This window comes from Hesperophylax consimilis, chromosome 17 (assembly GCF_061612785.1).
Source record: "Hesperophylax consimilis isolate HC1 chromosome 17, BYU_Hcon_1.0, whole genome shotgun sequence".
NCBI lineage: Eukaryota > Metazoa > Arthropoda > Insecta > Trichoptera > Limnephilidae > Hesperophylax > Hesperophylax consimilis.
In genome coordinates this window covers 9,302,395-9,590,752 of record NC_142852.1, presented here as the reverse complement: position 1 = coordinate 9,590,752, position 288,358 = coordinate 9,302,395, and the positions used below count along the sequence as shown (strand labels likewise).

Genomic DNA, 288,358 nt, shown 5'->3' with positions numbered 1-288,358 from the left:
AAACATCAAACCAATTATCCGTTTATACCTTACCTGAGAGGATAGGTATTCAGTAGGAGTTACCCATACCTAATACACGAGGATGCTAGTAACCTCATAAAATAAATACTGGAACCAAATATTAAAATACAGACAGTCCTCATCCTAAATTTGGCATTTCGAGTAGACCTTACATATATCTCACATGATAATTGGCTGAATGGGTAGGCACACAACCTATCGTTAATAAGCAGGCAAAATGTCGACAAGATCGTCGTGTGTTACCTATGTATTGACCTAGAAAGGGATGTAAATCCCCGACGACGTGGGAGTTACAACGTTTTCTAGAGGTGGCACGTAACTTAGGACCTTACGTGTCACATTTTCGCGACTAGATTCGTGATAAAGGGATGTTATGGTTTTCCCCTTCTACACTCAGTAAAGTAGTTTATCCTGGAGGTGTTTGAGATTGGGGCAATTCTGAAATTGGTGAAGAGACCTGGTTTTCTTTATTCTGGCGTGAAGGTTGCCGATTTGGAACAAGGGGAGACCCGGCCGGTTGTGATATCCAGACACGCAGATATCGATTGCCTTGTTCGAACTATCATCCATCAGTTTTGTTTGGTAAGCGGAGGAGTCAATCTTAGCTTGAAAAAAATTCATTTCCTTTCCTCTCCTTCCCCTCCCAAAATATATACATGGATGGCGCCGACAACTAACACCATAAATTTATCGTATGTATATCACATATATAAAATCTAACACTTTATTATATTCACATTACCCTACGATAGGTAGAATCGAGTAGCTAGGGGGGGGTGAGCAGGCGACTTAGAAGATAAGGTTTATGAAATGGTTTTGAAAAACAGCGGTAATGGATTCAACTCACTCTATCTCAAAAGAACCAAGGGATACCACACAAAACATAAATAACTAGGTTTCTAAACCGAGAAACAAAAACCCAACACAACGTTCGGTGAAGCCTTTTTATACTGAACCGTCACGTGAAATGAGTACGTTCAAGGTCGTACGTCACGTAGACAAACTAGGATGTACACACTTGAAGGGGTGTGTAATAAAGAAAAGACGGCAGGGAGGACCTTCCTACCCCGGATATATATATAACCAAAGCCTTATGGAAAAGTTACCTACGGGACTTAAGGAAAATGTATCGTAGAAAGAAGAGAAGGAAAAGTTTGAAGTAGAAAGGGCAGATCATTACAAACTTGACCCAGGCACCGCGGTTATTAGTCTTAGGATTATTTGTTAGCAAATGTAATAACTTCAATTGATGATTTAATCGTGTTTGGTGCTTATTATTTTAAATTTCTAAGTTGTCTATCTTTAAGAATCATTGTTAAAACCAAATGTAATATAAAATGAATATCTATGTTGTGATTTATATATATGTGAAATATTTATGTTGGTTTGTAAGTAGCTTCAGAATTGAAGGAGGGAAGGTGTAGTGTTTGGTGTTTGCGCTCGTTTAGCTTCGGGTTCTACCGAAGATAACCGAACGCTACTACAGGCCTTGTATGACATCGTCGGCTGGCGCGAAGTCATTCTCTCGCTAGACGGCCGTTAGGCTACTTGTTACTTGTATTGTCAGTATATTATATTACGATTAAAACAACCTCCGTATATCAGAATCTACGACTTTTAATAGAGATAATACCAGATCCCTATCCTCGATAGAATACTGGAGATTGAGGGCCCAGTATTCTATAACCTGTAAACATCAATACGTTACAAATCGGGACATGACACAAAAACACCTAACTCGTCGGCTGGGAAACGAATAAGAAAACTCCCAGGTTTGTGAAATTTGAACAAGGGTCTGTCATTTTCTCACAAATTTGTAGAAGATTAAATCGACCCCTAGTCTTTCATCCAATACACATGAAAGACTAGAATTGTATTATGTTATATGTTATGTTTCATCACACCTTCTTGTAAATATAATGAGTCGGGAAACCTGCTGTCAAATATATTTCGCTCTCTCTTGAAGATCGAATCCGGACTCTAGCCAGTTTTCAGCAGATTTCTGTACTCAAACATCTTCTTTCGTCATCACTTTCACCATGTACATATTGTTAAAATTATTCACGGATTTGGAAATAGTACGATAAGCATTGGCTTATCGTCTGTCAAATAGGACAAACCTCATCCACGAATCTTTTTTCTCACCCCTTCTTCCATCATCCCTTCACCCTTCAATGAAATATATTCACTACGTTTTCTTCCTTGAAAGCCTTACGTTGTTACCGCTTTAGCGATGACATTGACCATGAAAGGTCAATTGCTTTCAAAGAAGTTATTTTTTGTCTCACTGCACAAACATGTTCTTGTATCAGTGGATTTGTATTCAGTACTGTTGCACTGAATGGACTATACAGAGTCACCTCTTGATACGAAAACATATTTTTTTCACATTTGTAAAATATCAACTAGTTAGGAACATCTCCATCTTTCTCTTTCTCTGGTTTCTGGCAAGCAAATCTCTTTCTTCTACCCAAGGCACATTTGTTTCTCTCCAACCATTTTTGCATCATTGGTCCACCAGGCAGGTAAACTTCAAGAATTTTGTTCTAATAATAATTCACCCCTGGACTAAAAAGAAGCCCAGCAGCCTCTCTCATCACCAGCTGAGCCCTCTTCATTGCCGCCTTCACTACCGTCACGGAGGTCCCCTCTCTTCAGCCTCGTTATATAAAAAGCACCCGACCACACTCAACTCAATCAAGTGTGAGCCGTTTGTGCAGTTGCGAACAGTTGTCTCACAATATAATGACACTTTCCAAACAACAACCTCCGAGCATGTCAGCTCCAGGCTAGTTGTCCGTTCCTGCCAAATCAACAGTTGTCTTTTGCTCCATCAAGCACTGACACAAGCACTGTCTTGCAAATACTAAAACACGCAGACCAACCAGTCGCCGTTCATGCAGACTCACCAAATGCCGTTTGTGCATACTCACCACCAACCTCCATTTGGCACCAACCCATATTACTCGCAGCCCTGCACGCTTTAATAACCAGTACAACCTTGCTTACTACCAGCATGGACCCACTCTGGCATCTCTACAAACCTGAAGCACCTATTTTGACCTCTGTGATAGTAGAACCCCTCCGCAACAACAAAGCTCCACACCGTGTTCTTTTCCAAGACCCTAGTGTTCATTTGAGTGTAATCTCAAAGGGTCATGTGTTAGTGAAAATAACAAGTGCTACGCAAACTCCGACCCACTACGCAAACAAACTACGCTTCGCAAATCTTAGCTTCCCGGACCAATGATAAACTTAGAGTCATTTTTTTTTCTCTCTTTCAAATGTCACTGTGTTTTGTCTTGTCTTGTCATGTCATATGTTACTATGTTCTGTCTTGTCTTGTCATGTCATATGTTACTATGTTTTGTCTTGTCTTGTCATGTCATGTCATATGTTACTATGTTTTGTCTTGTCTTGTCATGTCATGTCATATGTTACTGGATTTTGTCTTGTCTTGTCATGTCACTATGTGTTTTATGTTTGTCATCAATTAGCTAGCACACCCAACAATCTCTCTCTCTCTCTCTCTCTCTCGCAAGCCAGTGGCATGTTGTAAGTAAAAGAGGATTCTTAAGCGTATTGCTTCATTGCCACGTCGCTTTTTCTCGGGCGGGCGGGGATGTGTCACGTAACGAATCGGACACGTTCAAAACTCCCGCGAATTCAAATAAGTAAGCGGTGGTTGTTACCATTGTCACTGTGCGCGCGCACCTGCCTCGCGCACGGCCAAGTTGGTAAAACTGCTCCACGCCACACTCGCCGGCATTCAAACCACCAACGGCCACACTCACAATCTAGCTTTGGCCCTGCCTACATGTCCGTTCCGCTATCAACGAGGACGCCGTGTTTGCGCGCCTAAATTAACGGCCGCTTTGTACAAGTATTTTCAAAGCCTGTACCTAATCGCTGTGCCTACTCACCATGGAGAAATGTACGCGTAATAGCGCGTACAGTACGGAAGATAACCCTCCTTTTGTGGTTCATCATGTACGCGAAACCTACTACAGATTCATGTAAGCGGACTAACTATCTTTACCTTTTATGTGCCTTTTGTGACTTGATCTATGCCTACACCCACGCTTGCCAGCCAGAACCTAAATTATCAAGAGAGATTGTTCCTAACGAAACGCTAGGGATATTTAGGATGTAAATGACCCATCTCATTTGTGTACCTGTTTGTAATTGTGCTTTGTGAATATACCATCATACCCCATTAATGCGTTTCCTTTGACGAATTCGAAGTGGTTTGTTTGTTAATCAGTTCCCCGTGTAAAAGCAGAAGCTGACCTGACCCCTGATGATCATGACCTCACCTTCTACCACCTGAGCTAACGCCGATATATACTAAGGCACCCTTTTTGCAATGGACCTCTCACAGGGAAATTGCGCCCTTTTACAATATATATATATATATATTTGTTTTAATAATTTTAAAATAAGTAAGATAGTGTTTTTTTATATAGTTCAGTTTAGTAGATTCGGTTTTAGTCAGTGTTTGATATCAGTATATTTTCTATTTCAGATCTCCCTATATTGAGTATCCAGCTTTTTATTTGAGATTTAAATGTTATTATGTTGAGGTTTTTGAGTGAGAGTTGGTATTTTATTGTAGAGTTTAATACTATGATATAAAAAGCTTTTTTGCTCAAAAGTTGTATACATACAGTGGGTTGCCATATTAATAGGGACACCTATGGAAAATGTGTTTTTCACACTTTGTGCTCATAAAACACAGATGTTTATGATTTTAGGTGTGGTAATTATTATTTATTAACAAGGATATTGAATTTTGAAAATTTCAAAACCGTTTTTGTCCTTAATCTGCGATTACTTTTTTTTTTATTATTTTTAAACATTATCGAACAAAAAGTTAATATTTCGTAATTTCGCCTTTAGCCGCAATAACAGCTTGTATACGCCGTGGTATACTCTCAATGCAAAATTTTGCAGTAATCTTTAGGTCAGGAGAATGATGCCACACCCGGATGAGGGTTTTGATGAGCTGCTGCTTCGTTGTGATCACCTCCTTGGCAATCTTCCTTTTGGTGAGCTCCTACAGGTTTTCAATAAGGTTCATGTTAGGGGAATTCCCCGGCCAAGGTAAAATCTGCACATTTTTTTCAGCCAAGAATGCAGTGACAGTCCTGACTTTATGACAGGGTGCGGAGTTGTGCATAAAGACTTATTCCTGGTCACCAGGGAACCATTCTCCGACTTGAGGCAGTAATCGATTTTCCAGTATTTGTCTGTACTGATCCTGCCTCATAGTCCCTTGCACGATGTGGAGGCGCCCCATCCCTTTGGAAGAGATGACTGACCACACCATGATACTGGTAGGGTGTTTGATCGTCTCTACAAGGCAGTCCGGATGAAATTTCTCTCCTGAGCGTCGTCGGACGAACGATGATTTGTCCAATAAAATTTGAAATATGGACTCGTCAGAGAAGCACACCTAAAAAGGGCCATAATCAAACTAATGGAATTTTTTTAAAGCTTGAAAAGCACAAAAATGTTAATAACCATATTCCAGGTCTCTATAGTCATGTTTTGGTGTGCGTTGGCTCATTCCAGTAGTTTTTTCCTCATATCTACTGTGAGGCGAGGTTTTTTAGCTGGCCGACGACCAATGAGGTTCTCCTCAGCCAATCTCCTCTGGACTCTCCTTTGGGAGACTTCGATATCTTCTTCGTTGTTCATCAAGGTCAGACGAGCCATACTCTTTTTGCGGTTTTTAGAGACGTCTTTGATTTTGCGGTCAGTACGAGGTGTAGTGATTCGTTTTCTGCCACATTCCCATTGTGATCCAATTCAAGGGGCAGGTTTTGATTGATTTTCTAATTTATCCTGTTAACCACAGACTTTAAAATACCTTTAATGGCTGCTATTTTCCTTTAGGAATGTAGATTGTTTAACAATAGTGTCTTCACTTCCGGACATTTTCTTGGGGACGTTTCTGAAGACCTAGCCATACTGAAAAAACAGAAAATTGGACTTAATATGGAAAAACTATTCACTGAAATAAGATATGAAAAAAAAATTACAAAATTAATAGATAATTAATAATTACTTACATTGTTGTACAGCTTAACTGTAAAAACTCGTAAATATAATTATTATGTATATTTATTTACCAGAACTTCAATCACGCATTTTCACAAAAATGCTGGCCACGTGGAAAAAACCTTAAATTTTCGAGGGATGTGGCACTTTGCGAGTGTTGACACTTCTTAAAAGTGTCAGTGGTGATACCAGCAACAAAAATAACAAAGGAATGGCCATCATATCCAAATTATTTAGAAGTAGAGACAACGTAAACATAAAAGCCAGGAAATAATGGAACTGTCCCTTTTAATATGGCAACCAGAGATGTGCAAAATGGGTACCCAAAACCATTTGAAATGCAAAATGGAAATGGGTCAAAACTTTTCCATTTGAAAATGCAAAATGCAAAATGGTTTTTAGAAAAGCATTTCAAATGCAAAATGCAAAATACCTATTTTCAAAATGCATTGAAAATGCAAAATGGTTTCTCAGGTCAAACAATTAAAATAATTAAAGAATTTTTATACAATTTTGTCATTTAATAATGGACATCAATGTAGAACAAACATATTACATGATGGTAAATCCAAAAACACCACGACTACAGATTATGAAACCACAAAAAATTTGCGCGGGACTAATGTTGCCAACGTAAAAACATAGAAACTGCTATTTATTGTTTTTGTGTTTAATTCGTAGTATTTATTTTTTTTAAATTTAATTAAAATCAAATTTAATAATACAGTTATTAAGTTCTGCAAGTTTCTTTTATTGCAAAAACCAAAAAATACTTGCAGAACTTAATAATTAGATTATTAAATTTGATTTTAATTAAATTTAAAAAAATAGAAACTGCCATCTAACATTTAATATTACAACGTCATGGCCCCATGTTCAGTATTTTTGTAATGATATCACTCAATTGCCAGGGCTCCTACCAGGGAGCACCTTGACAAATGGAAATTATCTCTTATAGCGAGGTTGAGGACCAACTGATATTTGGGGTTTATGAAAAAAGGATTAGTGGAGATAGTAGGAAGAATGTTGCAAAAAAGCATTTAAAATGGAAAATGCATTGAGAAAAGCATTTAAAATGCAAAATGCAAAATAGTTTTTAGAAAAGCATTTAAAATGCAAAATGGAAAATACCCATTTTGCATTTTACATTTCCATTTGAAATGGATTTATTTGAAATAAAGCACATCTCTGATGGCAACCCACTGTATATTAATACTCAGTTTCTTTTTTTTTTCGTGGGGCATTTAGGCGAAAAGCGACCGCTCTCCCCTTCAAGTCAATACGACTCGAGGTCCGTTTTGGCGTGCGAGAAAAAAGTTGCCTTTCATTTGTTTCGGGATTCAGGCGAAAAGCGACCGAGACGCCTTCCCGTCCGTATAGAAGCCGAGGTTCAATTCGGTCTGTAAAAACCGAAAAAACGAGTCAGTAAGAGTTTGTATGGAAATGTTTACTATTATATTCGTTTGGGGCAAGATGTCGACAAAAATTTGAGGAGCCTCTGGCGGCGGAAACTGGAAGCGCTCGCGGCGCGCCATACGAAAGCGTTTATTTTCTCACTTTTCGGCGGCCGGGATGGTAACACTCCAATAGGTTGATTTGTCGCCGATTAATTGGCACAGCTTCCAATGTTTCGTTTTCATCGATCTGTAAAACTTTTTCTCCTTCAACGTTTATATATTTATTCAATTTCGAACGCAAAATGATTATAAAAAAATTTCGTGCGCCTCTTTTCTTTCGCATTACTCTTACGTAAATTAAAAAGACGATTGATTTTGATCGAGCGTCGGGTCTGATTTAATCAGGTATCGGTTTTTTTTTTAAATTTCACAAAAAGTTTTACAAAATATCCCCATTTTCAGGGAAAGAGGTTTAATTTAAGTAGAAATGTTTTTCTTTGCATAATTTATTTATTTATTTAAATGCCCATAGGGCTTATACAGATAATAATATACATCATTATTTATTTTTAATTTTTTTTTAATTATACAGATCTTATATCTTATATGATAAATATAGGTTATATAAAAAAATATCCGAGTTAACAAAATATAGGTACAAATAATTGAAGAAAAATAGAGAATCTGCCAAAATCCTCCAAATCAATGATAATGATTATAGGAAAGTATAAAAATAGTTTGCAGAGTAGTAGAAATAGTTTGTACATACTCCGTTTAATGTTTGCCAAGTTCATATTTGACATACAGATTTAATAATAATGTGTTTATAGGCTGATAGACATTCAGTACCGTTAGTGTTCACGCAATATTTATTCCCTGCACTGTTTAGTCGGTTTATTACTGAATTTATTTCTGCTTTGGTACCTGCAATGTTACTGGTATCATTGGAAAAAAATAGTCACGTGGTCACTCAAAACCACGTGGTATGCTTTTTTTATCAAATCTACATGGTAAACCTGATGATTGAATTCCGTCAAAAAGGCGCAGTCTACGGTTAAAATATTCGAAAAAAATCATCGTCCGAAGGTTTAGGAACGTTAATCGGCCGTCCTACAAATGGCGCTCGGTTCAAAATGTCTCACAATAACCGGCTTAAGTTTTGACATTTGCAATTTGAACCAAAAAATGCGATTTGAACCAAAAAATGCCATTTTAAAAAAGAAAACAGTCGGGCTTTTGGCCAATCAGAAATCAGCCAATCATAGATTAGCACCGTAAGGTTGTGATTTTATTTTAGTGTTGTGAATTCAAAGAAACGATAAAATCTGTGCAGGTACTTACTTTGGCAGTTTATCTTTTTAAAATCGATAGTGCTTTTGAACGAAATAAAATAAAGTTTTATAAAAATAATTTGGGATGGGTTCCGTCGCCCCGTAGTGAAAAACTACATCAATAGCGTCACGCAAATTTCAAATTTATACCAGGAGCGCAGAATTTGGGTAAGGTTAGCCTGGGAGCCATTCATATTTAATGGTTTTATCTCTTTATTTTTTAACGTGTAGGAACCTAATTGCGTTATGTATGTATTTTTTGGTAATTTTTTAAAAGTAGGTGCAGGTACCTACACAGATGGTCCCGGGTAGAGGCCCTAGGTAGGCAGGTACTGAGAGCATGTTTTAGCCCGTTTTCTAGGATAGGTCCGTTGTGTTGTAATATAACGTATGGGTTTAAAATAATAAAAAAACGATAAAATCTGTGCAGGTACTTACTTTGTCAGTTTATCTTTTTAAAATCGATAATGCTTTTGAACGAAATAAAATTAAGTTTGGTAAAAATAATTTGGCACGGGTACCGTCGCCCCGTAGTGAAAAACTACATCAATAGCGTCACGCATATTTATAATTTGTACCAGGAGCGCAGAAGTTAATAGGGTGAAGCGATGTTAATTGTTTTGTAAAATAAACATTTTTTTAATCAAAAGTTTTTCCAGTTTGAGTGTTTGTAATATAATCATTAAATTTGGGAGGCGGGCATGGGTACCGTCGCCCCGGGAGCCATTCATATTTAAAGTTTTTATCTCTTTATTTTTTAACGAGTAGGTACCTTATTGCGTTATGAAAATATTTATTCGGTATTTTTTTTTTTTAAATAAATTAAGTTTGAAATGACAACTTTTTTCCTCCATAATGATAATTCTTATACAGCCATTTCTGCCAAAAATTACCTCGAGGACGCTGTAATCTACCAGGAGCACAGAAGTTTGGGAAAGTTATTTACTATTAAAAACGGATTATTTAATTGTTTTTTCTTTTATATAATTTTTTCCAATAAAAGTTTTTACATTTTGCGTGTCTATAGAGCAATGTTTTTTTCCAAAATAAAACTCGCTGGGACTTTTGAAGAATGTCGGTGACAAAAACCGTACATACGATATGGGTATCAAATTACGCGTCTCGATCTACACAACCCTAACGGCTCGGTGAAAAAATGATCAGTAAGCTCCTTGGCTCTTTTTTTTCTCCAAATATACATTTTTTGAATAAAAGTTTTTGCTTTTCGCGTGTTTACAATAATATTAATTTTCGCAGGCGGGCATGGGTACCGTCACTCCAGGATCAATTCATATTAAAAGTGTGATCCCTTTATTTTTTTCGAGTAGGTATTTTATTGCGTTATGTATGCATTTTTCCGAAATTTTTTTATGAAATTAAATTAAGATTGGAATGAAGACTTTTTTCCTCCATAATGATAATTCTTATATAGCTTTTTCTGCGAAAAATTACTTCGAGGACGCTGTAATCTACCAGGAGCACAAAAATTTGGGAAAGGTATTTAATATTAAAAACGGATTATTTAATTGTTTTTTTTTAATATAATTTTTTCCAATAAAAGTTTTTACATTTTGCGTGTTTATAGAGCAATGTTTTTTTTCCAAAATGAAACTCTCTTGGACTTTTCAAGAGTGTTGGTGACGAAAACCGTACATACGATATGGGTATCAAATTACGCGTCTTGACCTACACAACCCGAACGGCTCGGTGAAAAAATGATCAGTAAATTCCTTGGCACATTTTTTTCTCAAAATATCCATTTCTTTTTTAAATTTTTTGCAGACCCACACTCCTTGCTTCATTTTTTTACCCATTAGTTGCCTGCAACGGGCAAAAATCTAGTAAGTAGTTATTTGTTGGATAAGTTTTTGACCATGAGATCTAGTGTTTCTATTGTACGTGTTTGTTTTTATTTCTTGGGTTTTGTACTTATGAATGTAATTGAGTATAGTTTTAGAATATAGTTGTTCAATTGACATGATGTTAAGATTGGTGAAGATTTCGTCAGTGCTAGTTCTTACAGGAACTTTCAGTATAATTTTCATTATGGCTTTTTGAGTTTTAATTGGTGGATTTAGTATATTTTTATTTGCACTGATATATTGCTTCAACTTGACCACTCAAACCACTCACTCAACACCAATGTATTTAGAACAAACTTTGAAATTTTCATCAATATCGGTTGACTACTTTTCGAGTGTTGGGAGCACAGACATACCCAGGCTGAATTTTTATATATCTGTATAGAAATATGTTAAATGACATTACAAACCTAATACTATAAGTTATAGAAATAGACACGGAGTGTTCATTGCATCTTTGGGTTATGACTAATTTTATTACGAGCGGTAGCAACGGTACCAGTTCAATATTTTCGTACGGCTCAAAGAGTCTGTTGGGAAGTAAAAGCTTCATTGGTGCATGCACAGAGGGCAGTGCTTAGAGCTTGCGTGGAAGTCCGCAAGATGGAGCCAGTGGCCAGCGGGAAGGCTCCCAGAGAAACTTACTGTTTCAGATTCCAATTAGCCGGCTTCTAGTTAGGTCGACTATCGAGTCAACATTATTATACGCGGAGTAATAATAAATCCCTGATTAATCTTAAAGAACCAATTATTTATAAACTCCTTCCAACACGAGTTGGAGACCTGTTTGTACTAATACAACCGAGTCAAATCCATTGAACGACAGCTCAATTGAACGGGAACCGTGATCTCAGAGCGTATGAGCATTGAGAATACTCTGCTCACCCTGATACCTCTCCCAGCAAAAGTGTGTGAATGATCGTGTCACTCTTGGTACCAGTACACCGCCACGTACCACGAGAAAAATAAGATGCTGGATAGTTAGTAGGCGGAGCTATATGTCGAAGTCCAGATGCCGGGACTATTGGACGCCTTTCAATCTTCGCCTCTTACTGCAGTAACAATTATTACTTGAATAATTTTATTTTTCTAAAATGTCTCCTGATTTATTTATTTATTTTGTTTATTGCAGAAACAAACAGTACATAATTACATAGATGACAAAAGTTACAAAATTATAAAAGTTAGTACAATAATTGGTACCAATGACATGTTGCTGACATATATGCATATGAGGTATATTATACATTTTACGGTTAAGTTACATTTTTAAGTTAAGTTAAATTAGTGTGCTGGGGAAGGAGAGAGGTGTGTGTGAGTGTTTGTGTGTGTGTACGTGTGCATGTGTGTCTGTGTGTGGTTGTATGTGTTATGTGGGCGAATTCAGTGTGCTAAAAAAGTTTTTCTTAAATAGAGGGAGAGAATCAAAAAATATATCGGTGTTTGTGCTTGTTTGAATTGAGTTGAATGTTTGAAGGATGCGAGAAATAGGGGAATTGGCTGCAGCGTTTGTATTATTACTAGTTGTGTAAAAAAGGTTGGTGTGTCGAGTTCTTTTAGATGGGGTGTTAAAATTTATTTGGGATAGAAGTTCTGAGCAGTCTATTTCGTTGTGTATTATTTTATGGAGAAATGTCATGTCAGCTACCGTTCGCCTGGATTTCAGGGATTGGAGAGTGCAGATATAATTATTGTTGTATTTATAACCTAGGTACTTAATGAATTTATTTTGTATGCGCTCTATATTATTGACATAGTAAGTGTATTTGGGATTCCAGACAGGCGATGCATATTCCAGTGTACTTCTGACTAGTGAGGAATAAAGCATTACTAGCGTACGTGGATTTTTAAATAATTTACTCAGACGCAGTACGAAACCTAACATTTTGTAAGATCTGGTAGTGATTGAAGAAATGTGCGTATTAAATATAAGTTTACTGTCTACGTAGACTTCAAGGTCCTTACATTCGCTTTTTGAGATCACGGGTTCATCGCGGAGTGAATAGGGAAAGTTAATTATATGCTTGTTTCTGGTGAAGGACATGGTGTGGCATTTCGAAACATTGAGGTCCAAATAATTAGCAGTGCAATAGTTGCAGAGCAAATTGCAGTTGCAAATCACAGAAATGGACACAATCATTCCGCCTCCCCGCTACGCGCAACTTGTTTATTCGCCTGTCCCTGATGGGCCAGTGTCCATGACCGTAAAACTATAGTGTATCGTAAAGTTAAAATGTAAAGAATATTTTTTGTGTAATTGCCGCACAAGAGTCCCAAAGCTCAAGGCCAATGGGATCACGGCATTCCCTACGGTGGTTCGGAGGTACCTGGCATTTCAAACGCGATCACTAAAATGGCTAATGCATGTTTCAATTCTGAAGTGGGTGTGGTCTTTCACTAGCGCGAAACTGAGAGTATTTACCGTTCATGAAACGAAGAGTAGTCCCGCGTTACACTACACACTATTTTATTTACTACCGTTACAGAGTTTTTTTTATAAATCCATATTTGACAGTGTAGGAAGGTTTTATCTTTAACCAGTAAAATAACCACATTTGAAGCAATCGAAGACAAAAAGAGCGATTATTATCTGAATGATAGTTAAAACGAGTGTGTTTGAATTTTGACTTTGATCGTGTAACCTATGTGAGAAAAAAACAAATATAAGTAATTCAATTTAGAAAATCGTTTGCCTCGCCGGGTTTCTCAGCTTGGTTTTCATGCAACCGCAGGGCAGCATACTCACCGCTTCATGTCAGTGCTGGAGAGTCAAATCCATGGTTATTTCGCCGCACCAAGTATCTCCGCACAACGAACCCTTTGAATGTACGTGTGTATGAATTTTTTTAAACTTTAGCTACGGGAAACGTATTGATAGCTTTGAGTCCCAAAGATACATACATTATTGTAATATAAATGGAATCGAACAAAAGAAAACGCACGGAAACATCCCTAGGATTCGTCAAATACCATTATTTATTGCTTTTGTTCTTTAATACTATGCAGGCATATTATGGCTTTAATTTTAACTCTTCATTTTACGGCTTTAACATTAAGTCATTCTAGATAGACATAGACTAATCTACATGTAAATAATACCTCTACTCAATGCAGTATATCCCAAATCATTACATATTCATTGCAAGAAGCAATTATGTTACCAGCATATTTGAGACCTTCCTAAAAACTAATACTACACGAATTATTAAGTTAAGACATAAGTTTTGACTAAGCTGAATAAGATTTAACTAAGACGCTAAAGCTTTCTGCCTAACATGCACGCGCTGGTGCTTTTTCAGATCCCCCGACCGCGAGAAGCACTTCTCGCAGTTCGGGCATGAGTATGGTTTCTCCCCTGTGTGAATTCTCCGGTGAGCTTTAAGGTGAGAAATCTGCGCGAAAGACTGCGTACATTCCTCACACGTAAATGGCCGCTCCCCTGAATGCATGCGCTGGTGAGTAATCAAGTAAGCGTAACGAGTAAAGGATTTTTTGCATACATCACACGAAAATGGTTTCTCACCAGTGTGCACACGCTGGTGCGTTTTAAAAGAAGATAACTGAGAGAAAGTCTGATCACATCTGAGACAAGAGTATGGCCGTTCGCCTGTGTGCATTCTGCGGTGTAAAACCAAAGAATTTGAGTGAGCAAAAGCTTTATTACATACATCACAAACAAACGGTTTCACTCCACTATGAATTCGTTGGTGAATTTTCAAAGGACCGGACTGACTGAATAATTGACCACATTCAGAGCAAGAGAAAGGTTTCTCCCCTGTATGAATCAATTTGTGCTTTTTCAATGTGTTTCCCCTGTTAAAATTCATCCCGCAAACGTCGCAAGGATACGATTTCCTCGAGTGCGTCTTACGGTGAACTTTCAACACGTCCGGGCTATAAAAAGATTCAGCACAAATCGTGCAAACAAAGAGTTTTTCCTTTGTATGAATGCGGGAATGGAATTTCATTTTGCTGAATGCAGGGAAATTCTCACCGCATACTTCACAAGGGAAGTTTGGTTCATATTCGGTTGATTGGTTGGTTGGTTCGTGTGTTATAAGAAGTTCGGAGTCAAGTATTTCAGCTGGTTCAGGATCGAGTATGTTTCTTGCTGTGTCCGGGGCCACTTGTAATGCTTGAGTCAGTTTTTCATCAATTGCGTTTCCCTTTGTTATGCTGGGGAGAGCACGTAACAACGTTTCGCTGCTTGTATTTGCCTCGGAGTTGCAATCTTGAAGTACGGTTCTTGGCTCGCAGCTTTTAAAGTGGGTAAAAAGATCGCCAGATTCGATGAAAGACAGGCTGCAAAACTCACAAGTGTGGACGTCGGCTGAAAATAAAAATATGTTATACTAATTATTCCGGTATATTGGGAGATAAGTGCAATCCTACTCATCTCACATAGAGTACAAATCCAAGGATACAAGTTATAACTCACAAATCAAAATGACTTTAAAAAAGAAAACAATAACCCAAAGAAAATATGGAAAATATTAAAAGAAGTTACATACACACAAAAATATAAACAGAAAAATACTATTTAAAATCTAAATATTAACTCTTAACTTAAAATTAGATGCCAATACAAAGACTAGTGATTCGCATTTATAAATCCAGATACAAAATGGAAATAACTAACTATAAACCAATCACATTGTTAAACTCTCTTTCAAAGATGTTCGAAAGAGTATTAAAAAACCAAATTATAAAATACCTAGATGAAAACAAATTAATCTCGGATAACCAATATGGATTTAGAGAAAAAAAATAGGCACAAAAGCTTTGGCATGTACAATAGATTATATAAATAGCAACTTAGATCAAGGGTACAAATGCATAGCGATATATCTAGTTTAAGCTAAAGTATTTGACTCAATCTGCCACAATTCCCTTTTTAAAAAATTAGAAAACATGGGTATCAAAGGCAAGGAACTCCAACTATTAAAAATTTATATGAGTAACAGAACACAAGTCAAAATGAATAACCATACTAATAAACCACAGCCGATTATATTTAGAGTTCCACAAGGAAGCATACTAGGGCCCGTTCTTTTTACTATTTACATAAATGAACTTTGCAGCATGAAAATAGACGGTGAAATAGTTAGTTATGCTGATGACACAGTTTTACTCTTCAAATCTAAGGATTGGAATGATGTATATAACATAGCGAATTTGGGAATCTCGCTAGTGAAAACATGGCTAGACTCAAACATACTTACACTTAACTCTCTCATTTTTCTCCACATTTACCAATTCGATCTATTTTAACTATTGAGAATGAAAATGTTCTTTTTCAGGAATGTGGACATACCGGAATGACAAGCTTCTTCTTCGTTTGAATCAAATTCTTCACTAGATAGAGAATTTCCTCCACTTTCATGATTTTCTTCATCTTTTCTGCTTTTAAAAGAATCCTCAATATATCCCGGCTTCAAATACATATCTTTAGAATCCATCTTAACGTTAAATGCAAATCAGATGGTCAAAGAATCCGTTAATTCAACCAATTTTCGTGTCAACTTTTTGATGTAACTTATTTAATGCAGAACTAACAAAATATTGAAATATGGCTGGAAAAAACATTGTTCAATTGTTAATTGAACAAGTTATTTATTTATTATGTAAGTTTTATTGATTATCTTTACAAAAGTAAGACAGGTTAAATAATCGATCAGTCCTCAGGGATTTGACGTTTACGAAACAAATTAGCGAAGTTTGTCCTGTCAATAACATAACCATAGAAAGTTGCAATACATAAAAAATATTTCATTAGTGATGGATGGGCAAAATGGTAAGTTCGAATCTTTTGCGCCCATTATTCGGCTTTTAATATTTTTCGTAAAAATAGCATTGTAAAATAAATTGCAGTGCCAATTTTTTTATGAGATTACTGCCCAAGAGTCCCAACCAGCTGGAATAAAATAAAAAATATTATTTTTATTATGTTTTACTGTTATTGTAAGGTTAAAAAAATTAAGGTAGCGAAGGAAATGGGAAAAAAACTACCATTGGGAGGTGGTTCTCTATTCAGACCTGGTCACTAAACATAGCTAAAGCACTTTTAAACAATATTTCGATTATGGGTGATAGTCTTTCAAGGGGGCCAAAGTGAAAGATTTACAAGCAAGTCGTTTCAAAATAATGATTTTTGCATATATTTTGAAAAGTTTTTCGAACTAGTTTGAAACATCCGTCCTCAGTCCCCTTATACCTCATGTCCTGCAAACGCCTAAAAATTCTGAGTGCGTAGCAGAATCAATATTCCATCCATTTACATTCTTGATTCCATTCGACAATTTTTTTGATGCATTGTCCAAACTTCCCAACAAAAACATTTTTTTGTGTAAAACCGCACAAGAGTCCCAACTGCTCCCAACCGTCTGAAGTCATTGAGACTATGGCATCCCCAATTGGGGTGTGTTATGAGGCTGAAGGTAATGGAGAGCGGAAGAGGGAGGTGGGAAAGTACCTGGTTATTTAAATCTGGTCACCAAAGACGGCCAAAATCATTTGAAGCAACGTTTCAATTCCGAATGGTGGTCTAACACCAGGACAATACTGGAAGTATCTTCCACTCTGGAACGTGTCACAAATGTACTATGTATTATTTTTAAATAAATCACATACAATTTACTTTCGACCTCTGGCTTGCTAGTCGAAACCCTTACTCCTCGACCACAGAGGCATTCATTATGTAGAATGACTTTAATCGTCCTGTACACCACTACAAAAGCAACTGTATATTTATAATAATCTAATTGTATGTCCCAGAAAGATGTAATACGATTTTATGATATCATTTTAAACTAACTGATGTGTACCCGTTGTTGCTTGGGTTTATTCTTAAGAGATAGACATATACCATTGTAGACTTTTCTATAGACCTCTTTAAGATATACAATTCCGTGGTACATTCTTTTAAGGTATCTAATGAGGTTTAGCCAGCGTTAACAATGTAAGCTTCCAAAAATATTATTTTTACAACTTACAAAACATCAACTCTTCTCTACTTTCTATAAATTTATAATGCATGGATTATATACAGGGTGTATCGGCACGTACCCGACAAACTTTAACCAGCTATTCCTTAGCACATTTTTTTTAATAAAAAATTTACTATTCATATTTTCACCACATGTCACCAATGTTTATCCTTTGTCAAAGTTTGAAAACCCATCTGGCAATATTTTTTTCGAGTTTCGTTGAATAATGTATGTACGTACCTACGTTGGCGCGCTTTTACAATCACAACGAAATGGCACGGCACCATTCGTCTCATTTACTATTATTATTGAGTGTTTACGAAAGAGCGAGGACACTTTTTGACACACTTGCTAATAACAGCTGTTGAACACGAGAAACAATGCAAATGACAGTGACGGAGTGTGGATTTTTTATTTATTTTTTTAATGGAAAAAAAATGTTACCGGACAGCAAAGCGCCCATAACATTTTTAACTCCAAATGTGCTGAGGAATAGCTGGTTAAAGTTTGTCGGGTACGGGAAGGTTTATATACACCCTGTATATAAACCTTCCGGAAGGAATTCTCTAAATGATAGTGAAAACTATATCAAAATCCGTTGCGTGGTTTAGAACAGACAGACATAGATAATGACTTTATTTTATACTCTTTAGAGATATTGATTATCTGACGCTACAGTGTCCATCATCAGGGCAAATGATCTGCGATGAGCAGTTGTCCGAAACGTCGGCTAATAAAGGAGTTAGCGCAATAGTTTTTAAGTTCTCTAGTAAAATACTCCAAATACATTAATAATCAAGTAAAGCATCATTAGATAATCCTTTTTTTAATTACGTTAGAGCAAGTAAACTTAGGTTTAGGTACTCTGGAAAATAAATTAAGTCAAAGTCAAAGTCGCAACACGGCTTAACATCCCAAAAACAAATAAAAAAAACCTATAGTCCGCCTCGGAACAGGTATCCCTAGTGAAGAATGCTATGAATAAACTAATTTACTTCATAATTTTTAAATAGTCATTAATTAAATAAATTGTTATTTTTTCCGTGAGAACTTAGGCCATAGGCCCATTGTGCTATCTTTCATTTTACCTCATTCCTTTAATAGTCACCCGGTCCCTTTAATAAAGTTCACCAGGGTTATCATTGGGTATGTGGCTGTCTTTTGGTTCTACAAAGTGTCTTCCCAGGTATCTGAGCCTTGATCCCATCAGGACTGGACATTGGCACCAAAGATGAATTGGAGTACCTATCTTCATCCTTTTCAAATTTTCTGCATCTGTTGGTGTTTTCCACTCCCAATATTTGCATATGTTTCCTAAGATGGCAGTGTTTCGTTAGTAGTCCTACCAGTTCCCTCAGCGAGTTTCTGTCCATATGGAGTAGTTTCTTGGTTCGTCTAGGGTCTGGTCCTTTTATGAGTACTTTGGATTGTCTCATTCCAGGTGCCCTCTCTCATTCTCTGCAGTGCTGGGATTTGACCCACCTATCAATATGTAATTTAGTGTGGCTAGCTGCTACTCCTACGGCCGGCTCTGATCCTACAAGTGGTGATTTCGCCCCTTTCCTTGCTAGTCCGTCAGCCCGCTTATTGCCCTCAATTCCTTTATGTCCTAGTACCAAGATCATAGTTATTTTATTGATTACCAAGTTCTTCGAGAATGGTTTTGATTGTTATTTAGATTCGCACTATCAAGCCATATATGTCTTTCTCGGGAGTCCATGACTTTTTAATCAATTTATTTGCGCCTCATATTATTATTAACTCCAAATTTTTTCTATCATTTAAACATCTCTAAACATTCCTAGCACTAATAACAACAAACTTTAAATTTTTCACCGATGTCGGTCGACTACTTTTTGAGTTTTGCGGCACAAACATAATCAGGCAGAATTTTTATACATTAAGATGTTCCCGAACGTTCTAGACTATTCCCGAACATTCCAGAATGTTCCGAGATGTTTTGAAATGTTGTGGAATGCTCTCGAATACTCTTGAATGTTCTGTACTGTTCTAGAATTGTATAGTGGGCTAAACTTCCAGCCATTATATCTTCAAAAGCACGTCTTTCAGGTAAAAACAGCAACCTTCTATATGGATGGGGGAAAAAGAGCTACCGCGCCATATAACTCCCTTGATTTTACCGGGACTCGTTTCTGACTTTTAGCGCCACGCACATTGTACACTTATTTTTATAATATACCAGCTGACGTGTACCCGGTGTTGGTGGGGGTTATCCTTATGAGATAGGTAGACATAATATACCATCACGGACTTGTCTGTAGTTGTTTATAATACCTATATACAATTCCCTACTACACTATTTTGATGTATCTCATGAGGTTTAGTCAGCGTTAGCGATGTAGTGCCCGAAAATATATTTTTAAGACTTGATTATAAAACATAGACTTTTTATAAATATAAAATGCATGTTTCTTACATGTTAACCTTCCGGAATAAATTCTCTAAAAGACAGTAAAAACCCTATATTAATCCGTTGCGTAGTTTAAAAGAACTAAGCGCACAAACAGACAGACGCGGATAGCGACTTTATTTTATACTATTTAGAGATATTGATTAGCTGATTGTGGTAATCGAATATTATATAAATTAAAGATAAAAAACAATTCTTTGAACATATTCGATTGATTGTGTTTTAAACCGAGCCCATTTCGAAAGAATAGAAAGAATTCAAAAAAAAATTAACACATAAATTATAAACTAAACTTACACTTCTCAAATTATACCGAATCTATTAAATTTCATAATTTTAACTCCCTCCAAACACGACGTCTAATTTTTGATCAAATCTTATTGTTTAATCCTAAATAATGGTCTGGACTCACCAGAACTTACCAATTTAATAATCTTCATATTCCGTCTAGATCAACCCGACAATCTGATTTATTTTATCTACCCTCGTGTAGAACAAACATTCGAAAAAATTCCCCAATTCCTCGTATATGTGCACAATATAATACAAAATTTTACAGCATTGACATTTTTGGTAATAACCTAAAGAAATATCGATATGAAGTAATGCGTACGATCGATTATTAATATGAGAGTATGGAATGTCTCGGAAGCATCTCCTATCCTCTTCTTATTTTCCTCTTCCTCTCCCCTTCTTTTAACACCAAATTAATTTTAAGATATTATAACTTCATTTCCAATGAACTTTAACATAACAAATTTATGTGGCTTGACTTCAGTTAACTTGTATATTTATATCTATCATTGTATATTATATAAAGGATGTTTGTTTCTTACAAAATAAATAAATAATGATATTAGCACAATCATGATTTTGTGTTGATCGTCGATCAACTAATCTTTTGCAAGATCTAAACGTTGATGCATAGACACCATATCATTTGACGTACCTACCTTTATTTATAATAATTCCGACATTTTTTATACTGCTAACTGGCAACACTTTCGGTTTTCATATCTGTCATTTCTGACAGTGACAGACGAAATTGTAAATCGTGATGTTGATAACTTAAATCTGTATCAATTTTACTATTTATCTAATAAATTAATAACCGGATTCAACGAAAATGTCTTTCCCTAAGATTGAGGGTTATATGGTAGTCGAAAAACTTGGGTCAGGATCATATTCCACTGTGTACAAAGCCTTCAACAAAGTAAGTCGTCATCAATATGTACATTTCATGGTATGACTTGACCTGACTGGTCCGCCTGATATTCCCCTTACACTAATAAGAGTTACAAACGTTTAATTATTCAATGACTGAAGATCTACAGTCTCTCTTTAATAACCAGAATGAGTTAATGATGAACTTCAATGATATCACTCGCTTGTACCTAGATTACATAAAGTTAGTAATAGATACACAGATGTAGCTGATCTAGGTACAAGAAATCTATACTATCATGTCTTTTCAGTCAAAACTAATCTAAACTTATATAAGTTTTGCATGTATTTGTATTTCTTACTGTTGAGTGTTAATTTTTATATAATCTGATGTCATTGTAAATAATCTATTGTTGAAATTAAATAACTATAAAAACATCTGTTAAAATTTGTGCGTACAGAAGTTTTAATTTACCAAACACATCTCGAAGAACATTTGTCACCAGGTTTTGCACAATTATGCACAAAAGTAACCGATATTTTATGACAGGTTCGCAGTGCTTGCACCATATATTATGTTACGTTAATTGGTAATTATTTTCTCTATTTTTTTTAAACGCAGAGACGGTTTACACATAGTTCCCGTGAGCACTTAGGCCATAGGCCCATTATGCTATCTCCTATTTTACCTCAATCCTTTAACAACAACCCAGTCCCTTTAATAAAGTTCACCAGAGTTGTCATTGGGTATGTGGCTATGTCTTCTGGTTCTACTGTATGTCTCCCCAGGTATCTGAGCCTAGTTCCCAGCAGAGCAGGACATTGGCACCATAGGTGAATTGGAGTCTCTTCATCCTCTTCACATTTCCTGCATCTATTGGTGTTTTCCACTCTCAGGTGTCTCCTGAGATGGCAGTGTCCAGTTAGTAGTCCTACCAGTTCACCCAGTGAGTTTCTGTCCATATCGAGTAGTTTCTTGGTTCGTCTAGGGTCTGGTCCTTTTATGAGTACTTTGGATTGTCTCATTCCTGGTGCCCTCTCCCATTCTTTGCGGTGTTGGGATTTGACCCACCTATCAATATGTAATTTAGTGTGGCAAGCTGCTACTCCCACGGCCGGCTAGGATCCTACAAGTGGTGATTTCGCCCCTTTCCTTGCTAGTTCGTCAGCCCGCTCGTTGCCCTCGATACCTTTATGTCCTGGTACCCAGATTAGGGTTATTTTATCGATGGCAGCGAGTTCTGTAAGAACAGTCCTGCATTCCATCACCAGTCTGGAGTTGCATTGGTTACTTCCCAATGCCATTAGGGCTGCCTGGCTATCGGAACATATGCTTATGTTTTTATTCCTGTACCCAATACGTATATTCTCCTGTGCGCAGACCAAGATGGCTTTCATCTCAGCTTGAAGCACAGTACAGTGTGTTTCTAGAGATATACTGAGTTCCCTCTTGGATCCCTGCAGACAGACTCCAGCCCCTGTTCCCTCCTCCATCTTGGACCCATCTGTGAACCAGATTAGTTCCTGTTTTCTCTAACTTCTGTCCGCTTGTTTAGACAATTTTTTACCATCACTAACCGCATTCAATCTTCCGCTAACACCTGGTATACCAGCGAATCCCTAACGTAATCCGCACTTGTCTAGATTTTATGGTATTTTGAACCTTAAAAAATGCTCTAAGCATACTTGAACAAATTTTATTCGCTTGGCAGGAATGTGTCTAGCTTTTCATTTTGTCACTTGCAAACATAGATATTTTATCTGTAAAAAGTGCATTGCAAATTATAATTTATTTTTATTGCATAGAACGCTTATTTAGCTGAAAAATTTTATAAAATTCATGAATATTTAAAAAAAAATTTCATTATGTAATATTTTTTTATAACATTAGAGAGAAAAAAAAACGTTTCTCATATATCTCGTAAGTTATTATGAAAATAGAATCAGCTTGCTTCCGGCGAATCAAGAATTGAAATCATGTATTTCACCGTAATACAAAATGTGCTAGCATTTTTTTCAACCTTTAAGTGTCAGGCTGAGAGAATTATCTCTCAAAAGGACTCTAGGTGTTAACCTTTTGTTGGGTACATTAATAAACTAAAATAAAATTAATTGCTAACCACACAACGGAAATCTCTAACAAGGGTTTACAAATGTTGAAATTTATAACTAGGTTAACCTTTCCTTATCTGTGGTGTGTATTTACTACACATTGCTTCTAATAACTTTAATAACTCTATAAATATAATAAATTCTGGGTTCAGATTTTAGGTATTCCTCCGTTATACATTTATGCACTCAATTAAAAAAATAATATTTTACATAGTTTTAAAATTCAATTAAAAATCTCTGATTTTTAATTGAATTTGAAAACTATGTAAAATATTATTATTCAATTCAGTGCATAAATGTATAGCGGAGGAATACCTAAAATCTGAACCCAGAATTTATTATATTTATAGAGTTATTAATTACTGTGTGAGACTGTTACGCGAAGAGTGTGCGAGGAAATGACACGCTATTGATGCCCCGCTTTAGTTTGCTACGCGGGAACATGAGAAATCCACACGTCCGCAGTTGTATTTTGATTTAGACCATCGATACCTACGACTGCATAGCATCCAGCGCCAGTCAGTCGCGGACCGTCGTTAGATGTGGATCCCTCGCACGTTTTTTTACCATCTGCCGATGGTTTTTTCATGTTTTCAGCAATTAAATTACAATTATTATCACTTTTGATATAATATATAATCAGAGATGTGCTTTATTTCTAATAAATCCATTTCAAATGGAAATGCAAAATGCAAAATGGGTATTTTCCATAGACATATGAATATTAGTAGACCTGCCCTAAGTGGTTAAAAGCGTATTATCCCCACTCCCCATACCGGTTCCATTGGAACCGGCTGGGCTGGCGTATGGCCTCAAGTGAAATTTGAAAACGTGACGTCATCATTCTTGTGTGAACTATGGTCGAGGCATCATCGGTTCATTTTACGAAATAACACGGCAAAATGTTGACTTGTACTATGAAAACTTGTAAAAATAGATGTGAAAAAGAGAATAAACCCAATTGTCGTATTACATTCCATATATAAGCATTATTTTACTTTATTTTAAGCATATTCACATCGTATAATATAGATCAGTTTTAGAAACATATTATACTATCATATCGAGAAACGTCTGGACGCGAAACACAAAACTGGTTGGTTGCTGGGAAGTAAATTATGAACATTTATAAAAGTGTCTTAACTAAATACTTAAACGAAATATTCGACTCTGAAAATACAACCGAATTTTTTTGCCGAATTTGGACTTCGCAAACTTGTTCATAACGTGGCGAGTAATTTGCGCTCCCATGTAAAAATGTCTATTCATTCCAAAGCAGATTTTACTTTTAAGAAGTAAATGGTGATATTATAATGCGAGATGCCTATTTACTGTCAGATTGATTTATTGACGAATCACAGTCAGCCTTACGCCCTTCGTTCTTCAACAGTTGATTTTACCCCTCGCCATTATCTTCTCGTCTATTAATTCCTATGTCTGTGGTATTTTCCATTTTGCATTTTAAATGCTTTTCTAAAAACCATTTTGCATTTTAAATGCTTTTCTCAATGCATTTTCCATTTTAAATGCTTTTTTGCAACATTCTTCCTACTATCTCCACTCATCTTTTTTTCATAAGCCCCAAATATCAGTCGGTCCTCAACCTCGCTATGAGAGATAATTTACATTTGTCAAGTTGCTCCCTGGTAGGAGCCCTGGCAATTAAGTGATACCATTATAAAAAATACTGATTCAAATACTGAACATGGGGCCTTGACGCTGTAATATTAAATTTTAGATAGCAGTTTCTATGTTTTTACGTTGGCAACATTAGTCCCGCGCAAATTTTTTGTGGTTTCATAATCTGTAGTCGTGGTGTTTTTGGATTTACCATCATGTAATATGTTTGTTCTACATTGATGTCCATTATTGAATGACAAAATTGTTTAAAAATTCTATAATTATTTTAATTGTTTGACCTGAGAAACCATTTTGCATTTTCAATGTATTTTGAAAATAGGTATTTTGCATTTTGCATTTGAAATGCTTTTCTAAAAACCATTTTGCATTTTCAAATGGAAAAGTTTTGACCCATTTCCATTTTGCATTTCAAATGGTTTTGGGTGCCCATTTTGCACATCTCTGTATATAATAAACATAAGCGATTAGCTATGAACATTCACATTTTTCCATATTAAATTGCTTATTTTGAGATGTGTATTGACTACACAACACCGGAACGCGTGGATGTTTTTAGCACAGTAGTAAACTGTTATACTTGTTAGAAGTCAACTTGAGTACAATTCTCCTGTCTGGAACCCACATTATAATATTCATGTACAAGCTATTTAACAGAATACTAAATAAAATCTTACGTTTTCTATGTTTTAAAATGGATATTCCAGCAATCAAATGAATATGCTTAAATTATCGGACGTTGGAATTTATAAGTATTTCTATATAAAATTCTAATTGTCGCATCTGATGGTCCGGAATTGCTTGCAATGATAATACTAGAAGTCGAGATTTATTTCAGTGTCGTACTAACTACCATACGTATTCCCCATAGCCCAGAATACTTATGGAGGGAAATAATTATACCGAGTCAGTGGACGTCTTTAATTTATCACTTAACAAATACAAAAGATTGTTACTAAGACAGTTTAGTTATCTGTATAAATAAAAATTTTAATGATCGCTTGTTAAAAATCATATATCTCCAAAAGCGCTACACCGATTGCTTTGAAATTTTGTCACAACGTTGCATTTGAATGCGCGTGTGTTTTTATAAACCTATATTATATATATGTCACCTGTGACAGCTAGTGTATAATAAATATTTACTTTGTTAATATATACTTTTTACTATTGTATAAAGGTACATTTAAAAGAAAAAATCTTGTAATAATATTTTCTGTTTTTCACAGGACGGAAAGAGGGACTGTGCCGCTATAAAATGTATTGAACGTTCCATTATGAAAGGTTCCGCAGTAGAAAACCTGATTACAGAAATCCGACTCCTTAAAACTTTGAATCATCCGCACATCGTCAAGATGAAGGACTTCCAATGGGACGAAAGGTAACTATATTTGCTACAACTAACCAATAACTACAGGCCTCTGATATATTGACCTTTATATTTCTTAACCTTTCCCTTACTGTGCTAAAAAAATCCACACGTTCCGGTGCTGTGTAGTCAATACACATCTAAAAATAAGCGATATAATATTGGAAAAATATGAATATTCATAGCTAATATGTATTCAGGTGAAACATGCTATGGCGTCACAATGGGAATTGAGAGCATAAAGTAATGATTTTTGGTTTTTTTTTTTTCTAGATACGTTTACATTATTATGGAATTTTGTAACTACGGGGACCTCTCCAAGTACCTCAAGAAAAATATGGTTCCAGAATATTTATGCAAAAAGCTACTGAGACAGCTCGCTTTGGCACTTCAAGAAATGCGACAACGAGGTGAGAATCTTTTATTTCTTTGGCAAACTCGTAACGGGTTCAAAGCTTGTCTGAGACAGACTATCTCCTTTTATATTACAGTGAGATATTTATATGATTTAAGCAGTATTAGAAAGAAGCAACACAATGCTTTGTATTTGTATCTAAAAGTTTATAATGCACTTCATAATAAATTTTAATTTATTCCAAAAAAAATTTTTTGCGAAAAATTTGACAATGTTTGTGATTTTTTCATTAATTATTTTTATATAATACAATAAAAAGTGAAATTACAATAACCTTTATAATATGTTTGTCTAATTAAATGTAATTTTTTAGTTTCATATAAAGTAGTATTTTTATAGTTTATAAGAAGAAAAAAAAATCAGTAAGCAATAAAATATTTGCCAATTTTTGAAATAATAATTTTAATATTTTTAATTGCATATCTTCTTATGAAATAATAAAATCTGAAAGAGTCTTAATTTTGCTTTCAAAAAATGTATTTAATTTTCGTATACATTCAAAAACAGCGAATCTATTTGAAAATTAATGCCATCCGGGAATATTTTTAAATATTTCCAAATTCTCAAAATAAAATTATTTACTCAGGGGCCCTGAGGAAAATAATTTTCCTCGGGGCTCATGTCATCTCTCGAGATGCTGTGTGGAGGGTCTTTTGAAGAGATGAAGGAGTGAACGTGGATCTTGAAGAGACTCATGTTGTAGGAGGGAGGAAACACAGAGGCCGGCAAATCGTTCCACAGCCGAGCTGTCGAACTCTGAAGTTATCCATTCTCATGTGACAAATGTTAACCGTGTAAATTTGTTGGGCGCGCTTTTGGCGTGTTTCCCGAATAAATTACGCTAGTTCCTCAGAGTATCTTCCATTGTAATACCGGTAGAATAAGAACAGCATATCTACCTGACTCCAAAGTGCTCCAGAGATCGCAATCCGCTTGTAAAGATAGCGGAATCTATCAAACGGACCACCCGTTTCTGCAGAGAATCATGGTGTTTTTCAGGTATTTTGGGGCTCCAGACCAGAGATGGCTGCCATATTCAACAGCACTTGCGATTTGTACAGAGTCAGCAGTTGTGTACTATCTACAGTATCTGCGGACCCTGTACAGCTACAAATCATTGTTTCCTTGTTTGTTCCAGGAATTGTGCATATGGATTTGAAACCGCAAAACCTGCTGCTACATAAATCTGTCACTGAAGAGATCATACTAAAAGTTGGAGACTTTGGGTAAATCCTATTCACTGACATTACAATTAATAGACCTGCAATAATGCTAAATTTGTATACCATTTAAAAAAAATTAAAAAAATGTATGTGACACTTCGCAAGCCCCTGACTGTACAGTGCAACGAAGTTATGGGAACTATATCGCCACTCGGTTGGGCAATGTGAAATACGCCATAACCAAGACTCTCATCATCACTTTTGGCTCTACAACCCCTGGTGGGTCTTGCTTGGCCTCCTCAAGAGTCTTCCTCCACTCATCTCGGTCCCGCGCCAGCTCTCTCCAGTTTCGAAGCTCCAAGGCAGACAAATCTTTGAGGACGTTGTCGCTCCATCTTAACCTTGGCCTTCCCAGGCTCCTTCTCCCTATCGGTCTTGAGCTCAGCAGGGACTTTGGTTCTTGATGCTCGGTCATTCTCTCCACATGACCTAGCCACCGAAGTCTTCCCAGTGACATGAACTTTGTGACGTTTAGCTCCTTAGACAGAGTATAGAGCTCATTGTTATAACGTCTGCGCCAAAATCCATTTTCTAGAACCGGTCCCAAGATGCGCCTCAAAATTTTCCTTTCAAAAACGTCCAGTGCTCGCTCATTCTTCTTAGTTAGAACCCACGTCTCGGCTGCGTACGTAAGCACTGGTCTAATTAGTGTTTTGTACACTAATACCTTGGTGGTTCTGGAAAACAGTCTGGATTTTATTTGTCTTTGTAGGCGGAAATAGCAGCGGTTGACCAACCAAGACTCTATATTTTATTAAATGAATCTATCTCAGGGCGTGTACAAGGTACCATGAATCGGTTGTAAATTGATGACAAATTGCAAAGCATTTACTATGTGACATGTGACATTATTAACGTGAAGTACTAACCTTAAAAGAAATAGTCGAGCGCCATGTGTGTTATATGATTGACATCACAAATTATAAATATAACTAGAATTTAGATAGTTAATTATTATAAGCAATAATTAGTTGCCTATAATATCAATACAAATTGAAAATATCTCCCGAGTAAAAATAAACGCCACAAGAATTGAACCCCCGCCTTCTGATGTCCGGTCAGGTGCTCTGAAACCACTGAGCAATGTCGGTTTATTCCCAACAAGCCAAGTAATTCAATATGTACTAGTACTTTAATCAACAATTACTGCTTATTATATAGATACTTAGATGGATTCCTCACATCAAACAAATCACAAATAAACTTCTCAAAACAATACACATTTTCCTAAACATAAGAAACATATATAAAATAAAACAATATATTTTGCCCTTTGCCAATCAATAATAGAATATGGAATTATTGCTTGGGGAGGAGCAACAAACTCGGCTATCAATTACATAGAAACCGCACAGAAAACGATCTTAAAGATAATACTAAAAAACATAGACTGACTGATACAGATCAAATATTCAACAGCTGTGACGTACTAGATATACGCCAATTATACGTTAAAACACTACTAAACTACATTTTTGACAAAAAAAAATAATTATCAACATACTCCGACAGTAAATTCAAGCTTTGGACAAAGACACTACCAATACCATGCTATAAAAGCTTTCAACAGTCTAAAACTTGAAATTAAAATTGAGGAAAATAAAAATAAATTCACACACAAAATTACAAAATGGATTAAAGAATAAAAAAGACAATATTACCAAAATGTCATAGCATAAAATAAAAATAAAACCTACACATAACACACAAAACCAATATAAACACACATCACCCACAAACACACAAGATTATTTTCATTGCATTTTTTTAAAAATTTTATATGTATTATTATGTATTTCGTATTTTTAATTTTAAATGTATTATTTTCTTTTTAAATGTATTATTTTCTCTTTAAATGTAATATGTACATTATATTTTCATATTATAAAATGAAGGCCTCAGCACGGGCAAGCCACCCAGTGAGGCCAACATTACTGGAAAACATAAATTGTAAAAAATAATGTACCAAATAAAATAAAATAAATAAATATATTTTTTCCACCTGTAAACAACCAACTTTTGTAGGAAAGGCTTTGTTAGTGCTAAATATCCCACTAGATGGCGTCGAGACATATTATATCTACATTTGTTGGTGAAATATGTTAACTTGTCAGATATTATTGATTTATTATCGTTTGTGCTATGCATAAAAACCTTGTCTTATAAACATTAGTTAACATAAAAAAATTGAATTTAGATAACTAGATAATTCCTTTTACGTGTCTACTGAAGATTCACCTGTTAGTCCTTCTCAGGATTCACTTCAACCGTAGCTTGTGCGCTGAGCACTGACTTGTTCAGTTACCGGCCGGTGCCGCTGCTACACTCTCGCTGAAGTAAGGCGCTCGATGAAGTCAACATACAACAATATCAGTAACTATTAGAGTCAACATTCCAATTACCGGGGTAGCAAGTATAACTGCTACAAGCATTGTGAGGGAGATTAGGTTAGAGGTTGTGCAAAGGGTTTTATTATTGTGGGTCTTAAAGATTATATAAAGGGGTAAGAACAGATAGCACATTTCATACTTATAACGCAGGGGTAGGCAGAGAGGACAGACCGCCAAACAACTCGATCTTGGCACACACTCCTTGCCTCATTCATATTCACTCTTGACATGGCCCGACTCAAGTATCTGATTCACTCGATTGTGCCATGTCTTCCTCGGGTGTCCCAGATCTCTGCTACCATTCGCATTTGCGTCATATATTCTCATTACACTCCTCTCTTCACTCATTCGCTCTACATGCCCAAACCATCTAAGCTTCCTTTTCTTAATCTTACATCAGCCTTGCACTCTTTGTAGATCTACACATTTCTCACACGATCATACATGGTTTTACCAGAGGCGGTTCCTTGGTACGTGCATTTGTGCATTGCACTGCTTGTCTTCAATCTCCACATAACAAATTACAACGACATCTGTGCCCCAGTGATCGATGTAAGAAATTCGTTATTCCCGTCAGGTCATTATTTGAGCTATCTTCTAGTAAAAAAATCCCGCGCAAGAGCAAGCGGTCGTGCATACTTCGATATGCACAGAACCAACTTTTACCATACTACTAAAACAGCGTCGGGCGGTATCGAGACAGCCCGAAGTAGCCGAAACGGTGACATGAGCGAGACAGATTACACTCTTAACGTCAAATTACGTGTTAGAGCAGTGCAGATACATAACCCATTCCGTGCATTATTGAAGTGCTTTGACGGCGAGTGAATTTTGCATCACTTTGATCATGTGTAATCCAATGCGTTTGGAATGGATTCGCTTAGAAATACTAATGTTCAATGTTAACGCAACAACATTAACACATTGGAACTCATTCGCGGTAAAATCAAACGGTTTCGCTATATTTTCAACGATGAATTGAGTGTCCTTTATTTTCGAGATAATTTTGTATTATTTAATCAGTTATTTTACAAGTATAACTTAGAAGATAGAATGAATTGCAGTAGGTGTTCCCATTCATTAATTTGCTCCACCTAAATTACAGACTAGGTACATTTTAAAAGTGAAATGCACTGCTGGTAATTACAGTCACGGGCCGCGTCTGGGTTTTACCACATACGTCTCAGGGATCTCATTTCAACATATTAATCTAAGTGAAACAGCCCAACCTAAGTAAATCAGGGCTGTCTATAATACCAAAACTGTCCATATATATATATTTATTTTAATGCAATATGTATTTCTCGTTCTAGTTTTGCGCAGTATATGTCAGATGAATCGCGCATGAACTCGTTGCGCGGATCCCCTCTGTACATGGCGCCGGAAATATTCCTTGGCTGTACACTTGGCGCTACTTCTACGGGATATGATGCCAAGGTGGACTTGTGGAGCGTTGGTACGATGCACTCTTTAAAACTATTTTATTTTCTGTGTCTTGTTCTATTTCACGTTTCGTTTAGATTTGTTAGTATTATCTTCTTCAATGATAAATATAAACTACAATTATAATCTGCCGCCTTCACTAATATTTGGACACTCGTCCGGTTTTCGATGCAGCGGATTATGTAGATAGTATTGTATTTCGTTCGTTTGAAAGCACTTTGAAACAATTCATTTTATTTTTTCTAGGTGTTATTCTATTTGAGTGTTTGTTTGGAAAAGCTCCCTACAGCTCTAACAGTTACAAACTTCTGGAAGAAAAAATTAGAAGTCAGCAGAAAATTGAGGTAAGATTGCATTGTCAGTACCTTAAATATTTATTTCTTTTCTCTAAATAGTATAAAATAAAGTCGCTATCCACGTCTGTCTGTTTGTGCGCTTATTTCTTCTAAACTAAGCAACAGATTTTGATAGAGTTTTCACTATTATTTAGAGAATTTCTTCGCGAAGGTTTACATATATAAAACATGCATATTATATTTATAGAAAGTAGAGAGAAGTCGATGTTTTGTAATCAAGTCGTAAAGAAAATATTTTCAGGCGCTTACATTGTTAACGCTGGCTAAACCTTATGAGATACATCAAAATAATGAACTACAGAATTGTATATCTTAAAAAGGACTACAAAACTGTTCACTACGTTATACAGGGTTTTCCAATAAGAGGTGTTATTTTGATATTCAATCGTAAAAGATCAATGGTTTCGTTGCTTGTGTGGCACGTAGCGCCGTCTTGTTGAAAGTAAACGTTGTCCAGATCAATACCATCTAATTCCGGCTATAAAAAATCATTAATCATCTCTCGATAGCGCAATCCATTCACCGTAACTGTTGCTCCAGCCTCATTTTCAAAAAAGTAAGATCCAATGACTCCGCCGGACCATAAACCGCACCAAAAAGTCACACGTTGAGGATAGAGAGGCTTTTCAACAAGAACTCTTGGGTTTTCCGAGCCCCAGATGCGACAATTTTGCTTGTTGACGAAGCCACCGAGGTGGAAATGGGCCTCATCCCTCAAGATGATTAGCATTTGATTCACTCAAGTGAATTTTAATAATTTCAATGCGTTGTTGAAGCGTGTATCGTTCCATTTTTATTAATGGCGTAGTTTCTACTTGTCAAATATCAAAAATACGAAGAACTAAGCGCTCAAACGCTAAGATGCGGATAGCGCCTTTATTTAAAGTACAATAGAGAAACAGAATAATTGTCATTATACAATTTAATCACTATTGTGGTTGCAAATTGTGTGCAAATCAGTTTCTGGTGGACTGTTATCGATATTTTTTAATCTTAAAATTGACACAACTACTTGGGAAGCTGGTTAATTTGTTCACTGCACAGGTTTTCTTCATAGAGTGGCAATTGTCACTCATGTAGATATTCCAAACTGTCAGACAGGGACAGGTAATTGGGTAGGAGGAATGCAGGAACATATGTTGCATCAACAACTATTATTTTATTTATTTATTTTACGCCTATCAAGGCTTTTACATACATATATAACAATATTTAAGAAATTATAGTAATAAATAATGCAGGAAATTACTGTTTAAAACACATATAAAAAAATATTGTTGAATTTGATCCACACAGTATGTAGGTACAAAATAAAAATATAAAAAATCCAAAATAATTTTTTCTTTCAGCTGACAAAATACTGTTAACGTGCAAAATACTGTAATACTGTCAATTAAAATAGCTTTATCAAAATATTCCCCTACTTGATGAAAAAAACTTCAATAAGGTATGCTTATACACGGTGTCCGGAAACTCGTAGTACAAGCGGGAAACTGGAGAATCTACACCACATGGGGAACCCAAAAAAACATAAAGTTTTTTGATTTGAGCATTTTCAAAAAAAAAAAATATATATATTTTTCGGCTATTTTAGGGTTAAAGTTTTTTCTGGTGTTTAGGGTTGAATAACAGATGTTTTAACCCTGCAGAGCAGAAATATTTTATGATTACACCGGGTTAAATGAAGGGTGATTTCAAAATAATGCTTCAAATCCGAGTTTCTTCATTTGTTTTACTTTCAAATAGTTTTAATTAGTTGGGTACTTTGATCTTCAGTAATAATTTATAAGAATTTGATTAAAAAAAAAAAAAAAAAAAAAAAAAAAAATCAACTTCAAACTCGATTTACTCGATAACGAAAGCTCAAATAAAAAAAAAATATACTACAAAATCGACTCCAAATGTGATGTAGATTCACCAGTTTCCCGCTTGTACTACGAGTTTCCGGACACCCTGTATAATGAAATTGATGTACTAAATATATCAACAACATCTGAGTATTTGTTTCCTAGCTGTTGAATCCGTCGCATAGGAGTGTGATATTGGGACGTTGATATAGAATTGCTACAATAATAAGGTAGGTACTGTCTTGTAACTGACCTGCTTGGAGTATGAAAAGTGATTACATATAATAAATCAGGGGTATCAAACATTTAATTAATGATTTTATACAAACAGGTTAAGGGGGTATTTCACTATCTCTGATTATGTTCTGACTAAGCACTAATCCGCGGATTAGTCATTTTTTCGTTTTCACTATATCTGAATAACGCTAACGCTCGGGTTAAAGTTCGATTTGACTAATCAGTGCTCGAACCTCACGTTAGGCGCTATTCCTCGAATCAAAGATGGCGTCAAAACATTCCGAGTTTGACAGCGGAGAAGTGAGTCGAATTTTGTTGCGAATTATTATGGATACCGAGGTTTTTGATTTACAGAAGCAGGTGAAAGGGCGGCGATGCGAAGGCCGCGAGTTTTAAGAGCTCGAATGAATTTGAATGCTTGTATGATCCATCCTGAATTATTTGATTGTGTTCAAAATAAGAAACAATGTATCAATTCGACACGAATCTATCTAAAATGACCTAATAATCAACATAACATAACCAAAAAAATGCACACTTTGCGGTGTGCGGACTGTGGCGGGAAACTTGTCAATTGGCGTTGACGTTAGCATTCCATAGACATTGCGGCAAAACATGACAGCCGTTGTAGTAGATGGGGTAACTGCAAACATTTTGCGATGTTGCCAGACTATTTCAGTGTTATCGATATATGTTAGTAGAGTGTTATCTATCCGGAAGCTCGGCAACAATAGTGAAACGGTCGCCGTTGAATAACGAAGTTATTCTGATCTTTAAAGCCAGCCAACGGCTAGCTAGTCAGATATTTAGCCCGACGTAGTGAAATACCCCCTAAATCGGAAATGATTCTACGATCAGATAATTTTATTAAATTTAATAAACAAAGTACGTTATCGTAATTTAGGTTTTCTCTAGGAATGCCCATTTTAAAATTTACGTATCTTAAAAATTTATTTTGGATTCTTTCAATCGCATGTAAATGAACCTCATAATTTGGGGACCAAACTGTGGAATTGTATTCTACATGACTCCTTACTAGTGACATTATCAACACACTTCTGGCGTAATGTTCTACCTTTTACGCCTGTCTCATTTGAATGGCTGTAAAGGCATTGCTGTCTGATAATTCTATATTATCTTCTATTATATTGTCTTCTTGTCTCTTGTCTAAACTAAACACTAAACCTAAATCTATAGAATGAATAGTAAATCTTCAAACTTGTGTCACAGGAGATGTGGAAATCTGACTGGTGAAAACATTTGAAGATTTCGCAAATTGACAAGTTTGGTGTAAAAATGTGTAAATTAATCAAACTTTGAAGACTCATACAAGTATGTAAAGATTGAGTAAACTGACAATTTTGTTTCAAATCTATATACCCTAAAGTAAATTGACAGGACTGATGTAAATATGTGGAGAATGAACAAAGATTCGTGCAAAGTTGTTGATTAAGTTAACTGATAATTTTGGTTATACTAAAGTAAATTGACAGGACTGTTGTAAATATGTGGAGTTTGAACAAAGATTCATCCAAACTTGTAAAGATTAATTAAACTACTGACAGGACTGGTGTACCAACATATATGTGGCAAATCGACAAGATTGGCGTAAATATGAAAATCAAGCAAACTGACAGGACTGGTGTAATTAGTGTTGCTGTCTTATGAAACAGTTTCAAATGCAAAATTTCCTTGATTTCAGATCCCCGCCAAAAGTAAGATATCGGCAGACTGTCGAGACTTGATGGAAAATCTACTCCAGCATGACGCCAACGACAGGATTAGTTACGAAGACTTTTTTCAACATCCCTTCCTGGATATGAAGCACATGCCCAGCACAGAGAACTACAAGAAAGTAAGGAACCGTGTTCCCTTTAGCCTCACGTAATACCCCAATTTCCTCATCTCTGGGTATGCTGTGTGGAGGGTCTTTTTGTGGAAAGAAGGGATGAACCTGGGTCTTAAAGAAACTTGAGAGTTGTAGGAGGGAGGTAACGAAGCCGAGCTGTTGAACGATTCGTAGAAACGATCCATTATCACACTGTGTACAAAAGTTGGGCGCATATTTTTCGTATTTCCAGACCATGCACCGGCGAAGAGGAAATCAAAGACAGCTTTTCCACCCGACGTCTGTTCTCTAAGAAGTGTTGGTTATCCAATAAATCGTACCCACACCAGCCTCCCAAATAATACAATATTATTCTTTTTCCAGGCGACTGATCTAGTTTGTTCAGCCATAGAAAAAGACTCGCGGCGAGATTACGAAGGGGCGTACCATCTCTACTGCGAAAGTTTAAGGTACTTTGTCCCCATGGTTACAGAAGAAAACAACGCACTGAAGAAAAGTGAGCTGCGAAATAAGGTAGCCAGATATATTATTACGAAATGCTAAACTCTGATCTAAACACTTACCAACATCCGATAGAGCTGAAACTCAGCATATAGACTCATCGTCGATGACTATGCATTTTATCAACTTTTGGTGGTATTCATTCGCAAACGAGCGCAAACACATGCATTTTTCTGGAATTGGATAACATTATCTCTAAATAGTATAAAATAATGTCACTATCCGCATCTGTCTGTTGGTGCGCTTAGTTCTTCTAAACTACGCAACTGATTTTGACAGGGTTTTCACTATCATTTAGAGAATTTCTTCCGGAAGGTTTATGTATACAGGGTGTATCGGCACGTACCCGACAAACTTTAACCAGCTATTCCTTAGCACATTTGGAGTAAAAAATGTTATGTGCACTTTGCTGTCCGGTAACATTTTTTTTAATAAAAAATTTATCATTCATATTTTCACCACATGTCACCACTGTTTTATCCTTTGTCACAGTTTGAAAACCCATCTGGCAATATTTTATTCGAGTTTCGTTGAATAATATACGTACGTACCTACATTGGCGCGCTTTTACAATCACAACGAAATGGCACGGCACCATTCGTCTCATTTTTAACTATTATTATTTAGTGTGTACGAAAGAGCGAAGACGCTTTTTGACACACTTGCTAATAACAGCTGTTGAACACGAGAAACAATGCCAATGACAGTGACGGAGTGTGGAATTTTTTATTTTTAATTGAAAAAAAATGTTACCGGACAGCAAAGTGCCCATAACATTTTTTACTCCAAATGTGCTAAGGAAAAGCTGGTTAAAGTTTGTCGGGTACGTGCCGATACACCCTGTATAATACATGGATATTATATTTATTTAAAGTAGAGAAAAGTCAAGCAACGCTGGGTACACGTCAGCTAGTATTTTATAAATAAAAATTTACACTAGTACAAAATAAATGTCAGTATAATCCAATTAGATTTTGGCTTAGGTGTTAGCGTAGTTGACTTCAGTCCCTTGGGAGTATGGTTGAATCCTCGGTCAAACAAAAAAAAAAGTTTTTTTTACTACATCTAGAAAATAGATATATTATATTAGAAATAATTTTAGGAATAAATCATAAATCCTTTGAATAAACTCTGTTAGAAATTTTGTAACTTCTGAATAATAATATAGATCAAGGCTGCCCAACCTTTTTAACAGTTGGGCAAAATTGACGATTTAAAAGTCACTGGCGGGCCACTGACTACTGACGGTTCCTATTTTTGTTGTTACCTATGCTTTTTAATGTCTTGTTTTATGCAACAAACAAATTAATAAACATATTGAAATTTTATTGTCGTTTATTGAAATAATAAAATAAATAGTATCTACTGCCAAATAACGAAACAACATTTTATGTAACAAAAATCTAAATCCAAGTAATTGGTACAATCAATGTGATTTCTGACATTGTTATTGAGCTTCTCTTTCAAATCTTTTGAGTATTGGAAAAATGTCAATATATTCGTTGGCTAAACACAGTCGGAAGTGAATAATCTTTGCCTTGCAATTTGAGATTTAAAATATTGAGATAATTGTCGATGTCAACAAGAAATGCAATATCACTCAACCAGTACTTATTCTTGAGTAAATCGCTTTCCGAAGGTAACGCCCCTTTTTCTTCTAAAAATTCCAACACCTGCTCTATCAAGATGAAGAAATGTTTTAACATGTTGCCCCTTGAAAGCCATCGCAAAGCGCAATACAGTTGTAACTCTCCAAATTCGCTGATTTCTTCTTCAAATAAAACTCTGAATTGACGTCTGTGAAAAGCTTTTGAACGTCTGTAATTTATGCAGCGTACTACCGGCTCCATTATATAATTCAACTTTATGTCCTTTGCACACAACGCCTCCTGGTGGATGATGCAATGATACGAAAATATTTTTCGATCGAAGTAATTTTCAAATTGGCGGGTATTTTGAAAATGGTCCACGCGGGCCACTTATAATTCGTTCACGGGCCACAATGTGGCCCGCGGGTCTGGGGTTGGGCAGCCTTGATATAGATGGTGTCTTTTGTTCCTGTTTTTATCGCCTACATATATAACTTTCTCAGTCTCTACCTATTATTATATTAAAAATATTTTCTATTATTTCTAGGTTAAACGCTACATAAAACGTGCCGAGGAACTAAAACTGTTCACAATCAGTGAACAAGACAAAAACAGCAAAGCAAAATATTCACAGGGTTTAGCAAACTGTTCACAAAGTTCAGCACACTCTTCGCGGGGTACAGAAAAATGTTCACAGGGTTCAGCAAACTGTTCACATGGTGTAGTGAATTGTTCGCTGCATCCCGACAGCAGTGAAACAATCGACCTGACAAAAGATTCTCCTGACGCCACAGTTTCCATTGGTCGTAAAAATCTAGTGACGTTTAAGAAGAATCAACCAGAAGATTCTGTCGCTAAAGGCAGAGAAGATATCGCTACAGTCAGTGAAGAATTATCCGTAGAGAGTGGACTGTTAAAGCTGCATATGGCTGCACATAAAGAAAAATTCGATGAACTATGTAAGTGATATTTTAAAAAATTAACTAACTCACCGTCACGCCGTGTTTTTTTATTATAAAATGTGACCACGCCGATTGCAACGCTACTTATATCGGACAGACGGGAAGTTCTTTCTCAACTAGATTCAAAGAACATATAAGATGTTTATTTATTTGTAAGAAACAAACAGCTTTTACATAATATACAATGATAGATATAAATATACAAGTTAACTGAAGTCAAGCCACAGAAGTTTCTTATGCTAAAGTTCATTGGAAATGAAGTTTTAATATCTTAAAATTAATTTGGTGTTAAAGGAAGGGGAGAGGAAGAGGAAAATAGGAAGAGGATAGGAGATGCTCGCAATACATTCCATACTCTCATATTAATAATTGATCGTACACATTACTTCATATCGATATTTCTTTAGGTTATTACCAAAAATGTCAATGCTGTAAAATTTTGTATTATATTGTGCACATATACGAGGAATTGGGGAATTTTTTCGAATGTTTGTTCTTCACGAGGGTAGATAAAATAAATCAGATTGTCGGGTTAATCTAGACGGAATATGAAGATTTATTAAATTGGTAAGTTCTGGTGAGTCCAGACCATTATTTAGGATTTTAAACAATAAGATTTGATAAAAAATTAGACGTTGTGTTTGGAGGGAGTTAAAATCTCTTAGTGAATAATCACGTCCCGCTTGACAACGATGTACTTAAACCCTTGCACATAGAAAGAAAGGGCCTTAGATTAAATTTACTTGAACAATTAGAAATCAATAAAAGAACCAATGGCCCTAATATAACATTAATTAATAAAGTAAGGAAAATTACTTATTCCCCGCTTCTAAGTATGTTAACAAAACCTATACAATATAACACATTTAAATAAATTAATAACTACTAGATCATTATTAAACAATTAAGATAACATTAATGTGCGGAAAACAGACTTCAAAATACCCCCACAAAATATGAAATCTATTGTCACAATTATATTATCAGTAAATCAGTTTTACCAGTAATAAATCATTTTAAATTGGGAGGGGGTAAAATAGAATCATATAAATAAGTCGTCTAAACGTGGTTATAACCACAGTTTGAAAATGGCCTTGAAAGCCGAAACAGCTGTAACAATAACAAAAAATACTTGCAGAATTTAATAATAATATTATTTAATTTGATTTACATTAAGGACGGGTTGTTTCGGAGAATTTGAACAATTCATCAAATTTCAACGTTCATTTTCGGGTTCTGTGAAAGTCCTATTCAAGTTCTGTTACTATATCATTGTAGGCTAGTTGCTTGACAAAACTGAAATAAAAACAGAACTTGAAAAAATCTTTCACAGAACTTGAAAATGAACGTTGAACAAAATGATGAATTGTTCAAATTGTCCGAAACAACCCGTCCTAAATCTTTAAAAAAATTAAATGTAGTTCTACGAATTAAGGCGATGCACTACGTCGTGTAATATTTTAAATCAAGCTGCCATCAATAACACCCCTTACGTAGACGGCGATAAGGTTTAAATTCCCGCTTAACACCATCCGCCCGTTTTGATTTATGCAAGAAAAAACATGGCCAAAAAGTGCTTTTTATTTTATTTTGTGGATGTTCAGGCATAAATATTTAATTTTTTTCCGATCACTTTATAATTAACTTAATTTGCCACATTATAAAATAAAATCATAACCGAAAATGGCTTCGTAAGTAGAAGATTTTGAACTTTAAAGCAGTTTTCATAGGCCTTATACATTATTTTTTTCTGGGCTTATAAAAAGACTTATCTAAAAAATACTCGATTATTTCAAAGGCCAGGATGTATTCTACTCGCAGTATTTATTTAAAGCATCTGAAACATTTCTAGGCGACCAAATTTTCAAACCAAAAACACATGATTTTGCATTACTACGTAGTGCATCGTCTTAAACACAAAAACAATAAATACTCTGTATATTATATTCTTGGACAGCTAAAATTACACCTTTTACAGTAAAAATTCCCTATCGCTGACGAGTTTTGTCCTCCATTGAACTCGACCGCTTTGTTAGCGGGAAGGGGAAATTCCTCCATCCAGGTTATATGGTTGTCATCCGGTGAATTATATAAATCAGCATATTGGTTTCATGTTTGATGAATTTAGAACAGCCCCTCGTAAATGTCTCTATAATTTTATTTATTTATTACAGACGCCTCCACAGCCAAGACCTGGGCAAAGCACCTAATAAATCACGTTTATTTAACTCATCGTGTATTTCATCTTCACCTATCTATCATGTTCCCTAACGTTCCAGACACCCTCTGTTCGACCTCAAGTTCGCTGCGCAGCGGGCTGGAGGTGGGCATGTCTGCGGAGATGTACGTGTCAGAGGGGCGCACTGAAGATGCCCTGAGACTCTACCGGGGGGCACTGGCCACACTGCTGAAGGCTTGCGGAGCAGAACCTCCAGGACATAGATTCAACTTGCTGAAGAACAAGGCAAGGAAATCAACCACAGTACAAATCCTAAAAAAAATAGTCCATAAAATTGAGCCCTTAGGCGGAAAAACAATGTTATGTGAAAAAGTGGGTTCCTAGCACAGACATATGAATATATAGACTAGAAATTAAAGGTGAGGGGTAAAATCAACTGTTGAAGAACGAAGGGGGTAAAGCTGACTGTGATTCGTCAATAAATCAATCTGACAGTATATAGGCATCTCGCATTATAATATCACCATTTAGTTCTTAAAAGTAAAATCTGCTTTTGAATGAATAGACATTTTTACATGGGAGCGCAAATTACTCGCCACGTTATGAACAAATTTGCGAAGTCCAAATTCGGCAAAACAAAATTTCTTCTATTTTCAGAGCCGAATATTTTGTTTACGTATTTAGTTAAGACACTTTTATAAGTGTTCATAATTTACTTCCCAGTAACAACGATGCGCACACTTGAGAATCGCTACATTCGACCAGATGTATCTCGATGTGATAGTATATGTTTCTACAACTGATTCATATTATACGATGTGAATAAGCTTAAAATGATGCTTACATATGGAATGTAATACGACAATTGGGTTTATTCTCTTTTCACATCTATTTTTACAAGTTTTCATATCACAAGCCACTATTTTGCCGTGTTATTTCATAAAATGCCTCGACCATAGCTCGACGCTAGTTCGAACAAGAATGATGATGTCACATTCTCAAGATTCACGGGAAGCCATACGCGAGCCCAGCCGGCTCCAATGGAACCGGTATGGGGAGTGGGGAATAATACGCTTTTAATCACTTAGGGCAGGTCTACTAATATGTCTGTGGTTCCTAGTGACCATTTACACATTGAAATTCAAATAAATTGATATATAGATAAGGTATTTCAATTACAGACAACACGTTTTATGTAATAATCAATTTTAATCAATTCATTCGTAAGTTTTGAGTACAATACATGTAAAAGAAAGAAAAAAAGAACACGGTTTTTACATAAATAGGGAATTCTCTTCACACCAAAAAATCACTTATTATTCATGTGTAGAAACACTTCAGACACAAGAATACATAGTTTTTATAATTTTCAAATATCATTTATTAAAGTTATAATGTCTTTAAAAACAGGCGCGAACGAAATATTTCAATGCAGCTAAGAACGCCCGGTGATTGATCAAGCGTTCAAGGGCGAACGATGACGTCACTGTTGACCGGCCTGAGTAGATCCTGCAAACCGATGGCGGCGGCGGCGGCAAAGGTGTGACGTAGCGGTCAAGATGGCGCATGACCGTTTTCAGAGCCGAAATAGCACGCAATTTTTAAAACAACTACAAAAAAATGAAAAAACATTTTAAAAAAAAGAAAAAAAAGAGGCACATAATAAAATAATTATCTTTATTGAAATAAATTATTTACAAAATGCACGAAAATTCCCTATTAATATATATTTCACTAACAAATTTACACAAAAACAGCTTTATTTCGATCTTCTTCTTCTTCTTTCGTATTGCGGGGGGGTCAGAGGGGGACATCTAGGTCTGCGAGCCATTCTAAGGGCTCAGGTGTCCCCATGTGAACCTTATCAATCCCGCCGGGGAACGAATGGAGCGGGCATTCGTTGACCACATGTACCAGGTTTTGCGAGCCAATGAGAACCCAGGCTGTCTCTCGGTGGGGTCCTGTATGAGATGGGCATTTCTGACGTTGGCCAACTGCCACCAGCTGCCACACGCAATGGTTGTGTCCGCTGCGCTGTTCGCGATGCCACCGGCACGTTATTGTTACCGCGTGTGTATGTAGTGCAGTGAGTGAAGAGGATACCAAATTAAGTGGGCCTTCAACTACATACTATGCCGCTATTTAATGGGACGAAGACCGATAGGTCTCCCGTCCAAGGGAAATCGATAAATATCAGAGAAATATTGTCCCTGAATATTAGGGGAACCTCTCGATCAAAGGTGGATTTATTTCGATAACGCTGTTTTTCCGCGTAGGGGTTCAATCGAAGACATCAACGGCGTTTCTACAAAGGGCGACGATGAGGACTGGCCCATCCAGTTATTACCGAAAGCTGCTAAAATGCATTCAATGCCTAGTCTAGATCAAAGTTAATGAATTCTTTAAATGTAAAATTAATTAACATTTGCAGAAATATGATTTAAAGTTGATTTCCGATCATTTTCAAGCGACAGGCGTCTGCTCCGCGCCACGTCTTGTCTTGCAGCTTTCTAATTACTAACTAGAGTAACTAGCTAGAAGCTAGAACTAGCAACTAGCGACTAGTGGAAGGGTGATTCTAGTACTTTGATGCATTTTTCAGTGCGCAGAACGTTGCGCACAAGTTGGGGACAAACCGAAATGTTCCTTTAGTTTGCTTTCTCAAGTACTCTCTGTTACTGCACCCATGTCTTCAATAATACAGGATTTTCCAATAAGAGGTGTTATTTTGAATAGCCCGCTATTTCGGTAGATGTTACTTTTAAAGCTGTCATTTTTTGACATTTGACAAGTAGAAACTACGCCTTAATAAAAATGGAACGATACACGCTTCAACAACGCATTGAAATTATTAAAATTCACTTGAGTGAATCAAATGCAAATCATCTTGAGTGATGAGGCCCATTTCCACCTCGGTGGCTTCGTCAACAAGCAAAATTGTCGCATCTGGGGCTCGGAAAACCCAAGAGTTATTGTTGAAAAGCCTCTCTATCCTCAACGTATGACTGTTTGGTGCGATTTATGGTCCGGCGGAGTCATTGGACCTTACTTTTTCGAAAATGAGGCTGGAGCAACAGTTACGGTGAATGGATTGCACTATCGAGAGATGATTAATGATTTTTTATGGCCGGAATTGGATGGTATTGATCTGAACAACGTTTACTTTCAACAAAACGGCGCTACGTGCCACACAAGCAACGAAACCATTAATCTTTTACGATTGAATATCAAAATAACACCTCTTATTGGAAAACCCTGTACTTTATTCTATTAACAAATTATATTTCTGTTCTAGATCGACGAATGGTTGAGAGAAGCAGAAAGCATCAAAGCACTGCTGGAGTCAAAAGGAATCCAAGACCCGACTTCTGAAGAAGATCAACAATCACATTCGCAGTGTAGAATCCAATAGTGGGGCGTAGACAATGTAAACAAATAATTCAAAGTTACCACGGACATAAAAAACCCTGAACGAAGCAATTCGAGAACCATTTGAAGCTGCGGTGAGGGGAAAGATATAACAAAAATGCCATAACCTACTTAAATTTTTGAATGACTTATGACAGTAATAGTTCATTATACATCAATTCAAAAGTTAGTCATACAAGATGGCTGCCAAGCAATTTCCCCTCATCCTAGATTTGGCTTCAATGCCATTCATACAAAACCGCACTAACGCTATGTCCAGTGCTTTTTAGGTCCATAAAACTTACAGTCCGTCAAGAAAGTGTAGATATTCGAAATTTGATTATGCGTTCCGTATTTATTTTTGGTAAATCGATTTAAAATATTCCTACAATATTGCTGCAAATGGGTATTACTGCTTTTTTACATTTTTATTGCGCGACTGATCGATATTTTTCAAATCAACAAGTCGTTTTAACAAAGTCCGCGATCTCCATCTTAATACGTTTCTATACCTGCAGATCGATCTATACCTGTCGCATGCGCTTGATTATGAGTAACGTTTTCTACTAACCCGTTCTTATCCCCCAGTATTATCTATTATGAGTATGATGTTTGTGCTTTTTGAAGATATATATTATTTTTCCTTTGAGTCATCTTCGTGTTGCCATTTTAAACCTTTTAAACGATCTCCGCCCTCCATTTTTGTCTATAATTTCTTGACAGACGTTTCACAAATGACTTGTTATTTATTAATATGTTATAAGTACAAAAAGTGCCTTTTTGCCAATGTATTTTGAAGCACCTAGCTTTGATCCATTCTTAGTGCGAATTTTTCATGCTTTTAAGAACATGAAAATGCCAATTTATTTATTTATTAATCTTAAGCACCGAATAAATGAATTCTGGCTATGTCTGTGGGCCTGAAGTAAGGTCACAGACATTCAAATCAATAGACAACTTTCAATGATTTGTCAATAAATGAATCTGACAGTATACAGGCAACTCACATTGTAATATCACCATTCGGTCATCTAAAATAAAATCTGCTTACGAATTACTAGTCTTTTTTACAATGTCACCCTTGAGAAGTGATGAAACAAAAACTAGTTTACGTAAGTTTATTTAAATTGTTTTTCATCACTTTTAATGACTTAATGTCACCATGACACTGTTAGGAGTTTAATTCCCATCCAAGTAAGATTGTTCCTTTACCAAGCCTAATCTTAGCATAAACCAATGAAGTGAAAAAATTGTGAAGAAAATGAATTACAAATAATAAAACACGAGTTATAAAAAAAATCTTTAGTTTTATTTTAATATACCTATTTTTTATAAATAATTTTAGATCAATTTTATCGGAAGAAATGCAGACATTTTAGCAAGGCTATATTTGAAAATTACTCGACAGGAGAAGGAGTCAGAACAATTTACAGAGTGTTACCTGTCAAAGTGACAGATCCCATATAAAGAAATGATATTCCGCGGCAGTTCCCAATTGATCTGACCCCCTCTCCAGAGAAAGATTATAGCGTAGTGTGTCAGACCAACGTATAATACGCATATGCCAAGCCCAATTTATGCGCAGATAAAATAGCGTAGTGGCTAATCCCTTCCTTAACCAGCCTCACAACACTGCCCAACCGTGCCCAATAGTTCCCCTACACGGTGCAGACAGGGGCACTCTAATTAGGTGTAACATAGGTAGTTAAATCAGGTAATATTAGGTTAGGATACATCATCATATACACGGTGTCCGGAAACTCGTAGTACAAGCGGGAAACTGGAGAATCTACACCACATGGGGAACCCAAAAAAACATAAAGTTTTTTGATTTGAGCATTTTCAAAAAAAAAAAAAAAAAACCAAAAAAAAATAATTTTCGGCTATTTTAGGGTTAAAGTTTTTTCTGGTGTTTAGGGTTGAATAACAGATGTTTTAACCCTGCAGAGCAGAAATATTTTATGATTACACCGGGTTAAATGAAGGGTGATTTCAAAATAATGCTTCAAATCCGAGTTTCTTCATTTGTTTTACTTTCAAATAGTTTTAATTAGTTGGGTACTTTGATCTTCAGTAATAATTTATAAGAATTTGATTAAAAAAAAAAAAATAAAAAAATAAAAAATCAACTTCAAACTCGATTTACTCGATAACGAAAGCTCAAATAAAAAAAAAATATAATACAAAATCGACTCCAAATGTGATGTAGATTCACCAGTTTCCCGCTTGTACTACGAGTTTCCGGACACCCTGTATAATAAGCGCAGATTACAGATTACACTTCATTTTACGATTTACGTCTGGGGACATGCACAAAATAGGTTATTAAGTTCTCAGTTTGGGTTATTTAAATAATTTGTGCGTAGATTGAAATGAAACCTTTTGCTAAACGTCGCTACATAGTTAAAAAAATCCAAAATGGCAGCATTTTTTAACTTTGAATAAAAATGGAAGTCTTGATCACTGATACAAAATTTTTACAATGCGGGGGCTGATTCTATTTTCTTAATAACTTACTTGTTTTATGCAAAAACATATATCTTAGTAAACTGTAACGTCTTGCAAGATAATGTGTTACATATTTATAAAAAATTGTATATAATCTACCATATGCAGTATCCCCAAAATGCAAATTTCAGAGAAATGATTTTTTTAAATATCCTTATATTTTACTATCTCCTCTGATGTAAATACTTATTTCTTGTAGTAATTAAGTTGGAATGAAGTTTAATTTCCATAATCTGTGCCTATTGGAAGTTCGAAGGTATATATTTAGCCAATTGATGAACTGTCGGAGAAAATATCGAAGCGATTGAGGGACTATCGTTTGGCCTTGGCCTGGGCTGCGTCACTAGCTTGAACAAAAGTCCTCTTCAGTTTAGACTCCCGTTTCTTCCGGAAGTCAAAAGCCACATCCTTGGACAGCTCAGCAACCAGGCGCATTGTCGCTTGAGGATACCTGGAACCAGCAAACAAACAAACATAAGTATAATTGTTTTATGGTGATTTGTTTTTGGGGTATTATGCTGTGTTGCGTTACCTCATTCTTTAGCCAAAGTTTCAGACAACATTACACATCTGCCCTGATGATGGACACTGCAATGCTGTCCGAAACGTTGGCTAAAGAAGGATGTAGCGCAACATGGCATAATACCCCAAAAACAAATCACTATTTATTTATTTATTAACGGACATCGTCCAAATTACAAAATAATAACACAAATACAGTAAAATGAAAAATACAGGATTAGACCAAGGTACATGAAAGCAAAGACATAAGGTAGATATAATATAAGAAAATAAAATGACAAGTAGAATCAAGTCAAGAATACGCCGTGGGTCAGGACCACAGGACACTTATAATATTCCGTCACTTGTTTAGCGACTGGCAAAAATCATTCAGACTTATCCCAAAAAAGTGAAGGTTTTGACTTGAGTTGACCAGTCTACACATTCTGGACAATTGTGAATAATATCCATAATTTGTCGAATGATGGTTGGGGAAGAACAGTTCATTATTTCTGAGTCTGTGCGAGGGGATATTGAAGGGAATGAGTTGCAGTAGAGTAGGTGAATCAATAATACCATTTATAATTTTGAGGAAGCAAATGAGGTCATTTCTTTCCCGACGGACTTCCAAATGAGAGAGGTTTAGAGTTAGTTCAGTTTCATCATATGAGTATTTGCCTTTTTCTAAACCTAGCGTCCTAGCAATCCCTCTTAAGAACCGATGTTGAACAGATTCAATGCGTCGAAAGGAGACCAGATAACACAAGCTTATTCAAGATGGGGGCGAACCAAGGAGCAGTAAAGAGTTCTAAGGGTATTTACGTTTTTGAAGTCCGAAGTGATTCTAGTGATGAAACCAAGTAGTTTGAGGGATTTATTAACGATTGCAGTTATGATAATATAATAATATATAATACTTTTGGCCATGAAAATCTCAAATCATAAGTATAATCAAATTACAAAACAATAATTTACCTCCAAAGCACGAACTAAAACTGCTTATCGAGTTATACATAATAGTGGAACACTTTTCGACGAGATATTAATAAGTAATAGCGCCTCTAATTGTATATCCCTATGATGAAAATGCATTATTTTCCTTTTTAGGTGACTGAAATAGTTGTCCCTCAATTTTATCTGATTGATGTAGTATTTTTAAAATAAAATGTGCCTATAAACTGTATATTTACTGTAGTTTCTAACGTTTTACCGGCAAGGAAGAACAAAGAAAGTTACGTTATAAATTAATTATTAACCCTAGATAACTAATCGCTCGTCGAGGCGACGACGCGCTACTCGGCGAAATTCTAAATCACCTACTTCCCCCCGCTCCCCGACCTTGACTCTTTCATTACCTTTTGAGTAAACAGTGCAGCACGTGACGTGATTGCGGCCACACGCATACTAGGACATGCCCTATTACCATCTCGTCGTCCGCTAGACGAAAGTTTAGTTATAACAACAATTTTTATTTTTAAGGTACGTACATTCATATATTCTTATATTTATTGTTAATGTTGGCGAATCTTCTACAATAGAAGCTCCGGTTCCATCTATGATGGCCAAACACCATTGCACCAGATGTAGAAAGGCTATTTGTGGTCCACATAATGTTGACATGTGTGGTCACTGTGTAGACTGATATTTTGATATTAATTTGTTCATTATAAACCTTACTTTTGTGCCAAGTAACAAGTTCCTATCTTAATTAAATATTTTTGATTTATTTCTAGTGTTTTATTGCGTAGTCCACTCGACGAAAGTGTATTTACAATGAAAACAGTTTGGTTATCTAGGGTTAAAACCTGTAAAAATATTGTGATTAATTTATCTTACCGGCATCCCAAGAATTCCACGTTGGTGAATACCCTGGCCAGGCAGACCAGCTCGTCCTCCGTATATCTGTCTTTGTGGGCATCCATAAAACTCCTCCTCAACTCCCAATGCTCGTCGGATTCGTGATCCATCCTGTAACCATCGATGTCCCAATCTTCGGCCATTGTTGTCAGGTTTAACTAAACTAAATGCTGTATTGTAATTTAAAACAAACAGTTAGTGGCGTTTAAAATGCAGATGTTCTGACGATAAACTTGGCTTTGTTTTTTTTAAGTTATAAGTTATATTACGGTATTTCAAGATGTAAAACCTCCACAAAACAAAGTATCGTTCGTCACTGCAAAATTTTAGGTTATGTTTTGATTTTCTGATGCGTCAATAAAAGATAGATAGAAATGATGTTACTTCTATGGTTTTTAAGTTAGTTAGGGATGGGGCAGTCGACATTTCAGTATTCGAAATTCGAAAAAAAAAAAGAAATTTTTAATATATTATTATTACTGATCATGAAACAGCTCCGGATTTGCAATCTCCACACTGGCGTAAAACAATAAAGCTCAAAATATAAATATATACCTACGAGTTTCAAGAAAACGATTAATTTTAGGTGTTGAAAGTTCTTGACGCACAATTTATACAAAAACTAAAAATAAATATTTGTGTGTGGTTTTGAGATTTGAATTCATCTTTAACAACGTCAATAATTTGAAATTATTAATTGATGTCTTTTGGGCACAATACATTAGAATTATTATCTACATAAATAAAAATGTAAATGTTCAATGGTTAAAAATCTGAAATCTCATAAATTTCTTCACCGATTGCTTTGAAATTTTGACACATAATTGCATTTGAATACGCGTGGGTTTTTATATACCTGTTTTGCATTACATTTTATTTTTAAAACAGCGCCATCTGTTGGACATAAAAGCAAGACGCGCTATTGTATCTCTATTAGCACAGACAGACTGAGCCACAGCAAAGCATGGCGGGGTACAGCTAGTTAGCAATAAATTATTTGACCACCTAGAGGTCGTAACAGAAATAAACAGTTTTTACTTTCAGACATCAAAATAAAAATAAACTGAAAGAAGTACTGTCTTATTCAGTGGCGGTTCTTCATAGGTCTGTCCCCACCAAATATTCCCAAAACCTACTTAGAGAAAACAAGTTGAATTTTTTTTTTAATCAAAATTAATGAATTCTTTAAACATAAGATAATTAACGTTTTTGCAGAAATATTATCCAAAAAAATATTTCAGATTTTTTCAAACTCGAAATAAGAATATTTATTAGTTCCTACGGACCATATATAAAGTTTAGCATAAACACACAACACACTTCTAAAGTTCAAGGCCCTGAAGCTTTTAATGTGAGTGGTTCATGTATGCTGCCGAGCGTTCGCCATGCGCAGTGTGCACGGTGCAGTCAGGGGACGCAACTTTTTCGTTGAAATTCCTATACAGTGATTCATTCCCTATGATTACACCCAACCATGAAAGCGCGCTCGCATGTTCGTCTCGTATAGGGCCGACCAAGGTCAGCGCCTGGAGTGGACTTCTCCAATTATGCACCCTGGACGGAGCATTGGATTGAATGGCGTTGAAGCCAAATCTAGGGAGAAGCCATCTTATATGACAAACTTTTGAAACTATTTGTATGCAAAGGGGTGCATAATGAACTGTTAAAATTTTATTTGTGTGTTGTTAACTAACTAACCATCACGCCATTTCCCCGCAGGTGTAGGGAGAAAGGACGGACCGCCAAACAACTCGGTCTTGGCACACACTCCTTGCCTCATTCACATTCATATATCGTCTCATACATACTCTTTTATTATTCTGACTCATGGACCGACTCAAGTATCTGATTCATGTCTTTCCCGGGCGTTCCCGACTTCTGCTACTACTCACATTTACATTGTTTATTCTCCTTACACTACTTTCTTTGCTCATTCACTCTACATGCTCAAACCATCTAAGCGTCCATTTCTTGATCTTACTCATCACGCTTACATCTCAGCCTTGAACTTTTTTGCGGATCTCCACATTTCTCACATGATCATAAATGGTTTTACCACACATTGTGTCATTTAAAAAAGTAAATAGGATTTGGAATTTTACAAACATCTTCCCCCGATGAATGTAATTGAATTCAGACTAAACTAACTTGTGTAAAAGTGAAGAAGTTGATATTGTTTTGTCGAATTATGTTAAATTTGAACATTTGCGTGAAAATTTTAGTTTTTAGGATCAAATTGTATTGAATTACACGTTTTCAGTAAGGAGAAACACCTTTCCACGTTTACATACCAACCTATTTGTAATTATTTCGAAATCGATTGTTATGATTACGCACATCACTATCAACTCTCACACGACCGCAATCTATGGTTATAAATTTCAAATTCAATTCTGACATAATATTTCGTTAGTTCTTTTAAATATATTATAATTTAGAGAAAGGTACTGAAGTGTTTTGAAGATGAATGCTCTGCGCACAAAACAGGCTCTGATTTCAGAGAACCAACTTCTTCTGCAGAAGTTGCGTTCTGTCCAGGCCAGGGTCAAGGATTTAGAAGAAAATCGCGATATCGAAGGAGATTTGCAGTATGACAGGTAAAATCGTGCACAGTTACAGACCTAAAGAACAAGTGAATTAAAAAAGGTTGCTCTATAATACGTCGAATTCCGCTGCACGCAAAGACTATTTATGAAAACAAAACTTCACTTCAGCTTAAATATTTAAAGGTTCGAGAGTAGAAAATATATATTTTTACTTGCTGAGAAAAGAAAGCTTATTCACTTGCAGGCAACAATTACAGCAGCGTTTTTCACAAGCTAAAACAATACCAGGCACTCGAGGTTTCCACTGCTTTGTTCCTATGTCTGAAAATGAAGTTGGCACAAAAAGGATAAGTTCAGATTCAGATTATGCTTTGATTTTTAACTTCAGTGGGGAACGAAATCGCTCTGAGCAACTAAGTATGGTAAAAATTTGTACAAACTCTTATGTAGCTTGCGTATATGACAACCATTGGTTTTTTGGACTTGTGGTTTCCAAAGATGAAGACGAGTGTGATGTATCAATCAAGTTTATGCATCCTTTTGGCCCAGCTCCATCCTTTTACTGGCCACATCAAAAAGAAGATATTTGTTTTGTTCCACTACAAAATATTTTTAATATCGTTGACCCTCCCACAACAAAAGGTTCAGGAAGAGCTTACTACTTTCTTGAAAAAGACGTTCATCATGCTGATCAAAAGTTCAACCATCTTATGGGTCAGATCAAGAATAAAAGTCAAAAATGAACTTGAACATTTATTTGTAAACAATATTATTGTAATGTACTTTCATTTAACCTAATCCTACATTGCCTGTTTTATTTTTATTGTATTTGTTTTTTAAAGAGTTAACTTTGTATTGAAAAGAGTTAAAAAGTTGATCTTGTTATAAAATATTGCTATGGTGTATGCATTCAGGGTAAGGAACAAGGTACATTATTTTGTTGGTGCCTTAAGCTTACATTGCAAGCTTACCAGCATGTTGTAAAGGACCGAATAAGTTTGACTTTTTTTATTTGCAAATACAGTATCTAGATTTTAAAAAACTTGGAACAATTCTGTATGATAAAGATTTCTTATTTTAAAAACGTTTCTACACTGTGAAGCACACAAAATACCAGGAGTTTTATTTTTTTAGGTTGTACTATGTTTATTGTAGATAAGAATAAAAAAAAAATTACAAAAGTTTGAAAAAAGTTTAAAATGGATTTTATTTATTGAAGCAAGTAAAATGCCATGAATTTTATTTTTGTATGTGATTCTATGCTATTTGTAGATATGAATAAAAAAAAATTACTTCATTAACACTGTGTACCTTCCCGAGATATTGCTTTTTTGTAAAGTACCTTTTCCGTCCCAAAAATTACTTAAAAAATTACTTTTGGTAATTTTTTAAAGTCAAGTAGATAAATGTAAAGGGTTTATTTATTTTTTTCTGCAATCAGCATAGTTTTCTTGATAATATTGAAAATTTTCATTGCATTTGCACTATAAATGACAAAGATACAATTTTTTTTCATTGAAGGTACAAGCTCTTCCGGAGTGCTCGGAATATGTAAAAACGCTTATTTTGCCCAAACTTCAACTGCCCATAAAAAAAAAACGAGTTGAGGTAGGAAGGTAAAATTTGGTATATTTTCTTATCTATATGGAAGGATTAAAAATTTAAAGTTTCATCAAAATCTGAGATGGTGGGTGACATGGCCTGGATGATTTGGTGCGGATTGACCCAGGAGACAACTAATTAATAGTGCCTGTCCCTGTGACTTTGCTATTATTAAGCACTCAAAAACACAAATTTACAATAATAACCCTAGTCTGTGCGATATTTGAACACTTTGAGAATCTCCCAAGTAAAGATGAATGTGATGTAGGACGTAGGCACCTCATACCTTGTGTCGAGTTTCGTCCGATTTCAGAATACGCGTAGTCAAAACGTATAATACTTAGTTAGTAATAATCATGTATTGTTTCATAGTGCTTTCACACAAACGAAGTATTGAATTCCGTAAGTCTAAACTTAAACTTTAGGGTGAACAGTTTACACCCGCGCTGTGCAAGCGAGTTTCCTACAGAGCATCGGACCATCCACGTATATTAACTAGTTAGTATTAAAATATTTAAAGTACTTTGAACGTCAAAAACTTTACGGGTGTTTCAAGTATTTGGATTAGGGAAACACTATTATGTGGGCGAGTAAGCGAGAAATAGTACCGAGACTTTTGGTTCTAAATTCAGTATCATATCCTGGTACATAGTTCTATAGGAAGAGTGTTTCCAATGTATTTTAATACTAGGTACATAGTTCTATAAGAAGAGTGTTTCCCTAGTATTTGAATACTAGGGAAACACTCTTCTTATGTAGGTGAGTAAGCGAGATGCCTATAGATATCCCCTGCCAACGGATGTATATGCAAGACGCGCAATACCTAAGAACAAATACTAATTAGGAAAGAATCTTATATACGCTTAACCATGGCTTCACCCAAAGTAGTTCCATGGCTTCACCAGACCTCACCTCGATTTTTGAAGTTTTCGGCCGCATTTTTGCTGGTCTTTGTTTTGTTTTGTTTATTTAGGAAAACCAACAGATTTTTTACATCTTTAAATAATTAACTTATAAAAAATACAAATAATATCCAATGATAGGTTTTCACTTAAAAAAATAATTATAATAACAAACTAAGGGTCCAGTACCCGTGGGCAAAAAATATTTACAGAAAATACAAAATACTAAATAAAGTAAACATAACATCAGATATAAGAACACAAGTAAATTACAATATAACAATTTTATCCTCACACAACACCAATAATCACCAATATATGTATATACCTACAACTAAACTGAACAGATGTTTATAAAATGAGTCACTTGTAACTGGACAGGGTTCATATCAACAACATGATAACTTGCAGTATGTTATTAATTATTATTTAATAATAGCTAAGGTATCTTTTTTAAATGTTCCTAAACTACACGAAAATATGTCAATATAATTAAAATTCTTATTGTATAGGGTACAAGCTCTGAAAATAAAAGCGTTTTGTCTGAGATTAGTAGAGTATTTTTGAAGATGAAAAAGTGACTTATCTCTAGTTCTAAAGCTCGGGACTCTAAAATTAATCTCAGACAAAAGGGGCGAACAATCAATAAGGCCACTGATAATTTTATAGAGAAATATTATATCTGCGGAGTCTCTTCTAGTTTTTAATGGTATTAGTCCATAATATTCCATCGAGCTGTTAATCCCGTGGTTACCAATATTCATCTTAAAATTTAAATGATTGACAAATTTTTTTTGGATGGCTTCAATGCGCTTTACATAAATGTTATATTGAGGATTCCATATCTGAGAAGCAAATTCAAGATGACTACGAACATAAGAAAAATACAATATTTTAAGTGTTTGAATATTATTGAATTCTTTTCCAATACGGAATAAGAATCCTAACATTCTAAGGGCTTTCTTCACAAACATATCAACATGCGCCTCGAATGTAAGTTTACTGTCAAGCAGAACACCTAGGTCACGAATTTGTGTAACCTTTTTAAGTACTTGACTGGCTATGTAGTAGTTATGTTCAAATTTTATTTTGTTTCTAGTGAAGGTAATCACATAACATTTTGAGGTGTTCATGTTGAGATGATTGATAATGCAGTAGTCATCAAGTCTATATAGATCTTCTTGTAATTTATAACAGTCAATAATAGAATTAATAGGAAAGAATATTTTCATATCGTCAGCGAAGAGTAGAATATTTGCATAATTAAAGCATTTTATAATGTCGTTGATGAAAATTGTGAACAGCAACGGTCCCAGGTGAGATCCTTGGGGCACACCTGAAGGTATATTTACAATCTCAGATATGAAGCCATTAATAGTTACTCCTTGAGTGCGCCCATTAAGAAAGTCTTGACATGCATAGCTAGTTGTTAATGACTGAAATCGGCACGACCCAATGATACCCCTCCCAGGTTCCTACCCCCACCACACGGGATATACTGGCCCTTTTAAACAGCACTGTCTGTTTTGCTGCACCCTGTATATTATTAGGAGTAACAAATCTCATAATTTCTCTAAATACCCAACCCACCCTATAAAATCTAAAATATCCTTAAAAGTAAACCATTCAATAAAAAAATCGGAAAAAGTCATAAATAATCATTTTATTGATTGCAACATGATTTTTTATTGTGTAATATGACTAGAAATTTTTAAAACAATATCTCTTAAACTGTATCACATAGCCGTATTATCAAGCAAACAGGGCCGGCCCTGAGCCAAACGGTGCCTGGGTCCATTAAAAACCTCTGTACTGTATTAGTTGTTATCAGTGCCTTGGCTCCTTGGCATGTCGGCATACGGAGCAGACTGCTCCAATTGCGCCTGCACAGGGTCAGCCCTGCATCCAAATGACCGCCATCTGCTTCGAGCTCTCCAAATCCCCTGCCATTGGAATTTTTTTTTTCATTAAAATGTCAACATCAAACTACTTACTTTGTCACATGACCCGACTTAACTGGAATATTCTTTGATTCACTTGATTATGCAATATCTTTCGGAAGCATCCCCGATTTCTTACCATTGACTGTATTCCCCTCATACTCCTCTCTTCCATCATGTACAGAGATGTATATAGATCTCATTCAATAAAAAACAAAACATCCAAAATTATGCAGATCGTTTGTACTGTCCTACTTTTATCACAATTGCTACGACTTACTTTTAGCACAATTTATTATGTCTAGCTCACCACCTTACAATACATAAAATTAACTGTAGCTTTGGAAATAATAACCCTCCATGTAAGTGTGAAGCCCTCAAGTGTGTCAGAAAAGTAAATTTAACAAGCAACAGAGCGGCTTATCAAAAACTATTCTCATATCTCGGTCCTAAAATATATAACAAAATCCCTTCACAGCTGAAACTATGTGAATTGTCATCCTTAGGTCCAAAAATAACAAAATGGTTATTATATCTAGGCAGGACTGATTCAGAAATATTACTAAAAAATGTAATCTGATAATTATTTATAACAAACGCCTAGTTGTATCTTCGCTTCTACATACTTATTTTCTTTAAAATTTTAATTTTTTTTCCCAATTTTTTTATTTTTGTTATATTCGCCATTAGTGTATTACCTTCTCAATTTGCTTGTCATATTATTCAACAAGATAGTGTTACTATTATGTAATTGTGTTACTATTATGTAATGTAATTGTGTACATGTCTGATAATTTGAAACCTGTTAATTTGACTATCCTTAAAAGGGAAACCTTCCTAGTTGGACAGTCAAAAGCTTCCTTCCATATAATGTAATGTATCTTTTCAAAATACATAAATAAAAAAATTAACCCCTTGAGCAATTTTCGGTGGTTTAAGTAAACATGTAGGTACAAAAAAGTTTTTAGGGTGTCAGTTTAAGTTATTTTAATAATTTGTACGTATTTCCTAACCTTCTATCTTAACTTAAATTGAGAAAAATGTAATTTAAAGCATATTTTACCATCTCCCACCACATCAATATTTATTTCTTGTAGTAATTGTTGTTAAAGTAATGGTGTTTGAAAGAGAGAGTACGAAAACAGTGTGCAATATAATTGTTGCTGAGGAATACTTGGAGAGTTTGTGTATTTAGGAAGTATGTTCTAGAGAGATGGGAAGGCTGACAGAGATATTGAAACAAGGGGAAATGCAGGGAACTCCATTCATGGAGGACTGAACGCAGTTGGCGCTAACTAAACATTGTCCAATGAAGCGAAGCTAGCAGTCCACAATGGAGTGCTAGAACTTATCCTATTGCAGTGAGGCATGGAACTGGCAAAGAAAGGATGAAACTAGATTGAATGCTTTTGAAATGAGATCCCTGAGGCGTATGTGGGTAAAACCATGTTTGATCGTGTGAGGAATGTGGAGATCCGAAAAGAGTGCAAGGCTGATGTAAGCGTAATGAGTAAGATTAAGAAAGGGACGCTTAGATGGTTTGGGCATGTAGAGCAAATGAGCGAAGAAAGGAGTGTAAGGAGGATATATGATGCAAATGTGAATGGTAGCAGAAGTCGGGGACGCCCGAAGAAGACATGGCACGGTCAAGTGAATCAGATACTCGAGTCGGGCCATGTCAAGAGTCAGAATAATAGAAGAGTATGTATGAGACAATGTATGAATGTGAATGAGGCAAGGAGTGTGTGTTGTTACCGAGTTGTTTGACTGTCCGTCCTCTCTGCCTACCCCTGCGAGGAAACGGCGTGATGGTTAGTTAGTTAGTTAGTAATTAAGTTGAAACCAAGCGCTATTTATATATTTTTTTGCGTATTTAACTTGCAGCGGAATTCAACGAGTTTATCAAAGTTTGATGAAGTTTCCCAAAGAAGCGAAGCTAACAGTCAACAATGGAATGTGGACGCCAATCCTTAAGAATGGTATTGTGGCATGGAACTGGCAAAGGAAGGATGAAAGTAGACGGAATGCTGTAGAGATGAGAAATAAATGAGTACTTGAAGGGGTCTTGAAGAGATAAATGTTCTCAGCCAGGGTTTTCAAGAATAACCCCCAAACATTTTGATTTTTCTCTATAGTCAAGTGGGCCGTATGAAATTGACATATAGGCCACAAGAATGGGGCCGCGAGTTTTACATCACTGGTTTGTGACACATTTTACAGCCGAAAATCATAATAATCCGGCAAGCTAGTTATATATGACAAGTGAAGTTTTACAAGCGGTACGATACGCACAAACTAGTGACAATAAGGCTTGAATAAGTCTTGAAGAGACCCAAGTTGTAGGAGGGAGGAAACACAGAGGCCGGCAAAGCGTTCCACAGCTGAGTTCTTGAACTTAGAAGTTATCCATTCTCATATGACAAATGTCGCCATATATTGGTTGCGCGTTTGACGTGTATCTCGAATGCACCGGTGCCGATTGGATTAATGACGCTAGTTCCTCAGAGCATCTTGCAATGTGTACAGGGTCAGGAATTGTGTACTATTAAAGTATCTGCAGTGTCGAGCAACACTGAAGAGGCGGATCGGAACCGTTCGGAAAGGCCGTGCGCTTCCGATCCAGTCGCGTAAACAGCGAGCGCTGCGCGGAGCCAGCGGCCGGACGGAAACTTACCCTGCTAGCGAGCACACGTTACCAAACTAAGATTGTACAGCTCGGTTGTAATAATATTATATAGTATTAAATCTGAATATGAAACATCCGCGTTTCACACAACGAGCCTTGCGGTTCAGTAAAAAGTGTAGTAAAATACAAAACACTACAGTATCTGTGGTCCCTGTACAGTACATCCAGCTTCTGTGAGTCTAGCTTGCCTCTGGCTCTGGTCACTTACGAGTTACACCAAGCATATCAAAGGAAAGAAGTGTGCGTAAACATTAGTAAAAGATTGTTTTGCTTAATTGTTTTAGTGGCTTTTCGAATCCTGATTCGCACATGACAGGCACAGCGTTTGGAGACCAGGAGGAAGAATCCCTGGAGTCACTACGCAAGTGCGTCCACGCCAGTGAAGAGATCCTGGGCATATCCGTGCTTCACTACGCTCGGGGCGAGGTTGCACCTTACGAAGGGTGAGATCTTTATGTTACCTGCCTATTTATTTTATTTTTATGGTTCCATGATATCTCAACACGATGACAATTCGATAAGTACGTGGGTGGTCTGTAAAGTTTCCGACCTAACAATGAAACAAGTATTTTATTGCAGTTTTGTCATATCTCACTAATGAAAATGATGTCAGTGAAACTGACTATGAACAAACTGATTTGATGGAAACTTAACAACAAGAAAACAAATATAGATTACTGAGACAATGTGCGTGGTTTCACTGAATCGGGTTCGGTGGACATAATTATGATGTACTGCGTTTAGTATCGCCCCTAAGTTCATTCGTTGGACGAGCTGTCCACAAACACGCCGATCTCTAATAATTATTTTAATTGTCAATCAATGTAATTTTTTTATTTTAGTTTACCTGCCGGACGTTGGTACGAGACTAATATGAACCTCATCATCCTAGGAACTCTGAAGGTGGTTCTGAACATTGTCGAGGGAACCAAGGTGAGTGCGAACTTCAAATATTGATCTTTCCATTTTACAATCGATAGGTTATATATTTTTTTTACATTTAACTCTTTGAACGCGGCCGTATCAACTGTTGTTACGGCAAAAACTCTATACTCACACGCGGCTGTATCAACAGTTGATGCGGAAACTTTGACGGCCGATATTCCAGCGCTCTTTCGTCATAAATGTATTTCTTGCTCACTTGGACATTCGTAGAACTATCACGATGCTGACATCTACAAGAATTTCTCAAAAATAAAATTGTATTTCATAAAAAAAAGATCGATAATCAAGTGCGCCTCTTCGCGCCTTTTAGTCCTTTAGTTTACATTTTTGTCAACGGATGGCGTTAGTACTAGTATGTCATTCATAACTAAAAGTGATCATGGTGTCCCACTTGTGTCTATCACCTAAGTACACACACGCCGAGTGAATGGCGGGACCACATTCAAAAGATACGGTACGTCTTTGTATGAAATTTTATGTTTTTGTTTTTATAAACATCTAAGAGTGTTGACACACGAGGATTTGTTTTCATATTGTGGAGAATAATCTGTTCTGTCTATATAGTCCAATAAATCATGCCAGAATGCTATAATTTGACATTTAATTGCGTGCATAGGTATTTGAAAATATGTACCGCGTACGGGTATAGATAAAACGAAGCAAATTAACGCGTTCAAAAGGTTAGTGAAATTGTTGAAGTTAAGTGACGGAAGAAAATTATTAATGAACATAGCGTAGTTTGTATAGTAATACCCATGTCTTGTAGAGCCGGGAATATTCCGACATTCGATAGAGTAGATAGATAAGTCTTCGTTTTATATCTAGTAGGTTCCCAGCTGGCTGAAACTTACTAGAAAACCGCATTGTATCATGTGTAATGCGTGCTGCTCTCGAAGATCTCGAGTGTTCGATAGTACTACGAATTGATCTTGTAGCGTGCCGCTACAATTGTGTGATTTTAATATATTCATTCACAATGAGTTATTGATCTAAAACCTCACATTCCGAAACGGTTCCAACTGACTACAACATCATTATGACATAGCAACCGCCACTGGCCGCCAATTCACAAATGAAACATGTCATTTTGGCGGCAAACCGAAAATAAATAGTTGTAGATTTTATTTATTAATAAACATAAAAATACTTTCATTATCGTAATTATTATCAAGAATTAAAAAAAATATATTGTAAATGCCTTATTTCCATTTGAAAATGTGATTTAGTTTTAAACACGGAAATCTGCTGTAGAATGAGAAACAAATCAATCTCAGCTGAAACTGTGTGAATTGTCATCCTTCGGTCCAAGAGTGACAAAATGGTTGTTGGATCTAGGCAGGACTGATTCCGAAATGATACTAAAAAATGTAATTTGAAATCACGAACGCCTCTATGTATCTTTATGTATCTTTTTTATGTATCTTTTTATGTATCTTCGTTTTAACATACTTATTTTAGCTAGTCTTAAATTTATTATTATCAAATTATTCGTCTAGGATAACTTGAAACCTGTAAATTTGACTGTCCTGAAACGGGATTCCTTCCTAGTTGGACAGTCAAAATCATAAAATGTAATCTTTATTATAAAAAAAAATAAAAATAAATCAAAAAAAAAAATTAAAAATATGAAAATCTGCAATGTCGACCAATCACAAAGCTCCATTATTTCAATCTGCAATGTCGACCGATAACAAAGCTCCATTATGGCAATCTGCAATGTTCACCAATCACAAAGCTCCATTATGGCAATCTGCAATTTCGACCAATCACAAAACTCCATTATTTCAATCTGCAATGTTGACCAATCACAAAGCTCCATTATGGCAATCTGCAATGTTCACCAATCACAAAGCTCCATTTATTTATTCAAACTTAACCGGTTGAGTGCCAATCACTCCCATGGGAGGACTAATAATATGTTATTTCAACAAAAGCTCCTGGCAGCAAGTGTGTTGAAAGTTTTTTTGATCTGCTGAAAAAATTTGCAACCTTAGAATAGCTAATCGAGAGCCTTACCTCTCGACCACGGAGGCTGTCAAATTACTTTAGACTACACTACTCAGTTTTACCACTTTTCACGTAACCAGTTCCAGTTTTGAAAATGACACACACTTAAATTCAAATCAAATCATTGAACCAGAGTTGCAATCACTCACAGACAGACCAACAACAGAAATTAATAAGTTTGTTAGAGCTTAACATAGCTATCCAGTATAAAAAATTGTGTTCATTTCAGCCTCTTGACAAATATTTTGCTATCCACAGGCAAGGCAAAGTTCACTCCATAAACGCTGCATGTTCCCGTCATCTAATATAATTACAGTCTGTTATACAATTACATTGCGTTAATTACAGCCTCTTGACAAATATTTTGTTATCCACAGGCAAGGCAAAGTTCACTCCATAAATGCTGCATGTTCCCGTCATCTTATATAATTACAGTCTGTTATACAATTACATTGCGTTAATTACAGCCTCTTGACAAATAATTCGCCATCCACAGGACAGCAAAACAATAGTACACTCCATAAACGCTGCATGTTCCCGTCATCTGAGATAATTACAGTCTGTTGTACAATTACATTGCGCTAATTGCTGTGTTTTGAATAATATTTCGTCATCCACAGAACGGCAAAACAATAGTTCACTCCATAAACGCTGCATGTTCCCGTCATCTGAGATAATTACAGTCTCTTGTACAATTACACTGCGCTAATTGCAGTCTTTTGAATAATATTTCGTCATCCACAGAACGGCAAAACAATAGTTCACTCCGTAAACGCTGCATGTTCCCGTCATCTGAGATAATTACAGTCTGTTGTACAATTACACTGCGCTAATTGCAGTCTTTTGAATAATATTTCGTCATCCACAGAACGGCAAAACAATAGTTCACTCCGTAAACGCTGCATGTTCCCGTCATCTGAGATAATTACAGTCTGTTGTACAATTACACTGCGCTAATTGCAGTCTTTTGAATAATATTTCGTCATCCACAGAACGGCAAAACAATAGTTCACTCCATAAATGCTGCATGTTCCCGTCATCTGAGATAATTACAGTCTGTTGTACAATTACACTGCGCTAATTGCAGTCTTTTGAATAATATTTCGTCATCCACAGAATGTCAAAACAATAGTTCACTCCGTAAACGCTGCATGTTCCCGTCATCTGAGATAATTACAGTCTGTTGTACAATTACACTGCGCTAATTGCAGTCTTTTGAATAATATTTCGTCATCCACAGAATGGCAAAACAATAGTCCACTCCATAAATGCGGGGTGTTCAGAATCACCCCCCACACGAGCTGAACTGTCTACTCTGCTGCAGAATTACTGCCAAACAGGGGAGGGCAACGGGATGGACACGGATCAGCGACTACGTCAAGGTCTGTACCTATCGCTGCGAGGTTATGCAGAAAAATCCGCGGCGCGAAAGGCAGTTTTGAAGGAGTTCAAGCGGCAGTTTGGCGGGCAGTGCGTCATTGAAATCGCGGTGAGTACCTACCTATTTAACCCTAGATAACTAAACTGTACTGTAAATTAAACTAGACGAGCGATTAGTTATCTAGGGTTAATTGAATATTAAAAAAATTGTTGAAGGCTTGAGTGCAAAAATGAGCATATTTTTAAAAGAGAATACCGACTCTTAACTTCTTCTTGTTAACCAGAGCTAGTGAGCCTATGGCACCCCCAATTGGGGTGTATTGTGAGGCCAAAGGGAAGGGGTGGGAAAGAGGAAGGTGGCGGAGTATTGGCTATTCAGATCTGGTCACCAAACAAGCCTATGTATGTTGTAAGGAGGGAGGAAATACAAATGCCGGCAATTTGTTCCACAGCCGAGTTGTTGAACTCGAGAACGAGTCGTAGAAAAGACACATTCTCAACATACCAATAGCCATATATAATGCAAAGTCGCAGTGTAAGCATACCGAGTCTGATCTACAGGTATTTCAATGGAACATTGAACTCCTCTGCACCGGTGCACGTACGCAAAACTCAACTGGAACCCTTGTTCACAGTTGATATTGGCTTAATGAGAATGGATCATTTTTCCGTCTTGTGCAAGTTGGCTTGCATGTGAAACGAGCTGCATATAAATCCCTTTCTACAGACCCAACCTACAGTATTGACGTGTGCGGTGAAGGAGGAAACCATATGTTTAAACGCCATTGGGAAAGTGGTGGGGTCCCCTACACTGACCCACCTCACAACACTGCCCAACCGGGTGGCAATATGGTTCCCTGTCTTTACACTGTACGGACAGGGGCGTTCTCGTGAGGTGTAACGTAAAAATAATGTAATTAAAATTATTTATAGTTGGAGCACAAAATAAAATTAATCTTTTTATTGCCGGCTTTCTGCATCTTCTGAAAATTTCACAAATGGTTCTTCCGCTGTATTGGAATTTCGCTGACGATCTGTGATTAATTGTGTGTGATGTTTCTTGCAGGAGGAAGGTATAATGGTAGAGTGGCCGCGGTTGTTCCAGATGTCCTGGGCTGTAATCTGGGACGAGGACACGGAGCGCATCGTGGACTCTATCAACCTGGAGCTCATGCCGCAAGGTAACAATACTTCTGAACTGTTTATGCTAGTCCCGGTGATCTGGGTTCAAGTCCCAGTTGCGACCGTTACCTTTTTTTTATTTTCTGCGTCTTTGTATTAAAAATACTGATTTCGGCTGTGCGTCTCTGTGTATCTCCGATCCAATGAACTCTAGACCTTTAGCTTTGAGTTGTGTCATCGATTTCAAAATTGGATGTGTTTGTTTGGGAAATTAATACATACCTAAAATATAATATTTTTAACAGAAAATTATTTTAATTTACATTTTCGAAAATTGGTTTGTCGAGATTTCAGATTATCTCCATTGATGTATTAAATATTTAATTAGATACAAAGTGAAACAATTTGCTGGTTCCACTTCTTATCTCCAATTTAACCCCCAACGCTCTAACACTGAACGAACGAAAACTATCGAATCCGGTCCCTGCGAACTGCTACTTGTGTGATAATAGATTAAATTTCATAATTTTAACTCTCTCCAAACACGACGTCTAATTTTTGATCAAATCTTATTATTTAAAATCCTAAATAATGGTCTGGACTCACCAGAACTCACCAATTTAATAAATCTTCATATTCCGTCTAGATCAACCCGACAATCTGATTTATTTTATCTACCCTCGTGAAGAACAAACATTCGAAAAAATTCCCCAATTCCTCGTATATGTGCAAAATATAATACAAAATTTTACAGCATTGACATTTTTGGTAATAACCTAAAGAAATATCGATATAAAGTAATGCGTACGATCGATTATTAATATGAGAGTATGGAATGTATCGGGAGCATCTCCTATCCTCTTCCTATTTTCCTCTTCCTCTCCCCTTCCTTTAACACCAAATTAATTTTAAGATATTAAAACTTAATTTCCAATGAACTTTAGCGTAAGAAACTTCTGTGGCTTGACTTCAGTTAACTTGTATATTTATATCTATCATTGTATATTATATAAAAGCTGTTTGTTTCTTACAAAATAAATAAATAGCACGAAATAACGCTTCTATGACTATCCCGTGATTTTTCAGACCTGTGCTAATCGTTCATGTTTTTATCTAGAGTTGTTGATATTATATTCTTCAACGATTAATTTTTTGTCTGTGTTTTCCGCAGCCGGCGTGCGATTCATCATGTCGTGTGAGTCGAGTTTAAGGCGACTGACGGAGCCAACGTCCAGCTCTGCCGAGAGACTGACCTGTCTCCGGGAAGTGGCCACCCGGGCTGCATCAATCCACTAGCACGAGATCAGTGTTTCTGGTGATACGAGATTCTGAGTAACTGCATCCCGCTAATACAAGATAAATCGACAGACCTAGTCTTTGGTATATCGATCCCGATACTTTCTTTTAATGTAGAAAAAATAATGTTACAGATCAATACGTTGCAGCAGGCCGCTTGCTCTGTGTTTACATTTGACGTAGTTAGACCATAGATAGTATTAGTTGTGTAGACCGGGCGTCGAGTCTCGTTCTTGCAAATTCAATATGATCTGATTTGGATACTAGGTGCAAACTAACCATCTTCTCGGTCGTGAGGATGAAATTCAAGACGCCCGGTATATAAAATTTTAAACATCTATGGTCGCTCGTAACGCCCATTAACGCCTATCAATGGAAGCTATCTGATAATTCTGTGATTGTGTTAATGGAACTACAAGTGCAAAAACAATTTTTTATTAGTTCCTCATGTAACTGAATGAAAAAGCTATTTATTTAAGGTATTTTTGTATTTTTATAAATTTATTTTTGTATACCTATAGTATTATGTATTAAATTGAAAATAAAAAAGTTTAAAATAATATTAGAAAGTTTTAATTTCTGGTTTAAAAATTTATCTTATTTTTGCATGAGTCCATTGTTCATAAGGCGAAACTAGCAGTTCACAAAGGAGTGCTGATACCAACCCTGATGTATGGCAGTGCGGCATGGAACTGGCAGAGGAAGGATCAAAGTAGACTGAATGTTGTAGAAATGAGATACCTGAGGTGTACGTGTGGTAAATTTATAAATGACGATGTAAAGATTCGCAAATAATGCAAGCATAATGGATATAAGATAGAGCGAAAGAATTCAACGAAAGGAGTGTAAGGAGTCAAATACTTGAGTTGGGTCATGTCAAGAGTCAAAATAACAGAAGGACATGTATGAATGTGAATGATGCAAGGATTGTGTGACAGTTTATCCACTGACTACCCCTGCGGGAAACAGCATGATGGTCAGTTAGTTAACCTTCGGTATGCCAAGATGCGAAACAAAACTTCTTATTCTTACGGCTTATACGTTTTAACTAACTAACTAACCATCACACCGTTTTCTCGCAGGGGTAGGCAGAGGGGACGGACCGTCAAACTACTCGGTCTTGGCATACACTCCTTGCCTCATTCACATTCACACACACTCTTCTGTTATTCCAACTCACGACATGGCCCGACTCATGTATCTGGTTCATTAGATCCTGCCATTTTTTTCTCAGGAGTCCTTGACTTCTTATATTCTTCTTCCTTTCTTCGTTCATTCGCTCTACATACCCAAACCATCTTAGCGTCTCCTTTTTAATCTTACTCATTACACTTAACTCTTTGCACGCCGCCGTATTAACTGTTGTTACGGCAAAAAATCTATACTCACGCGGCTGTATCAACAGTTGATGCGGAAACTTTGACGGCCAATATTCCAGCGCTTTTTCGTCATAAATGTATTTCTTGCTCACTTGGACATTCGTAGAACTATCACGATGCTGACATCTACAAGAATTTCTCAAAAATAAAACTGTATTTCATAAAAAAAGATCGATAATCAAGTGCGCCTCTTCGCGCCTTTTAGTCCTTTAGTTTACATTTTTGTCAACAGATGGCGTTAGTACTAGTATATCATTCACAACTTTTCATAACTAAAAATTATAAGTGATCATGGTGTCCCACTTGTGTCTATCACCTAAGTACACACACGCCGAGTGAATGGCGGGACCACATTCAAAAGATACGGTACGTCTTTGTATAAAATTTTATGTTTTTGTTTTTATAAACATTTAAGAGTGTTGACACACGAGGATTTGTTTTCATATCGTGGAGAATAACCTGTTCTGTCTATATAGTCCAATAAATCATGCCAGAATGCTATAATTTGACATTTAATTGCGTGCATAGGTATTTGAAAATATGTACCGCGTACGGGTATAGATAAAACGGAGCAAATTAACGCATTCAAAAGGTTAATATGAAAAACTTATAATAGCATAGTTAATTTAATAAATAAAACTTTTGACTGACCACAAGCATTGTATTGCTTTAGAATAGCGCAAACGAGTGAGATGGCGCCCCTCACCCAAGAGACAGTCACTGTGCGCTTATAATAGTGGAAACTACTGTGGTATGCTACCATTGTGCAAAAAATTATTTGTGGCAAGGAATGATAACCACACATTACATTATAAGGTTTTGTAGGAATGCTAAAAATACCTGTATACAGGGTCCCCCCCCATCAGGTAAAGTGCAGAAACATCGGAGGTGATTCTACATGATGTTAGAAATAAAAATGATAAATTTTCGAAATTCCATTGTTTTTTTTTTCTCTCACAAACAATTCAGCTGTACTGAAAGTATCTTAAAACTTTGGAATTTTTAATTATTTATCTCTTTTACTTGTAGAATAACCTCCCAAAGTTAGTGCACTTTACCCCCAGACACTTGTTATAAGATCTCTGTCTATACAGGGTGTATCGGCACGTACCCGACAAACTTTAACCAGCTTTTCCTTAGCACATTTGGAGTAAAAAATGTTATGGGCACTTTGCTGTCCGGTAACATTTTTTTTAATAAAAAATTTACTATTCATATTTTCACCACATGTCACCAATGTTTTATCCTTTATCAAAGTTTGAAAACCCGTCTGGCAATATTTTGTTCGAGTTTCTTGAATAATGTACGTACGTACCTACGTTGGCGCGCTTTTACAATCACAACGAAATGGCACGGCACCATTCGTCTCATTTTTAACTATTATTATTTAGTGTGTACGAAAGAGCGAGGACACTTTTTGACACACTTGCTAATAACAGCTGTCGAACACGAGAAACAATGCAAATGACAGTGACGGAGTGTGGATTTTTTATTTATTTTTTGTTTTTAATGGAAAAAAAATGTTACCAGACAGCAAAGCGCTCATAACATTTTTTACTCCAAATGTGCTAAGGAATAGCTGGTTAAAGTTTGTGGGGTACTTGCCGATACACCCTGTGTAAATAAAAATGTAAATTTTCATTTGTTCAAAATCTTACATCTCCCAAAATCCTTCACCGTTTGCTTTGAAATTTTGAAACAACGTTGCAGTTGAATATGTGTGTGTTTATGTATAAGCGCCATCTGTTGGATGTAAAAGCACAAAAAGACTGAGCCTCGGCAACGAGTGGCGGGGTACAGATAATTTAAAATAATACATGAAGGATAGTAATTTCTTCAGAGATTTTGGTTACCCCCATCGGCAATGCCAAGGTTAACCTTGCCTTATCTGTGTTGTGTATTTACTACACATTGCTTCTAATAACTTTAATAACTCTATAAATATAATAAATTATGGGTTCAGATTTTAGGTATTCCTCCGTTATACATTTATGCACTGAATTAAAAAGTAATTTTTACATAGTTTTCAAATTCAATTGAAAATCAGAGTGTTTTGTTAAAAATCAGGAACAAATACACCAATACAATCAACCGTGTGACACTGTTATGCGAAGAGTGTGCGAGGAAATGACACGTTATTGATGTCCCGCTTTAGTTCGCTATGCGGGACATGAGACATCCACACGTCCGCAGTTGTATTCAATTTAGACCATCGATACCTACGACCACATAGCATCCAGCGCCAGTTGCGGGCCGTCGTTAGATGTGGACTCCTCGCACGTTTTTTTATCATCTGCCGATGGTTTTTTCATGTTTTCAGCAATTAAATTACAATTATTATCACTTTTGATATAAAATATAATAAACATAAGCGATTAGCTATGAATATTCATATTTTTTCCGATATTAAATCGCTTATTTTGAGATGTGTATTGAATACACAGCACCGGATGCGTGTATTTTTTAGCACAGTAAGGGAAAGGTTAATAAAACAAAAAAGTAATTGTTTATAATATCTATTAAATAAAATTTTAAAAAAACATTTATTTGTAATACAAAATAACTTAAAACTAACAAAAAAAATTACTCTTCGATTAACATATTTTAAATGCAACTTTGAGATTTTCAATATTTTAAGATTTTTTATATTTATATAATATTAACACGTATGTCCAAAGACAAACAGAGTAACAAAGAAAAGTTCTTTTAACACTTTATGTATATGTTCAGTTGAAAACACTGAACCTGTATGGGGCCTAGGAGTTGTAAGGTTTTAAATTGTGAGCTGGCATCATCAGTTTTGTTTCAGATCATTATTGATCAATTGTTAGATTAAATTTATAGAGAAAATTTTATGTGTACTCAATTCTGTTTTTATATCAATGGAGATACGGCTTTCTTCCGCAGAGATACGCAAATATCCGAAACTGAACGATCCGAGTATCTTGGAGACTACCGCAATACATCTGCGCCGAAACGCGGTGATCGTAACAGGCACAAGTTAAATAATTATAAGCAATAATTAATCGCCTGAAATATCAATGCCGCCGACGGGAATTGAACTCGCGCCTTCTGATGTCCGGTCAGGTGCTCTGAAACCACTGAGCTATGTCGGCTTATTTCCAACCCGCCAAATGATTCAATATGTACTAGTATCTCGATCAACAATTACTGCTTATTATATTTTTTCACCTGTAAACAACCAACTTTATTTTTGTAGGAAAGGCTTTGTTAGTGCTAAATTTCTCACTAGATGGCGTCGAGACATATTATATCTTCATTTATTGGCGAAATATTTTTGACTCGTCAAATATAACACATTTTTTAAACTCGCCAGCGACATCAGTCTCCAGCGACCAAACAGGCGAGGTTTTTTGTGACGTCGAAACTTTAAACATGGCATCTCTTGTGTCAGACATTTTGTAACAATGCGTGTGATTTATATCAAAGCTAGGAATAAAACAGTGTAGTTTATATTCTAGCATTCTAGTTTCTAGAATTCAACAATGATCGGTGGCAGAGCGGGTCTCATGATTGCAGTAATCACGTCTACCGGGTATCGAATACTTGTATATCCCTGAGGAAGAAAGACTATAGGTTACATTACATGAACAATGTGTGTTTTAATTATTATAAGTGGAAAATACGTGTGTTTGTCACCAAAGAGTGCCATTATTTATCAACATTATTGTTTATTTGCACTATTATTGGGTAGTGCATAGGGGTTGTTCAAGTATTATGTAAGCACTATAGGGGGGTCTTTGCTTTGCTTATTTTTGATGACATGGGGGGGTGGGGGGGGGGGGGTCGAGATAGTGATTACGACAGCACTGCTCAGCAGTAGTTATTTTTTTTTTACACATTGGCAACCCACACATTGTCTATGTTTGAAAACCGAATACGTATTCGGGGATTCCCACAAATAATTAATATGTTTAGGTACTCGCTTAAAAAACAGAATACATTAACAGAAAAATGCATATAGGTACCAATTTTTACGTAAGCATGGGAGAGGGGGGGGGGGGGTAAGAGCTTTGCTTATTTTTGGTGACAAGGGGGAAGAGGGGGTAAATAATTGTAATAAATCTGCTTACGTAATACTTGAACGGCCCCATACACGTGGGTGGGAAAAATCTAGAACAGATAATAGCGCTACGCTTTGTTGACCGTGTTATTTCAAAACCGTGTAAAAGGTTACGTCAATACTCTCTCAGTAATCCGCCGTTCGATTATTCGACTACTACTATAATTCGCCGTTATTTTTACAAGTTGAAAATAAGTTGTTTTAGGACATTTAATTGTGTATTCTAGCTACTGTTGTTCCTGTTCGTTTCATTCTGCCATGTTTTTTGTTTGAATAAGTTTACAAAATGGAGTCTTCTCGCAAGCGTTAACATAACACCTTAAGGCAAAGTACTCATATGTTTTTAGTTTGAAAATTTGATCGCTTAGACGTATTATAGATGCTGTAATTAAATACTGCGATTCGAAAACATGGCATTTTTAGATATAGTTTAATTGTACAGGGTTTTCCAATAAGAGGTGTTATTTTGATATTCAATCGTAAAAGATCAATGATTTCGTTGCTTGTGTGGCACGTAGCGCCGTCTTGTTGAAAGTAAACGTTGTCCAGATCAATACCATCCAATTCCGGCCATAAAAAATCATTAATCATCTCTCGATAGCGCAATCCATTCACCGTAACTGTTGCTCCAGCCTCATTTTCGAAAAAGTAAGGTCCAATGACTCCGCCGGACCATAAACCGCACCAAACAGTCACACGTTGAGGATAGAGAGGCTTTTCAACAATCTCTCTTGGGTTTTCCGAGCCCCAGATGCGACAATTTTGCTTGTTGACGAAGCCACCGAGGTGGAAATGGGCCTCATCACTCAAGATGATTTGCATTTCATTCACTCAAGTGAATTTTAATAATTTCAATGCGTTGTTGAAGCGTGTATCGTTCCATTTTTATTAATGACGTAGTGTTTACTTGTCAAATGTCAAAAAATGACAGCTTCAAAAGTAACATCTACCGAAATAGCGGACTATTGAAAATAACACCTCTTATTGGAAAACCCTGTATAATGTGGCAAATTAAGTTCTTTTGAAAATTTATTGGAATTTTTTTAATATTATTTGTGCAAGATCTTCACAAAAAAACATGATTTTTGGCGCTAGCGTTAACTTAACAGTGCGAATTTTGACGCTAACGCCATCTACGTAAGGACTGTGTGATTTCGTCCGATTCCGAATTTTCCACGCTGCGATGCATCTATCGATAGCATATCTGTGTTTGTTTGTTTTAATTGTTACCATATTTTGTATGTGCGTCTTATAATCTACAATCTGTTGCTTTCACTATTTGGATACATTTTTGGTGTGGCGGATATCTGAGAGAGTATAGACATGACAACGTGGTTGCCTATTTAGTTGCGTGGTCAGTCCACCAGAAGACTGGCGCTAGCGTAGCTGACGGAGGAATCGCTAGTGTGCCGACATTCCGAGGACTGAGCGTACTGCAAGAACTTCAAGGAGATCTGACGCTGCCGTGATAGCGGACCGCAAGCCTGGAAAGGAAACAAAGAACTTTGTTTATTACGTCAAATTGTCCAAAAGAAGAGAAGCTAACAGTCCACAATGGAGCACTCGTACCTACCCTGATTTATGGCAGTGAGAGCATGGAACTGTAAGATGAAAGTAAACAGAATGCTGTAGAAAAGGCTCTGATCCCTGAGGCATACGCGTGATTCAATTCAATTACATTAATCATTTTAAGAACAGTACAAAATTCAATTTTGATTAATTTTTAACCTTTCCTTATCTGTGGCGTGTATTTACTACACATTGCTTCTAATAACTTTAATAACTCTATAAATATAATAAATTCTGGGTTCAGATTTTAGGTATTCCTCCGCTATACATTTATGCACTGAATAAAAAAATAATATATTACATAGTTTTCAAATTCAATTAAAAACCCGAGTTTTTTGTTAAAAATCGGGTACAAATACACCAATACAATCAACCGTGTGATACTAAATACGCAAAGAGTGTGCGAGGAAATGACACGCTATTGATGTCCCGCTTTAATTCGCTATGCGGGAACATGAGACATCCACACTTCTGCAGTTGTAGTTTTTGATTTAGACCATCGATACCTACGACCGCACAGCTGTGTTTGTGCCAGCCGCCAGCCGCTAGCCAGTTGGTCGCGAACTGTCGTTAGATGTGGACCCCTCGCATGTTTCTTTATCATCTGCCAATGATTTTTTCATGTTTTCAGCAATTAAATTACAATTATTATCACTTTTGATATAAAATATAATAAACATAATCGATTATCTATGAATATTCATACTTTTCCGATATTAAATCGCTTATTTTGAGATGTGTATTGACTACACAGTACCGTAACGCGTGTATTTTTTTAGCACAGTAAGGGAAAGGTTAAAACAGTAAGTGCCGTACAGATAAACGTGCTACCAACCTTGCACAACTTGTAACATTTACACCAATACCTCTAAAATTTATTACCAATTGTGGGTATGTAATAAATAAAACGGTGATGTTAATTAAACATTTATTTGTAGGTGTACATTTACGTGAATTAAAGAAGTTAATAACTAATACACAACATAACCTTCAATTAATTCATTCCAAACACGACGTCTAATTTTTGGTCAAATCTTATTGTTTAAAATCCTAAATAATGTTCTGGACTCACCAGAACTTACCAATTTAATAAATCTTCATATTCCGTCTAGATCAACCCGACAATCTGATTTATTTTATCTACCCTCTTGTAGAACAAACATTCGAAAAAATTCCCCAATTGCTCGTATATGTGCACAATATAATACAAAATTTTACAGCATTGACATTTTTGGTAATAACCTAAAGAAATATCGATATGAAGTAATGCGTACGATCGATTATTAATATGAGAGTATGGAATGTATTGCGAGCATCTCCTATCCTCTTCCTATTTTCCTCTTCCTCTCCCCTTCCTTTAACACCAAATTGATTTTAAGGTATTAAAACTTCATTTCCAATGAACTTTAGCATAAGAAACTTCTGTGGCTTGACTTCAGTTAACTTGTATATTTATATCTATCATTGTATATTGTGTAAAAACTGTTTGTTTCTCACAAAATAAATAAATAAATAACTCGAGACTCTATAATTAGGACTGAAAACATCTCAGAGAAACGCTTGCAGGTTGTAGTAATCAATTAAGCATTATTCGTACACGTGACATTATTAAACCATAAGTACTAACCTTGTTACAAAATCTTGGGCGCCACAAAATATAATAAAAACTAGAAACACAATGTCCAGTAACATGCAAGCTAGCTAACTCGTGGCTGCCATGTCGTCTAGAGATTCACCCATCAAATCCTTCGAAGACCGCTTCCGTGAGATTTCCGCTGAGCACTGACTCGCTCGTTCTCCGCCGGTACCAAACGAGCGGCTATACACCTGAAAGGGCTAGGTTCTCGTTTCAAGTCAACATCAGTTCCCAGTTACTGATCGAGTCAACATTCGATTCCTGGCATAGCAATTATAACTGTTACAAACTGACAATCATTAATGTAACGTTTAATAACCCTGAATTAACTATGTCAATTTTGTAAATGCTGTTTGGAGCGGTCTTTTGAGGAAAGGAAAGAGTGAACATGAACCTTGTGATCCATGTTGCAGGAGGGAGGAAACACGGAAGTCGGCAAATCATTCCATAGCCGAACTGGTGAACGCTGAGTTGTAGAAACCAACTAACTAACTAACTATCACGCCGTTTCTCCGCAGGGGTAGGCAGAGAGGACGGACCGCCAAACAACTCTGTCTTGGCACACACTTCTTGCTTCATACATACTCTTCTATTATTCTGACTCTTGACATGGCCCGACTCGAGTATCTGGTTCACTTGATCGTGCCGTGTCTTCCTCGGGCGTCCCCGACTTCTGCTACTATTCGCATTTGCATCATATATCCTCCTTACACTCCTATCTTCGCTCATCCGCTCTACATGCCCAAACCATCCAAGCGTCCCTTTCTTAATCTTACTCATTACGCTTACATCAGCCTTGCACTCTTTGCGGATCTCCACATTCCTCACACGGTCAAACATGGTTTTACCACACATACGCCTCAGGGATCTCATTTCAACAGCATTTAATCTACTTTCTTCTTACTTGAGTTGTAGAAGCTATCCATTATTGTGATAAATTTCACTTCGCGCAGATGTTTGAGGTGTTTCCCAAAGTGTCGACGGTATCAATGACGCCAGTTCCTCAGAGCACCTTCCATTGAAATACCGGTAGAACAAGGAACAGCATTGAAGCCTGTGGTATAAAGACTGAGGTTTGTTTGTTAAGATAGAGAATCCACCAAAAAGATTGCCCGTTTCCGCACAAAGTCAAGGTGTCTTCAGAAATTTTGGGGCTCCATACTAGAGGTATGATATAATTTTAAGTTTACCTGTAACAGGACACCGATGGGATGTCTTCCACAAATGGTGTTTCCAAAGTTGTTTAGGTAATCTGTAAAAGCCTGAGGATTAAGAGTCTCGATGATGTCCATACCCTGGAACACACAAATATATCATTGTTTTTAATTGATTATGTTTCTGCTATCGTGGTACGAGAACACGCCGTCAGATGGAATGCAGGAAAACACTTCTTCTTCTTGACATATAAATTTATTAATTCACAATATATTTGCAGAGGATCTTATTTTCCTCTGCTAAAACTTAAACTGAAAGAAATAAAGGTCTAGTTTCCTTTATTGTTCAGTTTTCTCTAGGTTTACATAAACCTAGTAATTATCTCACGACTGACTGCGTAGGTACACATGTACCTACCAGTTATTTCAATACTGCCCTCCTGCCTAGGTACGCCGGTACCTATCAGTTATATCAATACATACTAGCTCCTGCGTAGGTACGCCTGTACCTACCAGTTATAGCAATACTGCCTTTTTTCTGGGAGGTATATGTATTTAAACTAAATTCTTGGAGGAACTCCCAATAAAAACCTCAATGGCACAAAGACAATTTAACTTTCTTGCTCCAAAAATATTCAATAATTTAACGTTAGAAATAAAATCAATAGCCAAATACGACAGTTTCAGGAAAGCGCTCGGGGATTTTTTGATGTGTGATTGTTATAGTGTTAGTAGCCTATTCCAAGTACTCAGATAGAGGTGTATATATTGTTTATATGCGTGAGGATGCGTCATATGGGTGTATGTATACATGTGTTGTTATATGTATATAGGTATGTCTGCTGCTATATACTCATGTGTGCTTGCATGCACACATATTAAAAATTATATATATAATTATGTACATTTTTACAATCTAATGCTAATTTACTTCTTTCTCCTTTCTAATTTCTATCTTCTACTTTTTATTACAATTTTTCCAAAATTTTAGCTTCATCTATAGTTACTAATTTCATATGTTTACACTAGATTTCATATTTCATACAAAGTAATTACACTCAATTGGTCACCATGAAACAGGCAGCCGCCTAGTATGGTGATTCATTATATCTACTTTATGTAAATTTCAAAAAAATGTAACATGTATTAAATAAATAAATAAAATAAAATATTATAAAAATAAAGTTGTTCCACCCGCTCGTCGGCAAACAACATTCTTAAACGTAAAAGATAATGCACTTAACTATCCTAAATAATACACGCATGACTTAAACAATACAATTATTTTAAAGGGATTATTTTAAGGGAGATGAAACTTTATTTGGGGCTTTTATTACTATGGGACTGGTGTGGGAAAGGTATTGGCAAATATTTTTAGGCATAATGGTTTAACTAGGGTGATCATAAAATGTCACGAATTCTTAAATCATAAATGATACACAAACAAGACAATATTTTTATAAAAATACCAGGCCAATGAATTGTTTTATTGTAGGGTCGAATGTGCAAATTTGGGAAACTGTGAAAAATACGAACTGTGGGAACGGGCCTGAAGGCTAAATTTTATTGATATGTAAAAGTCGCATTCTGGAAGATCCAGATTAGGAGATGGGCAGTACGAAGGTTTGGAATTACATGTTTGGGTTGCCGTACGTGAGATGACTTGAGGACCGATGAAAAAAACTCCGGATGCAGGCGGTGAAGTGTTGGTCAATGTGTGGGTCGAAGCCGAAGGTGCGGTGGACCTGATCGGCGGTTGTGCGGGTTGGTGCATAGACCGGCGAGGATGCCGCGTTGTCTAGGTGCGTGGATCAGATGTGCTGGAACCAGGGCGCTGTGATCTGGTGTAGCGCTGGCGAGGAACGATGGCCGGGGCCAGGGCGCTGTGATGATCCCGATGGAGTCCAAGAATGAATCGTGCAGAGCCGAGTAAATTGTTGAACGACTGAGGACTGACTGACTGACTGCTCACTGCGTCGGGCCTATTTATATAGCCCGACCGATGGCGTCAGTAGCTGCGCGAGACCGCTGGTAAACTACGGCTCACTCGCTTCAGCGAGATTCGTCCAATAGTTTTCGATGGCACTGGAATTATGCCTAGGCAATAGGCTAGAACCTTCTAGCGAATGCGCTAGACCAACTCGCAACGTATTGTCGTAGATAGCTCTAGACATCGTGAGTAGGTAGTTAGCTCGCAAGTAGGTACTCGTAGACAGGTAGGTAGCATCGCTACACATGGCTATACATAATATGCTGATTTATAGAATTCACGACCAGCGGCTATCACCTGGATGGAGGAATTTCCCAAAATCGCTGACAAAGCGATCGAGTTCAACAGAGAGAGATGGAGTTATAATAATAATTATTATATCTTTCATTCACATTCATAGTTAATATGATAAATAGAGGGTAACCTGCTTGTCCAGATTCTGTATGCTCTGGTAGATGTGACCGCACTGCTTGTCGTAGTAAGTGTAACGGAACCTCGAGCCCCAGTGGCAGAAATCCGAGGAAACCACAAACAGGTTCTGAGGGTCTGCCAAGTACGGGGCCAACAGACGGCCATATCTAGAATGGGACAAATAACATTGTTACACTAGGGTATAAAACACTCACATCCAGAGATGTGCAAAATGGGTACCCAAAACCATTTGAAATGCAAAATGGAAATGGGTCAAAACTTTTCCATTTGAAAATGCAAAATTCAAAATGGTTTTTAGAAAAGCATTTCAAATGTAAAATGCAAAATACCTATTTTCAAAATGCATTGAAAATGCAAAATGGTTTCTCAGGTCAAACAATTGAAATAATTATAGAATTTTTAAACAATTTTGTCATTTAATAATGGACATCAATGTAGAACAAACATATTACATGATGGTAAATCCAAAAACACCACGACTACAGATTATGAAACCACAAAAAATTTGCGCGGGACTAATGTTGTCAAAGTAAAAACATAGAAACTGCTTTCTAACATTTAATATTACAGCATCATAGCCATGTTCAGTATTTGAATCAGTATTTTTTGTAATGGTATCACTCAATTGCCAGGGCTCCTACCAGGGAGCAACTTGACAAATGTAAATTATCTCTCATAGCGAGGTTGAGGAACGACTGATATTTGGGGCTTATAAAAAAAAGATGAGTGGAGATAGTAGGAAGAATGTTGCAAAAAAGCATTTAAAATGGAAAATACCCATTTTGCATTTCCATTTGAAATGGATTTATTTGAAATAAAGCACATCTCTGCTCACATCGCATACAACAAAGCGGGGTCGAACTCCGAGAGTTTGTCAATACCGATTTGTAAGAAAACTGATGCTGATAATATTAAATGTACAGATCTCATCTTCACAGGGGATGCTGTTTAGAGGGTCGTTTTGAAGAAAGGAACGAGTGAATCGGGGATTAAAGGGGATCAATGACGCTAGATCTTCAAAGCATCTTCTATTGAAATACGGGTACAAGGATAACATCTGTACTCCAAAGATTGAAATCTGTTAAGACAGGGGACCGATCTTAAACTTCATAACTTCTGTTATCATCTACTCCACCACAATCTTTACATCTGCCTCGATGATGGACACTGCGATGCTGTCCAAAACGTTGGCTAAAGAAGGAGGAACCCAAAAATAAATCACGATAACACTTTCGGCCGTAAAAATATCAAATCATATATATAAATGTTCGTTTGTTTAAAATCTTATATATCTCCAAAAGTTCTTCACGGATATTGCTGAAAATTTCAAAGTTTGTTCTTATTAGTGTCAGGAGTGTTTGAAGAGTGGTTTAAATGGTAGAATAAGTCGGGGATGCCCGAGGATTACTTAACGCAATATCTCAGAGACACGGATTGGAATTAAAGTCGATGCAATGTAGTTGTTGGAGAATTGTTTGGGCTTGATGAAGTCTTCAATAACAGACGCAGGGTTTTTGTTTTTACTGCACAAAACTGCATTTTACTTTATTTAACGTTACAACGAGTTAAATTATTCCCAACCCGGACAAAACACTTTTAATAATGGTCATTCGACCATAATGACTGCTTGTTACTATTTTATAGGAGAGAAGAAGTGAAAAATCCAGTCGGCGAGGCTTTTTATAATCTAATCAAGTAACACACACTGACAAGCTAATTGTCAAAACAAACACTGTCAAAGAAAGACAATTGATAAGCAAAACATCTGTTTTATCTGTTAGCCCTAGTTTTACCTCTGACCGCTAGGTGCTATGCAAGAGCCTGTAAAGTAACTGGTGGTGAACTTTGCTAATGGTTCGTACATTTTCAACAGTAGTTTTTTAATATTATGGTACACAGTAGTGAATGGTGGAAGATGTTGGAGACGCACGAGAAAGACATTAGCAATAGTGAAGCATTTCGGGGTCCGCTAGTATTTAATAATAACGTTATCGGATTGTTACTAACTTGGCTTCCTTGTCGGGTGTCAAGGAACCGACCAGAATGGGGATGATCGTAAAAGCGTTCTTGTATCTGAAATTAAAGGTTACAAGTTAATAAACATGTTAAATAATTAATCTAACTGATAACTAATCTATGCCAAAAGACAAAGAGACAAACAAATAAAACCAGAACAAACTAATTTACCTCAACGTAATACTAACTTTGGACAAAGAACTTCTGAATTTTTAGCTGTGAAGTTGTACAAAAAATTCCCACCCAATATCAAACAAATTAAAACAGAAACATAACTATATTAAATACAAGTCTTGGGTTAAATCGTCGACCTCAACTAACAGCTGGCACCCTAACATATCTGAACTATGCGTCCCGGAAAACACTGGTCTGAGGCAGTCAACTCTTAGATCAGCAACATCATCAGCTGTAGGCAGACTGATGGAACCTAAGCGCAAGCCAAATACTTGGTTTGGTGATCGCGCTTTCGGAGTATCTGGGCCGAAGGCTTGGAATAAACTCCCTCCGGAACTAAGATCCATAACAAGTCCAACAGAATTCAGGTATAAACTAAAAACTTACCTTTTTAAGCTGTCGTACCCTTAAATTAAATATACCATTCCTGAGAGAAAGTCTAGTTATATCCAATTTTCCAATTATGTCCTAAATCCTGTATCTAAATTTCGCTGATAAGCAATTAGTTAATGTTAATTAAGGACGGGTTGTTTCGGAAAATTTGAACAATTCATCAAATTTCAACGTTTATTTTCGGGTTCTGTGAAAGACTTATTCAAGTTCTGTTTTTATATCATTGTAGGCTAGTTGCTTGACAAAACTGAAATAAAAACAGAACTTGAAAAAGTCTTTCACAGAACTTGAAAATGAACGTTGAAATTTGATGAATTGTTCAGATTCTCCGAAACAACCCGTCCTTAGTGTCAATCTCAAGTGACCTACCAGGTAAGAATGGTACTGTATATTATCACCGTATATAGTTAGTAGATCATTGTAGAAGTGTATTATATATTTGTACAAAGCCCTTGAGGTGATTTTGCACAAACACGACGCTATACAAACCATCCAAATATTATTATTACCTGTAGAGTGAATTTGTTCGCTTTTTATCTCCCTTACCGTCATAGTTAGAAATATGAACAAAGTGGTGTTAAAAAGAGAAAACACCAAGCTTTATTATTGTAATTTATTTTTGGGTTATTATGCCATGTTGCACTAATTCCTTCTATAGCCAACGTCTCGGACAGCGTTACAGTGTCCATCAGCCATTCTCACACTGTTGGCTAAAATGGGAGGTGGAGCAACACGGCATAATACCCCAAAAATAAAACACTATAACACTTCTGGCTGTAAAAACCTCAAATCATAATCAAGCGTTACATTCAAATTTAGAAGTTAACCAAGAATAATTATAATGCACAACTTAATGAAACCAAAAGTCGCGAACGCAATTCGAAATTTTTTTACGAAACTTTGTGAATTTTTTATTAATTATTTTTATAAGAAACGACAAAAAGTGAGAAGACAGTAATGTTTATAATACATCTGACTAATAAAATATGTGTTTCTTTTGTTATCAATAATTTTAATTCAGTATTTAGAGAGAAAACCGTGTTTAAAACTTTCAATGTTTGATTTTTAAAAAATTATATTTTAAATATGAAAGCGTATCAAAGAGCATCACCTTTGAAAAACAGTTTTTAGTTTTCGAATTTAGGCGATGCCATACGTAGTAATGCAAAATCATGTGTTTTTGGTTTGAAAATTTGGTCGCCTAGAAATGTTTCAGATGCTTTAATTAAATACTGCGAGTAGAATACATCTTGGCCTTTGAAATAATCAAGTATTTTTTAGATGAGTCTTTTTATAAGCCCAGAAAAAAATAATGTATAAGGCCTATGAAAACTGCTTTAAAGTTCAAAATCTCCTACTTACGAACCCATTTTCTGTGATGATTTTATTGTATAGTGTGGAAAATTTAATTATTTATAAAATGATCGAAAATTTTTTTAATATTTATGCCTGAACATCCAGAAAATAAAATAGAAGGCATTTTTTTGCCATATTTTTTTCTTGCATAAATAAAAACAGGCGGATGGTGTTAAGCGGGAATTTAAACCTTATCGCCATCTACGGAAGGGTTGCTATTCATAGCGGCTGAATTTAAAATATTACACAATCGTAGTGGATTCAGAAATATTTATTTGGATTTTATTACAAAGCGGAAATCAACCTTGTGACAGAATATGCCAGAGGCCTGAGGGGTTGATGCTGTCAATGATTGTTTCATGTGTAAAATTACATTTAAATCAATGTTCAGTTGGCGTAAATTGTTGATTCTACTTTAGTGGTTGCAAATTCTTGATTCACTTTTACTTGCTGTGAATGATGGATTCGACTTTACTTGCTGTAAATGATTGATTCGACTTTACTTGCTGTAAATGATTGATTCGCCCTTACTTGCTGTAAATGATTGATTCGCCTTTCGTTGCAAATCATATCACCCTGCTACTTTATACGCTGTAAACAATTGTTGTATGTTTAGTATTCGATTTTTTGTTTAGCATTTAATTGTAAATGATTGATTGAATAGAAATGTATACTCACTCCTCCATGACTTTGGCAATGTAAGGCAGATGCATCTCAATGGAGTGTTCGTCTTCATCCGTCCTCATGTCCATCCATTCAAATTCTCCCGTGGCCTCAAGTTCAGAGTATACTGCGAGGATAGAACGGAAAATACATTAGAACAGGTTTTTTGTACTGACACCGTATTTTAGAGGAAAGGAAGGAAGGAACCTGGGTTTTTTAACCTCTCAGACAAAGACATTTATTTACTTTGTGTTCCTTTGAGAACTGTCAAAACGTGATAATTTTTGTGTTATTTACGAGTTTTGCTAAAAGCTTCATAACTCACGTTTTGGGAAACGTAGCCTCATTCTAAAAAATGTTTTGGAAAGATTATGAAATCCACTATCGCATTGTGTTGTTATACGTAAATATTTGCGTTTCTAAATATACAATTTATGAAAATGTCAAAAATATGTAAGAATAGCTTACCATTATTTCAAAGCAGTGAAAAATGTACTTTTTTCTGAGTATCATAAAGAAATAACACTTTATATATTGAAGAAATATAATTAAAAACTATTAGTCACCTCAAAATATTAACCGTCCAAACTAAAATATTTTTAATAAATTATTTAGAAACGCAATAAATTATGAACGAACAAGATGACAGATTCAATCGGCTTAGATAATGCACTTCTACGTTCCATAGATATTCTTGAATACAAACGCGTAGCGTTATTCATTATCGATACTCTGTTTTTTAAATCATGGCAATCCGTATACTAGTGATGGAAATAAATCGATTTTTGTAAAATCTCGCGCGTTTACGTGAAAAGACGTTCTAATGTCTTGACCGCTATTATCATATTTACGTCTTTTGACGTTCTAATGTTCTGAGTGGTTAAGAGACCCATATTGTAGGAGGGATGAACTCAAGAATAAGTCGTAGAAACAACCGGTGCTCTTGTGACAAACGTCAACCGTGTAAAAATGTTGGGCGCGCGTTTGGCGTGTTTTTCATCTCCCATTGGGACATCGATAAAACAAGCATTCCTATCTGACACCTGTGCTCTAAACATTGCAATCCATTTGTCAAGACAGCAGATTCTATTTTGGGGATTAGGTAACAAGACAGTGAAAGATGTTGGTTGTGATGTGGCAGTGTTTATTTTGAATCAGTAGCGCGATTGTGAGATGACGATGACATCAAGTGTAAGCGGCGATGACCGCGGTGGAGTGGTCAAGACGTTAAAGTCGGTAGTGGACACCGGACCCCAGGATGTGTTCAGAACTGGCAAAGACGTGGAGATTTCCTGGTACTCCAGTGTGAATATAGCCGAAGGTATAATTGACCTGGTCAGCAGTTGAGCGGGAGATGAAGGCCGACAAAGGGAGCGCAGGCCAGGGCGCTAATATAATCCCGCGGAGTCCATGATAGTCCGTGCAAAGCCGGGCGTAGTATGTAAGGTCCGTGGCTTGTAGCGGCGCAGTAGAGGAACGGCGGGGCTTGACGCAGGGGGCCGGCCGGGTGCACTCGCAGGGTTCGCAAGTTGCTTAATGCTGATTAATGACTGACGGATTGACTACGTCTCGATGCGGCCCGTTTTATAGACGTCCGGTGCTTTGAGAATATTCGGACGTGTAGGTAGATGCGCCGAATGCTAGCATAGTATCTAGAGCAGAGGTTCCTAAAGTGGTCTATATGGACCCCCAGGGGTCGATATTGGCTTGCTGGGGGTCTATGTCAGCGGAAAAAAATTTAGGGGTCCAAGAGATTCAAATGGGGGTACATATCAGCGGACCCCCATTTACCTCAACTCAATATTTAGGAGTTCCGTAAAGGATACAATACACCTAACACAAATAACACAGTTTACGTAATACTAATAATAGACTGAGAAATTACTTTTTAATATTTGTATGTTTATATATCGTAAAGTTGTTTAAATAGAGTCTACGTTCCTTTTCTCGTAAGAATTAATATATTCAACCAAAACATTGCACATTGGAAGTCGCGAATTTTCCTAGTTCCCCAACTTGTTTTTGAAAAACGTCCAGGGTAATGACGTTCAACATTTAGATGTACTTCACACACACTTCAAAACTAAGTTTGAGGACATTTTGACTGTGGACATGGAATGTTGAAGAATCGGATATCGTATGACAAGAAGAACTGATCGGAATAAGCGCTAACGAAGAACTTTATGGGCAGTTCTGTAGGGCCAGCTACAGAAAGAAATTCCCGTTGCTTATCCTGCTCTATTTTCATTTGGTGTAATACCTCACAAGGGCGCCCCTGTCTGCACAATGCAAAAACAGAGGAACTATATCGCCACCCGGTTGTAGGGCAGGCAAGGGAAGGGAATCTTTTTACTAAAAAAATAAATGATTACCACATGAGACATTAATAGTTTTAGGAAAATTCAATATTAGGGAGTCTACGGAAAAAATAAATATTTGGCAAGTGGTCTACGGGGCAAAAAAGTTTGGGAACCTCTGATCTAGAGAGTTCTAGCTACGATGCGTTTTGCATGGGCGAACATTCCAGAATATTCTAGTAGCATCGCTACACTATCAAACGGACCACCTGCTTCCGCACAGAGTCAGGTGTTTTATCTATTAAAATGATTCTTTGAAATTCCCACCCTACATTTAGATATATTTATGGTACTCACTTTTCTTGTCGATGTGTAGATCATAAATGGGCGTCTTGTACTTGTCAGCCTGCGACAAGGCACAAGAAGCCAGCCTCACGTGGTGACTGGGGCCCAGTATGAAGATTCTCTTACTGTAAACAAAGGATTGGCATCTTAAACTCAAGAGTTGAAAAATGCACTGTTCCACACATAACCCTAAGCTTGCATATAAACTTAATGGAACACCTAGCATGTTTAGAAGTACTAAGCGCACAAACAGACAGACAGATGTACAGTTCCGATTTCAAGTCTTCTGGTTTGGTAACTCCTAGGTCTTGTTGTAATGTCACTGTTTTTATATGAAAATATGTTCAATAATGTTTATACTTACACAACGGCTGGGCTAATTTGGCGATATGCGAAAGCTGCACAAGCGCCGCAGTATGAATAACCCGCATGCCTGAAACACACAAGGAGATCATAATCAGAGTGGTAGGTACTATCAGTATCGCCCAGTTGCTTATTATATAAAAAAATAAATATTATAGCAACTATTTAAACACTGTACATACGAAATATGATGTCTTATACTGATTTATAAATGTGGAAATTCTAACTATACAATTGTAAATGTTCTCCAAAATGCCCTGGAAAGAATCTCAGACTTGTGATGTCCCGAAAGAAACCATTTATCTGTTCTGAATGCAATTACTAATGTTATCCAAATTGACCCTGGTAATAAATTACATCTTTGCGATTCTCTCAAGGATAAAAAAACCATCCTGTCACTTTGAATGCATTCAACAATGTTCTCAAAATTTGTTTTGACAGCATCGCCATTCCATTGTAAGAATATTATGTACTAAATACACAATTTGGCTGTCCTGAAACGGGAATCCTTCCCAGTTGGAGAGACAAAGGTTCATACTGTTTGTATTGTTTGTAATTTATATATATAAAATAAAATAAATAAATATATGTATACCTAGTTGTATTTCTTAGTCCTCACTAGGGTGACCTGTGCTGAGGCGGACTAAAATTATTCATTTCTGTTTTATTAGTTTTCTATGTCGTTTTTAATGTTTTCTCCAGAGTTTTTTCATTAATCTCTTTCAGCCAGATTTTTATTCTTGATTTGTAATCTTTAAAATTTTCTATTCGCTTCATATCAGGGGGAAGGATATTGTGGAGTTTTGTCGCAAAATAAGTATAATTTCTTTGCCTGAATGTGGTTTTATGACCTGGAATATTTTTTATATCATTGTGATTTGACCTTGTTTGATGAATACGCGGTATTGTAAAGGATTCAGTATTTTTGAATAGTTTCAATAATATATTTTTAGCATATATTTGTTGTAAATTTGGTACATCAAAACTATTTAAAATTTCAATTGAAGGCGTTCTTATGGGTACTTTCAGTATGGTATTTATGATTCCTTTTTGAATTGTGTTCAGGTTATGTATATACTTAGAGGTGACCGGATAAATAATCAAAATGATAATTCATCACATCTTTCAAAAGTTATATAAAGTCATGGAAAGTGATGAAACAAAAACTTTATTAACTGGGTTAAGTAGGTTAGGTTAGGTTTAAATTATTATTATTTTTTTATTTTTTATTTTTATTAAAACACAAATAACTTTGTTTACATCACTTTATTTCGTATACTTGTGCTCCTGATGAAGTGAACTTGGTTCATGAAACATGTTGATATTTTGTATCGAAATAAAGTGATGTAAACAAAGTTATTTGTGTTTTAATAAAAAATAAATAATGCCATCACAAAGTGAAAAGCAGTTAGAAGAAGTTTTTTTCAAAAAAATTTTTTTTTTTTCATCGTTTCTAATGACTTTATATCACTTTTTAAAGGTGTGTTGAATTGCCACTGTGTTGAGTTATCATGGAACCATACTTAGGTACAGCAGATCCCCATCCTATAATTCTAAATATAATTATAATACAATATAATAAAAATCCAGGGTAGCCACGTCAAGCATGCGTGAAGGTCTAGCATAGTCAAATCAATAACTTAACAATATCTGATCAATATGCTCAATTGATGACGGCTATGCACGTTAGCCATGTCAAGCCAAGTCGATATTGACTTTGAAATAAATAAGAAATCGCCTTACAATGGCAACACTGGTGTGTATTGTCTATGGAAGGACATTCCTAAACGTAGGTTGGCTACGTCGAAATATGAATAAAATGACAATGTCGAAATGAAATTCACTCACTTTAATATATATATTGGCATTCTGCAAATACTTAATGAGGTCTTTACGTATTCTATTGACTGTGTATACAACATCTTTCAACTCTAAGAGCTTCGTCTGTCTGCCTTCATTCATTCATAAGTCAGTAATTTTGCTTAACGAACTCCAACGGCTCGGAGGGCTTTGAAGCAGAGAATGGACGGTTATCTCGAGAGTATTTCCTCCTGGGGTAAAAATAATCTCAAGACCCAATCCTGTCTGATTACGTCTAAAAGGGATCCAAATGATAATCTAGTCTCCTTCAACGGAAGCAATCTTCCGAACAGGCCTTCCATTGATATGCTCGGTGTAACTATAAGTGACCAGCTCAGGTACGGGGGCTCCATCGAAGCCAGAGTAAAGTTGGCCTCTCAGAAGCTGGGCGTACTGTACAGGGCCCGCAGATACTTTAATAATACACAACTGCTGACCCTGTACAAATCGCAAGTGCACCCTACTGTCGAATTTGGCAGCCATCTCTGGTCCGGAGCCCCTAAATACCTGAAAAAAACCCTTGACTCTGTGCAGAAACGGGCGGTCCGTTTGATAGATTCCCCAATCTTAACAAACGGACTGCAATCTTTAGAGCACAGGCGTCCGGTAGGTATGCTGTCCTTGTTCTATCGGTATTACAATGGAATATGCTCTGAGGAACTAGCGTCACTGATCCCTTCGGCACCGGTGCGTAGTCGGGATACACGCCAAACGCGCGCCCAACATTTGTACACGGTTGACATTTGTCACATGAGAACGGGTCGCTTTGGTATCGTATTGGTATTTTTATCGATCGACCGTGCTATAAATACCCTGAAGTAGCGATGGGTCTTAACTCATTTTATTAAGAGCAGGAGCCAAGATAACAGCTCAATATTTTCGTACAGCTCAAAGAGTCGTCTCAATTGAACGGCGGCTCAATTGAACGACGGCTCAATTGAACGACGGCTCAATCGAACGACGGCTCAATCGAACGACGGCTCAATTGAACGACGGCTCAATCGAACAACGGCTCAATTGAACGAAGGCTCAATTGAACGACGGCTCAATTGAACGATGGCTCAATTGAACGGGAGCCGTGATCTCAGAGCGTATGAGCAATTAGAATACTGCGCTCGCCCGTTACGAATCGGTACGGCTCCCAGCGTAAGCACATGAATGATCGTACGACTCTCAGTACCGGTTCTTACCACAAGAAAAATAAGATGCTAGCTAGTTAGTAGGTGTAATAATAATATTTAATATTTCGTTAATTTATATAGCGTAGTTTAGTCCCATTTCACTTCAAGTGTGCTTTACTATATCATCATCATCATCACTTTTGGCTCTACAACCCCTGGTGGGTCTTGGCCTCCTCAAGAGTCTTCCTCCACTCATCTCGGTCCCGCGCCAGCTCTCTCCAGTTTCGAAGCTCCAAGGCAGACAAATCTTTGAGGACGTTGTCGCTCCATCTTAACCTTGGCCTTCCCAGGCTCCTTCTCCCTATCGGTCTTGAGCTCAGCAGGGACTTTGGTTCTTGATGCTCGCTCATTCTCTCCACATGACCTAGCCACCGAAGTCTTCCCAGTGACATGAATTTTGTGACGTTTAGCTCCTTAAACAGAGTATAGAGCTCATTGTTATAACGTCTGCGCCAAAATCCATTTTCTAGAACCGGTCCGAAGATACGCCTCAAAATTTTCCTTTTAAAAACGTCCAGTGCTCGCTCATTCATGTGCTTAACTATAACGAACTTAAAAATGATAATTTAATATTAGCGCACTGGAAGTGAAACAACACAAAACTGCGCTATATAAATACTATGTTATTATTATTATTATTAGTGGTCATGTTCTTCAAATTATTCCTACAGTGTGCCTTACCCAATACAGATCTAATATTATAACCACAGACATAGGAATTAATAGACGAGAAGATAATGGCGAGGGGTAAAATCAACTGTTGAAGAACGAAGGGAGTGAGGCTGACTGTGATTCGTCAATAAATCAATCTGACAGTAAATAGGCATCTCGCATTATAATATCACCATTTACTTCTTAAAAGTAAAATCTGCTTTTGAATGAATAGACATTTTTACATGGGAGCGCAAATTACCCGCCACGTTATGAACAAATTTGCGAAGTCCAAATTCGGCAAAAAAATTCGGTTCCCTTTTCAGAGTCGAATATTTCGTTTAAGTATTTAGTTAAGACACTTTTATAAATGTTCATAATTTACTTCCCAGCAACCAACCAGCTTTGTGTTTCGCGTCCAGACGTTTCTCGATGTGATAGTATATGTTTCTAAAACTGATCTATATTATACGATGTGAATATGCTTAAAATAAAGTAAAATAATGCTTATATATGGAATGTAATACGACAATTGGGTTTATTCTCTTTTTCAAATCTATTTTTACAAGTTTTCATAGTACAAGTCAACATTTTGCCGTGTTATTTCGTAAAATGAACCGATGATGCCTCGACCATAGTTCGCACAAGAATGATGACGTCACGTTTTCAAATTTCACTTGAGTCCATACGCAAGCACAGCCGGCTCCAATGGAACCGGTATGGGGAGTTGGGATAATACGCTTTTAATCACTTAGGGCAGGTCTACTAATATTCATATGTCTATGATTATAACACTAAATACACTGTTTATACAAAGTGATGACAAAACTTAGAATAACAATAACAGCAGGACAGGACAAAACAAGACATTTTAAAAAGGTACAATAAGGAGGCCATACTGTCAGATGCTGTTCACGAGAGTATGAACATATTAGTATGAAAACAATTAATACTATTTTTCTAAAATATCTCCTGGTAAAAAGACTAACCATTGAATTGAGCCCTGGTACGGTTTACACAATCAAACATAATGGACGACTCATCGCTATCCTGAATTCATATTGTCGAAGTGATGAATACAAATAGAACAAGGGGGAAAAGACGAGTATGATAAAAGTGTTTAAATGTAACTCACGGAGCTATGATTGCCCGAGCAGGTCCATGCGTCAGGTCTGCTTTGGATAACCAATCATCTAACTGCCGAGAGAGTTCAGCCCCTGGAAATAAACACTTGATTAGATTCAACGGAATCATGGAAACACAATTTTTGAGGCGGGTTTTGGAGCCATTCTTTAGATAACCAACACTTCTGCAGCAGTGGCGGTCGGTGACTTTTTGTAGAACGGATGCTGGACATTAAATGTTTATACTCTTACTTACTACGTACTTGATATCAAATATGCACATCTAGACGATAGCCAACGAACAAGATACAATTAGATACCAATTTACCATATAGAAATATACAATATACCAATTAGAAACAATTAGATAAAAATAAAAGGGTAGTAAATTTCGGCAAGATCTTTTGGGTATGTGGATGCTGATTAATTGGAGTAACTCAGGACAGTCAATTTTGTAATGAAGTATTTTATGTAATACTATTAAATCTGTATTTATTCTACTTTCTGAAAGTTTTAATATGGAAAATTTATCTAGTAAGTAGTTATAATCAATGTTTTCTACAGGAATATGCATTTTATAGTTTATATACTTCAGGAACTTATGTTGAATCTTTTCAATGTTATCGGAATGAATATTGTAAAAACGTAGAGTTATACTCTAGTTGGCATCTAACAAGGGTTTTGTACAACATGATAAATGTGCCTAAATTATTGAAGTCTTTTGAAATTCTCAAAACAAATCCAAGAGTCTTAAGAGCCTTATTGATAATGTTATTAATATGATACACAAAAGTTAGTTTGCTATCGAACAATTTACCTAGGTCAATAATTTCACTGACGCAATTTAAGTTATTCAGAGTTCGCGGAATATTTAATTAATAAAGACCATACTTTTAACCGTGATACGGGAATTAAAGTCCTATATAAAAATGGAATAGGTTTAAGACTAAACAATTTAGAAGCTTCGGAAATAAAAAAATCGATAAATTGGTCAGCCCAATTCTTAGTATGTCCCCATTACTTCACTTATCCCAAGTTCCCCTCCCCCACAGCTAACGCTCTGTCCCACTTTAGAATACTGTCTCTTTCTTTTTTGATAATAATAATAATAATAATATTTGGCTAATTTATATAGCGCCGTTTTCGTGAAAAATCACGTCAAGGGTGCTGTACAAATATATTTCTTAAATAGTTAATACTAGAACTACTGAATTATCTCTAAGACTTATATCTAGTGACTTACGACTAAGGCTTATAACTACTATCTTAACGACATATATACGAGTATTTACATATTTAGCAACTTACAACTAAAATTAATATTAACAATCTAATCTCACTAACGCCAGAAGAAGAAGGAAGTTCTATTATATTAGGGTGTTTTTATTGTTAGCTGGATATATATGAAATGAATGAATAAAATCAATCGTCAATCTTAAACGCATCTAGATGATTCCAAAGCCAACAATTAAACCGATTGACTTGTTATGTTCCCGCTGATATTGTCCATTGTCCATTGGCAGGCAAGTCAATAGCAAAATTGAATGAACGGAATCGCTAGATAATGTAACAAAAACGGTATAAAAAAAATGAAAAAAAAGAAATATTTGGATAGAATGACGGATTTATGGAAATGAGTGTCTGAAAAAGTGAGTTTTTAGTTTGGATCTAAATTCTGTTGGGCTGGTTTCTTCTTATTTTATTTATTTTTTCTTATTCTTCTCAATTCCATAGGAAGTTTATTCCAAGCCTTGGGGCCGGATACTCCGAATGCACGATCACCAAACTTAGTGTTTGGATTTCGCTTAGGCTCTTTCAACCTTCCAATTGCAGATGATGTCGCTGATCTAAGAGTTGACTTCCTTAGACCAGTATTTTCTGGAATGCGTGTACTATAATATGTGTACTTCTGTATTTAATAGCATATAACTATCCTGATGATGGTACGGAGATACCGAAACCGTTAGACGGTAAAATTTATCAATAAAGTGACTTAAAACCAAGTATTTTCTAATATTTCTATTTTTGAGACTGATAATTCGTGGTGGAATTCCATTATAATATATTATAATAAAACAAATAAAAAACTTTATTCCACTTAATTTTATTTTGACCGTAACCGGTTTCAGCTCGTCAAAGCCATCTTCAGACTGGTACACAAAATTCTTAGTCTACGGTTTATATATACAACATATGGGGGAGGGGGGAGAGGGGTAGTTTTTAGGGTTTTAATCAATTTTATTTGTTACTAAGTCGTTTAAGATTGTGGAATTTCTAAATATTTGGTAATTCCAGTAAGCTAATTACCTTGGGTTTGTAGCTCATTTCAATATTTATTAGGGAAAAAACCTCACAGGTAATATGCATTATTAATGACATAATTTTATTGTCAAATCATTATTTATGATGGGATTATATTTGCTTTTTGAAAAGATACATGTTTACATTTGAGAAATTATTAGAGGAATTAAGAAAGTAGGGACTTAGCAACTGATACTAATAATTTTTCGAAGAAAACTTCTTCTAACTGCTTTTCACTTTGTGATGGCATTATTTATTTTTTATTAAAACACAAATAACATTGTTTACATCACTTTATTTCGATACAAAATCTCAACATGTTTCTTTTGACGTAGTAAATTTATTCCCTAGTATTCCAATAGAAGAAAGTAAAACCATCATCAATAATTTGTTAAATTCATCTAACTTACAGAAAGACCTTATCCATGACCTCATTTTATTTTTCGAAGTTATTTTTAAACAAAATTATTTTCAATTTAACAATACAATTTTTAAACAAAAGGATGGCTTGGCCATGGGGAACAGTACGAGTCCTTTGATTGCAGACATTTTTATTAATAATTTAGAAAATAAGATTTTTAATAGCGGTGCCTTGTTACTTAAAAATTTATATTGTTGGAAGAGATATGTGGACGACATTTTTTGCATTTGGTTAGGAACAGAAAGACAATTGAACATGTTTTTAAACTTTTTAAATAAAATACACAAAAATATTCAATTTACATTAGAAATAGGTATAGATAAGAGTTTAAATTTCTTAGATTTAAATTTAACAATAATAGGTAATAAAATAGATTTTAATATTTTCCGTAAAGATACGTACACTGATATTGTCATTCATAATTCATCAAATCATCCCTTTTCTCAAAAAGTCGCAGCTTTCCATTCTATGCTTAATAGATTAATTTCTATTCCTTTGTCGGATCCTAATTATATCTCAGAATTAAATATCATAAAACAAATAGCATCTAATAACGGCTATCCTAATAAATTGATAGATGAAATACTAAATAAAAAAATTAAACATAAATTCTTTAAACTTTATATTTATCCTATTTATAAAGATACAAACAAACAATGGCGTAGAATTCTATTTGTAGATAATGATACTTCCAAAATTATAAATAAAAACATTCCCTTCACTATTCAACCGGCGTTTTATACGAATAACAAATTAAAAAAATATATTCTTAATAATAAAGATATTGATAGTCAAACTAAAAAATCAGGTGTTTATAAACTCAACTGTAATGATTGTAATTCCTTTTATATAGGAAAAACTAATAGAAACTTTGAGATCAGAATTAAAGAACATCTTAGGGCTTTAAAGGGAAACTGTGAATCAGAATTTGCGGATCATTTATTAAATAACGACCATACTTTCGATATTAATTCAGGTTTTAAAATACTACATTCTGGTTACAAGGTATCTCAAATCAATAATTTTGAAATCCTAGAAATAAGAAAACACGTGAATATGAAAGCAGATATTATTAATAAACAAAAAAATTTTATAAACCCCATTTTAAATATTTTCCCAATTACCCGGTCTTTCCCGTCTAATGACATTTTAATTCCTACTTTGAATAACCCTCCCCCACTCTTACCCCTCCCCGCTCCTTCTACCTCTTCTTTCTAGACCTAATTTGAATTATAACTTTAGTATACTTGTGCTCCTGATGAAGTGAACTTGGTTCATGAAACATGTTGAGATTTTGTATCGAAATAAAGTGATACTAATAGCTTATTAATTACAAAGTTACTTATTGAAGGGGTACATGTTTACATTGAAGTAGGGATGGTCTAACCTAACTACATATTTTAATGTCGAAATTATTATGATTTATTTTCTAACAAATAAAATTGATTAAAACCCTATAAACTACCCCTCTCCCCTCTCCCCCATATGTTGTGTATATAAACCGTAGACTAAGAATTTTGTATACCAGTCTGAAGATGGCTTTGACGAGCTGAAACCGGTTACGGTCAAAATAAAATTAAGTGGAATAAAGTTTTTTATTTGTTTTATTATAATATACCAAGTATTTTCATTTCATTTATTTAATTAAGTGTTGATTGATAGTAAATTTACTTTAATAACATTCTTATTTGACATAGTATCTTTTAACTCCTCCTTTAATGGAGTTACCTGCATTTACCCTTCGTTCAATATCTCTGTCAGCCTTCCCATCTCTATAGAACAAGGCTGCCCAACCCCAGGCCCGCGGGCCACATTGTGGCCCGCGAACGAATTATAAGTGGCCCGCGTGAATCATTTTCAAAAAACCCGCCAATCCGCCAATTTGAAAAAGTTTCGCGGGCTTGCGGTAAAACAAACAATGCAGCTTGCGCGCGGTCACCAGTGTTGCCAACGAAGGCGATTTATCGCTATTTAGGCTACTCAGAACGAGAATCAGCGACGAAAAAATCTAACCTGTTGAACTTACTTTTTAAACAAAAATACACCAGTTTTTGATATAATATTTTTTGCGTCCGAAATGGAATCTTGTAGCCCCCCCCCCCCCCCCATGGAAATAGGAACCGTCAGGTATTCAGTGGCCCGCCAGTAATTCAAAATCATCGATTTCGCCCAACTGTTAAAAAGGTTGGGCAGCCTTGCTATAGAACATACTTCCTAAATACACAAACTCATCCACCTGCTCCAAGTATTCCCCAGCAACAACTATATTGCACACTGTTTTCGTACTCTCTCTTTCAAACACCACGAGAATTATGTGTGAACTAGAACTCGGAAAGAATTTGTGAACGATGCAGAGATGAATTAATAGAGACATCAAGGATTGTCTCATCATTCGGAGAGTGAAAATAAGAGAGCCCAGATATGTAGTGTATTCTCCCAAAGTGAGATACCATCATTCAGAATCAAAACATTGCTTGAAATGGCTTTATATGTCCAATTACCAGACCTTTTTTTACATTAACTACACACAGGAGGGCCTGACGAAAACAATTTCCATCTGTATGGTATGATGAGTTGGTAGGAATTTGGGGGCCAGTGTGTCCATCATATGAATCCATCCCTCCCACTGCGGTGCAAGGAGATGGGTCGAGACAGTCCGGCTGGAGAAGTCAAAGCGTCTCCCTCTACTGACCTCTCCCTCTACGGCCCGCCAAGCTGCCGGTGGACAGACGAATCCGCCACAAAGACCTGAACAAAACTAACCCCCGTGAACCTGGGCACCAAACTTAGCGAACCACTTAAATGAAAGATACTGGGTGTAAATAAAACAAAAGATAAATAAAGGAACATTTAATTATTTACTGTACAAAACAAATAAGTGATAAAACTGTCAATTAGAAGTTTGAAACACGCTGTACGAAAGCAATGCTGATTGCGAGTACACTTGACTACCTTTTTACATGATTTCAAAATAACATAGTCCTACACTCATTGCACATACTTACTTCGCAGTACGTACTATGCGCAGAGCGGTATGCGGTTTAGATATCGTGAGCAGGGTGAATGCAGTCAGTTGTCAATTGAGCGAATTCTGTAAACAATCGCGGACGTCCAGTGTTTTCTTGATATTCTACTTCATAAATTAACTGTAAAATGTCGGGTAATACAACAATAATTTTTTTATACGGTATTGCTTGGAACGTATCCACGAGGGTGGTATAACCGAAATATTGTGACGTCATAAAATTGCCTGACTAAATCCACCAATGAAACACTCTGAAAGTCTATGGAATAAACTTTCAGAGTTTTTCATTGGTGTATAGTATAATAATTAGGCTATAAATGAGAATTTTCTGTCTATATATTGGCATATCTATGGTTTTTTAGGACCAATTTGTTTCATACAAAAATCCAGAAAGTTATCGATCTAGTGAGTGGTTTATTTATGGTATCCACCGTGTAAAACCGGAGTCCAGTATACTGCATCAAAATTTGATGCCATACCTATTAAACTTTGCGAGTTCTAGAATTCATTGAATCAAAGTTACACGGGACAGACAGACAATCTAAATTAGTATTTTCAATGAATAGATATTAGAAAGAATTAATAAAATTTTAAACGCGTTAAAATCTACGCAGAAACCTGAGACAACTCTGTAGAAACGGCTTCTAAAACATTAACAGTAACGTCAGGCAAAACTTTTCGACAGTCCTCCAGATTCTCGTCGATTTTTTTATCGGCGTTTGCGCACAATTTAAACGTTTCCGATATATTTCCCATCATAGAAAGTTCTTCATTGTCCAGTTTGCATTCCATTTTTACTCTGTCCAGTGAAGCGGAAAGATCTTGGATTGTTTCGTAGAGTTTTTTAAATCCATCGTCTTCGTTGTATTCTATGTCCACGTTTTTAAAATGTAAACGGTCGCAGTAAGCGTCCTCGTTTATGTTCAAGTTTTTCATGAGTGGTTCAGTGTCGAAACGATGAGATTCTTCCAAAAATTCATCGTTAGTTGCATTTTGCTCGTCTATTATTCTGAAAATAGAAAAAAAAGCATTGAAAATAATTTGATTATTTTAAAATAGAAAGACAGATATTACCGGATTACAGTTAACATGACGATATTTAAAAAAAAATCTATGATTGTCTACGATTTGGGGTATTATGCCTTTGTGCGCTTTGTCCTTCTTCACCCAACATTTAGTTACAGTGTCCAAAATCTGACCTGATTGTTTTACGAACACTGAAAAGCTGTTCGAAACGCTACAGTGTTCATGTACGTCTGGAACATCTTAACACAATGTTTGCGGGGGGTTTTTTAATCAATCTACGCCGTAAAGCGGGCAATTTTTATCACGTTCGCGCGCAAAATTCCGTTTCATGTAAAATAGCTATAACTTCTGAACTATTGATCAAATTTAAATAAAATTTTCAGTATTTTACCTTATTCGAAATCCTTTATTATGATCTTTTCACAAATTTTTATATTTTTCAAGAAACATTTATGATATATAAGTTTAAATTTTAAAAATTTGAAAAAACTGCACTTTTGTCGTATTGTCGATTTAGTCATTTTATGCACATTCAACATAGTATATATATTTTTTAAAATACATACCACTAAACACTAATATTGTTTGAAATTATGAAATCGTTGGAAACAATTCTCTTTATGTAAAGGTACATCATTGAATTTACACATGTACCGGGTTTCGCTAAGTATTTTGCGTACCGCGCACACACGACATCGCTTTCGCAGATTCTTATTTTTACCAGGGCCTTCAATCTTTTCCAGTATATGTTTTCGCATATCCATCGATAGTCTTCCTAGAGGATCAGATTTTGAAGATTTTTTTCGGATACCAGATGTTGATGGTGTTGGTTCCGGGTCTTGACTATTATCTGACGAAATCTGATCAGCCACCCAGTGCTCTGCGATTTCCTTAAAAAATTGTTTATATTTAATTTTCCTTTCTTTTACGGAGTTGTACACACCAAATGAGTTGAATAATGCACAATTTATTATATACATCGCTAGACTTTTTGTCCATTTAGTGGTTTTTCGTAAAATAGAATAATACGAAAGATATTGGTCTGCTCGGTCAACGCCTTTCATATATTTATTGTAATCGATTATCATTACCGTAGTCCATTTTTATAGGGTATTTTTTATGCAAAAATATCCCTTTATTATGTAACAAATAACTAACAAATATGTAACAAATAACTTTTCGAGCACAGCACACAAATACTTTGTACGAAATTTTTAAAGCGGAATGTAGGCAGAAAAGAAAATAGAGAACGTCTTGAACGAAGCAATATTGCTTTAACACTGAAGAAATGTAAAGATTTAAAAAAAAAAAAACAAAACATTTATTTTATTTCAAGTGTATGTTTTATGACCACAGTCGGCCGGCCACCCGACCCTAATTGTCAGGTACCTAGTACACGTGTCTCGAGAGCTGACGCATAATTTTTAATTCACAGCGTAACCAACATCATACGTTACTCGTAATATATTGTTACTCTAAGTGTACAACGCATTTTGGCGTCTCCCGCGCTTTACCAATAGTGTACAAATACGAAAAACGCTTTTAAGCGTCTCCCGCTCTCTACCAACAGTACGCAAAAGACGCTTTTAAGCGTCTCCCGCAAACAATGTGTTAACATATAAAAATTCAGGCTTATTATGTTTGTGCTTGCAAAACTAGAACAGTAGTCGACAGACATCGGTGAAAATTTAACAGTTTGTTGTTATTAGTGCCAGGAGTTTTTAGAGATGTTTAACTGGTACAAGAAGTTGGGGGTGCCCGAAGAATACTTAATCCAATATCTCTGCATCGGAATGAAATACGGAGTGGAATTAAAGCCGATGTAATGTAGTTTTTTAACACGTTGCTTACGGTGTGCACATATTTGTGCGTTTCAGAAACCTTACATTGCGGCGGGGCGCACATTTTTGTGCATTTCTACGACCTTCAACTTCACATACAAAAAACACGTCTTATCTTGTAATTTCTTCTGTTATTTTGGCTTTGCTGTGTATTGGTTAGGTGTCGCTAAAATAAACACAGCATTATGGATTCTTTTCTGGTTCAAAACATTGCTAAAAGTCATCATTAATTTCAATGAAATATTGGAAATTAATTTTAAACAAAGACAATAGGTGGTATTTTTTCTTCGTCGTCAAAAAATGAAATAAAATATGTAGATCATTGACCTTTACTTTAGTCGTTAGCTGATACTTATGACGAAATAAACTCAAGTGGGGAAGCCTTTATATCAATTTTTATTCGCAGCTGTTGTGATTTCAGCGCTTGTTAAACTGTGTTGTTATTATGGAATATTAATTTTAAACATTATAAAACGCGTATATGACTTTTTTATTATTATTGTGATTTGTGGACTTATGTGATTTTATTTTGAGACGTTAGACATTTACAATTACATTTGTATTTTTTCGAGTTCATTCGAGAGCATCATCGTGGAATAATTAAATGTGTATATAAATTTTTTTTTTACTTTTGTGATTTAATTTTTCGCCTTTTGGGATTTCGTTTTTTTTTATAAACCTAAAATGGACGATAGAGAGGATACTTTCGTCGAAGAACATTTTGAAGACTATCTTTCAGACGTACCCAATGACGCTGACGAAGAAATCAATGAACTTCACGAAGTTTACAGTGAGGCTGAAGAAAACGAAGAAGATGATGAACCAATTTTACGTAGAAGTTCAAGACCGCGTGTCATGCGCATATCATCCTCTGAAGAATCTTCAGAAGACGTCCCTGACATAACCCTGGATTGGTCAGAATTTGATCCTCCTAGGAATTTGCCTGATTTCGAAGGTGTACCCGGTCTAAAAGTTTTCCCCGAAAATCGATCAAGTGTAGGGGATGTTACATCGCTATTTATAGGAGATGATTTGTTCGACAAAATAACCAACGAAACAAACATATACCATGAAAGAAATCATCACAACTATGCGACATCAGCTCACGCCCTAAAATGGAAAGATGTAACGATTCAAGAATTAAAAAAATGGTTTGGCTTAGTTCTTATAATGGCGCTAGTCCGAAAAAATACCATGGGCGATTATTGGTCCACAAATCCTCGGATAGAGACCCCATATTTCCGAAAGACAATGAGCCGCGATAGATTTCGACAAATTTTACGAAATCTCCATTTTTCTAATAATGACGAAATTCCGACCGCTAGCACAAACCGTCTGATCAAAATTCAAACTGTAATCGACTACTTCACGAAGAAATTCCAGGAAGTGTATACGCCAAATCAAAATCTATCTCTAGACGAAGGGATGATTCCGTGGAGAGGTCGTCTGAAATGTCGCGTGTACAATCCCATGAAAATTGTAAAATATGGAATCCTGAATAGGATGATTTGTGAATCAAAGAGTGGATATATCTGTAATTTTAAATTATATTCAGGTATAAGTGCTACGTTAGATTCCACAATAATCCAATTGCTGTCACCGTACCTAAATAAATGGTATAATATCTATGCGGATAATTATTACAATAGTGTGCGTTTAGCCAACCATCTAATGGAGTTAAAAACTAGAATCTGCGGCACAATTAGAAAAAATCGTGGCATACCGCCTACACTAAAAAATATACGCCTTAAAGTCCAAGAAACCACATATCTACGAAAAGGGGATGTACTTCTTCAAATGTGGAAAACCAACAAGAAGAGAGATGTAAGGATGATCTCTACAATACACCAGGCGGATATGGTGGATACGGGAAAAATTGATAGAACAACAGGGTTGCCCATCAAAAAACCAAAATGCATCGTAGATTACAATAATTTGATGAATGGTGTTGATCTTGCAGACCAATATTTATCGTATAATCCAATATACAGAAAATCTTTAAAGTGGACCAAAAAAGCCTTCTTATACCTTATTCATTGTGGAATTTTCAATGCATTCCAAATTTTTAAAAAACTTAACGTACCTAATAAACTTTGCTTCCGCGACTTTTTGTTACAAGTTGCAGAGACCTGGCTTGAAGATAGTTCTTCCGCAGCAGCCACACCGTCCACATCATTCACGCAAGATTTGCAAATAAGTACACCTACTTGTGTCACGGCGAGAACTCCTTTTTTTGATCCACATGATAGACTGTCTGGCATTTTGAAAAACCACGAATTGGTAAAAATAACGAGTGAGAAAACTAAAAACTTAGTAAGACGCAATTGTCGAGTTTGTGCGAAGCTCAAAATACGGAAGCCAAGTGCGTTCATGTGTAAACAATGCAAAATTCCGCTTCATGTCGGTAAATGTTTCCAAACATACCACACCAAGAAAAAATATGTTTAAATTTAATTAGTTTTAGAACGTGTTCTATTTTTTCCTATCATATTTTATCCTATTATATTTTATTCCTATTATATTATAGTAATAAGTAAACTTATTATTACCCCTGAGTCATTATTAAATATTAAATATTTTTTATTACTAATTTTTGTTTTATTGATATAAGCTCCACAGTTTGAAGTTTGCTGACATACATCCGGTAGTTGGATTGCGATCAAATTTCGCCCGCCGCAAGTGGCAGTTTTTTAACAAACATCTCCGTAGCTAGTGTGTTAACAGTAACATTGTGGTATACAGTAATAATAGTGGAAGAAGTCAATTTCAATGTTCAATATTGAACTCAGTATCAGAAATTAAATATCTCGGAGTGATAATAGAACAACATATGAAGTGGAAAAGACATCTGTGAATTGGTTAAGCGTATCAGAAAGTGTGTATACATATTCATAAGATTAAGAAATATTTTAAAAAGAAATAACCTAAAAAGAGTATACTACGCACTAATCCAGTCGTTAATTCAATACGGAATTATTGGATGGGGGGGTCATACAATAAGATTCTGACCCCGATCAAAGTGGTCCAGAAGCTAATCCTCAAAGTAATCCTCAAGAAACCCTCCACGTATCCAACAGAAACACTATTCACAGATTTCGGGGTGCCCCGAGTAGAAGATATATTCAAGAAAAATGCAATTATACAAATTTATAAAGATAATATAATTAAAAAATTTGATACCCACTTATCTAAAAGATATCAATACAATATCAAAATTCCACAAAGTAATACCAAACAAATGCAAAATAACTATAAATATTTAGGAATAAAGTATTTCAACAACCTTCCGATTGAAATAAAGAAATGAAAGGATATTAACATACTTAAACTAAAGCTAAAGTTACTCTTTCAGAAATAATTAACTAAATAATTGCCTGTTTTTCCCTCCATTGATATTTATTATCAGTCTATACTCATCTCCACTGTAGTTAGATTTTGTCTCTTTATATATTGTTCCTATCATATAATAACGATTCTATTTTTCTTATAATTAGTGTAACTATCTCACCAAGCACAAGAACCAGTTTCTTCATTGGTGAGATTGCGAACATAAATACATTTTGTAATGTAAATATATTTTTTTATGTACTCATATTATATCCTGTACCCACTTATATATATTAAATAAATAAAAAGTCAGAGGCGCCCGAGAAAGATATTAGCAATAGCAAAGCATTGCGATGGATCCACAAGTCTCTTTATGTAAAGAAGGCTGTGGACACCGGGCGGGAGGGGTGGATTTGTTTTTCATACATATCTACAGTTTTATATCAAGACTGATGAAATTTTGCACACTTGACCTTCAAAACAAGAGGAAGGTCACTGTCTACATCTGAGTTTAAAAAAAAAACTAAAGCCTGGGTAACGCTGGGGACTGGTGTTATTAATAAAACAAAAACAATATACACTTACCTCTGTTGCTCACTCAAAAACGATACTTCCTTCAGTCTGGCGTTTGTTTTATGTAGCATAAAGTTATCCATTTGGAGTCGCATTTCTAACTCCGCCATTTTAACATCTATTTCACTCCTTTCCCGCTGAATTTTCTCGTCGACCAAAGTTTCCAGAAATAACGACTCAAGATATTCATTATACGCCAATTTCTTTGTTACATCTTCGTAATCTTTCCCTTCGTCGCTGCGAGGAGCACAAATTGTAGACGCGACAGAAACGTTGTTTGTTCTGAACGAAAGATCGAACGCATTTCGAGACACGATACTCTGATTTTGCTGGTTTTTCGTTGTTTTTGAAGTCGGACACGTCTTTGGACGGCCTGAATCTTTTGCCGTTGAAGCGCTTGACGTTTTGGCCTTTTTAACTACAACTTTTTTTGATGCTGGGGGTGGTAAATCGACGTTTTTTGAAGAGGACATTTTTGTACGGAAGCTAAATTTGACGTATATCGAACAAACAGAAAACAAACGTCAAATGAATTCGAAATTGTCAGTTGGTATAACATTGGCAGACAAAGATAAAATTACAAAAGAACAAGGTTATACATTATACGATAATGTACTCTAAAGCAACTTTCTATAGAGCGCATTATCGTATAGCTTGTGCGATACGGCAACGCCGTTGCAATGTTATGTGATAAAGTACTCTAAAGTATCTTTCCGTAGAGCCTGTTATTGCATGTCGAAATAAGGAAGCCGCAAACCAAAACAGTTCCAGCGATTTTTGCGGTAAGAAACAGAACTAATACCACTTCCGTTGTGACAATTCGTTTGAAAATCTAAAATGCTTACAATTTTGCAGGTTATTTTGTTAGTTATGTTTCATTCCGCTAAATGGCAGGAGTAAAAAGGTAAGCTATTTAAAATTGTACCGTAGAATGGAGGATGTAGTATGGGAATCTACCGAATACAAATTTGGATGTGATGCAGCAGCGATCATGCGGCAAAAATGAGAAGCATAACCGATTTCATATAAAGATTTTAAAGCTAACGATTGTACATCGTAAATTAGTTGGTTATTTTTCGTTCCGCTAGATGGAAATAATGTAAAATGTACATTGTTTTACATTTTTATTATCATTTGCGGCAAAAATAAGAACTACATCAAAAAATCATACAGAATATTTTTATTATAATAAATTAGGTAATTTTTTGTTTTGCTAGATGGCAGTATGAAAGCATAATCCTGCCACTGAGATCTCCGTTCTGACCTCTCTTTCAGTTACCCGCGTCGTTTATGTGAAAGAGGGAGAGGTCACAAAAGACGTATCAGTGGTAGAAACTCATGGCAAATGTAACTTTTCTCATCATACCTAATTCTTTTTCAAACTAAAATAATTTTTACTTACGTTTATGTATTAAAAAGCAATTAATAAAAAATGAAACCAAACACCTACGTAACCATAAATAAATAAGGTCAATGACTGTTCCTATTTCATGTGATTATTTTTGACATAAAATAAAGATTTGAAGGTGATTCTTTTCACGAACACGGCGCTATAAACATCATCCAAATATTATCTGATAATTTTTAATATGTTTTGTTCGAGTTATTATTACAGGGAAGTGGCACGACCAAGTGAACCAAATTGAGTCCAAAGTCACGACTAAGAAAAGAGTATGTATGAATGTGAATGAAGCAAGAATTTGTGCCGAGATCGGATTGTTTGGAGGTCCATCCACGCATCTCTCAGCGGTGGTTTTTCAGCGATTAGTTTAAATTAAACAATGGATCTCTCGGCGGTAATCTAAATGTTACACCGGACCTCTCAGTGGTAAGCTTAAGACTAGGAAAATAAAATCAGCTGTTTCGTTCTCACCATCGTCGCTATACCAGCTCCCGGCGTGCGTGGCGCGTCTGGAAGGCATCACAGAATTGAATAGAGCACAATTAAGTTAATAAATTAGTTATGAGTTTGAACACAATTCGGAGGATAAAGTCAACCTCAACTCTCGACTCTTGACATTCTTGACAACAAAGAAAATAATATGACACTTCTGAATCGGGAACTAGCTAAGACGTGTTGCCAGTTCTATAATAAAAAATCTTTTTTTAATTAGTAGGGATTTTTCCCGATAACTTGACAAACTCGCAATGACTTTGCTCTTTTAACTGACCGGTGCAATATGATTGCACCACCCCACCAGGAGCACTTCTGTCCCGGTGCGACCAATACACTAGGGGGTACTGATTTGTTAGGAATTGGAACGCATGCTCTGAAGATTGGAAGGATGTTGGAGTTTATTCGACCGGTATACAGGCAAATAAGCCAATATTGGAATTAAGGATGGGCAGGAATAAAGGAATTGACTTATTATTTTTTCTTTATATCTTTCTTCTTCTTATCTCTTTTTGTCTCTTGTTGACTCTTCTTAGATCACCTTGGCTCGTTTTGACTCTACTGCATATTTTCAACCTCTTGGCTCTTTGTGGTTCTTGCTGGTTCTTCTTGGTTATTATTGACTCTTCTTGGCTTTTCTAGTCTCTTCATATCTCTTCTTCATTATTCTTGGCTCTTCTTGACTCGTCTTGATTTGCCTTGGCTCTTTTTGTTTTTTCTTGCCCCTTTTTGGCTCTTCTTGGCTCACCTTGACTTATCTTGCATCATCTCGCCCCTTATCAGCTCTTTTTATATCTTCTCGCCTCTTCTTGGCTCTTAATTGCTCGTCTTGGCTCTTTTTGCCCCTTCTCAGCAATGCCTTCGCTCTTCTGACTCTTCTTTCATCTTCTCGCCCCTTCTTGGGTCTTCTTGGCACGCCCCAGATCCTTTTGCATCTTTATGCATTTTCTCACTTCTTCTGGTTCTTTTGGACTCTTCTCAGATCTTAGTAACCCTCAAGTAGATGGAACGACTCACAACCCTTCTCACCCTCATTCACACCACGTCTCATGCGCCTTTCGCGGTTCTGGCAGCTCCAGGAATCGAGCACCTGATGCAACTGATCGTGCCATGCCTCCCTCGGGCGTCCCAAGACACCGCCTCCATTAACTTCATGTACTCTCCCAGCACTTACCTAATAACTCGCCCATCAGCTCCACATGCACAAACCATCCCAGACAAAGGACCAACACATTAGTAAAACATGTATTTTTTAATATTTTTTAGCTATCTCTTAGCAAAAAAAAACCACTTCAAAGGAGTAAACATACAGAAGCATTGAAAACGTGTTTGCTTTTCTAACTGACTGAAGAAATAATAAACCGATAAAAGTATATTTTGGGCGTATCCCTGTGCCAGAATTAAGAACAATATCTTGAACAGAAAATCATTTTTTTTGGCTTGCTTGGTCAGACATCAAAAAACAATAATATGTTTAGACTTACCCGTGATAGAAAGTGGAACAACGCAAGTTGCTCAGAGCGGAGAGGTGGCGTGATCGTCTCACTTTTAAGTGATTTGTCGGTAAATTAATCTGATTGTGTACAGGCAACTCGCATTGTCTGATCAGTATCTAGTCTTCGAAAATAATATCTTTTAATCCTTTTTATAATATGACGCAAAACTCGGTTTCGGCACACACTCCTTGCCTCATTCACATTCAAACATCATCTCATACATACACTTCTATTATTCTAACTCTTGACATGGCCCGACTCAAGTATCTGATTATCTAGATCGTGCCACGTCTTCCCCGACTTCTGCTACCATATATTCTCCTCATGCATGGTTTTACCACACATACGCCTCAGGAATCTCATTTCAACAGTATTCAGTCTACTTTCATCCTTCCTACGCCACTATCAAATATCAGGGTAGGTACCAGAACTCCATTGTGGGCGGCTAACTTCGATTCTTTGGACAATTTAGATACAAAAATGAAAAAGTATAGACGGTTTCAGACTTTTAGGAATGACAGCGGTTGTTATTTAACGAATGCATCGCCTGCGACTTGCGTCTGTCGAAAAGTGTATGAGTTCAGGCCAGCATGGGAGTTGTTTCGCCATCAACAAAAATAAAATGAGGAAAAATAATTTCTTCAACTGGTATCACCAACACCGATTCCGTAATAAATACTCATGTCATTATTTGACAGATCAAAAGCGGTGGATTTATATTATTTTAATCATTTGTTATCAATTAAAATCGGCTAAGATATTATCATAAGTATTTAAACAGTCAATATAAATAAACAAAATGAGCTCGAACCTCTGGACCGGCCTTTTAAAATTGGGTAAAGATAATTATTTACATCGAATATTTAATTTTAAAGTAATTGAATCTCCATAAATCATGCACATGTCTGATAAAGCCACGATAAGCTTGTTTATCCATGCAATCATAATGTTTATCAGTTAATGCAATCGTTTTTATATTATAATATGTAAAATTATTTAACAAAATGCACGAAACTCAACACTAATAATGTATTTATTACTTAGGAAAAAGTGATGCAAAATAAATAGCTATCAATAATGAATACTTGAAGCAGGTGGATGAGTTCGTGTATTTAGGAAGTATGTTTACGAGAGATGAAGGTTTGATAGAGATATTGAAAGAATTGTAAATACTGGAAACTCCATTAATGGTGGACCGAACTCGGTGATTGCTAGTAAAAATATGTCCAAAGAAGCGAAGCTAGCAGTTCACAATGGAGTGCCGGTACCTACCCTGATGTATGATAGTGGCGGAGGAAGGATGAAAGTAGACTGAATGCTGTAGGGTTTGGGAGGCGGGAACCATTTATTGAATAACCAATACTTCTGCCACATTGGAGGGAACACTCTTCTTCGTGTATCACAGATTCGTGATCTTGGTGTTATATTCCACGAGAGTCTACAGTTTAACGAACACATCGATGAAATAACAAGCGATGCGATGAGAATACTAGGTTTTATTTTGAGAATGGGAGCAAATTTTAAAAGTATGTCAACATTAAAACATCTGTATTGCTCGTTAGTACGAAGCAAATTAGAATACAATTCCACCGTATGGTCACCGTACTACAAGGTCCATTCTCAATCATTAGAAAAGGTACAAAATAAATTCCTTCGGTACATTAATTTTAAAATGAAAATTCCAATCGAATTTATAAATTACAATAACTTGCTTGCTGAAACTAAACTTCTTAAATTATCTGATAGAAGAGTGTTAATTGATTTGCTATTTTTATTCAAAATTATTAAATCTTTAATTGACAGCCCTAATTTGTTGGAACTTATTTGCATTAATGTTCCTGCTAGGCAAACTCGCAGTAAAGATACTTTTAAATTTAACAAGAACCTCAACACTAATTATTCTATTTTTTCACCAATTCCTAGAATTCACAACCTTGCGAATAAATACTGTGAACTTATAGATATGTTTGGTTTTGACAATTTTGTGAGCTTTAAAAGGCAACTTATTTCGATTCTATCGGCTAATAATTAACTTTTATAGCTTTAATAATTTTATTACATCTTCTCCCATTCGAAACCTTTCAAGTAAATTATATCCATATTTGTTTGTTTTTTATTTGCTCTACTATACACTTATAATTGTATGCATATACCTACTAACTACTTTTTATACATAACACTATGTTCCATCTCAGATCTTATTATTTCTTATTCATGTCGATATTGCTAAATTCTATTAGTTTTTGCTTTTTACAGGTGCAACTCTTATTTTGTTATTTTTTTTTTTTTTTTTTTTTTTTTTAAATCTCTGTTATAATGTTCTTTACCTCACGAGTAAGTTACACTCTAATTTATATTGGTTTATCGATTTGTTAAACTCACAATTAATACTGGGTTTAAACACACCCACTTACTTACTTTTTATGTTGAACTTTCTTTTACTTACTATTTCATGCTTGGGTATATTTTATATTGAATCCATCTTATTAGTGTTTTGCTAATTTGCACAAAATTTTATTATATGTGTTGCTTTCTTACAATTAACTCCATTTATCTTCTTATGTTCAATTATTGTAATCAATGTAAATGTATATTTTCATGTAAAAGCCCATTAGGGCGTAAATAAAATAATAAATAAATAAATAAATAAATAAACACACCCTTTCCCAATGGCTGTCTGAGGAAACTGATTGTTTAACCTCCTTAGCCGCACACGTCAGGACTATACAACGAAGCTACATTTATTTCAATTCCCTCCAATGTCCCTGCATGCATGATTGTTAGTACGAAATAATGTATGCATACCTACATTAATAGTAACACTAAATAAGAACCCATCAGAGATGTGTTCGCCTGGTCGTTTGGCATCTAAAATTAAATAATAAAGAAGGAAAACAATATTTACAAGTGGAAGTATGATTGAAACATAAAAATATACAAGCCGCGTATCGAGGGCAGTTTACCCCACTATCACGGGGCAGTCCCGGCAAGAATGAGCGTGGCGAGCGGCCTGGCCACAACGAACGCCCAAGCACCCGCGTCCCGTAGCCGGTTTTTCTAGAGTACTCCTAAAGAAATGTAAATGGGGGGGGATATACTCCCAAAGACACTAGGGTATGAAGTGAGCCTCAGGTCGCCGGGGGCAGGACGGAAGGGGACCGGGCTCGTGCAAACATTCCCCAGGCCCGCTCATGATGCCGGGGTAGGCACCCGTGGATTGTGGGACGGCCGCACCGAATTAATGTCACCTGACTGAATGCAGGAACAAGGTCTATTCGCCCCCATGGTGGGGAAATGAACAACACAGTACGATAGAGTTCAGTTCGACAACCTAATCATGAACCAATTTGTTAGTAACAAATAAATAGGCAAATAACAAAGTGGAAACATCTCTGCAAAAGGTCACCGCAAGTGATTTGTTACGTTTGTTGAGGTGTGTTCAGATCTCTCAGTTTTCTTCATTTTCTCAGTGATCTTCAGTTTTGAACGCATTTCGTATAAAACGTTGACATTGTAAATGCCTTTCAATTATTTCAAATATTATTATTATTATGTAATGAGCAGGCAGCATTCTGCTGATGCGCTCATATCTGATTTCACAACAAGTTTGACAGTAATTGAGTTGTTTTAAGTTTGAACTAAGTCCTTTCTTCTCTCCAAATGTGAATCCAATAGAGCTTTGAATTGATTTATATTTGTTGCATCGATGACATGTTGTGGGAGTTTGTTCCAAGCATCCACTACTCTATTTGCAAGGAAGTGTTTTCTAGGATTAGATGCAAAAGGCGTTTTGGTAATGTGAAGATTTGTTGGATGCTAGGGCAACTGTAATGTCCAGATAAAAGTCTCGATCAAGTCACCCCTTTCTCTTCTTTCTTGTAAGGTTGGTAATCTTAGTTCCTTGAGTTTATCTTCGTATCGTAGATCGTTCAGAGCTCTTGGAATTTTGGTGAAACGTCTCTGTACTCTAAATATAATTTTCATTATTAAGGGTCTTCTAAGGGTTATAAAATAAAAAAAAATATGGTAATGTTGCTGAATTCAGCTGAACATAATTTAAAAAAAAAATAATACTTGATTTCAACTTAATTACTACTGGAAACAACTATTTAAGTCAGGGGGTATGGAAAAGCATGCAGAAATAGATTATAAGGTTCTTAGTTTGGATTACTTTAATAATTTATGCTTAAACTTAACATAGATTGAGAAAAAAATGTAACTTTAACCGCTTAATGCTTTTGAACGAGTCACCCTCGCGCACTAAATGCGTTCCAATTTCTGCTAGCAGGGTGACGTTCGCCGGTTTCGACTCGCAGAGTTCTATTTTTAGCTAACACGAGTAAAGCTCGTCAAAAGTTGGCGATGTATTTTATGCAGTTTGAATTTGCCTGCAGTTTGCCTCAGAGATTGGTCGTGTTTTTGAGCTGTTTATTTCGTTGTTAACACTTTATGAAAAAACCCTAGTATTAAGTGGTTAATGCAATGACAAAATACAATACCTCTTTATTCTCTATTCAATGTTTAATGTTTCTCTTATTGTCTGCCCTATAATAAATAGTTGATTCTTGTACAGGATTTTCCAATAAGAGGTGTTATTTTGAATAGCCCGCTATTTCGGTAGATGTTACTTATGAAGCTGTCATTTTTTCACATTTGACAAGTAGAAACTACGCCATTAATAAAAATGGAACGATACACGCTTCAACAACGCATTGAAATTATTAAAATTCACTTGAGTGAATCAAATGCAAATCATCTTGAGTGATGAGGCCCATTTCCACCTCGGTGGCTTTGTCAACAAGCAAAATTGTCGCATCTGGGGCTCAGAAAACCCAAGAGTTATTGTTGAAAAGCCTCTCTATCCAATGTGTGACTATTTGGTGCGGTTTATGGTCCAGCGGAGTCATTGGATACTTTTTCTAAAATGAGGCTGGAGCAACAGTTACGGTGAGTGGATTGCGCTATCGAGAGATGATTAATGATTTTTTATGGCTGGAATTGGATGGTATTGATCTGGACAGCGTTTACTTTCAACAAGACGGCGCTACGTGCCACACAAGCAACGAAACCATTGATCTTTTACGATTGAATATCAAAATAACACCTCTTATTGGAAAACCCGTTAGTAATGAAGTAAGCAAGCTGGAGGTCACAGGTTCAAATCCCTGCTAAACTAAATTTTATTTGATTGATTTGTGTTATATCACAAATTACTCATTTAAAATAATATATAGTATATTTGCGGCATCTCTATATAGTATAAAATAAAGTCGCTATCCGCCTCTGTCTGTGCGCTTAATTCGTCTAAACTACGCAACGAATTTTGGTAGAATTTTCACTATCATTTTGAGAATTTCTTCCGGAAGGTTTACATATATATAATACAAACTTCATAATATTTAAGCATCAGGACAACCCGCGGTCTTCATCAACAGTGATAAACATTACCGCTCAGTCTGGTCTCCGACTACATCGCTGTGACCACACTGCACCACCCTTCATCTCTGCTTCTACGGTGTTGAGTAGTCGTCCTGGAGGATTCGTCACCGATTATCTCCACTACAGCGTCGAGCATCGGTTTGGATGAACTCATCATCAACATAAACAACAACTGACTACTACATTATAATGTATTATTTATTCTAGCCAAGACCCAAACCGTGAGCCCGATCATATCAACCTCGCGATGCCTGACATCTGTTGTCCAGAGTGAGAAGCCCAAGACGGCCATTGTCATGATAAACATGGGAGGACCGCAGCACACGGACCAAGTGGGAGATTATCTGCTGAGAATTATGACGGATAGAGACATGATTCAACTCCCAGTACAGAGGTAAATCAGTCAATTTGGTTGGACAGGGTTCTAACTTCATTTTACCTCGTTCTGAGATAAAAGGTGTCAATAATAATAATTCAATTTCCTGTGAATACCTTAAGAATTATTTACATGTCACTCGCGGAATCAACTTTAAGATATGGAATAACCACTTGGGGACATTCTTGCAAAACAAATTTAAATTACGCACAATCAATACAAAATTCTATCGTTAAATTACTAGTTAAAAAAATATTTTTTCGCAGAGACGAAACATTTCACTTTCGTATCAAAATTTAACAGTTTTTGCCAGTGCAGGCCTTATTGTGGTATAAAATATTGATTCAGCACATATCTGACTCTGAGTATAAGAGGAAAGTTGAATATGGGCACAATACTAGGTTCACAAAGAATGAAGGCATGCTTGTACCTAAACATAATAATAAATACGGACAGCGAACCCTCGAGTATAATGTGCCTAAAATATATAATATGCTACCTGGTAATATTAAGAAATGCGAATTTCCAAATAGAGTCAGATATTTGCTGAAAACATGGCTACTAGGTAGAAATAATTTGTATTAGGTGATTTAATGTGTAAGTTTATTGTTATTGTATAAATTAAGGTCTAAGTTGTAATCTGTAAAAAGTTGTAATAAAAATCCCGTTTGACAAACTACTTAACTGTAGTTTAACGGGATATATATGAAATAAATAAATAAAAAAAAATGTTTGCAAATACGATTTCTCATAATCTATTTGCCGATCTCTAATTTTGAGATTGTCTTTTAGTTTAACATATTTTAAAGGAAAATATTTAAATATTACATTTACTTACCATTTTAGAACATGTGTCTCGATCGACAGCCTTAATGTCATCTATGAGTAACCTTTTAAACTACTCTCTAGGATTTAATTTCAATTTGGGAGGCTGGTTTGCCAATTTGGGATGCCGAACTCTCTCGACCCATCAACAAGGGTGTTGGTTATCCAATAAATGGTTCACGGGGCGGTGGTACACATACCCGCCTCCCTAATTGAATAACGCTCTTTTTTTTCAGTAAGCTAGGACCGTGGATAGCAAAACGCCGCACGCCGGAGGTGCAAAAGAAATACACGGAAATCGGCGGTGGATCCCCCATCCTGAAGTGGACTCGGCTGCAGGGGGCGGCTCTTTGCTCGGCTCTGGACGCGGCCAGCCCTGGCACCGCCCCTCACCGACCATACACGGCATTCAGATACGTACAACCCATGACCGGAGATACCCTGGATCAGGTCGAGAAGTGAGAACTATTTTTTTGATTATTTCTTTTTTATTTTAAGAAGATAATACTAATAAACTAAACGAAATATGAAACAGAAATTAGAAACTAGGAATCGATCCCAGAATCTCTTGTCTTAAGGCGATGCCATATGTAGTAATGCAAAATCATGTGTTTTTGGTTTGAAAATTTGGTCGCCTAGAAATGTTTCAGATGCTTTAATTAAATAATGCGAGTAGAATACATCTTGGCCTTTGAAATAATCGAGTGTTTTTTAGATAAGTCTTTTTATAAAGCCAGAAAAAAATAATGTATAGGCCTATGAAAATTGCTTTAAAGTTCAAAATCTCCTACTTACGAACCCATTTTCGGTTATGATTTTATTGTATAATGTGGCAAATTAAGTTATTTATAAAATGATCGGAAAAAATTAAATATTTATGCCTGAACATCCACAAAATAAAATAAAAGGCACTTTTTGGCCATGTTTGTTTCTTGCATGAATCAAAACAGGCGGATGGTGTTAAGCGGGAATTTAAACCTTATCGCCATCTACGTAAGGGTTGTTATTGATAGCGGCTCAATTTAAAATATTACACGACGTAGTGCATCGCCTTAACGGCGTTTTAACCACTCTACCATTGGGGCCTAGTTATTAAACGTCATATTTGTCAATATCATATTTCAAATGCAGAATTTACAATTTGGGAGGAGAGTTTGGTTACTGTCGCTCCGGGAACCATTTATTGGATAACCAACACCTCTGCCATAGGTCACCCCAAGTGGTTTGCTACGTTTGGTGAATTAGCAGGGGTGCCCAGTTTCATCGGGTGCTGCGTGGTGTGGTGGATCTGAAGAGGCTGATTTGACTTCTCCAACTGATCTCTCGACCCATCGCCTTGTGTCACAGCGGAAGGGATATATTTATGTCTAACTCCTGGACACACTGATGCCTAAATTCCTACCCATTTTCATAAGTGTATTTACATAAAATAATTAAATTTACGCCATCTCAACGTTTAGATTATAGCCTGCGTTAAGTGTACCCATTGTTCGAGGAACGAACAAGGGTTGGGATAGCCGTATTTTACTGGGCTATTCCACACAGATAAAGCATGGATAAAGCCTATGGCTTATGACAGGCGAATGCGATAACACAATTTGTGAGGTTAATTCACAGTCAGCTTACCGGGTGGCGAACGACATCTGCATCTCGAGAATCATCTGTCAGCACTGGAACGGTGATCTTTGTACGGTAGCACTCGTTATGTTGAATTGGATTGCGATAAAATACGTTTAAGGGATTATTCCGAAAAATAACCGGCGATAGTACACACATTGGTTTTGACAAGATAAACGTTTTGATGCGATTGTACGGCTCACGGCACTCTGTGATTTATTTTTTTATTTTTTTTAAAAGAAAGACAAACATTCCCGGGTTACGAATAACCTGACAATATTTGAAAATCTCCTACAACCACCACAGTAAGCTGAAAATGTTGCTTGTGTTGTGATGGAGGACTTAGCCAGCCGAGGAATTGAACACACTACGCCTGGGTGGGACCCAAACGCGATGTCAACTCGGCCACCGACCGGTCATTATATATGATTATAGTTGATGTGTGTGAATTCAAACTGTACAGTTCAAAATCTGACCATACTATTGGTCAGCGCACGGCCTGTCAAGAGCAAATCGGCGTGACGGAACACCCATAATGGAAACAAATTTGTTTTTTCTGTTGTCTCTCAATGAACTAAGTTCCTACTGTGTAATATATTAATTGTGTTTATTTCCAGGGATGGTGCAGAGAACGTAGTGCTTTTCTCGCAATATCCTCAGTATAGTTGCGCTACTTCTGGATCAAGTTTCAACGCCATATACGACCATCTCAAATCTAGGTTTGTTTAATTATTCTTATAAACCATTGGATTCCACTATATTGCAACTAGACTATGCACGTTACTTCACTACCAAGCAGAAGCGGAACGAGACGGAAGACGGGCGATCGAAGTTTTATTCCACACAAATAATAATAATAATAATAAATTCTTGTATTGTTTTGTATTTATTTTGCTTATATAATGCACTTACATAGTGTTGATTGACTAGATGATCATTTGTGGAAAAGTGTGTGGAAGGGTTTAGTTTTTCCTTTGGGGAAGATTTAACCCGGACAACAAAATCGGAAGTTTAAAAAAATAAATAAATATTACACAAGAGCGCACCTATCTGTAGAGGAGCTATGTCGCCACCCGGTTGGGCGGCATTGTGTGGCAGGTTAAGGTAAGGGCTATAGGAAGGAATTTATTAATAAGGTTCTTGAAGAGGCCCTGATTATATGAAGGAGTAAGAACAGAAAAACGTGTCGAAGAATCGGCCCGTTCTCATGAAGCCAACATCAATTGTGAACCGGTGTTCCGCTCGTCTACCTCCATTAAAATACCTATAGAACAGACTCAGCATGCCCACATTGCGTCTGTGCAATAGAGATGGTAATCGGTCTGTTAACAATGGATTGTCAATCAGACGGACTGCCTTCCTTTGCACAGAATCAAGTAGGTAAATTAAGTATTGTGGGGCTTCAGCCCAAATTCAATTGTTGGGCGTACTCGATATTTGTATAGGGCTAGCAGCTGGTCACTATTGAAGAATCTGTCCAAGACGCCCAGCTTCTTGGAAGCCAGTATCTTTATTGGGGAGGGTGTTTTCATTAAATTGTACCAGACAGTCATCGATCTCCTTCTTCGCGGAAATCTGACATGCTTGGGTTTTTGAGATAACACTGAACTAATTGATCTAACTGTGCAATATTCGCATAGACTATCGACACATGGGTTAGATTTCAATTGTTATAATCTAGGCAGGTATGTGCCTATGTAAATTAACTCTCTGTTCGCTGAACCAAAAAGATAGGTTTTCGCAAATGTGACTTACGGAAGAGTTAGTTGTGAAGTTTGATGATTTGGTTCTTTTGGTAGCGCTCGTATGGTAGAGGAATTCACAGGCACTCGTATAAGATTGAGCTAATTATAACTCCGGATAACATCCGAATTGACACATCGGTACGGTGTACTGTCATTAGACGACGATGTCGCTACGGCGCCAGCGCGGGCGGCTAGATTCTCATTCAAAGCAATGCTGCGCAGATTCAAACCAGTAAAATTTGAATCCTAGCCTCCTTATTGGTTGGAGCGAAAAAAGCGGTCAGTGTCACGAAACACTAATGTTATGCCCTAACACTTCAGGCTAATTTGTTCAGTTTTGCGAACAAACAACTATTACCCATAGTTTCAATTTGTTCGCTTTTGCGAACAGCCCGTGTAGTCTCAAAGAAATCGTTGTATCTCCCTTACTATCATGGTTAGAAAGAGGAAACACCATAAAATAATAATAATATTTGGATGATTTGTATAGCGGCGTTTTTGTGCAAAATCACCTCAAATATAAAGACAAATATATAATACATTTCTACAATGATCTATGTTGTTACTCACTATATATGGAGATAATATACAGTACAATACTTACCTGGTAGGTCACTTGAGATTAACAATTAATTAACATTAGCTAATTGTATATTAGCGAAATTTAGATACAGAATTTAGGAGATAATTGGAAAATTAGATATAATTGGACTTTCTCTCAGGAATGGTATATTTAATTTAAGGGTATGACAGCTTAAAAATGTAAGTTTTTAGTTTAGACCTGAATTCTGTTGGACTTGTTATGGATCTTAGTTCCGGAGGGAGTTTATTCCAAGCCTTCGGCCCAGATACTCCGAAAGCGCGATCACCAAACTTAGTATTTGGCTTGCGCTTAGGTTCCATCAGTCTGCCTACAGCTGCTGATGTTGCTGATCTAAGAGTTGACTGCCTCAGACCAGTGTTTTCCGGGACGCATAGTTCAGAGATGTAGGGTGGGGCCATTTCATTGATGGATTTAAACACCATCCAGCACAAATTGTACTGGATTCTTTCAGGGCACTTGACCCAGTGAAGGTTACGAAGGTGTTCTTAAATGTGCGAATATTTTGAAACCCCGGTTATGAGCCGCCCTGCTGCATTAAACACTGATTGAAGTTTGTCAAGGTTGGCATAAATGCTGTTGCAGTAATCGAGACGTGAGACTACGTAAGAGTTGATAAGTAGTTTTGTTGCTTCTGTAGGAAGATTTCTTTGGACAGACTTGAGTTGTCTTTGGTGAAAAAAACCGATGCTTACAGTCCTATTTATTTGACTTTTAAACGTAAAGTCTGAATCTAAATTGACACCGAGAAGTTTGACTGTTGTTTTTGGGATGATATCGCTGCCGGAAATAGAAATAGGTGAATCGTCTATGAAATGTTGACGTTTGTTTGTGGCCGCCCAGAGAAACTCAGTCTTAGATGGATTCAGCTTGTTTGAAGACATCCAACGAGTTATTGCTTCTAGACAGCCACTAATACATAAGTTTGAATAACGCATTGTAAACTCATACTTAATAAATAAAAAAAATTATAAATTGAAAATATGCATTATGTTGTGTATAAGCTCTAATAATAAAATTATAAAACGTATTTCATCATCTTTCAAAAACAGTTTTTAGTTTTCAGATACTTTCAGAAATAATCCACTTATTTGGATTTTATTGCAAAGCGGAAATATTTTATCTTCTGTCAAAATATAGCTGTGACCTGAAGCCATTAATATACAGGGTGTATCGGCACGTACCCGACAAACTTTAACCAGCTATTCCTTAGCACATTTGGAGTAAAAAATGTTATGGGCACTTTGCTGTCCGGTAACATTTTTTTTTAATAAAAAATTTATTATTCATATTTTCACCACATGTCACCAATGTTTTATCCTTTGTCAAAGTTTGAAAACCCATCTGGCAATATTTGGTTCGAGTTTCGTTGAATAATGTACGTACGTACTTACGTTGGCGCGCTTTTACAATCACAACGAAATGGCACAGCACCATTCGTCTCATTTTTAACTATTATTATTTAGTGTGTACGAAAGAGCGAGGACACTTTTTGACACACTTGCTAATAACAGCTGTTGAACACGAGAAACAATGCCAATGACAGTGACGGAGTGTGGATTTTTTATTTATTTTTTTTGTTTTTAATTTAAAAAAATGTTACCGGACAGCAAAGTGCCCATAACATTTTTTACTCCAAATGTGCTGAGGAATAGCTGGTTAAAGTTTGTCGGGTACGTGCCGATACACCCTGTATAGTCCTTTCATTATTGTAATATCCTGTGATTTTTCACGGGTCTGCGCTATAATGAATGTGTTTTCTGCTTGTTTCCAGGGCCGCGCCAAATCAGAAGTTCAGTGTGATAGACCGTTGGGCCTCGCATCCTCTCCTTGCTGCTGTGGTGGCGGCACGGATCCAGGAGCAGCTGGTCAAGTTTCCCGCTGCAGTCAGGAATCAGGTCATCATCCTCTTCAGCGCCCATAGTCTGCCGCTCAAGGTGAATCAATCTGTTTATTCTTTGTCTAGAGCTCAAGGTGAATCAATCATTCTGTATTTTCCTTCTGGAGTTCAAGGTGATTGAATTTTCTCTTTTTAATTATGAATCAATCCGCCCATCTCTTATTATCTATGAATCAATCCTTTCTTCATTATGAATCAATCATTCTATATTTTCTTTCTGGAGTTCAAGGTGATTAAATTTTCTCTTTTTAATTATGAATCAATCCGCCCATCTCTTCTTATCTATGAATCAATCCTTTCTTCATTATGAATCAATCCGCCCATCTCTTCTTATTTATGAATCAATCCGCCCATCTCTTCTTATTTATGAATCAATCCGCCCATCTCTTCTTATTTATGAATTAATCCGTTCTCCATTATGAATCAATCGACCCATCTCTTCTTAATTATGAATCTGTCCACTCTTTCATTATTTCAGATTATTAATTATGAATCAATCCGCCCATTCATTATGAAGAAATCTGTCCATCTCTTCTTTTTTCCGAATCAATTCACCCATTAATCATTAATCAATCCGCCCATTAATTATGAAGCAATCTGTCCATCTCTTCTTTTTTCTGAATCAATTCACCCATTAATCATTAATCAATGCTCCCATCTCTGCTTCACTATGAATCAATCCACTCATTAATCATGAATCAATCCGCCCATCTCTTCTTAATAATGAATCAATCCGTTCATCGCTATTCCAGGCTGTGAACCGGGGAGACAACTACCCGGGCGAGGTGGCAGCCACGGTGCATGCGACTATAGCCGCGCTTAAAGCGCAAGGTGTGGACAACCCCTACCAGCTTGTGTGGCAGTCCAAAGTGGGCCCCCTGCCATGGCTGGAACCCTACACCGATGACGCCATCAAGGTACCATTGAATTACTTAGTTTGATGTAGTGTTAAAAATTTGTGATTCAATATTATTGAGTAATCAATCAAATATTATTGCGTGTGCTTTTGTGTCGTGCTGTCATGTCGCGGTACATTAATTTGATTTGTATTTTCAGGCGTATGTGAAACAGGGAAAGAAGAATATGATACTGGTGCCCATTGCCTTTGTCAATGAACACATTGAGACATTACATGAGATGGACATAGAGTATTGCCACGACCTGGGGAAAGAGGTACGCTATATTTGTTTACCCGAGAACCATAGACATTGAAAATTGATAGACCAGCCCAATAAATTAATCTGACAGGATTGCACATTGGTGAAATCTCAATGGATTATTTCTTCCAGTCTCGAATTAATTTCATACAAAACTTACAAAAATAGATTGCATTGTTCCTCTATGTATAGTGTTAGATCGATTGGCCGCTTTCATCACGCCGTTTCTCCGCAGGGATAGGTAGAATGGACGGACCGCCAAAGAACTCGGTCTTGGCACACACTTCTTGCCTCATTTGCATTCATACATCGTTTCATACATACTCTTCTATTATTCTGACTCTTGACATGGCCCGACTCAAGTATCTGATTCACTTGATCGTGCCATGTCTTCCTCGGGCGTCCCCGACTTCTGCTACCATTCGCATTTGCATCATATATCCTCCTTACACTCCTATCTTCGCTCATTCACTCTACATGCCCAAACCATCTAAGCGTCCCTTTCTTAATCTTACTTACATCAGCCTTGCACTTATTTTCGGATCTCCACATTCCTCACACGATCGAACATGGTTTTACCACACTTATGCCTCAGGGATTATTATAAAATTAAGTTATCAGTTTAGTAAGTTGCATTTTATATGTTCTCAAGTTACACTTGAAAATGTGTACATCTCTAGAGGCATTGTGAGTTTTACAGATACGTCCTATTAAAGAGTTTTGCACATATTTGGCTTTACAGTGTGCTGTTCTAAATAAGTCGTTCGGTCTGGTGTTGTGTTCAAAGCAACGAAATGCAATATTTTCTAGCAGATATGATGAATTAACAAGACTGTTCACGATTTTGTATAAGAATAGGGCATCAGAAATTTTTATACATTTATATAAAGCGGAAGGGTCAGACCGATGATCGCTAAAGCGAAACGATAGGTGTTTAATAAATTTGGATTGGATATTTTCAATACGATCAATGTATGTTTGATATTGAGGATTCCAAATGACTGAGGCAATATATGTGTGTGCTATAGTGAAAAGATTTGTAATCATATAATAAATCCCAATTGTTTTTAAGCTTTTTCTAAAATATGTTCAATATGGTCCTTAAATAACATTTTAGAATCTAGCAGTACTCCAAGATCTCTGATTGATTCTATTCGTTGAAGCTATGTTGACATTGTGTGAATCTTGTATTTAGTAAGTGTTAATTTGTATAATGGTTGTGATTTTACCTGTTTTTAGGTTGGAGTGGATCAGATCGAAAGAGCTGCAGCCCCAAACGATCACCCCCTGTTCATAGAGGCCCTCACGGACATAGTCAAGACCCACCTGGCTTCCGGCACCAGACTGGGGGCTCAGTTCACCAACAGGTAACCAAGCAATCAAAGCTTCATACTTAACATTTTCAGGTTAATTTGTTCAGTTTTTTGAACAAACAGCTATTATCCAAAGATTCAATTTGTTAGCTTTTTGGAACAGCTCATATGATCTCACAGAAATCTCCCATGTAAAAGCCCCGAAAAAGGGCGTTAATAAATAAATAAATTATGTACCGTCATAGTTAGAAATATGAAATAAATGGTGTTGTAATTTTAGTTAAGTGTTTAGACGAAAAATGTAAGGTGCATTTGACAAATGAACGTGTTAGAACGTAAAAATATTATTATTTTTTATATTCTGTACAGGCAGATAATATACAGTACCGTACTTACCTGTGAGGTCACTTGAGATTAACACTGTTTATTGTTTAGTAGAGAAATTTAGGTAACATTTGCAAGCAGAGGACTTAATTGTAACACATTGTAATTGAAAATGCCATTATGTATTATTCTCGGTATTTATTTTAAAAATATGTATTTATGTTCTTTTTAACCTTTCCCTTACTGTGCTAAAAATATCCACGCGTTCCGGTGCTGTGTAGTCAATACACATCTCAAAATAAGCCATTTAATATGGGAAAAATATAAATATTCATAGCTAATCGCTTATGTTTATTATATTTTATATCAAAAGTAATAATCATTGTAATTTAATTGCTGAAAACATGAAAAAACCATTGGCAGATGCTATAAAAACGTGCGAGGGGTCCACATCTAACGACGGTCTGCGACCGAATGGCTGGCGGCTGGCACACACACAGCTATGCGGTCGTAGGTATCGATGGTCTAAATCAAAATACAACTGCGGACGTGTGGATTTCTCATGTTCTCGCATAGCGAACTAAAGCGGGACATCAATAGCGTGTCATTCATTTCCTTCGCACACTCTTCGCGTAACAGTGTCACACGGTTGATTGTATTGGTGTATTTGTTCCTGATTTTTAACAAAATTCTCTAATTTTTAATTGAATTTGAAAACTATGTAAAATATTATTTTTTAATTCAGTGCATAAATGTATAACGGAGGAATACCTAAAATCTGAACCCAGAATTTATTATATTTATAGAGTTATTAAAGTTATTAGAAGCAATGTGTAGTAAATACACACCACAGATAAGGAAAGGTTAATTAGCGTGTTTAGGAGAGTTGTTGGGCTACAGTACAAGAATTGAATTATAATTTATCTTCCTCGTGCCCTTGAGAAAAATATTACACGCCGAAAATCGTAGATAATTTATTTCAAAGCCGTCGGAGAAACGGCGTACATCAAATAAAAAGTATTTTCTAAAGCAATATTTAGCGCAAGCGATTCTGAGCTTATTATTAATACAGTTCCTTGTACATAAGCGTTAAAATCGCTTAAGGCTATGCACTACGTCGTGTAATATTTTAAATTGAGCCGCTATCAATAACAAGCCTTACGTAGATGGCGATAAGGTTTAAATTCCCGCTTAACACCATCCGCCTTTTTTGATTTATGCAAGAAAAAATATGGCCAAAAAGTGCTTTATATTTTATTTTGTGGATGTTCAGGCATAAATATTTAATTTTTTTTCTATCATTTTATAAATAACTTAATTTGCCACATTATACAATAAAATCATAACCGAAAATGGGTTCGTAAGTAGGAGATTTTGAACTTTAAAGCAGTTTTCATAAGCCTTATACATTATTTTTTTCTGGGTTTATAAAAAGACTTATCTAAAAAATACTCCATTATTTCAAAGACCAAGATGTATTCTACTCGCAGTATTTAATTAAAGCATCTGAAACATTTCTAGGCGACCAAATTTTCAAACCAAAAACACATGATTTTGCATTACTACGTATGGAATCGCCTTAAAAAAAATTGATCCATTTTTGTATGGAGGACACCGGTGTCACGTCCACCTTTGAAAGGTTTAAAAGTGCATAAACTGTTTTTTTTTTCTACGTAAACGTTGAATATATTTATTTTTCTTTTTTACAGGTGTCCCCACTGTGTCAACAAGAGATGCTATGAATCCAAAAAATTCTTCAAACAACTTTGCAGCGCGTAATTTTTGACTCAACGCAGAACTCTTTCTTCAGCAGCTGTTCAATTTTATGAGAGGAAATTGTTATAGATCTTTTAAAATGGGAAATGATTGTTTTTTATTTGTTGTTTTTTTTTTAAATATATAAATAATTATATTATAATAAAGTATAAGGGTAAAATGAATCTGTTTTATTTTTCATTGGAGTCAATTTTTTCTTATAACTTTTTTGATTTGTATATCGAAGATGGAATTTTTTAGGTCACAACATTTTAATATCTGACAGAATACAGGCAACTCGTATTGTAATATCATTAGGTTCTTGAAAATAAAATCTGGCACGCAAATTGGTGGCTGCGTAAAAAAACTAATATGCAAATCCCAAATCGGGAAAATAAAGTTCTGACTTGAAATCAAAATTTTATATATTATTACACTATTTAGTTGGACACTTTTACAAATGTCTTATAATTTACCCACCTCGCTCAGTTTTAGCATCGCTACTCCAAGCGATTAGTTTAAGAATGAACATTCAGATACTGGGCAGAAAAGTCCCACAATGGACAGGGCTGCAAACCTTTGTCTTACTTTAGTGATCTTTAATTTTGTGCGCATGGTCTGTTTATTTCAATGTGCGCTCTTTGGTGTTCAATGTACGACTGATATCGTAGTTTATTCGAAGCATTCTTGAACCCTCCTGGTGCCAAAAATATATATTTTTTACAAGAATATGTATATTTTGTATAGAATGTGTATATTTTGTATAGAATGTGTATAATTTGTAAAGAATGTGTATATTTCGTATAGAATATGTATATTTTGTATAGAATGTGTATATTTTGTATAGAATGTGTATATTATTGTATAGAATATGTATATTTTGTATAGAATATGTATATTTTGTATAGAATGTGTATATTTTGTATAGAATGTGTATATTTGGTATAGAATATGTATATTTTGTAGAATATGCACATTGAATATGTATAGTTTGCCTCCAGCTCGTCGAAATGATGCCCAGATTTCATGTTAGAGGAAGTCTATTAACTTGAATGTCTATGGTCATAGCGTAGACCTGTTTGTTTTTGGTTCTCTGTGTGATGATTATTCAACAGCTTTCCGCTTGCACTACGATTTTCCAGACTCCCTGTATTTACTTAACCTAACCTAACCTGACACCGATATTTGGTATTTCCATTGCGACTATTTCTACATATATAGATATCACAATAGGAGTTAATTCTAAAACAGTATTCACACATATGGATTGCATGCATACAGCATGTATCAAAATTCAAAATAACATTGCGGTGATACTTAAAAAGCATTCATCAAAAATAATACTAATTTCGGTTGTGTTTCTGTCCTGTGTAACTCTGGTTCAATGAACTCTAGATCTCGGATTTGCTTTGAATTTAAGTGTCATTTTCAAAATTGAAAATTTCTGCGTGAACAATTAAGACAAGTGATAAATAATATAATATAATATAATAATAACCCATAATATAATATTTTCAAGAGAAAATTATTTTAATTCTAGTTTTCAAAATCGGAACTGATGCGTCAAAAATTCAGACATATCTGTCGAAAGTGTACACAAATGCACCAATACACACAATCGTAAGTTTGTGTTGTTTGGGTCAACTCTGATTGCGCGATCTGTAACGCCACACACCAAGGTTGATTGAAATGGCTTTAGCCGTGTTTGGTGACCAGATCTGAATAGCTAGGTACTACCCAATCTTCCTCTTTCCCATCTCCTTCCCCCTCCCCACTGATTTATGCCTCACAACATACCCCGATTGGGGATACCAACGATGGAATGAAATATTTCGTGAAATGACTTTAGCTGTGTTTGGTGACCAGATCTGAATAGCCAGGTACTACCCTACCTTCCTCTCCCCATCTCCTTCCACCCCCCACTTCCTTCAGCCTCTCTAATTATCCTGCCCCTATTGTGGATGCCTTGGCCTCACTGGCTCCAAATATTTGGGAGCAGTTGGGACTCTTGTGCGGTTTTTTTGAATAAAAGTCATCTTTGGGGTTGCTACGTAGGGGGTCTTTACGAGGAAAGGAAGGAGAGAACCAGGGTCTTGAAGAGAATATGTTGTAGGAAGACGGAAACACAAAGGCGAGCAAATTATTTCACAGCCAAACCAACAAACAAGTCGTAAAAACGACCCATTCTCATATCATGGCAAGTATCTTTGAATTTGCATTTTTTGAATTTTTAAAAATTTATTTATAGTGGGTTTTTACAGATGTTCCCACTTACTTTAGAACAATTTAGCTATAAAAACTTAGTTATTATACAAATAATAAATAAATACAATGGATACATAATATCTAAGTAAAATTATGTAGAAAAAACTCACTCAAATGACAAATAATACAAAAGAGAGACAAGACACAGGGCCGGACTTCCGCTAGAGGCCGGAATGCCCGTGTTTAGGGCTCCAACATTGGTAGGGCCTCTTTTTTGGAGAAATATTTCGACACATTTCCTGAGGCCCGCAATTGGGATTGGGCCCCGGCTAGGTGCCAAAATGGGGTAACCGAACAGTTCATGACAGTGGCAATCCGATACTTGAAAAGTTATATAGTCTTGTCATTCAACATTACTGCAAGGAACAATAATTATACACCTCGGGAGAGATGGTAAATTATGCATTAATTAAAGTTCTATTTTTATTCATTAGAAGTTCAAAAAAATCCCTATAAAACAATTTAGCGCCGTCATTTTGATTTTATTTTCATATAATATTTCGTTTCAATCTGAATACGCACAAACGATGTAAACAATCTAAACTAACAACCTAATGACATATTTCGACCATCTCTCCGGACGTTAATAGTTATTTCTTGCAGTAATTGAGTTGAAACAAAGTATAATTATTTCCATAATCCGTACCCATCAAAAGTACGACGGTAAAACCTCTACACGCATAATAATTACCTAGCAGATTTTTTTCATCATTAAATACTTAGAAATGAAAAAATAATGTTTCGGAATGTGTAATTTGATTTTGCACATCACTACTACATAGAATGCGTAAATATTTTTCTATGGAATCCGGCCATAACGCTTCTTGACATTTGGATTTTGAGGGCAATGACTCTCTGTCCGATTTTACTTGTTAATAAACTATAATTTTAAAAGTTGTTTCGTTAATATTTCTTATGTTAATTCATAGTTAAGTCATGGATCCTTTTACCCATAATAATGCAAATATAAAGAAGGAACCGGAGACAAGCGAAGAAAGCGAAATTGTGATAGACGAATGTTCGGACAAACTGCATAATGTTGGTATTGAAAAAGGTCTAAAAAACAAGGGGTTTGTCGATTCACAAAGTCTTGAAAGTGAAGTTGGTCTCAAAAACAAGGAGCTCGTCAGCTCAGATATTATTGAAAGGGAAAAAATTCTCAAAGACAAGGGGTTTGTCGACACAAACATTGCTGACAATGAAGTTAATCCAAAAATTAAGCTTTTAAACTCGCATACTGTTAAGAATGAAGTGCATCTCGAAAACAAGGGGCCTCTCGACTTAAATACTGTAAAAGTGAAGACTGAACCGGGGAATGTCGATAAAGGCGATATAGCTGTCATGTATACAGAAGTAGAGATTGAATATCCAGATGTCAAAAAGGAATGTGCGGACACTTCCAATGGAGAAGGTTCGTGTATTATTTAATCTGAATCTGAAACAAATACAAATGGTTGAAAACGCAATAAATTTAAAAAAAATTAGTTATCTCTGGTATTTACATATAAAGAAATACATATTGTTATTCCGGAGTGCGTACATTTCACGTGTTGAGATGGTACAAGATAGTAATTTAACATGTTATAATATAATTGTATATTTAACCCTGAGCATAGAGAGACATTTTAACATATTTATAATACTAGATTCACAAACAGCAATGGAAATAAAAAGGCTTTGTTAATGTAAATTGTAATGGTCAATTGAACGTGAGACGCGAAATGTATAAATGAGTAATGGTAGAAATTGTGTAGATGTTGAGATGAATATTCCAAAGTATAAAAACATAAATATATAACTAATAATGTACAGGAAACTGCAGACAAACCGTATGTTTGACTTAGCCGGACCTTATTAAGTATCTGCTGCTTTATAAATAAAATAATAATCAAATAAATTAAATTTATAAAAAGAAAAAAAAAAAAAAAAATATAAAATAAATTACTTTGTAACTCGTCATAATTTAAAATGTTTTTGTCCACTTTAATTTTATTTAAACTCCACCTGTTTCGGAAGAACCCTTCCTTCATCAGGAGAATAATAAAAACTAATCTATGATACAAAATATTGACATATATATATATATACAAAATAATTTAGTTGTATGAGGGAGAGGTTGACAAATTAGAAGAGAATTAGATAATTTAGAAGCACTCAAAATCAGAAACTCCCCTAAATAATAACTCTAGTATTTGTTATTTCGGCTACTGGCATTATACCTAACTCTCTTATTGAAAATTTAGGCGTATTAGATCTATCAAAAAATTTATATATAAAGATGCAAAAGTCGGTCATTTTGAATAGGTACATGTAGGATAACGAAAGATTTATAAAATATTTATGTTGAGGGATCAGTAGGATTTATAGGCCCTGTTAGGAGTTCTGCTGAGTCGAACCCTCTGATATGAAAATATCTGGAGTCGGTGAATTATTTTCCCATTTAATCTCTCGTGAGTTGACGTGTTGTTGTTGTATTTTTTTGTATTTATTTTGCTTAAATAATGCACTCGCATAATGTTCATTGACTAGATGATTATTTGTGGAAAAGTGTGTGGAAGGGTTTAGTTTTTCCTATGGGGAAGATTTAACCCGGACATAAAATCGGAAGTTTAAAAAATGAATAACCAAATTAATCTATCGTTTAGTCCGATTCTAGATATATTTCCAATTAACCTCTCTGTTCTTCCCGGATATCCCGTAATTACCCCTTTCATTTTGTCCACCTCTCCCTCACACACCTAAAGTTTTTTGTATGTATAGATATGCCAATAGTTTGTATCGTATCGTTTTTAATATTCTCCTAATGAAGGAAGGGTTCTTCCAAAACCGGTAGAATTTAAAAAAATTAAAGTTGTCAAAAAACAAATATATGTGTTTTTTTAATTTTAAAATAATAATCATATTGATACCTAGTTTTTCACAATGCGAGAAATTATTTGTGTTACAAAAGCCAAAAATAGCAATGCTGTTTGCTGCAGCAACAGAATTTTAAAGCAATGTTAAATCAATCACTTTAATATTTTGTTTATTTATTTCAGAACTTGAAGAAGACGGGATCGACATTTCCAGCACACCGACAAAGAATAAAGCCAGACCAAAGGGCACTATGATACCATGCACGCTTTGCTCCAAGTCATATCCAAACAAGTCACAGTTCACTGCTCACCAGCTTTCTCACGCAGGCATAAAGCCATTTTCATGTTACTACTGCTCCTATGCTTGCTCGTCCAAGTCTTATTTAAAAGCGCATATGCTATCTCATACTGGGACGAAACCATTCCCTTGTACATATTGCGACAGATTATTCGCTCAAAATTCCGAACTGAAACGACATATTTTAAGCCATACTGGTTTAAAACCATTTTCATGTGTTGTCTGCGGTTATGCATGCTCGCAAAACTATTTGCTTAAGCGGCATATGCTGACACATACGGCAATCAAGCCATTTTCTTGCTCTCAATGTAGCTATACTTGCTTACGAAATTCTAGTATTAAAGTTCATATGCTTACGCACACTGGAGTCAAAGAGTTTGCCTGTAAAGAATGTAACTTTTCTTGCTCGCAAAACTCTAATCTTAAAAGGCACGTTTTAACACATAGCGCGGTAAAATCGTTTGCCTGTTCTGATTGTAGCAACGCGTTTTCTAGTAATGCAGACTTAAAAAGACATGCTTTGACTCATAGTGCGAATAAACCATTCTCGTGTCCTGATTGCGACTATTCTTGTTCTCATAAGTATAAGCTGACAAGACACGCTTTGACTCATATTGGCGTAAAGCCATTCTGTTGTTCTGATTGCGGTAAGTTGTTTTCTCGCAAATCGTGTTTGAAAAGACACGTTCTAAGTCACAGTGGGGTTAAACCGTTCCCATGTTCAAAATGTAACGAGTCGTTTTGTAAAAGGGTGGAGTTGAAAAAACATCTACGCACTCACTCTGCTGGAGTAGCAGCTGAATAGCTTTTGTGACATTTATCAACAAGGGTAGGCTGAGAGGATACACCGCAGCTAAACTCTACTTTTACTGTATATTTTGAATCAAAACGACGCTTAAAATGATTTTAGCCGTGTTTAGTGACCATAGCTCTATAGCCACGTGATCTCCAACCGTTTCCTTCGCCTCTCGACTACTTTCAGCCTCACATCTGGCTCCAGATGGTTGGGAGCAGTTGAAGCTCTTTCGGTATTCACATTAAAAATACATTTATTTATATATGTACAAGCATAAATGAGCGTAAATGAATAAATATAGGCATTAGCTAAGTTAGAGACTGTTATTCACCGTCATTACGAAATTGGTTAGGTGAGTTTAAGTGAGACAGAGCGTGTGTTAGATGGGCTAGAATCAAAAGCTATTCTATGGTTAAACCTAAATCATAGCTATACTGTCGCTCAGTTTGATTGGGCACAACGGATGATATTATATATAGACTTACATTTATTATAAATAATATTACGTAATCTCATGTTATGCAGCGTAAAGTAAGACATTATACTGTGTAACTTTTGTTATAATTATTAATTTTATAAGCTCACTTTAATTATCTTCTCATGATTTATATTTTATATTATAATTAGGTAGCTTTAATTTTATATATTTATATGTAAGTTGTATTGATGAAATTTTTTGTTTGTTTAATTTCTTGAAATAAATAAATATAGAAATAAATATCTACGTCTGATCTGGAGCACCTAAACACCTGAAGAACTCTTCGGAAAACGGAAGGTAAGATAAATCACGGCGTTCTCTTTCTTACTACGTTTATGTCTTACAACAGTGTTGTCATCTAAAATTTTCAAAGAGAACTGTTGTAATTTTCATAAATATTATAGTAGATGCATGTTACATTATTATTGAATGGTAGGTAAGTTTGGAAATGAATTTTAATAAAAAAGTCAAAATTTTGGCGGCCATTTTGAAATTCTAGAGTTCCAAACAGATTTGGTTAAAAAATATAAAGGAAACAAAAACAAAATTAGTACGGGAATGTTAGTTGGGAAATGAACTCGAATCGTAAATAATAATGACGAATTTCGGCGGCCATCTTGGAATTCAGGAGTACTTTATCGATTTGGTTCACAATTAGTACAAGAAACGTTAGTTGGAAGATGAACTGTAATCAAAAATAATAATTCGAAATTTCGGCGAAATAAAATAAGATCTTAATCGATTTTGTTCAAAATTAGAACAGGTATCGTTAGTTGGGTGAGAGAAATGTAATTGAAAATAGTAATTCGAAATAGTGGGGAGAAAAACTCGAATCGGAAATAATAATTCCGAATTTCGGCGGCCATCTTGAAATTCTCGAGTTCTTTAGATTTTGTTCAGAATGAGTTCCATCTTCAAATTCTCGAGTTCTTAATAGATTTTGATCAGAATAAGTACCATCTTGAAAGTACAATGATCGTTAGTTGGGAGAGAGAAATGTAATCGAAAATAGTAATTCGAAATAGTGGGGAGAAAAACTCGAATCCATAGACATATGAATATTAGTAGACCTGCCCTAAGTGATTAAAAGCGTATTATCCCCACTCCCCATACCGGTTCCATTGGAGCCGGCTGGGCTCGCGTATGGCCTCAAGTGAAATTTGAAAACGTGACGTCATCATTCTTGTGCGAACTATGGTCGAGGCATCATCGGCTCATTTTACGAAATAACACGGCAAAATGTTGACTTGTGATATGAAAACTTGTAAAAATAGATGTGAAAAAGAGAATAAACCCAATTGTCGTATTACATTCCATAAGTAAGCATTATTTTACTTTATTTTAAGCTTATTCACACCGAATTATATGGATCAGTTTTAGAAACATATACTATCACATCACAATGTAGCGATTCTCAAGTGTGCTCATCGTTGTTTACTGGGGTAAGTAAATTATGAAACATTTGTAAAAGTGTCTTAACTAAATACTCTGAAACTAACTACGACTCTGCAAACAGAAGAAATTTACTTTGCCGAATTTGGACTTCGCAAATTAGTTCATAACGTGGCGAGTAATTTGCGCACCCATGTAAAAATGTCTATTCATTCAAAAGCAGATTTTACTTTTAAGAACTAAATGGTGATATTATAATGCGAGATGCCTATTTACTGTCAGATTGATTTATTGACGAATCACAGTCAGCTTAACCCCCTTCGTTCTTCAACAGTTGATTTTACCCCTCGCCATTATCTTCTCGTCTATTAATTCCTATGTCTGTGCTCGAATCGGAAATAATAATTCCAAATTTCGGCGGCCATCTTGAAATTCTCGTGTTCTTCATCTTGAAATTCTGGAGTTAATCATTGATTTGGTTCAAAATGAATGAAGGAAACGTTAGTTAAGAGATGAACTCGAATCGGAAATAATTATTCCAAATTTTGACGGCTATCTTGAAATTCTCGAGTTCTTAATCGATATGGTTCACATCTTGTACAGAGAACTTTAGTGTAGAGAAGAACTAGAATCGAAAATAATAATTATTTGTAAAGGGAACGTCAGTTGGGAGATGAACTCAAATCGGAAATAATAATTCCAAATTTTGGTTGCCATCTTGAACTTCTCGAGTTCTTTATAGATTTGGTTCACAATTAGCACAGGGAACGTTGGTTGGGAGATGAACTCGAATCGAACATAATGATTGCAAATTACGGCGGCCATCTCTAAATGCTGGAGTTCTTAATAGATTTGTGATTGTGAAAACCCTATCTTAATCTGCTGCGTAGTTTAGAAGAACTAAGCTCACAAACAGACAGACGCGGATAGCGAGTTTATTTTATACTATTTAGATATGAGTAATTCGTGAAATAACACAAATTTATCATATAAAATTTACTTGTAACCCGCGACCTCCAACTCGCTAGTTGAGAGCCTTACCCATCAACCACTAAGGATGTACACTTCTTGCGCAAAATATAGATCTGCCACTACGTTCTAGATATCTACTAATTCAGTGCAATTTGAAATTATTGTATCTTCAATGATGTTCGAACGTTTGAAGTTAGAAATTTGAATTCAGTCAGTTTAGTATGAAATTTGTATCCAGCGCAATAAGTTGTGCAAGAAAATTATAAAACTATTTCCGTAAGTGGATTTTTAATTAATTTCCTTGTGCGTACTTGTGTGATATTTTGAAAATTGAAACTGATGTATGTGCTAGGAAAATTATCAATTTACAAATATAATCTTTTGAAATTCAGACAAGCGAAACACAACCCAAACTTTAATCACCAGACTATACGTTTTTATTTTATATTAAAAACTAGCTCACTTTTACCCGGCGTTGATCGAATTTTCTCTACTTTCAATAAATAGGTATAATATACATATAAACCTTCCTGAAGAATTTCTTTAAATGATTGTGAAACCCCTATCAAACTCTGTTGCTTAGTTTAGAAGAATTAAGCGCACAAACAGACATACGCGGATAGTATAGGGGAAGGGAGGGCAGGATGGAAGGCTTAACTTTAAGATGTAAAAAAAATTAGAACAACATAATATTAATCCTTTATTTTAATAAGTCTTCATAGAGATCTTACATGCTTATAAAATTGCGTTATTAAAAATAATTAAAACTTAGTATAAAATCTGTTAAGACTCATAAAAGAAAAACAGGAATAATTCCATCTTGCCCTAACCCTGAGGGCAGGATGGAATACTTATAAGGGCAAGATGGAATAAATAGGATATCCTTGCATTTTACAATTGACACATAAAAGACAACCGTTTTCTATGTCTGAACATAGTTCATGTGCCTAACCACAACACTCTGGACACTGCACCCAGTCCTCTGTGGGCGGTTCCAAATATGCTTCTCCACATAATACACACAACACATCGTCTTGTGTTGACTGCTCCGGATGTTGTAGTATGTTATCATCTTTTCCTGTCCTTTTTTCCTTTCCCTTACCCTTTCCTTTGCCCTTTCCTTTGTTTTTCTTGCCATTGATGACCGGATTAAGGACTAATTTTGGTTTCGCTTTCAGCTCCGTATTTTTTTCAATAGTTTCTTTGAATGGAGAACTAGTTAGGATTTCTGATTTTTGACATCTCAATTTTCGTTTCTTTATTGTAGGAGTAACTTTTGGTGATATACGTATTTTAATTGGAGAAACTAAGTACGAGGTGGATGGTTGTTCCAAACTCTTATCAATAACACCTGAACTCGTTTCTTCTGACATCGTATTCTGTGTATTATCAAAATTAAGTTGCACTTCTTCATCCTGTATTTTTTCATAACCATCACGGAAAGTAGATGTTTCATTGGTAATATTGTCTGCAATATTGACATTGACGTGAGATTGGCTTTCAATTGCTGAATCATTTGTGTCGGAATTTTTGTTTCCCTCATCAGTCACAATGGAATTTTGTTCGCCTTCAATTACTGGAGCGTTTTCATAAACAGTGGCCGGTGCAAAGTCTAAATCTGTAAACAAATGTCTATTATATGGGAAGATGCCAGCCTTTCTGAACCCACTAGTGGCATTTTGCACAGTAGCACTTTTTTCATAGGCGATGCATACTAGCCTAGCTATATCAAATTGATTTACTCTTCTTCCAGGATGATTATTTTGAAAAGTGTCAGGGCTTGCTCAAAAGCCACTTTGAATGAACGGTAAACCGAGACGTCCAATGGTTGCAGCTTGTGGCTTGTGTGGGGGGGAATACTGACCATGATTATATGTTTTTCTCGAGCAAAATTTAAAGTTTCTTGGTTTTGATGAGTAACATGATTATCTGAAATTAATTAAACAGGTCCATCTGCTGTTGGTCTTGTTTTCTCAATAAGTATTTGAAGCCAGTTGTTAAAGGTGTCATTAGTTATCCAGCCCGAATCAGAACACCAAGCTTGAGAGCCATTGAGAGCTCCATCCAAAAGACGTTTATTCATTCTCTTCTTGTGTCCAAATATAAAGAAAGGTGGAATGAAGCGACCAGTTGCACTGCAAGCACAATTCATTGTGGTAAGTAGCCCTTTTTCTGCTGTTGCTACAACGCCTACTTGTGTTTTGCCTTTTGTAGAAATTACTCGAGGAGGTTTAGAGGCACTAGTCTTAACACCAGTCTCATCCATATTATAGATGTCACCTGCGTGCGATTAAAAGCAGAACAACGATCTAAAGCTGTGGGTTCCGGTGTCCTGTAAGTTAGTTAGTGTTGCCTTTTCATAAATTCGTTAAGCCATGATCCCCCAGCCTTCTCACATGTAAATGGATGCGGTATTTGTTTTGTACCGCCACCTCATAAGCAAATTGCTGTAGACTTTCTTTTTTTAAGCCGTAAAAAAGGGTGTCCCGTTCAATGGCAAGGTCACAAATTTTTCTACCAAGTTCTTTCGAAAAAACAGTTGGAAATCTACGTAGGTTTTTGGACGCGATACCTTTTTTGATATAGCGGTGTAAGTTCCGATCGCAATTCCATATTTCTATGAAGCTGCGCGTATTGTAGTAGTTACAGCTTCGTCCATCGCTATCTGACAAGTCAAGATCCAAGATCCTATGTTGCTCTTTCTAATATACTTGAACACTATATATAAAGAGAATCATTCTCAATTAGTTGAAAAAAATTAAAACAGAAATCAAAATAATTGCACGCGGGCAAAATGGAAACTATTCCATCTTGCCCTAAAATGCAATTTTCCATCTTGCCCATAAGCTAACTGCCAATAATAATATCAATATCTTAGAAAATCCTTTAATTTTTTTCCTCTTTAAATATCAATTCATACAATCTATCCCTTATAGTTAGTGTTTATAAAAACAAAATGGTAGTATTACTTACTTTGTATGAGTAATCACACTTTTAAAGTCAACTGATTTTGTAATAATTCGTCGCGAAAATACAAAACACGCGTGTAAGTCGCTTGGTGGCGCGAGCCGAACCGAGTCACCGGACATAAATACAACATGGGCGCTTATATCTGTGTGCATAGAGACGCGGGCACTTTGTCGCGTGGTTTGCGATAGGTTGATAGCTTCCATCTTGCCCGCTCCTTCCATCTTACCCTCCCTTCCCCTATTATATTTATAGAAAGTAGAGAAAAGTCAATCTTTTATAATCAAGTCGTAAAAATATATTTTCGGAACTACATTGCTAAAGTTGGCTAAGATACATCAAAATAATGTACCAGGGAATTGAACAGGGTTTTCCAATAAGAGGTGTTATTTTGAATAGCCCGCTATTTCGATAGATGTTACTATTGAAGCTGTCATTTTTTTGACATTTGACAAGTAGAAACTACGCCATTGATAAAAATGGAACGATACACGCTTCAAAAACGCATTGAAATTATTAAAATTCACTTGAGTGAATCAAATGCAAATCATCTTGAGTGATGAGGCCCATTTGCACCTCGGTGGCTTCGTCAACAAGCAAAATTGTCGCATCTGGGGCTCGGAAAACCCAAGAGTTATTGTTGAAAAGCCTCTTTATCCTCAACGTGTTACTGTTTGGTGCGGTTTATGGTCCGGCGGAGTCATTGGACCTTACTTTTACGAAAATGAGGTTGGAGCAACAGTTACGGTGAATGGATTGCGCTATCGAGAGATGATTAATGATTTTTTTATGGCCAGAATTGGATAGTATCACAGACATAGGAATTAATAGACGAGAAGATAATGGCGAGGGGTAAAATCAACTGTTGAAGAACGAAGGGGGTGAAGCTGACTGTGATTCGTCAATAAATCAATCTGACAGTAAATAGGCATCTCGCATTATAATATCACCATTTACTTCTTAAAAGTAAAATCTGCTTTTGAATGAATAGACATTTTTACATGGGAGCGCAAATTACTCGCCACGTTATGAACAAATTTGCGAAGTCCAAATTTGGCAAAAAAATTCGGTTGTATTTTCAGAGTCGAATATTTCGTTTAAGTATTTAGTTAAGAAACTTTTATAAATGTTCATAATTTACTTCCCAGCAACCAACCAGCTTTGTGTTTCGCGTCCAGACATGTTTCTACAACTGATCCATATTATACAATGTGAATATGCTTAAAATAAAATAAAATAATGCTTATATATGGAATGTAATACGACAATTGGGTTTATTCTCTTTTTCACATCTATTTTTACAAGTTTTCATAGCATTAGGTCAACATTTTGCCGTGTTATTTCGTAAAATGAACCGATGATGCCTCGACCATAGTTCGCACAAGAATGATGACGTCACGTTTTCAAATTTCACTTGAGGCCATACGCGAACACAGCCGGCTCCAATGGAACCGGTATGGGGAGTGGGGATAATACGCTTTTAATCACTAAGGGCAGGTCTACTAATATTCATATGTCAATGGATAGTATTGATTTGGACAACGTTTACTTTCAACAAGACGACGCTACGTGTCACACAAGCAACGAAACCATTTATGTTTTACGATTGAATATCAAAATAACACCTCTTATTGGAAAACCCTGTATATCTTAAAAAGGCCCACAGAAAAGTCCACTACGGTATAAGGATAACTCACTTGTGCGTTTAGTTCTTCTAAACTACGCAACGGATTTTGATAGAGTTTTCACTATCATTTAGTAAATTACTTCCGAAAAGTTTATGTATATAATACATGCATGGTTTATTTATAAAAAAGCTGAGAAAAGTCGAGGTATTGTAATCAAGTCGTATAAAATTTTTGTGGGCACTACATTGCTAATGCTGGCTAAAGCTTATGAGATACATCAAAATAATTTACTACGGAATTGTACATCTTAAAACGGTCTACAGAAAAGTTAAAGCTGGTATATGTCTATCTCTTAAGGATAACCCCCCAGTAACGCCGGGTCCACATCAGCTAGTCTTCAGTATGAAAATTCTGTCTGCATTGTTTGTACTCGCAAAACTCGAACAGTAGTCGACCTATATCGCTGAAAATTTCAAGGTTTTTTCTTATTAGTGCCAGGAGTGTTGATTTTTGTAGATTTTTAATATGGATTATGAGATGAACGAAGAAAGAGATGCAAGATTTCAACTTTGGAGGTGGGTTTTGGTACCGTCGCCCCGAGAACCATTTATTGGATAACCAACACCTCTAGCATAGATCACCCAAAGTGGTTCGCTATGTTCCGGGTTCATCTCCTTTCCTTGGAAAGACCCTCAAAAAATGATCCTCACAACATATCCCAATAGGAGATCGTAATATATAACTTATTGAAGCGTAGAATAAAAATGAAATATTGGCTCGTTCAACTATCCGAAAGTCTTGCAATTCTTTGCGTGAAATTTACGCGCAGAGAAATACTGACCGTTACAATTCTTCCAACTGATACGGCATCAGTTGGAAGAAATTGGGATATGTTGTGAGACTGAAGGTAGTGGAGAGGAAAAGGAGATGAGGAAGAGGAATTTATGAAAGTATAAAGCACCTAACTATTCAGATCTCGTCACAAAACACGGCTAAATCTATTTCAAGTAATGTTTAATTATTTTCCATTATAAAACGAGTTAATTATTATCGCTCTATTATTTACAATAAATATCACAAACTAATTAGCAATTAATCAAATTTACTTGCGCACGCCGGAATTTGTCAAACCGGCAACTACAAAGATAATCAAATTATTTAAAAAATCAACCCTGAAAAATAATTTGTTTTTACAATGATACAATTAATTCGCAGGGAGCTAAGTCAACCGCTCTACCGACATTGCCAGATGCCGATCGGGTAGGACCAAAATTTATTTCTGTAAGGCGAAGCTTAATCCTAAATCAATATTTAGATTAATCTTTATAACGAATTTGTGTACATTGTGAACACCAAAATATATGCTTTAGATAAATTGAAAGTTTTTCCTATCGTTTTACTTGAGTAGATTACAAATAAAAAAAAACAAATTACTCAATAAAAAATATAAGTTAACACTAATAAAAAATAAAAAAAATCTAAAAAAATTAAAACTGTTACAGTTTCATTGATTAAATTTTTTGCCTTCTTATAAAATTATTTACAAAATAAATAAAAAACAGTTTTTTGCTTGAAATCGAACGTTTCTAGACTGAGTTTTTTAAGCGATTTGAATGCCTATTACATACAATATAAGGTATACCAAGAATATACCTACACATTTTTGGCTTGTTGCTTCCTCTTAACTGCTGTAACGTCAACCAATTTCATGTCTGCGTGTTTGTGCGTGATTGCCACAAAGTTGATAGATTGCATTGTCATAGACAACGACTCTATCCGCCGAGTTTCAGCTCCATCGGATGCTGGAAAGTGGAAAAAAAGGCAATTCAGATAGAATTTTTTCTAAATAATATTTAACTGAAAAACACCAAAGCTAAACGAAGCAACTTCACATTTAATATATTGTTTTGTTTCAGTCCTACAAGTGACAGTTGACAAACGACAGACTGACAGCTGACAGACTGACAACTGACTGACTGATCATGCGGCTGCTACTAACATTCTGGCTAGTAACGCTGGCAATTACCCAGATAGCTGTAGCCAAACCAACGAAGGAAAACTCGCAAAAAGCAGGTTTCAAAGCTACCTGTGGATATGATGTAAGTTCTTCATCATTCTCATGTTTATTTTTGATATTGAATGTTGAATTTGGCAGCCAGCTCTGGTCTGAAGCTCCAAAATACCTGAAAAACCCTTGAAACGGGCTGTCCGTTTGATAGATCCCTCTATCTTGACAAACGGATCGCATTATTTAGAGCACAGGCATCAGGTTGGTATGATGTCCTAGTTCTACCGGTAACAAAATGGACGATGTTTCGAGGAACTAGAAAAACACATTTTTATTATTTTCTTATTTATTGCTAGAGCAATCTTGATTAGTTACAAAACTCATTGTAGGACGAGAGGAACTTACAATATATAAGTGGGAGTTAATAGGTACCATTGTACATTGGATATTTTGATATCAAAATTATATGTTTTACATACGAAACAGTACACAAATAGAAAAAGGGAGGTTAAATAGAACAAATGAGAAGAAACAAAAAAGAAAACAGACAGGGATATACACATAAGCACAAAGCCAAGGTAGGAATTTACAAGAAGGTACTTACCCACTAATACATTGGTAAAAATAGATTATGCTCGATTACAAATACAGGGGATAGGAAAGGAGAGAGAAAGAAACAAAAACAAAGTACAACACGACCAGAATTACGTATTTTCGTTTTTTATTTGTATTTAAAAAATATTCTTTTAAAGCCTTACTTTGAATTTTTGGATTATGATGGCTGTTTTTATACAAATCTGGAAGAGAGTTATAGAGTGTGTAGGCAATATAGTTAAGAGATTTTATTCCATATTTCGTAGTGCGGATTTTATTGTTATTCCTAGTATTGTGGTTGTGGATGTATTGATTGTAAAGTAGCTTGATGTTAGTATGGGTTGATTGTTGGGTAATTTGTAGGATGGTAGTCGTGATTTCATGTTTGGGAAGGACTGTGATTGGAAGGATACTGGACATTAAATACAGGGTTTTCCAATAAGAGGGTTATTTTGATATTCAATCGTAAAAGATCAATGGTTTCGTTGCTTGTGTCGCACGTAGCGCCGTCTTGTTCAAAGTAAACGTTGTCCAGATCAATACCATCCAATTCCGGCTATAAAAAAAATTATCTCTCGACAGCGATCCATTTACCGTAACTGTTGCTCCAGCCTGATTTTCGAAAAAGTAAGGTCCAATGACTCCGCCGGATCATAAACCGCACCAAACAGTCACACGTTGAGGATAGAGAGGCTTTTCAACAATAACTCTTGGGTTTTCCGAGCCCCAGATGCGACAATTTTGCTTGTTGACGAAGCCACTGAGGTGGAAATGGGCCTCATCACTAAAGATGATTTGCATTTGATTCACTCAAGTGAATTTTAATTATTTCAATGCGTTGTTGAAGCGTGTATCGTTCCATTTTTATGAATGACGTAGTTTTTAATTGTCAAATGTTAAAAAATGACAGCTTTAAAATTAACATCTACGGAAATAGCGGGCTATTCAAAATAACACCTCTTATTGGAAAACCCTGTAGATGTCGGTTGACATTTGTCATGAGAAAAATCAGAGCAACAGTTCAACAGCTCCGCTGTGATTGAGCGATTTGCCGGCCTCTGTGTTTCATCCCTCCTACAACGTGGGTCTCTTCAAGTTCAACGCACGTTCACCCCCTCCTCTCATCAAAAAGACCCCCCACGTAGCATTCCCAATTATGACATAGGCTCTGAGTTAATGTAAAATATATATGCAAATATTTTTTTTTAAATACATAGTCCATAATGAAGTGCTGTTACCATTGTTTCTCAACCTTTTTAGGTATGGACTAAAAATCCTACAACCTCACTATGTACAGTCCTCGTACTTCATTCCTGACGTAATTACCAAGACTTTTTAAGGCAAAGCTTAATGCCAAATCACTATATTGATATGACGAATTGGTGTACATTATGAATACCAAAAAATATGCTTTAGATAAATTGAAGATTTTCCTATCGCTTCTCTTGAGTAGAATACAAATAAAATTAAAAAAATACTCAATGAAAAATATAAATGCAAACTACTAATAAAAATATTATTTCAATAGAAATGTATGAACGCGTAAAAAACAACTTTAAAAAATACAGTATTATAGCTAAGATTATCTGTGACAGTTTCACTTGGTTAAAATTTTTTCTTTCTTATAAAATTATTTACAAAATAAATAAAAACAAGTTTTTTCTTGAAATCGAACGTTTCTAGACTCCGTTTGTCAAGCGATTTTAATGTCTATTACCTAGGATATAAGGTATACCAAGAATGTACACATTTTTGGCTTGTAGCTTCCTCTTAAGGACGTTATACATTAACTATGTATAATTTCATATTTAGTATCTCATGACTTGTAGAAAAATGTACGTGAAAGTCAAAATAAATTACATTGAATAAGAAGATAATACTAATAATTCTAAAAGAAACATGAAACAGAACAAGAATTTTTTTTTCCTAGTTGTGACCGTTAATTTTTTGAATATATTTTTTTGGTCGATATTTTACTCACGACGCCTACAGATAAAAGTGTATCAACTTTTGTACGGCCGTATATCCTTTCTGCTTACTTACTTTACCAATGGAGATCTGAGGGATCAACTGGTAGAGGGATCAACTGTCGAGGGATCAACCAACAATATTATAATCGTACCATTTTAAAGATTAGAAATTAATTCTACAGGGTTTTGCAATAAGAGGTGTTATTTTGATATTCAATCGTAAAAAATCAATGGTTTCGTTGCATGTGTGGCACGTAGCGCCGTATTTGTAAAAAATAAATGTTGTCCAAATCAATACCATCCAATTCCAGCCATAAAAAATCATTAATAATCTCTCGATAGCGATCCATTTACCGTAACTGTTGCTCCAGCCACATTTTCGAAAAAGTAAGGTCCAATGACTCCGCCGGACCATAAACCGCACCAAACAGTCACACGTTGAGGATAGAGAAGCTTTTCAACAATAACTCTTTGGTTTTCCGAGCCCCAGATGCGACAATTTTGCTTGTTGACAAAGCCACCGAGGTAGAATTGGGCCTCATCACTCAAGATGATTTGCATTTGATTCACTCAAGTGAATTTTGATAATTTCAATGCGCTGTTGAAGCGTGTATCGTTCCATTTTTATTAATGGCGTAGTTTTTACTTGTCAAATGTTAAAAAATGACAGCTTCAAAAGTAACTTCTACCGAAATAGCGGGCTATTCAAAATAACACATCTTATTGGAAAACCCTGTACTTCGAAATATTGTAGACGAATGTTAGTTTAAACAATTTTTATTTATGTCCCGTGCAAGGCAATGTCAATCGTAAAACATTAATAGATTAAATAAAGTTTAATGTCCAATGCAAGGAGATGTCAATTATAATAAGTAATCAAATAATGTTATAAAATTGCACGGTTTAGTTATATACACAATTTATTTTTAATCTAATCACGGAGGATTTTTTTTTTATAATTGTTCAGTATCGTTTTAACTTTTCAAGATTTCTTCGAGAGAATTTTTCTGTTTTTTTTTTTAACATTAGCTCCGCACAGGAAGCCTTGAGGTAAAAAACTTCAGAGCCTATGTCATCTTTGGGGATACTGGGTGGAGAGTATTTTAGGGAAAGTAAGAAAAGGAGGTGGGTCGAGAGAGTCCGGATGGAGAAGTCAAAAGGTGTCCCTCAACCAGTCTCTCCTGATCTGGCCCGCCACGCAATAGGTGAGCAACTGCATCAGCCGAAAAGAACTAGACAAACCTCACCCCATAAACCCGGGCACCCATGCAAAGTCATCACGTGGGTTGACCTATGGCAGGGGTGTTGGTTATCCAATAAATGGTTCCCGGGGCGGCGGTACCCGTACCCGCCTTCCAAATTGCAAACAATTGAACTCTTTAAATTTTTGAGTTCCTACAAAAAATGTATGTTATCATTGAAAAATAATATCTATGCATTTGAAGAACTGAAATTGTAATTTTAGTGATTTGTTTTTGAGTTATTATGCCGTGTTGCGCTACCTCCTTCTTTAGCCAACGTTTCGGACAGCATTGCAGTGTCAATCATCAGGGCACACATCTGTCCACATATGATCTGATGGGCGACCGGATAAATCATCAAAATTATAATTCATCACATCTTTAAAAAGTTATATAAAGTCATGGAAAGTGATGAAACAAAAACTTTATTAACTGTATTAAGTAGGTTAGGTATTAGGTTAGATTACTTTATATCACTTTTTAAAAGTGTGTTTGAATTGTCGCTGTGTTGGGTTATCATGGAACCGATCTGATGATGGACAAAACAATACTGTCCAAATCGTTGGCTAAAGAAGGAGATAGCGTAACACGGCATAATACCCCAAAACAAATCACAATTATACTTTTGGCTGTGAAAATTTCAAATCATACCTGAAATGGTAATCATACGAAATACCCTCGATAGAAAAAAATCACAAAGTAAGCTACGAAAATTATTAAAAACACATTTTCTTCTGTTATTCAATATGTTACAAGCATAGAAAAATATTGTGTTTCTTTAAATGCTACTTTAGACATTCGTCAAATTCGAAAGATTTTTGTTATATTTTAAACGAGTTGTGTTTTATTAAATATTTGAAATTCTTATAGTGTTTAATATTAGCGCGCTCCCTCCAACATTCGTATTTACGTATATCGCTTTCTAAACATCTTCTTCTTCTTTTTGAATGCTTACTACAGAGCCATACATAGTCCTAACCTCAAATATTCCCAACCATCTGGAGCCAGTAAGACTATTGCATCGCCAATTGAGGTATTTTGTGATACTGAAGGTGTCTGCTTCATAATAAAAGTTTTCTTTTTTTATCATTCCAACATCCCCCAATTAGAGATGGCATGGTTTCACTGGCTCCAGACAACGGGGAGCAGTTGAGAATAAGGTATTTTGGGGTTCCAGCCTGGAGGTGACTCCTAAATCCAACTGTTGCAGGTAATAATGATGGTATTTTTTATGTTTCAGGCCTGTCACCCCATCAAAAAGGGAGTGACCAACGTTCACATTGTTGCCCACACACATGATGATGTCGGTTGGCTGAAAACAGTGGACCAATACTACTATGGCAGTAAGTGGCACACATTTATTACTCTAGCATGACATGCTTACCTCTGCAGGCGGACAAAATAATACAGCCTTCATAGAAGATGCGAGTTTGAAACCAGGCTTGCGCAGTATAATTCATACTAGCAGATAAAACACGGTTTTAAAACTTCAATGGTTCTTTTTGAAAATAACAGATGGCGCCACTTCCATTTGCAACAGTGCTAAACTGTACATTCGTTAGGATAATAACATCAGATTCCTACGGTCTTACTAAAAAAACGGGGGTGAAAATTCAATTCAAATGGTCAATGAGGATGTACGTGAAAACATTATTAATATTGAAAATAACATAAAACTTTTTCATTCAAAATTACACAGCCAAAGATGGTTGTTGATCTGTTGTATAATTTGAAATTTATCATCGAATTTTGAAATATTTCCAAGGTATTTTGAATGTGCTTTATATTTCTTCTTTTCGAAGATGTCGTTGAAACAAATACCATTTAAGAAAGTAGATAATATTACATTTAAGATAATTGTATTTGAAATACAATTTCATATTTATAAATTGGAATATTTTGATTTCAAAAATCAAAAAAAAAACAATCATATTTTTACGCTCGAAACATCAAAATATTGAGAGAATGCGAAATTGCCTTTTGTTTAGGATATCGACAAGAAAACTGTCACCTCGCTTATAAATTAATCTCGTTTATAAAATAAAACAAATATTATTAGAATCCCTAGAGAATAACAACAATAATAATGAGATTTTTAGTTCATTGTCAGCGCAATAAATGTTGATTTTTATGATTGATATTTACCTACACGTACATTAAAAATTTATGTTATTAAAAAACATCACTTTCATAGAATTATTAATAAATTCACGCGATAACAGTCTTTATAACAGTAGTATCATTAAATACACGTTGCTGCTGTTAAAAAAACTACATTATGTCGACTGTAATTCGACTCCGTATCTAATTCCAGTGTTGAGATAATGCGAGTCTTTCTCGATCGTCCCCGACTAATTCTACCAATTTAACCAATCTCTAAACACTCATGGCACTAATAAGAACAAACAGCGAAATCGGATAAATGATAGAGTAATGCATACGGGACAAACAAAGAAAAAATAATTTTTATATTTACGCATTGACTTTATATTATTAAATTCGTTTTTTTTTCTTCTTTTACTTCACTTTATATTAGTCCTGGATCAATTGTGAATGACCCACTCAATGAAACCCGCTCACGATCTTCCAAATGGAGAGAGGGTTATTGTTTTTTGTCAGCACCCGGGTCTCGCGACCCATTCTCGCGACCTAATCTCTTGATCCGGGTAATGGGTGTTGAAGTGGCGAGGCGAGCGCCCATAGATTGTTAGCACCCAGGTGTAAGTACCCTTCGAATTACAAAATTTGCCTGTAATAGAGATGAAAGTAGATTCCTGAAATCTAATATAAGATATTCCTCTGGTTCCAGTTTCCAATTATCGAACAACAAAGAACCGCCTTTTCTTCCAGTTACTTTTGGAACCAGTTCCCGATGACCGTAAGGTTAATAGGTAACAGGTTTGATAAAAAAATATAAATTCATGCTGTGAATATATTACCTACCAACGTAAAATTAAAATGAAAGTAGCCAGTGACGAGTAATCGGGTTTCGGGTCGCGTATTACCTGATATGGTAAGCTCAAATAATAATAATAATAATTGGATGACTTGTATAGCGTCGTTTTTGTGCAAGATCACCTCAAGGGCGCTGTACAAACATAAAATACATTCAGTGGCGTAGCTAGGTAACCAAGGGCCCTGGGGCAAATTAAAAAATGGGGCCCCACTGCTATGTAAACTGATTAGGTTTTATCAAATAAAAATATGAAATATACAAACACTTTAAAAATGCTAAGCTACTTAAGCTCTTTTTTGTGCACTGCAGACTGCAGGGCAGGTAATAAAAATATTAAACAGTAACAACATAAATTACAATTAATACTTTGTGTAGGTTTGGCTAATAAAACGAAATAGAGAAGATTCAAGGGTTTATTATATAAAGGTCGGGCCTACCAACTGACTAAATAACCTTTATATTTACAATTTTTTCCTAGCTTTAGTTTTCGCAAAAGTATCAATGACTTCGTTTGTTTTCAATTGCTATTAGCGGTAAATGTCGGAGTTGAGTTTGGCCCATCTTATTTCTTAAATAATTTTTATTATTTTTAATTTGCTAAATGACCTTTCAGCTGCTGCAGAAGTGACAGGAATTGTAAAGAATAATAACATTACTGTAAATACTTCCGTTAGGTCGCATTTGAGCACTACATATTTGCTCATTATTTCCGTATATAATTGGTGAACAGTCTCATCACACTGGCACATCATAGCCTAGAAACACTTCTTTTACTTCTATATCAATTGGCTGTCCATTTTCCGATCTGGTTATTACTGCATACCTCACAACAATGCTTAGCTGATCTACCTTCGATATGTCCTGTGTCGTATCCATTATGATGGCAAAAAACGGTGACGCTCTAATTTGTTCTAGTAGATGGGTTTCGAGTTTGGTCCCCAAGCTCTCAATCATTTCATTTTGAATTGTTGCACTCAGATATCTTGTAGATCCTAAAAACATAAAAAAACACAATTTCAAAAAAGTCAAGTCAAGTTAGACAGTTAATATAAACAAAATAAAACAATAAAAAACTTAGAAATTATTATTATTACCTTTGGGCATATCCAAAGCTCTACAAAGGACAGAAAATTTCCGTGGTATCCTTCCTGACTTAAGTCTTCTTGATGTCCTCTCAAAGCCAAAGAACTCTTTGCCAGGGTAAGTATGATATCGCATAACCTTTGAAGAACCATTTTCCAAAATGATGCTTCTTTGCGAATTTCATTTTTAAGTTCCTTGTCGATAGTATTAGTATCGTTTTTTTCCCAAAATTCATACACAGCACATGCTTCCGAATGGCCACTCGAACAACTGTGTTGTTTAATTCTTTCTGATAAATGCTTCCAATCTCGAATTCCCGTACACCAAATATTAAATAAACGGGTCGCTTCTACGATTCGTTCTTAAGTTCAACAGCTCGGCTGTGGAACGAACTGCCGGCCTCTGTGTTTCCTCCCTCCTACAACATGGGACTCTTCAAGACCCATGTTCACTCCTTCCTCTCCACAAAAAGACCCTCCACACAGCATCCCCAAAGATGACATAGGCCCTGAGGGAAATTATTTTCTTCAATGATAACTAGCGGGGCACCTAACCCAACTTATCAACTTCTCCATAGGCTCGGGAATATTTCCAAACCAGTTAAAGCTAGCAAAAATTATACCAATTTTTAAAGAAGACTGCAAGAAGTGTATTTCTAACTATCGTCCAATATCGATTTTATCGGTATTTTCAAAGGTGTTCGAGTCAATTATCAAAGATAAACTGATAAAATACATCTCTAGCAACGATATCCTAACACCACAGCAATATGGCTTTCGGAAAAACTCCAATACCCAATGTGCCACCTTCGATTTCATTTCTAACATTCAGCAGTACATAGACCAGGGCGAATATGTGGCATCTATATTTATAGATCTGAAAAAAGCCTTTGATACGGTAGATCATGAAATACTTCTACAAAAAATGGAACATTTGGGAATAGTCGGGAAATCTTTAAATTTGCTCCGAAGTTACCTAGCTGATAGATTTTGCCTTGTCGATAACGGAGGGAACCTAAGCGACGTTGGAAAAATCACATGTGGAGTGCCACAGGGCTCGATTCTTGGACCTCTACTTTTCTTACTATACATCAATGATATAACTAAATGTGGCATCTCGGGAAAACTTCAACTTTACGCTGATGATACTGTGATTTACTACCATTGTAAAAATCTGAAGGAACTTGAAGCTTTAATGAATAAATATCTCGCAAAGCTGGCTAAATGGCTTCGATTAAACAAATTAAGCCTCAATGTTAAAAAAACCCATTACCTTACTTTCGGAAAAAAAGATAACATGGGTATGAATATCATTCTTGGAAATGAAAAGCTACAACATGTTCAAGTAACGAAATATTTGGGGTTACTCATAGACTCTAACCTCTCGTGGAACTCCCATGTTGAGAATGTAAAATCCAAAATTTCCCCGATAACCGGTGTACTTTATCGACTCCAAGGTGTGCTCCCCACATCTTTACTGCGTGCAACATATTATGCTATGATCCACTCCCACCTGAGTTATCTAGTTAGTATCTGGGGAACCATTACCAAAAAAAAAAGTTCCGAAATACAAGTAATTCAAAATAGAGCCATACGTAATATATATAATCTGCCATGGGATACACATGTCAAAGATATATACTCACAGACACAAATACTTCCTTTTACAGTCCTGCCAAAGTATAACATCACAACTGCCATTCTACAAATAATTCAACACTCCTCACACACCAACACTAAACCAGTCTTTAATTCTGACATACACCAGCACAAAACACGATCACAAAATCAAATACATTTATCATCATCTACTTACACGACCAAATTTGGAATTAACTCCTTACAATACATTGCACACAAACAATATAACGCATTACCTAGTAATTTAAAACTTCCGGCAACTAACAAAAAAACATTGACGAAAGCTCTTAAAAGATATTTCCTTAGCAGTTTCATTAATGACTAATACAATCTTTCTCTGGTACTCCATAATAACACCTGCGTTTATTTATTTTAATGTATTTATTTTAATGTATTTTATTTATTTGCCTTGTCCTTTCTAATGTTGTCTTTCCCGAAATGAGTTTTATAAACTCATTGGGAATAATACATTATTAATTTGTTATCATTTTGTAATGTATTATCTTGTAATAAAAAAAATAAAAAAATGCCTCCTGTGTGGAGTAAATATAAAAAAATTAAAAAATATATTCCTTTGTGAAGCAAATAACCAGCAGTGTTGACAATAGGCAGCGTCTAGTATTTTGGAATAACACAACCAAAAACGATTAACTGGCCCATATTTAGAACACGAAAAGTAGTACAATCTTGAAAAATACCTATTGTTCTGGTTGATGTCTGTTGAAAAAGGTCCTGAAGGCTGTAAAGGCCCCATATCAAGTATTTGACGTTTTTCGTCATCACTTAATATTTTGTTTGTGAAGTTTCCCAAGTCATAAGATTTGTCGTATACATTTTCGAAAAATGTAGAGGTCTGTGATTCCTCCAAACCCTCTGCTCTTATGTGTGTCATGCAAACATCATCCACGTTCACATGATCGGCGGCGGAGGCATCTCCAACTGCAATAATTGTCGAATGCAGAAGGCTGACTAAAAAACTTGTCAATTTTGGGCAATTTTTATTCACTATCTTCTCTTTCTTGGCGTTGTTTGCGTTTAAATGCACCACTGGGTTTCTTTATTTTATCCATATTTTAATACGCTACAAGTGTCGTTGGGAAATGACGCACATATCACTATCCGTCAAATTGACAACACTGCCAACCTACAGAAAGAATTAAGGGGAGTTCCCTAGGCATAACATTTGAATTTCTCTAAACTGAGTTGTCATGATTAAAGTGGAGTTGCAAGTTGCAACCTGTCATATTTATTTTGAAAATGGTAGAAATTTCCAAAAGTTCAGTTCGATCGAGATTTCTGGGAAGGATTCGAGGGCCCCCTGAGCTTGAGGGCCCCGGGGCACTGCCCCGCGTAGCCCCTAGGTAGCTACGCCGCTGAATACATTTCTACTGTGATCTATGTTATAACTTAACTATTTATGGTGATAATATATAGTACAATACTTACCTGGTAGGTCACTTGAGATTAACACTTAATTAACATGAACTAATTGTTTATTAGCGAAATTTAGATACAGGATTTAGGACATAATTGGAAAATTGAATATAACTGGACTTTCTCTTAGGAATGGTATATTTAATTTAAGTGTACGACAGCTTAAAAAGGTAAGTTTTTAGTTTAGACCTGAATTCCGTTGGACTTGTTATGGATCTTAGTTCCGGAGGGAGTTTATTCCAAGTCTTCGGCCCAGATACTCCGAAAGCGCGATCACCAAACTTAGTATTTGGCTTGCGCTTAGGTTCTATCAGTCTGCCTACAGCTGAAAGAGCAGGTTTTCACGACCCGCTCACGGCCCACAGAGACCCGTGTCGTGTGAAACGATTGATTGACCCAGCTCTACTATATATATGAATAACTAATGATGTATATTTTTTCAAATATGTATGTCAAGTTATAATTTTATTTACCATTACACACGCTTGGTTAGACCCTCGCAAAGGTAAATGAGCTTTGTTTATAATCTGAAAATCTGTATCAATACATTATTTTATAATCTTTTTTAAAGCTGGCATAGTCTCACCGGTTCCATCAATTATAAAAGTAAATGAGATAAAAAGAATTTGGCATTCTCAGACTATAAAACTATTACCATTCGTTATTTCGGCTACTGGCATTATACCTAGCTCTCTCATTCAAAATTTAGGCGTATTAGATCTATCAAAAAATTTATGTATAAAGATGCAAAAGTCGGTCATTTTGAATACATGTAGGATAACGAAAGATTTTTTAAATATTTATGTTGAGGGATCAGTAGGATTTATAGGCCCTGTTAGAAGTTCTACCGAGCCGAACCCTCTGATATTAAAATATCTGGAGTCGGTGAATTATTTTCCCATCTGATCTCTGGTGAGTTGGCGTATTGTTCTTGTATTGTTTTGTATTTATTTTGCTTATATAATGCACTTGCATAATGTTGATTGACTAGATGATCATTTGTGGAAAAGTATATGGAAGGGTTTAGTTTTTCCTATGGGGAATATTTAACCCGGACATAAAATCGGAGAAGTAAAGTTACCTACAAAAATACAACTTTTGTTAATTTTCAGGTGACATACAAACACAACGGGCTGGAGTCCAGTATATCCTGGATTCCGTTGTCAGCTCGTTGTTGAAGGATCCCTCTAGAAAGTAAGAATTTTGTTTTTATAATAATTTAAATAATGGAACCTGTAGGTTGTCAAAACTAAACAGAAAATTTGTGGTGCTGTGCGTATTTTTTATCCCCATACAGGAGGCTCTGAGAAAAATGATTTCTCTTAGTGCCTATTATTATAAATTGTAGGGTCCTTTAAAATTAAACTTCGTTGTTTGAGAATAATCTGAATCACTTTATTAACAATGAATAGACACTTTTTTTACAGTTAAAATACACTAGGTACAGGCCGGTTCCTGTGTTTCTTTGGGGAAGGTGAAACCTTTGATTTTTTAGTGGGAAGAGAGCGTTTTTAAGGAAACCTAACCTTTTATATGAAAAACTGTTGACAACATACATTGGCCCAAATTCAATACAGGAATTATTCTTGCCGACGCGACTTAACAACAAATAACTAGCAGAGGCGAGAACCTTTCATAATTAATATAACCTAACGTTCACAGGTGGCACTAATGGTATATAATTGATTCAATATACTGCGATCAGAATAATACACCTATGTCATCTTTGAAGAGGATGAATGGAAGTTATTTTTTTAAGGAATGGAAGGAGAGGAGGTTCTGGGAATACGAACAACAGATGTCATCAAACTATATCAAAAATTTAATCAAAAACAGGTTTATATATGTGGAATCAGCTTTCTTTTCATTCCCTCGTGCCCTGTTCATTCCTACACATACTATCACCCGGTTCCAATAAACACCATTTCATTTCGACTCGTTTAAATTATTTACAGTAGACATTCACGTGCATCTGAAGCTATAATTCGTAAGCCGTGTTGGATGGAACAAAACCCGCCTCCCAAAATGCCAGTGACATTTCGAATAACAAAGAACATTGAACTTAGAAGAATTATATGGTTTACTTTGTCAAATGCTTTAACGACGTCGGAATAAATTACTTATGACCTCACGAACGAATGAACTCCCTTTTTAGTGTTAAAAGGTGCATGGACCCGGGTACCTTTGCTTAGTCAGCAGCTGTAACTTGCCACTTATGGCAGAGATGTTTTTTTACTAGCCTTCCAAATTGCTAGTGACTATGCGAATAACGGAGGTCATCAAACTATATCAAAAATTGATGTGTTTCAGGTTCATATATGTGGAATCAGCTTTCTTTTTCCGCTGGTGGCAGGAACAGAGTGACAAAATGCAAGCTGATGTCCATCTTCTGGTGGAAGAAGGACGACTGGAATTCACCGGAGGAGCCTGGTCTATGAACGACGAGGCCACCACGCACTACCAGAGTATCGTGGACCAGTTCACTTGGGGACTGAGGTAAGCCTTTCTCATAGAGCAATGGGCAATTGCATATTTACGAAGCTGTCGTCCAGTATTTGTTCATGGGTTTCTCTTGCCCAATGAATGTTATTAATTTGTTTTGTCCAGATGCAAAGAACACAAGAACGTGAAACCGAGCAAACTCGTTTATCGTTTTACATTGCATCGCCAAAGTTAATCTAGTTTTAATTTTTACAAAAAAGTCTAATCCCAATTGATTTGCTAACGATCTTTTGCAGCTAATTGAATGATACCTTCGGCTCGTGCGGCAGGCCGCGAGCTGGTTGGCAGATCGACCCGTTCGGGCACTCGCGCGAAATGGCCAACCTTTACAAGGCCATGGGCTACGATGGCATGTTACTCAACAGAATTGACTTCCAAGACAAGCAGGTCCGCATGAATAACAAGCAGATGGAGATGATATGGAGAGGCAGCGATGATCTGGGTATTTTTTTTACATATACGTTTTTTTATATTTAACATATTTTTGGCGTATTATTATTTTTTCAATTTGAAAAAAAATGTTTTTGACATGTATGACGTTGTTGACTTTTTTTAAAATGTTTTTTTATTTTTATAATTGATGTTATTATATTTATATTTATTACATATTTGATGTTTTGATATATTTTAAATGTAGAAGTTTCAACATATATTTGATGTATTTGAAATATTAAAATATATAGTATAGGTACAGTTGACATTTGTCACAAAAGAAAGCGTCGCTTGGAATTTTTGAAGTATTTGATGTTTTTCTTAGATTTTTATATTATTGACTATTTGATGTTTTTACTAAAATTTTGATATTTTTGACGTATTTGATGTTTTTAATTAGATTTTGATATTTTTGACGTATTTGATGTTTTTAATTAGATTTTGATATTTTTGACGTATTTGATGTTTTTAATTAGATTTTGATATTTTTGACGTATTTGATGTTTTTACTTAGATTATGATATTTTTGACTTGAACCATTTCTAAATATTTGATGTTTTACTTAGATTTTGATATTTCTATATACCTATTTGATGTTTCTACACTGATTTTGTTATTTATTACGTAAAAAATTTCTATATATTCGATGTTTTTACTTAGATTTCGATATATTATTTGACGTACACCATTTCTATATATTCGATTTTTTTACTTAGATTTTGATATTTTTTACGTAAACCATTTTATATAAATTTGATATTTACGAACTAATTTTATGTTTTTAAAATATTTGATTATACATTCTTTTTTGATATTTTTGACGCAGATGATCACAATAATTTTTCACCCTACAATATTTTTGCCACTCTCCCCAGGAGCGAGTTCGGACCTGTTCAACGGGGTCCTGTTTAACCACTACTCACCCCCCTCCTGCTTCTGCTTTGATATCCTCTGCAATGACGATCCCTTTATCGACGATGTCGACAGTCCGGACAATAACGTACAATCCAAGGTACATTATACAGGGTGTATCGGCACGTACCCGACAAACTTTAACCAGCTTTTCCTTAGCACATTTGGAGTAAAAAATGTTATGGACACTTTGCTGTCCGGTAACATTTTTTTTCAATTAAAAACAAAAAATGATAAAGAAATCCACACTCCGTCACTGTCATTGGCATTGTTTCTCGTGTTCAACAGCTGTTATTAGCAAGTGTGTCAAAAAGCGTGTTCGCTCTTTCATACACACTAAATATGAATAGTTTCGACGGCCGGCATAGTCCAGTGGTAACGCATTGGACTGCCATTCCGAAGGTCGCGGGTTCGAACCCGGCGTGCGCAAATAAATTTTATTTGATTGATTTTGATTGATTTGTGTTATTTCACAATTAATTAATTAAAATAATATATAGTATATTTGCGGCACGTTCCAGAGTGGAAGATACTACCAGTATCGCCCTGGTGTAAGACCACCATTCAGAATTGAAACGTTGCTCCAAATGGCTTTAGCCGTGTTTAGTGACTAGATCTGAATAGCCAGGTACTTCCCCATCTTCCTCTTTCCCTTCCCCACTTACCTTCAGCCTCACAACATCCCCCAATCGGGGATGCCATAGTCTCACTGGCTCCAGACGGGAGCAGTTGGGACTCTTGTGAGGTATTCACTATAAAAAAAAAATAATGATAGCTAAAAATGTGACGAATGGTGCCATGCCATTTCGTTGTGATCGTAAAAGCCCGCTTATGTAGGTACGTACGTATATTTTTCAACGAAACTCGAATAAAATATTGCCAGGTGGTTTTCAAACATTGACAAAGGATAAAACAGTGGTGACATGTGGTGAAAATATGAATAGTAAATTTTTTATTTAAAAAAATTTTACCGTACAGCAAAGTGCCCATAACATTTTTTACTCCAAATGTGCTAAGGAATAGCTGGTTAAAGTTTGTCGGGTACGTGCCGATACACCCTGTATATTTGACATATTGGACAATGTTTTTAACAAACTTTTACATATTCGACATATTTTACATATTCGAAACACTTTTACTATGTAAGTGGATCCGTCCAGAACGCACTGAGCCGCTATCAACTAGCAAGTAAGTTAATTAATACTGGAACATTAATCGGAAGGTCTGAATATACTATTATAGTCACAATTGATTACATACACTTTATTTGACCTTTTGACGGCTAAATTATTTATTTGATACTAAGGAGCAGCTTATTGCGTTGTGCGGGAGTTGTGTGGACATAACCACTTTCTAACTAGGCATATTTTTGTGACATTTAACTCAATTTCGACGCATTTCATGTATTTCGTCATAGTTCACATTATTCAATTTTTCCTTGACTTTTCTAATTCACAATGTTTTGAATATTATTATTGTTAGAACAATAATGTATTATTGTATTGAAGCGTAGTTGATATCCTTTACACAACAGTTACCTTTCAGCGTGAAAACGTATTTCGTTCGTCACTGAGTATAATTATTCATACCCAGCTTTCTTTTTGGAACACCAAAAGGTCTACACGACGACGTACAAAAAACTCATGTAACCCTTTCGGTTGCCCCTTACAACCACACCTCGCACGATGACGCAAGTGCACTAACCAGCAACGGGCAATGATCTATTTTAAAATATACACTGCACTTGGCGCCACAACCCTTGGGCCACGTTTAGTTTCCACGTTCAAATTATATAAAAATATTAATTTACTTGTATTATCCATAAAGGTAGACAAATTTTGGATTTTCATCGAGAATCAACAGAAAGTCTACGCCACCAACAATGTGATAGTTACCATGGGGAATGACTTCAACTACCAGAACGCTGACATGTGGTTCAAAAACCTGGATAAACTGATCAAGTAAGATCTCATTTATTTAAAATAAAATTGTTCAGTATTTTTTTTTTCGTTAGCTCCACACATGACGCCCTGAAATAAATAAATTCCCTCACGGTCTGTGTTATCTTTGGGGAAGCTGTGTGGAGGGTCTTTTTAAGATATGGACCCCAACCTTGAGGTTGACACCTTATTTACTATCCCCTCGGTCTCTACGATACTCGACAGCTAACGTCATATAAAGGTTAACCTAATAGAATAATCGAGTGCCATCTATTTATTTATTTATGTCTATTCTTGAATACACATTTTACAAATGATTAAAGTGGTTTATATTGTAGTAGAGAGAAAAAAGTACAGAAAAAAGGTATAAAAAATAAAGATCATAGGTTGATATAGGTAAAACTGTGTGTGGGTGATATTGTATGTTACGTGAACACCTCACTAGGTGAACCTGTGCTGAGGTGTTAACGTGTTTGTGATTAAGTGTGACAGGTATTTATGTGTTGTAGTAGAAAGTTTTTTTTTTTTTTTTCACAGACATATATTTAAACATGAAAACACACATTTATATGTGAGTGTATGTATTTTTGGATAATTCTTGAAGAACGTGTACAATTGTACAATATTTAATTTTACTTATCATATTTTGGTTATGTTTGGTTTGGAATTATAATCTTTTGAATAAAGTGAAAATCTTGATTTTTTATCCAGGCTACGATATGTTTTTTGACAAAGTTTGTAGATGTATTTGTAGTCATTAATTGTTTCAAAGTAATGGGCATACTGTTAAAAAGTTTGGTTGCGTAGTATTGAAAGTGTCTTTGTCCGTGTGTGGTGTGTGAGATGAGATGTTATGATATATTATTGATATCTATGGATGAGCTCATACATTAATATCAAGGATATCACAGAATCAATATAATTTTTAAATGAAATATCATTCATAAAGACAACAAAATGAATGTGAATTAAGCAAAGAGTGTGTGCTGAGTTGTGGGGCAGTCAGTGTTATCTGCCTACCCCTGCGGATAAAAGTTATGATGGTTAGTTATTTAATTAACATAAAAAACATACATATTGATGATTTTTCAAATTTTCTTTTCAGATACTCGAACGCCAAGTACCCTCAGATGAATTTGTTCTATTCCACCCCTTCCTGCTACATCAAGGCGGTTCAGGATGCTAACGTCACTCTACCCACCAAGGAAGATGACTTCTTCCCTTATGCCTCTGATAAATATTCCTACTGGACTGGCTACTTCACTTCTAGACCCACGCTCAAGTATTTTGAGAGAAGGGGAAATAATATTCTACAGGTTTTTGGTTATTATTATTTTAGTTTAAGATTATTTGAGGAGAGACAACAGGCCCATTTGGAGATTCTAAGTGTGGAAGGTCTTTTTTACGAATAGGAATGAAAGAAAGTTCTTAGGTAGATCAAAGGTATGAGGGGTGTTTTTCCGAGTGTTTCTGCACAGCAGGAATTAGAACCGCGATATTAAAGATAGAGTATTTATACATGCGTGAGCAATGAAGGTTAAATAAATAAAGTTATGGCATAATTAATGATAATTAACGGAAAATATTAATTTTGTAATATACAGCACATATGCGGAATAAATAAAACAGAACAGGATATTTTATTAAAGTAACCGCAGGTGGTGCAGGGTCAGGGATCTTGCAACCCCTTGAAGGGGGAGGTTACAGTTTACATGTCTAAAACCTAGAATGAAAAGAAGCTAGATTCCATAATGCAGTGTGTCAGGTGAATATGTACACCAGATAAATATCAGCTAAGTAAATAGTATAAGAATTAATAGGAAAATTTGAAGCCAAGAACCTTGAACAAAACAAAATAAATAAGCCACAGTCTTGGTGTCGGTAGCATCTGCCCACCAGTTGCGTGGCGGGCTGGATCCCAATCCATACGTCACTCCTGGACACACGGATCCACAAATCCCTACCCGCCCTTGATGAACTTTTCCTTTCAACCGTATGAAGCCAGTAAGACTATGGCAACCCCAATTGGGTATGTTATGAGGCTTGAGTGTATAGGGAGGGGTTTGAAGAAGGAAAAGGTATGGATGTACCTGGATATTTAGATTTAGTCACCCAACATGTCTAAAGCCATTTAAAGCTTTGTTTTAATCCTGAAGGTTGGTCTTTCACCAGGGTGATACTGAAAGTATCTTCCACTCTGGAACCTGCCGCAAATATAAAATACCAATCAAATTAAATTATTGTAAAACTAAACAAATTAACACGCCGGATTTAAATCGCAACACCCGGATTCATGGTCAGAAGCCATACCCCTCGATCACAGAGGTCGTTAATTGGGTTATGTTTTGGTAGGTTAGATTCTACCTCTTTTAAATAAATTTATCTTGAATTCTAGGTTTGCAAGCAGCTCAACGCATTGACCAACTCAGCCGAAAATGCCGGCCTAGAAGCTTTGAGATCGGCTCTAGGTAAGAAATCACACACTTTACTCATTTATAATCTTCTTCTACAGCAAACTTGCTATGCTCATTGCTGGACTGATGCCAAAAAAGCCAACAACATTAACGGTTTTATTATGTGTTTTGTGCAGTCGTTTGTACGTTTACCAAACATGTCATGATAGCAGTCTCTTTATTATATTAAATAAAAGCAGTCTTGGTCCGAGGTTATTTCCAACAGAAGTTTGAGATCATCCGCAAATGGAAGACATCTGTCTTAGTGCCCCACTTCAAACAGAATTTGATGTCGTCTATATGTATGAATAACAACAAAGTACCCTGTGACCCTTGGGGAATACTCGACAACGCTGTAAAAGGTTTGAATACGCGGTAATGGTCCGTGGCACGGGGTATATTGGGACGAATTCAATGTTCTGTGTCCAAAGTAGACCCAGCCTCTCATCACACAGCCTATGGCGTTGTTTTGCCCAGCTTTAGTTTGGGCGGCTCACTGAACGTCTTCCCTTTTGAACGGTTGCCAGTAATTTGTACTGTAGTTGGTACTCTGGCATTATTGTCTAAGCCATTTTCCTAAATGTTTCTGGTGCTGCCAATTAGACGTATTCCCTCTGGAACTACAGCCAGTATTTTATGCCATTCTGACATTCTATTACACGTCCAATTGTACAATTTTTGTGTTTTATTAAATATTTTCACACCCTTTCAAACCACCTTTGAACCGCAGGTATTATGCAACATCATGATGCAGTCACAGGAACAGAGAAGCAGCATGTTGCCTACGACTATGCCAGGATACTGGACCTGGCCATCCACAAGTGTATGAACAGCACTCGTGAGGCCTTAAAGTAAGAAACTGGACCATAAATAAACGACACACAACTGGGAACAGTTGTTTTATAACAATTCACGTGGGAAAAAGTCAACAAATGGTCACTCAGTGCAATTTTATTTTCGTTCGACAGTTGAAAGGTTCCCATTCAATTCACGCATTACAGAATTGCTACCGATTTATAACATATTTAGCTTGAACACAGTTTTTAAGTTCCTACAAAAATGTTATTTTCGAAGATAATATTTATGTATTTGTGAAGCCAAAACAGCAATTACATAAAATTCTCAGGATAGAAAAAAATCGCAATGAAAAAAAATTAAATTATAAAAACACGTTTTGTTCTGTTATTTAAGAGGAAGCTACAAGCAAAAATGTGTATATTCTTGGTATACCGTATTACTTAGGTAATAGGCATTAAAATCGCTTGACAAACTGAGTCAAGAAACGTTCGATTTCAAGCAAAAAACTGGTTTTTACTTATTTTATAAATAATTTTATATGAAAGCCAAAAAGTTAATCAAGTGAAACTGTCACAGATAATCTTAGCTATAAAATTGTATTTTTTAAAAGTAGTTTCCTTTATGCGTTCATACATTTCTATTGAAAAAATATTTTTTCATAGTAGTAGTAGCATTTATATTTTTTATTGAATGATTTATTTTTTTATTTGTATTCTACTCAAGCGAAGCGATAGGAAAACCTTCAATTTAACTAAAGCATATTTTTTGGTTTTCATAATGTACACCAATTCGTTATAAACATTAATCAAAATAGTGATTTGGCATTAAGCTTCACCTTAATAAAGGTGTAAAAAAAATCAACAAGCAATAGTTGTTGAATGAAATTCTAGTGTTTATTGAATTATTTGGCCGTTAAGAATGTGGTTCCGTGCACCTGACTGGCAATCAGAAGGTGCGTTTTCAATTCCTGTCGGCGGCATTGATTTTTTGTCGGAAGATTTTTTCAACTTATATTTTTGTTTCGTTCCAATAATTATTGCCTATAATAATTTGTTGTCCTTTGTGCTTTGAATAAAAACCTTGTCTTGTAAAAATATATGTTTGCCTCTCGTAAAAAAATTACAATAAAATGTATTTTAGTATGCAGGAGCTTTTTTAAAGGTTAAAAAATACCGTTAAACCTAGACAAGTGCAGTGAAGTACTAGCAAATCTTCGGTGGATTCGTTGTCACACGACGGGTACAAACTTCAGAAATCCACGATGGATTTCTTGGCACCCTAGAGGTTAATGCAATAAAAAATGCAGCTATAACAAAGAATTACCATTTTTACTGTCAAATTTAATAATTAAACATTACCTCACATTTGAATTAACTGTAATTTGACAGTTTATAACTTTTTTATTTAAAAATTTTCCCACTTAACTAAAACCAAGCAGTTTGTCATTAGGATCTATATAGGATGTAAATAACAAGTATTGATTAATAGTGATGATTAGTATAAAGTATTTCTACTTATGAGCCATGTTTTAAGCATATATCTGAATTTGTTACTTGGCCACATGTTGAAAATTTTGGGCACGTTATATTCTAGGGTTCGCTGTCCATATTTATTTCATCATATTTCACAAACTCTTAATGACATTTCATTATTGATCTTCACTCATGCGATCACTACCGCACTTCTTCCAGCAAGCTGATGTCTTCGGGCTCCTCCGAGAAACAATACGACACGCCTATGATGTCCAATGATGTGCCCAGTCTGTCTCTGACTAAGTACGAACTAAATATCTCTCAGTGTTCGGTATCTGAGCAGTCTAAAAACTTTGTGGTGAGTAACTCCTTTGTCTTCCTGTATCCTTTAATGTCCTATTACGCCCGTTTGTGTCTTCATTTGCTCTCTTTTTTCCTCTTTTGCATTCTTTTATCATTATTTGACCTCATTTTTCTTCTTTGTTCAATTTTGTCTTCCTGTTGCTCCCATGTGTATCTTCTACGGTCCTCCTTTGCCCTCATTTATCTTCCATTGTCCTTATTTGCATTGCAATTTTCCTACTGCATCCTCGTAATTCTTCATTTGCCCTTCTGTCCTTCCCTTTTCTATTTTACACTTCTGTTTTCCTCCATTAAGGTCTTTCGTTATCATCCGTTCTTTGATGCCCTAGTGTATCCTATTCTCACCTTTGTCTTCCATCGCCCATTTTTTTTCTTTCTCCTATCCCACAGAGTCCTTCAGTCCTTGTGACTTCATTACTTCTTTGCCTTTCTGTGTTCTCTCCCGTTTCATATTGTCCTCCTTTACACATTTGTGTCCTTATTTGTCCTCAGTCGTCCACTCTTGTCCTTTGCATACAAATAATAATAGTATTGCATTACATTTTTACAGGTGACAGTGTATAATCCACTTGGCCATGCCATCAACCATACCGTCAGAGTTCCAATTACAGGCGGAGAATATTTAGTCTGGGATACTGCCGGTAAGCAGCTTCTAATATTCATAAACCAGTCAAAAGATAACATAATAAACAAAAAATATTTAAAAAAGAATTCGAAAATACCCTATTATTTAATTTGGTTTTACGCCCAGCCAGGCTTTTACATGGATTTTAAGAACAGAATATACCTAGTGAGCTATCGTAAATTATACAAAAAAACATGATATAAAAGTAAACTGATAAACTGAATTTTAAACAATATTTGTAAAACATGTAACAGTAACGTAAAATAATATAGAAACTACAACAATACTAAATATTGTAACAACTAGAACCGCGTTCGGCCGCCACTGTAAGAGTTAAGAATAATTTAGTTAAACCACGTTTGGGGTCATTGAAACAGGTTTTATTAGATAATAATAAAAATAACGCCTGCGTCATACAAAACCCCACATGTACAATCTCCACCAGCAGTTTTAACATGTATGGTAAAACTAAAATCGGGATTGCAACGATTATGAAATAAAACAGAAAAGAATTTCAATATCGCATAGAGCAAGAGATCTCTTCTTACAACAAAATTAGATTTAAACTCAGGGGTGAACGACAATACGAAGTATTGAACGCACGGATGGAATTTATAATGGTAGCAAAAGTTTAAGTGTGACATTCTGTAAAGACATTAAATATCTAACCTGTTAAACGAGAGTAGGGCGCCAAACAACACTTAGGAAAGGGTTGTAAAATTTTGAAGAGGTACAACCCGATGAACAGCGAATTAATTTATCTAGCTGAAGTCTGTCGACTGGAGCGCTCGCTCGTATCTTCTCTGAAATCACGTCGACCCCGGCTGGCTGCCCGATTGGTACTGACGGTCCACGCTTCTCGAAATTATGACCCGAGCTCCCTTCTAGAACGGCCCATAGAGCACACGTTACATAGATAACTCAGAGGTCTTGTCAGATGTTTGATAATTAGTGGCAGGGCAAAAGTGGACTGCTACAATATAAGAAAAATACTACAGTACCAACGCTACTCTAATTTGTAGGATTCAAGAAAGTGCCGGTATAGATTACGATTAATTCTATAAATGGAGTAAATAAATAAATCAATAGTACCCCTATCTTGTTGCCCAGACATGCATCATATTGGTTAGTGAGTGTGTCTGATAGTTGGTCGTGTATGTATTACAGAAGAATGTTATATTTTGTCTTGCATTCCTAGTCGGCACATGGAATTTAATAGTGGCAACGATGGCAGGACTATCAATTAAGTTGTTAATGACTCTGTGTAACACAACCAGGTCTGAAATAATTCTCCTGTCAGACAGTGTTATTAGATGCAATCGATTCATCAAACTGACATAATTATGTAATCAATAGGAATTCTGAGCTTAAAATTTACGTACTTAGAAGCTTGTGCGGAACTCCTTCTATAATATCTTATGATATTATACGCAGAATTTATAAATCGTTATTTAAAAATGAATAAAAATCCATGTCATTTAAATACATGCTTTGGTTGGTACCACTGAACCTGTACGTACACTGTACCTGATCGTGCTATTGATTTATTTATTGACTCCATTTATAGAATTAAGCATAATCTATACCAACACTTTGTCGAATCCTACAAATTAGAGAAGCATTTATTTTTATTTTTTTATTATTCATACATTATTTTACAGTATTTCATATTTTAATTCAGTAATGTTGGCCTCACTGGGTTGTTTACCCGTGCTGAGGCCCCCATTTTATAATATAAGAATTTATACATTTAAACAAAAAAAAACATTAAAATAAAGATAAATTTAAACTAAAAATAAAGATTAGAAATAAAAATCTAAATATCACACTAAAAGAAAAATAATAAAAGAGAATGGAAATCGGCATTTATAATGACTTATGTGTTTGTGCGTGTTGCGTGTTTTATACATATTTTTTTGTGTTGCGTGTATATGTTTTATTCTTTTATGTTATAGAATTTTGGAAATATTGTCTTTTTTGTTCTTTAATCCATTTTTTTATTTTGTGTTTAAATTTATTTTTATTTTCCTCAATTTTTATTTCAAGTGGAAGACTGTTGAATGCTTTAACAGCGTGGTATTTATGGTGACTTTGTCCAAAGTTAGTGTTTACCGTCGGAGTTTTTATGTTTTTTTTATACGCTTTTCTGACCGGTCTGTTAGTGATATTTTGTGTTTGTTGGGGTTTGTTTTTTTGGTCGAAAATGTAGTTTAGTAGTGTTTTTACATATAATTGGCGTATATCAAGTGTGTCACAGCTTTTAAATATTTGGTTTGTGTCGGTTAGTTTATGTTTTTTGAGTATTACCTTTAATATCGTTTTCTGTGCGATTTCTATTTGAGCGGTAGCTGCGTTTTTTGCTCCTCCCCAAGCAATTATTCCATATTCTATTATTGATTGGCATAGTGCATAATATATTGTTTTCAATTGTTTTATTTTATATTATGTTTCTTATATTAAGGAAAATGTGTATTGTTCTGAGGAGTCTATTTGTGATTTGTTTGTTGTGATGTGTCCATCTAAGATTATGGTCAATTACGATTCCTAGATACTTTATTTGTTCTGTTTTTGGTAAATTAGTTTTAATGTTTGGTCTTGTATGTAGTGTTGTTGTAATTTCTTTTTTACTTTATGTTACTCTTACGTTTTACTAATGTTGCTTCATATTTAGTTTTTCTTTAATTAATTCGTAATATTTTCTCATTATACTTGTAATCACAATTTTACAATTGTGTATTTTGTACCTTAAAATGGATTACATCTATTTACTGTCAGTATCTCCTGTATAATACAGATATTCTCCTATGTACACTGCATCATGTATCACTTCTATGTAAAAACCTTTTTAGGCGTATATATAAATAAATAAATAAAGAAGATAAAACTTACATATATTCACAAACAACACTTGTTGATCAATATTTAACACTGCAGTTCCTTATTGACATTGCTTGTCTCCGGACTTTTGTAATAAATAATCTAATTACATTCATATTTGTATTACAGAAAACCAAATACAAACCCAGACTGTGAAAATATCTCCCAATGCCATTAACCAACTGATTCGACACTCTAACGCCACTGAAGAGCTGGTGTTCCTAGTTGAAGATCTGCCAGCTTTAGGGTACAGATCCTTCTATGTAAACTCCTCAGCAGGAAACCAGGGCGAGCTGGAACCTGATAATGAATTCATGGGAGACCAGGGTATGCTGGGTAATTCCATTGGAAATGATGTGAGTGTTTTCAATTTTTTAATATCAAATCTCATTCCCCTTTGGGAAACCGTGAGTTTTTTTATAAATCTGAATGGAGACAGTGGGATGACGGCATTCCCGTTTTGGGCTGAAATAAGTGAGGTCTGGAAAATTTAGATTTGATGAGTGATTCCGGTTCCACATATATTTATTTATTTCTATACATACATTACAGTGTCTACCAAATATTTACATTTGTATATAATACATAAATTTAGAACTGTTGTTAATACGGTGTTTTATGCTGGGTGTGAGGTAGGTTTGTGGTGGATAATGTTATATGTTTCGTGAACACCTCACTGGGAGAACCTGTGCTGAGGTGTTAACGTGGTTATGTTTAAATGGTATATGTATTTATGTGTATTGGTTAAATTTTCTTATATAAGTGTAAGTTGGGATTTTAAAAAGATAAGGAATTGTCCGTAACCTTAAAATAAACTACTTTTTCGTTAAATAGATGCAATTCCGGTTCCACTTGAAGATAAGGAATTGTCTTTAACCTTAAATTAATCTACTTTTTCGTTAAATAGATGCGATTCCGGTTCCACATGAAGATAAGGAATTGTCTTTAACCTTAAAATAAACGTCTTTTTTCACTAACTCTGACCAGTTCTCTCGGATGACAATGAAAAGTTGTGGACACTTCTTTATCCTTATGTAGAGCCGGAATCGCCCCTAAGTCATTATTTTTGTTGTTAGTAGAAACTGGCGAGTCCCTAAAGTAGGTAATTTCCAGGTGAAGGAGAAATCCTTATCCTTAAATAGAACCGGAATCGCCCCTAAAGTCGGTAATTTTAAGGTTAATGACAATTCCATATCCTTAAATGGAACCGGAATCGCCCCTAAAGTCGGTAATTTTAAGGTTGATGACAATTCCATATCCTTAAATGGAACCGGAATCGCCCCTAAAGTCGGTATTTTAAGGTTAACGACAATTTCTTATCCTTAAATGGAACGCGAGCCGAGCCACAAATTAGGGAAAAGAAGTGGCGTTTCGCGCCATTTGAGGCTGTTCGTTATTTTCCTGGTTCAGCTCAGCAGATCAAACGGTTAACCGGGTTAACCCTTTGGACCTAGACAAAATAATATTACGCCATCAAATATTCCCATGTGACATTCAATTTCCAAAAGATGCGCTATTTTTGAAGATATTCCGAAATGAAAACGGTTTTTCAAAACATTGGAGGGGACCCATCCTTTCCCAATTTCTGTGTGAGGAAACTGATTATTTAACCTCCTTAGCCGCACACGTCAGGACTCTCAGATTTTTTTTGTAAAAGAAGCTAGATTTTTTTTAAACGATTCTATACCCTCCAATGTCTCTGCGTGCATGATTGTTAGTACGAAATAATGTATGCATACTTTCATTAATAGTAACTCAAAATAAGGACACGTCAAGAAATGTGTTCGCCTGATGGTTTGGCATCTAAAGTAAAGTAATAAAGAAAGACAACAATATTTACAGGTGTAAGTACGATAAAAACATAAAAAAATACACAAGCCGAGTATCGAAGGCAGTTTACCCCACTATCACGAGGTAGTCCCGGCAAGAATGAGCGTGGCAAGCGGCCTGGCCACAACGAGCGCAAGCACCAGCGTCTTTTAGCTGGTTTCCCGAGAGTACCTTCGAAGAAATGTTTATAGGGGGGAGATACTCCCAAAATGGAATGAAGTGAGCCTCAGATCAACGGAGGCAGGACGGAAGAGGACCAGGCTAGAGCAAACATTCCCCCGACTCGCTTATGATGCCGAGGGAGGTAACCGTGGTTCGTGGGATGGCCGCACCGATTACTGTCGCCTGACTGGATGCAGGAACAGGGTCTATCCGCCCCCATGATGGGGAAATTAACAAAACAGTACGACGAAGTTCATTACGACAACCTAATCATAAACCAAGTTGTTAGTAACATAGTAAAAAGGCAAATAACAAACGTAGAAAATAAGTTATGATCATCAACAAATCAATCATAATAGAGAAAAATAAGGGAAAAAAGACTTACTTAGAAGTGGAGAGCTAAAAACAGAGAAAGAAACATTATTATAATTATCAAAGTTTCTGTTTCTCAAAGCAGATGAAAAACTCTTCCAGATTATTGATATTTCAGATGGACATACGCAACTAAAATATTAAATTTGTTTAATATTAAAACTTCTGATATATCATCAAATTAAAACAACCAAAATTTTCGGATACCGCGTTTAAAGAAGCGTTCCGGCTTATGGCTATTGTTTTATACAAATCTACAGTTTTATTCCGAGATTGATAAAATTTTGCACACCTGACCTTAAAAACAATCCACATTTCCTAACCCGTTCAAGCAGAATTTTCGACTGAAAAAATACCTTCATTTAAGGGGGTGCGAACTACAGCTAGTAATGAGTCAAAAAAATAACTGATTATTCGTTTTTCAGAAACTCAGGTTGTCTGTGGATCCACACACCGGTTTCGTAAGTAAACTATACATCGTCGAGAAGAACCTTACGATTGCTCTAAAACAGGATCTACTTTACTACCTTGCTGCACCCGACTACCCCCGGTAAAAAACTACCTACTTTACATAAATATTTAAAAACCACGATTGTGTTTCACAGAAAATGAAATGTTACATTGTCATCAATTACGATTGTCGGCAATTGTAACATTGTCGTCAAATATAACATTGTCACCATATGTAGCATTGTCACTAAATGCTACAATGTTATCAAACGTAACATTGTCAACAAATGTTACATTGTAGTGAAATGTAACACTATCGTAAAAATTAACACTATCGTCAAATGTACGATGTCAAATGTAACATTGCCGGAAAATGTTAAACTGTCGTCAATTGTAATATTGTAGTCAAATGAGCTTTGTCATCAAATGTAGCATTATCTCATTAAAATACACTGTCATGAAATGTAACACTGTCAACACATTTAACATTATTATCAAATGTTACATTGTCATCAAAAGTAAAACTGTCATCAAACGTAAAATTGCATAAAATGTAAAATTATCGTCCAATTTAACATTATCATCAAAGGTAAGATTGTATTCAAACGATAAATTGCCGTCAAATGTTAAAATTAAAACCTTGTCCTCAAATATAACATTAACAGTATGATCAAATGACCGAGAACGAGGGATTATTATACGAATATATTAATAATGACAAGTTGAACGATGATTTCATTTGTTTATTTTTGATTTCAGACCATCTGGGGCATACATATTTAGGCCAAGCTCAACAACTGCCATTTCCATTTCTAACAAGTCAGAGAACACATTCTCAAAGGTATATTTCGTCACTGGTAATTCTATTTTCTCAGCAAAAAATTGCAAACGGTGAGCTCGGGCATGATGAAATTTTTTCTGCCTGAGTGTTTGGAGGGCGATGCAATTTTATTGTTTTGCTTTTTCATGGAACTTTATTTTTTAATTAAATTTTATTTTTAAGACGTCATTTACAAGGTATTAATAAAAACATAATTCAGTGTGTTCTCATTCAATTTGTTTAGGGGAAATTGGTTGAGGAGCTAAACCAGAGGTTCTCAGACTGGGCTTCTCAAACCATCAGGATCTACAAGGACAGCGATCACGTGGAGTTCCAGTGGGTGGTGGGGCCCATCCCCGTAGAGTGAGTAACTTCCAATCTAGTCAACTCGTCATCCAGTCGTCTAATCATCTAACCATCGAGTTTTCCAGTCGTCCCGTTGTCTAGTCATCTAATCATCAATTCATACGGTTATCTATTCATGTAGTCATCAAGTCTTCCAGTAGTCCAGTCGTCATGTTATCTAGTCATCTAGCCATTTATTCATCCATTCATCCAGTTGTGTGATTCTAGTCATCGAGTTAGCTAGTCGTACAGTCGTCAAATCATATAGTCATTTGGCCATCTTTTTATCCAGTCATCCAGTCATCTAGTCATCTAAGATCCTTACTTATAACTGTCGGTCTACTTTTAAACTTCCTCTGCCAGTGACATACCGCACTGCCATACATCAGGGTTTGTATCAGCACTCCATCATGGACTGCTAGCTTCGATTCTTCTGACAGATTTTTATTTGTTTTCATTCCTTTGTCTTTCCACAATGATTTTACTTTGTTTAAAAGATAATATTGTTAATGATCTAATATGGACTGTTTGGTGTTTTTGCAGTGACCATATAGGCAAAGAAGTTATCTCTCGATTCTCCACAGATATCGAAACAGCTGCAACTTTCTATACTGACTCAAACGGGCGGCAGTTATTGAAGAGAGTCAGAAATAAAAGGCCAACGTGGAATGTGACGATCGAACGAGAACCCGTAGCTGGTAAGTCATCTACCACCTTTATAGGTCACGTCCAGACTAAACTGCACAACGCACGGCGCCGCTCCCAACTTGCAAATAAATGAGTTTAGGGCAAAATAAATAGCATGGAATCAGTTTAGCTATTCGGGTAATCCAAAGATAGTCATTAAAGAAATAGACGATAGGTCCAGGCGGCTAAAAAGTTGCGACGAATACTACCTTAGGTAGTACTGACCTTGAGATTGACACACTGGATTTTGAGGTGTCAAATGATCAAGTCAACGCCGTGCCATAATAGAGCCACAAATTTGAAAATGGCGCCGATTCTTGTTGATACTAGATATTACTGCTGATTTGCACTTTGTTTTACCGCAAAGATAAAAATAAAAAGATTAATTATACTAGTATAATCTGTGAAGTTTAGTTGCACTGATTTCGTAATTTGGCGGTTACAAGCTACTCTACTCTAGACAGGCTTATTTCTTATTATTTGTTATTTCTTGGCTTTGACTGATGTTTGCAGAGTAATTAAAAGACTTCATCACACAGGAGGGTATTTTGAAACTTTTTTAAGGAACACAACCTTACGCTTAACAGTTTAGTACTACAAACTTGAATGTATTACAATTGACGTACTTTTTACTTAATAATAATAATAATATTTGGATGATTTATATAGCGCCGTTTATGTGCAAAATCACCTCAAAGGCGCTGTACAAACGCATATTACACTACAATGATCTACTAACTATACATGGAGAAACTATACAGTACCATACTTACCTGGTAGGTCACTTGAGATTAACACTTAATTAACATTAACTTATTGTTTATTAACGAAATTTAGATACAGGATTTTGTACATAGTTAGAAAATTTGATAAAGTTGGAATTTTTATCAGGAAAGGTATATTTAATTTAAGTGCATGACAGCTTAAAAAGGTATGTTTTTGATTATTTTACAATCAATAATTATTCGCCTGAAACACTCATCCACATTGAAAAATCTCCTGATAAAAGATACATGACGCCAACGGGACTCGAACCCGTGTTCCTTCGATTTCCGGTCGACAGCTCTGACCACTGAGCTATGGCGGCTTATCTCTTACCCGCGAAATTATTCAATATATACTAGTGTTTCATTCAACAATTACTGCTTGTTTCATTTTTCACCTGAAAACAACCAACTTTATTTTATATGAGAAAGGCATTGTAAGTGCTAACTCTCTCACTAGATGGCGTCGAGACAAATTGTCTACATTTTTAGGTGAAATACTTGAACTTGTCAAATATTAATTATTATTTTTTGGTAAACTAATGTTTTAAAGACAAGATTTTTTATGCATAGCACAAAGGGTGACAATTATTTTACAAGCAATAATTATTCGCCTGAAACACTCATCCACATTGAAAAATCTCTTGATAAAAGATACATGACGCCAACGGGACTCGAACCCGTTATGTTTTTAGTTTAGACCTGAATTCTGTTGGACTTGTTATAGATTTTAGTTCTGGAAGGAGTTTATTCCAAGTCTTCGGCCCAGATACTCCGAAAGCGCGATCACCAAACTTAGTATTTGTCTTGCGCTTAGGTTCCATCAGTCTGCCTACAGCTGATGATGTTGCTGATCTCAAGAGTCGACTGCCTCAGACCAGTGTTTTCTGGGACGCATAGTTCAGAGATGTAGTGTGGGGCCATTTCATTGATGGATTGCCACTTTGAGATTTCTACAGCGCGTCTATAAATATATTGTAACGTCATTGACAATACCATTATAGGAAACTTAGTGACACTGTTATCCACAATTGATTTAAGGCTTCTAGGTGTCCGCACAACACCAGAACTGAGCATTGCCTCATTACAGCCCCAACGTGCGACAAGTTGTCAACAACAGAATCCCTGACCATTGGACTGGTTGGAATTATCCTATTTTGCGGCCACCTAAAACCCTGATGTAACTGCTATAGACTTTTTTATCTTATGGACATCACCTTGGAGGCCTCACTAAGAACGGCGGCTTTTATCTACTGACAGTCGGAATCATATGGTGACCGAGTTCGCAAAATAGACGACGGATTTAGTCTGCATGACATTGATAAAGGGTTTTATCGATCAACCGTACTAGATATCCAGGAGGGAGGTCGACTATAGCTTAGAGGTCTGCCGTGCAACAGGAGGAATACACATCGAAATTGAAATTTAATTCTGGAATACCTTTTATGGACACTATTTATTTCATTTTACAATCTTTTTTGGTGACTTTCTATTGAAACAAATGATTTCTTTTGTTAATTTGCAGGAAACTACTACCCAGTGACATCTGTGATTGCAATTCACGACTCCAAGACAGATCTGGACCTCTCTGTGCTCACTGATAGGTCACAGGGAGGATCATCCCTCAAGGATGGAGAGATAGAACTTATGGTCAGCATTTTGCTTGCATTTGAAACAATTTAATTCAGTCAATCGCAGTCAGTCTCAATTAATCTTAATTAATATAAACCAGTCTGATTCAGTCTCGATCAGTCCCATTCAGTCTCGCTCAATCTTATTCAGTATCAGTCAGTCTCGGTCAATCTCTGTCCATCTCATTTACTCTCGTTCAGTCTTATTATGTGTCAATCAGTCTAAATAATCTAAATTAGTTATCAATCAATTTCAATCAGTTTCTTTCCTTCGATTAGTTTCCATAAGTTTCAATCAGTTTCGTTCTGTTTCCTCCCTTCAATTAGTTTCAATCGATTTTAATCGTATTCAATCATTAAGATTTACTTTAAATCAGTTTCCCATCAATTTCACGACGATTGGTCTAATGATGATATGTTTGCAGGTCCACAGGCGACTTCTTCGTGATGATGGTTTCGGAGTAGATGAAGCATTAAACGAGATGGACGGAGGAAAGGGCCTGGTGGCACTAGGAACACACTATCTTCACATCGGAGGCATCCAAGATAAAGGTATAACACGACCGTTTTAAAGTAGATTAGTATTACGATTTCTATTATTGGCCTCCAACACTAGTCTAAATAGCATGAACGTCTCAAAGTTGTCAACAACATAAAGGTTTTTGTATCAATATTGTCAGTGATTAGTCGAGGTAGCATGAACGCCAGAAATTTGTCAAAAAGTTAAAAGTTTTAATCAATATTATCGGTGATTAGTCGACACTTGCTATCACGGCCGGAAATCGTATATATTTGACAGTTGACATCAACATAAATCAAGATGTGTGATTTTTTACCAACATTATCGATGATTAGTCGACACTTGTCGTGACGCACGGCATCAGCGTACTGACCTTCAGTCAAATTTGTACTAGAAAGTCTAGAAAATTTATCTTTTAAATTAACTCTCATATACGTTTTACTAAAACCTCAGATTTATTTAATCAACTTTTCAAAACCGTTTTACGTACAATATTTAAAATGTTTAGGTACTCATTTTATTAATCTTAAATATAAATAATTTACCTCCATCGGTATCGGTCTGAAAAAGATATTATAGTCAAGAATTCATTGGAATTAATCAAAATGTGATCCTAGCGTTAATCCCCGTTATTAGTCTTGTGTCAATGATAATCTTGCAAGATATTGCATTCATTTTATTATACTGTTTATTCCTTAATAGATTTAAATTTATTTTATGCTAAGACATCTAATTGGGTGCATTATTTGTGAACACAAAATTTTTATTTGACAAATTTATGGCCAATTCTCCAGGTAGTCAGTACAAATAGTGATAAATTCACACACTACCGTTGCTTGTTTGCATTAAGACGTCTTTCGTTCATTACTGTTCAAAATTTAAATTTCTGCTCAGTTCACTTTTCAGAGCACCTCAAGATCTACACGACGACGCACGAATAACTAATGTTACTCTTTTCGTTGCGGAGTTATTACAAATTCTTTGGTCACACAGAGGAAATTTTTAGGCTCTTATCTGACCCCTGAGATTGATATAATTTTTAAATTTTATACACTCCACTTGGCGCCACAACCATTGGGCCAAGAGATAAATTTAAATATAAACGACAGCAAAAGTGTTTCATTGATAACTTTTAGTATGGGGCCTTTTTTAATCGTTTTCACAGAATTCGATGTATATTTTTGTTCGCAGGCCTTGTTCACAGAAGGCAACTAATCTTGGCTAAACAACTGGAACCTGTGACCTTGTTCTCCCCCGCTGATAACTTCACCTTTGCTCAATGGCAGACAGCTAGAAACGAGGTACATTACCAATTTCTGGTTGTCTATGCGCTCAGTGTATAACATATTTATGTTTGTTGGCTACATAAACTTTATTTGTTTATTGAATAATTATTCGATTATATATATCTAACCCCGTTTTCATGAAGAAATTGCCCCACGACCGGTTTATAACTTGATTTATTTAACTTATCACTTATAGACTTATGACTAATAACCTGCAGCTAAGATTTATTACTGGTGATTTATAACTAAGCCTTATATCTAGCAACTAAGAACAGAGAATTATTAGTGACTTACACGTAAGACTTAAGCATAGCTAGTTAAGTGAATTAAACAAATACATATTTATGACCATATTGAAGATAGATGGTATTTTTGTACTGCTTTTACAGAAGCGAACTTTTTTGTATTTCGTCAAAAATTTTAAAGGTTTTTTTTATTTAGGAGAAAAAACAGATACAGATATCAATTGACAAGAATATACAAAATATCAATTAGAGAATTCACCTGCATCCAAACTATTTCTCACGAATTGACTTAAACAGCAGTTAAAAACATATACAAATATTTTGACTTATAAATAGGGGAAAAATATTTACATAAGAATATTATTTAAAAAAAAGAGACATGAAAGAAATGCGCAATATCCTTATAAGAATTTAAAAATTATTTTTGAAAAAATTTAGAGGGTAAAACCAAAATATTTATAAATAGATAAACAATGTTAAACAGAAATTTAAACAAAATATATTTGAACGAAGTATGTCTAAGTTGTTAACTTTGAACTTTGTAGGAAAACAGTCTTCATTTTTCCACTCAAAGTAGTGCGTGTATCAAAAAATAAGTCAGAATCCTTTAGGTTTTGATTCTGATTAAGTGATTCGCACATTCTTCTGATTGTTTCGTGAATTGTTTGTTTTTCTGAAATTAAAACAAAACCAATAATTGTAAATAACTATCTAGCTAATTAACCATCGCGCTGCTATTCTGCAGAGGTAGGCAGAGAAGAAAGAACACCACACAAATCTGTCTGGACTAACACTATTAACGACATTCATTCTTCCCCCTCGTTTTATTCCGGCTCTTGACATGGCCCGAATAAAAAATTTTTGCCAAGTCTTTCTCGAACGTTCCCGTTTTATTCTACCATTGTCTTTTGTCTGTTTCTGACTTTTTCCACCATTATCTTCCACGTCATAATATACTTCATTTTTTCTCTCTTTATTTCCTCAGTGTATTTATGTCTTTTTGTCCTTTTTCTAGTTCTCCGGCCTTAAAGCAGAATTGCCCGCAAACGTTCACCTCATGACTGTGGAACCTTGGAAGGAAAACACAATTCTATTACGTTTGGAACACTTCTTACAAAAGACCGATGATTCAGCAGACCTGTCCAAGCCCGTTAAGGTCAACATCGCTGAAATATTCAAGGACTTCGAAGTCCTAACGGTCAGCGAGACTACACTAGCGGGAAATGTCTTTCTCGAGCAGGACAACACATTGACCCAGGGATCTCAGAAGATTGAGGACAAAAAATTGACCTGGGATACTCAAGGGGTTAGTGACGTCAAAGTTACCTGGAATGAGAACAATTCTGTACCTCAAATAGATAAACCTAATTATAATTTCGTTTCTAGAACTAAAGAAAATGGAAAATTGGAAGATTTTGAAGTAACTTTGAACCCTATGCAGATTAAGACCTTTGTATTAACTGTTAAGTTAAACGAATAAAAAAACTGATTTCGCCAAATAATATAACGCCTTCTAACTCCTAGGCCTCAGAGAGGAAAAAAAAGATTATTTTTACAAAAAAGAATTCGGATATTAGAAATTTTTTCATCAATTTAAGCGAAAATCGAGCTTGCTTTTGACTCCTACTCCTTATACCGGTCAATCAAATTATACACAAAGACAAATCAATTTTTATTCAATTTTTTGTGAATATAGTTCAGTGACATTATACATATTTTTAAAAAGTGAAATTATGCAAATAGACAGGTCAACGCAATTACTCATAAAGACAGGTCAATGAAATTATACATGTATTTAAACAGGTTAATGAAATAATACACTTATTTTAGGTGTGTCAATAAATTTATACTTAAGGACAGGTAAATGAAATTATACATATAGACAGGTCAATTGAATTTTATATGAAGACAGATCAGTGACATTAAACATATTTTTAATCAGGTCAGTGAAATTATACAAATAGACATGTCAATGAAATTATACATAAAGGCAGGTCAATGAAATCATACATGTATTTAAAAAGGTTAAGGCGATGCCATACGTAGTAATGCAAAATCATGTGTTTTTGGTTTGAAAATTTGGTCGCCTACAAATGTTTCAGATGCTTTAATTAAATACTGCGAGTAGAATACATCTTGGCCTTTGAAATTATCGAGTATTTTTTAGATAAGTCTTTTTATAAGCCCAGAAAAAAATAATGTAAAGGCCTATGAAAACTGCTTTAAAGTTAAAAATCTCCTACTTACGAACCCATTTTCGGTTATGATTTTATTGTATAATGTGGCAAATTAAGTTGTTAATAAAATAATCTAAAAAAAATTTAATATTTATGCCTGAACATCCACAAAATAAAATAAAAGGCACTTTTTGGCCATGTTTTTTTCTTGCATAAATCAAAACAGGCGGATGGTGTTAAGCGGGAATTTAAACCATATCGCCATCTACGTAAGGGTTGTTATTGATCGCGGCTCAATTTAAAATATTACACGACGTAGTAAATCGCCTTAATAAAATAATGTACTTATTATAGGCATGTCAATAAATTTAAGCTTATACAATACAATTAAATATCTGCTCAGGCAAGAACTTTGACAGAAGTAAGCGAAAATTGATATTGTTCGGGCACACTAACACGCCCATTATACTTCTGTCGGTTGTCTCTTCAGTCTCAAGAATCAACTACACTACTAATGTTGACCTGTAATTAAATTGAATTTTTTAATTGTAATTTTTAAGCATTTTCATAAATAAAAATGTACTTATATTCAATTTATTTTATATTTTATACATTTCCTCAGAGTAAGGATGTCAGAAGGTACTCATTATGAGTGACTTCATTTGGAATACATTTCTTTAGGGTTCAGATGTCAATAAGTACTAATAAGGAGTGACTTCAATCGGGAACACATTTCCTCAGGGTTCAGATGTCAGTAAGTACTAATAATGAGTGACTTCATTCGGGAACACATTTCCTCAGAGTTCAGATGTCAGTAAGTACTTATAGTGAGTGACTTCATTCGGGAACACATTTCCTCAGGGTTCAGATGTCAGTAAGTACTAATAATGAGTGACTTCATTCGGGAACACATTTCCTCAGGGTTCAGATGTCAGTAAGTACTAAAAATGAGTGACTTCATTCGGGAATACATTTCCTCAGGGTTCAGATGTCAGTAAGTACTAATAATGAGTGACTTCATTCGGGAACACATTTCATCAGAGTTCAGATGTCAGTAAGTACTAATAATGAGTGACTTCATTCGGGAACACATTTCCTCAGGGTTCAGATGTCAGTAAGTACTAATAATGAGTGACTTCATTCGGGAACACATTTCCTCAGGGTTCAGATGTCAGTAGGTACTAATAATGAGTGACTTCATTCGGGAACACATTTCCTCAGGGTTCAGATGTCAGTAAGTACTAATAATGAGTGACATCATTCGGGAACACATTTCCTCAGGGTTCAGATGTCAGTAAGTACTAATAATGAATGAATTCATTCGGGAACACATTTACTCAGGGTTCAGAAGTCAGTAAGTACTAATAATGAGTGATATCATTAGGAAATACATTTCCTCAGGGTTCAAATGTCAGTAGGTACTAATAATGAGTGACTTCATTCGGGAACATATTTCCACAGGGTTCAGATGTCAGTGGGTACTAATAATGAGTGACTTCATTCGGGAACACATTTCCTCAGGGTTCAGATGTCAGTAAGTTCTAATAATGAGTGACTTCATTCGGGAACACATTTCCTCAGAGTTCAGATGTCAGTAAGTACTTATAGTGAGTGACTTCATTCGGGAACACATTTCCTCAGGGTTCAGATGTCAGTAAGTACTAATAATGAGTGACTTCATTCGGGAACACATTTCCTCAGGGTTCAGATGTCAGTAAGTACTAATAATGAGTGACTTCATTCGGGAACACATTTCCTCAGGGTTCAGATGTCAGTAAGTACTAATAATGAGTGACTTCATTCGGGAACACATTTCCTCAGAGTTCAGATGTCAGTAAGTACTAATAATGAGTGACTTCATTCGGGAACATATTTCCTCAGAGTTCAGATGTCAGTAAGTACTAATAATGAGTGACTTCATTCGGGAACACATTTCATCAGGGTTCAGATGTCAGTAAGTACTGATAATGAGTGACTTCATTCGGGAACACATTTCCTCAGAGTTCAGATGTCAATAAGTACTAATAATGAGTGACTTCATTCGGGAACACATTTCCTCAGAGTTCAGATGTCAGTAAGTACTAATAATGAGTGACTTCATTCGGGAACACATTTCCTCAGAGTTCAGATGTTAGTAAGTACCATTAATGAGTGACTTCATTCGGGAACATATTTCCTCAGGGTTCAGATGTCAGTGGGTACCATTAATGAGTGACTTCATTCGGGAACACATTTACTCAGGGTTCAGAAGTCAGTAAGTACTAATAATGAGTGATATCATTAGGAAATACATTTCCTCAGGGTTAAAATGTCAGTAGGTACTAATAATGAGTGACTTCATTCGGGAACATATTTCCTCAGGGTTCAGATGTAAGTGGGTACCATTAATGAGTGACTTCATTCGGGAACATATTTCCTCAGGGTTCAGATGTCAGTGGGTACTAATAATGAGTGACTTCATTCGGGAACACATTTCCTCAGGGTTCAGATGTCAGTAAGTACTAATAATGAGTGACTTCATTCGGGAACACATTTCCTCAGAGTTCAGATGTCAGTAAGTACTTATAGTGAGTGACTTCATTCGGGAACACATTTCCTCAGGGTTCAGATGTCAGTTAGTACTAATAATGAGTGACTTCATTCGGGAACACATTTCCTCAGGGTTCAGATGTCAGTAAAAACAAATAATGAGTGACTTCATTCGGGAACACATTTCCTCAGGGTTCAGATGTCAGTAAGTACTAATAATGAGTGACTTCATTCGAGAATACATTTCCTCAGGGTTCAGATGTCAGTAAGTACTAATAATGAGTGACTTCATTCGGGAACATATTTCCTCAGAGTTCAGATGTCAGTAAGTACTAATAATGAGTGACTTCATTCGGGAACACATTTCCTCAGGGTTCAGATGTCAGTAAGTACTAATAATGACTGACTTCATTCGGGAACACATTTCCTCAGAGTTCAGATGTTAGTAAGGACCATTAATGAGTGACTTCATTCGGGAACATATTTCCTCAGGGTTTAGATGTCAGTGGGTACCATTAATGAGTGACTTCATTCGGGAACATATTTCCTCAGGGTTCAGATGTCAGTGGGTACCATTAATGAGTGACTTCATTGGGGAACATATTTCCTCAGGGTTCAGATGTCAGTGGGTACCATTAATGAGTGACTTCATTCGGGAACATATTTCCTCAGGGTTCAGATGTCAGTGGGTACCATTAATGAGTGATTTCATTCGGGAATACATTTCCTCAGGGTTCAGATGTCAGTGGGTACTAATAATGAGTGACTTCATTCGGGAACACATTTCCTCAGAGTTCAAATGTCAGTAAGTACTAATAATGAGTCACTTCATTCGGGAACACATTTCCTCAGGGTTCAGATGTCAGTAAGTACTAATAATGAGTGACATCATTCTGGAACACATTTCTTCAGGGTTCAGATGTCAGTGGGTACCATTAATGAGTGACTTCATTCGGGAACATATTTCCTCAGGGTTCAGATGTCAATGGGTACCATTAATGAGTGATTTTATTCGGGAATACATTTCCTCAGGGTTCAGATGTGAGTGGGTACTAATAATGAGTGACTTCATTCGGGAACATATTTCCTCAGGGTTCAGATGTCAGTGGGTACCATTAATGAGTGATTTCATTCGGGAATACATTTCCTCAGGGTTCAGATGTCAGTAAGTACTAATAATGAGTGACTTCATTCGGGAATACATTTCCTCAGGGTTCAGATGTCAGTAAGTACTAATAATGAGTGACTTCATTCGGGAATACATTTCCTCAGGGTTCAGATGTCAGTAAGTACTAATAATGAGTGACTTCATTCGGGAACACATTTCCTCAGGGTAAGGATGTCAGTAAGTCTTAATAATGAGTGACTTCAATCGGGAACACATTTCCTCAGGGTTCAGATGTCAGTAAGTACTAAAAATGAGTGACTTCATTCGGGAATACATTTCCTCAGGGTTCAGATGTCAGTAAGTACTAATAATGAGTGACTTCATTCGGGAACACATTTCCTCAGGGTAAGGATGTCAGTAAGTCTTAATAATGAGTGAATTCAATCGGGAACACATTTCCTCAGGGTTCAGATGTCAGTAAGTACTAATAATGAGTGACTTCATTCGGGAATACATTTCCTCAGGGTTCAGATGTCAGTAAGTACTAATAATGAGTGACTTCATTCGGGAACACATTTCCTCAGGGTAAGGATGTCAGTAAGTCTTAATAATGAGTGACTTCATTCGGGAATACATTTCCTCAGGGTTCAGATGTCAGTAAGTACTAATAAAGAGTGACTTCATTCGGGAACACATTTCCTCAGGGTAAGGATGTCAGTAAGTCTTAATAATGAGTGACTTCAATCGGGAACACATTTCCTCAGGGTTCAGATGTCAGTAAGTACTAATAATTTGTGACTTCATTCGGGAATACATTTCTTCAGGGTTCAGATGTCAGTAAGTACTAATAATGAGTGACTTCATTCGGGAACACATTTCCTCAGGGTAAGGATGTCAGTAAGTCTTAATAATGAGTGACTTCAATCGGGAACACATTTCCTCAGGGTTCAGATGTCAGTAAGTACTAATAATGAGTGACTTCATTCGGGAATACATTTCCTCAGGGTTCAGATGTCAGTAAGTACTAATAATGAGTGACTTCATTCGGGAACACATTTCCTCAGGGTAAGGATGTCAGTAAGTCTTAATAATGAGTGACTTCAATCGGGAATACATTTCCTCAGGGTTCAGATGTCAGTAAGTACTAATAATGAGTGACTTCATTCGGGAAAACATTTCCTCAGGGTTCAGATGTCAGTAAGTACTAATAATGAGTGACTTCATTCGGGAACACATTTCCTCAGGGTAAGGATGTCAGTAAGTCTTAATAATGAGTGACTTCAATCGGGAACACATTTCCTCAGGGTTCAGATGTCAGTAAGTACTAATAATGAGTGATTTCATTCGGGAATACATTTCCTCAGGGTTCAGATGTCAGTAAGTACTAATAATGAGTGACTTCATTCGGGAATACATTTCCTCAGGGTTCAGATGTCAGTAAGTACTAATAATGAGTGACTTCATTCGGGAACACATTTCCTCAGGGTAAGGATGTCAGTAAGTCTTAATAATGAGTGACTTCAATCGGGAACACATTTCCTCAGGGTTCAGATGTCAGTAAGTACTAATAATGAGTGACTTCATTCGGGAATACATTTCCTCAGGGTTCAGATGTCAGTAAGTACTAATAATGAGTGACTTCATTCGGGAATACATTTCCTCAGGGTTCAGATGTCAGTTAGTACTAATAATGAGTGACTTCATTCGGGAACACATTTCCTCAGGGTAAGGATGTCAGTAAGTCTTAATAATGAGTGACTTCAATCGGGAACACATTTCCTCAGGGTTCAGATGTCAGTAAGTACTAATAATGAGTGACTTCATTCGGGAATACATTTCCTCAGGGTTCAGATGTCAGTAAGTACTAATAATGAGTGACTTCATTCGGGAACACATTTCCTCAGGTTAAGGATGTCAGTAAGTCTTAATAATGAGTGACTTCATTCGGGAATACATTTCCTCAGGGTTCAGATGTCAGTAAGTACTAATAATGAGTGACTTCATTCGGGAACACATTTCCTCAGGGTAAGGATGTCAGTAAGTCTTAATAATGAGTGACTTCAATCGGGAACACATTTCCTCAGGGTTCAGATGTCAGTAAGTACTAATAATGAGTGACTTCATTCGGGAATACATTTCCTCAGGGTTCAGATGTCAGTAAGTACTAATAATGAGTGACTTCATTCGGGAACACATTTCCTCAGGTTAAGGATGTCAGTAAGTCTTAATAATGAGTGACTTCATTCGGGAATACATTTCCTCAGGGTTCAGATGTCAGTAAGTACTAATAATGAGTGACTTCATTCGGGAACACATTTCCTCAGGGTAAGGATGTCAGTAAGTCTTAATAATGAGTGACTTCAATCGGGAACACATTTCCTCAGGGTTCAGATGTCAGTAAGTACTAATAATGAGTGACTTCATTCGGGAATACATTTCCTCAGGGTTCAGATGTCAGTAAGTACTAATAATGAGTGACTTCATTCGGGAACACATTTCCTCAGAGTTCAGATGTCAGTAAGTACTAATAATGAGTGACTTCATTCGGGAACATATTTCCTCAGAGTTCAGATGTCAGTAAGTACTAATAATGAGTGACTTCATTCGGGAACACATTTCATCAGGGTTCAGATGTCAGTAAGTACTGATAATGAGTGACTTCATTCGGGAACACATTTCCTCAGAGTTCAGATGTCAATAAGTACTAATAATGAGTGACTTCATTCGGGAACACATTTCCTCAGAGTTCAGATGTCAGTAAGTACTAATAATGAGTGACTTCATTCGGGAACACATTTCCTCAGAGTTCAGATGTTAGTAAGTACCATTAATGAGTGACTTCATTCGGGAACATATTTCCTCAGGGTTCAGATGTCAGTGGGTACCATTAATGAGTGACTTCATTCGGGAACACATTAACTCAGGGTTCAGAAGTCAGTAAGTACTAATAATGAGTGATATCATTAGGAAATACATTTCCTCAGGGTTAAAATGTCAGTAGGTACTAATAATGAGTGACTTCATTCGGGAACATATTTCCTCAGGGTTCAGATGTAAGTGGGTACCATTAATGAGTGACTTCATTCGGGAACATATTTCCTCAGGGTTCAGATGTCAGTGGGTACTAATAATGAGTGACTTCATTCGGGAACACATTTCCTCAGGGTTCAGATGTCAGTAAGTACTAATAATGAGTGACTTCATTCGGGAACACATTTCCTCAGAGTTCAGATGTCAGTAAGTACTTATAGTGAGTGACTTCATTCGGGAACACATTTCCTCAGGGTTCAGATGTCAGTTAGTACTAATAATGAGTGACTTCATTCGGGAACACATTTCCTCAGGGTTCAGATGTCAGTAAAAACAAATAATGAGTGACTTCATTCGGGAACACATTTCCTCAGGGTTCAGATGTCAGTAAGTACTAATAATGAGTGACTTCATTCGAGAATACATTTCCTCAGGGTTCAGATGTCAGTGGGTACCATTAATGAGTGACTTCATTGGGGAACATATTTCCTCAGGGTTCAGATGTCAGTGGGTACCATTAATGAGTGACTTCATTCGGGAACATATTTCCTCAGGGTTCAGATGTCAGTGGGTACCATTTATGAGTGATTTCATTCGGGAATACATTTCCTCAGGGTTCAGATGTCAGTGGGTACTAATAATGAGTGACTTCATTCGGGAACACATTTCCTCAGAGTTCAAATGTCAGTAAGTACTAATAATGAGTCACTTCATTCGGGAACACATTTCCTCAGGGTTCAGATGTCAGTAAGTACTAATAATGAGTGACATCATTCTGGAACACATTTCTTCAGGGTTCAGATGTCAGTGGGTACCATTAATGAGTGACTTCATTCGGGAACATATTTCCTCAGGGTTCAGATGTCAATGGGTACCATTAATGAGTGATTTTATTCGGGAATACATTTCCTCAGGGTTCAGATGTGAGTGGGTACTAATAATGAGTGACTTCATTCGGGAACATATTTCCTCAGGGTTCAGATGTCAGTGGGTACCATTAATGAGTGATTTCATTCGGGAATACATTTCCTCAGGGTTCAGATGTCAGTAAGTACTAATAATGAGTGACTTCATTCGGGAATACATTTCCTCAGGGTTCAGATGTCAGTAAGTACTAATAATGAGTGACTTCATTCGGGAATACATTTCCTCAGGGTTCAGATGTCAGTTAGTACTAATAATGAGTGACTTCATTCGGGAACACATTTCCTCAGGGTAAGGATGTCAGTAAGTCTTAATAATGAGTGACTTCAATCGGGAACACATTTCCTCAGGGTTCAGATGTCAGTAAGTACTAAAAATGAGTGACTTCATTCGGGAATACATTTCCTCAGGGTTCAGATGTCAGTAAGTACTAATAATGAGTGACTTCATTCGGGAACACATTTCCTCAGGGTAAGGATGTCAGTAAGTCTTAATAATGAGTGAATTCAATCGGGAACACATTTCCTCAGGGTTCAGATGTCAGTAAGTACTAATAATGAGTGACTTCATTCGGGAATACATTTCCTCAGGGTTCAGATGTCAGTAAGTACTAATAATGAGTGACTTCATTCGGGAACACATTTCCTCAGGGTAAGGATGTCAGTAAGTCTTAATAATGAGTGACTTCATTCGGGAATACATTTCCTCAGGGTTCAGATGTCAGTAAGTACTAATAAAGAGTGACTTCATTCGGGAACACATTTCCTCAGGGTAAGGATGTCAGTAAGTCTTAATAATGAGTGACTTCAATCGGGAACACATTTCCTCAGGGTTCAGATGTCAGTAAGTACTAATAATGAGTGACTTCATTCGGGAATACATTTCCTCAGGGTTCAGATGTCAGTAAGTACTAATAATGAGTGACTTCATTCGGGAACACATTTCCTCAGGGTAAGGATGTCAGTAAGTCTTAATAATGAGTGACTTCAATCGGGAATACATTTCCTCAGGGTTCAGATGTCAGTAAGTACTAATAATGAGTGACTTCATTCGGGAAAACATTTCCTCAGGGTTCAGATGTCAGTAAGTACTAATAATGAGTGACTTCATTCGGGAACACATTTCCTCAGGGTAAGGATGTCAGTAAGTCTTAATAATGAGTGACTTCAATCGGGAACACATTTCCTCAGGGTTCAGATGTCAGTAAGTACTAATAATGAGTGATTTCATTCGGGAATACATTTCCTCAGGGTTCAGATGTCAGTAAGTACTAATAATGAGTGACTTCATTCGGGAATACATTTCCTCAGGGTTCAGATGTCAGTAAGTACTAATAATGAGTGACTTCATTCGGGAACACATTTCCTCAGGGTAAGGATGTCAGTAAGTCTTAATAATGAGTGACTCCAATCGGGAACACATTTCCTCAGGGTTCAGATGTCAGTAAGTACTAATAATGAGTGACTTCATTCGGGAATACATTTCCTCAGGGTTCAGATGTCAGTAAGTACTAATAATGAGTGACTTCATTCGGGAATACATTTCCTCAGGGTTCAGATGTCAGTAAGTACTAATAATGAGTGACTTCATTTGGGAACACATTTCCTCAGGGTAAGGATGTCAGTAAGTCTTAATAATGAGTGACTTCAATCGGGAACACATTTCCTCAGGGTTCAGATGTCAGTAAGTACTAATAATGAGTGACTTCATTCGGGAATACATTTCCTCAGGGTTCAGATGTCAGTAAGTACTAATAATGAGTGACTTCATTCGGGAACACATTTCCTCAGGTTAAGGATGTCAGTAAGTCTTTATAATGAGTGACTTCATTCGGGAATACATTTCCTCAGGGTTCAGATGTCAGTAAGTACTAATAATGAGTGACTTCATTCGGGAACACATTTCCTCAGGGTAAGGATGTCAGTAAGTCTTAATAATGAGTGACTTCAATCGGGAACACATTTCCTCAGGGTTCAGATGTCAGTAAGTACTAATAATGAGTGACTTCATTCGGGAATACATTTCCTCAGGGTTCAGATGTCAGTAAGTACTAATAATGAGTGACTTCATTCGGGAACACATTTCCTCAGGTTAAGGATGTCAGTAAGTCTTAATAATGAGTGACTTCATTCGGGAATACATTTCCTCAGGGTTCAGATGTCAGTAAGTACTAATAATGAGTGACTTCATTCGGGAACACATTTCCTCAGGGTAAGGATGTCAGTAAGTCTTAATAATGAGTGACTTCAATCGGGAACACATTTCCTCAGGGTAAGGATGTCAGTAAGTACTAATAATGAGTGACTTCATTCGGGAACACATTTCCTCAGGGTTCAGATGTCAGTAAGTACTAATAATGAGTGACTTCATTCGGGAACACATTTCCTCAGGGTAAGGATGTCAGTAAGTACTAATAATGAGTGACTTCATTCGGGAACACATTTCCTCAGGGTTCAGATGTCAGTAAGTACTAATAATGAGTGACTTCATTCGGGAATACATTTCCTCAGGGTTCAGATGTCAGTAAGTACTAATAATGAGTGACTTCATTCGGGAACACATTTCCTCAGGGTAAGGATGTCAGTAAGTCTTAATAATGAGTGACTTCAATCGGGAACACATTTCCTCAGGGTTCAGATGTCAGTAAGTACTAATAATGAGTGACTTCATTCGGGAATACATTTCTTCAGGGTTCAGATGTCAGTAAGTACTAATAATGAGTGACTTCATTCGGGAACACATTTCCTCAGGGTAAGGATGTCAGTAAGTCTTAATAATGACTGACTTCAATCGGGAACACATTTCCTCAGGGTTCAGATGTCAGTAAGTACTAATAATGAGTGACTTCATTCGGGAATACATTTCCTCAGGGTTCAGATGTCAGTAAGTACTAATAATGAGTGACTTCATTCGGGAACACATTTCCTCAGGGTAAGGATGTCAGTAAGTCTTAATAATGAGTGACTTCAATCGGGAACACATTTCCTCAGGGTTCAGATGTCAGTAAGTACTAATAATGAGTGACTCCATTCGGGAAAACATTTCCTCAGGGTTCAGATGTCAGTAAGTACTAATAATGAGTGACTTCATTCGGGAACACATTTCCTCAGGGTAAGGATGTCAGTCAGTCTTAATAATGAGTGACTTCAATCGGGAACACATTTCCTCAGGGTTCAGATGTCAGTTAGTACTAATAATGAGTGATTTCATTCGGGAATACATTTCCTCAGGGTTCAGATGTCAGTAAGTACTAATAATGAGTGACTTCATTCGGGAATACATTTCCTCAGGGTTCAGATGTCAGTAAGTACTAATAATGAGTGACTTCATTCGGGAACACATTTCCTCAGGGTAAGGATGTCAGTAAGTCTTAATAATGAGTGACTTCAATCGGGAACACATTTCCTCAGGGTTCAGATGTCAGTAAGTACTAATAATGAGTGACTTCATTCGGGAATACATTTCCTCAGGGTTCAGATGTCAGTCAGTACTAATAATGAGTGACTTCATTCGGGAACACATTTCCTCAGGGTAAGGATGTCAGTAAGTCTTAATAATGAGTGACTTCAATCGGGAACACATTTCCTCAGGGTTCAGATGTCAGTAAGTACTAATAATGAGTGACTTCATTCGGGAATACATTTCCTCAGGGTTCAGATGTCAGTAAGTACTAATAATGAGTGACTTCATTCGGGAACACATTTCCTCAGGGTAAGGATGTCAGTAAGTCTTAATAATGAGTGACTTCATTCGGGAATACATTTCCTCAGGGTTCAGATGTCAGTAAGTACTAATAATGAGTGACTTCATTCGGGAACACATTTCCTCAGGGTAAGGATGTCAGTAAGTCTTAATAATGAGTGACTTCAATCGGGAACACATTTCCTCAGGGTTCAGATGTCAGTAAGTACTAATAATGAGTGACTTCATTCGGGAATACATTTCCTCAGGGTTCAGATGTCAGTAAGTACTAATAATGAGTGACTTCATTCGGGAACACATTTCCTCAGGGTAAGGATGTCAGTAAGTCTTAATAATGAGTGACTTCAATCGGGAACACATTTCCTCAGGGTTCAGATGTCAGTAAGTACTAATAATGAGTGACTTCATTCGGGAATACATTTCCTCAGGGTTCAGATGTCAGTAAGTACTAATAATGAGTGACTTCATTCGGGAACACATTTCCTCAGGGTAAGGATGTCAGTTAGTCTTAATAATGAGTGACTTCAATCGGGAACACATTTCCTCAGGGTTCAGATGTCAGTAAGTACTAATAATGAGTGACTTCATTCGGGAATACATTTCCTCAGGGTTCAGATGTCAGTAAGTACTAATAATGAGTGACTTCATTCGGGAACACATTTCCTCAGGGTAAGGATGTCAGTAAGTCTTAATAATGAGTGACTTCATTCGGGAATACATTTCCTCAGGGTTCAGATGTCAGTAAGTACAAATAATGAGTGACTTCATTCGGGAACACATTTCCTCAGGGTAAGGATGTCAGTAAGTCTTAATAATGAGTGACTTCAATCGGGAACACATTTCCTCAGGGTTCAGATGTCAGTAAGTACTAATAATGAGTGACTTCATTCGGGAATACATTTCCTCAGGGTTCAGATGTCAGTAAGTACTAATAATGAGTGACTTCATTCGGGAACACATTTCCTCAGGGTAAGGATGTCAGTAAGTCTTAATAATGAGTGACTTCAATCGGGAACACATTTCCTCAGGGTTCAGATGTCAGTAAGTACTAATAATGAGTGACTTCATTCGGGAATACATTTTCTCAGGGTTCAGATTTTTTAGTAAGTACTAATAATGAGTGACTTCATTCGGGAACACATTTCCTCAGGGTAAGGATGTCAGTAAGTCTTAATAATGAGTGACTTCAATCGGGAACACATTTCCTCAGGGTTCAGATGTCAGTTAGTACTAATAATGAGTGACTTCATTCGGGAATACATTTCCTCAGGTTTCAGATGTCAGTAAGTACTAATAATGAGTGACTTCATTCGGGAACACATTTCCTCAGGGTAAGGATGTCAGTAAGTCTTAATAATGAGCTACTTCAATCGGGAACCCATTTCCTCAGGGTTCAGATGTCAGTAAGTACTAATAATGAGTGATTTCATTCGGGAATACATTTCCTCAGGGTTCAGATGTCAGTAAGTACTAATAATGAGTGACTTCATTCGGGAATACATTTCCTCAGGGTTCAGATGTCAGTAAGTACTAATAATGAGTGACTTCATTCGGGAACACATTTCCTCAGGGTAAGGATGTCAGTAAGTCTTAATAATGAGTGACTTCAATCGGGAACACATTTCCTCAGGGTTCAGATGTCAGTTAGTACTAATAATGAGTGACTTCATTCGGGAACACATTTCGTCAGGGTAAGGATGTCAGTAAGTCTTAATAATGAGTGACTTCAATCGGGAACACATTTCCTCAGGGTTCAGATGTCAGTTAGTACTAATAATGAGTGACTTCATTCGGGAACACATTTCGTCAGGGTTCAGATGTCAGTAAGTAATAATAATGAGTGACTTCATTCGGGAACACATTTCCTCAGGGTTAGGATGTCAGTAAGTACTAATAATGAGTGACTTCATTCGGGAACACATTTCCTCATGGTTCAGATGTCAGTAAGTACTAATAATGAGTGACTTCATTCGGGAACACATTTCCTCAGGGTAAGGATGTCAGTAAGTACTAATAATGAGTGACTTCATTCGGGAACACATTTCCTCAGGGTTCAGATGTCAGTAAGTACTAATAATGAGTGACTTCATTCGGGAACACATTTCCTCAGGGTAAGGATGTCAGTAAGTCTTAATAATGAGTGACTTCAATCGGGAACACATTTCCTCAGGGTTCAGATGTCAGTTAGTACTAATAATGAGTGACTTCATTCGGGAATACATTTCCTCAGGGTTCAGATGTCAGTAAGTACTAATAATGAGTGACTTCATTCGGGAACACATTTCCTCAGGGTCAGGATGTCAGTAAGTCTTAATAATGAGTGACTTCATTCGGGAATACATTTCCTCAGGGTTCAGATGTCAGTAAGTACTAATAATGAGTGACTTCATTCGGGAATACATTTCCTCAGGGTTCAGATGTCAGTAAGTACTAATAATGAGTGACTTCATTCGGGAACACATTTCCTCAGGGTAAGGATGTCAGTAAGTCTTAATAATGAGTGACTTCAATCGGGAACACATTTCCTCAGGGTTCAGATGTCAGTTAGTACTAATAATGAGTGACTTCATTCGGGAACACATTTCGTCAGGGTTCAGATGTCAGTAAGTAATAATAATGAGTGACTTCATTCGGGAACACATTTCCTCAGGGTAAGGATGTCAGTAAGTACTAATAATGAGTGACTTCATTCGGGAACACATTTCCTCATGGTTCAGATGTCAGTAAGTACTAATAATGAGTGACTTCATTCGGGAACACATTTCCTCAGGGTAAGGATGTCAGTAAGTACTAATAATGAGTGACTTCATTCGGGAACACATTTCCTCAGGGTTCAGATGTCAGTAAGTACTAATAATGAGTGACTTCATTCGGGAATACATTTCCTCAGGGTTCAGATGTCAGTAAGTACTAATAATGAGTGACTTCATTCGGGAACACATTTCCTCAGGGTAAGGATGTCAGTAAGTACTAATAATGAGTGACTTCATTCGGGAACACATTTCCTCCTGGTTCAGATGTCAGTAAGTACTAATAATGAGTGACTTCATTCGGGAATACATTTCCTCAGGGTAAGGATGTCAGTTATCTTATAAAATTGATTATTAAAAATATGAAATAATACTTCCAAAGTTTTGATAAAAAGTGTCAAGTTCTTAATTTAAAAAACAAGATTAAAATTAAAATACACAGTGGCGGAACTACAAATTTAAGGCCCCTCCGCAAAAAAATCCACATCAGATGAACAATCTGATGAGTATTATTATGAATTATAATTTCCGGTTCGAGTTCATCTCCCAAATAACGTTCCCTGTCCTAATTGTGAACCAAATCTATTAAGAACTCCAAAATTTCGAGATGGCCGCCGAAATTTCTAATAATTATTTCCGATGCGAGTTCATCTCCCGACTTACTGTAATAATTGCGAACCAAATCGAAAACTAGACGAAATTTTGAAATATCATTTCCGATTATTCCATTGCTGTGGACATTTCCCATCTTCAATTGTCTGATTAATAATATTTAATAGAGTAGATCCAATTACTGGAAAAACATTTTTTATTAAACTAATAGTTAATCCAACTGACCTATTTTTTATTTAATTTTGTAATAAATGTTAGATAAATATTCTTCACTTCACTTCAGCAGAAGACACACTAAACAAGATTAAAAAATGGCTAGACTACCATTCACTTACACTAAATGCTAATAAAACCAAATTCATCACTTTCAAAATAAAAAATACAAAAAACTCTGAAGAAAACTTAACTTGAAAATTCTTATGAGCATTGTAATTGTCCCTCATTAGAAAACGTTGACCATATAACGTATCTGGGTCTAAAAATTGATGGAAATTTAAAATGGACCAAACACATTAGCTATTTAGATAATAAAATTAAAATCTAACTATCAGGAATGTGCTCATTAAAAAAGACTTAATCAAAATCTATTGGCTCTCTGCCAATCACTGTTAGAATAAGGTATTATCGGATGGGGCAGTGTAACTAAAAATATACTAAATCCACTAATTAAAACTCAAAAAGCCATAATGAAAATTATACTGAAAGTTCCTGTAAGAACCAGCACTGACGAAATCTTCACCAATCTTAACATCATGTCAATTAAATAACTATATTCTAAAACTATACTCATTTACATTCATAAGTACAAAACCCAAGAACTAACAACAAACACGTACAATAGAAACACTAGATCTCATGGTCAAAAACTTATCCAACAAATAACTACTAATACAACTTTTGGACAAAAAAGCTTCTTATATCATAGTATTAAACTCCACAATAAAATACCACTCTCACTCAAAAACCTCAACATTATAACATTTAAATCTCAAATAAAAAGCTGGAAACTTAATATAGGGAGATCTGAAATAGAAAATATACTGATATCAAACACAGACTCAAACCGAATCTACTAAACTGAAATATACAAAAAAAACACTATCTTACTTATTTTAAAATTATTTAAAAAAAATATATATACTACATGATATATGTTTATAATTAAATTCATATGTTACTTTGTTGTAATATTAATTTGTTATAATTAAATTATTATATGTAAATGAAATCCTCAGCACTGGAGATCCCAGTTAGGATATCATTATCTCTATATGTTACTAAGAAAAGAAGACAATCATTATTATTATTATTTTTCTGAAGACCAATAATTCTTTGTCTGAGTTTTTTTTTTTTTTTTTTTTTTTTTTTTATTAAATATCAAAAATAATATACAAAAAACAAAAAGTCCCAATAAACTACTTTAAATTAGTTTGTCATTGGGTGCTTTTAACTTAAACAGATTATATCAAATGTATACATTCATATCATGAGAGGTGTAATACAATAAAAATAAAAACAAAAAACAATTAAAGCGTATGCAGTTACAAATAGTTTGTATTAGAGTCTAGTACAAACTATTTCTTTCAGCTAGCCAATTTTTCAACAAAAAATTTCTTTTTATATTTGTACATTTTTTGATTTCTGCAGGTAACATATTTAAACAATTTGATATCATGTAGTCTAGCGTTCTTTTTCCATATTTGTTTACATGCTTTGGTACGATTAGTCCTTCATTTAATGTAAATCGAGTATTGTAAGTGTGTTCCAGTCTATTTATGTACATAGGGCTATTTATGTGCTGAAAAATTATTTTATACCACATAATTGCTCTTACCGAGAGGATTTTCAGATTTTGATAAAGGTGTGGAACATTATGCCTTTGTTCATATAAACTTTTATGAGCTAATAATTTAACAAGAGAATTTTGAACTGCTTGAACATGATTTATATTTGTTTTAGAGGAAAATCCCCAAGCTGTAATTCCATACCTTATGATAGATTCAGCTAGTGATAAATAAATTATTCGAAGTGTGCATATTGGAACATAAAATTTTAATTTATATAATCTACTAATAATAGATCTCAGTCGTTCACAGACTTTATTTATCTGTAAATCCCATTTGAAAAAACAATCAATAATAACACCTAAATAAACATATTTTTTAACCAGTTCAATATTTTCACATGTACACAACGCAGGGATACCAACATGTAGGCAATCTGAATTGTGTGTTTTAATTTCGGGTATAATAGTATTTACCTTGGCATTTGGTGATCTAATGTGTATCAATTTAGTTTTTTTTGCATTTATGATTAGGCCAGAGTCGTGAGACCATTTTAAAAGTTCAATGTAATCTTTTTGTAAAAGTTCAATACATAATTGCAAATCACTGCAAGAAAACACCAATGCAGTATCATCCGCGTACACAAAGTGTTTTACATGTTTAAAAATAAATTTAATAAAAGATACATAAATTATATATAAAATAGGACCTAATATGGAACCTTGAGGAACACCTGCTAAGATTTTTCTTTTTTTTACTTAAAGTGTTCAAAAGCTTTATTTGCATGCACCTGTTGTTCAAATAATTTTCAAAAAGCTTTAGAAGTTTCCCTCTTATTCCTATGATTTCTAGTATTTTCAACAATTTTTTATGGTTAATAGTGTCAAATGCCTTGGAATAATCTATAAATAAGACTAATACATGATGTTTATTATTTAAATTATTATTTATCAAGCTGGCAAACTTTTGAAGTAGCACTTCAGTGCCCTTTTTTTTTTGGAATCCATATTGGTTAGTATCAATAATAGAAAAATCTTCCAAATATTTTATTAATTTAATTTGAATGTATTTTTCAAGGATTTTTTCGAGTGATGGCAAAATACTGATTGGTCTATAATTACCCAAAATGGTGTGATCACCTCCTTTATAAATGGGTCTGATAATACTACATTTTAAATCATCTGGAATTTTTGCTTCAAATAAGATTCTGTTTACAAAATGGGTTATAATTGGACCTAATGTTAATATATGTTTTTTAATATCGCTCATTCTGATATTATCGATTCCAGGTGAAGAGCTTTTAAGTTGCTTCACAATGTTTTCTATATCAGCAATTTTAGCCCTAGGTAGGTACATGCTTTGAGGCATCTCCTCTGGTTCAAACCCAGTTGTCCTGTGATTACATTTATGTAACATATTGCAAACATTGTCAGAGAAATAATCAACAAAGTCATTTGTTACGCTTTCTTCGGTCCGATCTTTCATCAAATATTTGGATGCAACTTGGTCACAATCATTTTTACATTTCTTTCCTAAAATTTGATTACATTCGTCCCATGTTTTTTTTGAGTCTTGAAATATATTTTTGAATTTATCATTATAGTATGAGGTTTTTAATTTTATTAACAATTTATTTAAAATATTTCGAAAACACTTATATTCTTTTTCATAGTATTTGTTCGTTGGAGCATTTCTCCAACGTTTGTATAAAAAATCTCTTTTTTTAATTTTATAAAGTGCATCAGTAGATATCCATTCATTTATGGCATGCGGTCGGTTTTTTGATTTTTTGCTTATTTCAATTGTGCTTTTTTTATACAAGTCATCAAAATAATTTTTAATTTTCAAATAAATAACAGAACATTCGGTTTCCTTTAGAAGCGATTTCCAATCATAATTACAAATATGTTTATCAACCAGTTTTTGCGAAAGAATTTTAACTTTATTATAATCATTTGAGTTTAAATTATCTACCGAGTTATAGCGTATACTTATAGCTGTTGTGTTGTGATCGGCAATGTTATAGTCACATACACATGCGAAGATTGTACTGGTTAATCCAGCGGGCAGTTTACCGCTTATTCGCACGTAGAAATGATCGATACATGAACTATTTATTTTCTGTTTAACAATTACTTCCCTAGTGACGCCATATATACATTTTTTCAAATAGTTATTTGTAAGAATATTTTCATAATTTATTATGATAGGATCATTTTTGTTTAATAAATTTAAATTTATGTCGCCGAAAAATATTACACTTTCATTTGATTTAATATTGTTTTCAAACACAGAGGATATTTCTGACAAAAATGATAGCTTATTTAGATTCGGAGGTCGGTATATTGCTAAGACATTTAAAGTGCTCTTATTTGGAAGTGTCAATATTCCAAAAACGTTCTCAAAAAATTTGATGTCCAGAAATATTTGCGAAAAGGAAAGGTTATTCTTTATATATAACAAGATGCCTCCACCGGATTTTTGTTTTCTACAATAGTGATACGAATTGTATCCGGGAATATCATAAAGATTAACAAGTTCCGAACGAATTGCCGTTTCGCAAAGCATGAGTACGTCAACGTGATTTAAACAGTCTTTAAAATAAACATGAAATAGGTCGAAATATTTACATATTGACCTAATGTTTAGTTGAACAAAATTAAGTTTACTTGTATCACATTTCCTTGAATCTTGCTTTTGAAACCATTCACGCAGGTTATTTACTTTACAAAAATTAATATCATTGTCATCATCTATGAAACTAAAAGACATAATGATTTAAATAAAATATTTCCAAAACATTCATGGTTAGATTATAGTATTGTTCAGTATTATAGTATTGTTCAGTATTGTATTGTTCAGAGTTGTTATTATCATTTGTGGGGTTGACGATGTATTGTATTAATTTGTTAATTTGAGTTATGTTTTCTATATAATATTTATTAAAGCTCTTAGCCATGTTTTCTTCATTTATATCTTTAGGGAAATTTACTATTTTTATGTCATCTTTGTTATTGCCATGTATTAATTGTTTTAAGCTTTTCCAAATTTTTTTTTTGGGATCCCCTTCTTCTGAAAAAAAATCTTAACTTAGTGTAATAAATCATAACTGGTAGTAACTTAGCGTATCCGAACTAAGCCAACATAACTTGAGCTAACCTTACTTATATGTAACTTCAGCTAACTTAAGGCGAAGCGTAATGCTAAATCACTATTTTGATTAATGTTTATAACGAATTGGTGTACATTATGAATAGCAAAAAATATGTTTTATATAAATTGAAGGTTTTCTTATCGCTTCGCTTGAGTAGAATACAAATAAAAAAATAAATTACTCAATAAAAAATATAAATGTAAACTACTAAAAATTTTTTTTTTTCAATAGAAATGTATGAACGCATAAAGGAAACAACTTAAAAAAAAACAGTATTATAGCTAAGATTATCTGTGACAGTTTCACTTGATTAACTTTTTGCTATCTTATAAAATTATTTACAAAATAAATAAAAACCAGTTTTGTGCTTGAAATCGAACGTTTCTAGACTCCGTTTGTCAAGCGATTTTAATGCCTATTACCTACAATATAAAGTATACCAAGAATATACAAATTTTCGGCTTGTAGCTTCCTCTTAATAGCTCTGCTAGCAGGTTCTCCATTACTGCATAAGCAAGGTAAATAAGGTAGTAGGAGAAACTCAAATATTGTTACGTTATTCGTAATGTAACAAATGTTTGTTTTTGTAAAATTAATAATATAAAATAATCCGCCCATTTTGTGCAAAATGTAGATCCGCCACTGCGTTATAGATTGCACAACTAATTCAGTGCAAATTTAAAATTTGAATGCAATGTTCGAAATTTGAATTCAATTGAAATTCATTCGATCAAATTTAGTAGGAAACTTCGATCCAACGCGATAAGTTGTGAAAGATACAAAAGCCACATTCGTAAGTCATTTTTAATTTAATTTATTTATGCGAACATTTTCAAAATTGTAATTCTGATTTGTGTTGAAACTCAATTATCGAATTACAAAAATAACTTTTATATTTTAGCAGAATATTATTTTTATTCTTCATTTAAGATATATCTAAATAGCGTCTGTCTGTTGGCGCGCTTAGTTCGTTTTAGTTTTTTTGATAGAATTTTCATTTGTAGAATTTCTTCCGGAAGGTTTAAAATAATAATCATTTGATGATTTGTATAGCGCCGTTATTGTGCAAAATCACCTCAAGGGCTGTAAAAATATACAGGGTTTTCCATTAAGAGGTGTTATTTTGATATTCAATCGTAAAAGATCAATGATTTCGTTGCTTGTGTGGCACGTAGCGCCATCTTGTTGAAAGTAAACGTTTTCCAAATCAATAGCATCCAATTCCGGCCATAAAAAATCGTTAATCATCTCTCGATAGCGCAATCCATTCACCGTAACTGTTGCTCCAGCCTCATTTTCGAAAAAGTAAGGTCCAATGACTCCGCCGGACCATAAACCGCACCAAACAGTCACACGTTGAGAATAAAGAGGCTTTTCAACAATAAATCTTGGGTTTTCCGAGCCCCAGATGCGACAATTTTGCTTGTTGACGAAGCCACTGAGGTGTAAATGGGTCTCATCACTCAAAATGATTTGCATTTGATTCACTCGAGTGAATTTTAATAATTTCAATGCATTGTTGAAGCGTGTATCGTTTCATTTTTATTAATGACGTAGTTTTTACTTGTCAAATGTCAAAAAATGACAGCTTCAAAAGTAACATCTACCGAAATAGCGGGCTATTCAAAATAACACCTCTTATTGGAAAACCCTGTATTATACATTTCTACAATGATCTATGTCAGCGATTCTTAACCTCGGGTCGCGACCCAAATTTGGGTCGCGAGAGGTTTTGGGTTGGGTCGCGGAAATCGCGTATTGATATCCCGATCGATGTCACTAAACTAGTATAGTCACAATTATTACTACTCTCAGAACAAGGACATCTATTGTTCACAATCGCGACATGTTAGTTCTGTTTTAATGGGCGGAAGGGCGCGGGGCCTGAATGAAGAGTTCCTGCTTTGTGAAAAGCTCTCTGAAACTACAACTGGGGCTGATATATTTCTTTTAATAGACAAGTTCTTTGAGGAACACCAATTACTGTGGGACAATTGTCTCGCAGTCTGTACAGATGGAGCACCGGCAATGATAGGGAGTCGCATCGGGTTTTGTGCCAAAGTCAAGGAACGAAATCCAGAGGTTGTTTTAATACACTGCTTTTTACATCGAGAAAACTTGGCTACACGTGATATGCAGCCAGATCTACATCAGGTGTTCTGAGCAATGAAGCTGAAAAAGCCCTGCTACCTTTCCCAACTACTTATTTATGTGAAGCAGGATTTTCATGCCTTGCTGTTATGAAGAATAAGTACAGGAATAGGTTGGATCCTCAGCATGACATGCGGTGTGCACTTTCTATAAACATAACTCCACGTATACATGATCTTTGTTCAAAAATACAACACCAGGGTAGTCACTGATTATTTTGCTGTAAATTTTTTAACTGTTTTAATGCTGGTCTGATTTTAATACAGAACATTTAAATAAATTTGTTTATTTCTAATTTTACCAATACATCGTATAAATTTTATAGTATAAAATTACATAACCTGTCAATGGAAAAAAAAATAAAAAATTAGATTAGTGTCGCGTACTTCAAATATATTCGTACCTTGGGTCGCCAGCCAAAAAGGTTAAGAACCACTGATCTATGTTATTACTAACTATATATGGAGGGTTGCATATTACTCTTTATTGGAGTAGAAATTCAATAACATATATTTTTCACTATTACCTATTATTACCTAATTTTATGTACAATGTAACAATGTTATAAGTTAAACAATAAAAAAAAATTAAAAAAACTCAACACAGTGACAATTCAACACACCTTTAAAAAGTGATATAAAGTCATTAGAAGAGATCAAATTTTTTTTTAACCCAACCTAACCAACATAACCCAGTTAATAAAGTTTTTGTTTCATTACTTTCCATGACTTTACATAACTTTTTAGAGATGTGATGAATTATCATTGTGATGATTTATCCGGTTACCATATGGAGATAATATACAGACAGCGCCCTTGAGGTGATTTTGCACAAAAACGGCGCTATAAAAGTCATCCAATTTTTTTTAAATTTATATTTTCCGATTTTATGTCCTGGTTAAATCTTCCCCATAGGAAAAACTAAACCCTTCCACACACTTTTCCACAAATGATCATCTAGTCAATCAACATTATGCAAGTGCATTATATAAGCAAAATAAATACAAAACAATACAAGAACAACACGTCAACTCACCAGAGATCAAATGGGAAAATAATTCACCGACTCCAGATATTTTCATATCAGAGGGTTCGGCTCGGTAGAACTCCTAACAGGGCCTATAAATCCTACTGATCCCTCAACATAAATATTTTAAAAAATCTTTCGTTATTCTACATGTATTTAAAATGACTGATTTTTGCATTTTAATATATAAATTTTTTGATAGATCTAATACGCCTAAATTTTGAATGAGAGAGCTAGGTATAATGCCAGTAGCCGAAATAACAAATGGTAATATTTTTATTATTATTAATACCATACTTACCTGGTAGGTCACTTGAGATTAACACTTAATGAACATTAACTTATTGTTTATATCTATAATACATGCATATTATACTTATATAAAGTAAAGGAAAGTTGATGTTTTATAATCAAGTCGTAAAAAAATATTTTCGGGCACTACATTGTTAACGCTGGCTAAACCTTATGAGATACATCAAAATAATGTACTACGGAATTGTATATCTTGAACAGGCCTACAGAAAAATCAAAGGTAGTATATGTCTATCTCTTAAGAATAACTCCTAGTAACGCCGGGTACATGTCAACTAGTTTAGAATAAGTTTAAACATTCGCGAGCGAGGTTACTGCTACATGTATTTGTGACAGTTTCGTAATTATTTCCTAACCTAACCATCAGGTCATTTTCCTGCAAGGCAGACAGATAGGATATACTGCCTAAAAACCCTGTCTTGCTTCATTCACATTCATAAATCGTATGGTGTGGACGGCCTCCATAGTTAAATCGATACCGGGTGTCATTTTTTCAAATTCCGACGTGCGCAAGTAAGTACAAGGTGTGGCAAAAGTAATATCATAATGTGAATAGGCTGTTATTTTGACAAGGACAGCATACCTACCTGACGCCTGTGCTCTAAAGATTGCAGTCCGTTTGTTAAGATTGGGGAATCTATCAAACGGACCGCCCGTTTCTGCACAGAGTCAAGAGTTTTTTCAGGTATTTAGGGGCTACGGACCAGAGATGGCTGCCAAATTCGACAGTAGGGCGCACTTGCGATTTGTACAGGGTCAGCAGTTGTGTACTATTAAAGTATCTGCGGGCCCTGTACAGTACGCCCAGCTTCTGAGAGGCCAACTTTACTCTGGATTCGATGGAGCCCCCGTACCTGAGCTGGTCACTTATAGTTACACCAAGCATATCAATGGAAGGCCTGTTCGGAAGATTGCTTCCGTTGAAGGAGACTAGATTATCATTTGGATCCCTTTTAGATGTAATCAGACAGGATTGGGTCTTTGAAACATTAAATTCGACGAGATTATTTTTACCCCAGGAGGAAATACTCTCGAGATAACCGTCCATTCTCTGCTTCAAAGCCCTCCGAGCCGTTGGAGTTTGTGTGCCCTTTGGGGGCTTGTCAAACAAAAAGCTATCATGATATATACTGGTCAAATGACCAACTCTTGAGTTGATGCAAATTGACGATGAGGAAAATGATAACGAAATTCACGCTGCGTTAAAGCAACAGAGCGGAAATTGGTCAAATAAGCAGTTACAATAGTTCCGCGTTCGTCAGATGTGTATCGCTCCATTTCTTGTTGTCAATGACATTTGAGGCCATTTGCAAACATTGTGGAACATTCACATTATGGCAATACTTTTGCCCCAACTTGTACAGTAAATTTACTAAATCACCTTTCAAAGTTCCATGCTTTCAATATAACCCTAGTGAAAAACCACAATTTAGAAATAAAACATTTCTTGAAATGGTTTTAGCCGTGTTTTGTGGCCACATCTGAATAGGCAGGTACTTCCTTCCTCTCAAATTTACAACAACGGGAAAGAAATGACCTCATTTGCTTCTTCAAAATTATAAATGGTATTATTGATTCACCTACTCTACTGCAACTCATTCCCTTCAATATCCCCTCGCAAAGACTCAGAAATAATGAACTTCCTCAACCATCATTCGACAAATTATGGATATTATTCACCATTGTCCAGAATGTGTAGACTGGTCAACTCAAGTCAAACCCTTAACTTTTTTGGGATAAGTCTGAATGATTTTTGCCAGTCGCTAAACAAGTGACGGAATATTAGAAGTGTCCCGTGGTCCTGACCCACGGCGTAGTCTTGACTTGATTCGACTTATCACTTTATTTTCTTATATTATATCTGCCTCATGTCTTTGCTTTCATGTAACTTTGTCTATTCCTGTATTTTTCATTTTAGTGTATTCGTAATATTATTTTAATTTGGACGATGTTCGTTAATAAATAAATAAATAAACATATTCCAAATTGGGGATGCAATAGCCTCACTGGCTTCAGACGGTTAGGAACATTTGAGACTCGCATATAATAAAAAATGATTGTTTTTATTTCAGTCCTACGACTGATAGCTGACAAACTGACAGATTGACAACTGACAGATCGAAGTAGGTATCATGCAGTTTTTACTAGCATTCTGGCTAGTTACGCTGGTAATTCTCCAGATAGCCGTTGCAAAACCTACAAAGGAACACACACAGAAAGCAGATGGGGAAGCTACTTGTGGATACAATGTAAGCTTGTTAATTAATCTACCAATTTTTTTCATAAAATATCAAAAGTATATAATATTAATCCCTCAATAATGTCTAAACAGAAATTGAACGGTTCATATGAAAGATTTTTGCTATGGCGTACCTACTATTCCTCTGGACCATTTCAGCCTTTCACCGCCCCCTTGTAACCTTTCAACGCCCCCATTTGCCCACGAGACCACAACCTCTCTGGGTCTAATCAACGCCCCCATCTGGAATTACAGTACTAAAGTCCTATACAAGTAAATTTCAGTCATAAAAAAGAAATAAATCAAATAAAAATATAAACATTGTTCATTATTGCAAGTACACGGAGAAAATTGAGTATTGCTAATTTATTAAAGTCCTGTTAAAAACGAATAGTACTTTCATAATATATTGTTCATGCAACTGCATTTAATTAACTTGTAATTATATAATGACGCAATGCAAAAATATTAGATTTTTTATGAATACATGTTCAAACATAACACATTCGTATTTTACTGATAGTTTATTAGGAAATCTGTCAATTCAATCGTTAAAGGCTGTAAGTCTCGTTTTAGAAGGAATACGAAAAAATTTAAATGATTTAAAAGTCCATTTATTTACTTATTTTTATCGGCTCAGAAATGATATTTTATAAATCATTAATTTGTTTGACCAAATCCGAATGGCCAGGTACTTCCTCACTTTCCTCTTCTCTATTCTCCTTCCCTGTTGAAATACTGTTAATATATTTAAAATCTGTCAAAATTATTAGTTTTCCTGTTAAAAATGGGATTGCAGGTGAATAAAGAACGAATTGAAAGAGTCCCTAACAAATCAGTAAAAAGCGAATGTTTTTTACATCGGAACACGTGTTCATACAAATACTGATACTGACATACTTATATTGTAGCATTTCGTTATGATATCTGTTATGAAAATAACAAGTGTTCTCGATATATTCTGAATGACTAATATTTTATCAATAAGTTAGCATACTGTCACATTTTTAACAGGATCATTTTTCTCCGTGTAACAACCAGAGATGTGCTTTATTTCAAATAAATCCATTTCAAATGGAAATGCAAAATGCAAAATGGGTATTTTTCCATTTTGCATTTTAAATGATTTTCTAAAAAATATTTTGCATTTTAAATGCTTTTCTCAATGCATTTTCCATTTTAAATGCTTTTTTGCAACATTCTTCCTACTATCTCCACTCATCTTTTTTTCATAAGCCCCAAATATCAGTCGGTCCTCAACCTCGCTATGAGAGATAATTTACATTTGTCAAGTTGCTCCCTGGTAGGAGCCCTGGCAATTGAGTGATACCATTACAAAAAATACTGATTCAAATACTGAACATGGGGCCATGACGTTGTAATATTAAATGTTAGATAGCAGTTTCTATGTTTTTACGTTGGCAACATTAGTCCCGCGCAATTTTTTTGTGGTTTCATAATCTGTAGTCGTGGTGAGAGTGGTATATTTACGGTCGTGGTGTTTTTGGATTTACCATCATGTAATATGTTTGTTCTACATTGATGTCCATTATTAAATGACAAAATTGTTTAAAAATTCTATAATTATTTTAATTATTTGACCTGAGAAACCATTTTGCATTTTCAATGCATTTTGAAAATAGGTATTTTGCATTTTGCATTTGAAATGCTTTTCTAAAAACCATTTTGCATTTTGCATTTTCAAATGGAAAAGTTTTGACCGTTCATATCGTTTTGGGTACCCATTTTGCACATCTCTGGTAACAACACATCCCAATTGGGGATGATATAGTCTCACTAGCTCCAGACGGTTGGGAATCAGGTTATTCGGGGCTCCAGCCCAGAGGTGACTCCCATATTCAATTGTTGGTCTTCTAATGGTGTTTTTTGTTTATTGTTTCAGGCCTGTCACCCCATCACAAAGGGAGTGACCAACGTTCATCTTGTTGCCCACACACATGATGATGTTGGTTGGCTGAAAACATTGGACCAATACTATTATGGCAGTAAGTGTCACACATTTATTACTATAGCATGACATGCTTACCTCTGCAGACGGACAAAATACGATCTCCGTGGAGTGTTATATAATATGCAAAACGTACCAGAGTGATACATACTCTTTGTATAGTCTAAGACAGGTACAAAGTATCCGGAAACTCGTAGTACAAACGGAAAATCAATATTTCGATCTGAGCAATTTTTAAAAAAATTTTTTCATCGATTATAGATCGATGTCGATCGACGCACTTTCAAAATAACCTAAAATTTCTCGATTTATGCAGAAACAAAATATCAAATCCACAAAGATACAAACCAAATTTCGATTTCAAATGTGAATTCTCAAGATTTAGGTTTTTTCACTAAGAAAAAATATACTGATAATTTTTTTCATAATTTCTTGTACGGTTAAAAACGGGATTACTGGCACACGGATGAATTGATAGGTTGCCTGATACACTTTTAGTTAAATTTATTTTATTTTGTTTATTTATTTTATTAATTTTATCTACTCAGACTTGGAATAAATTAATTTTCATACATTTAAATAAAGATTAAAACAAAAAAACAAACAATAATACAAAACACTTATAAGACAAATAGTACAAAAAAGTAACAGAAACACAAATTCCAATGTATTGTCACAATGTCGGAACACGTGTTCATAAAAATCCTAACATTTTCGCATTTCGTCATTATATAATATATAATATATTATATTATCATAACAAACGCAGGTGTATGAGCACGTGTTCCGATATTATTACGGATTTAGTAAAAATGTGTCAGGAAATGGCATGCAATCCCGTTATTAACCGGATTACGAATAATTTGAATAGATTCTTAACATTCAGATAATTTTATTTTAACTTATTTTGAAGGTAATAATAATAGGTAATATCAGCAATGTTATATATATATCTTTGAAGAAGATAATTCTTCTTCTTTCGTATAGTGGAGAGGTCAGAAGTGGGCCTCAGGCGTCGCCATGTGAACCTCATCAATCCCGCCGGGGAATAAATGTAGCGGGCATTCGTTGACCACATGTTCGGTGGTCTACACCGCACCACATTCACACATCGCCGACTCTTTAAGGCCCCATCTGTGCATCATGTGGGCACAGCGGCTATGGGAGCACCTTAACCTATTGATGGCGGACCAGGCAATGAGAACCCAGGCTGTCTCTCGGTGGGGTCCTGTATGAGATGGGCATTTCCCACGTTGGCCGTTTGCCATTAAGTTTCCATCTTCTGGGGTGAGAGGTAATCGGAGGAGCCTCTCTCCTTCCGCCTAGAAGGGCTTTCGGGACTTCAAGCGGCATGTCGGGTAGGAGACTTCTTGTATTCCCTCAGTGTTGCAATTTCTCGCCTGATGTTTGGCGGGGTTATGTTTGCAAGTACGGGGTGCCGAGGGAGAGGAGTAGATTTTAAAGTCCAACTGATGGATATCACGAAGAAGATAATACTAATACATCTAAACGAAACATGAAACACAACAATAACGGTCACAACTAGGAATCGAACGCAAGATCTCTTGTCTTAGACCAGGCGTCTTAAACCACTAACCATTATTTGTCGATCTCAAATTTCAAATTGAAAATTAACAATAAAATATCTTTCCCATATTTTTGGCCGCTACCATTTTTTAAATGTTCATAATTTTTTTAATATTATTGTTTTGTAATCTAGATAGTATCTCGGATAAACATTTTTTTATAGGTAGTTACCATAAATATGGGAAAAATTATTGATCCTGGATTAGTTTCTTAATTGTGACCGTTATCCCTATTTTTCTGTATCTTGTTCTTTTTCACGTATCTTTTAGGATTATATAAATTACATTCTTCTTCTGACTCAATATTTAAACATATAATTTTAAACAATAACATCGACTGTACCAAACTTCTGTCCCTTATTAATTTTAATATATCTTTGAGACGTACACGAGATACAGTGGTATTTTAAAACAAATGCAGCATCTAATTCACCAATTAACCGAGCTCTTCAAACTCTAAATAATATTTGTCTTAACTCTAACATAATTATTTATTCGGATTCACTGCCCAAATTCAAACGCGTCATCATGTCAATAATATAAACTGTTCAATGACACACACACGCACACAAACACTCACACACCTATATACTACCCACGTCACCTGGTAATTAAGGAATAAACATACCACTTAGCAGACATTACAAGGAAACATATCATAGGTACACAACATGAAGTATCTTATTATTGTGTATTGTTTCATCACTGTAAATCATGTACTTTTTGTTTCTATAATATTGTTATATCTCTGCTTACTAGCAGATTTAGTATGTGTTGGGAACTCTTGATTAAGTAAAAGGTTCTTTACTCTTAATTGCGTGTATTTTCGTTACAATAAATTAAGTCTGTATTTAGCTATACTGTTCACTACCCGAGGGTTGGTAATTCTCTGTTTCTGCAAGCTTGAAGTCTGACAAGGATACCCCACAGGCAATTGCTACACACTAGCGACATCTGTCGAACTCTGGAGTAAGCTTTCTGACTGGTGCCATCTATCGCTTGAATACCCAACTTTTTACCATACATCACAAATATAAAATAAAAATATATTCTTAAAAAGTTAGCAATACTCATTTTTTCCGTGTAGGTACTACGAGTTTCCGGACACCTTGTAGTCATAGCAGAATGATATATTATAAACAGTAATAATATAACTATTTTTTTGACACAGTATTAATTTTACAAAAAATGTTACTTCGGCAATTTAAAACTGTAGTTATATTTTATCTTGAAATAAATTTAAAAAAGTTGTAATATTTTCAGCTTATACAAATATCCAACGAGCCGGTGTCAAGGACATATTGGATTCTGTCATCAACGCCCTGTTGAAGGATACCACCAGAAGGTAAAAAAATGTTTTTATACAACTTCAAAATTTATATGGCCAGGCCAGCACTAAACAAAGTATCTGTGACACTGGCAAAGATTTTTTTTAATGAACCCGTTATAAAGGGTGTATCGGCACGTACCCGACAAACTTTAACCAGCTATTCCTTAGCATATTTGGAGTAAAAAATCTTATGTTCACTTTGCTGTCCGGTAACGTTTTTTTTTTAATAAAAAAATTATTATTCATATTTTCACCACATGTCACCACTGTTTTATCCTTTGTCAAAGTTTGAAAACCCATCTGGCAATATTTTATTCGAATTCCGTTGAATAATTTACGTGTGTACCTATATTAGCGCGCTTTTACAATCACAACGTCTCATTTTTAACTATTATTATTTAGTGTGTGCGAAAGAGCGAAAACGCTTTTCGACATACTTGCTTATTACAGCTGTTGAACATGAAAATCAATGCCAATGACAGTGATGGAGTGTGGAAATTTTTAATTTTTTTTTATTTTTAATTGAAAAAAAAAATGCTACCGGACAGCAAAGTGCCCATAACATTTTTTACTCCAAATGTGCTAAGGAATAGCTGGTTAAAGTTTGTCGGGTTAGTTAGCCGATACACCTTGTAGAGATATTTTTTTTACTATGATACATCTATTTTTATTAATAGATTTAATAATATGAGTGAACAGATCTACCACTTAAGCCAAATCCTGATTGGATAGTACAGAGATTTATTTCGTATATTAACTGCGGGAAATTTTTATCATGTCATCCAATTTCAGAGAAATGCATGCGTGCGCGCGTATGTGTGCGTGAGTACCACCAAAAGTTGATATAATGCATTGTCATCAATTTTCACTAACAAGATTCTCCACTTCATTCATTAATTCATTAAATAATTCATTCATTAAATAGTTCATTGATAACATCATTAATTAATTAATTTAAATTCAGTCGTTCATTAAATCATTGATTTATTAATTCATTTTTTCAATCAAGAAAACCAAAAGGGCCATGAAGTCCTGGTCGAACCTCACCCCCATGGCTACGGGCAACCTTAGTCACCAAATGTAACTTGCGACTCGGGGTGACTTATGGCGCAGGTGTTGGTTATATAATCTAATTAATGGTTGCCGGGTTGCGATACCCATACCTGTTTGATTTTAAAATGGGAATATAAAAAATATTGCTTAGTTTTTTTTTTTTTTTGTAATTATTTTTTATTTTTAATAATATGTTTACATGGTACATAATTCATTTTACATCTTGGGTGTTTTTACTACTCTTCCATTGAAAGCATTTGCTTGTGTATGGAAGGGGAGTGTACATAAATGTTGTTGTTAGTTAGTACTTAAATAGTTCATTGTACATAAATGTATGTTTGCTGTAGTATTTTTTTGATAATAGTGAAGGATAATATATGAATATAATAAATTTAAAAAAAGAAAGGAAGTTATGGAAAACTAAGGATATTTGTGAGATTAATTAAGTGAGAGTAGTTTTTTTTTTTCAGAATATTTTTAAAGTGTCTCTTTACAGAGAGCAGTATTTGGGTTTTATCATTAATGCTTCTGATTTCTTCTGGTAGACGATTGAAAAAGGTTCTTCCCTGGTAAGTATAATGATGTTGTGCAAAAGACGTATTTAGTTTTGGGCATAGAAAAACATGTCTAAGTCGCGTTCTGTTTTCATTTAAAAATTGATATTTATCTTTTTCTTTTATAATTTGGATTAGTGAGTTTTTAATATATAGGTCTTTAAATGTAGGTACTTGAAATTCTTCAAACAGGCGTTCTGTTGGGTAGTCAAAGGGTTTTTTTTAATATAATTTTAATAATTGTTCTTTGTATAATTTCAATTGGAAGAAGGTTACATTTATACGCGGATCCCCAACTAATAATAGCGTATTGTAAAGTGGATTGAACTAAGGCATAGTAAATTAAATATAGATTTTTTATCGACAGAAAGTTTCTAATTCTTAAAAATATATATATTAATTTTCTAATTTTGTTTACTACTTGACATATTTGTTCCTTCCATTTCAGATTTTTATCAATAATTACTCCTAGATATTTAATTTTATTTGTTGTTTTTAGTACTGTACAGTTTGATTTGCAATAGTTTTGGCTGTGAATTTTAGTATTATTATGTATGACAGTGTTAAAATTTTTAGGAGTATCATTTGTATGGATTGCAAATGGAATTACAAATGTCTTTTCATTATTAAGTGACAGTAAATTAGTGTCGAAAAAATTCTTGAGCGTGTTGATGTCTTCTGTGGCTTTTAACTCTACTTTTTCCCAAGTCTTATCACTTATTATTAATACTGTATCATCAGCGTATGACGTAATTTGACCATGTAAAGGTTGAAAAAAATATCGTTTACATATATAGTAAATAGAATTGGTCCAAGCACTGTACCTTGGGGGATTCCAAAGCTTGTAATCTCTTGATCACTATTAATACGATTGATTTTTACTACTTGAGGACGGTTTTTTAAGTAGTTGGTGATCCATTTTATCGCGTTGCCTTTTATGCCGATATTATTCAATTTTTTTAATAGCATCTCATGGGATATGCTATCGAATGCCTTTCTAAGGTCAATAAATATACCCGCACATTTTTTACCTTTATCTAATGATTCGTAAATGCATGAAGTTACGTTAGCAATAGCATCTTGTGTGCTGAGAGATTTTATAAAGCCAAACTGGTTTTTGTGTAATATTTTATTATTATCTAGAAAATTTACCAATTGTTTTTTTACTATTTTTTCAAAGATCTTTCCTATATTAGAAATTAGACATATTGGGCGATAATTCGTTGCTTGATGTGGATCTCCAGATTTGTAAATAGGTGAGATTATTGTGGTTTTGTAGTTCATTGGAAAAATTCCAGTTGTTAAACTTAAATTTATTAAATGAGTGATAGGTTTTATTAAGTGAGGTTTCATAGTTTTTAACATGTGTGTTGTAATAGAATCAAAACCGGGAGACGAACCTCCTTTCATATTTTCTATTATTTTCGAAATTTCACATTCTGTTGTTGTTTCAAACATTGAAAGTATATTACGTTTCTGTATATTTTTATAATTATGGTTTTCTTGGTTTGAAGGCTTATGAATATTTTTTGCAAGATTTTTCCCAACATTTGCAAAGAAGGAATTAAATATGTTTGCACATTGTTTAGGCTGTATATTGGCATCTATAATTTTTTTATCATGTTCAATGTACTTAATGTTTTGTGTTTTTTTTGTATTTTCTATGGCGAAATTAACAGTTTTCCACATTTGTTTATGGTTATTTTCTGAAGATAATATTTTATTTTTAAAATACTCTTCTTTACTTTTTTTAATATAAGATGTTAATTTATTTTTATATTTTTTATAGAAAATATATGCTTTTTCATCTTGGGGGTTTTTTAAAGTTATTTTGTAAAGTTTTTCTTTATTTCTGATAAATATAATAAGTCCTTTGGTAATCCAAGGCTTTAAACATCTTAATTTTGATTTTATGTGTGTTATTATCTCAGTTGTCGAATTTTTAATGTGTTGTGACATAATATTTTCGAAGTTAGTTGAACAAATTTCAGTATCATCACTGTTTAAAACATTATTCCAACTCTACTTTTTTAATTTTTCAGAGAGAATAGTCATATCTATTGTTGATTTTTTGGTTATTAAATTATGTTTTTTATGTTTAATATTATTATTATACAGAAGTAAGCATGAGTGATGATCAGTTATGTTAGTTTTCCAAACAATTGATTTTATTTTGTGAAGATCTTTAATGTTTACATTTGTCCAAATGTGGTCTAAACAAGATGGAGTATGTTCTTTTATTTCCCTTGTATTTTTATTTATGCAAGATATAAAATTTTGTTCAGTCATACAATTGATGTATTCATTTTTGTTATTATTTTCTATTTTTTCATTAATATTAACGTTAAAATCTCCTACGATGAAGCAAAGTTTATTTTTTAATTTTAATAATATGTATTTGAGGTCATTTATAAACGTAATAATACTCGAGCCATGCGTTCTATAGATAGTTATTAGATAGTATATTGATTTGCCGAGTTTGAATTGTACTTCGATGCAGTTTACTAAGTGTATTGGATGTTCTATTATGTTAACAATACTAAATTTACTGCTTGCAAATATTATTATTCCCGAATTTTTATTGATGTCTACTTTGGTAGAAATATAGTTGTACTCCGGTAAGTGATAAGACGGTGAGTCAGCGTTCGTAAATGTTTCGGATAACACTATAAAGTCCGGTTTTTTAATTAAACTATTTATTTTTAGAATTAATTCATCTAAATTTTTTTGAACGCTACGGATGTTTATGTGCATAATAATTATATCATTGATGTTTTTAGAAATAATTTTGTTACACGAATCGGTACATATACATTCGTATTCTTGAATTTTAATATTTAACTCTAATTCGTTACTTAAGAAATCATCCATTTAATGCATTTTCGGTTGTATTTTACAAAATTATTTATAAGATTTTTATTCAATGTCGTAGTTAATTCTTTCTTTGGCTAATTTAAGCATGTAAGATCGGAACTTACATGTTTCGCTGTTTGTTCGGTGGTCTACTTCATTCATTTTACTGTTCAAGGAGTTTATTTCTTTCTTCTTGTTAGCTGAGTTGCAGTTAGCGCATTTGGGTGGCAGTTCCAGGGATTTACACTCGGAGATGGGATGATCTTCTGAACAGTGCTTGCATGTTGGTTTATTCATTCTATTATAGCATTTTTGTGCTGTGTGTCCAAATCTTTGACAGTGGAAACATTGGGTAAGAGGACTGCAGTCTTCTACATAGATTCTCATGAATCCTAGATGAATTTTTTTTTATTAATAAGATGTAGTCTCATTTCGGGATTTGTTTGTAGTATTAAGTTTTTGCTGTTAGTTTTTTTGTTTGTAATGATGGCCTTAACTTGTAATATTTCTTTGTCTTGGTATTTTTCACATATCATTTTGATGTCGTTGTTTTGTTCAATGATGTCTTCTAAGAATTCTTTTTCGGTATAGTCTTTGTCAAGACCTTTGAATATTACGCATGGATCCGTTTTCAGAAGTACCTCCGCTATTATGGTTTTGTCGACTTCATTTATCTTATCTTTTAATTTTTTTGCGTCTTCTTTTTCTGGGCATGTTAAGGAGTGACTTCATTCGGGAACACATTTCCTCAGGGTTCAGATGTCAATAAGTACTAATAAGGAGTGACTTCATTCGGGAACACATTTCCTCAGGGTTCAGATGTCAGTAAGTACTAATAATGAGTGACTTCATTCGGGAACACATTTCCCCAGGGTTCAGATGTCAGTAAGTACTAATAATGAGTGACTTCATTCGGGAACACATTTCCTCAGGGTTCAGATGTCATAAGTACTAATATTGAGTGACTTCATTCGGGAATACATTTCCTCAGGGTTCAGATGTCCGTAGGTACTAATAATGAGTGACATCATTCGGGAACACATTTCCTCAGGGTTCAGATGTCAGTTAGTACTAATAATGAGTGACTTCATTCGGGAACACATTTCCTCAGGGTTCAGATGTCAGTAAGTACTAATAATGAGTGACTTCATGCGGGAACACATTTCCTCAGGGTTCAGATGTCAATAAGTACTAATAAGGAGTGACTTCATTCGGGAACACATTTCCTCAGGGTTCAGATGTCAATAAGTACTAATAAGGAGTGACTTCATTCGGGAACACATTTCCTCAGGGTTCAGATGTCAATAAGTACTAATAAGGAGTGACTTCATTCGGGAACACATTTCCTCAGGGTTCAGATGTCAATAAGTACTAATAAGGAGTGACTTCATTCGGGAACACATTTCCTCAGGGTTCAGATGTCAGTAAGTACTAATAATGAGTGACTTCATTCGGGAACACATTTCCTCAGGGTTCAGATGTCAGTAAGTACTAATAATGAGTGACTTCATTCGGGAACACATTTCCTCAGGGTTCAGATGTCATAAGTACTAATAATGAGTGACTTCGTTCGGGAACACATTTCCTCAGGGTTCAGATGTCAGTAAGTACTTATAGTGAGTGACTTCATTCGGGAACACATTTCCTCAGGGTTCAGATGTCAGTAAGTACTAATAATGAGTGACTTCATTCGGGAACACATTTCCTCAGGGTTCAGATGTCAGTAGGTACTAATAATGAGTGACTTCATTCGGGAACACATTTCCTCAGGGTTCAGATGTCAGTAAGTACTAATAATGAGTGACTTCATTCGGGAATACATTTCCTCAGGGTTCAGATGTCCGTAGGTACTAATAATGAGTGACATCATTCGGGAACACATTTCCTCAGGGTTCAGATGTCAGTTAGTACTAATAATGAGTGACTTCATTCGGGAACACATTTCCTCAGGGTTCAGATGTCAGTAAGTACTAATAATGAGTGACTTCATTCGGGAACACATTTCCTCAGGGTTCAGATGTCAGTAGGTACTAATAATGAGTGACTTCATTCGGGAACACATTTCCTCAGGGTTCAGATGTCAGTAGGTACTAATAATGAGTGACTTCATTCGGGAACACATTTCCTCAGGGTTCAGATGTCAGTAAGTACTAATAATGAGTGACTTCATTCGGGAATACATTTCCTCAGGGTTCAGATGTCAGTGGGTACCATTAATGAGTGACTTCATTCGGGAACATATTTCCTCAGGGTTCAGATGTCAGTGGGTACCATTAATGAGTGACTTCATTCGGGAACATATTTCCTCAGGGTTCAGATGTCAGTGGGTACCATTAATGAGTGATTTCATTCGGGAACACATTTCCTCAGGGTTCAGATGTCAGTAAGTACTAATAATGAGTGACTTCATTCGGGAATACATTTCCTCAGGGTTCAGATGTCAGTAAGTACTAATAATGAGTGACTTCATTCGGGAACACATTTCCTCAGGGTTCAGATGTCAGTAAGTACTAATAATGAGTGACTTCATTCGGGAATACATTTCCTCAGGGTTCAGATGTCAGTAAGTACTAATAATGAGTGACTTCATTCGGGAACACATTTCCTCAGGGTTCAGATGTCAGTAAGTACTAATAATGAGTGACTTCATTCGGGAATACATTTCCTCAGGGTTCAGATGTCAGTAAGTACTAATAATGAGTGACTTCATTCGGGAATACATTTCCTCAGGGTTCAGATGTCAGTAAGTACTAATAATGAGTGACTTCATTCGGGAATACATTTCCTCAGGGTAAGGATGTCAGTAAGTACTAATAATGAGTGACTTCATTCGGGAATACATTTCCTCAGGGTTCAGATGTCAGTAAGTACTAATAATGAGTGACTTCATTCGGGAATACATTTCCTCAGGGTTCAGATGTCAGTAAGTACTAATAATGAGTGACTTCATTCGGGAACACATTTCCTCAGGGTTCAGATGTCAGTAAGTACTAATAATGAGTGACTTCATTCGGGAATACATTTCCTCAGGGTTCAGATGTCAGTAAGTACTAATAATGAGTGACTTCATTCGGGAATACATTTCCTCAGGGTTCAGATGTCAGTAAGTACTAATAATGAGTGACTTCATTCGGGAATACATTTCCTCAGGGTAAGGATGTCAGTAAGTACTTATAATGAGTGACTTCATTCGGGAATACATTTCCTCAGGGTTCAGATGTCAGTAAGTACTAATAATGAGTGACTTCATTCGGGAATACATTTCCTCAGGGTTCAGATGTCAGTAAGTACTAATAATGAGTGACTTCATTCGGGAACACATTTCCTCAGGGTTCAGATGTCAGTAAGTACTAATAATGAGTGACTTCATTCGGGAATACATTTCCTCAGGGTAAGGATGTCAGTTATCTTATAAAATTGATTATTAAAAATATGAAATAAGTCTTCCAAAGTTTTGATAAAAAGTGTCAAGTTCTTAATTTTAAAAACAAGATTAAAATTAAAATACACAGTGGCGGAACTACAAATTTAAGGCCCCTCCGCAAAAAAATCCACATCAGATGAACAATCTGATGAGTATTATTATGAATTATAATTTCCGGTTCGAGTTCATCTTCCAACTAACGTTCCCTGTTCTAATTGTGAACCAAATCTATTAAGAACTCCAAAATTTCGAGATGGCCGCCGAAATTTCTAATAATTATTTCCGATGCGAGTTCATCTCCCAACTTACTGTAATAATTGCGAACCAAATCGAAAACCAGACGAGATTTTGAAATATCATTTCCGATTATTCCATGGCTGTGGACATTTTCCCTCTTCAATTGTCTGATTATTAATATTTAATAGAGTAGATCCAATTACCGAAAAAGCATTTTTTATCAAACTAATAGTTAATCCAACTCATTATTATTTAATTTTGTTTAAAATGTTAAATAAATATTCTTCACTTATTTTTTTGAAGACCAATAATTCTTTGTTTGAGTTGTTATTATCATTTTTGGGGTTGACGATATATTGTATTAATTTGTTAACTTGAGTTATGCTTTCTATAAAATATTTATTAAAGCTCTTAGCCATGTTTTCTTCATTTATATCTTTTGGGAAATTTACTATTTTTATGTCATCTTTGTTATTGCCATGCATTAATTGTTTTATGCGTTTCCAAATTTTTTTGGGATCCCCTTCTTCTGAAAAAAAATCTTAACTTAGTGACTCGTATCCGAACTAAGCCAACTTAACTTGAGCTAACCACACTTATATGTAACTTCAGATAACTTAAGGCGAAGCGTAATGTTAAATCACTATTTTTAATAATTTTTATAACGAATCGGTGTCCATTATGAATACCAAAAAAATATATTTTATATAAATTGAAGGTTTTCCTATCGTTTCGATTGAGTAGAATACAAATAAAATAATAAATTACTCAATAAAAAATATAAATGTAAACTAATAAAAAATATTTTTTTCAATGGAAATGTATGAACGCGTAAAGGAAATAACTTTTTAAAAAATACAGTATTATAGCTAAAATTATCTGTGACAGTTTCACTTGATTAACTTTTTTGCTTTCTTATACAATATTTACTAAATAAATTCAAAAACCAGTTTTGTGCTTGAAATCGAACGTTTCTAGACTCCGTTTGTCAAGCGACTTTAATGCCTATTACCTACAATATAAAGAATACCAAGAATATTCCAATTTTCGGCTTGTAGCTTCCTCTTAATAGCTCTGCTAGCAGGTTCTCCATCACTGCATAAGCATCGTAAATAAGGCAGTAGGAGAAACTCAAATATTGTTACGTTATTCGTAATGTAACAAATGGTTGTCTTTCTAAAATTAATAATTTAAAATAATCCGCCCATTTTGTTCAAAATGTAGATCCGCCACTGCGTTATAGATTGCACAACTAATTCAGTGCAAATTTAAAATTTGAATGCAATGTTCGAAATTTGAATTCAATTGAAATTCATTCGATCAAATTTAGTAGGAAACTTCGATCCAACGCGATAAGTTGTGAAAGATACAAAAGCCACATTCGTAAGTCATTTTTAATTTAATTTATTTATGCGAACATTTTCAAAATTGTAATTCTGATTTGTGTTGAAACTCAATTATCGAATTACAAAAATAACTTTTATATTTTAGCATAATATTATTTTTATTCATCATATAACATATATCTAAATGGCGTCTGTCTGTTTGCGCGCTTAGTTTTTCTTAGTTCTTTTGATGGAATTTTCATTTGGAGAATTTATTCGGAGAAGGTTTAGAAAAATAATCTTTTTATGATTTGTATAGCGCCGTTATTGTGCAAAATCACCTCAAGGGCTGTAAAAATATACATGGTTTTCAAATAAAAGGTGTTATTTTGATATTCATTCGTAAAAGATCAATGATTTCGTTGCTTGTGTGGCACGTAGCGCCATCTTGTTGAAAATAAACGTTGTCCAGATCAATACCATCCAATTCCGGCCATAAAAAATCGTTAATCATCTCTCGATAGCGCAATCCATTCACCGTAACTGTTGCTCCAGCCTCATTTTCGAAAAAGTAAGGTCCAATGACTCCGCCGGACCATAAACCGCACCAAACAGTCACACGTTGAGAATAAAGAGGCTTTTCAACAATAAATCTTGGGTTTTCCGAGCCCCAAATGCGACAATTTTGCTTGTTGACGAAGCCACTGAGGTGTAAATGGGTCTCATCACTCAAAATGATTTGCATTTGATTCACTCGAGTGAATTTTAATAATTTCAATGCATTGTTGAAGCGTGTATCGTTTCATTTTTATTAATGAAGTAGTTTTTACTTGTCAAATGTCAAAAAATGATAGCTTCAAAAGTAACATCTACCGAAATAGCGGGCTATTTAAAATAACACCTCTTATTGGAAAACCCTGTATTATACATTTCTACAATGATCTATGTTATTACTAACTATATATGGAGGGTTGCATACTACTCTTTATTGGAGTAGAAATTCCATAACATATATTTTTCACTATTACCTATTATTACCTAATTTTATGTACAATGTAACAATGTTATAAGTTAAACAATAAAAAAAATAAAAAAACACAGTGACAATTCAACACACCTTTAATAAGTGATATAAAGTCATTAGAAGAGATCAAATTTTTTTTTAACCCAACCTAACCAACATAACCCAGTTAATAAAGTTTTTGTTTCATTACTTTCCATGACTTTACATAACTTTTTAGAGATGTGATGAATTATCATTGTGATGATTTATCCGGTTACCATATGGAAATAATATACAGACAGCGCCCTTGAGGTGATTTTGCACAAAAACGGCGCTATAAAAGTCTTCCAATTTTTTTTAAATTTATATTTTCCGATTTTATGTCCGGTTTAAATCTTCCCCATAGGAAAAACCCTTCCACACACTTTTCCACAAATGATCATCTAGTCAATCAACATTATGCAAGTGCATTATATAAGCAAAATAAATACAAAACAATACAAGAACAACACGTCAACTCACCAGAGATCAAATGGGAAAATAATTCACCGACTCCAGATATTTTCATATCAGAGGGTTCGGCTCGGTAGAACTCCTAACAGGGCCTATAAATCCTACTGATCCCTCAACATAAATATTTAAAAAATCTTTCGTAATCCTACATGTATTTAAAATGACTGATTTTTGCATTTTAATATATAAATTTTTTGATAGATCTAATATGCCTAAATTTTGAATGAGAGAGCTAGGTATAATGCCAGTAGCCGAAATAACAAATGGTAATATTTTTATTATTATTATTACCATACTTACCTGGTAGGTCACTTGAGATTAACACTTAATTAACATTAACTTATTGTTTATATCTATAATACATGCATATTATACTTATATAAAGTAAAGGAAAGTTGATGTTTTATAATCAAGTCGTAAAAAAATATTTTCGGGCGCTACATTGTTAACGCTGGCTAAACCTTATGAGATGCATCAAAATAATGTACTACGGAATTGTACATCTTAAAAAGGCCTACAGAAAAGTCAAAGATAGTATATGTCTATCTCTTAAGAATAACTCCCAGCAACGCAGAATAAGTTTAAACATTCGCGAGCGAGGTTACTGCTACATGTATTTGTGACAGTTACGTAATTATTTTTTAACTAACCTAACCATCAGGCCATTTTCCTGCAAGGTAGACAGAGAGGATATACTGCCTAACAACCCTGTCTTGCTTCATTCACATTCATAAATCGTATGGTGTGGACGGCCTCCATAGTTAAATCGATACCGGGGGTCATTTTTTCAAATTCCGACGTGCGCAAGTAAGTACAAGGTGTGGCAAAAGTAATATCATAATGTGAATTGGCTGTCATTTTGACAAGGACAGCATACCTACCTGACGCCTGTGCTCTAAAGATTGCAGTCCGTTTGTTAAGATTGGGGAATCTATCAAACGGACCGCCCGTTTTTGCACAGAGTCAAGGGTATTTTTCAGGTATTTAGGGGCTCCGGACCAGAGATGGCTGCCAAATTCGACAGAAGGGCGCACTTGCGATTTGTACAGGGTCAGCAGTTGTGTATTATTAAAGTATCTGCGGGCCCTGTACAGTACGCCCAGCTTCTGAGAGGCCAACTTTACTCTGGCTTCGATGGAGCCCCCGTACCTGAGCTGGTCACTTATAGTTACACCAAGCATATCAATGGAAGGCCTGTACGGAAGATTGCTTCCGTTGAAGGAGACTAGATTATCATTTGGATCCCTTTTAGACGTAATCAGACAGGATTGGGTTTTGAAACATTAAATTCGACGAGATTATTTTTACCCCAGGAGGAAATACTCTCGAGATAACCGTCCATTCTCTGCTTCAAAGCCCTCCGAGCCGTTGGAGTTTGTGTGCCCTTTGGGGGCTTGTCAAACAAAAAGCTATCATGATATATACTGGTCAAATGACCAACTCTTGAGTTGATGCAAATTGACGACGAGGAAAATGATAACGAAATTCACGCTGCGTTAAAACGACAGAGCGGAAATTGGTCAAATAAGCAGTAACAATAGTTCCGCGTTCTTCAGATGTGTATCGCTCCATTTCTTGTTGTCAATGACATTTGAGGCCATTTGCAAACATTGTGGAACATTCCCATTATGGCAATACTTTTGCCCCAACTTGTACAATAAATTTACTAAATCACATTTCAAAGTTCCATGCTTTCAATATAAACCTAGTGAAAAACCACAATTTAGAAATAAAACGTTTCTTGTAATGGTTAAAATTAGACGCGTTTTGTGGCCACATCTGAATAGGCAGGTACTTCCTTCCTCTCAAATTTACAACAACGGGAAAGAAATTACCTCATTTGCTTCTTCAAAATTATAAATGGTATTATTGATTCACCTACTCTACTGCAACTCATTCCCTTCAATATCCCCTCGCAAAGACTCAGAAATAATGAACTGCTCTTCCTCAACCATCATTCGACAAATTATGGATATTATTCACCACTGTCCAGAATGTGTAGACTGGTCAACTCAAGTCAAAACCTTCACTTTTTTGGGATAAGTCTGAATGATTTTTGCCAGTCGCTAAACAAGTGACGGAATATTATAAGTGTCCTGTGGTCCTGACCCACGGCGTATTCTTGACTTGATTCGACTTGTCACTTTATTTTCTTATATTATATCTGCCTCATGTCTTTGCTTTCATGTAACTTTGTCTATTCCTGTATTTTTCATTTTAGTGTATTCGTAATATTATTTTAATTTGGACGATGTTCGTTAATAAATAAATAAATAAACATATTCCAAATTGGGGATGCAATAGCCTCACTGGCTTCAGACGGTTAGGAACATTTGAGACTCGCATATAATAAAAAATGATTGTTTTTCTTTCAGTCCTACGACTGATAGCTGACAAACTGACAGATTGACAACTGACAGATCGAAGTAGGTATCATGCAGTTTTTACTAGCATTCTGGCTAGTTACGCTGGTAATTCTCCAGATAGCCGTTGCAAAACCTACAAAAGAATACACACAGAAAGCAGATGGGGAAGCTACTTGTGGATACAATGTAAGCTTGTTAATTAATCTACCAATTTTTTTCATAAAATACCAAAAGTATATAATATTAACCCCTCAATAATGTCTAAACAGAAATTGAACGGTTCATATGCAAGATTTTTGCTATGGCGTACCTACTATTCCACTGGACCATTTCAGCCTTTCACCGCCCCCTTGTAACCTTTCAACGCCCCCATTTGCCCACGAGACCACAACCTCTCTGGGTCTAATCAACGCCCCCATCTGGAATTACAGTACTAAAGTCCCATACAAGTAAATTTCAGACATAAAAAAGAAATAAATCAAAAAAAATTATAAACATTGTTCATTATTGCAAGTACACGGAGAAAAGTGAGTATTGCTAATTTATTAAAGTCCTGTTAAAAACGAATAGTACTTTCATAATATATTGTTCATGCAACTGCATTTAACTTGTAATTATATAATGACGCAATGCAAAAATATTAGATTTTTTATGAATACATGTTCAAACATAACACATTCGTGTTTTACTGATAGTTTATTAGGAAATCTGTCAATTCAATCGTTAAAGGCTGTAAGTCTCGTTTTAGAAGGAATACGAAAAAATTGAAATGATTTGAAAGTCAATTTATTTACTTATTTTTATCGGCTCTGAAATGATATTTTATAAATCATTAATTTGTTTGACCAAATCTGAATAGCCAGGTACTTCCTCACTTTCCTCTTCTCCATACTCCTTCCCTGTTGAAATACTGTTATTATATTTAAAATCTGTCAAAATTATTATTTTTTCTGTTAAAAATGGGATTGCAGGTCAATGAAGAATAAATTAAAAGAGTTTCTAACAAATCAGTAAAAAGCGAATGTTTTTTACAGCGGAACACGTGTTCATACAAATACTGATACTGACATACTTATATTGTAGCATTTCGTTATGATATCTGTTATGAAAATAACAAGTGTTCTCGATATATTCTGAATGACTAATATTTTATCAATAAGTTAGCATGCTGTCACATTTTTAACAGGATCATTTTTCTCCGTGTAACAACCAGAGATGTGCTTCATTTCAAATAAATCCATTTCAAATGGAAATGCAAAATGGGTATTTTCCATTTTGCATTTTAAATGATTTTCTAAAAACTATTTTGCATTTTGCATTTTAAATGCTTTTCTCAATGCATTTTCCATTTTAAATGCTTTTTTGCAACATTCTTCCTACTATCTCCACTCATCTTTTTTTCATAAGCCCCAAATATCAGTCGGTCCTCAACCTCGCTATGAGAGATAATTTACATTTGTCAAGTTGCTCCCTGGTAGGAACCCTGGCAATTGAGTGATACCATTACAAAAAATACTGATTCAAATACTGAACATGGGGCCATGACGTTGTAATATTAAATGTTAGATAGCAGTTTCTATGTTTTTACGTTGGCAACATTAGTCCCGCGCAAATTTTTTGTGGTTTCATAATCTGTAGTCGTGGTGAGAGTGGTATATTTATGGTCGTGGTGTTTTTGGATTTACCATCATGTAATATGTTTGTTCTACATTGATGTCCATTATTAAATGACAAAATTGTTTAAAAACTCTATAATTATTTTAATTGTTTGACCTGAGAAACCATTTTGCATTTTCAATGCATTTTGAAAATAGGTATTTTGCATTTTGCATTTGAAATGCTTTTCTAAAAACCATTTTGCATTTTGCATTTTCAAATGGAAAAGTTTTGACCCATTTCCATTTTGCATTTCAAATGGTTTTGGGTACCCATTTTGCACATCTCTGGTAACAACACATCCCAATTGGGTATGATATAGTCTCACTAGCTCCAGACGGTTGGGAATCAGGTTATTCGGGGCTCCAGCCCCGAGGTGACTCCCATATTTAATTGTTGGACTTGTAATGATGTTTTTGTTTATTGTTTCAGGCCTGTCACCCCATCACAGAGGGAGTGACCAACGTTCACATTGTTGCCCACACACACGATGATGTTGGCTGGCTGAAAACAGTGGACCAATACTATTATGGCAGTAAGTGTCACACATTTATTACTAAAGCATGACATGCTTACCTCTGCAGGCGGACAAAATACGATCTCCGTGGCGTGTTAAATAATATGCAAAACGTACCAGAGTGATACATACTCTTTGTATAGTCTAAGACAGATCCACAGTATCCGGATACTCGTAGTACAAGCGGAAAATCAATATTTCGATCTGAGCAATTTTTAAAACTTTTTTTTCGTCGATTATAGATCGACGTCGATCGACGCACTTTCAAAATAACCTAAAATTTCTCGATTTATGCAGAAACAAAATATCAAATCCACAAAGATACAAACCAAATTTCGATTTCAAATGTGAATTCTCAAGATTTCTGTTTTTTCACTAAGAAAAAATATACTGATAAATTTTTTCATAATTTCTGGTACGGTTAAAAACGGGATTGCTGGCACTTAACGGATGAATTGATAGGTTGCCTGATAAACTTTTAGTAAAATTTATTTGATTTTTTTAATTTATTTTATTCTACCTGAGTAGATAATATTAATAAAATAAATAAACAAAATAAAATAAATTTTACTAAAAGTTTATCAGGCAACCTATCAATTAATCCGTTAAGTGCCAGTACAAGAAATTATGAAAAAAAATATCAGTATATTTTTTCTCAGTCTGAACTTGGTATTTATTAATTTTAATACATTTAAATAAAGATTAAAATATAAAACACATAAAAATACAACACACTCATAAGACAAATAATATAAAAAAGTAACAGACACACATATACCAATGTATTGTCACGATGTCAGAACACGTATTCTTAAAAATCTTAACATTTTCGCATTTCGTCACTATATATATTATCAAAACAAACGCAGGTGTATGAACACGTGCTCCGATATTATTACGAATTTACTAAAAATGTGTCAAGAAATGGCATGCAATCCCGTTACTAACCGGATTACTAATAATTTGAATAGATTCTTAACATTCAGATAATTTTATTTTAACTTATTTTGAAGGTAATAATAATAGGTAATATCAGCAATGTTATATATATCTTTGAAGAAGATAATTCTTCTTCTTTCGTATAGCGGGGAGGTCAGAGGTGGGCCTCAGGCGTCGCCATGTGAATCTCATCAATCCGTTGTGTGAATGAATGGAGCGGGCATTTGTTGACCACATGTTCGGTGGTCTGCACCGCGCCACATTCACACATCGCCGACTCTTTAAGGCCCCATCTGTGCATCATGTGGGCACAGCGGCTATGGGAGCACCTTAACCTATTGATGGCGGACCAGGCAGTGAGAACCCAGGCTGTCTCTCGGTGGGGTCCTGTATGAGATGGGCATTTCCCACGTTGGCCGTTTGCCATTAAGTTTCCACCTATCTTCTGGGGTGAGAGGTAATCGGAGGAGCCTCTCTCCTTCCGCCTAGAAGGGCTTTCGGGACTTCAAGCGGCATGTCGGGTAGGAGACTTCTTGTATTCCCTCAGTGTTACAATTTCTCGCCTGATGTTTAGCGGGGTTATGTTTGCAAGTACGGGGTGCCGAGGGAGAGGAGTAGTTTTTAAAGTCCAACTGATGGATATCACGAAGAAGATAATACTAATACATCTAAACGAAACATGAAACATAACAATAACGGTCACAACTAGGAATCGAACGCAAGATCTTTTGTCTTAGACCAGGCGTCTTAAACCACTGACCATTATTTGTCTATCTCAAATTTCAAATTGAAAATTAACAATAAAATATCTTTCCCATATTTTTGGCTGCTACCATTTTTTAAATGTTCATAAATTTTTTAATATTATTGGTTTGTAATCTAGATAGTATCTCGGATAAACATTTTTTTTTTAAATAGGTAGTTACCATAAATATGGGAAAAATTATTGATCCTGGATTAGTTTCTTAATTGTGACCGTTACCGCTATTTTTCTGTATCTTGTTCTTTTTCACGTATCTTTTAGGTTTATTTAAATGAAATTCTTCTTCAATGATAATGACTCAATATTCATACAAACAATTTTAAACGATAACATCGACTGTACCAAACTTCTGTCCCTTATTAATTTTAAAATAACTTTGAGACGTACAAGACAGACAGTGCTATTCTAAAATAAATGCAGCATCTAATTCGCCAATTAACCGAGCTCTTCATACAATTTTGTCAATATTTGTCTTAACTCTAACAATGACATTTTTTCGAATTCACTGCCCAAATTCAAACGCGGCATCATGTCAATAATTTAAACTGTTCAATGCGCATAGACGCACACGCACACAAACACTCACACACTTATATACTACTCACGTCACCTGGTAATTAAGGAATAAACATACCACTCAGCAGACATTTTAAGGAAACATATCATAGGTACCCAACATGAAGTATCTTATTCCTGTGTATTGTTTCATCACTGTAAATCATGTACTTTTTGTTTCTATAATATTGTTATATCTCTGCATACTAGCAGATTTAGTGTGTGTTGGGAACTCTGGATTAAGTAAAAGGTTCTTTACTCTTAATTGCGTGTATTTACGTTACAATAAATTAAGTCTGGATTTAGCTCTACTGTTCATTACCCGAGGGTTGGTAATTCTCTGTTTCTGCAAGCTTGAAGTCTGACAAGGATACCCCACAGGCAATTGCTACACTCTAGCGACATCTGCCGGACTCTGAAGTAAGCTTTATGACTGGTGCCATCTATCGCTTGAATACCCAACTTTTTACCATACATCACAAATATAAAATAAATAAAAATATAAATATATATTTTTTTAATTTTTTTTAAAAAGAAAGACAAACATTCCCGGGTTACGAATAACCCAACAATGTTTGAAAATCTCCTACTACCACCACAGAAAGCCGAAAATGTTGCTTGTGTTGTGATGGAGGACTTAGCCAGCCGAGGAATCGAACACGCGACGCTCGGGTGAGACCCAAGCGCTATGCACACTCAACCACTGACCGGTCGATATATATTTAAAAAGTTAGCAATACTCATTTTTTTCCGTGTAGATACTACCAGTTTCCGGACACCTTGTAGTCATAGCAGAATGATATATTTAAATATTGAAGACAATATTAGTGATTCTTAAACGCAAATCTGAAACAGAAAAATCAGAAAAGGAAACGGTCACATCTGGGACTCGAACCCAGGACCCTTGTATTTCCGTGACAGTGCTCTACCAACTGAGCTAATGGGACCCTATCCTCATCGGTCACTTTTAATTTTCTTATTCGAAGTATGATACAGTTAAAAGTGACCGAGGGGAATAGGGTCCCATTAGCTCAGTTGGTAGAGCACTGTCACGGAAATACAAGGGTCCTGGGTTCGAGTCCCAGATGTGACCGTTTCCTTTTCTGATTTTTCTGTTTCAGATTTGCGTTTAAGAATCACTAATATTGTCTTCAATATTTAAATATTATAATTTGAGGTTTTACTCAATAAGTTATTCCGAAAAATAATAAGAATGATATATTATAAACAGTAATAATATAACTATTTTTTTGAAGCAATATTATTTTTACAAAAAATGTTACTTCGGCAATTTAACTGTAGTTTCATTTTATCTTGAAATAAAAAAAAAAAAACTTTGTAATTTTTTCAGCTTATACAAATATCCAACGAGCCGGTGTCAAGGACATATTGGATTCTGTCATCAACGCCCTGTTGAAGGATACCACCAGAAGGTAAAAAAATGTTTTTATACAACTTCAAAATTTATATGGCCAGGCCAGCACTAAACAAAGTATCTGTGACACTGGCAAAGATTTTTTTTTTAATGAACCTGTTATACAGGGTGTATCGGCACGTACCCGACAAACTTTAACCAGCTATTCCTTAGCATATTTGGAGTAAAAAAAAATATTTTCACTTTGCTGTCCGGTAACATTTTTGTTTAATAAAAAATTTACTATTCATATTTTCACCACATGTCACCATTGTTTTATCCTTTGTCAAAGTTTGAAAACCCATCTGGCAATATTTTATTCGAATTCCGTTGAATAATGCACGTGTGTACCTATATTGGCGCGCTTTTACAATCACAACGAAATGGCACGGCACCATTCGTCTCATTTTTAACTATTATTATTTAGTGTGTGCGAAAGAGCGAAGACGCTTTTCGACATACTTGCTTATAACAGCTGTTGAACACGAAAAGCAATGCCAATGATAGTGATGGAGTGTGGAAATTTTTAATTTTTTTTTATTTTTAATTGAAAAAAAAAATGCTACCGGACAGCAAAGTGCCGATAACATTTTTTACTCCAAATGTGCTAAGGAATAGCTGGTTAAAGTTTGTCGGGTTAGTGCCGATACACCCTGTAGAGATATTTTTTTTACTATGATACATCTATTTTTATTAATAGATTTAATAATATGAGTGAACTGATCTACCACTTAAGCCAAATCCTGATTGTATAGTACAGAGATTTATTTCGTATATTAACTGCGGGAAATTTTTATCATGTCATCCAATTTCAGAGAAATGCATGCGTGCGCGCGTATGTGTGCGTGAGTACCACCAAAAGTTGATATAATGCATTGTCATCAATTTTCACTAACAAGATTCTCCACTTCATTCATTATTTCATTAAATAATTCATTCATTAAATAGTTCATTGATAACATCATTAATTAATTAATTTAAATTCAGTCGTTCATTAAATCATTGATTTATTAATTCATTTTTTCAATCAAGAAAACCAAAAGGGCCATGAAGTCCTGGTCGAACCTCACCCCCATGGCTACGGGCAACCTTAGTCACCAAATGTAACTTGCGACTCGGGGTGACTTATGGCGCAGGTGTTGGTTATATAATCTAATTAATGGTTGCCGGGTTGCGGTACCCATACCTGTTTGATTTTAAAATGGGAATATAAAAAATATTGCTTAGTTTTTTTTTTTTTTTTTTGTAATTATTTTTTATTTTTAATAATATGTTTACATGGTACATAATTCATTTTACATCTTGGGTGTTTTTACTACTCTTCCATTGAAAGCATTTGCTTGTGTATGGAAGGGGAGTGTACATAAATGTTGTTGTTAGTTAGTACTTAAATAGTTCATTGTACATAAATGTATGTTTGCTGTAGTATTTTTTTTGATAATAGTGAAGGATAATATATGAATATAATAAATTTAAAAAAAGAAAGGAAGTTATGGAAAACTAAGGATATTTGTGAGATTAATTAAGTGAGAGTAGTTTTTTTTTTCAGAATATTTTTAAAGTGTCTCTTTACAGAGAGCAGTATTTGGGTTTTATCATTAATGCTTCTGATTTCTTCTGGTAGACGATTGAAAAAGGTTCTTCCCTGGTAAGTATAATGATGTTGTGCAAAAGACGTATTTAGTTTTGGGCATAGAAAAACATGTCTAAGTCGCGTTCTGTTTTCATTTAAAAATTGATATTTATCTTTTTCTTTTATAATTTGGATTAGTGAGTTTTTAATATATAGGTCTTTAAATGTAGGTACTTGAAATTCTTCAAACAGGCGTTCTGTTGGGTAGTCAAAGGGTTTTTTTAATATAATTTTAATAATTGTTCTTTGTATAATTTCAATTGGAAGAAGGTTACATTTATACGCGGATCCCCAACTAATAATAGCGTATTGTAAAGTGGATTGAACTAAGGCATAGTAAATTAAATATAGATTTTTTATCGACAGAAAGTTTCTAATTCTTAAAAATATATATATTAATTTTCTAATTTTGTTTACTACTTGACATATTTGTTCCTTCCATTTCAGATTTTTATCAATAATTACTCCTAGATATTTAATTTTATTTGTTGTTTTTAGTACTGTACAGTTTGATTTGCAATAGTTTTGGCTGTGAATTTTAGTATTATTATGTATGACAGTGTTAAAATTTTTAGGAGTATCATTTGTATGGATTGCAAATGGAATTACAAATGTCTTTTCATTATTAAGTGACAGTAAATTAGTGTCGAAAAAATTCTTGAGCGTGTTGATGTCTTCTGTGGCCTTTAACTCTACTTTTTCCCAAGTCTTATCACTTATTATTAATACTGTATCATCAGCGTATGACGTAATTTGACCATGTAAAGGTTGAAAAAAAATATCGTTTACATATATAGTAAATAGAATTGGTCCAAGCACTGTACCTTGGGGGATTCCAAAGCTTGTAATCTCTTGATCACTATTAACACGATTGATTTTTACTACTTGAGGACGGTTTTTTAAGTAGTCGGTGATCCATTTTATCGCGTTGCCTTTTATGCCGATATTATTCAATTTTTTTAATAGCATCTCATGGGATATGCTATCGAATGCCTTTCTAAGGTCAATAAATATACCCGCACATTTTTTACCTTTATCTAATGATTCGTAAATGTATGAAGTTACGTTAGCAATAGCATCTTGTGTGCTGAGAGATTTTATAAAGCCAAACTGGTTTTTGTGTAATATTTTATTATTATCTAGAAAATTTACCAATTGTTTTTTTACTATTTTTTCAAAGATCTTTCCTATATTAGAAATTAGACATATTGGGCGATAATTCGTTGCTTGATGTGGATCTCCAGATTTTTAAATAGGTGAGATTATTGTGGTTTTGTAGTTCATTGGAAAAATTCCAGTTGTTAAACTTAAATTTATTAAATGAGTGATAGGTTTTATTAAGTGAGGTTTCATAGTTTTTAACATGTGTGTTGTAATAGAATCAAAACCGGGAGACGAACCTCCTTTCATATTTTCTATTATTTTCGAAATTTCACATTCTGTTGTTGTTTCAAACATTGAAAGTATATTACGTTTCTGTATATTTTTATAATTATGGTTTTCTTGGTTTGAAGGCTTATGAATATTTTTCGCAAGATTTTTCCCAACATTTGCAAAGAAGGAATTAAATATGTTTGCACATTGTTTAGGCTGTATATTGGCATCTATAATTTTTTTATCATGTTCAATGTACTTAATGTTTTGTGTTTTTTTTGTATTTTCTATGGCGAAATTAACAGTTTTCCACATTTGTTTATGGTTATTTTCTGAAGATAATATTTTATTTTTAAAATAGGTACTCTTCTTTACTTTTTTTAATATAAGATGTTAATTTATTTTTATATTTTTTATAGAAAATATATGCTTTTTCATCTTGGGGGTTTTTTAAAGTTATTTTGTAAAGTTTTTCTTTATTTCTGATAGATATAATAAGTCCTTTGGTAATCCAAGGCTTTAAACATCTTAATTTTGATTTTATGTGTGTTATTATCTCAGTTGTCGAATTTTTAATGTGTTGTGACATAATATTTTCGAAGTTAGTTGAACAAATTTCAGTATCATCACTGTTTAAAACATTATTCCAATCCTCCTTTTTTAATTTTTCAGAGAGAATAGTCATATCTATTGTTGATTTTTTGGTTATTAAATTATGTTTTTTATGTTTAATATTATTATTATACAGAAGTAAGCATGAGTGATGATCAGTTATGTTAGTTTTCCAAACAATTGATTTTATTTTGTGAAGATCTTTAATGTTTACATTTGTCCAAATGTGGTCTAAACAAGATGGAGTATGTTCTTTTATTTCCCTTGTATTTTTATTTATGCAAGATATAAAATTTTGTTCAGTCATACAATTGATGTATTCATTTTTGTTATTATTTTCTATTTTTTCATTAATATTAACGTTAAAATCTCCTACGATGAAGCAAAGTTTATTTTTTAATTTTAATAATATGTATTTGAGGTCATTTATAAACGTAATAATACTCGAGCCATGCGTTCTATAGATAGCTATTAGATAGTATATTGATTTGCCGAGTTTGAATTGTACTTCGATGCAGTTTACTAAGTGTATTGGATGTTCTATTATGTTAACAATACTAAATTTACTGCTTGCAAATATTATTATTCCCGAATTTTTATTGATGTCTACTTTGGTAGAAATATAGTTGTACTCCGGTAAGTGATAAGACGGTGAGTCAGCGTTCGTAAATGTTTCGGATAACACTATAAAGTCCGGTTTTTTAATTAAACTATTTATTTTTAGAATTAATTCATCTAAATTTTTTTGAACGCTACGGATGTTTATGTGCATAATAATTATATCATTGATGTTTTTAGAAATAATTTTGTTACACGAATCGGTACATATACATTCGTATTCTTGAATTTTAATATTTAACTCTAATTCGTTACTTAAGAAATCATCCATTTAATGCATTTTCGGTTGTATTTTACAAAATTATTTATAAGATTTTTATTCAATGTCGTAGTTAATTCTTTCTTTGGCTAATTTAAGCATGTAAGATCGGAACTTACATGTTTCGCTGTTTGTTCGGTGGTCTACTTCATTCATTTTACTGTTCAAGGAGTTTATTTCTTTCTTCTTGTTAGCTGAGTTGCAGTTAGCGCATTTGGGTGGCAGTTCCAGGGATTTACACTCGGAGATGGGATGATCTTCTGAACAGTGCTTGCATGTTGGTTTATTCATTCTATTGTAGCATTTTTGTGCTGTGTGTCCAAATCTTTGACAGTGGAAACATTGGGTAAGAGGACTGCAGTCTTCTACATAGATTCTCATGAATCCTAGATGAATTTTTTTTTATTAATAAGATGTAGTCTCATTTCGGGATTTGTTTGTAGTATTAAGTTTTTGCTGTTAGTTTTTTTGTTTGTAATGATGGCCTTAACTTGTAATATTTCTTTGTCTTGGTATTTTTCACATATCATTTTGATGTCGTTGTTTTGTTCAATGATGTCTTCTAAGAATTCTTTTTCGGTATAGTCTTTGTCAAGACCTTTGAATATTACGCATGGATCCGTTTTCAGAAGTACCTCCGCTATTATGGTTTTGTCGACTTCATTTATCTTATCTTTTAATTTTTTTGCGTCTTCTTTTTCTGGGCATGTTATTATAAGGTTTTTTTTTGTTTTTTTAATTTCGCATACTCGAATTCCCAACTGCGATATTTTAATCTCTTGTATTTTCTCTTTTATTTTTTCAGTGTCTTCTTCTTTTAAGCTTTTAATTATTATGGGAAATCGTTTTTCTTGCGTTTGTGATATTAAGTTTTTTACTGCAGAAGAGTATGAAAATGGGTATTTTTGTGCTTGGTTTTTTTCTTGAATATCAAGTTCCAACCGGGATTTCTTGTATCCATTTCCTACCTATCCCTATCCATCACCTTGCTGGAAAAGTATTTTAAATTTAGAACGGTGACAAAACATAGTGCAAATTCGAGTTGATTTGTTTTAAAAACAGAAGAAGGTTTGAGACTACCTTGGAAGTAGAAATGTGCAAAATGGGTACCCAAAACCATTTGAAATGCAAAATGGAAATGGGTTAAAACTTTTCCATTTGAAAATGCAAAATGGTTTTTAGAAAAGCATTTCAAATGCAAAATGCAAAATACCTATTTTCAAAATGCATTGAAAATGCAAAATGGTTTCTCAGGTCAAACAATTAAAATAATTATAGAATTTTTAAACAATTTTGTCATTTAATAATGGACATCAATGTAGAACAAACATATTACATGATGGTAAATCCAAAAACACCACGACTACAGATTATGAAACCACAAAAAAATTGCGCGGGACTAATGTTGCCAACGTAAAAACGTAGAAACTGCTATCTAACATTTAATATTACAGCGTCATGGCCCAATGTTCAGTAGTTTTTGTAATGGTATCACTTAATTGCTAGGGCTCCTAATCAGGGAGCAACTTGAAAAATGTAAATTATCTCTCGTAGCGAGGTTGAGGACCGACTGATATTTGGGGCTTATGAAAAAAAGATGAGTGGAGATAGTAAGAAGAATGTTGCAAAAAAGCATTTAAAATGGAAAATGCATTGAGAAAAGCATTTTAAATTCCAAATTCAAAATGGTTTTTAGAAAAGCATTTAAAATGCAAAATGGAAAATACCCATTTTGCATTGTGCATTTCCATTTGAAATGGATTTATTTGAAATAAAGCACATCTCTGCTTGGAAGCAAGCTGTTGGTGTTTTTCGTGTAGGTACATCTCCTTGAAAAGTCTTGGAAGTGTCAGCATAATATCGTTTAAGTACTCACTCGTATTTTGTGGCGATAATTACCTAGATGTATCGCGGTGGAACTCACTAGATTGTGTTGTGTGCTATTTCGAAGAGATAAAGTGGTAAATGATTGTTCTTTCTGTTTTCCTTCATCCCATACCCTGTTCATTCCTACACATACTATCACTCAGTTCCAATAAAAACCATTTCATTTCAGTTCGTTTAAATTATGTACAGTCCACATTCACTTGCATCTGAAGCTGTAATTCGTAAGCCGTTTCGGATGACACAATAACTGTCTCCCAAAATGCCAATGTCCATGCGAATAACAGAGGTCATCAAACTATATAAAAATTTGATGTGTTTCAGATTCATATATGTGGAGTCAGCTTTTTTCTTCCGCTGGTGGCAGGAACAGAGTGACCAAATGCAAGCTGATGTCCATCTCCTGGTGGAAGAAGGACGACTGGAATTCACCGGAGGAGCCTGGTCTATGAATGACGAGGCATGCACGCACTACCAGAGCATCGTGGACCAGTTCACTTGGGGACTGAGGTAAGTCATCCTCGTACATCAATGCGCATTTGCATATTGCTAACGCCGTTATTAACGATGCAACGACGATCTGAGCTATAAATCGTTAACATATATAAAATACCTACATCTCTGCTATCAAAATATTTCTACAACATTGAATAGAAATTCAGGTTTTAATTTTTAATTTACCTTAAATTTTCAACATTCCATCGACTCTCCAATACATCCAAGAATATTGGACGCTCAAAACTCTAATTCTAACTTTACGCCTGTATTACCCAAATGTGGAGTACTACAGGGATCACATTTAGGACCTTCATTGTTGTTGATATTATTGATGTTAATTGAAAACCTTCAACAACCATCCAGCATGCTTGCTTTTTGCTGACGAATTGAAACTGTTATTTTTAAATTTTATTAATACCCAACCGCTCCAAATTGTCTGCTGTCGATGGGACTATGTTATCTCCAGTTAGAGAATGTTATATGGCTGAAGAGAATGGGTACAAAAAGGGGATGGGAAAGAGAAAAGTCGAGAATTAGGTTCAAGCCACTACTGGTGTTCTTTTACCAGGGCAAAACTGAGAGTATCTACCACTCTTGAAGATCTGCAACAGTAAATACTGTATTGTAAATGACCAGTCTCTAAAAATTTTCACCCAAAATAATCGGACAGCAACTATTAATATAATTGAGACATACAAATAATTCCTGATAATTCGAATATTCAAACGAATCCGTTTTATTGCCTTTTATTGCTATTTTAATATGTTATCAATTCTTGTAGGTACTTAATCCGAAAGTGTATTATTTAATAATAATTCATGATAAACGATAGCTTAATTCATGTAATGCATAATTTAAACGAAGACGATAAGTGCCAATATGATTAAAGAAAATAATGTTTATTCAAAAAGAGAGAAATTATTGAAAATTGCTCAATCCTAAGATAAAAAACAATCATTTATTATTTATTTCCATTCGGTATTTGTTGTTGAAATGAGTTAATATGTTTAAATTATATGTTATAATTCAGGTTTAACGAATCAATAACATCCAAAACTTAAATCGAATTGCAGATTACATAAGATTAGTTTTAAATTATAAATACTTGAATGATGTTGGTATTTATTTATTATTAGTAAATCCGATTGTTACAATAGCGCCGCGAAATATGAATTATTAATTTTGGCCATTTTTAGAATTTCATTAATTGATTCCAGTACAAAAAATGGAGGTAAGCTGGAAACAATTTTTTATTTCTATTTCTAACGTCAAAAAAAGTGACGTATTTCCACATGATAGAAAAAAATATAAAAAAACTTTTATTAAATATGAACACCCGGTCATATATGACCCTAAAACGCTGAAGTGGTTTTAATAAATTTTTCTTAGAGATTTCTGTTATGTGGTTAACAAAAAAGGTTGGGTTGAAAAATTTTAAACCGTATACAGGTAAAATCGGATTTGATAAATGACGATTTTCGTTCATTCACGAATCTTTGGTTATACATTAATCTTGTTAGTATACATAAAGATCTGTAGTCTACCCAAAGAATTTATAGAACAACCCTCTAGGGGGAGGGGGATAGTTTTTGATAAATACATATTTACAAAGTAAGTCGAGTGAGGTATCATTTACTATGTTTTCATTCGTGCTGCATCGAATGAGAGCACTCCCAAGTCGACAGTATCAATATTTGGTGAAATATGGGTTTTATTAAATAAACAAAGAGTTGAATAAGGCTTTAACTGATCTGATTCCAACAAAAATGACCATTGAACGCAAAACCATTTCTTAAGGCGAAGTTTAATGCCAAATCACTATTTTGATTAATCTTTATAACGAATTGGTGTGCATTATGAATACCAAAAAATATGCTTTAGATAAATTGAAGAATTTCCTATCGTTTCGCTTTAGTAGAATACAAATAAAATAATAAATAACTCAATAAAAAATATAAATGCAAACTACTAAAAAAAATATTTTTAAATAGAAATGTATGAACGCATAAAGGAAACAACTTTTGAAAAATACAGTATTATAGCTAAGATTATCTGTGACAGTTTCACTTGATTAACTTTTTTGCTTTCTTATAAAATTATTTACAAAATAAATAAAAAAAACAGTTTTGTGCTTGAAATCGAACGTTTCTAGTCTCTGTTTGTCAAGCGATTTTAATGCCTATTACCTACAATATAAGGTATACTAAGAATATACACATTTTTGGCTTGTTGTTTTCTTAAAATAACTTCCAGAGCCATCTGTGTTAGATTATTGTATCACGAAGTTCTAGCATCAATTTTATAAAGTTTCCATTTGTATCTAAAAGTTGCGTTTTTACGTGTAGTACTTTATCTGGTTATGGTTTTAACTTCGCCTCACCACGTTCTGAGTTGTCAAAGCTTGCAAAAACGATTTCTCAAAATATATTTAATATTTTCTCATTTTGATGTTCAATCTAATGCCATTTTAATTTAACAAATTTAATTATAACGTGTCCTTATCTTGAAATAGCATTCGGGAAATGTAGTTAGCACCTTATGCAAGGAATTATTATACCTTAGTTGGTTGCATATGGTTTTTTCTGCACTTTTAGGTGTGTAAAATGGTCAGTATACGTCTTATTTAAACATTTTCCTTTAAAATAGTGTACATGAGATTTAAGATGTACTACTCTAAGGACGCGTTTTTTCAGAGAATTTTAACAATTTGAAGGGTAAATTATAGGTGGAGTTCACATCTCCCAAAAATAACAATAATATTTACAGTTCCCCACATTCACGTGCGACTGGTAACATTACAACCTCGCGAGAGATGCCTCACGCGGAAATCATTTCATTCTCTCTCCAGTGGTTTCAGCCGCCGGTTTAGCCCTAAATCTCCTACAACGTACGCGATCTGTTGTGTTCATAAAATTTTTGTAACGTGAGTTTGTTAAAATAAAAACTAAATTGAAAATATTCGAATTCTGATTTTACACACCGAGAGTAACCACGCAAGCTTGGGTTCTGCGGATTGGAGAACCACAGATTCATCCAGCCAACAACCCATTTAAATTGGCGATAATCCATCCTCCAAAAATTCTTCAAATTTCAAAGTTAATTTTCAAGTCAAGTAACTGGCCTATAATTATGTAATAACAGAACATGAATAGAACCTTCAAAAAACTTGAAAATCAACTTCGAAATTTGAAGAATTGTTTAAATTCTCTGAAACAACCCATCCCAAGTTTCGGACGCCGTGAATAATTTAACTAACGAACTCTAATACCACAAAATCGATTAGAAAAGTGATGTTCATTCACTAGTTTATCGTTTGTACTACGAGTATCCGGGTACCATGTATTATTAAGCCCCCGCATCCCCAATTTCTACCGATGTTTAACAAGTTTCTCGTTAACTGTTTAAGTTTTTAAGTTCCAAAATTAATATATATTATTTTTGAAGATAATATCTATACATTTGTTAAGCTGAAAGTTAATTATATGAAATACCCTCGATAGAAAAAAATCGCAAAGTAAGTTCCGAAAATTATTAAAAACACGTTTTGTGCTGTTATTTAATATGTTATAGGCATGAAAAAATTCACAGTGTATCTTTAAATGCAACTGAAGCATTTGTCGAGAGATTTTTGCTCTATTTCAAACTTTCATTTCACTTTAAAATTTTCATCATTTTCGCTAAGTTATTATAATTTTTTTAATATTAGCGCGCTCTCTCTAACATTCGTATTTACATATCTACCTGTTAAACCATCTTTGAACGATGACTACGGGGCCTAAAATAACCAAATTTCCAAATCTCTTAATCTAAGATAAGATATATAAACAAGTTTATGTAATCCGTTTAATAATAACGTGACAATATAAATATCATATTTAGATCAATTTTTTATTGGCTTCATCAATCAATTGGATGCCCATCTTTTTTAAATGTCATAATAATCATAATAAATACGTTTAAGGCGATGCACTACGTCGTGTAATATTTTGAATCGAGCCGCTATCAATAACACACCTTACGTAGATGGCGATAAGGCTTAAATTCCCGCTTCACACCATCCGCCTGTTTTGATTTGTGCAAGAAAAAAACATGGCCAAAAAGGGCATTTTATTTTATTTTGTGGTTGTTCAGGCACAAATATTTAAATGTTTTTCGATCATTTTATAAATGACTTAATTTGCCACATTATACAATAAAACCATAACCGAAAATGGGTTCGTAAGTAGGAGATTTTGAACTTTAAAGCAGTTTTCATAGGCCTTATACATTATTTTTTTATGGGCTTATAAAAAGACTCTAAAAAATGCTCGATTATTTCAAAGGCCAGGATGTATTCTACTCGCAGTATTTAATTAAATCATCTGAAACACTTCTAGGTGACCAAATTTTTAAACCAAAACACATGATTTTAAATTATTACGTAGTGCATCGCCTTAATATAAATCTTCATTATCGTATGGATTTACCAAAGATAAGCATACTTTAAAAAGTGGACCATAAACCGCACCAAACAGTCACACGTTGAGAATAGAGAGGCTTTTCAACAATAACTCCTGGGTTTTCCGAGCCCCAGATGCGACAATTTTGATTGTTGACGAAGCCACCGAGGTGGAAATGGGCCTCATCACTCAAGATGATTTGCATTTGATTCACTCAAGTGAATTTTAATATTTTCAATGCGTTGTTGAAGCGTGTATCGTTCCATTTTTATTAATGGCGTAGTTTTTACTTGTCAAATGTCAAAAAATGACAGCTTCAAAAGTAACATCTACCGAAATAGCGGGCTATTCAAAATAACACATCTTATTGGAAAATCCTGTATATAATAATATCTAGGCGATAAATTTTTCGATATTTTAAATTCCTACTTTGAATTTTTACACTATGGAACATTTTATCCCAGTTAATGAAATACTATTTATTGCAGGAAATTGAATGATACCTTCGGCTCGTGCGGCAGGCCGCGAGCTGGTTGGCAGATCGACCCGTTCGGGCACTCGCGCGAAATGGCCAACCTTTACAAGGCCATGGGCTACGATGGCATGTTACTCAACAGAATTGACTTCCAGGACAAGCAGGTCCGCATGAATAACAAGCAGATGGAGATGATATGGAGAGGCAGCGATGATCTGGGTATTTTTGACATATTTTATGTTCTTGAAATATTTAATGTTCGGGACTAATTTGAAATTTTGACATAATATTTGAACTTTTAGACATATTTTTGATATTTGATGTTTTTGCACATTTAATGTTTTTGGCATTTTTGGTGTTCTTGAAATATTTAAAGTTTTTACATACGTTATGTTCTTGACATATTTGATGTTGTTGACGTATTTAAGGTTTTAGATATACTCAATTTTTTTTCATTTTGAATTTTTTGATACGATATTTTCGACATATTTCATGTTTTTTTATACTTATTTTATATTTGTGACAGATTAGATGTTTGACATTTTTGATGTTTTCGACACAATAAATGTTAGAAATATATCATGTTTTTTTTTTGCTTATTATATGGTTGACATATTTGACTTCTGTAATGTTCTTAGCACACTAAGGACGGGTTGTTTCGGAGAATTTGAACAATTTTTCAAATTTCAAAGTTAATTTTCCAGTTCTGTGGAAGATTTTTTCAAGTTCTGTTATTATTTCAGTTCTGTCATGCAATTAGCCTATGATGATATAATAACAGAACTTGAATAAGACATTCACAGAACCCAGAAATGAACGTTGAAATTTGATGAATTGTTCAAATTCTCCGAAACAACCCGTCCTAAATGTTTGATATTTTAAATTTTTTAAACACATTAAATGTTTGACATTTTTGGCTCATTAAATTTATGACATATTTGATGTTTTTCACACATTAGATGTTTGACATATTTGATGTTTTTGACTCTCCCTAGAATATCTGAACAGAATCTAATTGAGGAAAAAAAACCAATTCTCTATTTACATCAAATTTCTGGATAAACTTATACTTATAGATTTTTAAACAATTAATTTCCATTGTTTTTCTTTAAAAAATGTTACATAATTACAATGAAGTCCCGGTAAGCTGTAGAAAGCAGTTAGGTTTGTCAATGGGTTAATTAAAACATTTAATTATTAAATTTGGGATCAGTAAATAACAAATATTAGGTTATGATTCAACAAAGACAAACGATATTTACAAAAAATGCAATTAGAAAATAATAGTTAAAAGATTAGTACGATAATTACATTGGCTTACCATTTTTCTTCGTTAAAATATACATTGTCATATAACTCAACCTTAAATGGTGACAATATTTTTGCCACCTGAGAATATTTTTGCCATTCTCCCCAGGAGCGAGTTCGGACCTGTTCAACGGGGTCCTGTTTAACCACTACTCACCACCCTCTGGCTTCTGTTTTGATATCCTCTGCAATGACGAACCCTTTATCGACGATGTCGACAGTCCTGACAATAACGTACAATCCAAGGTACATTATATATTTGACATATATGCTATATTTGAGATTAATGACGTTGTTGACATAAATATGACATGTTATACATATTTGACCCATTTGACATAATAGATTAATCATTTGCTTGCCCCCGTAAATGCACAATATTAATATGAAAACTTTTTATTGTAAGACAAGAGATTCTGGGTTCAATTCCAAGTTTTGACAGTTATTGGTGATGATCTGGCTTGTAAATCACACAGACCATCAGAGAATAATTAATTCCCTATGAAAAAATGGGTTGATTACAATATTCACTCTGCAGGAAACGTGAGAAATTATCATCCAGCCACCAAATACAAAAAACAGAGAACTCACCGAATATATCACTCGCATTGAGATTGCATCGATTCCTTAATTTCCAAATTCAGCAGCGGACGGCAATCGGCACAATAACACTTGCATTCGCACCATGAAATTATGATCTGTCACGACCAGCTCTCAAGAGAGTAGAATTTAGAATCAATTGAATTAACACATTGTAATTCTAAATTACTGTCATTATTCTTAATTATTTTTTTTTTGGTAAACTAATGTTTAAGACAAGATTTTTTATGCATAGCACAAAGGGTAACAATTATTTTACAAGCAATAATTTTTAGCTTGAAACACTCATCCACATTGAAAAATCTCCTGATAAAAGATACATGACGCCAACAGGACATCAACCCGTGTCCTTTCGATTTCAGGTCGACAGCTCTGACCACTGAGCTATGGCGGCTTATCTCTTATCCGCGAAATAATTCAATACATACTAGTGTTTCATTCAACAATTACTGCTTGGTGCATTTTTTCACGCGAAACAACCAACTTTATTTTATATGAGAACGGCATTGTAAGTGCTAACTCTCTCACTAGATGGCGTCGAGACAAATTGTCTACATTTTTGGTGAAGATACTAGAACTTGTCAAATATTAATTACTATTTTTTTGGTAAACTAATGTTTAAGACAAGATTTTTTATGCATAGCACAAAGGGTAACAATTATTTTACAAGCAATAATTATTAGCCTGAAACACTCATCCACATTGAAAAATAAAGTTGGTTGTTTCAGGTGAAAAAAATGTAATAAGCAGTAATTGTTGAATGAAACACTAGTATAGAGGGTGTATCGGCACGTACCCGACAAACTTTAACCAGCTATTCCTTGGCACATTTGGAGTAAAAAATGTTATGGGCACTTTGCTGTCTGGTAACATTTTTTTTTAATAAAAAATTTACTATTCATATTTTCACCACATGTCACCAATGTTTTATCCTTTGTCAAAGTTTGACTTTTGCAATATTTTGTTCGAGCTTCGTTGAATAATGTACGTACGTACCTACGTTGGCGCGCTTTCACAATCACAACGAAATGGCACGCCACCATTCGTCTCATTTTTAACTATTATTATTTAGTGTGTACGAATGAGCGAGGACTCTTTTTGATACACTTGCTAATAGCAGCTGTTGAACACGAGAAACAATGCGACATTGACGGAGTGTGGATTTTTTTATTTATTTTTGTTTTTAATGGAAAAAAAATGTTACCGGACTGCAAAGCGCCCATAACATTTTTTACTCCAAATGTGCTAAGGAATAGCTGGTTAAAGTTTGTCGAGTACTTGCCGATACACCCTGTATATTGAATTATTTCGCGGATAAGAGATAAGCCGCCATAGCTCAGTGGTCAGAGCTGTCCACCGGAAATCGAAAGGACACGGGTTCAAGTCCCGTTGGCGTCATGTATCTTTTATCAGGAGATTTTTCAATGTGGATAAGTGTTTCAGACTAATAATTATTGCTTGTAAAATAATTGTCACTATTCTTGTGACAAAAATATTTAAAAACAGAAGATGACAATCAGGACTAGTGGTGCCCTCTCTTGTCAAACAATATAATTCGGATGAATCCAGCTACTTAATACATAGATGACTATAATTCATTATCACTTTACCTGCAGAGCAAAATCTATGCGAGAATTCCCAGAGAGGTCTATCCTGTCCACTATTTTTAATTTTAATTTTAAAATTTTATTTCAAACTAATTTTAAGTCAACTGCTTCTTCAGTTATCTTTTTATTTTTCTGTCTTGTTCTGTTTCATGTTTCTTTTAGATTTATTAGTATTTAATTCTTCTTCAATGATATATGAATATATGGTTTTGATCGCATGAAAACACAATTCTTTCAAGAAAGGCGTACGAATACAATATTGGATTAAATCACCGATACTATATTGTATTTGTGTGCCTTTCTCGCAAGAATTTCGTTTTTACACGAACTTAACTATTTATTCATATTTATATTGCGAATGAATGGGCGCAAACAAATAATTAATTGGTCTTAATATTTTAAAACATAACTTACGAAAAGTTTGCTTTGATGAAATGATTAAATTAACGCAATCTATGAAAGAGTAGAGTATAACGTGCGTTACGTTTACCCTTAAGTCATTTGATTCGAATGTACTGCTTATGCTATCTAAGGGGTGAGTTTTATTGGTGTAATTTTCTTTATAAATCTTTAAATAGTATAAAATAAAGTTACTATCCGTTTCTGTCTTTTTGTGGGCTTAGTTCTTCTAAACTACGCAACTGATTTTGATGAAATTTTCACTATCATTTAGAAAATTTCTTCTGGGAAGTCGTATGGTTAATAATTTTTGACATTGTTTGAATTTAATAGTTAGGAAAACTAATACACAATGAAGCGTAATTGAAAATATATTATATTTAAACGAAAATATAAATAAATCTTTATTATTTGTGAAGGTAGAGGACTTTGTGCGATTTATCGAAAAGCAACAGAACGCCTACGCCACCAACAATGTGATAGTTACCATGGGGAATGACTTCAACTACCAGGATGCGCACGTGTGGTACAAAAACCTGGACAAACTGATCAAGTAAGTTCTCATTTATCCATTTATTCTATTATCACTATCCCAGGGTATCTAGCACGTTCTATCGACAAAACCTACATTGACTGAATCCTTTAACCATGGTCAGTTAGCGATATTTGCGAGCACTGTCAACAATTTTAAGAAATTTTCGACGGCCGATAGACAAATTTTAACGCAACCTCCAAAGTAACAGATAAGCTTCGGTTAGCTGTCAATCTACAAATATTTTTTTTTAATAATGCAAAATTACTGGCGTTGAACGGAGTTGAACTAACGAAGCTCTTAAAATTGAAAGAAGACGCACACGTGTTCAAATGGCCAAATACCATATTAACTAATAACTGCATATGCACAAATATTAAAGTTATCAATATTGCTAGCAAATAGATAATTAGATCGCTTAATTATTTAAAGTGATTTATTTTTGGGGTATTATGCCGTGTTGCGCTATCTGCTTCTTTAGCCAACGTTTCGGACAGCATTACAGTGTTCATCATCAGGGCAGATGTGTAAAGATTGTGGTGAAGTGAGTGCTTACGCATGTATCACGGAATCATATCTATGTATCAGTTCTTCTTGTCATATGATAACAGATTCTTCAACTTTCCATTTCCATTGTTAAAATGTTCTCAAACTTTGTTGTGAAGAACAATTACATGTTGAAGGTAGACCAAACCGTTATTACCCTGTACGTTTTTCAAAAACAAGTTGAGAAACTTGGAAAATTCGCGGCTTCCAATATGCAATGTTTTGCTTCAATATATTAATTATGAAAATGAACGTAGACTCTATTAATACACCTCAATCAATAATTTTACGAAATATAATCAGTGAGAAATAGTTAGGATGCAGGCAAATTCTCAAGTTATTGTTTTACAAAATTATTTTCTAATTACTGTCTGTATCTGTGTTTTCTCCTTAAATAAATAAATAAATAAAAATGAAATATAAAATTACAAATATCAAATAAGTAATTCCTCAGTCTATTATTAGTATTACGTAAACTGTGTTATTTGTGTTAGGTGTTATGTGTCATTTACGGAACTCCTAAATGTTGATGACTTGATGTAAATAAGGGTCATTTGAATCTCACGGACTCCAAATTATTTTCTCATTGACATGGACCCCCAGGAAGCCCATATCGGCCCTTGGGGGTCCATGTAGACCATTTTGGGAACCCCTGTCTTATTTCTAAAAGATTTAACGTATATAAATTATTATGTACATGGTTGAATTTCATCGTTTTGTTTACTGTTAAGATAATATTTTTGCAGTAAACAAAACAACAGTTTTTAAAATAATTAATTTTTTCAGAATTTCAGGCATTTCATCGTGTATTTAAGTCCTTTAAGCAATTATGTGACTCTGTTTTTCTCATATTCGACTGTCTTATTCTGTTTACGTTTTAAACTAACTAACTAACTAACCATCACGCCGTTTCTCCGCAGGGGTAGGCAGAGAGGACGGACCGCCAAAGAACTCGGTCTTGGCACACACTTCTTGCCTCATTCACATTCATACATCGTCTCATACACACTCTTCTATTATTCTGACTCTTGACATGGTTCGATTCAAGTATCTGATTCACTTGGTCGTGCCATGTCTTCCTCGGGCGTCCCCGACTTCTGCTACCATTCGCATTTGCATCGTATATTCTCCTTACACTCCTTTCTTCGCTCATTCGCTCTACATGCCCAAACCATCTAAGCGTCCCTTTCTTGATCTTACTCATTACGCTTACATCAGAGTTACCACACATACGCCCCAGGGATCTCATTTCAACAGCATTCAGTCTACTTTAATCCTTTCTCTGCCAGTTCCATGCCTCACTTCCATACATCAGGGTAGGTACCAGCACCCCATTGTGGCCTGCTAGCTTCGCTTCATTGGACAATGTTTAGTTAGCGCCAACTGCGTTCAGTCCTCCATGAATGGAGTTCCCTGCATTTCCCCTTGTTTCAATATCTCTGTCAGCCTTCCCATCTCTCTAGAACATACTTCCTAAATACACAAACTCATCCACCTGCGACAAGTATTCCTCATTCACAGCTATATCGCACACCATTACTTTAGACTTACTTACATTCATTATTAACTCATTCTTCATGCATACTTCGTTCATCCTAGACACGAGAGACTGTAGATCTTCCATACTGTTAGCAATCAGCACCGCATCATCAGCATACAAGAGGCAACATACTTTCAACGTTTCTGGTTTTATAATTATTAATATTTTTACTACAAATTATTTTTTCATCCTTAAAGTATTTATAAAAGTTTTCTTATATTGGAATCCAATTCAGCTCGTCTCTCAGATGATTAATTTTTATTGGAATCAAATTCAGCTCGTCTCTCAGACGATTAATTTTTATTGGAATCAAATTCAGCTCGTCTCTCATACGATTCATTTTTATTGGAATCAAATTCAGCTCGTCTCTCATACGATTAATTTTTATTGGAATCAAATTCAGCTCGTCTCTCAGACGATTAATTTTTATTTGAATCAAATTCAGCTCGTCTCTCATACGATTAACTTTTATTGGAATCCAATTCAGCTCGTCTCTCACACGATTATTTTTTGCACATTTGGCATTCCTTAGTATACATCTCACTGTTCAAGTTTCCGTCTTTGGCCAAATACAATATCTAGGAGCAGTATTCTAAATGTGGAGCAACTATAGTTAATTGGTTTAATTAAGCGGTCGTCATAGAATCAAACTAAAAAGTGATTCCTTCAATAATCTAAACTACGAAATATAAACTTGCAATGATTATGAGGTAATAATTTACCATGGTAAAATGGATGAAAAAACTAGAGACATCGGAAGACATTTTTTTAAATACAGGGTTTTCCAATAAGAGGTGTTATTTTGAATAGCCCGCTATTTCGGTAGATGTTACTTTTGAAGCTGTCATTTTTTGACATTTGACAAGTAGAAACTACGCCATTAATAAAAATGGAACGATACACGCTTCAACAACGCATTGAAATTATTAAAATTCACTTGAGAGAATCAAATGCAAATCATCTTGAGTGATGAGGCCCATTTCCACCTCGGTGGCTTCGTCAACAAGCAAAATTTTCGCATCTGGGGCTCGGAAAACCCAAGAATTATTGTTGAAAAGCCTCTTTATTCTGAACGTGTGGCTGTTTGGTGCGGTTAATGGTCCGGCGGAGTCATTGGACCTTACTTTTTAGAAAATGAGGCTGGAGCAACAGTTACGGTGAATAGATTGCGCTATTGAGAGATTGATTAATGATTTTTTATGGCCGGAATTAGATGGTATTGATCTGGACAACGTTTACTTTCAACAAAACGGTGCTACGTGCTACACAAGTAACAAAACCATTGATCTTTTACGATTGAATATCAAAATAATACCTCTTATTGGAAAACCCTGTATTAACTCAACCCAGTAGGCCACGAGGAAAATAATTTCCCTCGAGGCCTTTGTCATCTTTGAGAATGTCGTGTAGATTTTTTTAAAGGGAATCGAATATGTATTTCACTTGTTTCAAAATGGTTAAAATACAACAAACTTGTATTAAACTACAGCAAAACATTTTACTTACCTTTTTACAAAAACATAAAAAACAAACCAAAAGACAACCTTAAAATTAGAATCCATAATACAATTTGCAATCAAGAAATGTGCTTCCTGTGCAACGAACTCGCTAATGTCAAAAATATAAAATATTTAGGAGTATCAATAGATATTAATCTTAATTGGAAATCTCATATTAATCAAACCACTTCTAAACTAAGATATCTTACCTACATATTTTGGAGACTCAAGGAAATTTTAAACTCTGAAAAATTGAAAATGATTTACTACTTCTCCCTGGTGCAATCTGCAATCACTTATGGCATAATAGGATGGGGTGGTGCACCTGATACATTTATTAAGCCCCTAAAAATAATTCAAAAACACATAATTAAAGTCATATATAACAAAAATAAAACATTCTCGACCGACCTATTATACAAAGAATCTAAATTATTTAACATTCGTAAATTATATATATTACAAACTTTGAAATATTTATTTAAAAACAAAAATAATTTCAAAATAAATGAAAACAGAATGAGCAAAATAACAAATAATATATTTTACACCCCCCAAACAAATACTAAATTAATGCAGACACATAGCAGTTTCATTGGTCCTCGTACATTTAACCTTCTACCACTACAAACTCAAATGATAAATAAAACAATAGAATATGTTAAGGAGGTAAAATTATGGCTGAATGACGCAGATATTGAAACAATTTTTATATAAATTTATTGATCCTTTCTACAACTCACTTGCTGAAACTTTATAAACTATTGTACGTAATGTTTTCTCTTTACTTTTATAATAACTATAAATAAAAAAAAACTTTTTCTACTTATATATATTATACTTAGGTACTTGAAATATAGTAATGGTTTTATATTACCCACACTCAGGCAGTGCCTTAGTGGGTTTTCATTTTCTTGTGTATACAATTTGGTAATATATATTATGTTATTATTTACTGTCTATTATTATGTATAATATATGTAAAGAAATGAAAATAAATAAAGTAAAAAAAAAAAAAAAATAATAAGAAATGGGTTGGAAGCTGTGAGTCAGTGTGTCCAGGAGTGACGGACGTTTTGAATTCATCCCTCCCACTGTGGTGCATGGATATGGGTTGTGAGAGTCCGGGGAGGTAAAAAGATCTAAGTAGTACCTACTTCTCAATAGGTGGACGGACGCATCTGCTGCTACGACCTAGGCAATCTTCACCCCATGATCCCGGGAATATCTGTCAAGTCACCGAACGTAGTGAACCACTTGAGATGACCTATGGCAGAGGTGTTGGTTATCAGATGAATGGTTCCCGGGGCGGCGGCACCCTAATAACTCCCAAATTTAAGAGAATTAAGATGTTTTGATTGGAAAAATTCACATTTATAAGGACGGTATATGAATGTGGACGAAGCAAGGTGTGTGTGTGTGGCACTCAGTCCTCTCTGCCTACCCCTGTAGAGAAACGGCGTGATGGCTAGTTAGCAAATTAATTAACATAAAAAAGAATACACTAATAATGATTTGATTTTTGCAGATACGTAAACGCCAAGGAACCTAAGATGACCTTATTCTACTCAACACCTTCCTGCTACATCAAGGCGGTTCAGGATGCTAACATCACTCTACCCACCAAGGAAGATGATTTCTTCCCTTATGCCTCTGACGACCACTCTTACTGGACTGGCTACTTCACTTCAAGACCCACTCTCAAGTACTTTGAGAGAAGAGGAAATAACATTTTGCAGGTATGCCTCAAGGTCCCCTTCTTAGTCTTCTCTTACTTGGTCTTGTTAGTACAGTTAGGTATTGTTTATCCGACCCTTTTCATTTTGTAAGGCGGGTTTGGGTACCACCGCCTAAATAACCATTTATTGGATACACAGCACCTGTGCCATAGGTCACCCCAAATAGTTTGCTACGTTTGCTGATTTAGCAGGAGTGCCCGGGTTAATCGGATGAGGTGTGTTCAGGCTACGCCTGGCCAACAACCTATGGCGTTCCAGATCAGGAGAGGCTGGTTTGGGGAGATCCTTTGACCTCACCAACTGGTCTCGCGACCCATCGCCTTGTGCTGCAGTGCGAGGAATGTGTTTATTCGTCCGTCACTCCTGTCATACTGATCCCTACATTCCTACCCACCCCTCATACCCATTTCCTTCTAGCAAATTCCTCTCCTTCCTTTGGTTGTCAGATATATATTTCTCTCGTACCTAATAACATATTTATTTGTTTTCTAGGTGTGCAAACAGCTCAACGCATTGACCAACTCAGCCGAAAATGCCGGCCTGGAAGCCTTAAGATCCGCACTAGGTGAGAAAACGCACTACTCATTCGTAATATTTTACTTCAGTAGCATTTTTTTGATAATTGCTGAAGTTGTGTATCGATTTGTCATCTCTGTCTGGTGATTTACTTAGTTTTTCATCAGAAATAATCGTATTCGTATTTAACAGTGTTTCGTTACCACAGGTGTTATGCAACATCATGACGCAGTCACAGGAACAGAGAGGCAGCATGTCGCCAAGGACTATGCCAGGATACTGGACCAGGGCATCAAGGATTGCATGATCAGCACTAGAGAGGCCTTAAAGTAAAAAAATTAACTGTTTATATGCTGATTAACGTCTGTAAAATACATATAAAAGAAACCGTGGAGAGCGCACTCTTTTAAATTATTGTTTGCACAATTAAGATTAAAAAAGAGCTATGGTTCAAGTACATATTGTCACATTATGTTCATAATTTAGCGGTTTACCGGAGACGATCAAATGTTAATATGTTTATGCGATTGAATTGTTACTAACGAAACTCGAATCCACCCCTCAACATGTTCGCCTCAGTTGATTTGTGACCGTCTGCATAGTTAGTTGTACCTAAAGAGTTTGAATACGGTGATGAATCGTTGATTTTATAAAATTATCGATCTTCAATCATGCAATTAGTATCGTACTTCTTCCAGCAAGCTGATGTCTGTGGGCTCCACCGAGAAACAGCGCGACAGGCCTGAGATGTCCAAAGATGTGCCCAATCTATCCTTCACTATGTGCGAACTGAATATCACGCAGTGTTCGGTCTCTGAGGAGTCCAGAAACTTTGTGGTAAGAACCTCCGTCAATTGGTCCTATTTTGATCAATCATTGCCCTCCTTTGTCCTTCTATGTCCCCAATTATCCTCTTTTATCTTCCTAGGTCCTCATTCAATAACAATAAATTATTTAACTTTTGTTGTTTAACCCTTTAAAACTCGGTAGGACATTACTAGCCACAAACATTACATTTCGTCAGAAGCACTAATGGTCAGATCTGACCAGGGCGTACAAACGTATTAAAGATTTTTATTTTTTCTATAATGCGTAGACATGTGATTTGTTCGACGTTGGAAAGATAATTTTTTATCTTTCTCAGTTTGTCTCAAATATTTAAACATGATTGCATACATATTATTATAATATCCGAAAAATTTTTAAAGTGATAGTTTAAGAAAAATTGTACAAACGACATAAAAGTAAAGTGTATTATGCGTATTTTATTATTTAATACATTTAAAACATGGTTTCCGTTTTTTTCTTTCTATTTCTTTATTCTCTTATATACATATATTATTTAAATCCAACTTTATGTTTTTTAATGTTTTGTTGTATAAACATTAAAAAAACGTTTCTTATATCTGTATCACGCAGTAAATCACATAAAATCTAAAATCATGTAGGACCCCATCAGGGCGTTTAAAACTAATTAAAAATAACACCCTTTTCTATTTTTATACTCCTGTTGCTCTTCTGCTCCTCTTCTGCTGTATTACTTTATCTTCCTTTATCCTCCTTTTGTCTTTCATTGTCATTTTCATACTCTTGTTGCTCTCCTGTTTCTCTTCTGCTGTCTTCCTCTATCTTCCTTTAGCCTCCTTTTGTCTACAATTGTCCTTTTTATACTCCTGTTGCTCTCCTACTTCGCTTCTGCTGTCCTCCTTTGCCCACCTTTGTCCCCTTTTATTTTCCTTTATCCTTTTTTGTCTTCCATTGTCCTTTTATGCATTCTTATGTAATCGTCTACTTTTCCTTCTGTGTTTGCGTAATTCCTCTTTGCCTTTGTGTATACTTTCCCGTCTACTCTTGTTTGTCCTCCGACATCCACGTTTGTGTTAATCTGTCATTTGCATGCTGATGATAACAATATTGTATATTTTCCTTCTAGGTGACTCTGTACAATCCTCTTGGTCATACCATCGACCATCCCGTCAGAGTTCCAATAACAGGCGGAGATTATGTTGTCCTGGATAATGACGGTAAGCAGCTTATAGTTTCCATACAACCGTCAAAGGACAACATAATAAACACACGATATAAAAGAAATAAACTGAAAATCCATGAACCGATGAAGCAAAAAAGTTGTTCCTTGAATGACCAAACATCATGCAATTGAATCCACTAGCTGTAAAATAATAAAAGAGAATGACTCGCGACGTTTTAAATAGTTATATTTTAGTAAGCTTTTTTACACTTTTTCGTGGTTAAAATATAAATATTGCAACTTTTAAACATTAAAGTTTATTTTTAGTAAACAATATATTTAATTTATTTTAAGAATTTGAAAAGTTCATCAAATTTCAACGTTCATTTTCAAGTTCTGTGAAAGTTTTTTTCAACTTCTGTTTTTATTCCAGTTCTGTCAAGCAACTAGCCTATAATTATATAATTACAGAACGTAAATATAACACTCACAGAACCCGAAAATAAACATTGAAATGTGATGAATTCTTCAAATTCTCCGAAATAAACCATTCTAAGGACGGGTTGTTTCGGAGAATTTGAACAATTCATCAAATTTCAACGTTCATTTTCAGGTTCTGTGAATGTTCTATTGAAGTTCTGTTATTATATCATTGTAGGCTAGTTGCTTGACAAAACTGAAATAAAAACAGAACTTGAAAAAATCTTTCACAGAACTTGAAAATGAACGTTGAAATTTGATGAATTGTTCGAATTCTCCGAAACAACCCGTCCTTAATGTTTTTAAATCAAAAATAGTATTGCGTAATGTAATTTATTAAATTTAATTAATTATTATTTATTTGATTTATTATCTTATTTAATTTAATTTATTTGCCGAACCCTCTGATATGAAAATATCTGGAGTCGGTGAATTATTTTCCCATTTGATCTCTGGTGAGTTGACGTGTTGTTCTTGTATTGTTTTGTATTTATTTTGCTTATATAATGCACTTGCATAGTGTGGATTGACTAGGTGATCATTTGTGGAAAAGTGTGTGAAAGGATTTAGTTTTTCCTGTGGGGAATTTTAGATTTAGATTTAACCCGGACCTAAAGTCGGAAAATATGTTTTTATACCTTATTTTTAGTTTTTAAGAACGTTAATATACATGTACAGAAAATTTTCTGTTAAAATACAATGTATGGTTTTTTTTAAAGTTATTTTATAAAGCCTACAAACATAAGATAAACAACGAAATATAAGTAAATTTATTGGATTTAAATAACATTCAACAGTTAATCTGTTTTTGTATCAATATTCGAAGGTATGAATATGTGCGGGCGAATTAAAAACCAAACGTAGGAAAATTTACAGCGGTCAACGCATTGTATCTTCAATACCTGTAGCCAGTAGATTTTATAGGCTTTATGGGATAGCACAAACCTAGACAAGTTCGGAAATAAAAACCTGCTTAGAGACTGTTAATCTTCTCCAAGCAAACGGAATCCAATCAAAATTCAGCATTCGTGTGTTTGTGATCGCAAAACTCTAAAACTAGTCGACCGATATAGCTGAAAATTTTAAAGTGTGTTATTAATAGTGCCAGAAGTGTTTGAAGATAATGGTTTGAATGGTATAAGAAATCGGGGACGCCCGATGAATACTTAACGCAATATCTCTGCACCAGAATGAGACAAGCTGTTAAAAATGTACATTAGCAAAAAATGTATATTAGCAAAGTTCACCACCAGTTACTTTACAGGCTCCTGCTTAACACCCAGCGGTCAGAGGTAAAACTAGGGCTAACAGATAAAATAGATGTTTTGCCTTATCAATTGGCTTTCTTTGACAATGTTTGTTTACAATTAGCTTGTCAATGTGTTTTACTTGGTTAGATTAAAAAAAGCCTCGCCGACTGGATTCCTTCTTCTTCTCTCCTATAAAATAGTAACAAGCAGTCATTATGGTCTGCAGACCATTAGTAAAAGTGTTTTGTCCGGGTCGGGAATAATTTAACTCTTTGTAACATCAAATAAAGTGAAATGCAGTTTTGTGCGGTAAAAACAAAAAAAAAACATGCGTCTGTTATTGAAAACTTCATCAAGCCCAAACAAATCTTAACACAAGCAATCGAATTAATGTCAATGTTGTGTAGTTATTTAACAGTAACTTTTTGGTATACAGTGTGGTAGCGAACGGTGGAACAAATCAGAGACGTCCGAGGTTGACATTAGCAATATCGAAGCATTGCTGGATGAACTTGTTTTGCATGCAATTTCATAATAATCGATGTTACCTTAGCTAATTTCAATAATATTTGTATTACAGGAAAAGAATTATCAACTCAGACTATGAAAATATCAGTGGATTCCTTGAACCAATTGAGTCGTGTCTCTGATGCCACTGAAGAGCTGGTCTTCCTAGTTGAGGCTCTGCCAGCTTTAGGGTACAGAGCCTTCTACATATCCTCGTCAGCAGGAAACCAGAGGCAGTTGGAACTTGAGAATGGAATGGTGGCAGACCAGGGTATGCTGGTGGAGGTCTTGGAGCAAGTGATCAATAAGGCAGTTGATGACGAGAACTCCATTGCTAATGATGTGAGTCGTTTTCATTTCTCATTTTAAGTGTTTTTTTTTGCTGTTATAATTGCAGCATGTTCGATAATGTCAGAATCGCCCTGGTATAAGACCACCATTCAGAATGTTGCTTGAAGTGGCTTTGTCCGTGTTTGGTGAACAGATCTGAATTGTATGTATGTACTCTCCACACTACCTTCAGCCGCACAACGTACCCAAATCGGTGATGCGATAGTCTCACAGGCTCCAGACGGTTTTGAGTAGTTGGGACTCTTGAAATCGTTTTATATTTTTGGGGTACTATGCCGTGTTTTGAACAGCGTTAGTTTCCATAATATCATCAAGGCAGATGTGACAGTGTCGATCGAACTGTTAATAACCTAATTTTCGTTTTACAGAAACTCAGGCTGTCTGTGGATCCACAAACCGGTTTCGTCAGTGAACTATACATCGCCGAGAAGAACCTCACAATTGATCTAAAGCAAGAACTAATGTACTATGATAGTTTTTGGGCAAACACTTCAGAAGATAGGTAAGATAGAAGCCTACTTTATAAAACTATTCGTAAAAATTTCGAAAGTAATTTTCAAGTTTTGTGAAAATTTAAAAAACAAAGAAATTAAATAGAAGTTCTATTTTATTTAAGTTCTGTGATTCATGATTGCAGAACTTGAATGAAGAACATGTACAAAATTTCAAATATTATTTTTAACTTTGACGAATTGTTCAAATTTTGTGAAACAATTCGTCCGTAATGTGTTCCGCAGACATTCAAATGTAACATTGTCATCAAGGGTAACATTTTCATCAATGTAACATTGTCATCAATGTAAGATTGTCATCATATGTAACATTGTCATCAAACGTAAAATTGGCACAAAATAAAATACTGTCTTCAAATTTAACGTTGTCATCACACGTAACATTGTCATCATACGTAACATTGTCAACAAACGTAACATTGTCAACAAATGTAACATTATCATCAATTATCATGAAATGTATCATTGTCATTAAATGTTAAATCGTTTCAGTTTTTTATCTACTTCTGATCAGCTGACAAGCGTAATAACATGATCGCTATCCTTGACAGGTTGTGACAATTTGATCAAAAACTCAAGTGGGCCGAGAACGAGTTTTAACGAGGCATGTATATGAATAATGACTGGAGGAATGATTAAATAATAGTTATTGTTTTTGATTTCAGGTCATCTGGAGCATATATCTTTAGGCCAAAATTCACGACTGCCGAATCCATTTCTACCAAACCAGAGAACACATTCTCCAAGGTATTTTTCGTTGTTATTAAAGCATTCGTTATTAGGACATAATGAATATTGTCACAGATTTTTCTGCCTGGAGTTTAATGCAATTATAACTGTATTTAAGCTTTAACATGAAAATTTTCTTTTTTAATTTAGTAATTTGTATTTTAAAGAACCCATTTATCAGGTACTAAAAATATATATTTATTGGATTTGCAATAATGTTTTTGTATGTTTAGGGAGAATTGGTTGAGGAGTTACACCAGCGGTTCTCAGACTGGGCTTCTCAGACCATCAGGATCTACAAGGACAGTAATCACGTGGAGTTCGAATGGGTGGTGGGACCTATCCCCGTAGAGTGAGTACCTTCCAATCCAGTCATCTCGTCAGTCAGTCATCTAGTTATCTAGTCATCCAGTCATCCAATCATCCATTCGTCCAGTCGTCTGGTCAACTGGTCATCTAATCATCCCGCCGTCTATTTATCTATCCATCAAACCATCTAGTCATTTAGTCATCCAGTCATCTCAGATCCTTATTTCTACAACCATTCAGTATTTTTCATACATTCTTTTTTTTTATTTATTAAAGGAAAAAGTACATGTAAGTAATAAGGTTTCCAATTTACAATGACAATATTTAATACTACTCTTCCAGAGAAGCATTCGCTTGTGTTTGGAAGATGAGTGTACATTATGTTATTGTAGATATACATATAGAATCAAGAGAAGTAGGAAAAAAAATATTGTAAGTAAAAAGTACTACTAGTAGCTATAATATATAAATAAAAATATGATGTTATTAGTTTCTGGGATAAAGACAATTATTATTATTATTTTTGGAGAAGAAGTTGCTTCTTAAGTAGAATATTTACTTTTCATTTTTTTGATAATTTATATTTAAAATATTGTTTTCAAAATGCTCATAGCTTGGCTTTTGTCGTTTATGATTCTGATTTCCTCAGAAATTTCTTTGCCAGTTCAATGCCTCCCTTCCATACGTCAGGGTTTGTATCAAAACCCCTTGCGGACTGCTAGCCTTGCTTCTTTTGACAGATGATTATTTTTCTTATTTCATTCCTCTGTCATTTTACTTTGTTTAGTAGATAATATGTCTGACATGGACTGTTTTTTATATTTGCAGGGACGGTGTAGGCAAGGAAGTTATATCAAGATTCTCGACAGATTTTGAAACAGCTGGCACCTTCTATACTGACTCCAACGGGCGGCAGTTATTGAAGAGAGTCAGAGATCAGAGGCCAGCGTGGGATGTGAAGTTAGAAGAACCTGTCGCTGGTAAGTCACCTGTCAAGGCCTGTGCCATCTTTGGGGATGATGTGTGGATGGTCTTTTTGAAGAGAGCAAAGAGTGAACATGAGTTTATTCAATTGTAGGAGGGAGGAAATGAAAAGGTCAGCAAATCGTTTCACAGCCGAGCCGAACTCAAGAACAAGTCGTAGAAACTACCGGTTCTCATGTGACGAACTCTAACAGTGTACGGTGTAGGTGTATGCACAGGTGCCAAAGGGATCAAGGATAGCATTCTCGCCTGACGTTTTTGCTTTGAATATTGCAATCCGTTTGTTAAGGCGTATTAACCAGCGACCGAGAATTCGAATTTGGTCAAAAGACAGTCTCGCAATCAGACGTTTTTAGAACGAGACAGAAATACCATATTCATTCCACTGCCAGGCGTACATTCCGCGCGGCGGTCGAAACCTACAGCATGGTTCCGATGAAATAACAATTATTGTGTTTGAATTTTCGGTTGTAGCTTTCTTCCTTATAAGTAGTTACATACATATTTGTAAATTATACGTCGGAGTGCGTAAACATAAATAAATACAAATGCAGTGCGTTGGCATAGTAGGTACAAAATAGGTAGGTATTTGAATAAACATTTTTTTTTAAATTTTTCAAATATTTTTATTCACTTGTTTTTTTTTAAATTTTATTTTACATAGGTTTTACAAAAGTGATTAACATTAAGTTTGATTGTAAAAAATCTCTCGTCTTACATATTTATCCGTTTGTAAGATAGGTATTACCAGTAAGTTTTATTTCTAATACTTAAAGTAAGTATATCAAAATAACCTCGTTTTTTTTTCTTCTAAAACAAGAAGCTCAATTCACAATATGACATTATGAAACTGACAAAAAGTAACACTAAAAATACTAAATATGTTGAATTATACCAATGTAATAGGGAATTGGACAATAGAATAGAAATTATTAACAAAAACATGATTTGAATCGCACATCACGAATCAAAACCGTTATTTTGACGGGAATCATATACGCATAGACTAAAATGCGGCATTGCCTGCTCTTTTGTAGCCAGTTAAATATATTTATATGAGGAAGATTTCGAAACAGAAATTGTACAGCTTAATGTGTAACTAAGAAAATTTTATTACAAATAAGTTTACATGGAAATGGAATAAATCTCCTTCGAAGTACTGTGCTTGACTAGAGATATACTTATCCCAACGTTGAATCCATGACTGGAAACTTTTTACCACGAGTTACCCGACACCGTGTGTACAAGGTACTGTTGCATACGTGTTGCTCGCGCAACGCCGGGTAGTAAATTATGGTTTATGATTATCGCGGTAATTACAGTTGAATCGGTCACCGTAATATACCATGCATTTCCCGACACCATGTATACAAGGGTATGGTTTTGTGCGTGTAACTCGCGTAATGCCGGGAATTATTGATATTTTATAATTACCGTGATATTCACGGTTTCAGTCACCGTAATTTCACCACGAGTTTCCCGACACCGTGTACACGTGGTTATGTTGCATGCGCGTAAATCGCGCAACACCGGGTAGTAAATGCTTGTTTATAATTACCGCGGTAATTAGAGTTGAATCGGTCACAGTAATATACTACGCGTTTCCCGACACCATGTATATAAGGGTATGGTTTTGTGCGTGTAACTCGCGTAACGCCGGGAATAATTGCTAGTTTATAAATACCCCGATATTGACGGTTTCGGTCACCATAATATCCATGATTCACAATATATTGTAGGTATTACCTATTTACATAATAAAATAATAATAATATTAATGTAAATTACACATACCGACGGAATTTTAGAGACAATATTTGCTTCAGAATCACAATCATTCGTCGGTAGGTGATTATTTTCCCTGAAAATTAAACAACACAAAATTATCGCTAAATGTTATAAAAAATATATGCGTATTCTGACTGATTCGTTTGAACGACCCTGTAGCATATAGAGTACGTACAATGTACAAGGATAATTAAATATGACAAACCCGTTTTTTTTCTGCAAATATTTCTCCCATGTACGTTTTTGATGACGAAATTTTTGTTTTCTTATAAAACTTTTGTCCGATAGTATTTTTCTCCCCATTTTTAAACGAGGAATTTCGTTAAAATGTTATCAAGTAGACTGGCGTGGAGTATACGTCCGCTCTCCGCCCTGTCGCAGCGGGGAATGATAAAATTTCGGCTTGCGCCGCGGTAATCAGAAACAACGAACAAACAATAAACGCGAATCGAAATTAATTACTATTATATACTTTAAGAATATATTTCTTGGTCATAAATTATTTTTAATGTTTCAATAATATCATAGTAAATTATTTTTGTAAAAAAATCTCAACTATACCAATTTGTAAGGTCATAAATAAATAGTCAAAATGAGGGATTTTCGTCACCAAACGCGTCCTCGGATTTATTTATTAGTAATTTTATTTGAAATAAAAACAAAATTCTTTTACATACATATGATAGATAATTTATTGATTGTTTGTACTGTATTAATATATGATTTGAAATATTTGTTGTATAATACAACTTCGCCTTTGAAAATGTAACAAATCTGCGCATCGTCGAACGGTAACACTTTATTATGGTATGAAAATAATATTATTTTTCAAAATTTAACATTTAACTTAAATAGATAAAATAACGATCTTTCGAAATCAATTTGTGTTTTTCTCTAGAAAAGTGTCCATACGTCTAAAACTGGCCTCAAAAATGCCAAATTTCAGGTCAAGTCTACCTATTTCGCCTTAAGACAGAGGAATCTACCAAATGGACTGCCCGTTTCTGCACAGAGTCGAGGATTTTTTTTTTGGACCAGACAAGAGGTGGCCATTTGCCATTTGTACAGGGGTCAGCAATTGTGTACTGTCTACAGTATCTGCGGTCCTTGTACAGTACGCCAAGCTTATTATTTCTTCTCCGACGCTTTCTCCTCATTGTCTTCGGGATCTTCCCAATCCCAACATACATCTTTCGTCAAGGCACAACCGGTTTCCTGGCTTAGGGGCGCGGAACTTGATCCTCGTGAAACCTATCCAATGCCCTGTTTTCTCCGCCTAGCACTGTCTGGGATCGAGTGACGATACCCCCCCACCACAAAATGAGGTGCACATTTCATCATTTTCTTTTGTCTCATAATTTTTCATTTTTGCAGGTGGCTGTAAATTCTTATGTTTACCTGTTATGGTTGATACCTTGTACATATGACCTGTTAAACTAACCAAATAGAATAGATCTTACTATCAAGTTACTAATACGCAGCACTTGCATACTGCGAATAACATTGTATGCATGGACATTTTTGAGGTCTTGTTTTGAAAAATTAAATGTAGACTCGTTATATCAAAAGAATTAGTGTGCCTCCTCCAGTACGCCCTACTTCTGAGAGGCTACTTGACTCTGGCTTCGATAGAGCACCAAGCATACCAATGCAAGGCATGTTGTAATATAATAAAACGGATTATATTTTAATTTGCAGGAAACTACTACCCAGTGACATCTGTGATTGCAATTCACGACTCCAAGAACGATCTGGACCTCTCTGTGCTCACTGATAGGTCACAGGGAGGTTCATCCCTCAAGGATGGAGAGATAGAACTTATGGTCAGCATTTTATTTATTAATTAAAATTAAAAATAATATTTGGATGTGTTTTACGCTGTACTTTTTATAATTTACTTTCTTAACTTCACAAAATAAGACTAGTTCTTTATTATGAAAGTAGTATATTTAGAAGTTCTATACGTATATACATCAATCAATTTTAATTAGTTTCTGTGTCAGTTTCAATGTGTTAAAATCGGTTTTGTATCAGTATCAAAATCAAGTTTTAATGGATTTCATTTAGTTTCCATTGTAGGGTAAATTATGGGGAGCTTACATCTTCCGAAAATAATGACAACATTATTTTTACCCAAATTCTTGTGAGACTGCTATCAATTTATTCTGTTTCCAGCGGTCTAGCAGTCGGTTTAGCCCCAAATCTCCTCTAACGTACGCGATCTGTTTTGTTCATAAAGTATTGTAACGTGAGTTTTGTTAAAATAAAAACTGAATTGGAAATATCCGTATTCTCATTATTACACACCGATGGTAATCACGCAATCTTGGATTCTGCAAATTAGATCATTCAGCCAATAACTCATTTAAATTGGCGATAGTCACAATCCTCCAAATTATCAATGCAATCAGTGTCAATGAGTTTTAATCTGTCAATAAATTTCACTTTCATATATCAGTTTCAGTTTAAATCTGCCTCAATATGACTTAATAATTTTCATTTATTCAAACTGTTTCATTAAGTTGAAATATGTTTTATTCATTTTCTGTCAGTTGCAATCGATTTCAAGGCAATCAATTAAATCTGTTTTCATCAGTTTTAATCAAAATCCAAATGTTTAATTCGATATCATTCGGTTTCATCAATTAAATCAATTTTAATCTGTTTCAATAAATTTCACTATCATCAATCAGTTTCAATTTCAATCTGCCCCTATATATCTTTATCATATATATTTTTTGAACTGTTTCAATAAGTTGAAATCGACTTCATTCATTTTCCATCAGTAGCAATCAATTTCAAGTCAAAGAATTTAATTCGATTTCAACCAGTTTCAACAAGCTTAAGTTGGTTTCAATCAATTTCAATTAGTTTCCTTCAGTTTTAATCAGTGTCAATCAGTTTCACTTTTAATCCATTTCAGTCTCAATCTGTCTTAATCAGTATCACTCAGTTTCAGTTTCATTTTAAATCAGATGCAATCAGTTTCATTAATCTCATAAATTTTAAAACCTATAACACACTTAATCAACCTTAGTATAACGCACTCCTGCTTTCCTAGTACTCTTAAAAAAGGACTAGTTATCCCCATTTATAAATCCGGAGACAAAATGGAAATAACTAACTATGGACCAATCACTCAGTTAAACTCGCTTTCAAAGATTTTCAAAAGAGTATTAAAAAACCAAATTATAAAATACCTAGAAGAAAACAAATTAATCTCGAATAACCAATATGGATTAAGAGACAAAATAGGCACAAAAGAAGCTTTGGCATGTACAATAGATTATATACATAGCAACTTAGATCAAGGGTACAAATGCATAGCGATATATCTAGATTTAGCTAAAGCCTTTGACTCAATCTGCCACAATTCACTTTTTAAAAAATTAGAAAACTTGGGTATCAAAGGCAAGGAACTTCAACTATTAAAAAGTTATATGAGTAACAGAACTCAACAAGTCAAAATTAACAACCATACTAGTAAACCACTGCCGATTACATATGGAGTTCCACAACGAAGCATTCTAGGGCCCGTTTTTTTTTACTATTTACATAAATGAACTTTGCAGAATGAAAATAGACGGTGAAATAGTTAGCTATGCTAATGACACAGTTTTACTTTTCAAATCTAAGGATTGGAATAATGTATATAACATAGCGAATTTGGGAATCTCGCAAGTGAAAACATGGCTAGACTCAAACATACTTACACTTAACATATCAAAGACAAAATTCACAACATACAGTATAAATAGCACGGGACAGCCAAAAAAACAACACAAACACCATAAAAATACAAGAATGTTTAAACACCAACATCTGCGATTGCCCTCCTCTAGAAAAAACAGAACAAATAAAGTATCTAGGAATCGTAATTGACCATAACCTTAGATGGATACCTCACATCAAACAAATCATAAATAAACTTCTCAAAACAATACACATTTTCCTAAACATAAGAAACATATATAAAATAAAACAATTGAAAACAATATATTTTGCACTTTGCCAATCAATAATACAATATGGAATTATTGCTTTGGGAGGAGCAACAAACTCGGCTATCAATAACATAGAAACCGCACAGAAAACGATCTTAAAGGTAATACTAAAAAAACATAGACTGACTGATACAGACCAAATATTCAACAGCTGTGACGTACTAGATATACGCCAATTATACGTTAAAACACTACTAAACTACATTTTTGACAAAAAAAAATTTTCAACATACACAAAATAACACTAACAGACCAGTTAGACAAGCGTACAAAGAAAACATAAAAACTCCGACAGTAGATTCAAGCTTTGGACAAAGACACTACCAATACCATGCTATAAAAGCTTTCAACAGTGTAAAACTTGAAATTAAAATTGAGGAAAATAAAAATAAATTCACACACAAAATTACAAAATGGATTAAAGAACAGAAAAGACAATATTACCAAAATGTCATAGCATAAAATAAAAATAAAACCTACACGTAACACACAAAACCAATATAAACACACATCACTTAAAAACACACAAGATTATTTTCATTATATTATTTTTTTTAATTTAAAATGTATTATTATGTATTTTGTATTTTTATCAAATGTATTATTTTCTTTTTAAATGTATTATTTTTTCTTTAAATAATATGTAGATTATATTTTCATATTATAAAATGAAGGCCTCAGCACGGGCAAGCCACCCAGTGAGGCCTACATTACTGGAAAACATAAATTGTAAAAAAATAATGTACCAAATAAAAAAATAAAACGAAATGAATAATGGTGATGATATGTTTGCAGGTCCACAGGAGACTTCTTTATGATGATGTATTCGGAGTAGAAGAAGTGTTGAACGAGCAGAACCGAGGCAAGGGTCTGGTAGTAAAAGGAACCCACTATCTTCATGTCGGCGGCATCCAAGACAAAGGTATATCACCCCTTTACAATAATATTATTATTCACCGAATAATTATACAATATCTATTATTTTGGCATCCAGTCTAGGTAGCATGAACCTCTGAAATCGATCAACAAGATAAAAGGTTTTTTTATCAATATTATCGTTGATTAGTCGACAATTACTGGTAGGATCGCAGAGCACCAACTGCGTTTTTTTACTGTGAATATCGCGCAAGCATGAAGGAATAATGCGTATAGTCTCCACGACCAGGAGTGTTTACAGTTTACAGAGTAGTTTAAATTCCCGATGAAGTCTTAACTTATTATCTCTGTACTGGAATGAGATAAGGGGTCCAGTTAACGTTGTGGCAAGCGCTTGTAATTAGCTGTAATTTACAGCGCCTTCCCAATCCATAAATTGTGTTCAGGAGATGGAAGATTGAAACGAGTGTCTGCACAATTGATTTGGTTTATTCTTGAGGACGATTTTTATAATTTACGCAGAGCGCGGTGACGGTGGCAGAAAGAAGGTAGTACTGGCGGTTGAATCGAACGCTAAAACGGGAATGAAGATTCCTCTTGTCATGCTCGCTTGCGTATAGCAGCGGATTATAAAGTAGTCCCACAACGTCAATATAATAAAGTCTTTTAGTAGAAAGATGTAGTATACCTACAACAATGAATGGTAGAGATTTGATCAAATTAGGCGTACGTGATGAATGAAAATAGAGGCATTAAGAGAATGTATGACACATTAACATGCAGCCAGTATTCAGGTACTTACACCACAATACATAACCTCAAAACTTTACTTCAAACCATTTATAACCCCGAAAAACGCCTCCGGGTAAACGTCAAGTAGTGTTATATAATATTCAATGGATGTTTTTGATTGCAGGTCTCGTATATAGAAGGCAACTGATCCTGAAGAAACAGCTGGAACCTGTGACGTTGTTCTCATCTGCTGATGACTTCACCTTTGTTCAATGGCAGGAATACGACAACGAGGTAAATTACTAGTTACTAGCTGCACGAAATATTCTCATTCGCTCATTGTCTCATAGAAATCGTTGTCTCCCTTACTCTATGGTGATAAACATATGATCTAAATGGCGTTAGTGTTTCTATGTTTACTACACTTTTACTGTTGCTCAAGGCTCGTTAGATGATTGAAACTCTGATGGTGCGTTTACAGATTTATTACGATAAATGCTATTACAACTGAGCTGTACAATGTTAGTTTGGTAACGTGTGCTCGCTAGCAGGGTAAGTTTCGTCTGGCGCTGCTCCGTCAGCGCCCGTAGTTTACGCGATTTGGTCGGAAGTGCTCGGCCTTCCCGAGCAGTTCCGAACCGCCTGTTCAGTGTTGCTAGACACTGCAAAAGAGAAAACATAACGCTTCATACTCTAATCTAGAAGTTAATCACAGTAGAATTAAGTTGTGCTATGAAACCAAAGGTATCGATCGAAATTATATATTTTTTTATAATTAAACAACAGAAAACTGGGGTGATATTACGTTTATAATATCTAAATAGTATAAAATAAAGTCGCTATTTGTGTCTGTCTGTTTGTGCGCTTAGTTTTTCTAAACTATGTAACGGTTTTTTATTAGGTTTTTACTATCATTTAGTAAATTTCTTCCGCGAAGTTTATATAGGTATATTAAACATGGAAATTATATTTATAGAAAGTAGAGAAAATGCGATATTTTATAATCAAGTGGTAAAAAAAAATTTTTTTGCGCTTTCATTGCTAACGCTGGCTAAACCTTAAGAGATACATCAAAATAATGTACTACGGAATTGTATATCTTGAACAGGCCTACAGATAATTTGGAATAGTATATGTCTATCTCTTAAGAATAACCCCCAGCAACACCGGGTACATTATTATCATCTAAAATGTTTATTTCTAATACAAAAATTTGAAAGCGTATTTTATCACCTTCCAAAAGCAGTTATTAGTTTTCGGATACGTTCATAAATATTCCATTTATTTTAATTTTATTACAAAGTTGAAATTCTATGACCGAAATGCCAGAGGCCTGACGGGTTACTAATAATTGTACTATTTAAAAAGCGCTGTTTTCGTGGCAAATTGCCCAAAGTAAGGTCATCTAGAAATGTTTTAGATGCTTTAATTAAATACTGCGAATAGAATACATCTCTTGACCTTTGAAATAAACGAGTATTTTTTATATAAGTCCTTTTATAAGCCCAGAAAAAAATAATGTATAGGCCTATGAAAACTGCTTTAAAGTTCAAAATCTTCTACTTACGAACCCATTTTCGGCTATGATTTTATTGTATAATGTTGAAAATTAAGTTATTTATAAAATGATCGGAAAAAAATTAAATATTTATGCCTGAACATCCACAAAATAAAATAAAAGACACTTTTTGGCCATGTTTTTTTCTTGCATAAATCAAAACAGGCGGATTGTGTTAAGCGGGAATTTAAACCTTATCGCCATCTACGTAAGGGTTGTTATTGATAGCGGCTCAATTTAAAATTTTACAAGACTTAGTGCATCGCCTTAATTCATTTAGCCCATAACTAATCACTTAGACTTTTGACTTCGAACTTTCAGCTAAGATTTATAACTGGTGACTTACAACGAAGGACGGGTTGTTTCAAAGAATTTGAACAATTCATCAAATTTAAAATTTGAGAAACAACCCGAAGACTTGTAACTAGCAACCAAGTACAGTGACTTACATACATTCATTATTATGAACTTGCTAAAGATTTTCACAACATTTTTCATTGCTTAAAAAAGTGTTTTTTTTTGGATTGTGTCTGAGCTTTTTTAATGCGTTTGTTTTTGCAAAAAATAATACAAACAACTAATGTTAATTGGATGCTTTGTAAAGCGCCATTTTTGTGAAAATCACCCCAAGGGCGCTCCTAACCTACCATCACGCCGTTTCACCGTAAGGGTAGGCAGAGAGAATAGACCGCCACATAACTCTGTCTCAGACCACATTCATTCCTTCTGTTAAGGTAAACATACACTGGGCCCACACGCTCCCAATCCAAAGTCAATCTGCGCTGTCCCCATCTACGTGGGACGTCTGAAAGAAGGATGTTGTTAATGGAAAGCATTCGAACGAATTTATAGAACTTTAAGGTTGTATTTGTGCTGGCGTTTACTGGCATTTGCTGCTGGTTTTATTGTTCAAATTGTGAAATAAACAACTGATAAATTTAGCAAGATATTCGTGATTCTTGTTTTACATTAACTCCACACAAGAGGCCTGGAAGAAAATAATGTCCCTCAAGGCCTGTGTTATCTTTGCAAATGCTGTGTGGAGGGTTTTTTACACAAAAAACCCTTCACACTTTCCACAAGTTTCACATTCTATCTAGAGAGAAAGATTTTAGAATAGAAAAGGTGTGAAGGAAAAACCTAGACAATCCTCGTCCCATGAACTCGGGCACCCCTGCTAAGTTACCAAAAGTAGCGAACCACTTGGGTTGACCTATGGTAGAGATGTTGGTTATCCAATGAAGTGTGGCCTTGGCGGCGGTACCCATACCCGCCACTCAAATTGTGATACTACGTTTAAAATTAGCGTTGCGTGCGTTATACAATTTTGCACGTTGGCGTGGGAACACAGTTGTGCATACGTTGCGTACGTGGACCCAGTGAGTTCTTACTTTTGTTCTGACTCTTGACATTGCCCGACTCAAGTATTTGTTTTAATTGATCATGCCAGTCCTCCTTGGGTATCCCTGATTTCTTCCACCATCATCTTGATGTCATAATATCCTCCTTTTTTCTCTCTTTATTTCCTCAGTGTATTTAAACCTTTTTGTCCTTTTTCTAGTTCTCCGGACTGAAAGCTGTATTGCCCGCTAACGTCCACCTCTTGACCATGGAACCCTGGAAAGAAAAAACAATTCTGATTCGTTTGGAACACTTCTTGCAAAAGACTGACGATCCAGCAGACCTATCCAAGCCCGTTAAGGTCAACATTGCCGGAATATTCACGGGTATCGATGTCCTAACGGTCAGGGAGACCACGCTCGCGGGTAACGTCTACCTCGAGCAGGACAGCAAGTTGACCTCGGAAACTCAAGGGGTTAACGAGGTCAAGGTAACCCGGAATGAGAACAATTCTGTACCTCAAAAGAATGAACATAAATATGATTTCGTTTCTGGAACCAAAGAAAATGGAAAATTGGAAGATTTTGAAGTTATTCTGGACCCTATGCAGATAAGAACGTTTATAATTACTGCATTTTTTTAATGATTAGACAACTGATGTCACCAAATAATAACAAAACACTTTTTTTACTCCTAGGCCTCACAGGGGCAAGAAATTTTTTTACATGTTTTAAAATTTTTGATTAATTTTAGCAGAAGTAAGCATAAATTTACGTTATTATAAAAATATATAAATTTTCAGAGGTTATTCAATTTATGCATAAAGACAGGTTAGTGAATTTAAAAATTTAGGCAGGTCAATGAATTTAAATATATAGACAGGTTTATGAATTTATACGTATGTCCAGGTCAATGAATTTATACATATAGACATGGCATTGATTTTATCCATAAAGATCGATGAATATAAATACATGTTCAATCAATTATTTCACATTCTTGACAATGTTTTATCAATTTCAGCGGAAGAAGTAAGCCAAAATTGAGCTTACTTTTGGACCCGTTATTAATCCACATGTATTTGTTACTTCTTCAGTGAATAAAATCAACAACTAAATTTATTTGTTTTCATTTTCTCTTGAGGTGAATTATTGTATTTTTCTATCGTAAATAATAAATGACTTCCCAATCAAATATTGAACTTATTTTTAATTTTATATTAATATTACACAAGAGTCGCAAAAGTCCAAATTCTGTGGGACTATGTCTCCAAAAAACGATTGCAAATACAACATGCTGGCTAAAAAAAATTACTATACTATGGTACTAAACTCTATAACAAAATCCCACTCTCATTCATAACCCACAATAGTATTATAGTATTTATATCTCAAATAAAAAGCTTTATACACAATATAGGGAGATCAGAAGTAGATAATATACTGAGACCAAATACAGACTGAATCTGAAACCACTCAACTGAACTCAAAAACAAATATTAATATATTTCATATTATCCATACTACTAAATTTAATTTTTAAATGATACTACAGGGTTTTCCAATAAGATTTGTTATTTTGATATTCAATCGTAAAAGATCAATGGTTTCGTTGCTTGTGTGGCACTTAGCGCCGTCTTGTTGAAAGTAAACGTTGTCCAGATCAATACCATCCAATTCCGGCCATAAAAAATCATTAATCATCTCTCGATAGCGCAATCCATTCACCGTAACTGTTGCTTCAGTCTCATTTTTGAAAAGTAAGGTCCAATGACTCCGCCGGACCATAAACCGCACCAAACAGTCACACGTTTAGGATAGAGAGACTTTTCAACAATAACTCTTGGGTTTTCCGAGCCCCAGATGCGACAATTTTGCTTGTTGACGAAGCCACCGAGGTGGAAATGGGCCTCATCACTCAAGATGATTTGCATTTAATTCCCTCAAGTGAATTTTAATGCGTTGTTGAAGCGTGTATCGTTCCATTTTTAATAATGGCGTAGTTTCCACTTGTCAAATGTCAAAAAATGACAGCTTCAAAAGTAACATCTACCGAAATAGCGTAATAGTAACCGTTCATCCCCTCACACCAACTACAGCAACCGCTCGACCCCTCATATCGACCACAGTAACCGCCAGACCCCTCAAATCGACCACAGTAACCGTTCGACCCCTCACACCAACTACAGCAACCGCTCGACCCCTCACATCGACCACAGTAACCACCCGACCCCTCACACCAACTACAGCAACCGCTCGACCCCTCATATCGACCACAGTAACCGCCAGACCCCTCAAATCGACCACAGTAACCTTTCGACCCCTCACACTAACTACAGCAACCGCCCGACCCCTCACATTGACCACAGTAACCGCCTGACCCCATCAAACCAACTACAGCAACCGCTCGACCCCTTATATCGACCACGGTAACCGCCAGACCCATCAAATCGACCACAGTAACCGTTCGACCCCTCACACCAACTACAGCAACCGCTCGACCCCTCATATCGACCACAGTAACCGCCAGACCCCTCAAATCGACCACAGTAACCGTTCGACCCCTCACACCAACTACAGCAACCGAAAAGTCATGAAATTTTATAGGAAGAAAAACCCATTGATTTTCACATTCTGTATGAATAATCAAGCCTTAGTATCTGTACCCGAAATAAAAGACCTGGGGATAATATTTGACACCAAATTAACATTTATCTCCCACATTAACAATATAACCACTAAAGCGATGCAAATGTTGGGTTTCATATTAAGAACTTCAAAAGATTTAAAAATTTAAAAACTTTAAAAACTTTAAAAATATTGTATTCATCCATTGTTGTTTCATGCCATTAAGAATTCAACTCAACCATTTGGAATCCATTTTACAATATTCATGAAAAATCTATCGAGCGAATCCAACATAAATTTTTACGAAACATAAATTATAGATTAGGTATTCCTATTGAAAACATTAACTACACCTCACTGTCGAAAGTCATGGGCCTTGCCACATTAAAAGAAAGAAGAATATGCTTGTGATGGACTCGCCCTGGGATAAATTTTTTTTATTGTTGATTTATTATGGTGGGAAAGGAATTTTTCAGTTGGTCTCACGACATAGGAAATTACCAGATGTTGGCCTTAAAGCTGCTTTAGAAACAAGTGTTTAGATTTATTAGGGTAGAGGAAAAAAAATAGGAACATGCACTGTATCGGCTGAGACCTCCGTGATGGTGGTTGATAATAGTAAGCCGAGCTAAAATGCTGGTGGGCCAACACGCCACTGGACTGGGGGTAGTCAAGTTTCATCCTTTGAACAAAGAGTTAGACATTTTACTGGAGGAGTAACAATTTATTGGTTTTGAAACGATTTAAAATTAATGTGACAGGTTTTAGGGCCATAATTGATGTGTTCCTTTAGTGCATTTCTGTCTTTTGAAAACAAAAAGCATTCACAATTCAAAAGAACATAAATTAGAAATCGCATATGGTGATTTGGGGGGTTGGTTTGGAGATGGGGAGTCTGGATTTGAAAGCGCGGGGAGACGGTCGAGACAGTTAGCGTTGAAGAACGGAAGAAGGAAGTCGATAGTCGGTGGTTAGAAAAAGCGGTTCAAGAGAGTTAACGTGGAAGAACGGGAGAAGGGAGTCGTGATTAGGGAGCGCGGGCGGATAGGCAGTTAGCGTTGAAGAACGGAAGAAGGAAGTCGATAGTCGGTGGTTAGAAAAAGCGGTTCAAGAGAGTTAACGTGGAAGAACGGGAGAAGGGAGTCGTGATTAGGGAGCGCGGGCGGATAGACAGTCAGCGTTGAAGAACGGAAGAAGAAAGTCGATAGTCGAGGGTGAAAAAAGCGGTTCAAGAGAGTCAGGTTTTGAAAACGTTGGGAGGCGGGAAATAAAGTCAAGGGGGTCAGAGTTTCAAGGTCTGGGAGACGGTCAGGAATAATCAGGATCGGTCAGCGTTTTAAGATAGTCGAGTTAGTAAAAACTAGGAAGCGCGTCAACAAGAATTAATCGTCGGGACGCGAACACGGCTAAAATCATTTAGTGTAGAAGGTGCGGTTTTCTAACAGCATGAGTTTTTTCTGCATGTGACTGTGTTTGTTTTTTATAATTATTTGGATTGTTGACACTAAGATGTATCGGTAAGTCTATTATAATCTAATTATTAACACTTATTTCCTTAATGTAAACCAAATAATCCAATTGTATTTTGAAGTAAGGGTATTTAACTTGAGCACTATAGGTACCCGTTAGCGAAGGAGGCCATAAATTACGAGACCGGGTCTCGGCTATTAAAAAAGGGACGAAGAACGGTTACCCTGAAACCGCTTTAGATCATCCAACAATAGACATTGTTTATGAGTTAGACTATTTTATGCAATTTAAAATGATCTAATAATTCTCCAGTAGTTATATTTAGCGCCAAAATTTATAGAACACAAACCATTGTATTTATGCAGTGTTTTTATAGTAACGGATAGAACGGTTAATTAAATGCTTCAATGCCTGTTATTTGAAAATGAGTCGTCGTATCCTCCTTGGGAATTCAACTTATTCTATACGGAATTCATAAAATATATTTAATTAAATATAATTTATTCAAACATCACTCTTTTAATTCATTTTTGAATCGGAATAACGCAGCGGATCGAGGCTAGCCGCCGAGAGAATGCATCTGTCTGGCATTCCTATTCTATCAAGCGAGATTTTAATTTTTCATAGGTTTGACGGGGACGAAGTATACGAATTTTCCGTAGGCTGTCCTATCTTACCAAAGCGACAAAAGCGAAGGGAACGAAATTTGTAATTTGGCTTGCCTAATAGGGACTCTTGTGTTAGCAAAGTCGATAACCCTGGATACCGAGATAACGTCTATTTTAGTATAGCAGCGCCGGCTTTTTCCCCTGCTATTGGTGTGGTTGAGTTATTCCCGTAAAAGCACCGGTTTCTGTCGAAGGTGTTGGCGGACCAGCCTTAGATAGTCACCCGGAATAGACCCCTGTTTCGAGTATTTTCAGCTGGTGAGAGGACGCTTTCACTGAGTTCAGATCGAAGGGAACGAAAATTGCTAATGGGCTTTCCTACTTGAGTTAGCTGGTAGACGAAGGAACAAAGCGGATAAGGGCTATGCTATTCTTGGCTGGCGTGTGAGGAGGATTTTCTCGCTGACAGAACGAAGGGATCGTGGCGAATATGAAGTTGTTTCGGCGCTTTCTGACGTCCTTCCTGTTAAATTCAATAAGTACTTACCCCACTATAGGAGGAGAAGTCATCCAGAATTAGGTTGGAAATTGACTCCGACTGAAACCGTTTGAGCTGACGGAGATCGGATGATTTCAGATTCACGACCTGATGATTCCAGTATCCCTGATCCTTAGCGCCGGAAGTCGAGGATATCAATTTCTACCATTCTTTGATATTTGAAGCGAACGGAGGGTAACAAACGATAGAGCGAATGACCATGACTTTGAAGTGGGGTAAAATCTCCCGTCTAGGAAACATTCGTTATGTCGGATGGACGCCCTCATCCAAATTAAATATTGACATGACTATTTTGAGTGTGGACGAAAGACTTGAAGTATGTTTTGTATTGTACATATGATAAATATGTGTCATTACCTCTACTGGAACGAGAAGCTGTATAGACTGGAGCCAGGAGCTATTTGGAGTAGCGTGACTGCAGAGGCGAAGTCGAACAAACTGAAGCTGAATTCATCATTATTTTTACGAGCGTAAACCAGAGGGGTGTTCACGGGACTCCCGAACTCCTGACGTTGCTGATGCAAACCACTTCAGTATATGTTTATGTTTGAGGTTAGTAGAGTGGACTCCTAATTTTCGGCATGCTGGCGAAGCTCAACTCATCATCGATTTGGGGGAGGTTGACGCGACCTAAACCTCGCGCTACCCACGTGGCCCAAATGGTTCCTGACACCAGGCAATCATGCCACCGGACCGGAGCAGCCCCTTGTACCTAACGGTATAAGATGAATCTTCATCATTCATCATCAACATCAACATCAACAACTACCACCAAGGACCCACATTCCACCTTCATCACCCTCCGGCAGGAGGCAAAACATGTCATTATCTCATCTGTCGCTGAGCGATATTCAATTCATTTCTGGAGGTGTTGGGATTGGACCATCAACTTGGCTGCTCTCGAGCTGGTCACGTTGATGGATGGGATTTGGACGGAGACCAATCGAAAGCAACACATGTTTTGTCTCTAGCTATTCCCGAAAATACCTACTCATAGAAATAACCCACAAAACTAACAATCCATAGTCAAATCATTAACTTAGAATCTTGTGCATCTTGAATTGAATTGTCTATAGTGAATTTCATGTACTTAATTTGTAATTAATTGTCTCATTATATTAGCACATTATCAACTGCAGCAACCGGAAACGTTTGGGCGAGCAAACAAGGTAGGAAAAGGTAGTTAAAATCAGGGTAGTCGGTCATTGTCTTATTTTCAAACCATACAGAATGTAACACGCCTCATCTAAAAAGAACCAAAGTTACCACAACCAATTAAAAGGATCCTTCAATGAATTAATCCCTGTCGAAACAAAAAATTGACACAACGTGACATATTAATTCGTTAAGATTGAAGGGTTGATAAACCGCGAGAAGTTGCAAAGATCAAACCTAACGAAGTATTAATCCGTTAACGAGAACGTTGAGGGAGGGTAAAACATTACAGTGATGCCGTTGGACCAGGAGGTGAGGTATTAAAATGTTTTACATTCTGTTTGGTTCAAGACAATGAAAAAAAAAATATAAAAAGCCAGGGCTAACAGTTCAGTATTTTAAATACAAAACTGCGGAAGGTAGTGAATTTCTACAATAATAGTTGAGCTATACGTGAATTTATCACTAGGGTAAAAATTAATTAATTTAAATTCCAAATAAAAATATACGACCGAAATTTAATGATGTTATCCAACCTCCGATAGGACATAGTGAGTAAAGGTATTACATTGTGGAGGGAGAAAATAGTTCCTTCAGTAGTAGACCTAACACCAGCGCATTAGTTTATTTGCTTTAAATGCTAAATATCCGAAATAAAAATATTCGTGAATTATAAGCCGAGAATAAATTAGGTTATTTAAACTTCAAATAAAATTGTATCCGTAATAAAAATATCCGTGAATTTATCAGTAGGGAATAAATTAGATTATTTAAATTTTAAATAAAATTGTAAAACAAAATTTTGTATTGTCATCCAACCTCCGATAAGACATAGTTATTAAAGGTATTACATTGTGGAGGGAGAAAATAGTTTCTTCAAGTAGTAGACACAAACCCAGTTCATTCTAGAGGCTGATGTCCAACCTGCGATAAGGCCTGAAATAACAGATAAAACTTTTTTATGTTTCTTTATTCATTGAAATTATTTAGTACATGCATTTAGGATTTTTCGACCGCCATGCTAGGCACATGCCCGTGTTACTTTGGGGGTAGAAAACCAGGGACAACAAAAAAAAAAATCACTTATGATAACAGTTTTTTTTGAAGTTCAACTTTGAAATGAGACGGAAGGGAGAGTGCAATTTAAACAAAACATTTTAAAGTCAATAATACGTACGGTGAGAAAGTTAAGACGGTTGTAAAATCTAAACAAAGATGTATTGTACTACTAGACCGGAGCCTCTTCCCGGGGGGGACAAAACCAAATAATAGCTTATTACGTCACTTACTATGAACTTGACCATTTATAAGTGGGTCGACGGAACAGATTTATATTATCTTGAAATGTTAGAAAAAATTCAGTGGACAATAAAAGTGCGCACTGGTAGAGTATTTATGTTTCGTTACCTAACGGGTATTCTTCCATGAAAAGAAGGCCGTGTCCTTGTGCAGTGAATATCTACAATAAATTGATTCAATTTTGATATAACCTAACTTGCTAATTGAATAAAGTGATGATGAGGACATTACGGCGTGAATCAGTGATTAAGTTTTGTGATTAAAACAATTAAATTCTTTTCAAATTAAACAAAAATATGTACTACAATAATAAACGGAGGGATCAACATAATTAATAAAAATAATAATCTTACTCATCTTAAGCACAGTTCAAATGTAAAATCGATCGGGGCCTTCAATTCAAAACGGTTGAATAATAGTAGGATCCGTGAAACGTAATAGAAACACGAGTGTTAACATTCTAATAAAAGTTGCGTATTATGAATAAAGGGTTCGTGAAAAAAAAATATGTATACATATAAACATATTTATACCTAGGGTTTCCCTGATACTTTTTCAGACTCCCCACCAATTCAACATTAATTACCTCGGTAGTGTCATCAACATTACTAAACCTTTCCCTGTCCCGATTTTCGACCAACGATTAAACTTCATAATTGGAGAATTAGATAATAATATAATTCATTTTAATAATTCAGTGCCGGCAACCCGGGCGTTTATTTATTATTAGTTATGTACATACATGATTTTTCTCCTTACCCTCCTCACTAGACAAAGTCTGTTCTGAGGCTGGTAACTAACAATTTCTAATTACATAAAAACAAATAAGTGGTTAAAAAAGAAAAAAAAAGAAATATAAATATTATAGTAAAAATAATAATAATAAAATAAGAGGAAAATCAGAAATTAGAAACAGAGTAGAAAAAAGAAAATATATAATTTTAGATATTAAGAATATTACTTATCTCTCTTCTTTCTTTGACATTCAACCAGTTTAAAAATCTTTTGAATACCCAATTCAAATTATTAGATGCGACATAGGTCTTTGTTTGGGCTACAAACTTATTGAATATATGTGGTGCCAAGTAAGATTCATGTTTTTTGGCAAAATTTGATTTGATATATGGTACTTGTAATTGATTGTGTGTGTTTGCTCTTGTGTTTTGCGAGTGAGTTATGAAGTGTGGTGATATTTTTATGCAGTTTTTGTAGATGATCTTCTTTATGAATAGTTTATTTATGTCTAATAGGTTATTGTTGATCATTAGCTGTTCTGTCGGATGTTGATAAGGCTTTCTGAACATAATTCTGATTATTGTTTTATGATTAATTTTAAGTGATTTGAGATGAGTCTCTGCTGCTGCTCCCCATACTGAAATACCATACATAAGAATACTTTGACAGAGTGCAAAATATATATTTTTTAGCTGAGGTAGTGACATAATGTTTCGAATTGTTTTGAAGATGTAAGAGAGTTTCCGTATTTTTTTTGTAATTAGGTTGATTTGGAGATCCCATTTTAAGTTATTGTCAACAGTTAAACCGAGATATTTAATATTTTGCGCATAATCAATTTTGTCACAAACACAGCGTGAGTTAGTTAATGAGGTAACTGTGCAGGGGTGAAGATGAAGTTGTGGGTGACTATCTGGCTGACCAGCTAATGTTTTACTGAAAGTTAAGTATTTAGTTTTAGAAATATTTAGTGTCAGTAGATTATTTATTAGCCATCTATTTACTTCAGTCATCCCTGTTTCCGTGTGTTTGAAGACGTTTTCCCATGATTGGGCTTTGAATAAAATTACAGTGTCATCTGCATAACTGATTACTTTGTACTCTATGTTCCCTAGGCTTATCTCAGTTAGACTGTTAATGTAGATGAGAAACAGTATGGGACCCAAGACGCTGCCTTGGGGTACTCCATACCTGTTGCCTACTTTGTCACTTTCTTGATTATTTATTTTTACAATTTGTTGTCTATTTTCAATGTAGCTAATGAACCATTTTAGTGGTGGACCTGTTATGCCAATGTTTTTGAGTTTTTGTTGGAGTAATTTGTGTGAGATGGTGTCGAAAGCTTTTGCTAGGTCTAAGAACACTCCTAACACCTTTGAACCGCCATCTAGGTTTTTCACTATGTAGGTGGTTAGTTCCGATAAGGCGTCTTCTGTTCCCATTTTCGCTCTAAACCCGAATTGACGGGTGGAGATCAGTTTGTGTTTATCAAGGTAAGCGAGCAGTCTTTTTTTCATAGTTTTTTCTAGTAGTTTCGATAGCGAATTTAGCAGAGTGATTGGTCTGTAATTTAAGATAAGCGTTTTGTCTCCCGATTTATGTATTGGAGTAATACAACCTATTTTTAGGTGATCGGGGACAGTGCCGAGGCTGAAACTTTGGTTGAAAATATGTTGAAGTGGTATAAGTATATGTTCTCGGAGACTAATCAGTATATGATTGGAGAGGTTATCTGGGCCCACAGCGCAATTTGGTTTGAGAGAAATAATTAAATCTGAGATTTCCTTTTTAGTTATTTTGTGAGCATAAAACGAATGATTTGGTTGTATGGTAGAGGATAGTTTGGTTAAAGAGTCTTCTGTTGTGCCGTTTTTTAGAAGAATTTTTTCAGCTAAGTTAGATCCGACTTTTGCAAATTGGGAGTTAATAAAATTAGCTATTTTACCAGGTTCATTTTTTGTAAGGGTTTTGTTTCCATTTATTAACAGTACTTTGATCTTCGAGTCTTTTTTCGGATTGGAGAAAGTAATATCTTTGACGATTATCCAGATTTTTTTGGGATCGTTTTTGGCGGATTTTATTTCTTTTTTGTAGTACTTGTATTTGGCTTGTTTGATTAATTTATTACAAAGGTTTCTATATAGCAGGTAATTATTTTTTAGTTTGTCGTCATATGGGTTTTTGCGCACTTGCATGTGCATTGTGTCTCTTTTATGAATGCTGTTTACTAATCCTTTCGTGATCCAGGGTGTTATTTTTTTTTCTTTATGTGAGTAGTTTTTCGGGGTATTTTTTGTTGTATGTTTAGCAATGTAGGTTCCAACTGTGTTCATAAATGTGTTCAGCGCGTTGTTTGGGTCGGGTTCATTTATTACATTTGACCAAGATTCCTTATGTATGTCCTCTATTAGGCACTTAAAATTAATTTTGTCTTGTACGGAGTTGTTTTTTTCATCTTTTTGTTTCTCGTTATGATGTATGCTAAGTGTAGTAGTGAAATGATCTGTGACCGTTGATCGAATAATGGATGAAGATGTTTTTTTCCTAGTTTTAACAAATATATGGTCAATACAGGATTCAGAGTTTGACGTAATTCTTGTTGGTGAGTTGATTGTCGAATTTAATCCATAGTGAGTAAGTAGACTTAAGTATTCTGTGGTTATTGGTTGCCCGTTTAGTAAGTTAATATTCATATCCCCTGCAATAATTAATTGTTGTGTTTTTTTATTTTTATCGAGAAGTTTATTTAAGGAGTTGAGAAAAGGTGAGAGATTGTTATAGCTTGGGGGTCTGTAGACGGCAAATATGGAGATGTCTGTTCCGAGGGAGATTTGGATACAGTTTGCTTCGGTTAGGTTGATTTCTGCTATTGATGGGTTTAGTGAATCTTTGGCAAAGATTACTATACCGTCGTTTTGATTTAGATGTTTAGTGGAATGGAGAGTTGTATAGTCTTTTAAGTTTAGGTTTGTGTACGAATCATCTAACCAGCATTCAGTCAAGATAATAATGTCGAAGCTTATGTTTATTTCGTTTAAGAGGACCGAGAAATTATCGAAGTTCTTTCGAATACTTCTAATGTTTTGGGAAATTATGTTTAAGTTGTGTTTTTCTGTAAACAGAGAATTAAATTCTGTCGCTTTGTCAAAAGTGTGTTCTGAGTTGTTAGATGTTTCTGTATCAATATTAAGTTGAGTGATCATGTTGCGGTTGCGAAGTTACATAAGTTGATCCATACAAAGTTCACACATTTTGCTAGTGGTGGTAAATAATGAGTAGTATAGGAGTAAAAATTGAGAGTAAAATTAATCAAATACTTTGGATAATATAAACTTTTAAAAACATAAAATTTCATGGTAAAATAATTAGAATACTTTGGATAATAAAATAAAATCCTTTTAAACCATAAAATTCGATGGTAAAATAATTCAAAGATTTTGGATAATAAAAAATATTTAAAACAGTTACATTTGATGTTAAAATAATAGCAGTATTTTGGATAATAGAAACCTTTAAAAACATAAAAATGGATGGTAAAATAATGAAAATACTTTGGATAATAAACACCTTGAAAAGCATAAAATTTTAAAGGGAAATAATTTAAGTACTTTGAATAATAAAAACCTTTAAAACAATAAAGTTTGACAGTAAAATTTCATAGATAGTTTCGCTGTAATAATATCACACAAATATTAGCAAGCCGAAATGGGTTCTTTTCCTGCGCTATCATGAGGACGGGGGCTCCAACATAAACTGGGCAGTTCAGCGCGGCGTACTGAAAGCTTCACCCTTTCGCGGTTTTATGCAATGAAAAGGGGAATGACAGACAGGGTGAGAAGACATGAGTGACTCTGGGATGAAAAGAGCGTAATTCGCTGTTGAAGGCGTCTAGCTGAAGGTAACCTGCGAGGTTCCTGCGAGGTTATGTGGAAGAGAAGTTCGCGCGATATTCCGTAGGAATAAACCCGTTAAAGTTCTATCAAATACTCCAATGGCGTCGACCTGGAACCTGATGTAAGCCAACGCAATCTTGGCTTAATTACAACATATTTCTATAGATTCTAAGAGGTGAAGTGTAGGTCTGACAGCACGTGGAAGGAGGGCTTCATCAGACGAAACTTACATGACACATTTTCGCGTCAGCATCGTGATATGGGATGCAATTACTTTCCCCATTTAGAGACAGTAAAGTAGGTTCACAGAAGTGAATACGCTGGAACAGTATCTGGAAGTGTTAGGAAGTCTCAAGTCGTTTTCCTTCAGGCGTGGTGGGTTCTGGTAGGTCACGGTACCTTTGAGAAGTGGGTCGCCAGCTATTAGAGTATAGCCTAAGACACGCTGAGGTCAATGTTTGAGTTCTGATCACCATTCACCGTTATTGTTTGGCTAATGTAAGACAGCGTAGTTTGAAAGAGATTTCATTTGTATAGGTTACCCCTTTTTCCTTCCCCTCCCCCTCCACACTTCTTTTTCCTATAATACGACATAGTTGTTCAACAAAACTCTTATCAAAATATTAGTAGCTACTACAATATTAGGTACCTTGATGTAGCCTTTCACGAAAACGGCGCTATATAAATTATTCAATAATAATAATTATTATTATTAGGCGTCCTGTAAGGAGGAATAGGAAATAAGGCACACGGTTTTACGAGAAATAATTTATCAATTAAATTGGTAAAGAGATTATCCACTCTAATTAGACGGAACTGAATTACCGCAAAACATATAGGTACACTAATAGATTGTTCATATAGAAGGAGTCCTATTCACATGAATTAAAACATCAAAACAAATTACCCAACGCTTAAAAATGCAAATAATTAGTGCGAAATAACTCTCAAGATCTTGGTTACTGTATGCTCAGTCATAAAACAATTAACAACGGCAGGAACACACAAAAGGTTAACAAAAGGGCCCCATAACGGACCTACCAGAGGTTTAACTGATAGCGTTCGGCCTAGGGAGAAAGATAAGATATAACGTCAAGTGAGACAGGGGCGGATTGGGAAATCTTTCGTAGAAAAAAAATATATATAAAAAAAAAAAAAATAAATAAAAGGTAAAAAGGATTAGGAGTTTTTAACAATTTTAACAACAAGAACAGAGCAGTGGGGAGCAAGTGAAACCTAGGAAGGTTTGGGGAAAAAAAAATGTATTATTGGCGAGTTCAAACGTGTTTTGCTGCTAAGGGTGATGGAACAATAATAGCTGACAATAGCTTATCTCCGTATCTACTCCCACTATTATTTTTCCAGAAGGGAGCTGTGATGGACTCGCCCTGGGATAAATTTTTTTTATTGTTGATTTATTATGGTGGGAAAGGAATTTTTCAGTTGGTCTCACGACATAGGAAATTACCAGATGTTGGCCTTAAAGCTGCTTTAGAAACAAGTGTTAAGATTTATTAGGGTAGAGGAAAAAAAATAGGAACATGCACTGTATCGGCTGAGACCTCCGTGATGGTGGTTGATAATAGTAAGCCGAGCTAAAATGCTGGTGGGCCAACACGCCACTGGACTGGGGGTAGTCAAGTTTCATCCTTTGAACAAAGAGTTAGACATTTTACTGGAGGAGTAACAATTTATTGGTTTTGAAACGATTTAAAATTAATGTGACAGGTTTTAGGGCCATAATTGATGTGTTCCTTTAGTGCATTTCTGTCTTTTGAAAACAAAAAGCATTCACAATTCAAAAGAACATAAATTAGAAATCGCATATGGTGATTTGGGGGGTTGGTTTGGAGATGGGGAGTCTGGATTTGAAAGCGCGGGGAGACGGTCGAGACAGTTAGCGTTGAAGAACGGAAGAAGGAAGTCGATAGTCGGTGGTTAGAAAAAGCGGTTCAAGAGAGTTAACGTGGAAGAACGGGAGAAGGGAGTCGTGATTAGGGAGCGCGGGCGGATAGGCAGTTAGCGTTGAAGAACGGAAGAAGGAAGTCGATAGTCGGTGGTTAGAAAAAGCGGTTCAAGAGAGTTAACGTGGAAGAACGGGAGAAGGGAGTCGTGATTAGGGAGCGCGGGCGGATAGACAGTCAGCGTTGAAGAACGGAAGAAGAAAGTCGATAGTCGAGGGTGAAAAAAGCGGTTCAAGAGAGTCAGGTTTTGAAAACGTTGGGAGGCGGGAAATAAAGTCAAGGGGGTCAGAGTTTCAAGGTCTGGGAGACGGTCAGGAATAATCAGGATCGGTCAGCGTTTTAAGATAGTCGAGTTAGTAAAAACTAGGAAGCGCGTCAACAAGAATTAATCGTCGGGACGCGAACACGGCTAAAATCATTTAGTGTAGAAGGTGCGGTTTTCTAACAGCATGAGTTTTTTCTGCATGTGACTGTGTTTGTTTTTTATAATTATTTGGATTGTTGACACTAAGATGTATCGGTAAGTCTATTATAATCTAATTATTAACACTTATTTCCTTAATGTAAACCAAATAATCCAATTGTATTTTGAAGTAAGGGTATTTAACTTGAGCACTATAGGTACCCGTTAGCGAAGGAGGCCATAAATTACGAGACCGGGTCTCGGCTATTAAAAAAGGGACGAAGAACGGTTACCCTGAAACCGCTTTAGATCATCCAACAATAGACATTGTTTATGAGTTAGACTATTTTATGCAATTTAAAATGATCTAATAATTCTCCAGTAGTTATATTTAGCGCCAAAATTTATAGAACACAAACCATTGTATTTATGCAGTGTTTTTATAGTAACGGATAGAACGGTTAATTAAATGCTTCAATGCCTGTTATTTGAAAATGAGTCGTCGTATCCTCCTTGGGAATTCAACTTATTCTATACGGAATTCATAAAATATATTTAATTAAATATAATTTATTCAAACATCACTCTTTTAATTCATTTTTGAATCGGAATAACGCAGCGGATCGAGGCTAGCCGCCGAGAGAATGCATCTGTCTGGCATTCCTATTCTATCAAGCGAGATTTTAATTTTTCATAGGTTTGACGGGGACGAAGTATACGAATTTTCCGTAGGCTGTCCTATCTTACCAAAGCGACAAAAGCGAAGGGAACGAAATTTGTAATTTGGCTTGCCTAATAGGGACTCTTGTGTTAGCAAAGTCGATAACCCTGGATACCGAGATAACGTCTATTTTAGTATAGCAGCGCCGGCTTTTTCCCCTGCTATTGGTGTGGTTGAGTTATTCCCGTAAAAGCACCGGTTTCTGTCGAAGGTGTTGGCGGACCAGCCTTAGATAGTCACCCGGAATAGACCCCTGTTTCGAGTATTTTCAGCTGGTGAGAGGACGCTTTCACTGAGTTCAGATCGAAGGGAACGAAAATTGCTAATGGGCTTTCCTACTTGAGTTAGCTGGTAGACGAAGGAACAAAGCGGATAAGGGCTATGCTATTCTTGGCTGGCGTGTGAGGAGGATTTTCTCGCTGACAGAACGAAGGGATCGTGGCGAATATGAAGTTGTTTCGGCGCTTTCTGACGTCCTTCCTGTTAAATTCAATAAGTACTTACCCCACTATAGGAGGAGAAGTCATCCAGAATTAGGTTGGAAATTGACTCCGACTGAAACCGTTTGAGCTGACGGAGATCGGATGATTTCAGATTCACGACCTGATGATTCCAGTATCCCTGATCCTTAGCGCCGGAAGTCGAGGATATCAATTTCTACCATTCTTTGATATTTGAAGCGAACGGAGAGTAACAAACGATAGAGCGAATGACCATGACTTTGAAGTGGGGTAAAATCTCCCGTCTAGGAAACATTCGTTATGTCGGATGGACGCCCTCATCCAAATTAAATATTGACATGACTATTTTGAGTGTGGACGAAAGACTTGAAGTATGTTCTGTATTGTACATATGATAAATATGTGTCATTACCTCTACTGGAACGAGAAGCTGTATAGACTGGAGCCAGGAGCTATTTGGAGTAGCGTGACTGCAGAGGCGAAGTCGAACAAACTGAAGCTGAATTCATCATTATTTTTACGAGCGTAAACCAGAGGGGTGTTCACGGGACTCCCGAACTCCTGACGTTGCTGATGCAAACCACTTCAGTATATGTTTATGTTTGAGGTTAGTAGAGTGGACTCCTAATTTTCGGCATGCTGGCGAAGCTCAACTCATCATCGATTTGGGGGAGGTTGACGCGACCTAAACCTCGCGCTACCCACGTGGCCCAAATGGTTCCTGACACCAGGCAATCATGCCACCGGACCGGAGCAGCCCCTTGTACCTAACGGTATAAGATGAATCTTCATCATTCATCATCAACATCAACATCAACAACTACCACCAAGGACCCACATTCCACCTTCATCACCCTCCGGCAGGAGGCAAAACATGTCATTATCTCATCTGTCGCTGAGCGATATTCAATTCATTTCTGGAGGTGTTGGGATTGGACCATCAACTTGGCTGCTCTCGAGCTGGTCACGTTGATGGATGGGATTTGGACGGAGACCAATCGAAAGCAACACATGTTTTGTCTCTAGCTATTCCCGAAAATACCTACTCATAGAAATAACCCACAAAACTAACAATCCATAGTCAAATCATTAACTTAGAATCTTGTGCATCTTGAATTGAATTGTCTATAGTGAATTTCATGTACTTAATTTGTAATTAATTGTCTCATTATATTAGCACATTATCAACTGCAGCAACCGGAAACGTTTGGGCGAGCAAACAAGGTAGGAAAAGGTAGTTAAAATCAGGGTAGTCGGTCATTGTCTTATTTTCAAACCATACAGAATGTAACACGCCTCATCTAAAAAGAACCAAAGTTACCACAACCAATTAAAAGGATCCTTCAATGAATTAATCCCTGTCGAAACAAAAAATTGACACAACGTGACATATTAATTCGTTAAGATTGAAGGGTTGATAAACCGCGAGAAGTTGCAAAGATCAAACCTAACGAAGTATTAATCCGTTAACGAGAACGTTGAGGGAGGGTAAAACATTACAGTGATGCCGTTGGACCAGGAGGTGAGGTATTAAAATGTTTTACATTCTGTTTGGTTCAAGACAATGAAAAAAAAAATATAAAAAGCCAGGGCTAACAGTTCAGTATTTTAAATACAAAACTGCGGAAGGTAGTGAATTTCTACAATAATAGTTGAGCTATACGTGAATTTATCACTAGGGTAAAAATTAATTAATTTAAATTCCAAATAAAAATATACGACCGAAATTTAATGATGTTATCCAACCTCCGATAGGACATAGTGAGTAAAGGTATTACATTGTGGAGGGAGAAAATAGTTCCTTCAGTAGTAGACCTAACACCAGCGCATTAGTTTATTTGCTTTAAATGCTAAATATCCGAAATAAAAATATTCGTGAATTATAAGCCGAGAATAAATTAGGTTATTTAAACTTCAAATAAAATTGTATCCGTAATAAAAATATCCGTGAATTTATCAGTAGGGAATAAATTAGATTATTTAAATTTTAAATAAAATTGTAAAACAAAATTTTGTATTGTCATCCAACCTCCGATAAGACATAGTTATTAAAGGTATTACATTGTGGAGGGAGAAAATAGTTTCTTCAAGTAGTAGACACAAACCCAGTTCATTCTAGAGGCTGATGTCCAACCTGCGATAAGGCCTGAAATAACAGATAAAACTTTTTTATGTTTCTTTATTCATTGAAATTATTTAGTACATGCATTTAGGATTTTTCGACCGCCATGCTAGGCACATGCCCGTGTTACTTTGGGGGTAGAAAACCAGGGACAACAAAAAAAAAAATCACTTATGATAACAGTTTTTTTTGAAGTTCAACTTTGAAATGAGACGGAAGGGAGAGTGCAATTTAAACAAAACATTTTAAAGTCAATAATACGTACGGTGAGAAAGTTAAGACGGTTGTAAAATCTAAACAAAGATGTATTGTACTACTAGACCGGAGCCTCTTCCCGGGGGGGACAAAACCAAATAATAGCTTATTACGTCACTTACTATGAACTTGACCATTTATAAGTGGGTCGACGGAACAGATTTATATTATCTTGAAATGTTAGAAAAAATTCAGTGGACAATAAAAGTGCGCACTGGTAGAGTATTTATGTTTCGTTACCTAACGGGTATTCTTCCATGAAAAGAAGGCCGTGTCCTTGTGCAGTGAATATCTACAATAAATTGATTCAATTTTGATATAACCTAACTTGCTAATTGAATAAAGTGATGATGAGGACATTACGGCGTGAATCAGTGATTAAGTTTTGTGATTAAAACAATTAAATTCTTTTCAAATTAAACAAAAATATGTACTACAATAATAAACGGAGGGATCAACATAATTAATAAAAATAATAATCTTACTCATCTTAAGCACAGTTCAAATGTAAAATCGATCGGGGCCTTCAATTCAAAACGGTTGAATAATAGTAGGATCCGTGAAACGTAATAGAAACACGAGTGTTAACATTCTAATAAAAGTTGCGTATTATGAATAAAGGGTTCGTGAAAAAAAAATATGTATACATATAAACATATTTATACCTAGGGTTTCCCTGATACTTTTTCAGACTCCCCACCAATTCAACATTAATTACCTCGGTAGTGTCATCAACATTACTAAACCTTTCCCTGTCCCGATTTTCGACCAACGATTAAACTTCATAATTGGAGAATTAGATAATAATATAATTCATTTTAATAATTCAGTGCCGGCAACCCGGGCGTTTATTTATTATTAGTTATGTACATACATGATTTTTCTCCTTACCCTCCTCACTAGACAAAGTCTGTTCTGAGGCTGGTAACTAACAATTTCTAATTACATAAAAACAAATAAGTGGTTAAAAAAGAAAAAAAAAGAAATATAAATATTATAGTAAAAATAATAATAATAAAATAAGAGGAAAATCAGAAATTAGAAACAGAGTAGAAAAAAGAAAATATATAATTTTAGATATTAAGAATATTACTTATCTCTCTTCTTTCTTTGACATTCAACCAGTTTAAAAATCTTTTGAATACCCAATTCAAATTATTAGATGCGACATAGGTCTTTGTTTGGGCTACAAACTTATTGAATATATGTGGTGCCAAGTAAGATTCATGTTTTTTGGCAAAATTTGATTTGATATATGGTACTTGTAATTGATTGTGTGTGTTTGCTCTTGTGTTTTGCGAGTGAGTTATGAAGTGTGGTGATATTTTTATGCAGTTTTTGTAGATGATCTTCTTTATGAATAGTTTATTTATGTCTAATAGGTTATTGTTGATCATTAGCTGTTCTGTCGGATGTTGATAAGGCTTTCTGAACATAATTCTGATTATTGTTTTATGATTAATTTTAAGTGATTTGAGATGAGTCTCTGCTGCTGCTCCCCATACTGAAATACCATACATAAGAATACTTTGACAGAGTGCAAAATATATATTTTTTAGCTGAGGTAGTGACATAATGTTTCGAATTGTTTTGAAGATGTAAGAGAGTTTCCGTATTTTTTTTGTAATTAGGTTGATTTGGAGATCCCATTTTAAGTTATTGTCAACAGTTAAACCGAGATATTTAATATTTTGCGCATAATCAATTTTGTCACAAACACAGCGTGAGTTAGTTAATGAGGTAACTGTGCAGGGGTGAAGATGAAGTTGTGGGTGACTATCTGGCTGACCAGCTAATGTTTTACTGAAAGTTAAGTATTTAGTTTTAGAAATATTTAGTGTCAGTAGATTATTTATTAGCCATCTATTTACTTCAGTCATCCCTGTTTCCGTGTGTTTGAAGACGTTTTCCCATGATTGGGCTTTGAATAAAATTACAGTGTCATCTGCATAACTGATTACTTTGTACTCTATGTTCCCTAGGCTTATCTCAGTTAGACTGTTAATGTAGATGAGAAACAGTATGGGACCCAAGACGCTGCCTTGGGGTACTCCATACCTGTTGCCTACTTTGTCACTTTCTTGATTATTTATTTTTACAATTTGTTGTCTATTTTCAATGTAGCTAATGAACCATTTTAGTGGTGGACCTGTTATGCCAATGTTTTTGAGTTTTTGTTGGAGTAATTTGTGTGAGATGGTGTCGAAAGCTTTTGCTAGGTCTAAGAACACTCCTAACACCTTTGAACCGCCATCTAGGTTTTTCACTATGTAGGTGGTTAGTTCCGATAAGGCGTCTTCTGTTCCCATTTTCGCTCTAAACCCGAATTGACGGGTGGAGATCAGTTTGTGTTTATCAAGGTAAGCGAGCAGTCTTTTTTTCATAGTTTTTTCTAGTAGTTTCGATAGCGAATTTAGCAGAGTGATTGGTCTGTAATTTAAGATAAGCGTTTTGTCTCCCGATTTATGTATTGGAGTAATACAACCTATTTTTAGGTGATCGGGGACAGTGCCGAGGCTGAAACTTTGGTTGAAAATATGTTGAAGTGGTATAAGTATATGTTCTCGGAGACTAATCAGTATATGATTGGAGAGGTTATCTGGGCCCACAGCGCAATTTGGTTTGAGAGAAATAATTAAATCTGAGATTTCCTTTTTAGTTATTTTGTGAGCATAAAACGAATGATTTGGTTGTATGGTAGAGGATAGTTTGGTTAAAGAGTCTTCTGTTGTGCCGTTTTTTAGAAGAATTTTTTCAGCTAAGTTAGATCCGACTTTTGCAAATTGGGAGTTAATAAAATTAGCTATTTTACCAGGTTCATTTTTTGTAAGGGTTTTGTTTCCATTTATTAACAGTACTTTGATCTTCGAGTCTTTTTTCGGATTGGAGAAAGTAATATCTTTGACGATTATCCAGATTTTTTTGGGATCGTTTTTGGCGGATTTTATTTCTTTTTTGTAGTACTTGTATTTGGCTTGTTTGATTAATTTATTACAAAGGTTTCTATATAGCAGGTAATTATTTTTTAGTTTGTCGTCATATGGGTTTTTGCGCACTTGCATGTGCATTGTGTCTCTTTTATGAATGCTGTTTACTAATCCTTTCGTGATCCAGGGTGTTATTTTTTTTTCTTTATGTGAGTAGTTTTTCGGGGTATTTTTTGTTGTATGTTTAGCAATGTAGGTTCCAACTGTGTTCATAAATGTGTTCAGCGCGTTGTTTGGGTCGGGTTCATTTATTACATTTGACCAAGATTCCTTATGTATGTCCTCTATTAGGCACTTAAAATTAATTTTGTCTTGTACGGAGTTGTTTTTTTCATCTTTTTGTTTCTCGTTATGATGTATGCTAAGTGTAGTAGTGAAATGATCTGTGACCGTTGATCGAATAATGGATGAAGATGTTTTTTTCCTAGTTTTAACAAATATATGGTCAATACAGGATTCAGAGTTTGACGTAATTCTTGTTGGTGAGTTGATTGTCGAATTTAATCCATAGTGAGTAAGTAGACTTAAGTATTCTGTGGTTATTGGTTGCCCGTTTAGTAAGTTAATATTCATATCCCCTGCAATAATTAATTGTTGTGTTTTTTTATTTTTATCGAGAAGTTTATTTAAGGAGTTGAGAAAAGGTGAGAGATTGTTATAGCTTGGGGGTCTGTAGACGGCAAATATGGAGATGTCTGTTCCGAGGGAGATTTGGATACAGTTTGCTTCGGTTAGGTTGATTTCTGCTATTGATGGGTTTAGTGAATCTTTGGCAAAGATTACTATACCGTCGTTTTGATTTAGATGTTTAGTGGAATGGAGAGTTGTATAGTCTTTTAAGTTTAGGTTTGTGTACGAATCATCTAACCAGCATTCAGTCAAGATAATAATGTCGAAGCTTATGTTTATTTCGTTTAAGAGGACCGAGAAATTATCGAAGTTCTTTCGAATACTTCTAATGTTTTGGGAAATTATGTTTAAGTTGTGTTTTTCTGTAAACAGAGAATTAAATTCTGTCGCTTTGTCAAAAGTGTGTTCTGAGTTGTTAGATGTTTCTGTATCAATATTAAGTTGAGTGATCATGTTGCGGTTGCGAAGTTACATAAGTTGATCCATACAAAGTTCACACATTTTGCTAGTGGTGGTAAATAATGAGTAGTATAGGAGTAAAAATTGAGAGTAAAATTAATCAAATACTTTGGATAATATAAACTTTTAAAAACATAAAATTTCATGGTAAAATAATTAGAATACTTTGGATAATAAAATAAAATCCTTTTAAACCATAAAATTCGATGGTAAAATAATTCAAAGATTTTGGATAATAAAAAATATTTAAAACAGTTACATTTGATGTTAAAATAATAGCAGTATTTTGGATAATAGAAACCTTTAAAAACATAAAAATGGATGGTAAAATAATGAAAATACTTTGGATAATAAACACCTTGAAAAGCATAAAATTTTAAAGGGAAATAATTTAAGTACTTTGAATAATAAAAACCTTTAAAACAACGAAATTTGACAGTAATATTATTCAAATACTTTGGATAAAAAAAACCTTTGGTACAATATAATTTGATGGAAAAATAAGTTGAATAATTTGGATAATAAAAACTTTTAGAACAATAAAGTAATATGGTAATAATGATGGTAAAATAATTCAAATACTTAGGATAATTAAAACATTTTAAGCAATAGCATTTGATGGTATAATAATAAAAAAACATTGGATAATGAAAACCTTTTAAAACATAAAATTTCATGGTAAAATAATTAGAATACTGTGGATAGTAAAATAGAATCCCTTTAAACCTTAAAGTTTGATGGTAGAATAATTCAAAAACTATGGATAATAAAAAATATTTATAACAGTAAAATTTGATGGTAAAATAATAACAGTACTTTGGATAATAGAAACCTTTAAAAACATAAAATTTGATGGTAAAATAATGAAAATACTTTGGATAATAAAAACCTTGAAAAGGATAAAATTTTAAAGGAAAATAATTTAAGTACTTTGAATAATAAAAACCTTTAAAACAATAAAGTTTGACAGTAAAATTTCATAGATAGTTTCGCTGTAATAATATCACACAAATATTAGCAAGCCGAAATGGGTTCTTTTCCTGCGCTATCATGAGGACGGGGGCTCCAACATAAACTGGGCAGTTCAGCGCGGCGTACTGAAAGCTTCACCCTTTCGCGGTTTTATGCAATGAAAAGGGGAATGACAGACAGGGTGAGAAGACATGAGTGACTCTGGGATGAAAAGAGCGTAATTCGCTGTTGAAGGCGTCTAGCTGAAGGTAACCTGCGAGGTTC

The 288,358-nt window shown here is 35.3% G+C and overlaps 7 protein-coding genes and 1 pseudogene across 8 annotated transcripts in view; 5 read left to right on the top strand and 3 right to left on the bottom strand.

Moving 5' to 3' along the window:
* Nucleotides 1-50,001, bottom strand: part of LOC149415946 (partner of xrn-2 protein 1-like) — a 597,347-nt gene extending 547,346 nt beyond the window's left edge. The window contains exons 1-3 of one of the 2 annotated variants that reach the window (XM_089641528.1): nucleotides 49,909-50,001; nucleotides 49,619-49,809; nucleotides 47,026-47,732 (exon numbers count right to left, since the gene is read on the bottom strand). In XM_089641528.1, the coding sequence (XP_089497654.1) occupies nucleotides 47,594-47,732; nucleotides 49,619-49,782 (303 nt within the window). In that variant the 5' untranslated portion in view covers nucleotides 49,783-49,809; nucleotides 49,909-50,001 and the 3' untranslated portion in view covers nucleotides 47,026-47,593. Of the gene's footprint in view, nucleotides 1-47,025; nucleotides 47,733-49,618 lie in introns of those variants that run through there. The other variant, XM_089641527.1, reaches the window with a different exon arrangement.
* Nucleotides 21,125-46,049, top strand: LOC149415947 (serine/threonine-protein kinase ULK3-like). The gene is made up of 11 exons (XM_089641824.1): nucleotides 21,125-21,304; nucleotides 26,235-26,386; nucleotides 26,648-26,784; nucleotides 27,928-28,015; nucleotides 31,716-31,858; nucleotides 32,092-32,189; nucleotides 35,988-36,140; nucleotides 36,498-36,647; nucleotides 38,772-39,183; nucleotides 41,466-41,650; nucleotides 44,661-46,049. The coding sequence occupies exons 1-11, from the start codon at nucleotides 21,218-21,220 to the stop codon at nucleotides 44,775-44,777; spliced, it is 1,722 nt and encodes a 573-aa protein (XP_089497950.1). The 5' UTR covers nucleotides 21,125-21,217; the 3' UTR covers nucleotides 44,778-46,049.
* Nucleotides 50,002-52,042: 2,041 nt separating the features above from the next.
* On the top strand, nucleotides 52,043-66,516 carry LOC149415945 (uncharacterized). The gene is made up of 6 exons (XM_089641823.1): nucleotides 52,043-52,236; nucleotides 59,600-59,758; nucleotides 60,158-60,248; nucleotides 63,508-63,756; nucleotides 64,714-64,828; nucleotides 65,941-66,516. Exons 1-6 carry the CDS (start codon nucleotides 52,103-52,105, stop codon nucleotides 66,063-66,065), a joined length of 873 nt encoding a protein of 290 aa, XP_089497949.1. The 5' UTR covers nucleotides 52,043-52,102; the 3' UTR covers nucleotides 66,066-66,516.
* Nucleotides 66,517-69,991: 3,475 nt separating this feature from the next.
* On the bottom strand, nucleotides 69,992-105,281 carry LOC149415943 (protein MEMO1). The gene is made up of 9 exons (XM_089641526.1): nucleotides 105,120-105,281; nucleotides 90,744-90,825; nucleotides 85,918-85,986; nucleotides 85,566-85,678; nucleotides 82,927-83,038; nucleotides 80,317-80,382; nucleotides 78,302-78,455; nucleotides 75,924-76,028; nucleotides 69,992-73,012 (listed from the first exon to the last, which is right to left on the bottom strand). Exons 1-9 carry the CDS (start codon nucleotides 105,166-105,168, stop codon nucleotides 72,884-72,886), a joined length of 879 nt encoding a protein of 292 aa, XP_089497652.1. The 5' UTR covers nucleotides 105,169-105,281; the 3' UTR covers nucleotides 69,992-72,883.
* LOC149415944 (uncharacterized) lies at nucleotides 96,840-103,770 on the bottom strand. Its single transcript, XM_089641822.1, has 2 exons — nucleotides 103,259-103,770; nucleotides 96,840-97,488 (listed from the first exon to the last, which is right to left on the bottom strand). Exons 1-2 carry the CDS (start codon nucleotides 103,717-103,719, stop codon nucleotides 97,086-97,088), a joined length of 864 nt encoding a protein of 287 aa, XP_089497948.1. The 5' UTR covers nucleotides 103,720-103,770; the 3' UTR covers nucleotides 96,840-97,085.
* A 2,032-nt stretch (nucleotides 105,282-107,313) lies between the features above and the next one.
* On the top strand, nucleotides 107,314-123,856 carry FeCH (ferrochelatase, mitochondrial). The gene is made up of 9 exons (XM_089641821.1): nucleotides 107,314-107,472; nucleotides 112,283-112,469; nucleotides 113,513-113,734; nucleotides 115,511-115,612; nucleotides 119,014-119,176; nucleotides 119,892-120,056; nucleotides 120,196-120,312; nucleotides 121,536-121,663; nucleotides 123,643-123,856. The coding sequence occupies exons 1-9, from the start codon at nucleotides 107,436-107,438 to the stop codon at nucleotides 123,710-123,712; spliced, it is 1,191 nt and encodes a 396-aa protein (XP_089497947.1). The 5' UTR covers nucleotides 107,314-107,435; the 3' UTR covers nucleotides 123,713-123,856.
* Nucleotides 123,857-139,321: 15,465 nt separating this feature from the next.
* On the top strand, nucleotides 139,322-225,329 carry LOC149415941 (lysosomal alpha-mannosidase-like; annotated as a pseudogene).
* A 1,024-nt stretch (nucleotides 225,330-226,353) lies between these two features.
* On the top strand, nucleotides 226,354-265,911 carry LOC149415940 (lysosomal alpha-mannosidase-like). The gene is made up of 19 exons (XM_089641768.1): nucleotides 226,354-226,409; nucleotides 232,011-232,196; nucleotides 237,112-237,317; nucleotides 238,516-238,652; nucleotides 241,432-241,565; nucleotides 246,658-246,868; nucleotides 247,361-247,433; nucleotides 247,593-247,713; nucleotides 248,083-248,221; nucleotides 249,318-249,408; nucleotides 251,664-251,932; nucleotides 252,310-252,443; nucleotides 253,119-253,200; nucleotides 253,416-253,534; nucleotides 254,320-254,471; nucleotides 257,962-258,086; nucleotides 261,063-261,189; nucleotides 262,060-262,169; nucleotides 264,995-265,911. The coding sequence occupies exons 1-19, from the start codon at nucleotides 226,354-226,356 to the stop codon at nucleotides 265,415-265,417; spliced, it is 2,895 nt and encodes a 964-aa protein (XP_089497894.1). The 3' UTR covers nucleotides 265,418-265,911.
* The last annotated feature ends 22,447 nt before the right edge of the window (nucleotides 265,912-288,358 follow it).

Coding starts and splice junctions, on each gene's coding strand:
- LOC149415947 (XM_089641824.1), top strand. CDS start 21,218: ATGTCTTTCCCTAAGATTGAGGGTTATATGGTAGTCGAAAAACTTGGG. Junction 26,785..27,927: donor TCAAGAAATGCGACAACGAG/GTGAGAATCTTT, acceptor TGTTTGTTCCAG/GAATTGTGCATATGGATTTG. Junction 36,141..36,497: donor GCACAGAGAACTACAAGAAA/GTAAGGAACCGT, acceptor TTCTTTTTCCAG/GCGACTGATCTAGTTTGTTC.
- LOC149415944 (XM_089641822.1), bottom strand. CDS start 103,719: ATGTCCTCTTCAAAAAACGTCGATTTACCACCCCCAGCATCAAAAAAA. Junction 97,489..103,258: donor TTTTTGAGTGAGCAACAGAG/GTAAGTGTATAT, acceptor TTCTATTTTCAG/AATAATAGACGAGCAAAATG.
- LOC149415945 (XM_089641823.1), top strand. CDS start 52,103: ATGAATGCTCTGCGCACAAAACAGGCTCTGATTTCAGAGAACCAACTT. Junction 52,237..59,599: donor GGAGATTTGCAGTATGACAG/GTAAAATCGTGC, acceptor TAATTGTTTTAG/TGGCTTTTCGAATCCTGATT. Junction 63,757..64,713: donor AGTGCGTCATTGAAATCGCG/GTGAGTACCTAC, acceptor TGTTTCTTGCAG/GAGGAAGGTATAATGGTAGA.
- LOC149415943 (XM_089641526.1), bottom strand. CDS start 105,168: ATGCCTTCCAGACGCGCCACGCACGCCGGGAGCTGGTATAGCGACGAT. Junction 80,383..82,926: donor ATTGCCAAAGTCATGGAGGA/GTGAGTATACAT, acceptor CTTTAATTTCAG/ATACAAGAACGCTTTTACGA. Junction 78,456..80,316: donor ACACCCGACAAGGAAGCCAA/GTTAGTAACAAT, acceptor GTCCCATTCTAG/ATATGGCCGTCTGTTGGCCC.
- LOC149415940 (XM_089641768.1), top strand. CDS start 226,354: ATGAAGTCCTGGTCGAACCTCACCCCCATGGCTACGGGCAACCTTAGT. Junction 226,410..232,010: donor GGCAACCTTAGTCACCAAAT/GTAACTTGCGAC, acceptor GATGTGTTTCAG/ATTCATATATGTGGAGTCAG. Junction 247,434..247,592: donor AGCCTTAAGATCCGCACTAG/GTGAGAAAACGC, acceptor TCGTTACCACAG/GTGTTATGCAACATCATGAC.
- FeCH (XM_089641821.1), top strand. CDS start 107,436: ATGAGCTCGAACCTCTGGACCGGCCTTTTAAAATTGG. Junction 112,470..113,512: donor ATTCAACTCCCAGTACAGAG/GTAAATCAGTCA, acceptor CTTTTTTTTCAG/TAAGCTAGGACCGTGGATAG. Junction 120,057..120,195: donor ACACCGATGACGCCATCAAG/GTACCATTGAAT, acceptor TTGTATTTTCAG/GCGTATGTGAAACAGGGAAA.